The sequence below is a fragment of the Dasypus novemcinctus genome, chromosome 1, assembly GCF_030445035.2.
Source record: "Dasypus novemcinctus isolate mDasNov1 chromosome 1, mDasNov1.1.hap2, whole genome shotgun sequence".
NCBI lineage: Eukaryota > Metazoa > Chordata > Mammalia > Cingulata > Dasypodidae > Dasypus > Dasypus novemcinctus.
The window spans coordinates 87,307,444-87,595,801 of NC_080673.1; the positions used below are offsets into that span (position 1 = coordinate 87,307,444).

At 38.9% G+C, this 288,358-nt stretch overlaps 3 protein-coding genes and 1 pseudogene across 9 annotated transcripts; 1 reads left to right on the plus strand and 3 right to left on the minus strand.

Annotated features, from left to right (window-relative positions):
- Positions 1-44,248: 44,248 nt before the first annotated feature.
- ALPK1 (alpha kinase 1) lies at positions 44,249-174,468 on the minus strand. Of its 5 annotated transcripts, XM_071215055.1 has the most exons (16): positions 174,295-174,468; positions 167,953-168,139; positions 155,363-155,440; positions 116,392-116,571; positions 112,537-112,691; positions 81,651-81,849; positions 64,122-64,181; positions 62,437-62,523; positions 61,684-61,760; positions 60,736-60,831; positions 58,199-58,303; positions 55,357-57,415; positions 52,193-52,346; positions 48,749-48,911; positions 46,828-47,014; positions 44,249-45,675 (listed from the first exon to the last, which is right to left on the minus strand). In XM_071215055.1, exons 4-16 carry the CDS (start codon positions 116,510-116,512, stop codon positions 45,476-45,478), a joined length of 3,663 nt encoding a protein of 1,220 aa, XP_071071156.1. In that variant the 5' UTR covers positions 116,513-116,571; positions 155,363-155,440; positions 167,953-168,139; positions 174,295-174,468; the 3' UTR covers positions 44,249-45,475. The 5 variants fall into 5 exon arrangements, with proteins under 5 accessions (XP_071071156.1, XP_023441088.2, XP_004480921.2 ...); XM_023585320.3 differs by lacking the exon at positions 167,953-168,139; XM_004480864.4 differs by lacking the exons at positions 155,363-155,440; positions 167,953-168,139.
- On the minus strand, positions 85,052-85,654 carry LOC101434053 (stathmin-like; annotated as a pseudogene).
- A 7,672-nt stretch (positions 174,469-182,140) lies between the features above and the next one.
- Positions 182,141-191,590, plus strand: TIFA (TRAF interacting protein with forkhead associated domain). Of its 2 annotated transcripts, none has more exons than XM_058294019.2 (2): positions 182,141-182,273; positions 187,112-191,590. In XM_058294019.2, exon 2 carries the CDS (start codon positions 187,136-187,138, stop codon positions 187,691-187,693), a length of 558 nt encoding a protein of 185 aa, XP_058150002.1. In that variant the 5' UTR covers positions 182,141-182,273; positions 187,112-187,135; the 3' UTR covers positions 187,694-191,590. The 2 variants fall into 2 exon arrangements, with proteins under 2 accessions (XP_058150002.1, XP_071071167.1); XM_071215066.1 differs by lacking the exon at positions 182,141-182,273 and adding an exon at positions 183,081-183,178 and having other exon boundaries at positions 187,112-190,109.
- A 19,169-nt stretch (positions 191,591-210,759) lies between these two features.
- AP1AR (adaptor related protein complex 1 associated regulatory protein) lies at positions 210,760-269,382 on the minus strand. Of its 2 annotated transcripts, XM_004480860.5 has the most exons (10): positions 261,351-269,382; positions 233,956-234,004; positions 231,537-231,563; positions 229,625-229,650; positions 221,725-221,821; positions 220,437-220,535; positions 218,509-218,567; positions 217,779-217,852; positions 216,863-216,991; positions 210,760-212,691 (listed from the first exon to the last, which is right to left on the minus strand). In XM_004480860.5, the coding sequence occupies exons 1-10, from the start codon at positions 261,431-261,433 to the stop codon at positions 212,426-212,428; spliced, it is 909 nt and encodes a 302-aa protein (XP_004480917.1). In that variant the 5' UTR covers positions 261,434-269,382; the 3' UTR covers positions 210,760-212,425. The 2 variants fall into 2 exon arrangements, with proteins under 2 accessions (XP_004480917.1, XP_004480918.1); XM_004480861.5 differs by lacking the exon at positions 220,437-220,535.
- Between the last annotated feature and the right edge of the window lie 18,976 nt (positions 269,383-288,358).

Here is a 288,358-nt window from a genome sequence, read left to right on the forward strand (position 1 = left end):
TGACTTCTAGCTTCTTCTGATTGACTATGTCCAAATTTCCTCTCTTTATAAGGCCTCCAGTCATATGGATTAAGACCCATCAGGATTCAATTTGGCTACGCCTTAACTACTACTAATATCTTTAAAAGGCCCTATTTACAATTTGTATGAATACAAATCAGTATTCATAGTGATAAGAATATGGATTAAGTTTTAAACATGTCTTTTGTGGGGTCCTTTTTTATTTTTTTAATTAATTTTAAAGAAACTTTAGATTACATAAATGTTACATAAAAAGTATAGGGGATTCCCATATGCCCCCCCTCCCTCCCCTTCCCATGCTTTCCCACATTAACAACATCATTTATTAGTGTGGCACATTTGTTAAAATTGATGAACACATATTGAAGCCTTGCCACTAACCATGCATCATAGTTTACACTATGTCCCACGCAATTTTGTAAGTTATGACAAAATATATAATGGACTGTATCTGTCATTGCAACATCATGCAGGACAATTCCAATGTCCGGAAAATGCCCCCATATTATACCTATTTGTTGCTCTCCCTCCCCTCAGGGCCTCTGGTGGCCACTGCCTTTATATCAATGACACAAGTTCTTCCATTGCTAGAATAATAAGTCTGTAGTAGAATAATAGTAAGTCTACTTTAGTCCATTGTTCACCCTCCAGCTCTGAGGATTTGGGGATGGTGATGCTCACTCTGTTTCTAATTGAGAGGGCACTTAGATTCCATGGGGAAGATGGATGGAACTATCTTGCTTGCAGTTATGGGCTCTTTCTGTTCCTTGGGATGGGCATTGTCCATTATCATTACTTTGCTAGTTGTCTTAGGAAAGTCCATTGAACTGGAGAATGGGTATTGCAACTCTGCTGAGATTCAGGGCCTGGCTGGCACATGAACAGATCAAAGACTTAAGTCTTTTGGACATATACCTATCAGTTATTATACTAACTATAGCTTCTAACAGAAGGGGCAGAAGAATCATGTGTAGGGAAACCACAAATGAGTCCAACTCTGTCACCCTGGGGAGCATAAATTCCAAGGTAAGGCCCACTGGCAGGGCACCAAACTTCTGAGCTGTCTGTTCTCCATATAGTGTCTGGATGTCTCCAGAGCCCTCAGGAGCCCCACTATTTGAGGCACTATTTACTGTGGCAGTCAATGAGATCCTGTTGAGACATGCATAAGCTTAACCTCTGGAATGACTGACTCACTTTGAAATTTATTAGCTATAAAAAGTCATTTGTGTTTACCATTTCTCTCTTATGGTCAAAGTCTTTTTCCAGGTACATTGCTAGTTGGTGCTTGGTAATAACCCAGGAAAGTTCATCCCCGGGAGTCATGTCCCACATTGAGGATGGGTGGGGGTGGGCAGTGCATTTATATGCTGAGTTTGGCTTAGAAAGAGGTTTTGTCAAGTTCTTGACTCAACTCAGCCCTCAACAGGAAGTAAGAGAGTAAAGGCAAGGAGGATAGAGAACTCTTACAAGGAGTTTTAAATGAAGCAAGCAAGAAAGAAATGAAAAAAAAGAAATCAAGTGAATGGCAGGCTTTTTCTGTTTTTGTTTCTTTAAAAATTATGTCTAGTATAGTAGTACATTGAGAGAAGAGCACTGGTAAAGAGGGAGAAGTTGAAGATGGATATCTATCTATCTATCTTTCTATCCATCCATCCTATCTCTCTTTTATATATCTTCTAGATAGCTATCTGGTCTTCACCAAATGAAATGCTACTGTACATACTGTTTTGCAACTTACTTTTTTCAATCATTTTGCATTTTGATAAAATTTAAATTTTATTTAGTATTTTAAATTTTCCCTGTTGTAAAATTTTAAAACTTTTTTTTGCTCATTATATGTTTATGCTTATTAAATAAAAATGGAACATAGAAAAAACTAGATGGAAGATAATTAGCTAGTTATCATCACTCCAAAAGACTATCTTAACAATTTTGTGTATTCATTTTCTTCCACTTTTTATCTGTATAGAGATTAGGTTGCTGTTCTGTGTGTATTTTACATAGTTATAATTATACTCTATACACAAGTTTGCATTTGGTTCTTAATATTTAGCATTATACAAACATATTTTTCATGGTACTGCATCACTATTTATTTATTTATCCATTTATCTCCCACCTTGCGGTTTGCTTGCTGTCTGCTCTCTGTGTCCATTCGCTGTGCATTCTTCTGTGTCTGCTTATCTCCTTTTGTTGTGCCATCTTGCTGTGTCCACTTTCCACAGGCATGGGCCGTCAGCCCTCTGCGGGCGCAGGCCAGCCTGCCTTCACAAGGAGGCCTTGGGATGCAAACCCAAGGCCTCCCACATGGTAGACTGGAGCCCAATCGATTGAGCCACAGCTGCTTCCCACTGTATCACTTTTAATGACTGAATATCATTAAGTAGCTATATTATAGCTATTTTTTTCCTGTGGAGTTGGGCATTACATTAAGCTTTCAAGTTTTCACTCACATAAACTCTGCAGTAAAGGTATTTCTACTTGAGGATTCCTTATATTTAGAATTATTTCATTAGGGCAGATTCTTAGAAGCTAAAATCATTAAATCAGAGTATGAACATTTAAGGCTTTTGATCCATATTTTTAAATTGTTATCTGAAAGGATTGTTCAATTCTTTCTTTGACTATAATTCATTGTAATAGGAGGCAATATTTGCTGACATGAAAAGTGGACAATGATATCCCAAAGATTTCATATCTTGTATTAATATTTGCATCTGTAAGTTGAATACTTTGTCATGTGTGGCAGTTTGATATTATTTATGAATTCCAAAAAGAGATATAGATTGTATTTGTAAACTAGGTTCTTCCTCTGAGCATTATACCCTTTGATTGATTTAAATTAAAGGCTTTACATTTACTTGATTAAATCAAGATCTGGCTTTGATTCGGCCACATCATTAGAGCATACAGGGTTGAGTGCCCAGCCCTTGTTGGGCTATATAAATGGACACTTAATCAAGGAGAACACAGAATAAGATACATGGGAATAGAGAGTGCTCCACAGATAAAGCAGAGGAGAGAACTTGATCCTGGTGTCTCAGGGAGAGATGAGCCATTTGTCTGATAGTTTGCAGCTGAAGAGGACAGAGCCCTGAGCAACTAAGAAGGCCGGGAAAGAAATGAGCCCTCCAGCCTACAGCTGAGATCAGAAGCAGCCGGTCCCAGGGAGCCTTAAGAAAGAAAGGCAGGCTGAACCCTCACAGACATCACCCACCATCTTGCTTCAACATGGGGCAAGACTTTGGTGAGAAAAGTCACCTTGAGTTGGACTCTTTAGGGCCTTGTAACTGTAAGCTTTTACCCCAAATAAATACCTTATATAAAAGTCACAGATTTCTGGTACTTTGCATCAACACCCCTTTGGATGACTAATACACCATGTATTTATTAAATAACTATATTTATTTTACATGAATTGTGTTCTGGCCCATTTACTTAACAGGGTCTTAACTCAATAATTCTTTTTGACTTGAATGAATTAAAAAATAGCTAAACAATTGACCAGACATTTTTATACTTTGTATTATCAACTCATTTGTTTTATTGCCTTTATCTTGTAGTAGATTTTTATTCTAACTTCTGTGCTATTTTGTTCTTCTGATCTCTTGTTTATATTTGAACAGCAACATGTTTTAATTATGAAAGCTTTTAAAGATATTTTAATTTCTGATAATTTTATTTCCCCTTCCTTACACTTAAAAAACATTATCTGGGGAAGCAGCTGTGGCTCAATCAGTTGGGCCTCCGTCTACCATTTGGGAAACCATGGGGTCACATCCCGGGACCTCCTTGTGAAGGCAAGCTCACCTGCATGCTGTGGAGAGCCGCTCGGCCTGCAAGCGCCTGGGAGTGCCACCTGGCTCCCAAGCACTGCAGAGAGCCGAGAGCCGACTCAGCAAGGTGACACAACAGAAAGGGAGACAAGTGAAAACAACAACAACACAGAAGAGTGCGCAGCGAATGGACACAGAGAGCAGACAGCAAGCAAGCTGCAAGAGGAGGGGAATAAAAACAAACAAACATTATCTGATGCTAACTGTCTGTTTTTTAAAAAGATGAAATTCAATAATTTTGTCAGGTTTTAAAAGAAAACTTGCTGCTGTTTTAGTAAGAAATTCATCCTATGCATGAATTTAAGTAATGTATCACATACAAGAGACTGAAAGGCAGATCCAAGTTACCTAAAGCTAAACAGGAAATATTCTGACTCAGCCCAGGGATAAAAGTTGGTCTCAAGTATAGTTTGATTGGAGCTCAAACAGTGTGATCTTTTTCAGGTAGGGCTCCATTCCTGGCAGGCTTGCCCCTGTGGTCCCCAAGATGGCTGCCAAAGTACATGCTACCAGGTCTAGCTTCAGGGAAATGAGTGATCTTCTTCCCTAATTGCTCAAATAGAAATCCAGAAACTAGGTCTTGTGGTCCTGATTGGCCTCAGTCTGGTCAGGAGCTCAATAGTGGAGCCAATGACCATGGTCAGGAAAATAGGAAACATTGATTGATTTAAACCAGTTCGGGATGGGTGTTCAGTGGAGGTTATCCAGATACCTTCATCATGGCTGATATACCCATGTCCCAGTTGCTGGGATGTCAACTACTGATGACTGGGGCTCTTATTGGGATTTGCCTATTACTGAAGGGAATTGCCTCTCTCTAGGTTATACCCCCTCTCAGAGATTATCCTGGAGCCAAAGACTGGCTGATGTGAGGACACAAAGGTCTATCTTCCCTGCCTCATACTAGGTCAACCCTCAAGGTTTATGGCAGTTCTAGAGGTTCCTAGAAAATCAGCAGTGACCTCAATCACAACCACATTACTACTACAGCCGCTTGTTACACAATTTTGTCTTCCTCACTTCTTTAAGGTGTCTTTTCTGAGAGCACTCTCCAATAAGCCATCTGCACACAATTCTTTGTTTCAGAATCTATTCATAGGCAACCCAATCTAAGATGGCATTCCATCCTAGCTGAAACACTTGGCAAAAAATGGAGGAGTGGGTATCTCAAGGCAAACACTGGGTACTATTGCCACAGGTTGGAATGGGGAGGAAAACATTCAAGTGAGGCCACCAAAAAATGCCCACTTCAAAGAGGATAACACTTGACAAAATATGATATTACCATCTAGTACCTTTTTATGACTTTTTGGTTACTCAATTCTTTTAATAAGATAAATATATAACATTTTTTTCTTTAAGATGTTTTGTTTCTCTATAGAGCATGGTTCGTAAATTGACTTTCCCTTAACAGCTACATTTCGAAGTGGTTATTGTTGGCATTGTAAGATTCTAAGTAGGACTTAAAATATTAACTTTGCTTAAAACTTTTCAGGGATACATTTATATAAAGTAGCAGGTTATACTTTGTAACATTTCTTTGGGAAAATTCTATCAATCCATTTGTAGATTTTCAAATGATAACGTGGATTAAGAAGCAGACTAAAAATCCTTCCAGGTTTTTATCTGCTTGTTTGGTAGAGAAGGATATTCTGAGTTGCCAAGAAACAGATTGGTGGGAAAGGCCTTTCAGGGTTTGTTCATTCACCATGCACTATATAGTTATTCTGATACACTCTCCTTTAAAAAAAAATCCAAGCTTGTAACAGAGGAGTCAAGCCCTATCAATCACAGTGAGAGTGAATCCATGTGCCCAAAGGCTGCTTGCTGGGTGCTTTTCTTGGAAAGTTTGTCTGGCCAAGTCTACTACTCCCTTATGAGCTTCCCCACAGGCTCAGCTGAGTCACCCGGCACCATAAAAACTGATTATGTCAAGGCAGTGTTTGAGCCAGAGGACCCAGTGCCCCATCCCTCCTCTCTCATTTTGTCTAACAAATCGTCAACTCAGTTGCTTGTAACTGTCACCAGGAGCTATCATCCCCAGAAGGGTCAGGGAGTTCTCCGTGCCAACGAATTTCAGCTTGTGCTAGGGACACAGGCTGAGCTGCACGGGAGACTCACAAAATGCTTTGCCAGTTTCAGGGCTTCCTAAATTTCTTCAAGAGCCATAGAAATCCCATCAGAGTCTCATTTGTTTTTACCACATTTGTTATCTGGATGGCAATGCGTTTGATAAAGTATATGAGACAAAATCACTAAAGCTTTTCTGTGTGAGAAGTGGTAGTGGTGTCAGTGAGAGGTTGGGGGTGGGAATTTCAAGATGAACAGTATTACTAATTAACTTTAACTTTATGTTAAATTGTATGTTTCTCAAAACATGATATTAATTTTTTTCATCAAATTTCTATCAAGTCTGGGCTAGAGGGACTTGCCAGCTTTGTCACTGTTATTAATAAGTATGTAAGTGCCTAAGAGAATACAAAATTATTCCCTTCCTCCATTTCTACATAGGAGGAAACATAACATGAGAACTTTAAATTATTGCGGGGATCAGACATGCATGGGTCTATGGACTGTTTGGCACAGAGCTTACATCCAGAGATAAGCAAACCTCTTGTTTGCTAATTGGATACTTAGTGTGTTCCAAACACCTTGACCTAAATGGAAATCCTGGTCAAATTCAGGGAGGCAGCTGAGAGAACCTGAGACCAGTAGAGCTGTGGCTCTCATGCTTTCCGCCCAGCATCCTGAAGCATGCCGCTAACAACCAACCATAGTGGCAACAATGACAGCCATAATAAAGTGCTACTGACTATTGAGCGCTTTCCTTGTATGGGCAATTAGGCTAAGGACTTTACTAGCAATACTTAATGAGTGGAGCAACCTTATGAGTAGGTCTTCTTCTTCCTATTTCACATGAGAAGAAGTTGAAGCTGAGAAAGGTTAAGTAACTTGTCCAAGGTCACAGAAAATAGGTACCGGGGGGATTTGCACCTTGGCTGAATAGCTCCATAATCACCATGCTGAACATTGGTGTGATTACAGGGAGAAATGTTGCAGTAATTACCTTATGGTTCATGTGGCTGATTTTTACAGGGCTAAATTGAAAGGCGTTTTCTACTACAGCTAGATTATCTAAAGCAAAGTGGGAGTCATTAGTTCCGTTGACAAATAGAATTGTTCTCTCCTTTGGGGAATACAGTAGAGCTTTACCTCTCCTCACTTGTAAAGTAATTTGTAGAATTACTTTGGAAGAACCCAGTGCATGAATATTCTGCTTCTGGCCATTATTGGAATAACAGGGACCAGATTTACACTCTGGCATTAAACAAGTAGAAACCTAAACAAAGTATATGAAATGCTGGCTTGGGATGATATACAGCACAGGATAGTATAACTGAGAGTAGGGCAAAAATGTGAGGCACTCTATGAATGTCCTAACTCATTACTTGGGGAGGGTAGCAGAAAGAGAAGGAACAGGAACAGATCTAGGTGGCCTAGGTGAAATGGAGAGACAGATTTCCAAGTTTGAGGAAGTCAAGGTGGCTAGAATATGTGACATAGAGTGTTGGAAAGAAGGGTGCTACACAGGGAGAAAGAGCTTTGGAGATCTGCAGAAGTGTTTCCTCAAATTTTTAGCTGAATACTAATCTGCACATGCACATGAGGAAACTACCAAGGAAGGAGAAAGAATCACAAGAAATGAGTGGACAGAATAATGCCCAGAGCTTACACAGGACTGGGAACAGAGTGTTCCCATATGCTAAAATGAGAAAACATCCCCCAAATAGGACACTGAGTAGAGTGCTTCTAAAGGAGGGCCAAATTAGCCCTAGACTAAAAGTTCTTCTGGTTCTGACCTAGTGAAATTGAAAAGCAAGTCAGGAAAAAAATTAAACTGATTCCAGGAAATTTAACTGTATCCCAGAACAAAACCAACAATATTTAAGGGAATGCAAAAACAAACAAAAAAGCCCTAGCATCAAGCAACATAAGATACACAATGTTTGACATCTAGTAAGATATTACCAGGAATGCAAAGGAGTAGGAAAATATGACCCATAAACAAAGAAAAATCATTCAAAAGGAACAGACTCATGAATGACATTGATGATAGAACTAGGTAGAATTGATAGAGAGGGCCTTAAAACTGCCCTTATAAAAATTCGAGAAGGTGGAAGAAAGCATTAACATGATGAGAAGAAAAATAAAAATATAAAAATTCCAAATCAAACTATAAAAATTACAGTATCTGAAATTTACAACAACAAAAACATTGGAAAAGATTAAGAGCAGATTAGACCCTGCAAAAGAAAAGACTCAAAAGATTCAGCATTTTCCTCTCTGTTGTGGTCCTCAGAATGAACCTGCTCTCCCCCCATCCAAAATTTGGTTTGGTTGCAGGGACTGATAATGCCCACATGCAGCAAGAGGGTGTAACATTGTTAATAAGAAGACTTTCTGGGGCAAATAGCTTGAGAGAATGGAAACAGTGACTGGCTTGTAGTTTTAAGGTGGTTAGCAAGTGGGGCTGGGGTGATGGTTCCTTCCATGTGGGCTGATCTTCCTTCCAAAGGAAGGAACACCTGGGCTTTCTTTTCAGTTTGTTGCTAAAAAGAAGGGTAAGGGAGAATGAAAGCTGTCAGCAGGCAAACAAACATCAAAAACGGAGTCAGATACTCCATTAAATCCCCAATTTGGTCTATTGACTCAAAACTATACCAAAGTTCCTTTTATTGCTGGTAATAGTCTTTTCTGAAGTCTACTTTGTTTGCTATTCGTATAGCTACTCCAGCTTTCTTTTGTTAGTGTTTGATAGTATATTTCCCCTCCATCTTTTCACTTTTATTGATATGGTTGGATTTAAACCTGCTACATTCCTAGTTTTTTCTATTTGTACTATATGTTCTATTTTACCTTTCCCTCTTTTTTAAAAAATTGTTTTATGATTCCATTTATGTTTGCTATTGACTATTAGTTATGCTCCTTGACCAACGGTTTACTATATCCATCCTTAAGTTATCATAATATAACCTTTATATTTACCTTTTTTTTTAATGGCACTCTTCCTTAACTTTAGAAGATTGTAGTTTCCACCTGGTATACTCCTTTTTCATGAAGAAATTTAACATTTTATTATTTGTAGCAAAGTTTTGGATGTGATGAATTCTGTCAATTCTTTTATATTTGAAAGTCTTTTTCTTCACTTTTAAAAGATCTTTTCTTTGGGTATAGAAATCTGGTTCCCTGCTTCCCCTCACCACCAAGTGTTTTAAACATATCACTCCATTATCTTCTAGATTGCAGAGTTTCTGACAGGAAGTCTTCTGAATTATTACCTTATACAGAGGAACAACTCTTGATGTTATACCTCCTCCATTCTCTCACCCCCTACCCCTGGCTGCTTTCAAGATTTTGTCTTTGTCTTTGGTTTTCAGCAGTTTTACTATGCTATGTCTAGGTGTGTTTATTAGTCTGCCAAAGGGGTGCTGATGCAAAATACAAGAAATCTGTTGGCTTTTATAAAGGGTATTTATTTGGGGTTAGACACTTACAGTCACAAGGCCCTAAAAAGTCCAACTCAAAGTTACTTCCTCACACAAAACCTTTTGTCATGTGTTGAAACAAGATGGCAGGTCATCTCTGTGAGGGTTCAGTCTTCCTTCTTCCCTGTTAAAGCTTCATGGGTCCAACTTTTTCCAATCTCAAATTTAGGCTGGCATAAGGCTCATCTCTCTCCTCAAGGCTCATTTCTTTCTTGGCTTTGCTGCTCTGCTCTCTCCATAAGGCCAGCTGTAAGCTATCAGGTGAATGACTCAGCTCTCTCCCTGGGGGGTTCTAGCATCAAAACTCTCTGTGTTCTCCTTTTCCCTGTATTTACTTCCCTCTCTTTGATTGAGCATCCATTTATATAGCCCACGGCTGTAGACTAGCTGTAGGTGGGGACTCAAATTGAGTTGCCCTAATGATATGATCAAATAAAAGCCCTAATCTTGATTTAATAAAGTAAAAGTGAAACCTCTGAGTCTAATACAATCTAATACATCCAGAGGAACAGACCAGTTTACAAACACAATCCAATATCTATTTTTGGAATTCATGAATAATTCCAAATTGCCATAGTGTGGTTTATTTTGATATTTATGTATTTTGGATTCTTGGGTCAGTGTTTTCTTGTTGTTGTTGTTGTTGTTTTTTTTTGTCTACATTAATTTAGAAAAAATTATCAGCAATTATCACTTCAAATATTTCTTCTGCCTCATTTACTATCTCTTCCCCTTCTGGAACTCCAATTACATTTATGTTAGTTCTTTTTATATTTCCCCAGAGCTCTTGTTAGCTCTGCTCTTTTATTAATTCTTTTGGCCCTTTGCCTTTCAGTTTATATAATGTCTATTCACATTATTCAAGTTCACCAGTTCTTTCCTCAACTGTGTTCAGCCTGAAGACAATTTCATCTCTGATTTTTTTTTTTTACTCCAAGCATTTACATTTGACTCTTCTTTTATATTGTTTCTATCTCTCTGCTAAAAATTCTCCAGCTATTCATGGTTGTTGTCCACCTTTTCTATTAATTCCTTTAACATAGTAATCATAGTTATGTTAAAGTCTCTACCTGAAACTTTCAACATCTGGGACATCTCTGAGTCTGGTTCTGTTGATTCACTTATCTCTTGACAATGGGTTGATTTTTCTTGCTTTAAAAAATAGCATTTGATAATATTTGATTGAATGTTGAACATCATGGGTAGATGAACAATAGAAACTGAGGGAAATAATATTTACACCTGAATATGGGCATGCCCCTTCTTTTGTTAGGATGTTACTTTGGGGGTTGAGTTATTCTGGTCAGAAGTTTCCCTGGGTTTGGGTCTTGTCATTGCTCTCAATATCTGCAGTGAGTGTTAAACTTTAAATTCCTGCAGATGAAGGGAAGTGGATGTGGCTCAACTGATTGGGCTCCCGTCTGCCATACGGGAGGCCCTGGTTTCGCTTCCCAGGGCCTCCTTGTGAAGGCAAGCTGGCCTGCACCCATAGAGAGCTGATGGCCTGTGCCCTTGGAGAGCTGGTACAGCAAGATTTTGCAACAAAAAAAAGGGAGACAAGCAGACACAGAAGAACGCACAGCGAATGGACACAGAGAGCAGGCTGCAAGCAAGCGGCAAGGCCGGAGATAAATAAGTAAAATAAATCTTAAAAAAAAAATTCTTGCAGAGGTGGGCTGCTGCTGCTTTGTACACAGAGTGAGGCCTGGCTGGTGGAGGTTGTTTTTCCTCATTGTTCCTGCTCCCCATCCTCAGCTTTCTGCATTCTTTGCATGCCTGTATATCAAAAGTTCTCTTTCCATATAATTTTTCCTCCCCCGGCAGTAGGTTCTGCTGCTGGTTACTCTGTGCTAGTTCATGGTACAGAAGAGGGGATCTCTTTGCTCATGGTACAACTTCTGTCTTACGCAGGCTATGTGTGCCTGGGTCTCAGGAATAGAGTTTTCTCAGTGTTTCTATCCCTTTTCCCTTGCCTGCTGGTCTCTGACTTGTAGGTTGTGGATAGGAGAGAGTCCGTTTCCTGTTTACTTACAACATTGGTATATGTCTACTTTATATCAGCATAGAACTGGGGTCTAAGAGTGTTCTTCTATTCGTCGCTTAGAAGCCATTGTTTTGCTGCTTCTGCTCCAGTAGTTTAAGGCTTTTACTTCATATAAGTAAAGACCCAGCTTGGTGAGTGGGATTTCATGCCTATTTCACAGTGGCGGCCCAAAATTTCCTGTACACCCACACCACTGATCACCTTCTAGATGCCTACTCTAATCCCCATTTTTTCCTCATGAGTTCCCAGTGGAGGCCAAAGGAAAAGAGGTTGTGTCTTCGTGCAAAATCTTCTGGTGTCTTGGACTCCCAGTTATTCCAAATGGATACTTTAGTCCATTCATCTGCTTTAAGAATTCATTAAACTTTTAGCTGATTTTTTTCTTACTGGCTCTATTAGTCAGGGTTCTCTAGGGAAACAGAACTGACTGGAGATATCTGCAAATACTGAGATCTTTATAAGAATTATCTCATGTGAATATGGGCAAGTCCAAATTCTGAATGGCAGGCTGCAAGCTGAGAACTCTGGTGAAGGTTTTTGATAAATTTCCCAGAAGAAGCCAGCTGACGAAAGTAGAGATGGCTATTCCCTCTTCTGCTGAGGTCATCACTTCTTTAAAACCTTCAACTGATTGGATGAGACATCTCTCATTGCTGAAGGCAGATAGATGTAATCAGCCATAGATGGAATTAACTTAGATGATTTAAATCCATGAAATATCCTCATGGTAACAATCAGGTCAGTGCTTTCTTGACCAAACAACTGGACACCATAACCTGGCCAAGTTGGCATATGCACTTAACCATCACACTGGCTTATATAGTGATCATCTTTTCCTTCTGTTTTCTGTGTTCTGTGTGTGAAAAAATTTGTATATTATATCTCTCTATGGAAGGGCTTGTAACTCTCTAGAATTCAGTTTATTTGGTTGCTTTGCAATCTCAGCTCTCTAATGAACTCTAGAGAATGATCACTTTTTAGATGTTCTGTTTTCTTCTGGTTGCTAGAGTGGAAGTCATGTTTTTCTTGTGACTTTCTACATCCTAATGGAAGCAGAATTCTAAAATTTAAAGATGAAAGACAGAAAGAAGTTAAGTAGGGAGAGGGGTAAGTCACATTACTGGCAAATCAACAGAGCAAAGATTCTCCAAGTCCTGCTGTGGAGTTCCATGTCTGCTCCAAGTCTTAGATTTTTGGGTGTGAACACTTCCCTTATAATCTCGTGCGTGCCCTAATTAACCCCCCTTAAAAGAGTCTGTTCCTTGCAACTAAAACCCTAAAACATGTACAAAATCCAGAATCCAGAATCAGGAGAACTGGACTCACATTGTGAGATAGACAGATGGTATCTTGGTTTGCCAAAGCTGCTAACACATATACCACACAAAGGGTTGCTTTAACAATGGCAATTTATTGTGCTATGGTTTCAGAGGCTAGAAGACTTGCTTTCTCCTGGGGTCAGTAGCATTCTGGTGCTAGCTTGCCACCATCCTTAGCTTTCCTGTCACTTGGTGATGTTCTCACCCGCTCTTTTGTGCTCTCGCCATAGTCTTCTCTTTATAAGGCCTCCAGAAATGTGGGTTAAGACCCTCCTTCATTCATTTGGGACATACTTTAACTGAAAACAACATCTTTAAGAGGTCCTTTATATAATGGGTTCACAACCACAGGGACATGGACTAAGAATACATCTAACTTAGGGTACATCATTCAACCTACCAGATGGCTACCCTAGGATTCTCAGCATCTGGTTATTCAATCAAAAACAAATCTAGGTACTGCTGTGAAGGGATTTTGTGATGTAATTAAAGTCCCAAAGCAGTTGACCTTAAGATCTGTAGGTTATCCAGGTGGTCCTGACTCAATCAGGTGACCCCTATTGAAGGAGAAAGTTTTCTCTGCCTGATAGCAGAAGACAGAGAGACTTCAAGCAAAAGATGATTCAGTGCACTGTTGTTGGCTTTGAAGGTAGAGGGGGGGCCCGTATGAAAGAGCCAGAGAGTGGCCATGAGTAGCTGTGAGTGACCCCTAGTCAATAACCAACAAGGACATGGGGACCTCAGTCCTACAACTGCAAGGAACTGAATTCTGCCAATAACAGGAATGAGAATGGAAGGAGATGCCGAACTCCAGATGAGAACCCACTCAGCTGATACTGTGACTTTAGTCTTATGAGAACTGAGCAGAGATCCCAGCCATGCCGTCCTAGATGTGTGACCTATAGAACTGTGAGATAGCAAATCAGTGTTGTTTTGAGCTGTCAAGTTTGTGGCTTTTTTTACACAGCAATAGAAAACTAATACACATTGATTTCATGTGAATGGAACCTCTGGAGTTGCGTAGTGCTGCAGCCCCGATTGTTAAAAAAAAAAAAAAAATTCTGACCCTGAATTACTGGAAAAAAGAAGGGTTTTGGAAAACTGTGCTTTAATAATTTAGGTGGAAATTCATGATATTAAATGGAATTAGAGAAGAGGTTGAATGGAAACATGAGAAAAATACTGTAAGACTCCACAAGCTAGTGGAGAGGTAACTATACAGAAAGCAATTTCAAGCAAAATAACAATAAGGGCAACTTGTGCTCAAATAGGAATTTTTTTTTTTTTAAGATTTATTTATTTATTTCTCTCCCTTTCCCCCTGCACCCCGGTTGTCTGTTCTCTGTGTCTATTTGCTGTGTCTTCTTCTTTGTCCTCTTCTGTTGTCAGTGGCATGGGACTCTGTGTCTCTGTTGCGTCATCTTGTTGTGTCAGCTCTCCATGTGGGCGGTGCCATTCTTAGGCAGGCTGCACTTTCTGTCGCGCTGGTCGGCTCTCCTTACGGGGCGCATTTGTGCATGGGGCTCCCCTACGCAGGGGACAGCCCTGCGTGGCATGGCACTCCTTGAGTGCATTAGCACTGCGCATGGGCCAGCTCCACAAGGGTCAAGGAGGCGTGGGGTTTGATCCGTGGACCTCCCATGTGGTAGACAGACGCCCTAACCACTGGGCCAAGTCTGCCGCCCTCAAATAGGAATTAACCTTCACTCAAGTGGGAAACAAAACTAAAGTTGATGCCTGTAGCTCAGCTTTGGTTTGGAGGATAAAAATATGGGATGATAAAAACAATAGCCACAATAACTATTTATGGAACAACTACTATGTATCAGATACTGCTCTAGCAACATTACATGTACTCTTTCTAGTTCTTACAAAGCCTTTGAGGGTGATGCCATTAAGTTTCTTTTAATCCTTGGGTAGTAGTAATGAAGAGTGATTCTGCAATTAATCAGGAAAGAAATAGAAGCAAGGGCAGTGTTATGAATCCCAAAAAGAGAAAATTATGTTTGTAAATGAATCTGTTCCTCTGGGAGTGATTCCCTTTGAGTGCATTAAATTCCATTGAGGGGCGTTTGATTAGATTACCTGTTAACATTGCTTTGAGGGCTGTTTGTTTGTTTGTGGGCCTTTTGATTCGACCACAACAGGAAGGTGTACTCAGGTTGAGACCCTGTGCCCTTGGTGGGTCTGATTTAAATGGACTCTCACACAGACAGGCACATGGAAGAGAGAGCTCTGTCATTTTTTTACCTTGCCATGTGACAGAAAGAAGAAAGCTCATTTGGCTGATAGCTTACAGCTGAACTTGGGAAGAGAACAAAACAGTTGAGACTCATATAGAAGGCCCAGAAAGAAGCAAGCCCTGTGTCAGGAGAGAGAGGACTCCAGGATCACTTAAGCATGAAGCCCTTAGAGGCTGGGACCGCGGAGCCCCGAGAGAAGTAGAAGCCCAGAGGGAAGGCAGAGGCCAGCCAGAGATCTTGACCATTTTGCTTCAACACATGGCAACTAACTCTGATGAGAAAGCAGCCTTGAGGTGGACTTTTTACAGCCTTGTAACTGTATGCTTTCACCCCAAATAAATACCCTTTACAGAAGCCAACAGATTTCTTTGCATTGGCAGCCTTTGGCAGGCTGATAGAGGCAGCATTTTGGCACAGGACATTTAAGTGCCTGTTTTAGTTTTACGATGTGCCCTTAATTGCAGAGTATCAATACTCCTTTACTGATGCTCTGGATGCAGGAGGCACCATACTCTACTTCATGAAATTTGAAATATTCCCCTCTTAATGTACCTAAAACATCTGGTTTCTCACCCAGGATCAATAAATTAGACCTTTCCAAAATTATTTTAAAAAAGAGTCATACTTTATCTGTAGCACATTAGGTAATAATACATATAATATGGGTTAGCAGTATTTATTGATCATCTTTAAACATTGGATCGCTAACACATTTTGGTCACAAGACTTAATGATGTCGTAGAATTAGAGCCCAAGCATAGCTGGTTATCAATTTCTTGGAGTTATCTGACTTGCATATCATATAGAATGATGATAAAAATCAACAATAATAAATTTCTAGCAACCATTGTTTCTATCAGTTTTATTTCATGAATGGCAATTGTTTAGTTTTCTTAATAAAATAAGCACTAAAATGAAAATCGTGGAACATAAGAGGGGCTGTATCTCCCTAAGTGATGGAGCACTCAAGCATTTTTATGTTTTTTTAGTCAGACAAAACAAAAACAAAAACAAAAAACAAATAAACCAAAAAAACCTTGTCCACCCAGGAGGTAATCCATTTTCCACACTCATTATCATTCAGATGAGTCTTTTGTAAGACAAAGATGTCGGCAGAGCTTTTTTCAGTGCCTGAGAACGCCTTTCTTGTTTGAATTGTACAAATAAAGAGGACCCTCTGGATCTAATTAAGAGATTTCCACCTGCCATCATTCATTCTTTCAGTTCACAAACATTTATGGAACACGTGCTACGTGCAATGCACCGTGTTAAATACTGTACTACACCAAGAGTTATGCTACAATGGGTCAATCATAAAACCACACTTTTAATTAATCTTGTGATTTCTAATGCTGTCTTTCTTTCATTCAACAAATCCTTATTAACCACCTACTATATGCCAAGTGCCATGCTAGGCCCTGGGGCTGCCAACACAAAGTTACAAATTCAGCTTTCACATTGCTCTTCAACTAATGAGGGGAGATGCTGCACAAGTAATTGTTGGGCATTTGAGGTCCCTCCATAAAGGTGGTGGAGGTGTAAGGGAGCACACGTGAGTGTGTTTGTATGTGTGTGTTGTGTATGTTACTAGAGGAGAGTTGTAGGGGAGTCAGAGAAGGCCTTCCTGAAGTGTTGACACTTGAGCCGAGTCTTGAAGGACAAATGAGAGTTTCCCAGGGGAGGTAGAGGTGGATATTCCAGGCACAAGGAAAAACCTTGGGAAATGAAGTTGTGGGAAGGCAGGTCATGTTTGGGAACCACAGTGAGTGTGGTGGGGAGGATGTGGGAATACCTGGAGATGATTTTGGAGAGATAAAAAGCAAGAGAGGGAAGCGGACTTGGCCCAGTGGTTAGGGCATCCATCTACTACATGGGAGGTCAGTGGTTCAAACCCTGGGCTTCCTTGACCCGTGTGGAGCTGGCCCATGTGCAGTGCTGATGCGCGCAAGGAGTGCCCTGCCACGCAGGGCTGTCCCCGCATAGGGGAGCCCCATGCGCAAGGAGTGCACCCCGTAAGGAGAGCCGCCCAGAGCGAAAGAAAGTTCAGCCTGCCCAGGAATGGTGCTGCACATATGGAGAGCTGACACAACAAGATGATGCAACAAAAAGAAACACAGATTCCTGTGCCGCTGACAACAATAGAAGCGGACAAAGAAGAACATGCAGCAAACAGACACAGAGGACAGACAAATGGGGGTGGGGGAAGGGGAGAGAAATAAATAAAATAAATAAATCTTTAAAAAAAAAAAGCAAGAGAATCGTATTTAAGTTTGAGCAAGGCACATATGAACTTGCCAATATTAGAGTGCTTTTGGCTTATGAAAAAGGCAATTTCGTATAGTTCAAATAATATTTCAAGGTGACAGGACAACAAAATGTGAGCATTCATAAACAACTACACAAATGAATCTATTATTATTATTACTATTTATTATTATTATTATTAAGTTGCATTTTCTGCTTTCCACTCAGACCAGAAAGGGCTTCTCCTTAGGGCCAAGATTGCTCCCTGATCTGTGGAGATTCTTAGCTTATGTACAGTTAAGTAGTCTTTGCTGCCCAAGTTAGAGACAGGGGGCCCTGGGAAAATAAATTCAGCAGGACTGCATTGGGCAGAGAGCTTGGGTAATAATAAAAAGTAAAACTCTTACCTTTTTATTCTTTCACACATTTTGTCTCTAATCTTCACCACAACACCCCACGGCGGGTCTTACACCCATTTTGCATATGGGAACTCTAAGGCTCTGAGAGACCAGGTACTTGCCCAGTGCCTCTGCTTTTCAGCAGCACAGCCAGGACCCATTCCCATTTGATTTCACTAGACCCTATCCTTCAGGGAAGGCCTGATGAGAGCTGCTTCAGGCGGAGCTAGAAGGCACCTGACTACCAGCCAAGGTTTAAATTTTTTTTTTTTAAAGATTTATTTTTTTTATTTATTTAATTCCCCTCCCCTGCCCCGGTTGTCTGTTTTCTATGTCTTTTTGCTGCGTCTTGTTTCTTTGTCCGCTCCTATTGTCGTCATCGGCAGGGGAAGTGTGGGCGGCGCCATTCGGCAGGCTGCTCCCTCCTTCGCGCTGGGCGGCTCTCCTTACGGGTGCACTCCTTGCGCGTGGGGCTTCCCTACCTGGGGGACACCCCTGCGTGGCAGGGCACTCCTTGCACGCATCAGCACTGCACATGGCCAGCTCCACACGGGTCAAGGAGGTCCGGGGTTTGAACCGCGGGCCTCCCATGTGGTAGAGGACGCCCTAACCACTGGGGCAAAGTCCGTCTCCCCCAGCCAAGGTTTAAAAGCTATTGCCCAGAAAAGGAAAGGCCAGAGTGTGGTTGTGGCCTCAGATATTATTTCAGTGTGTCAGAAGTCCTTGTTTTTTTTAATTTTAATTTTGCTTCATTTGGGAGAGGAGTGTGTGGGTGTGTAAGAAGCGGTTTGGGCAAGAAGGGGAAAAAGTAAAGACTGGGCCCCCATTTCCTGCCAAAGGCTCCGGGCAAGCGACCAGCTGGCCCTGTAATTTAACCCTTTGTTTACCGTGTCAAGAACAAAGCACATTTTGCTTAGTGTAGTCTGACCCATAGAAGTTATCTAATGGGGGAAAAACTGTGTGGGCATAGTGCTAGTAAAAAACATTTTCCTTGATCTATTGCCCTGAAAAAATATGCATGGAAAGGAATATGTGATCAAGAAAATATGATGACAAAATCTGAAACTAATTGTTAAGGGAGTGTTCTTCGCTGGGAAACTTGAATGTTAGCTGACATTTTCATCACCTTGGGACGGTTTATGTGGCCGTACAGTTGAGGTTCTGTGATTCCCTGTGCCTTGTGATCTCGAAGGCACCCAGCACATCATAATCCACGTGGGAACCATGCCTCCGGAGGCCCATGGGAACCCCGAGCCCAGCATCTCATCTATTATCCAAGCAGCCCATTCTAGAAACCATCTTTCGGGTGTGTCTTTTCATTTGTTTCTCTTGCCCCACACACTGAGAGTGATGACAAGGGTCATTTCTAGTTGATGTTGTGGACAGTGCACTCCAAGTGACCTTTCTAACCAAGAAGCCACCATTCACAATCTGGATTTTTAAACAGTTTTCTCAAAAGAAGAAGGCATATTTTCTTAAAGGGTACACTTTTGAATTTTAGCCTTAGGTTCTTGTGGTTCTCTGAGTCAGGCCTCTTTTCATCAGAAACAAATATTTTGCAGGGGCAAGGGGGGGGGGGTCATTTCCTTTTAATGGAAAACCCTACAGTAAATAAGCAAACCACTTGGTGTGGTCTCTTCTACTGCCTTCTAGCAATTGCATGAGTCAGTTGTACAAAACCGTGTAACACTTGGAAAAACAATGTTTTCTTGATATATGGAATGACTGAAAAATTTATAAAACATTAGCTTTCCTTAAATATCTTCTTCAGTTCATCTTTTTGGCATTTGAGATACACTCTAGTGAGTAGGTCTCCTGAGTGCAGCATTTTGGGCACATCCTTAAAAACTCCCTAGAATGTAAAACAGTTGACATGCACCAAATGGCCAATCCACTTAATTCATCTTGATCTGTATTTTAATCTTATTTTAAAATTTTAGGTAACAACAACAGGCATTCTTTTGACACCCAGGGCAATTTGGAGCTGTCTGGCTCCCAGTCTTCAGCTACCATGTAGCTACTGAACAAAACACAAAATAAAAAAATGTTACTGGCCTAAGTAGAATGGGTCTTAAACAATAGTCTTCTTTTTATTATTTGTGTGTGTGTGTGTTTTCCTCCCCACTGGTAACCAAGGGTTGAATGTAAGAAAAGGTGATACTTGGCAATGCAACATGTTAGAGATGCCAGATTTAACCCATCTTTATATGTGATCATACTGTCCAAAGGTGCTTAAAATGCAGAGGGATCATTTGGATTGTTGAGTGTGTGTCGGAGCTCAGCTCAGACAGGAGGAGGCTGTGCCGCCAGGCTGGGGGGAGAAGAGGAGGGAGCAGGGGATGAACTCAAAACTGTTTTGCAGTATGCTGTGGGGCTCTGCTGAGCTGTGATGCCCTCGCTAACACCCAGTGCAATCTCGGGTCATCTTGGTTCTGGTCGGTAAGTCCTAGGACCCTGACATTTTAAATTGCCTTGGTCAGAGCAATTCATGGCTTCGAGCCTTGGCATGTGGCATGTTTCAAAAGCTCTTGAGCTCCATTGCTCTTAACCCTTATCTATGCCCATCAAAGGATCTTGCTAACTTGCTATGGTGGGGCAAAGAGGTGGCCACTCCATGGATGTCCAGTATGGGCTGACCTGCCTATCATGACTCTTCTGCACAATCATGGCCTGGAGGCTGGGGAAGGAGACAGCTGTCCAGAGGCTCCCGTCCCTCTTCTACCATCCTCTCTGATGCAGGTGGCTCAGTGACTGCTGCCCAGCCCAAGGGAACGCTGCACATGATCCAGGTGCACAGCCCAGAGAGAATGTTCTCTATTGAAAACTCGTTGGGAACATGGCCCTTCAAAGCCAGTCGCTATGAGTCCTTCTGTTATTTGGAAAAGACCATGTCAAATGTCTAACAAAAGTGTTTAAACAGCCTTCTCCTTTTTGGTGATTTGTGTAGGAAAAGAAGGGTAAATCTGGTGCCTGCCCTTAGCAGAGAGAACTCACATATTCCAGAGTGCTGTCATTTATTCTAACATAATACTTATAGAACATATAGCTTACCAATAACATATTTGAAAAGTTAGCTAAATGTACAAAATATGACACTCTTATTTCAATCCCTTCAGCTACAGAAAAAGATCTGTACTTTAAGAAAGAACTTGGCATGGCAGTCTGAGTGAAACATAAATAATGAAACAATCTCTAACAACCAGGTTGCCTAAAATGCAACAGAAGCCTTTCTCTTTAAACCATTTCGATTTCCAGTGGAAGATCTAAATGAGGGCAAAAATTAAGCTTTAAAAAAATCTTTTAAGTTTTAAAAAATATTTAATTAGAGAAACGTAGACTTTTCTTAAGTTGATAATAATTAAGCCATTATTTAACATAAAATCAAATACTTTTCTAATTATTTTTTACTTCTTCCTTTGGAAAATTCTTTTAAAACCAAATATAACACAAATGATTAGATTAAAAATTTTTTTAAAGTACCACCATTTTGGGTAACGCAACAAATATTTGCCTCAGCTTTGTGAAATAAAGGCCCTCCATTATGGGCTCATTTATACACGACATTCATTAAAAATTTTATTACTGTGTGTATCACACAATGGAATAATGGTGTTAATAACTTGATACTGTAGCTGCAGGATTTGCGACCTACTCATAGGAAGCTAACTGCCCGAGGGCCAGCGGCTGCTCATTTATTTCACCATATTTAAATCAATTGCGGGGCAGTCAGACAATAAATTATGTGTCCATCTCTAGTAATAAATTTGGCACCTCAAACAGCAAAGCTTATACAAAGATTTAACAGCTACTCTTTTGGGATTGATTCTTCTTTTTATCATTTTCTGCAAAAAGGAATTAAAAAGATGTTTACACATAAGGTAAAATTACTTTTCTGTTCTCTTGTTAAATTCTCTGTTTACCACTGGTTAGTGGAACCCAACTTTTTCAGTTTCTATAAAGCTCTCGCCTACTGCTTGAGGGGAATTCTTTTGTCTGGGCAGCGGAACAAGATAACCGACTTAATCTTCCTAGTAACACGTGAGTCGCCATGTATCATTTTAATCTGCAAAACACTAGGGCTGAGTAGTGTCACATGCTGATTTTACTTTTCTATGAGAAAGTGACTCCCTGGCTCAATGATGGATTGCTTGTTCTCTTTAAACAACAGTCAAGATGGTGAATGCCCTGGGGTGATAGACAGAGTGTGCAGTGGGAATGCGGGCAAATCTGATGGGCCGGTTCAAGTTCACCTGACAAAGCTGGAGCAGTCTGCAAGCAGCGTTCTAGAAAGGATTATTCACACTGGCATTATATTTTTGAATGCATTTTTCTCCTTGCGCAGCTGCAAAGCTCCCTCACACTGAAGGTTTATGCACCATAATAAAGAGATTTATTTTTTTTTCTCTCTCATTCCCCCTTGCTTCTTAAACTTTACACCTAGTTTCTACTGCACTGTTCAGGCAGAGGACATCTGTATACCCAAACCCCAGAGCACAAACATCATCTTCAGAACAATAGCAGTGCTGAAGGGCACAACAAAAGCCTCACATTTCGGATGTCTGAGGGACAAAGATTGTCTCCCTGGGTTGAACTCAACTCCTGAAATTTATCTTTTTAAGTGTTGTTATTTCACAACTCTACAAACTCCACTTGCAAAAGATTAAAGTAAAAACTAAAACTAATTATTTAGTTCCAATTTAGGAAAATGATAATGGAGTTTCCTAAAAATTACTTACAACTATTTTGCTATGAGAAATAAATATTAAAGAATGAGGAGAGGAAATTTTAAAAGTTTAAACTTAGGAAGCAAAAGAATTTTCTTTATGAATTAGAAATGGACTGAGGAAATTCTATTTGTCTTTCTTTCTGTCCAGCTTTTCATTCTTCTATCCATCCACTTTACCCATATCCCTCTTGTTGCAGAAAGGTTTTCTGAAGCCTAGAGAACTCATATTCTTTATTTTTGTGATTAAGACACAAACCCTTATTGCATATAGTCTTAAGAGGTAGATAGCTAATTAGCACTTATTGAGCATCTAAAATGCATGGACTCTTCATTAGTGATACATTTATTCATTTACTCATTCATTCATTCATTTAAGCAAAGCATCAGTTGTTAAGCAGACACTGTTTAAGCAAAGGATAGTGTACAAAGAGGCATGAAGTCCAGTTCAGGCTGGTGATAGCGTCATCTCCAAGATGACTGCTGCTTCCTAGTAGTCATGCCTTGTGGTCCTCTCCCCACATTGTACCAGGCTGGTCTGGGTACACTGGAATATGGAAGAAGTGATGACATGTAACTTCTGAGGCTAAGTTATAAAAGGCATTGAGGCTTGGTTATAAAAGATTCTGAGACTTCTGCCTCTCTCACACCTGGAGTTTTCACTCTGGCGAAGCCAGCCGCTACACTGTCCTGTGGACAGGCCTACGTGTTGAGGAACTGAGGCCTTCAGCCAACAGCCCTGAGGTTGGAAGCAGATCTTCTAGTCCCAGTCGTGCTTTCAGACAAGGGCAGCCCCAGTTGACAACTTCATTGCAACCTTAAAAGAAACCTTGAGCCAGAATGAACCAGCTAAGCCACTCCTGAATTTCTGCCTGGCAGAAACTGAGAGATAATAAAGATGTGTTTGTTGTTTGAAGCCTTTAAGTTTTGGGGGGTAATTTGTCATGTGGCAATAGATAAATAATACAACAGATAATTTTAATACAAATATGGGGAAAAAGGACACATTTTTTTTAGCTCCTATAATATCATTGCACAGTTATTACAGGAGAACAAAGGAGGGCTCCCTTACCTAGGTTGGGGGTGGGGGAGGAGGAGGAAGGAGGAATGAAGGATGCCAGGGAAGATTTCTTTCTTTCTTTCTTTTTTTTTTTTTTTTTAATAATTTTTTTCTTTATTTTTAAAGGAGCTTTAGATTACATACATATTTCATCAGGGATGATTTCTGGAAGGAAATATTGGTTGAGGTGAGTCTTAAAGTACGCGAAGACACAGGGTGTGATTGTTCTGTAGGTTTGAAAAAAGCTTGAAAACGGTTATCCGTGATGAAGCATCATGTGGTGGGGTGTGAGGAGGCAGCATGTACTATAAGCTGAAACATTAAGCAATTCAGTGTCTCTGTTGAATAAGTTGTAAGACTGGGAGTGGTGATGAGCTGAAAAACAAGGCCTTATGTGCTTGGCTAATAATTTGGACTCCTGTTGGAAAAGGAAGCCAATTGAATTTCTGATTAAATATAATTTTTGATATAAGTAATATATGCTTATTGCAGAAAATTTGGTAAAATGTAAGTGATAAAGAAGAAAAAAAATCTACTACCACAATTTCTCTATCCAGAGATAAACATAATTACTAATAATATAATATTTTTCTATTTACATATATATGTATTAAAATTAGGATTATACTATAAATACTGTTTTCTATATTGCTTTTTTACTTTAAAATTCACATGTAAATAAATATTTTGAAAACATATGTTTCAATGGATGAGTAATATTTAGCCATGCAGATGAATTATAATATATAAAATTATTCCCTGCTATTGAACATTTAAATTATTTCATTTTTTGCTATAGTAAAGTTATGATAGGTGCTTTTGTGTATAAACATTCATTTATATTTCCAATTGTATCTTTACTGAAGAAATAGAATTAATAGGTCCAAGAATTGACATTAAATGTTGTCAAATTCCTTTGCAGACAGGCTGTAATAACTTAAATTCCCATCATCAGTTGTAATAGTTTCCTTCATGCTTTCCAGAATTGAGTATTACCTTTTAACAAATCTGCAATTTTACATGTGAAAATAGCATTTCCTTTTTGTGAATTATCTGTTCATATTTTTTGTGTATCCCCTGCCACCCCCTCCCCCCCATTTACTTAAAATCCTACAATGAAACACTAACAAGCAACAGAAAATTAAAACCTTTCCATTCAGGCATTCACCTCCACCACTCAACCAAATCTGCTCATATTAAAGTACTTAATGACATCCATGTTTTTAAAATTAACAGTCAGTTCACAGTCCTCATTTTACAAATATTTATCTCTTGTAAGCACTGGACACAGTTGATTGTTCCCTCCTTGATTTCTTTTCTTCATTTGACTGAAGATATTCTCTCCTTTCTCTTTTCCTCCTTCCAGAGACCCACAGACATCTGTTGGATGTTCTCATTTTCTCCTTATTTCCGCTTTTGTATTTTCCATTTTTATTAATATCATTCTACTGCATGTTGGCTAATGCTTCAGTTCTCCCTTCCATTTCAGCAATTCTTTCTTGAACTATGCCTAATCTATTGTTTAACCTTTTCATTAAATTATAAATTTCATTGATTATGTTTTTCATTTTCTAGAAAGTGAATTTAGCTCTTTTTAAAACCATTGAGTCTTTTTAGCATTTATAAAAAACTTAAAATATTTAAAATACTATATATGTGTTATTATTATTATACAATATGTAAGTATTTGATATACAACATTAAATAAAAGTAGGGGAGCGGATATAGCTCAAGCAGTTAAGCACCTGCTTCCCACATACGAGGTCCTGGGTTTGATCCCCAGTACTTCCTAAAAACAAAACAAACCAAAAACAAACAAACAATAAACCAATGAAAAAACAAACTCGGGGAAGCTGATGTAGCTCAGTGGTTAAGTGCCAGCTTCCCACATATGAGGTCCTGTGTTCAATCCCCAGTCCTGCATACCTAAAAAAAAATGCATAACCATATTAAGGGGAATGATAACCAGCAATTTCTGGGCAGCAATTTCCTCCTGGATAGAGAAGATGGTAGAGGCAGTGATTGATCCATAAGGAGCTTCAATAGTAGTATTGTATTTTGTTTCTTAAGCCAGGTGTTGAATATATGGGTGCTGGCATAAACAAAAATTTAAATAAGTTTTAAAAATGGAATTTCCTGAAAATTCCTCTCAAAGGTACTATTTCTGCCCTTTATAATGTAGAAATATGTATTGTTACTAAACCATCGTTCCTCTCAAATTCCTGGCTTTGGCAGCTTTGTCTCACTTATTCTATATCCTAGATTTTGACTTCACAAAGAAAAATGAGCTCTGATGTGTGCTTTCCTTCAACTTCCTTCTCTACCACCTCCAATTTCTCATTTCCTCACCCGTTATTTTTACCTCCTTTCTTTTGTATTGGTAAAGATACCTCTACTTCTTTGTAAATGTAATCATCCAGATCTTTATTCCTGACTTCATCTTCTGTAACAGGGTGTGGCAAAGCTATTCTGTAAAGGTCCAGATAGTAGATATTGAAGGTTTTGCAGAACATACAGTCTCTGTTACAACTGCTCAAATCTGCCATGTGGTATCAAAGTAACCAAACTCGTTTAAACTCCTCCCTACTTTTTTTGTTAAAGAATTTTTAACATGTAATTTTACCCATTTGACCTAATACCCAGCCCATGTTCAAAATCCCTGAATCTCAAAAATAAGATTTTATTGTGGATTTATTTGAATCAGGATCCAAAAAAGGGCACTACACTTCTTAAGTTTCTATTCTATAACAGCTTCTCTTCCCATTTAATTTTTTTGTGTCATTGATTTATTAGAGAAACCTGGTCTCTTGTCCTGTAGAATGTCCTATGTTCTAGATTTTGCTGATTGTTTTCTTTTGAAGTAGTTTAACTTTGTTCCTTTATCCCTATGTAGCATGTAAACTGGTAGATAGATTTGGAGGCTTAATGACATTTAGTTTCAATTTTTTTGTTGTTGTTCAGAGGGAAGGGAGAGAGGGGCAAACATCCTTCACCAGTGGTGTGTAGTTTTCACATAGTGATGCACATAATAACATCTGGTTTTTCCACTTTTATTTGTGATAAGATTGATTGAGTTGTAAGAAACATCAGCCTAATTTCTCCATTATAAATTTCCCCACTGACTTTTGCTTCTAAGAGTTTCAATAGTCATCAATGATTCTTGTCTAGGGCCATTGTTTCATTAAGGTATATAAAATGGTGATCTTCTAATTCTATCATTTCCTCTGTATTTATTAGCTGAAATTCTTCTATTAAAAAATAACTTTTTCTCCTCATCTATTTGTAAACCCGAAATATACTTTGTCCTGAAAACATAAGGTAAGTGTTTACTTAGTAATTCTCAGATGAATGAGTTTGTGTTCCAGCAATCCACAGTGGTGAGCAATAATTTTTAAAAAATATTATTAGTTAACATCATGCATTCTTAGATTTGTATAAATTTGATGGTTCAATCCATTGCAGCCAGTATTCACATTGTTCCATTCTTGCAAGTGGGAGCCCTCTCAAATTAACTGTTATGTCTTTTGGACACAATTGAACCAGTCTTTGATTTTTTTCTGCGCTTTCCCATACCTCAAGGAAACAACAAAAAAAATTGAAACTCAATGTCATTTTATATGTTTTCAGCTTCAGGCCTGAAACCAATTAATTCTTCAAAGGGTCTGGTTCCTTTTTGAGTGGGATGGTATTAGAGACCGTAATCTAGGTCTTAGGGTTGCTCAGTGACACTGGGTTATCTTCGTTGCAAGGACATTTTTAGTCAACAGAGCTGGGATACAGACAGGTGTACACCCACAGACATATAATAATATTCCATTGTATGTTTATACCATAGTCATGAGCTCACATTGACACTTCCAAATAAAATGTAAGATTTCAGAGTTTTTTTTAAATATCTTTGATTTTATACTTGAGTATCTTTCCTCTATCCTATACATATTGATTACTAGCATTAACATATTTGCTTCTTTTCTTTTTTTTTTAAAGATTTATTTTTTATTTATTTCTGTCCCCTTCTGCCCCCCCCCCCCCATTGTCTGCTCTCTCTGTCCATTCACTGTGTGTTGTCTGTGTCCACTTGCATTCTTGTTAGTGGCTCTGGGAATCGTGTCTCTTTTTGTTGCGTCATCTGGCCGCATCAGCTCTCCATGTGTGCACTGCCACTCTTGGGCAGGCTGTGCTTTTTTTGCACAGGGTGGCTCTCCTTGCAGGGTGCACTCTTTGCATGTGGGACTCCCCTATACGGGGGACACCTCTGTGTGGCACGGCATTCCTTGCATGCATCAGCACTGAAATGTGGGCCAGCTCACCACATGGGTCAGGAGGCCCTGGGGAATGAACCCTGGACCTCCCATGTGGTAGGTGGATGCTCAATCAGTTGAGCCAAATCTGCTTCCCTATTTGCTTATTTTCTTTATCCTACACTATACCCCTAATAATTTCAAAATATCAACACCAGTATTACAAAAATGAACATATTGAATGCAGTGCAAAGTATTAACTTTGATAACTTATTTATAACTCATTTGCATTTTCTATACAGACAATAATATCATTTGTGAGTAATGAGTTTTATTTCTTCTTTTCCAATTTTTATCTTTTATTCTTTCTTTGCATTTTTTTTTTTTTGGTACTAACATCTCCATTATAATGTTGAATAGAGGTGGAATAGTAGGCACATTTGCTTTTCCCATTCTCAGATGGACAGCTTCAAATGGTTTCAATGTTTCTTAAAAGTTGCACTGTTTTAGCAGTTTTTTTGTTTTTAAAGAAAACAGTATCAGATTCGGATTCAGAAAGTTTTCCTTTATGTCTCATTTGTAAAGAGCATTTTTTGCCATAAGCTGATTTTGACATTTTAAAAAAGATTCATTTATTTAGTTCCCCTCCCCCCATTGGCTGCTCTCCGTATCCATTTGCTGTTTGTTCTTTGGTGTCTGCTTGTATTCTCATTAGGCAGCTCCGGGAACTGATTCTGAGTCATACGGAGTGGGAGAGAGGTGATCATTCTCTTGTGTCACCTCAGCTCCCGGGCCTGCTGCGTCTTTTATTGTCTTTCCTCCTTGTCTCTTTTTCTTGCATCATCTTGCTGCATCAGCTCTCTGCATGGGCCAGCACTCCTGCGTGGGGCAGCACTCCTGCATGAAGCAGCACTCTGCATGGGCCATTTTGCCACGTGGGCCAGCTTGTCTTCACCAGGAGGTTCTGGGTATTGAATCCTGGACCTCCTATATGATAGACGGGAGCCTGATTGCTTGAGCCACATGTTTCCCCTGAGTTTGAATTTTATTAAACTATTTTCTGCTTCTTTTAAGAGTATGATTTCCCTCCTTTATTTGTTAATAGGATGAATTACATTAAAAATTTTTTTTCTTTAATAAACTTGTGTTACTTTAGGATCTGCAAGAGGTATATACCAAGAAAGGATTATAAATGTTAGTGTTTTTTTTGGGGGTGGGGGGGAAATGACTGTGAAGGATAAATGGGAGGAAACAAAAGTAGGCAGGGAAATAATGATTCAGTTCTGACACCTGTGAAAGGGAGTGGGCAGGAAGGAGGATTAGGCAGGAAGAGTCTCAGGCTACAATGAGGGTTTTTTTTAGGTACTGGGGGCTGGGGAATGAACCTGGGACCTTGTATGTGGGAAGCTGGTGCTCAACCACATTGGCTCTCCTGAATTGGTTTTTCCGTTTTTTTTTTTTTTTTTCCTGTTTTCCTTAGGAGTCACTGGGAACTGAAGCTGGGACCTCCTATGTGGGAAGCAGGCACTCAGCTGCTTGAGCCTCATCTGCTCCCCTGCAATGTAGTTTTAAGAAAGTTTTGGCCAGGTCAATGGGAAGTCTTTAAGTCACAGACCTGTTAGAGGTGATATGAGACTGGTCCCCGTACCATGTTTAGTCACGGGCTGAAAGCATACTAGGGTAACATGGTGATCCAGTGGTATGGAAGGTAGGATCCAGCTACCCACAGCAGGAGATCTGAATGGTGCATTTTCATGACCACCATAGTCCACGATTGCACCACGGAGACCTAATTCTTCACACAATCTTGTGGAGAAGCTTCGCCATGGTCTTTCTGAGAGAAACTTGAAAGAGATTGCTGACATAAAGCAATTCCTTTGCTGTTAATTGTTGGCATGACAACTGCTACTCACTCTCTCCCGTTTTAACTATCCATTCTAAATTTTCCTCCCCCTTACCTATTACCTCAGCAAGTTTTTGGTGGCTTACCTGGTGGTGTGACTCAAACCTTCATAGATGAAGGGTCTGAATAGTTGACAGTTATACCTTTCTTAGTTTAGAGTTTCTCCGTATGTCTATTCAAAATTGCAATTGGGGGAAAGCGGAAGTGGCTCAGCTGATAGAGCGTCCATCTACCATATGGAGGGTCCAGGGTTTGATCCCCAGGGCCTCCTGACCCATGCGGTAAGCTGGCCCATGCATAGTGCTGCTGCGTGCAGGAGTGTCATGCCACGTGGGGAGCCCCAGCATAAGGGTGGCCCACGTGCAAGGAGTGCGCCCCGCAAGGAGAAATGCCCCATGTGAAAAAAACACAGCCCACCTAGGAGTGGCACCACATACACAGAGAGCTGACACAGCAAGATGACGCAACAAAAACAGAGACGCAGTTTTCCAGTTCCACCAGATAAGGCAACCAGACGCAGAACATAACACAGTGAATGAATACAGAGAGTAGACAATAGGGGGGAATGTGGAGAGAAATAAATAAAAATAAATCTTAAAAACAAACAAACAAACTGCAATTGGGGCAAAGGAGTACCAGGAGACACACAACTGGATTGCTACCTGGGTTCCACACATACTCCTTTCTGCTTTTGTTTGTAAAAGCTGCCGTACCCCTTCCTGCTGATTAGTGTCAATGACCCCTGTCAAAATAGTGATTCTTCTACCCACTTGCTGGCCTCAGGACACAAGGAATCCAAAATGCCCTAGTGGCAGTCATAGTTTGTAGTTTAATAATGCTCCTGCTGTGTTCCTTTACAAGAGTGCACCCCCTTTGGGGACTAGGATCTCCAGCCCTGCCAAGTCCAGAGTAGTGGGGATGGGACATGCAAAGTCTTTCCAAGCATTATTGAGAGTCATGGTAAGTGGGGCCTCTCCTGCTTCCCCCCCTTGATTCACAGACCCATTTACTTATCATACTGAGGGCACATACCATATAGAAGTTTCTGCTTCAATGCATTTAATGAATTCAAAGACTAGCACCCCATCCTTTCAGAGAACTGTGGCCAAACCAGTGCTTCAGCTGTGCTGTCAGAAGACTATTCCAGTAGTCTAAGATGTCAGCTGCTTCTGGGTGGTGCTTATGTGATACACCATAGGATCTCATGGTCATGGACACATTCCTGCAAGTCCTACACTGACAAGTGAGTTTCCTGGCTAGATACTCTGTTGTGTGAAATTCTATGCTTGTGGATCAGGTTTTCCATTAACTTCCAAACAGTGGAACTGGTGAGGTTCTGCAGACAGGAAAGGCAAACCCATACCTGGAATAGCTATTTATTCCTATGAGGATGAACCAGCTCTTTTAGAAGGGATTCAATGTAGTTGATTTTTCATAAAGTGTCCAGTTGGTCTTCTGGAAGAATTTCTGCTACATCAGGGACTTAGCATTGGTTTTTGTTGCTGACAGCTTGGGTATTCAAAGGCAGCAGAAACTAGATTGGCTTCAGTAAATAGGGGTACATGCTGTTGGGCCCATATGTAGCCTGCATCTTTGCCAATGTGGCTGTTTTTTCATGTGCCCATGGTCCCATATCTGGGATGATGAACACTGGCTAATTTAAACTGGCTGAATAATTTTGTCTACTGAGTTTACTCTCCCATGATGGATGCTTTCTGGGGACAACTTACTTGTGATACAAAAATTTTCAGATTTTGTGCTCACTTCCAAAAGTTCATCTATGTGCTCCAGTTCTCTGAGTGTCTCTATGTCTGATCTCCCAGGTCTTGTCATTTTATTCCTCTGACCAGATGTTCAGGCCATTGGTCATTGCTCAAGCTATTTATTCTTATCTCTGACCCTTGTCCATGCATAAAAATTGTAGTACCATCTTACAGCTCCATCCACTGAGAAGATTTTCCCTACCTATGTGTTTTCAGTCTACCTCTAAATATAGCTATAATGTATCTGTGTCTGTTTTTCAAAAAAAAAATTATTGCAGTAGTATGTACAGCCCCCAATTTCCCCATCAGTTTCCCATTTTAACTACTTTCATGTGTACAATTCAGTGATTTTAATTGCATTCACAATATTTTGCTACCAACACTACTATCCATTACCAAAATATTTTAATGGCCCCAGACAGAAACTTTGTATCCATTAAGCAAACACTTCTATCTTCCTGTACCTCTCTCTAGCCCCTGATAACTTGTAACCTACTTTCTGTCTCCATGTATTAACTCTAGCTATCTCATATAAGTAAAACCATGCAATGTTTTTCTTTTGTGTGTAGCTTATTTCACTCAACATGACGCCTTTGTTTCACCCATGTTGTAGCTTATATTGGAACTTCATTTTGTGGTAAGGGTGGTCCAAGCACAGCCTGCTTCCTTTCCCTGTGACCCACAAATAAATCCTGTACTCAGATCTGTGTTCATTTGTCTCCTAGGATGGGATGATAAAAACCGGAGTGCCTTGAGGTAAAACACATTCCGTAGCAGATAGCAGACTGTCAGTACATTCCTTCCACCTTTTGCCCTGAGCATATATAAACATTCACTGGAGATGGTCTAGCTAAGGTGTGTCTATTTTGTGGCACCCAGCTCACTCCAACTGGTATATCAGTTCCAGGCAGGGAGGAAGAGGTGTCCTTCCACTATGGCACAGATGGATGCATGTAGAATATCTCCCTTTGTTGTCCACAGATTGAGGCATGCTGGCCATGAGGGACAGTAATAAGTTTTGAAATTGGGAAGTGCGAGTCTTCCAACTTCGTTCTTTTTCAAGTTGGATTTGGCAATTTAGGGCCTCTTGCCATTCCATATGAACTTGATGACTGCCTTTTCCATTCCTGCCAAAGACACTGCTGGACTTTTCATTGGGATTGTGAATCTGCAAATCACTTTGGGTAGTAATGACATCTTTTTTTTTTTTTAAAGATTTATTTTATTTATTTCGCTCCCCTTCCCCCCTGCCCCAGTTATCTGTTCTCTGTGTCTATTTGCTGCATCTTCTTCTTTGTCCACTTCTGTTGTCAGCGGCATGGAAATCTGTGTTTCTTTTTGTTGTGTCATCTTGTTGTGTTAGCTCTCCGTGTGTGCGGCGCCATTCCTGGGCAGGTTGCACTTTCTTTTGCGCTGGGCGGCTCTCCTTACAGGGCGCACTCCTTGTGCGTGGGGCTCCCCTACACGGGGGACACCCATGGGTGGCACGGCACTCCTTGTGCGCATCAGCATTGCGCATGGGCCAGCTCCACATGGGTCAAGGAGGCCCACGGTTTGAACTGTGGACCTCCCATGTGGTAGATGAATACCCCATCCACTGGGCTAAGTCCACTTCCTGTAATGACATCTTAATATTAAGTCTTCCAACTCTTGAGCAGAGGATGTCTTTCCATTTATTTAGGTCTTTAACTTTTTTTGGCAGTATTTTGGAGTTTTCTGCATACCAGTCTCAGCATCTGTTTTAGTTTGCCAAAGGGCTGCTAATGCAAAGTCCCAGAAATGGTTTGGCTTTTATAAAGGGGATTTATTTGGGGTGAAAGCTTATACTTCCAAGACTGTGAAAAGTACAAATTGAGGTAATATAAGTGGTGCTTTCTCACCAAAGTGAGCTGCCATTGAGCCTGTTGTCTGGGAGTGTAGCAAAGCAAGGTGGCCCCTGATCTCCACCGAGGTTTCAGACTTCCCTCCATGTTCACCATCTCTCGGGGTTCAGCTCCCCGAGCTCATCTGTTGAGCAACCAGACATAGGACTTGTTTCTTTTCCGACCTCCTCTATCAGTCTTGGCTGTTGCCCTTGCCTCACGAGTTCAGCTTTAAGTTATCATGCATATAGCAGGGTTCATCTCTTCTTGAACTGCTCCTTGGGCCCAGACTCTTGGTGGTTTCTTGCTTAAGTGATACTCTAGTCCTCTCTCACATGACAGGTGCAAAAAATGGCAATTTCCTTTGCCTGTGTCTATCTCTCTGTGACTCCATTTATATCAGGCCCTGCAAATGGGCAGAGTCACCCCTCACTGATGTAGTCTAACTGAAAGGATCTCACACCACAGAAATGAATTATTTCACAAGCATAATCTTTCTCTTTTGGAGATTCATAAAGTAATTTCAAAATGCTACAAGCATCTTTGGTTACATTTATTCCTAGATATTTTATTCTTTTAAATGCTGTTGTAAATGGAATTATTTTCTTGATTTCCTTTTTGGACTGTTCCTTGTTAATGTATAGGAATGTGCCTGATTTTTGCTCATTCATCCTGTACCCCACAATTTTGATGAATTTTGGCTCTGCCTTTGGAATAAATTTTAAAATAATGTGCTAGATTTATAGAAAGAAAACTTTAAAACAGAGGGACAGAAAAGAGAAATTGAACAAATGGAAATAACATAACATATTTTTAGAAAGAAAGGTGCAGCATTATAGAGGCATCAATTCTCAGAGGTAATTTATTTATTTATTATTTTTTTTTAATTTTTAAAAAAATTTTTGATTTTGTAAAAATATTACATTAAAAAAAAATTATATGAGGTCCCATTCAACCCCACCACCCCCACCCCACCACTCCCCCCCCAGCAACACTCACTCCCTTCATCATGACACATCCATTGCATTTGGTAAGTACATTTCTGGGCATCTCTGCACCTCATGGTCAATGGTCCACTTCATGGCCCATACTCTCCCACATTCCATCCAGTGGTCCCTGGGAGGATTTACAATATCTGGTGATTGCCCCTGAAGCACCATCTAGGGCAACTCCAAGTCCCAAAGGGGCCTCCACATCTCATCTTTTCCTGCCGTTCCCCATATCCATCAGCCACCATGTCCACTTTTCCCGTTCCACTGCCACCTTTTCTCTGTGGGCCTTGGATTGGTTGTGTCTGTTGCACCTCTATGTCAGGAGGAGGCTCAGATTCCACATGGATACTGGATGCAGTCCTCCTGCTTTCAGTTGTAGGCACTCTAGGCTCCATGGTGTGGTGGTTGTCCTTCTTCAACTCCATCTTAGCTGAGTGAGGTGAGTCCAATAAATCAGATTGTAGGAGCTGGAGTCTGTTGACGTTCAGGGCCTGGCTATCCTATTGTCAGTCCAGAGATTCAAATCCCCTAAATATATCTTAAACCCCAACACCAACTACAATTCCAGTAAAGTAGGATGAAAGTCTTATGAAAAGAGATCCCATCTGAGTCCAGTTCCATCACGCAGAAACACCAGCTCCAATGAAGGGCCATCTGACATGGCAGTGAACCCCGTCTGCCATGACCATAGAACCTGTGGGTCTCTTTAGCCCTCAAAGGAACCAACACCTGGGGATTGCATCCACTCCATCTGTCTCCCAGACTCTGCTCAGCTGTGCACAGGGGCAATCCTTCTGACAGCCTCCAGACTCTTTTTTAGAGACTCGTAGCCATATAAACTCATTTCTGCTTTCCATTTCCCCCTTACATTAGGTCAAACAGCATTTTAAGGTCATGTTATTATATGTAGACAGGGATATTCTGCTGATCCGCATTGAATCTTTAATTCAAGGTCATTTTCTAGTTCCATCTTCAGCTGGTATTTGGTAGTGATCCCTCGGTGCCAGGGAGGCTCATCCCCGGGTGTCATGTCCCACGCTGGGGGGAATGCACTGCATCTACATGCTGAGTTTGGCTTCGAGACTGGCCACATTTGAGTAACATGAAGGCTGTCAGGAGGGAACTCTTAGGCACAGTGCTGCTCTAGGCCTTGTTCTTATTTCAGGCATATAGGCTCACAAGCATAGTCATTAGTATCATGCTCTCCCTGTTGAACCCTCATTCCTTCCTGGTCCTTACCGTTGCACCTGGGGGACTGCCGCTGTTCCCCTAGGGATCACGACAGAGCACCTCCAGCCAGGAACTCAGTACCCCCCCAGCTGTAGTTTTTAATTATTGCCACTATGAGTATATCCAAACATTACCATGCACCCTGGACATATGCCCTGTACAGCTCCCTGTCAGCCATATATCATCTGTCGATAGTATCCTATACCAGTATTCCTCCGCTGCCATTGTTGAACCACTCTGTGATCCAAAACTTCCTGAAAATTGAAGCCCAATATAATGTCAGGTTCCCTTACTAGTAAAATGGCGTATAGCGATGGGTTTAAAGGTTAGATATTGAATACGTGTTGACTTGGAAAAATTCTACATCCTATCTTTTTCTTTTCTTTTTTTTCCCCTAATTATTGAACTTCTCTTCACAAGAGCCCTAGTCCACAGTAATTCATATATACAATATACAGTACTCCCCCACATCTACCATTAAACCTTTTCCCTTCCACAGCGATATTCTTATAACTTATTCATATCATATTTCTTAAAGTGATGTACAGACTCTGAGACAACAGCTTTCAAACAAGGTGGCATCCGTGCTTACATCGTGTTCCATACTTTAGGATATACAGTTTTCTAAATTTTTAGTTATCCTATGTTTTACATTGTGGTTTACTTTATTAGTCTGTCATCCCCTATATGTTTATGGTGTAATATTACATGTTTTATATCCATCCTTGTGTACTCTCGTGAAACTCCTCCCTTACCCCACATTTACTTTGGTTCCACACATTTAACATCCATTTTCCCATCCCCATTTCCCAAGGAGCCCCGTCCAGAGATACTTGCAACAGTGTTCAGGGCCTAACTTGCTCAACTACCCCAATTCCCTGGGAACCACCCTTTCTCTCGAGAGATACAGTTCCCTCTATCTGATGGCATTAGTCCTCCCCAGGATGTGGGTCCACCCCCACTCTCATTACTTGGGTCTCTACCCAATGGTACCACCCACTCTGGCAAAATGAGCATTCAGACATTCCCCAGGAGCCCGTCTCACATCCGACCTTCCCCTCCGAGCATCCTAAATAGGCAACCCTCTTAATTATATTTTGATACGATTTTCTCAGCATTTTACTCTCGACCAACACCTGACACTCTCCTGTGTTCGTATGCTACCCCCCCTCCCCCCACTTTTGGGCAATATTACCCATCCGCCCATCCCCAGCCCCCCTCAAACCCGCAAAGCCCCACCCAAAGGCAACCCCTTACCCCCATTTTATCTCTTCTTTGTGTTCATACTTACCGCCAGCTCATCATAAATTCCACCCCTGCAGACGTCAGCTCACATCCTTCCTCCACCCCCTGATTTCCTGTAAGCCTATCGTTCAGTCTCTAGCTCTCTGAGGCAGTTTTCTTATTTCATGTCATTGAGTTCATGTAGTTAGTATTTGTCCTTCAATGCCTGGGTTGCTTCACTCAACATAAGGTTCTCAAGATTCATCCATGTTATCACGTGTGTTTGTAGTGTATTTGTTCTTACAGCCGAGTAGTATTCCATTGTGTGTATATACCACATTTTATTGATCCACTCATCTGTTGATGGGCATTTGGGTTGATTCCAACTTTTGGCGATAGTGAACAATGCTGCTATGAACATTGGTGTACATATATCGGTTTGTGTCCTTGTTTTCAGTTCTGCTGGGTCATATGGCAAATCTATGGTTAGTTTTTTGAGAAACCGCCAAACTGTCCTCCAGAATGGTTGGATCCTTCTGCATTCCCACCAGCAGTGGATGAGTGTTCCCCTTTCTTCACATCCTCTCCAGCATTTGTATTCTTCTGTTTTTTTCAAAGCTGCCAATCTATGGGAGTAAGATGGTATCTCATTGTAGTTTTAATTTGCATTTCCCTGATAGCTAGAGATTTGGAGCATTTTTTCATGTGCTTTTTAGTCATTTGTATTTCTTCTTTGGAGAGGTGTCTGTTTAAATCTTTTTCCCATTTTTTAAATGGGTTGTTTATCTTTTTATTTTCAAGATATACGAGTTCTTTATCTATGCAAGTTATAAGTTTCTTATCAGATATATGGTTGCCAAATATTTTCTCCCATTGTGTTGGCTCCCTTTTTACTTTCTTGACAAACTCCTTTGAGGTGCAGAAGGATTTAATTTTGAGGAAGTCCCATTTATCTATTAGTTCTTTTGCTGCTCGTGCTTTTGGTATGATATTCATGAATTCATTTCCTATTACAAGGTCCTGTAGATGTTTCCCTACACTGCTTTCCAAGGTTTTTATGGTCTTGGCTCTTATATTTAGGTCTTTGATCCATCTTGAGTTGATCTTTGTATAAGGTGTGAGATGGTAATCCTCTTTCATTCTTCTACATATGGCTATCCAGTTCTCCAGGCACCATTTGTTGAATAGGCCACTTTCTCCCAGTTGAGAGGGTTTGATGGCTTTATCGAATACTATATGGCTATATATGTGAGGTTCTATATCTGAGCTTTCAATTCGATTCCATTGGTCTGTGTGTCTCTCCTTATGCCAATACCATGCTGTTTTCACTACTGTAGCTTTGTAGTATGTTTTGAGGTCAGGTAGTGTGATTCCTCCAATTTCGTTTTTCTTTTTCAGTATGTCTTTGGCTATTCGGGGTTTCTTTCCTTTCCAAATAAATTTCATAGTTAGTTTTTCTAGTTCCTTAAAGAATTCTGTGTTGATTTTTATTGGGATTGCATTGAATGTGTAGAACAGTTTTGGTAGGATAGACATCTTAATAATATTCAGTCTTCCTATCCATGAACAAGGAATATTCTTCCATTTATTTAGGTCTTCTTTGATTTCCTTGAACAGTCTTGCATAGTTCTCGGTGTATAAGTTTTTTACCTCTTTAGTTAAATTTATTCCTAAGTATTTGACTTTTTTATTTACTACTGTGAATGGTATTTGTTTCTTGATTTCCTCCTGATCTTGCTCATTATTGGTGTACAGAAATGCTACCGATTTTTGCGCATTGATCTTATGACCTGCGACTTTACTAAACTCATTTATGAGTTCTAGAAGCTTTGTTATAGATCTCTCAGGGTTTTCTATGTATAGGATCATGTCATCTGCAAATAATGAAATTTTGACTTCTTCCTTTTCAATTTGAATGCCTTTTATTTCTGGTTCTTGCCTCAGTGCTTGAGCAAGTACTTCTAAGACAATGTTAAATAGGAGCGGAGCCAATGGGCATCCTTGTCTTGTTCCTGAGTTTAGAGGGAAGGATTTTAGGATTTCTCCATTGTAAACAATGTTGGCTTTAGGTTTTTCATATATACTCTTTATCATGTTCAAAACATTTCCTTGTATTCCAATCTTTTGGAGTGTTTTTATCAAGAAAAGGTGCTGTATTTTGTCAAATGCTTTTTCTGCATCTATAGATATAATCATGTGATTTTTTTCCTTCAATCTGTTTATATGGTGTATTACGTTGATTGATTTTCTTATGTTGAACCATCCTTGCATACCTGGAATAAAACCCACTTGGTCGTGGTGTATAAGTCATTTAATGTGTTGTTGGGTACGATTAGCAAGTATTTTGTTAAGTATTTTTGCATCTAGGTTCATTAGAGAAATTGGTCTGTAATTTTCCTTTCTTGTGGTATCTTTGTTTGGCTTTGGTACTAGGGTAATGTTGGCATCATAGAAGGAGTTCAGCAATGTTCATTCTGTTTTGATTTTTTGGAATAGTTTCAGCAGGATTGGTGTTAGTTCTTTCCGGAATGTTTTGTAGAATTCACCTGTGAAGCCATCTGGCCCTGGGCTCTTCTTAGTTGGGAGGTTTTTAATGACTGATTCTATCTCTCTGCTTGTGATTGGTTTGTTAAGATCATCAATTTCTTCTTTCGTCAATATGGGTTGCTTATTTGTTTCTAGGAATTTGTCCATTTCCTCTAAATTGTCATTTTTGTTGGAATATAGTTTTTCAAAGCATCCTCTTATGATAGTCTTTATTTCTGTGGGGTCAGTGGTGATATCGCCTTTCTCATTTCTTATTTTGTGTATTTGCATCTTCTCTCTTTTTTTCTTTGTTAGTCTCACTAAAGGTTTGTCAATTTTGTTGATCTTCTCAAAAAACCAGCTCTTGGTCTTGTTTATCTTTTCTAGTGCTTTCTTATTTTCGATTTCATTTAGTTCTGCTCTTATCTTTGTTATTTCCTTCCTTCTTCTTCCTGTTGGGTTACTTTGTTGTTGTTTTTCTAATTCCTTCAAATGTGCAGTTAGTTCTTCAATTTTTGCTCTTTCTTTTTTGATATATGAATTTATGGCTATAAATTTCCCTCTCAGAGCTGCTTTTGCTGCATCCCATAAATTTTGGTATGTTGTGTTATCATTATCATTTGTTTCAAGGTAGTCATTGATTTCTTTTGATATTTCCTCTTTGACCCACTGTTTTTCTAAGATTGTGCTGTTTAATTTCCAAATCGTGGTGTGAAACCTGGGCTTCTGTCCCTTGCAAATTTCCAGCTTGACTCCATGTGGTCAGAGGTATTGTTTTGTATGATTTCAATCTTTCTGAATTCATTAAGCTTTTCTTTGTGGCCTAGCATATGGTCTATCTTGGAGAATGATCCATGTGCGCTTGAGAAAAATGTATATCCTGCTGTGTTTGGGTGTAATGATCTATATATGTCTATTAGATCCAGCTCCTCTAATATACTGTTCAAGTGTTTTGTTTCTTTAGTGATTCTCTTTTGAGATGTTCTGTCCAAGGTAGATAGTAGTGTATTAAAATCCCCCACTATAATTGTAGATGCATCTATTGTTTCACTTAGTTTTTCCAGCATTTGCCTCACATATTTAGAGGCACCCTTGTTAGGAGCATAACTATTTATGATTGTTTGATCTTCTTGACAGATTTTCCCTTTCACTAAAATGTAGTATCCTTCTTTGACTCTCACAATTGTTTCACCTTTAAAGTCTATTTTGTCTGATATTAATATAGCTTTTTTTTTGGTTATTGTTTGCTTGTATGATTGTTTTCCAACCATTCACTTTCAATCTCCATGCGTCTCTGGGTCTAAGATGTGTCTCTTGTAGACAGCATATGGATGGGTCATATTTCCTTGTCCAATGTCCCAGTCTGAATCTTTTGATAGGTGAGTTTAATCCGTTGACATTCAGTGTTATTACTTTCAAGGAATTATTTGTGTTAGCCATATTTTGATTGGATTTGTGTTTGTCATATTTTGTTTGTATTTTTTTTCCTTCTATTTTTGTCTTTTTTTGTTGCTCTTATACTCTCCCCCAACTCTGCCTGTCCTGTTTTTTCCTTTCTTCCTGCAGAACTCCCTTTAGAATTTCTTGAAGGGGAGGTTTCTTGTTGGTATACTCTTTCAGTTTCTGTTTATCTGCGAATATTTTGAACTCTCCATCATGTTTGAATGCTAGTTTAGCTGGATAGAGTATTCTTGGTTGGAAATTTTTTTCCTTTAGTACTTTGATTATATCATACCACTGCCTTCTTGCCTCCATGGTTTCAGATGAGAAATCAGCACTTAATCTTATGGAGCTTCCCTTGTATGTTATGGTTTTCTTTTCTCTTGCTGCTTTTAGGATTTTCTCTTTGTCTTGAGCATTGGATAATTTGACAAGTATGTGTCTTGGGGTGGGCCTGTTGGTGTTTATGACTAGTGGAGTGCGCTGTGCTTCTTGGATATGTACATCTGTCTCTTTCAGTAGATTTGGGAAGTTTTCAGCCATTATTTCCTGCAACACTCCTTCTGACCCCTTTCCCTTCTCTTCTCCTTCTGGAATGCCTACAATACGTATGTTTGAGCGTTTTGCATTGTCATTCAGGTCCCTGAGTCCTAGCTGGATTTTTTCTATCTTTTTATCGACCCCTTCTACTATCTGTTTGATTTTTGATGTACTGTCTTCCACATCACTAATTATCTGCTCTGCCTCTTCTAGTCTGCTGATATTTGCTGCAAGTGTATTTTTTATTTCTTGAACTGTGGTGTTCATTCCCATCATATCTGTTATCTTTTTGCGTATGTCTGCAATTTCCCCTCCGAGTGCTGTCTTCATGTTGTTAACCTCTTTCATTACTTCATCAAATTTGTCGGTGATAAATGTTCTGAAATCTTTCATTGCTTGAGTGAAGTTCTGTTCCCCTTCCTGATTTTTAGTTTGTTGAATGGATTCAGCCATGTTTTCCTGATTACTAGTTTGGTTTGTAGTTTTTGTTGCTGTCTGGTCATCATTTTATCTTGACGGGTTTAATCAGTTCCTTAGCTTCTTTGTCTACTCTTGGAGATTAATTAGCTGTTGTTTTTGCGTAAGTGTTATATTTTCTCTTTGTCACTTTGTTCTTCTTATTCTAATTTCTTGTTGCTGGTTACATTCACTTTAAAGGAAAGTATTAGTGCCGGGGAAAGGTAATTGTGTAAGCAAGGAAAAAGTGTAAGGTAGTGTTGGTGATATATGTTAACAAAGCAAGAATATGAGATCTGGGAGGATGGATGTTAGATTCATGTAAAATTGTGTAGAGTTATAGCAGTAGGTAGAGTACTTATTATGAGGTAGCTGACTGAATATGGGAGGAATATGGTATGAGCTAAAAAGCTATTGTTTTTGTGAGAGAGGGAAATAGAAAAGAAAGGTAATAGTTTCAAGAGTGGATAACAGACAGAAAACAAAACAAGGGTATTAGGAATTAAGAGTTAGATACTTTGTGGATCAAAGAAAGGGAGATGGGAGGTGGAATATAGGAGAGACAGTAGATGATGTTGGATATCAAGATGTAGGCGAAAGGGGATAGTGTAGGTAGCCTAAATCAGTTCACTTAGAAATGAGGCAGTGGAAGATGAGAGAACCCAGCAAACGTGAGGTGTTCCCTGCAGCACCTATTGTATAATTGAGTTAAAATAAAATAAGTAGAAAATGAGGGACAAGAGGGAGAGCAAAAACAGAAAAATAAAAAATAAAAAATGAAGAAAAAAAAAGAAAGAAGAGAAGAAAGGAAAAAAGAAAAAGGGGGGTGGGCAAAGGGTGGGGAACAGGTAGGGGTAAGAAAAAAACATATACGTGAACCACAATTGCAACACCAACTACAACAACAACAAAAAACCCTAAATAACTGAATAAAAAAAAAGACTTTGGGGGATACACTGGGAGAAAAGACTAGGGGATAATGCAATATTAGCAATCAGGACATTAAAAAAAAGTAAAAAATAAGATAAAATGAAAATAAGAACAAAACAAAATGAAACAGTAAAGAAAAAATGCAAACGTTGAAGGCTAGGGCATTCAAGGACCTCAGATGGACCTCAGGGCGTGATGGATTCAGGGGTGGAAAGTCTGAGATATTGAAGACTCAAGAGGTGTGAGTCTCTGGGGTGTGGGCCACCAGAGTTTAGGGGACTCAGACCTGGCTACCTCAAATCTGGTCAACAGGAAGCCTAGGAGCCCCGCAGTGTAACACAGCCCTCAGGGATCCCCGCAGCTGGGTGCCAGCCCTATGGGGGAAGTCAGATCTGCAAACTCTATATTATGTCTGAACCCTGCAATTCACTTACTCACTAGGGTTTATTTTTGTGGATATTTCATCAATTCAGCTTTTGGACCACTCCCACCCTATGATCCCACAAAACGGCCACCTGGGGGTGCCTCTACACTGCAGCCAATTTAATGACACAGCTCCAGAGCCCGGCCTGTGGGTTGGGCTCCAGTTGGAAACGCCGAAAACAGATTCCACAACCGGAATTCCCAAGCTTCGCAAACTATTCCCCAATCGGCTTCCAGACGTGTCCCCCTCCCTCGCCGCACCCTGTAACAACCTCCCAATTACGTCCCTTTATTGCCAACAATCTGATTCCGTTGCAGATCGGCAGCTGGGCCTGTGGGGGCGGGGCTCCAGGTGGAAGCGCTATTATTTGTGTCCGCAATCAAAAATTCCCCCGCTTCACAACAAAACACCGTCTGTCTCCCCAAATCGATCCGCAAAGGTGTCCCGTCCCGTCAACCCCCCAACAGCCCGCCCAGGACTTGCGAATTCCCCAATACCGCAGGGCCACCAAAAAGCGCGGCCGTAGTGCGGGTTCCGCGGCTCCACCCACCCCCAAGGAGGGAGCAACCCGTGTGCAGGTCTCACCTCCGGGCAATAGAACCCAAATTATATCTTATAGACCAATCCTCTCCGTTACCTTCCCACCAAATCTATGTCCAGATACTTCCTGCCCCGCAAAAATCCCGAAAAAGCCCAGTCCCAGAGAACCTCCGGCGGCGCCCAGTTGCCTCTTCCCAGGAGAGACGGCAAGGCAAGCTCACTCAGCCACCATCTTGCCGGAAGTGGTCACTGAGGTAATTTAGAATGGCCCAAATAATAATAACAACAACAGAATTTTAAAAATGTGGATTTTGAACCCAAAAGGTGATTTAAAAAATTATTATATAAATATGAAACAAGAAACAAGAAGAGCTGAAGGTATTTTTGGAAAAAAAAAAGTGCAACAACAGACTAACACTGTCAACTATTAGAACATATTATAAATTTCATAATTAAAACATTATGATATAATACACAAATAGACAAAACAATGGAACAAATTATGAAGCCCATAAGAACTTTAACAATTTAGTATCTGATAAATGTGGCATCTGCAATCAGTTGGAAAAATGAACAATAAATGGTGGGGACAGAAATAGGGTAGCCATCTGGGAAAAAAAATTAAATTTCTTCCTTCAAACCTTTCAAAAATGTAAATATAATAGAAGAAAATATGGAAACCTAATGAGAAAAAAACTCAGAGTAGGGAAGATTTAAGTATGACACATAAAATTAAACAGTTGATTTTAAATATTTTATATATTAAACTATACATAAAAAATTCTACATGGAAAAAGTTTCCTGCACAAACTGACTAAAATTTGCAATTAATATCACAAATGCCTGAATTTTTAAATATATAAAGTTTCAATAACTCAATAAGAAAAAGACCAGTAGTAATAATCTTGATAAAAACAAAAAGCTCCCAAATCTCAATGGTTTAAAACAAAAAATTGTTTATTTCTCAGGTATGTTTCATGGCCATCGGAGCTTAGTTTCTTTTCCATGTTGCCCTCACTGCAGGACTTAGGCTGATGAGCAGCTACCTCCAGAAACATTCCTGGTAATTGTGGCAGAGGGAAACAGACTGCGGGGCTTTACGCCAGCAACTAAATGTGGGCCTGACATTTGTGATATGGAAGGATTTGTGTTTTGTTTTTCCTTTTTCACATTTAATTATATAAATCCTCTTTCTGAATAAACTCTGTGTTTTTTAGAAGAACTTAAAAGAACTTTTGAATTATAAAAATAAACTCCTGGGGAGTGGATGTAGCTCAAGTGGTTGAGCACCTGCTTCCCATGTCCAAGGTCCTGGGTTCAATCTCTAGTACTTCCTAAAAAAACAAAACAGCAACAACGAAAAATAAGTTCTTAAATTGCTTTATATTTTATTGTTGTTGCAGATAAAAAAAAGATTGTTGAGGGAAATCTGGATCATTGACTTTCGTGTTTTCATTCCTAGAGATTTTCCTTATTCATGTGATCTAAAAGCTAAAAGCTAAGTGATGGATGTGGGTTTTCTTATCACCTACAAAACCTGGTGGAAGGATTGAAGGACAGGGAAGTACCACTGTGAAGTTATAAAGAAACTTTTCACTTAAACTGCCCATGGAAGGTGCTTCTCTGTGCTGACTCAGTGATCTCTAAGCCTATCCCTCCTTCAGGGACATTCCTATTGGCAAGTATATACACTGTAATTCTGAAGTCTAAATTTATATGTGAAATGCTACCTTTTTAAAAAATAAGGCATGAAATAAAATTATTTTATTGTCTGTGAAAAAAAAAATGTCAACCTGAAAGTAACACTCATCAATTCCTTTCACAAATTATTGTTGAGAACTAGTTCCATGCCCCACATAGCCCCAAACCCAGATGGACGAGGCTGTGTCATATTCTGTGTGCAGGCATGGAGAGACTTGATACTGCTCAGCAGCGCTGAGGTCAATCACACTGCCAATCCAGACAGCCTATGACTTATTTGGTTTCTCTATTGAAGGTCTAGTCAAAGAAAGATGGTGACATATTTCATTACATTCCACATGCTGGTTATTAAAGAAGTAAGAAATTCCTCTCTTTCCAAAATTGGTAGTGACATTTTTCTGATCAACAGAGTGAATTTGGGGATCTGTGAGGTAGATGAGCCCTTTTCCATTACCAGTCACCCAACCTAAAAGAGAAATGGATATGTATAAGTATTAAATGCCCTTTAAATGTCAAAAAAGTGTTTCAATGAAAAAATGTTTTTAAAAAGAAATTTTAAAAACTTGGCCATCCTGTGATTTATATTTAATAAGTTTCTGCTAGGGGATTTGATGTTGCATATTCCAAATATTGATTTAAGAGAGAGAATTGAATATTGGATAATTATATTGGTCTAATATGACATAGCCAAATCACCAGTTTTCAAGGTAAGCAATAAATGAACTTAGTGTAATTATTAAAAGTGTAAAACTGAATATTGTCATGATTCAGAAATTTCTTTATGCCCTACTCATTAATTCATCTATTTATCTATTCATTAAATAAATATTTATTCAGTGCATACATTGTATAAATCAGTGTTGTAGGTACTGGGGATACAGCAGCGAACAAATCAGTCAAACACCCTTGTACTAATGAAGCTAACATTCTTTTCAGGGGGGACAGGTCCATAAACAGGATAAATAGGTAAAATATGTAATATGACAGAGTGATAAATGCTATGAAGACGGGGATATAGGGAATGCCTTGGGAGTGGCCAGGGAATTATTATTAGAAATAATTATAATAAAATTTCATTTATCATTTAAGGGAAGTATAGAGTATTGGTTAATAAAAATTCTTAAAAAAATTACAAGACACACTGAAAACAAAAAGATTAATTCAGATTTTAAGATAAATTTGATTCTAGTACACACACAGTTTCTTTTCCATTATGACCCCAATTAAGAGACTAATATCACATTTGCAATAGGGGTAAAAACTGAGGAAAGGAAGGGCTCAAAGAAGTTATTTCCACATGAAAAGAAATGCAACAATAAGAAATTTACATTGCTGAAACCCAAATGAGTGAAATGAAAAAAAAAAAAACTGTTATGAATTTACTCTGGAATGGAACCCAACAGATTGTAAGACAGATCCTTTCAGTGATTACCTGACATCTTAGAGGCTTGTGGAAACTTTAGACTTTTTTTTTTATGTTATCATTTCTTACGTATAGTAAAATCAATTAAGTTAGGCACTGGGACAATCTATTAATTAATGATTGGTAGAGCTGGTACGTAAGTTCACATTTACATACATCCTATTTACAAAAAATAAGCCCCCCATTTTCACATACCTTGTAAATCGACCACAACATCTCTCTGTTTGGAAAACTCGTAAGAAAAATGGCCATAAGCCAACCCATATTCTGTGGCTTTGTATTCTGTTTTCACCACTTTTGTGTTATTTGATAATTTTACAAATTCTCCCAGTATGTAAGGTTCCACGCTGATACACCCTTTTATGGTCTTGCCTTCTAATATCTGAAAGATAGAAATGGGGAGGTCTTATTGCATAATTCTGAAGGCCATAGGCATTGGGGTCAGGTATCTTTCAATTTAAACCCAAGTCCTGTCACTTAGGGGTTTTGTGACTTCTCTAGACTTTGGTTTCCTCATCTGTTAAAATAGGTAAAATAGTGACTACCTCATAGGATTGTAAGAGAAAATGCATGTAAAGTGCTTAACATCATATGTGCATATGATGTTATCTAAAAGTATTGTTATTCTTTTATTAAAATGCTTACTTAGGGAAGCGGACTTGGCCCAATGGATAGGGCGTCCGTCTACCACTGGGAGGTCCGCGGTTCAAACCCCCGGGCCTCCTTGACCAATGTGGAGATGGCCCATGCTCAGTGCTGATGCACGCAAGGAGTGCACGCAAGGTGTCCCTGTGCAAGGGAGCCCCACGCACAAGGAGTGCACCCAGTAAGGAGAGCTGCCCAGCGGGAAAGAAAGTGCAGCCTGCCCAGGAATGGTGCTGCACACACGGAGCACTGACACACAAGATGATGCAACAAAAAGAAACACAAATTTCCATGCCACTGACAACAACAGAAGCGGACAAAGAACACACAGCAAATAGACACAGAAAACAGACAACTGGGGCGGGTCGGGGGGTGGAGGGGAGAAGGGGAGAGAAATAGATAAATACATAAATCTTTTAAAAAAAATGCTTACTTAAAAATTAAGCCATGAAGTGAACTACCTAGGTGGCTAGCTTGCCAGGGCATGTAGATAGATCACACATCAGGACTTTGTGATTTGGAATACCTCTTCAAGCATTTCTGTGCCATGTGAGCCACTTTGTGGAGTTGTTTTGAAGTTTAGAGTTAGTATCTATAAAATGTCTGGCACAGTGCTTGACATAAAGAAAGTGTAAAATGGATGGTAGCTATTACTTTTATAAGTACTAAATGATGGGTCCAAAAATGTCTCTGGCCAATGTCAAATTCATTGTAGGTACAAATGAACTAATGACCAACATATTTGAGGAGCTGGGTATTCTTAATCCAAAGAAGAGAAAACTCAGTGGGGATGGTTGCCTTCATATATTTAAAGAGCTAGCTTAGGGAAGATGGGTTGATCTCAATGATTCCAGAAGGCAGAGCAGTAATCCGTGGGTAGGAATTAGAAGAAGACAGATTTGGGCCAAAGTTAAGAACTTCATAACAATTAGAATAACTTGAAAGTAAAAGGATATTGATACATGTATCATTTAATATATATATTATATTTCTTTTAAAAAGAAAATTTAACTCAAAAGAATTTAAGCAAAGCCTTGGTAATCACTTGGCTGCAAGGGGGTGGGGCCAACATATGTAAAACAGGGGGTTTATGCATCATTCTGAGGGGATAGTTAATATGACTTATAGACTTTAGGCTCCCTTGTCTCTCTGAAGTACAGAGATAATACAAAAGGAAAAGGATACTAAAAATGTTAACTTAACCATGAGGGCCCAGATAACAGGATCAATAGATACTTCCACGTGACTTGGAAGATCCAGATGTACACTCAGGGAGGCAGAGGATCATATTTTTTCTTTTGCCTATCTGTCTAAGTAGATGAAGCAGGCAGAGTCGGTAAGGAAGCTGGTTAACCAAGAGTATCAGATTTTACTAGAAGGATGGTAGTGGTGGACAGGGTGGTAACAGAAACCCAACCTAATGTATAGTTATAAGCCTGTTTAACCAGACCCTTGCTTTCCTTAATCTTACCAGTAATATTGTGGAAGGGATATAGAAAATCTGGGTTGGAATCTTTTGGTCATAGAGTCTCTTGTTAAATTCTGTCACGTAGTACTGTGCGGTCATCTGCCGCTCCACATCAATGAAGTGGTTCCAGAGCCCCTTCTGCTCCTTATATTCTTTCCCAACATATCTATGAGTGGAGGAAAACCACACAAAAGGATGTAGAAGTGATCTTACATACTAAAGAGTAAGAGAGAGGAGATCAAAAGAGATAGGCAAAAATACGTGGAAGATATTACTCTTTCTCTTAGTCAATATCAATTATCTTGATTTACATGATGATTCAAATAATTTATGAAAGCCATCCGAACATTAAAACATGGTTCATGCTAGCCGATCCAGAATGATTATAAAGGGAAAGTTTCCACATAATGTAGCAGATTTCCAGACTTCTTTGGCAAGCCGAGGAAAACAGCATGGTGTCCTGACTCGAGCTGGATCATTCACTACTTGCAGCATGGTCTTGGAGAGTCCACTAGCCAATCTGAGGCCTTCCTTTTCCCCTTCCTTTTATTATTACTTAATCTCTACAAATACTTATTTTCTTTTAGTACCTATTACATGCCCAACACTGTGCTAGTCCTGAGTGTCTTTTAAAGAGAGTGTGAGACATGATTTATATCCTTCAGGGGTTTATAGCATAGTTGAGAAGAGAAGATACAAAACTGAATGATTAATTGTTATAAGAGTGAAAGAGTACTTATTTCATTGTAGTTTATATTTGCAATAAACTTGTGTGAATTTAGTGGTAATTTCATATGTGTGTGGAGTGACTTCTGATGATTAAAGGGAATTGTCTGAGTCATGGTAAATCCTCTCCAGAGATTTCTGAACCCATTATGGTAACAGAATCCAAGGAGGCTTCAGTTCTGAAAGGAAATCTGACCATGGAGGCTGCACAGGAGGAGCCTGCCAGGCAGCAGAGAGCAGCCTGCAGTTGTCACAGCAGGGGCCTTCTGCCAGTGCTTCAAGTAGTTCTGCTATGGGGAGACCCCAGCCTTCAGAGGCCTTAAACTTATTCAGAACTTTTCTTTTGGTGAATGAGGCTAGAGGTGTGCACAGAGACAGCAGAGAAGAAATTCTGTGACTGCTGATATTGGGGCATTTCCTGGCCATTCTGCCAGAGAAGCTCAAACCATAGGTGCAGGCTCATCAATCTGGAATTGGAGGTCCATTCCTTCTTGCATTTTATACCATTTTGGGAGAATTTTTTTTTAAAGTATGGATTTGTTAGTGGTAAACTCAGTCTTTTTCTTTTAATATGTAAATGTCTTTATTTTGCCTTTTGACATGAAAGATAGTTTCACTAAGTATGTGACTTCCATTGTCTTCTGGCATATACTGAGAAATCAGCTGTACTTCTAATTGACATTTCTTTGTATGCAATCTGTCTTTTCCCTTTGACTGCTTTTAATGTGGTTTCTTTGTCCCAGGTGTTCTGAAACTCAACTACAATGTATATAGAAATAGATTTATGTCTTCTTTCCTTCCTCCCTTCCTCCCTTTCTCTCCCCCACTCCCCTTCCTCCCTTCCTTCTACTTTCTTCCCTCCTTTCATTTTGATTCCTTTATTTGAAGGTTAATGTTTTTGGCAATTTTGGAAAATTATCAAAAATTGCTCAAATATTGCTTCTTTTCCATTTGCTTTGTTATCTTCTGATCAAATGTATGTCGGGCCCTTTCACTCCAATCTCATGTCTCTTATTCTCTCTTTCTTTTTAAAGAGGGACCAGGGACTGAACCCAGGACATCATACATGGGAAGCAGGCACTCAATTACTGAGCTACATCTGCTTCCCAGTGAGAGTTGTTTATTCATTTGTTTGTTTTTAGGAGGTATTGGAGATTGAACACAGCTCCTCATACAGGAGTAGTAGGCGCTCAACCACTTGAGCTACATCCGCTCCGCTTTTATTCTCTCTTGTATTCCTCATTTCAGTTCCTCTCATGATGTATCCTGGCTCCACCACCTGGCTATGTCACATTGGGTATGCTTCTTAACATCTTCGTGTCTCAGTTTCCTTATATGTAAAATGGGGATAGTAGCATTAACCTCATAAGAGTCTTGTGTTGATTAATTGATTTATTATATAAATCACTTGAAAACAGAACCTGGAACATAGTAAGTGCATCGATGTGTTTGTTTTTATTTCTATCATCAACAACCTTTCTAGAAATGTACTTTTATTGTTTAAGGGGCACACAATTTCTTTCTCTCTCTCCATGTATAAATATTTTTTTAAAACATCATATATATATATATTTTTAAACATTTGGATTTGGGTAAAGAACAGGGACAACTTTAAATTTAAAAAGCATTGGCTTATAGGTCTTTTAAAATATACATGGTATAAAATTAGGCCTCAAACCCAATGAGGGCCACCTGGGGTCACTAGTTTTTCAGTTGAACATTTTCAATTTTTCGTCAAACCTAAAACAAAACAAAGTTTTCCAGTTATTTGCCAGAGTGGGGTCAGATTTCTAGAGATACTCCTTTCCTTGAGAATGTAGCTATTCCTAACTCCCTGCCCTATGTACGTGGTCCTTGAACTCGTTCCTTTCATGTACAGGTTTGGTCGCCAGCTTTTCCCTCACCCAATCCCTGCCCCAGACCTCTATGGAGAGTGTTTCCAGGCTTCAGTGATCACTTACATCCCTGGGTGTGCTTCATCCCTAACTTCCACAGATTCCTGCCCCCCCCCTTTTCCCTTTTTTTAACTTAAAAATGTGGCTTTGATAGTTTATTTTTGACAGCATTAAAAAAATTATCCTTCCCAAGTTGTTTAGGCTTGCTGTCTACTCTCTGTGTCCATTTGTTGTGTGCTCGTCTTCTTTTTAGAAGGCAGCAAGAACTGTCCCTGGGACCTCCCACGTGTGAGAGATGCACTCAATCATTTGAGCCACCTCAGCTCCCTGCTTTTTGTGCCTCTCATTGTCTTTCCTCTTTGTGTCTTCTTGTGTCATCTTGTTGCACCAGCTTGCTGTCTTGCTCATCTTCTCCAAGAGGCACTGGAAACCGAACCCAGGACCTCCCATGTGGTAAGAGGAAGCTCAATCGCTTGAGCCACATCCACTTCCCTTGACAGCATTTTTAGTGAGTGTTTAAGACACTCTGACCTGGTAAATGGCCAAAAATGCCATTTTTCCTATCTGTACAATGAGGTTAATAATACTTCCCCGAAATGTTTGAAATAATGTATATAAAGCATCTAGCACAATGGCTGACAAAACATGAGTCCTCAATATATTGTTGTTGTTATATTGGATAAATGGGGAGAAGGAAGAGGAATGAAAGTCTGAAGACATGTATTTTGACCAGCTTTTTCAGCCCTTTCAAAAGTTCATCTGTGAATAGCCTTTGAAGGGCAACACTAGCTTATTTTATATTGATATAGATATTTAAAAGCAATACCTTCCCAGAGTTTCTTCCTGATGAAGATGATGAACCCAAAAAACATTTCTCTGTCTGCCTTTCTTCTTCACTTCCAGATAGTCTCCCAAATATACTAAAGTTTCCTGGGCTGTCCATAATTCAGATTTCTTGGAATATTTTAACAAAAGAGCATCTGGAAAAAAGGTAAGACAAAAACAGTTTGTATTTTCCAAAGGATGGTACAATTCATGGGTAAAGTTGGGCAGGGACTCAGGTCCTAAACTATCTTATCTGAGATCTTCAGCTTCTCTATGCATTTCTCAAATTTCAGCCTCTTCTGTAACTACTACTATAAAGTACGATGAGAAGAAAGTGTCACAAATTACAATGAAACATAGCTTTTGATTTGTGATGGCAAGGAATTTAGTCTAGACCAGAATCTCTGTATGTAGTGGAATATAAAGGGGTTTTTAAAAGAGCAAAACCCCAGAGGCCATCTTGGAACAAGTGATATATACTTGCATCTTCTTCTGATGATCTGGGAAGACCAGATAATAGAGGGATAATACTACCTGTGCTAGATCACAGATTGAAATAAACCAAAGTTTACCTGAAAGTCTCCTGGCCACTCTGGGGAGTTGAGATTACATAGTAAAAGGCACCCTAATTTTCTCTTAATTGTTTTGTCTAAGTAGGGAAAGTCTAGGAAATACCTGAGAAAATACTATATAAAGATGCACGCTTAGTGGCAGACTTGGCCCAGAGGTTAGGGCGTCCGTCTACCACATGGGAGGTCCGCAGTTCAAACCCTGGGCCTCCTTGACCCGTGTGGAGCTGGCCCATGCACAGTGCTGATGCGCGCCAAGGAGAGCCCTGCCACGCAGGGATGTCCCCCGCGTAGGGGAGCCCCACGCTCAAGGAGTGCACCCCATAAGGAGAGCCGCCCAGCGGGAAAGAAAGTGCAGCCTGCCCAGGAATGGCACCGCACACACGGAGAGCTGACACAACAAGATGACACAACAAAAAGAAACAAAGATTCCCATGCTGCTGGCAACAACAGAAGCAGACAAAGAAGACGAAGCAAATAGAGAGAGAACAGACAACCGGGGTGGGGGAGGAAGGGGAGAAAAATAAATAAATAAATAAATAAATAAATCTTTAAAAATTTTTTTAAAAAATGTAAGTACTTTCATTATATATAAAAGATGCATGCTCAAGTAAGCAAGGAAAAGACAAGTAGAAAAAGTAAGGGCAGTCTTCACCTTAAAGAAAGAACAGTCCTAGCATTTCTTTGAGTTCAAAAACACACATAAACTCTAAGGAAGAAAAGCAAAATTTTGGTACCCAAGCTAAAAATTATGTGAACAAAATTATCCTGTATCTAGGTTGTGATAATGGATGAATGAATGGGATATTCAGAGAGAAACTACTTCAATTAAGGCAATCTCAAAGGACTGAGGTGGGGGGAAGGGAGATGATTGGGTACTGGGTAAAGGGCAACCAGGGTTAGGTGACTCAGAGAAACTGGAGATAGGAATAGAAAGTGAGCTGCTTGCACCACACATAAGTGAACTGTGGCAAGAATAAGATAAGTTTAACTTGTTCTGTTTTTGCAACTCTGTACCTTGCTTCCTCTAATGTGGCTTTTCTCCCATAAATTGGCATATGGGCATTGACATAAAGCAGTTACCTAACTCTAATAAGTGTGATTCTGAAATTTTAGAAACTCTCAGAAAGCAGGGAACCTCTATAACTAGAAAATTTTGCCTCTTTTGGTAACAATCTGATCTGTATTTTAGTCTGGTTTCAAGGTGCAAGCAAAATATTGAAATACATGAAGCATAATTTCTCAACCTTGGTTTTATATGGAATCACTGGGGAGCTCTTAAAAAATACTGATGCCTTGGTCCACACCCCAGACCCAGTGGATAAGAATCTGGAGATGAGGCATTGGTAGTTTTAAAAAGCTCCCCAGGGGGTTCTCATGTGGTGCCAAGGTTGAGAACTACTGCTTTAGTATCAGCGCTTAGCAATCCTCACAGCTTGTTTCTTCTGAAATACACTTTGCAATATTTTTTCTCATTCAAATAATTCTTCTGTAACTTGGGAGGGCATTACAATGTTATCCTCTGGGCTAAGAGAAGACTCATCTTCTGTCTTTCTCCCAGCTTCTCTGCCACTTTTTTTTTTTTTTTTAAAGATTTATTTATTTATTTAATTCCCCCCCCCTCCCCCGGTTGTCTGTTTTTGGTGTCTATTTGCTGCGTCTTGTTTCTTTGTCCGCTTCTGTTGTCGTCAGCGGCGCAGGAAGTGTGGGCGGCGCCATTCCTGGGCAGGCTGCTCTTTCTTTTCACGCTGGGCGGCTCTCCTCACGGGTGCACTCCTTGCGCGTGGGGCTCCCCTACGCGGGGGACACCCCTGCGTGGCAGGGCACTCCTTGCGCGCATCAGCACTGCGCATGGCCAGCTCCACACGGGTCAAGGAGGCCCAGGGTTTGAACCGCAGACCTCCCATATGGTAGACGGACGCCCTAACCACTGGGCCAAAGTCCGTTTCCTCTCTGCCACTTTTATGCTCTATTAGATACCGTGACTGTGTGGCTGTCCCCGCTTAAGCTTCCTGCTATGGCAAGTGACTTTGGTCTGTTCCTTAAGGAAGAAGTACCCACTGAATGAAAAAGCAGGGAGCACGTGACCAATCCATTGGCTGGAAAGAAACTCCCTTAAGTGCATAGGTGGGAAAATACCTGTCCACTAGATGGATGATGATAGATAACAAAACCAAACTGTCCCCTAGAGTTTGAATGGAGAAAAACAGAGAAATCCACTGATAACAAGAATCAAAGGAGTAGAAAGGTGCTGGCGGGATGATATTGTATCCAGAAAGGTTAGAAATTCTGAGTGATGGCTGTTCCTGAGTCCTCTAAGATTTTTGTTTCCACCACTGCCTCATTTGTCTGTATAGCAAACCCCTATTGCACAAGGAAGCCAGAGCAAGTCTCTATTCTCTGCAGGAATTAGGGCCTAAAACACAAAAAAGTGTGTGTGTGTGGTATCCCTGAAGTATACATTTCTCTGTATGGAACAAAGGGTAAGAGAAATCTATGTCTTTCATGGGCTCTAAGTGATCTACGTAACAGTCTTCAGGATGCCCCAAATTTAGATGCTGCCTGAGAGTATACCCACTGAAAAGGTTGTACTTACTGTGTGCGCGATGAAGTCGACTAGGCTTAAAAACTCCCATTTTTTCCAGCCTCTCAAACAGCCAATCATGCCCCACTCCTGCCAAGAGTTTTTCAAAGTCCTCAGGCTCGAGGGTGCGAGCCTCAAGAATCTCTTGTCTCGTCTTTCCTGGCAATGAAACAAAAGAACTTCCCCTGGAATTCAGAAAGGACCATGGGTTTTCCCCCTCAGAAGAACCACTGGAAAATGGTGATTTAAACCACCAGGCCGAAGATGAGCTGGAGTTCTGGCTGCAGTTTAGCAGGTTTCCAGGTTCCTTTCTTTCCTCTGTGGTAGTGCAGTCATCACTGAAGGCAGGGAAAGGAATGTTACTGTGGCTAGATGAACTGGGAGTCTCAGCTGCTTGACTGGGTGCCTGCCTTGGAGAACATGGCCTAAGAGAGCCATGTCTACTTGTGGAGTGAACATCCGTGCTGTTGAGCAGCTGGCTAACCTTATCCACCAAATGAGTGTCAGCATTGATGCCCTTCTTTTCAGCTGGGTCACCACCTTTACCTGGGTCAGGATTTTGACCAGGCCAATGAGGAGTGACAGAGCTACCTGCCACCAAGGAACCGTGGCTCAGAGAACCACCCATGACTCTAGGAGATTCAAAGGGCACATCCTCTGTGCTTTCTGCTGTTTCTCCTTCCGGGTCAACCCAGGAAGGGTGATCTCTAAATGTTGGAACTGCGCCTCTTTTATCAATTTCCTCTCCTTTCTCTTCCCTATGGCTGTCTTTGGCATTGCACTTGATTTCTGAAGACTCATCAATTACTTCAAAGGCCTCAGAAGAGGACCACGAAGCAGAGCCACATGAGGGTCTGGAGTGAGTGGAAATATTTCTAGGTCCCTTCTTTGTAGCTTCTGGGATGCCTGTCCTAGAAGCCAAGAAAGTGCCTATCATGTTGTGAGGAGTGAAGTCTGTCAAGGGCATGTGCTTGTGCAGTTGATTTTGAGAAGACTCCAAATTGTCATCCTTAGAAACCTGGAGAGAGAGATCATGAAGCTCTGAAGACAATGACCGGACAACATTGCTTTCCCCATTGTTCTCCAACTCTTCAGACAGGGCAGTGGAACACTCAGTGTCCACCAGAGATTCTTTGCTAGGCTCCCTTCTGGCTGACTTATCATCAAGAGGATAATTCACTTCCTCCCAGCTTGTAGAAGAACTAAACCCTGATAACTTGCTCCAAGAACTGGAACTCTGGCTGTCATTCAGAGACTTCTTCAAAACAGCTCCCCCACCACTGCTGGGATCTGGTGGCTCAGTCTCAGTCTCCATATCTTGATCCAGTGAGATTCGAAATGCATCAGAATGGGTCCACTTTTTCCTTCCTTCTCTCCTGAGTTTCTCCTGATCATTCTTGGTCATTTGGGAGGCAGACATTCCCATGCCTTTTTGAAAACATTGTTTGTCTTCAGTAGTACTCACAGTATCTATGTTTTTTGTTTCTGTTTTTAGAGCAGTGATACAGACTCCTGTTTTTGTATCTTTCTGTTTATTTTTGTGGTTTCTACAGGTGTTTTCAAATACTTCACACACTGAAGTATGGTGCTGTGAATAGGTTTCAAGGATTTTCTGGAAATCCACTTGCCCGTGTAAGATGGGCTTATCCATCCAGCATTTGAAACTTTCTGGAACATAAGATCTGCCATCTATATTTGAGAAGCTTTGGACTTGTAAATGATCCTTCACTTGGGTGATAAGAGACATGATTTCCTGAGACAGAGTTTCTCTGGCCTGAATCTCAGATGAAATATTGAAAGCATACAGCTTTCCCATAGCTTCACTACAGAGCTGACTTGCTGTATGGACCATCTCAGTCTCCCCAAGAAGTCTTTGGTATACGGTAGTAAGACAGAAAGCAGCTTTGATAAAACTATGAAGTTCCTGTTTTCCAGTAACTGGTTTATCATCTCTCTTAGTGAGGAGGCCAATCTCAAAGGCCTCCTTTGCTTCACCCAGATATGAATTTTTCATTTCTGGAGGACAGTCGTTAGAGCTACTATAAGATAATAAACAGGTGCCCCGGATATTCTGAGGAAAACACAAAATACAAAATCAGACATTGAATTGGAATCTGGAGGTGAATCAGGAAAACTTTTCATTCCTGGAGGAGAGTCATTAGAAATAAAAGGAAAATAAACAGGTGCCATGGATGTTTTGAGGAAAATATACTATCCAACATTGAATTAAGAACCTGAGGTCATTTTGGTGAATCAGGAAAAGGGACTGGGTTTGTATGATTGACTGGCATGGGGAAGAAACTAGCTTTAACTACCACCCTACCATCGCCCTGGTACTTTACAATTAAAGATGCTGTACTTGGTTGTACTGGTGGTGGTTTTAGCGAACAGTCTATTCCCTGGGATATGGACATGTCACTCTATGCTATACTTAAACAGGCCATCATGTTTAATAATAACCAAAACTATTGGTTTCCAAACCTGACTGTGCAACTGAATTACCTGGGAGGTATTTCAAAATGACAGATTTATGGCTACTGATTCCAGAGATTTGCATTTAGTGGCTCTAGATAGAACCAGGAAGCCGTATTTTGAAAAGGCTCCATGGATGACTCTGAAGCACAGTCAGGCTTGGGAACCACTGCCGTAGAGGAGACAACATTGCACTCCTCAGGCTGAACTGACGGAGCTTCTACCAGGAAGGGGCCACTCTGGCAAAACCTCATACGTGGAGCCTTAACCCAATTGCTAACAACGGGGCTGGGAGCCTAGTTTATGAGGTTTGACCTTTCTCTCCCACTGGTTTACACCTGAGACCACCCCAAGGAGAGGCAAGAGGCTGTGCTGTATTTACCGCCGCGGTGAGCACGAAGAGGGGCGTGTAGGGAGTGAAGGCAGCCGCCAGCTTGCAGGCTTCCGCGGCTGACAGCAAGTGGTGGTCGTGCTCCCTCAGGATGCCCTGAGGCAAAACAGGAGGCAGAGCAGAGTGTCGATGATTTTTATCCCTTAGCAAAAGACAGGCTAGGAAATGCCTGTGCTTTCCTTTCTTTCTCTCTCTCTCTGTTTCTTTCATTCTCTCTAAAAATTTATTGAAGTATATCACTCATACATAAACATACATAAACAATAAGTGTACAGTAATAGTTGTGAACTTACAAAACAAACATACATAACACCACACAGGACTCGCACACCTCACCCTACCACCAATACCTTGCATTGCTTTTCTTTCAAGATCAGACAGACGCCCGGCCCCTCATCATGAGCATTTCAGAAACGATTGCCAAGCAAGAAAGTGTAAGTGGACTTCAGACCCCAGGGTTGACAGCTTCTTCCTTCCCCCATCACGGAATACACACACACACACACACACGCACACACCAGAAAGGGCTTAATATGCGCAAAAATTCACAAGTCCTGCCTGTGCAAAATAATTGAGATGACTTTCTTTGGAGGATGATGGTGCCCTATTTGTTCCCGAACTCAGCACATTTTATAGCCAGAGTAAGTGATGATTTCTGCGTTGCTCTGGGCAAAGAGCCCTTTAGTTCATGATTTCACAGCGATTAAAATACACAAATTCATTTTAGAAATATTTATTGAGTGTCTCCATGTGCAAGGCACTGTTCTAGACACAGGGACACAGAAACTTAACCTGCATGAGCTCACTTTCTGGTGGCAGGACTAATTAGTCAAAATAAAAAGTAAGTAAAATGCATTCTATCTGAGAAGGTGATAAGTACTCCAGAGAAAAATAAAGCAGGGAAGGCGTCAGAAAGGTCCAGGGTAGGAAGAAAGTTGACAATTTTAAAGTCATCAAGGGTGACATCAGTAAGCAAGGGACAGCACTCTTTTTCTGTGTTTTTGGTCTGACTGCAAAAGCAAGAAATTAGTAAGACTCAGATTAGTACCAACAAGGTGTATATGTTCTTATACTATATTAATTAGTGTCGAGTGTAATTACTGCTGTCACTTTGGGTGCTTAATAAAAATAGCGATATAGAGGATAACATAAAAAAACCTTATTTTCAAGTCAGTGAACCCCCAGTGAATTCGTAGCAGAGGTTTCTCAGTGTTGTGCAATGTCCCACCAATTCTCTGGATTGGTAAGAACATCTGGGATCTGCATCCAGTTCTGCCTCTTACTGGTTGTGCGAACTGCAGAGGTTACTGGTTGTGTGAACTGCAGAGTTTCTCTGGACCTCAGTTTATTTATCTCTAAGATGAGAATGATAGGTTCTGCTCTAGTCACTTCACAGGGTTTTATGTGGATCATATACATATATATACACACACTGTTTAAATTGTAAAGATGTACATATTAGTGTGGTAGGGACAGTCCAAGCACAGCCTGCTGCTATTTCCCTGTGACCCACAAATAAACCCTGTGTTTGGGGCAGTGCTAGCCTGGCTCCTAGGATGGAATGATAAATATGGGCAGATTCCCATGAGGCAAAAGACATCGCCCAGCAGATGGAGGCCTGCCAGTGCATCCCTTCCCCTTCTGTCCTGAGCACATTCCAGTCGACCTGGCTAACGTGTGTGTTTTGTGGCACCTGGCCCACCCCTGCTAATGTATCTGTACCTGGTGGGCAGGGCGAGGCTTCCTTCCACTACGGCAGCACAAGCACAAGAGGGGTGCCTGTAGAATGTCTCCCTATGTTGGCTACAGATTGCGGTACGCTGGCCACGGGGACTGGTGCCCGCTAGTGCAGATGACCTCGCTCTGCCTCTTCTGTATGTGAGTAAATGCTTTCCATCCAGTGCCTGCGTGAGTCCTACTTTTGCAGACGAGCCTGACAGCTGCAAACCCTGGAGTGGGTTGGGACCCTAGGATTGCTGCTCCTGGTGGCAGGCAAAAGTATGCTCCTTGCTTCCCACCTTGCAGTGACATGGCAGCCTTGGAGATGGTAACAGATATCTCTCACTTCCGACCAACAATTAGTAACCATTATTATTAAAGATAAGAGCTTAGAACAAGGGACTGGCACTGTGATTTGATCAGATGATGATTAAAATTTTTAAACTATTAGTCATTACTTCATTCTTGAGATGGCCCAAGTTTGAAAACTAAATTTTGTCATAATTTGAAAGGAAAAAAGTAGGATTCAAAGTATTTACCATTTTGATGATATTCCTTCATTCATTCACCAGTCACTTTTTGAGTATGTGCTTGCTATTAATATTACTGTGCTAAGTGGTGGAAGTAGGAAGCCCAGAAGCGGGCAGCTTCCCCAGGACTGTTCACGTTGTTCTAGGAGGGAAGACATTCTGCTCTCTGATGACTGGAGAGAGACGGCAATTGACTAACCAATGACCAACAAGGATACGACATTGACAGCTTTGCAGGTGATGCCACTGTGTACCACATTTGTGACAAATGATAATTACCAAGTCATTTCGTGGATTGTTTTTAAACTTTTCATAATCTTTTTTGCTCATGGAAACAAAGATGTCGGCCAGTATACCTAGGGATGTGGCAATACCCTGTAAGAAAAACACAAAACACAGATTGGGAATTCACACTAGGTTATTGCTCATATCTCATGGCAATGATTATTCCTCCACATGAACCATGTACCTCTTATTATATTACTAATTATTTTTAAGGCAGTGGAGACACTTTTAAATGAGGTGCCACAAGGCTTGAAAGAGCATCCCCTCCTGGGGTACAGGGACCTAATGTAAATGCGGCTATTTGTTGGTTAGGCTTCACTGGATTATCGACACTAACATGTTCACACTGAACAATTGGCCTCAAAAGAGCCCTTACACCACATTTTATCTGTGTTGTGGAAGGACTGCAGGTAGCAGTACTGTTGACAGCTCTGAGAAGTGTAATAATCTGATGCTTTAGTTACTGATGAGAATAGTCCCATAGAATTACCTAAAATGAAAAGATCAAGTAGAAAAGCAAGCGATGCTTGGCAAGGCCTTGACCGAAGATGCTAGATATACAATATTAGTGAAAGCCTTTTCCCACTCAACTAAGGAAAAGGAGGACCCCGATCAGCATTTTACATCTAAGCAACCTGATAATCTCAACTTTGCTATGGAATTGAGTAGAGGGCAAATATACAACAAAATTGATAGATAAATGGGTGAATAAAATTAATGTGTAAATAGATAGTTACAAATACACATAGAAATAATAACTATATGCTCAGAGCCTAGCTGTGCATGAGAAAAGAGAATAATCAGAAGGAAGTTGCTGAATTACCTGGTTCTATGTTCATGTAAAATGAAAAAAAGTAGGACAAATGAAATTGATAAATGATAAACTCAATTGTACTGTAAGGAGATAAACATACCAAAGGAGAAAAAAAAACACTAGACAACCTTTTTATCTGGCTGAGGAAGTGTTAAATATCCAATGATTGAGGCCCATATTAATTCTGCAGCTTCATACCACATTCCTGGGGGGGCAGAAAAAAAGAGAGGGAGTTGGAGGAAGGAAGAAACTCCGAGAATACATGTTCTTGTGTTAAAAAAAAATAACCCTGAAAACTAACACAGAAAGAAGATGTATTGGATCCTGTTAGGAAAATTCAGGGCTGGATCAGTGTGGCATAACAATCTGTTTTTCAAATTGGTTGTTAATACGGACACCTTTTCCATTTCACAGGGGCACAGTGAGAATTATTTCCATTGTTTACAAGAATAATAATTTCAGTCCTCTGTTAAAATTTCCAAGCGCTTTAATTTATATTTTAAAGTATAATTAGATTTCTATAAACTTTTCTTGAAAAAGTCCATGAATATTCGCCAAAGAATGAATGTGTCACGGGTTCTGAATAAGAGGTCGTGATATCACATAAAGATCTTGCTGAACTGAGAGTCAGGTGCCGGGAATAATTCTGAGAGCCCTATAGTAAGTTGTCATAATATATGTGTAAACAATTTTTTAGAAAAATCGTTAATTTTAGTAATATTCACTTCTGAGATCTCAAATGTCATTCTCTTTTAGATGAAGAAAGTGAAAGACGTGGGAACTGACCATTCTAACCAGGTACACTAAGAAAATTCCACATTAGTATTTTGTAGCCAGACTGTGCAATGAGCTTGCGAGCAGTGAAGGTTTCGTGACCGTACCTAGCTTTTGCAGAATTTGTCCTCTGATCTGTATACAGACCGACTGCACCAGGACCTTGTCACTTTCACTTCTGTACAGCCAGGTTCCTAAAATATAAGAGTGGGGGGGAGGGTGGTGGAGAAAGCACTTTGGGCCTTGAGTTATTAAAGAAATAGTCTCCTAAAATAAAGGTCTTCTGGGAGAAGGCTTCGTGAGTGCACATGATGTAGATCTGAGACCTAGTCTCTTCTCTACATTTAGAGAAAAGTCCAAACTCCCTGCTGTAGCCCACAAGGCTCCTGGGGAGCGGACGCCTGCCTGGCCTCTAAGTCTCTCTCTGCCAACTGAGCTCTGCCCACTCCGGCTTCATTGTGCTCCTGCGTCACGACCTGTGTGCTTGCTGTCCCTCCACTGGGACCCTCGTTCCTCTGGTCCTTGAGCAGCCAGCTACTTCTTCTTCTGGACTCAGCTTCTTCGCTCTTACGTGAAAGTCCTCCCCAGGTTCATTTCCTTCACTGTTACCCCCACTGCCTGGTGGTTGCCTCGCCGAGGGCAGGATCAACCCCAGCCACCTCCGAGTGGGTTGGATGCTGAGGCTGATGCTCCACACACACTCCAAGGGTGCATGAAAAAATATATTACCTACAAATGGAGGGCCTTCTGGGGAGAGCAGGGCAGGCTCCCAAGCTGGTCCATCTCACGTGCAAAGGGAAGAGTGAACAGGTTCGGTTTTCATTGTGGTTAGGGGTTAGGGCCAGGGTAAATGTTCCCACTAGCCCGGCCATGCAGATATGTGGGCTTTCTTATCAGATTGCCCAGATGTGGGGGGAAAAGGGGCTGAAAAGGGGGTGATGGAGGAGCGGAAAAGCTGTCAGTGGTTAAATATCAAACATAAAAAATGGAATTAGATTCTTTATTACACCCACCCTCATTAATCTCTGCCTTTATTATTTTCCTAGCATTTAATGTGAGAGAGAGAGAGAGATGGGTGTAGAAGATGGGAAGAGTGTATATTGTAGGAATGTGTGGTCAGTATTTGTATTCCAAACCGTCTTCCCACTGAAAATGTCCACAAACTTCAAGGACCTCAGACCTTATATCCAAACATATTGAGCTTAAATGTCTACTAGAAATTGTGTTCAACTTATTAGGAAATTTGACTTAAAAGCCCCAAAATTCAGGCAAGATATCCATTCCAAGACCTAAATTCTTTGCTACTTAACTATTAGGGATTGCTTCTTTGTATGTATGGTTAAATGTTAACAGGAAATCCATTTCAAAATAAGTTTTTGTGTACGGAACCAAATTTATTTTCTAAACCACTTAAATACGTAAAGCCCATAAATGTTCTTTTCTTATTTGAGAGCCTTTTACTCCCAATCACAATTCTTTTCAAGGCTACTACTGAGCCCTTCTGAGGGCCATAGAGTTACCAGGTTTAATAACTATTTTCCATTGGTTGACACACACTATAATGAAGCAGAGAAGTATCTGAAGCCTTTTTAAATTTTTTTAATTAGAGAAAACAGAAACACATAGAAGTGAGTGGCTTGAACAAAGCTGTATCATTAGAGGCAGAGCTAGATCCAGGTAGATGAGGGATTCTCTAGTGTATAGGAACTATTATATCATTAAGTTGTTCTTAAATTAGATCTCTGCTAGGGACTGAGGAGAAAAGTGATTGTGAAGATTTAAGGTATCTTACCTGTTGCACCATTGTTGCTTATTAGACTGCTCAGGATATACTCTGCCTTCAAAAGTTTCCCTGTAAAAAAGCAACCAAATGCCATACAATTAGTTCTGAACATGCACCTAAATACTACAAGCTCTAAGACTGACGCACTGCAACAGGGACCATTGCCTCTTTCGGAAACATTTTATTTTTAAATTTAAAGTCAATAGCTACATCATATATAAAACTGAAAAACAGAGATGAAGTTTACAGAAGTTGGTAAAGTGGGCAGTTGCGCAGGAGCTGAAATGGCAATTAGATTAATATACATATATTAATGTATATGAATGAATAGTTCATTCATATGGAGCAGGGCATGAGTAGTAGTGGCAAAGCTTTGTAAAAAACAGTGTCTCCTCTCTGTTGGAGTTATACATAGAGGTAGAACAGAGCTGCCCATTAATAGAACTATTCACAGACTTGGAGTGGGCTGGGATAATTACTTATTTTGGTTACCACAACAAAAGAGGGCCTGATGGCCGGACAGCTTCTTTTTTTAATAAGTAGGAGACTCAACCATTTATGGTAGTATCATAATTTCTTCTCAGCCCTACATGATCTCCCAGCCCTACATGATCTGCCCCTGTGGTGTCTTTGACCTCGCTACTATTCTTTCCCTCACTCTCACTCCACCTGCTTCAGTCACAGTGGCCTCCTTGTCCCGTGAACCTGCCAGGCATGTTCCCACATTAGCATCCCTGTGCTTACACGTATTTTAGTCTGGCATGCTTTTATCCCAGCTACCTTGAGAGCTTTCCTCCTTCCCCTTCAGGTCTTTGCTCAAATATCACCATCTCATGAGGCATCTGTCAACCACCCCATTTCAGATTGCACACACGGACATGCACCCTGGCTGTGGTAGACGATGTTTCTAAAGAAGGTGACAACAGTAACATTCATCCCACATGTTCTTTTGCAATGTAACCTCGCCATTCCTCCATCAAGACGTGGATTCTAGAGTTTATTCTTCCTCTCCTTGAATCTGGGCTGGTCCTGTGGCCAGTTTTGGGCAGTGGACTGTGGCAGAAGGACCACTGTGTACCTTCATAGTCTGGGCCTCTTTCAGGAGTCTGTAGCTTCTTCCTTCACCTCTTGGAACCCAGCCCCATGCTGTGAGGAAGCCCAAGCAGCCCGTGGAAAGGCCTCTGCAGAGGAGAACTGAGGCCCTCACCCGGCAGCCACAGTGGCGGTCACTGCTGGCAGCCAGGACCAAACGCCTACTGTGTGCATGAGACCATTTTGGACTTTCAAGCTTGTCCCACCTCCCCAGCTGGTACCACTTAAAAGAAAAGACTCACCCAAATTATAAAATTACCAGAAAAAATAAATTTCTACTGTTTTAAGCCACTAAATTACTGGGTGGTTTGTAACAAAAATTGGGTACCTAGAGTGGGTGGACTGTAGTACTAGAAAAGACAAGTATAGCTTAAATATTGAGGCATTGTATGGAAACTGTAACTGAGGGTTAAGAACTAAATAGATGCCTTTATACTACCAAAAAAATAGCAAAAGGTTAATATCTGATATTGCTGAATCTGGCTGGATTTAGCCTAGTCTCTCCCTTGTGTATAACCACTCCACCCTCCTGCTCGGTATCCATACGGAAAACCTTGTGACTGGCCTCTGCTCTGTGCTTTCCTATCCCAGAATCTTGATCTCTGTAATGATTATAACCTTGTAACACACCCTGGTTTGGTACCCACCCATGCTCAATCCCTCCGTGTTTATTAATGAAGGAAACTGTATCCAGTTTCTCCCCAATTATCCATTAGCATCTCAGTGGTATAAAATGTTAGAATCTCTGCCATTCACGGAGGCTGATTTGAGATTGTACTTCTCCGGTCTCCCGCTGGCCAATAACTCTCCTTCTCCTTCCTGGCCTAGTTCGGTGTCTGTTCTGCTGTGCTGAGCGAACCAACCCAGCCGAGAACCACCTTGGCCCCTCTTCAGTACTGCTATGATGAAAATGTAAAACCTATGGTGTTAGCTTAGGAACAGGTCTCAAGTAGAGGCATGAAGGGTGGTGAGGAGACTGAAAAGGCAGTGGAGGGAATTGTTACTGGGGGTTTGAGAAAAGAAAACACACGTCACATAGTGGCAAAAATCTGACAACACTGTTTCCTGTATTAATGTGGAAAACAGAAAATGTAACTAATGAACGTGTGGCTTTGGCTAAGGAGATTTCCAGGAAGAATACTGAAGTGCCAAAATGGACTTCATTTAACCATAAGAGAGAAAGAGATGAACTAAAGAAGGAAGGATTACATTTTCAAGCAGAATTTAATGAGACTATGGAAGGCCCAGATAGTCTTTCCAGCCAGTAATACATTCTCAAATGAAATTGAACCTTGCAGCAAAAATTAAATCCAAAGCACTGCCAGTAAAATATGGGTCAAAAACAAATCAAGGATGGGGCTGTAAAACCCTTTGTTCTGACCTCAGACGCTCCTGACCAAATAAAAGAGCTTCTACCACTCTTATGAATACTGTCCCACAGCACCCTAATCTGCAGCTCACAGTTCAAAGACAATTGTAGGTATGCCTTTTTTCTAATTTAATACATTAAAAGGCCAGGAAAGAAGTCTATCAACTTAGACTAAGAAGGGCAGAGATAGTTCTAAGTGAAAAGAAACCTCTTGGCCCCAACTCTCTGGGGCAGGTTTGTTGGATGAGTTAAGAGTGGCAAACAGCCTTATTTTCAGAGAAGTGTCTCATGGAAAAGGATGACTCAGAAGACAAATTGAAGAACTGTAGAGAACCACTCCCAGAGAAAAGTAGGCCTTGATCAAGGAACAACTCTCTGTCTCAGGAGGAGGATTTGATGACATACACCAGGCTAGATTTTTTTAAAAATTAGGGACATTGAAGCCTGGCTAGATTTTAGACCTCTATGGACAGAGTGTCTGCTATGTGTTTCCCATTTCCTCCCTTTTAGAGCAAGAGCATCTACTGAAGTCATCCTGTTCCTCTCTCCCCATTGTATACTGGTTGTGATGGAAGTAGATAATTTGTCTTTTAGTTTACAAGTCTCTGTATCCCAGAAGCAGCACCCAAGGAGACTTACCTTTCCCCAGGTTTGATTCAGATGATAACATCCCTCCGCCTTGAGCCTGATGCCTTCATGAGACAAGACTTTTGGGGGGGGGGGGCGTGTTGTAAGAGCATTTTGCATGGGGAGGGTTGTAAATTATTGTTTAGGACTAAGATTCAGGGTAGTTTGTTATTAAGCAAAGGATAAGTGAAATGCTGGCATGCTCCCTTCGCCTTTTCTGCTTTATTTTTCTCCATAGCGCTTATTGTCACTATTTGCTTATTGCCTCTCTCTGCAACTATAATGTAAACTCTAAGACAGAAAAGGTTTTTACTCATTTTCTTAACTGCTATATCCCATGCACCTCTAACAATGCTTGTCACATAGCAGACACTCAATAAATGTTTGTGATCATTCATCCAACAAATACTTGAGTCGTTCCAGGGACTATGTTAAGAACCAGAAATTGAGTAATGCAAAGGGCAGACCACTGCCTTCAAGGTGTAATAATAATAATAATAATAATAACAACAGATACTATTTAATAAGTGTCTACTATGTACCAGATATTGGTTCTAAATTATATATAGGTACTGCTATCTTCCTCTCACAGATCAGGAAATGGGTCATACAGAGATTAAGTAACATGACCACAAGGTATGAACAAAGGCAAACTAATATTAAAGCCCAGAATCTTACCTGTGCTAAGCTGCTTCCGAGGGTTTCCAGTATTTTCAGATTAATTTACAACAGGATATATATATATGTAGTTAGTTAGTTAGACCAGTATTTTATTGAAGAATGGAAGGAAAGAAGAGGATTTTGCACCTGAACCAACAGATGTGGGCTCCTCTAGGCAAAGAGAGTGTTTTGAGCTTGTGGGCTACCTTTATATTTACAACAGGATATTTCTGTAGGGAGCTGCCTATTGTCAGCCATGTATGATGTAATTTTTCTTGTTTGCAGTCTCATTCTCTCCTCAAACAGAAGAAGCAATATGTAGCAAGTTTTAGTTAGCTAAAAGTTGCTGGGAGCAATATACCAGAAATGGGTTGGCTTTTACAGTGGAGATTTATTCAGGTAAAAGCTTACAGTTCTGAGCCCACAAAAGTGTCCAAATCGAGGCATCACCAGGAGGTGCTTTCTCCCGGAGCTGCCATCAGGCACATGGCGTGCTGTGCATCTCTCCCCTCTCCTCTGGGCTTTCAGCTTCTGGCTAAGGTGGCTTCCCCTCAGCTTCTGTGTTCTGGTGATTGGAGCTTCTGGCTAAGGTGGCTTCCCCTCAGCTTCTGTGTTCTGGTGATTTCAGCTTCTGGCTAAGGTGGTTTCCCCTCAGCTTCTGTGTTCTGGTGATTTCAGCCTCTGGCTAAGGTGGCTTCCCCTCAGCTTCTGTGTTCTGGTGATTGGAGCTTCTGGCTAAGGTGGCTTCCCCTCAGCTTCTGTGTTCTGGTGATTTCAGCCTCTGGCTAAGGTGGCTTCCCCTCAGCTTCTGTGTTCTGGTGATTGGAGCTTCTGGCTAAGGTGGCTTCCCCTCAGCTTCTGTGTTCTGGTGATTGGAGCTTCTGGCTAAGGTGGCTTCCCCTCAGCTTCTGTGTTCTGGTGATTTCAGCCTCTGGCTAAGGTGGCTTCCCCTCAGCTTCTGTGTTCTGGTGATTGGAGCTTCTGGCTAAGGTGGCTTCCCCTCAGCTTCTGTGTTCTGATGATTTCAGCCTCTGGCTAAGGTGGCTTCCCCTCAGCTTCTGTGTTCTGGTGATTGGAGCTTCTGGCTAAGGTGGCTTCCCCTCAGCTTCTCTGTTCTGGTGATTTCAGCCTCTGGCTAAGGTGGCTTCCCCTCAGCTTCTGTGTTCTGATGATTTCAGCCTCTGGCTAAGGTGGCTTCCCCTCAGCTTCTGTGTTCTGGTGATTGGAGCTTCTGGCTAAGGTGGTTTCCCCTCAGCTTCTGTGTTCTGGTGATTGGAGCTTCTGGCTAAGGTGGCTTCCCCTCAGCTTCTGTGTTCTGGTGATTGGAGCTTCTGGCTAAGGTGGCTTCCCCTCAGCTTCTGTGTTCTGGTGATTTTAGCCTCTGGCTCCTGGGGCTCCTCTCTCAGCTTCTGAGTTATTCTGTCTCTGCTGCTTTTTAAATTTTCTTATCTGTGGCTTTTTATTCCTCCATTTATAAAGGACTCCAGTAAGAGGATGAAGACCCACCGTGGGACACACAATCTAATCAAAGGCCCTTAACTGAAGAAATTTAATCAAAAGCCCCCAGCTATAGGTTCACATGCTCAGGAGCAGATTAGCTCTCAGAACACGGTCTTCTGGGCCCACAAAAGCTTCAAACTGCCACACAGCACAAAACAATATTTTTGCAATTTTTTGAGTCTCCAAACTTCTCTCCTTCCCTTCCTGACTTTTTAAAATTGCTGTGTTTCTTCCCCTCCCACCCTTTCTCCCTCCCTTCCTTCCTCTCTTCCCCCTTCCTTTCTTTCCTTCTTTCTTTCTATTCCCTATCTATATTTTAAACCACATTGCTTTCCTATTTTCTGTTATTTGTTCATGGGTTTGGTCCTCCCCCCACTTAAACCACTCAAAGCTCATGAAGCATACTGTTTTATCATCTTTATAAATACCCCTGAGGCCTTACGCAGTTCTTGGTACATAGCAGGCTTAGATATATATATTTGTCAAAGAGAAAGGAAGAAAACAAGGAAGAGAGGAAGGAAGGAATGAGGCAAAGAGAAAGGGAAGGGAAGGGAAGGGAAGGAAAAACCAGTATCTGAAATTACAAATTACTGATAAAATTTGTTCACATTAATGTGCTTAAAAGGAGAAATAGAAGGAAACACTTTTGTGAATAAATTTAATCAAAGCTATATCTCTCTTCTCAAAAGTTATATTTTCTAGCTAGGTTTTACTGATATATAACAATGATGATTTTAAATATTGATCTTGGAAGATGGAGGATTAGAGAGTTATAGGGCTCACTTCTCTTGCAGTAAAATAGCTAGAGGACAGACAGAAACTCTCCATAACAACTGTTGTAGGGCTTTGAGATCAGGAGAGTGCTGGGCAGCACCCAGAAGAGAGTGGGGTGCAGAGGAGGTGCTGCTGCTGTTGCTGGCATTCAGTCCCCACTCAGAGTGGTCAGTTTTAAGTCGTTCCATTCCTGCGGGAGGCTACAGAGAGGGCTGCAAGGGTCCACTTCACAAGAGAGGGGAAGGGGTGTCATAGCTGATCCAGCTTCTGGCTGTCAAATATGGTCTGCTGGGCCCCATGGTTTACACTCAGCCTGGCCAGGAGTGGCCATGCCATGGTTCCCACCAGGAGCAGACACAGGGCGAGATAGCCTGCCTTCTCAAACACCCTTCACTGACCAGACTGGTTGCCACCTATGCAGAGGGGAGAGATTTGTTTCCTCCCTGGGAAAAGAGAGGGTATGGCTGAGGGAGAAGAGTGGCTTCTGATCAGCAAATTTGAACTGTAAGGTTTGGTTCTGAATAGCCTGCCCAGTGGGAGAACTTTCAAGTACATTGCTTCTGCACTGTCTGTCTGGCTGTGGTTTCAGTGAACACATTCCATCCAAGGGTTTGAGCAGAGAGGGCTGCTGAAGAGTGCCATCTGCTGGCAAGCTAGGAAAGTGCAGTCCAGGAAAAAAAAAAAAGCCTTTAGGTGCCTTTACTATTATCCTACTCCCCAAGGTCCTTGGAAACCAGCCTGTATCTCATTAGTGAGTCCCTGACCCTGTTTTTATCAGCTAAACAGGGGAAATTTTAAAGACCTTGAATAAGATGAACCAAAACTCAAAGAAAAGCCATAACACAAAGAGTCACAAAAATAAATAAATAAGCAAAATCTTAGCCAAGAGAAAGAAACTGACTATAAAAGTAAATTCACTATCAGATCACTTAGACATCACCAAAAAAATTACAAGCCATTTTAAGAAACAGGTTCCTATGGCCAAGGCAAAGGAACAAATCAAAATGCCTGATGACACACAGGATTTGAAACAACTGAAAAAGGATTTTGAAACAAATCTCTTAAATCAATTTAAGAAGCTGAAGGAAAATATGGTTAAAGAGATAAAGAACATTAAGAAGAAACTGGGTGAGCACAAAGAATTTGAAGGCTTGAATAGAAAAATAAAAGAGCTTCTGGGAATGAAAGACACAATGAATGAATAATACATTAGAGGCATACAGCAATGTATTTGAAATTCCAGAAGAATCAGCATACTTGAAGACAGAACAGCTGAAATTGAAAAAAAAAACAGAAGAACAGATAGAGAAAAGAGTGGAAAAAAATTTAGCAGTTGCTCAAGGAATTGAATGATAATATGAAGCACACCAATATACTTGTCATGGGAGTTCTAGAAGGAGGAGAGAAGGGAAAAGGAGCAGAAAGAACATTTGAGGAACTAATGGCCCAAAATTTCCCAACTCTTATGAAAGACATAAATATACACATCCAAGAAATGCAATGTACTCCAAACAGAACAAATCTGAGCAGACCTTCTCTGAAACAAATACTATTCAAAATGTTAAATGCCAAAGGTAAATAGAGAATCCTGAAAGCAGCAAGAGAAAAATGATCCATCACATACAAGGGACTTCCAATAAGATTCAGTGCAGATTTGTCATCAGAAACCACACAGGTGTGAAGACAGAGGTATGATATATTTAAGATATTGAAAGAGAAAACCTACCAGCGAAGAATTCTTTATTCAACAAAAATGTCCTTCAAAGTGAAGGTGAGTTTAAAATATTCACAGATAAACAGAAACAGAAAGAGTTCATAAACAAGAGATTGGCTCTACAAGATCTACTAAAGAGACTTAGCAGCATGAAAGGAAAAGACAGGAGAGAGAGACAGAGGCTTGGAGGAGAGTGTAGAAATCAAGGTTATCAGAAATGGTAAGCAAAAGGGTAAAAAGACACAAAATTATGATATGACCTGTGAAACCCAAATGATAAAATGTTCTAAGTAAGTCATGTATTTAAAGTAATAACATAGAATGTTAATGGATTAAACTCCCCAATCAAAAAACACTTGTTTACAGAATGGATATAAAAATATGAGCCATCTGTATGCTGTCTACAAAAGACTCCCTTTAGACCCAAGGATACAAATAAGCTAAAAGCGAAAGGTTAGAGAAAGATATTTCACACAAACAGTAACCAAAAAAGAGCAGGCGTAGCTATACTGGTGTCACACAAAACAGACTTTAAATGCAAAACAGTGATAAGAGATGAAGAAGACCATTATATATTAATAAAGGAGCAATCCACCAGGAAGCAATAACAATCATAAATATCTATTCACCTAACTAGGGAACCCCAAAATACATGAGGCAAATTCTGGCAAAACTGAAGGGAGAAAGAGACATCTTTACAATGATAGCTGGAGACTCAGTATGCCACTCACATCAATAGATAGGAAAACTAAACAGAGAATCAACAAAGAAACCAAGAACTTGAACAAAGTAATAAATGAGCTAGATCTAACAGACATACATAGAACATTGCCCCCAAATGATCAGGATACACATTCTTCTCAAGTGTTCATGGATCTTTCTCCAGGATAGATCACCTGTTGGGTCACAAAATGCATCTCAATAAATTTATAAAGATAAAATTATACAAAGCATCTTTTCTGACCATAATAAAATGAAGCTGGTGATCAGTAATAGGTAGGAAAGGGGGAAATTCACAAATATACAGAAGCTAAACACTGCTAAACAACCAGGGGGTCAAAGAAGAAATTGCAAGAAATTATTAAATATCTGGAGATGAATGAAAACAAGAACACAACTTATCAAAGCTTATGGGTTGCAGCAAAGACAGTACTAAGAAGGAAATTTATAGCCCTAAACACCTACATTAAAATGGAAGAAAGGATTAAAATCAATGACCTAACTGAACACCTGAAGAAACTAGAAAAAAGAACAGCAAACTAATCCAAAAGCAAGCAGAAGGAAAGAAATAACAAATACGAGAGCAGAAATAAATGAAATTGAGAATAAAAAACAATAGAGAAATCAACAAAAACAGCTGGTTCTTTGAAAAGATCCCCAAAATTGACAAACCTTTAGATAGATTAACAAAGAAAAAAAGAGAAAATGCAAATAAAATAAAATCAGGAATGAAAGAGGAGACATTACGACTGACTCCACAGAACTAAAAAGGATTAAAAGAGGCTAGTAGGAAAAACTGTATGCTGATAAATTAGACAATCTAGAAGAAATGGAAAAATTCTGAGAAATGCATGAATAACTTATACTGACTCTAGACAAAAGACAAAATCTCAACAAACCAATCACAAGTACAAAGATTGAATCAGTCATCACCAAAAATCTGCCAAAAAAGAAAAACCCAGGACCAGATGGCTTCACAGGTGAATTCTACCAAGAATTTCAAGAATTAATACCAATCCTGCTCAAACTCTTCCAAAAAAGTGGAAGAGGAGGAAAAATAACTTAACTCATTTTTTTTAAAGCCAATACCACCCTAATACCAAAACCAGATAAAGATACCAAAAAAAAAAAAAAAAATAGAAAACTATGGGCTAATCTCTCTAGTGACTATAGGTATAAAAATTCTCAACAAAATAACAACAAATTGAATCCAACAGCATATTAAAAGAGTTATACACCACAATCAAGTGTGTTTTATTCCTGGTATGCAAGGGTGGTTAAACATGATAAATCAATTAACATAATACACTACATTAACACCTCAAGGGAATAAAACCACATGAACATCTTAATTGATGCAGGAAAGGTATTTGACAAAATCCAGCATTCTTTCTAAAGACACTTCAAAAGACAGCAATAGAAGGAAAATTCCTCATCATAATAAAGGACATATATGAAAAGCCACAGCCAACAGTGTATTCAATGTGGAAATAGTGAAAGCTCATTTATTAGCTTTATAGCTTTGTCATAGCTAAACCAGTTCAGCTATGTGACAGGATATAAGATTAACATGCAAAACAGTAGTGTTTCTATACCCTAGTAATGAGCAATCTGAGGAGGAAATCAAGAAAAAAGTCAACTTATAATAGCAACAAAAGCATTAAATATCTAGGAATTAATTTAACTAGGCATATTAAAAACCTGTACTCGGAAAACTACAAAATAGCATTAAAAGTAATCAGAGAAGACCTAAACAAATGGAAGAACAGGGAAACGGACTTTGGCCCAGTGGTTAGGGCGTCCATCTACCATATGGGAGGTCCGCGGTTCAAACCCCAGGCCTCCTCGACCCGTGTGGAGCTGGCCATGCGCAGTGCTGATGCGCGCAAGGAGTGCCGTGCCACGCAAGGGTGTCCCCGCGTGGGGGAGCCCCCATGCGCAAGGAGTGCGCCCGTGAGGAGAGCCGCCCAGCGTGAAAAGAAAGTGCAGCCTGCCCAGGAATGGCGCCGCCCACACTTCCCGTGCCGCTGACGACAACAGAAGCGGACAAAGAAACAAGACGCAGCAAATAGACACCAAGAACAGACAACCAGGGGAGGGGGGGGAATTAAATAAATAAATAAATCTTTAAAAAAAAAAAAAATGGAAGAACATTCTGTGTCCGTGGTTTAGAAGACTAAATGTTGTTAAGATGTCAATTCTACCCAATTTGACTTATAAATTGAATGCAATCCCAATCAAAATTCCAAAGCCTACTTTACAGAAATAGAAAAGTTAATTACCAAATTTATTTGGCAGGAAAAGGGCCTTGAGTAGCCAAAAACTAAAAAAAGAAGAACAAAGTTGAAGGACTCATACTTCCTGATCTTAAATCATATTACAAAGGTACAGTGGTAAAAACAGAATGGTATTGGCATTAAGATAGACACATTGATCAATGGAATTGAATTGAGGGTTCAGAAACAGACCCTCACCTCTATGGTCAACTGATTTTTGACAAGCTTACCAAGTCCCCTTCACTGGGATAGAACAGTCTCTTCAACAAATAGTGCTGGGAGAACCGGATACTCATATCCAAAATAAATGAAAGAGGATTCTTATTTTACTCCCTATGCAAAATCAATTCAAAAGGGATCTAAGACCTAAACATAAAATCCAGGATCAAGAAACTCCTAGAAGATAACATAAAAAAGCATCTTCAAGATTTGGTGGTAGGAAGTGGGTTCTTAGACTTCCCACCCAAAGCATGAACAATGAAAGAAAAAATAGATAAATGGGACCTCCTCAAAATTAAACAATTTTGCACTTCAAAGGACTTTGTCAAGAGGGTAAAACAACGGCCTACTCAATGGGAGAAAATATTTGGGAATCACATATTCAATAAGGGTTTAATATCCATGATATATATATAAAGAGATCCTACAACTCGATGATTAAAAGACAAATGATCTGATTAAAAAACTTGAAAAGACATTATTTCCAAAGAGGAAATACAAATGCTGAAGAGTCACATGAAAATATGTTCCACATCACTAGTTATTAGGGAAATATAAATCACAATTACAATGAGATGTCATTTCACAGCTTCTAGAATGACCATCATTAACAAAACAGGAAACTATAAATGATGGAGAGGATGTGGAGAAATAGGAACATTTATTCAACTACTGCTGGGAATATAGAATGGTATAGCTACTGTGGAAGTCTGTTTGGCAGTTCCCAAGAAAGTTATATATAGATTTACCATGTGATCCAGCAATACCACTAGTAGGTATATACTCAGAAGAAGTGAATCAGGAATATGCATAAACATCTGCACACCAATGTTCATAGCGGCATTATACACAATTGCCAAAAGGTGGAAACAACCCAGTTGTCCATCAGCCACTGAGTGAATAAACAAATGTACCCATGATAGAATATTATTCAGCTATAAGAAGAAATGAGGGCAGTGGACTTGGCCCAGTGGTTAAGGCATCCGTCTACCACATGGGAGGTCCACGATTCAAACCCTGGGCCTCCTTGACCTGTGTGGAGCTGGCCCACGTGCAGTGCTGATGCGCGCAAGGAGTGCCCTGCCACGCAGGGGTGTCCCCCCATGTAGGGGAGCCCCACACGCAAGGAGTGCGCCCCATAAGGAGAGCCGCCCAGCGTGAAAGAAAGTGCAGCCTGCCCAGGAGAGCTGACACGGAGAGCTGACACAACAAGATGATGCAACAAAAGGAAACACAGATTCCCATGCCGCTGGCAACAACAGAAGCAGACAAAGATGACACAGCAAATAGACACAGAGAACAGACAACCGGGGTGGGGGGGGGGGGGGAGGGGAGAGAAATAAATAAATAAATAAAATAAATCTTAAAAAAAAAAATAGAAAGAAATGAAGTCGTGAAGTATACGACAACATGGATGAATCTAGGGGACATAATGTTGAGTGAAACAAGCCAGACACAAAAGGATAAATAATGTATGATTTTGAAATTATGAACTAAATATAATGAACAAACTCCTGGAGTTATTAGCTAGAATATAGGTCACCGGAAAGATAGAATGAAGATAGAGAATGCAAAGCTCATGCTTAATCTGTACAGAATTGATGAAATGTTGTTTGTAAATATTTGGAAACAGATTGAAATGATGAAAGCACACTTTAGTGTTTATAATTAGCAGCGCTAATATATGGGTGTGATAGTGGTTGAAAGGGATAGTCTAAGATTGTTTATATCACTAGAAAGAAAACTAAAAAACAGAACTGTATAGCACAGCGAACCCTTTTGTGGACAATGAGCATGGTTAATAGTGCATATATAAGATTTTTCTCTAAACAGAACAAAGATATGTTAATGTTGTAAGATGTTTATAATTGGGTGATATTTGGGCAAAAATACAACCAAAACAAACTAAAGACTATAGGGAGAAGTAATATATTAATATTCTTCCATTAATGGTAAAAAAAGGAAGTATGCTAAGTGAAAGACACCAGACACAAAGTACTATATCTTGTTTGATTCCATATATAAAAAATGTAAATATAAATAAATTTATAGAGATGGAATTAGATTAACAGTTATGTATGGCAGGTGAAGGAATGATAGAAGGATTGAGAGGTGATTACTAAGGGGTAGAGGGTGTTTCTTTTTGAAGTAATGAAAATGCTCTAATATTGATTGCAGTGATGAATGCACAGCTCTGTAATTCTACCAAAAGCCACTGATTGATTAGGTGGATTGTACAGTTTAAGAATATGTTTCAATAAAATTGATTTAAAATATCGATCTTATGTTCACCAACCTTACTGAATCTCTTAATTTTAAAAATTAATCTGTGGATTTCTTGGAGTTTTCTATATGGGCCATCATATTGTCTACAAATTAGGATAATTTTGTTTATTCTTTTCTAATCATTATACCTTTATTCTTTTTCCTGCCTTATTGTATTAGGAAGACTTCCAAGTCAGTATTGAACAGAAGTGGTGATAAAGGCACTTGAATCGACTTTAAAAGGAATACTTCTAATTTTTTCATCATTAGTTTTGCCGAAGGTTTTCAATGGCTTCCTTTTATTAGGTTAAGAAAGTTCCCCTTTGTGTCAGTCACCAACTTATTGCTTTGCAGTTCCAAATCCACCTTTTATTGCCTACTTTGGGACAATGGAGTTGTACCATGTATATATTTCTCCTTTGCCAGTTGGCACAATGTCGAGTTTTGCCATTAGGAGTTGTGGAAGGATGCTGCAGGAAGAAGAGGTTTGGTATGCTACTCCTGCGAGACTCCTAGAGCACATGCAGCTTCTCCAATACCCGGTTCCTGCAGCATTCACAGCTTCTGCAGCAGCTGACTCCTGCAGCACAAGTGGCTTCAGTGTGCAGAGGTCGGCAGCATCCGGTAGCCAGCAGCTTCTTCCAGTATCCTCTCAGGTGACTGCACAGTGCGGTTCTGCCAGCGAGAGCCCTCCCCATGGGTGGTATCTCCTGGCACCCTGTGAGGTGGCTGAGGAGTCTGACTCTCAAAACCCTATGTATGATCTTTCAGGCCCCACCATAGTCAATTCCAAAGGCTTCACCTGGAAGGCCTTACGGAGGACAGCTGCCTTCCACACATCAGACTTGGTGCGCAGCCAGTGTACTGCAGCCTCTGGAGCAGTTGCAGTCAAGGACTCAGGCCCCTGAGGAACACTTACCTGAATTCTTAGCCTGAGGCCTTCCATAGACACCTGTGTGGAGGCCTCATCAGGGGAGGAGGAGGGAGGTGCCGCTGGAAGACACTTTTCTCCACTCTGACTCAGTACTCAGTGCTTTTCTACTCCTAGTCCTCCCCCAACTCCTTCCCTCCAGTCCCCGGCTCCATAAAATGGCAGAAGTCTTTTGTCTGGGACTCCTGTGGCTGTGAGACAGGAGTCCCCACCTCCAGCTGGTCCATCTGCCCCTCCTCTGGACACACAGTTCAGGAGGGAAATGGTACAACAGGGAAGCCAGGGCTTTCTCCAGGCTAGCGTCTTGCATATATTATTGCAGAAGTGATTAAAGGCTTAACTATTACTTTCCACTGGCTTGTTATGTTATCAGCTTGGCTCTCACAGCTCAGCTTAGCTCTTGACAGTGGCTCTGCTGTGAGTTCCAAGTCATAGCAACTCCCTGTGGACAGCTGACCCCGGCACCGAGAGGGTGGATTTCGGGCAAGTTCTGCAGGTCTGGCACCTCAGTGACTTGCCTGCCATCTAGTGAGCCGTGGCTGTGCCCTCTCCACCAAGGTCTGGAACGCAGCCCTGGTGCATGTGGGTGTGGGGAGGGGGGCCTCTCAGGTTCTCTATCTCAGTCCTAGGGATAGTGGCTGCTCCTTAGGATGCTCTCCTGTAGTGTTGTACTTTAGAGTTCTGTTTACTTCTTACTAGACAATCCCGCGTTACTCTAATCTGCTGATCATAGTTAATATTTCTTTAGATCAAACCTACCTTGTTCACATTACTACATGGTTTCTTTCTCCTGATTAGAACCTGAATCATAAAACCTCTCTCCCATGTTTGCATTTTTAACCTAAATGGATCAAAAATGATATACACTACTTCTTACATCAATTTAGTTGATTACATGGTTTTTCTTCTTTATTCACTTCAGGTGGTGAATTGCATTAATAAATTTTAAAACTATAAAACTATCCTTATGTACATATGGAATAAATGCTCCTTGATTGTAATGTATTAATAATTTAATAAAATGCTAGTCACTTAGGTAATATTTTCAGATTTCTGCATCTTATAAATTTAAAAGTGATATTGCCACGGTATTTCCTTTTCTTCCAAACTTGTTTAGATTAGCTTGTATATTTGCCAAGCTCTTTATTCATCATTGTTTTTTGCATTCCCCCACTCTATCTTTCTAAGTTCTATTTCCTTCCTTGAAAATTCTGTCCTTTAGTGTGGGTATGCTTGTGTGTATGTATAATATATGTTTGTGTGAGAGAGAGAGAGTGAAAGAGAGAGAGCTGTATTCATAGTAATAAACATTTTCAGTCTTTGTCTGAAAATGGCTTTTATTCACTTTTGGATGATGATTTTGCTGGGTATAAAATTCTTGGTTGAAAGCTATTTCCTCTCAAGTTTTTTGGTAGATTCCACCTTTTCATTCTATTCTCCTATTTTTTTAAACTCCTCTTTCATGCTTTCACCCATTTAGCTCTTTCCATACTTAATTCTAATTATTTTCTTTAAATTTGAATACCAGTTCAGTAATTTCCACTCCTGTTGCTAAACTTTTTGTAGGAATACACTTCAGGTAGGTCAATTAGGGGCTTGAAATCCCTGAGAAACTGGCCCTAGGATAGTTATCTTTATTTTCCCTTGGTCTACAGTAAATATTGAGGAATGCATATGTTATTACCAGTCACTTGTACAAGGGGAACAGACAAGCAAATGTTGGGCTCTTGTCCTATTCTTTTAAATATACTATTTTTGAAATATGTGAGTCTTTCAGGTTGTTCTATTGTTTTGTTTTGTTTTGTTGTTTTGTTTTGGAGTGCCTTCTTTCCTGTTTGCTCTATGCTGTTCTCTTATAATGTCTCATTTCCTTCTCTTGCTTATAAATTTTAATATAAGGTCATCTTCAGCAAAGGTCACTTTCCTATGGAATTCCCATGTTCTAGGTTGTGGGTATTTCTATAGAGCATAATTTTGCCCTTACTGTCTGTGGAGTTCCCAAAATTTCAACCCTGAATTCATATTTTCTTAGTTATTTAGCTGGGGATTTCCTCTATTGTGGATAGGGTAAATTCAGACTCCACACTCATATTTGGCATAGACTTGGGATTTTTATTTCTGTTTTTAAAAAGCAGGATTAAAAAATTTTTTTTTTTTGCCTCCACTCCAGAGTTCAGGAAGATATGAAGATTTCTTGTAATTTCTCAGGCTGGTAGAGCTGCTCTGTCCTCTTTCATAGCCTGTGAAACCCTTTAAGAATCCTAGCTCTGTGCACACATTTCACTCCTCATGAAGGTCCAAGGCCCTGTCTCCTTTCCCAGCAGAGGGATTTAGATGACAGTCCCTTCCTTTAGGATTATATCCAAGTATAAACCCCTTCAGATGCAGTGTCCTGAGCAGTAATTCACTGCTCTTAATTTGAATGTCTTCTATGTTTTAGGTACTTTAAAAAAATCTTTAATTCACCATTTCTATTGTAGGAGAAGAAAACTCTGCAGTTACTAAATTATCTATGTTAATGTAGCCTTTCATCTCTAATTTTTATCTCTAAATTACCTCTTAAAGACCAGAGTTATGAAAACGATAATAGCTGAAACCAACCAAAACATGAGCCTGCCCTATGATTCATAATGTTTTTGGTTAATCCTTTAGTCATTCACTCTTGGAAATGAGAATAGCATCGTATACATTTCTAAACCTACCGGTCATTGGTAATTTAAATAATTTAAAAATTCTATGGAAGTGAGCTTTGTTATAATACAGAGCAGGCCCCATCTCCCTCCAAAGCCCCTCCAAACTACATCCTAAGTTAGGATGTCATTTTTTTTGTTTCATTCAAAGTGACAGGGGGAAAAAAAGATACTTTAAGACTTAATCAGGTACTGTACCGGTGTTCTGAGTGGTGAAAAAAAAAATCAAATTACTTCAGTGGGTTTGTCAGCTCCATTGTTAGCATAGTCAAGTGGCCCTACAGAAAAGAGACAGGATAGCTAAGAGAAAATTGTAGAATTCTAATCTGCTTTTTAAAGGCTCTTAGTCCGAAGTAGAGCAATTCAGATACCCCTGTTTGAAAGCAGCAGGACAGATTTGTTAGAAGACAAAAGCGCCAATTAGTATTTTCCACACCCTTTCACAATTTTCTCTACAGCTTCTGGCTCTGAAACTCTTTGTGCCAGTGTCTTTGTGCTGGCAAAGAGGCGGATGGAAGGGCATGGAGACAGAGGCCGGGGAGGGGAGCGACGGAGGCTTGAAAAGATGGCGCACAGGGACCGGAGGATGCCATGAGGTCTTCCTGCAGAAGTTAAGGAGCTCTGGGGTGCGGGGTGGGGGCGGAGAGCTGCAGACAAAACAACCCTCAGGACCAGGAGGGGGCCAGCTGGAGGAAGCCTACCTGAGTTGACCGAGATGCGGGCTTGCCGAATAACCACCTGGGGAGCAATCGGTGTGACTGGCTGCAACTTGTGGAGACCTTTGGCGACCTGTAGGAGTTTGCTGGAGACATCGAGCTGGTACAAGAACCGGTCCATTAAGAACACAATAGCAGCAGCAGTACTGCAGTCCTTAGCCAGGATGGAGGATTTCAAGGAAGCCTGAAGTGGCAAAGAATATAATTACCAGAAAGAAATCGAGCCTGGCAGAAAACGAAGGCAGTCTTAGGAGCAAGCTTAGTCTTCTTAGGCATTTTTATTAAAATGACAATGAAAAGCCTATAGCTGGGAAAAGAAATATACTTTATTTGGCTACTGAAGCAAAAGTAAAAAAGTGAAAGTCTAATTCTATTTTGGGATAAAATTATTTCGTTCACTCCATTTTTCCTACTGCATTTCTAAAATTATGTTATAAATGCATATATCCTATTGTTAAAAATTCAAACACAAAAGTATATAGGATAAAAATTTTAAGTGCCCCTATATGTCCCTACTTCTTATCCTTTCTCTTCCCCTCTCCCCTAAATCTGATTTCCACTCTCCCCTGATAATAATTTAGAAGTCCTTCTAGAAATTCTTCTACCCTTTTGTGTATTCCTAGATATTAACTGATTCCTTGCCTTCTCTTTCCCTTCTTTCTTCCCTCTCTTTCTCTTTCTTCTCTTCTTTCTTTCTTACATAAATAAGATCACATGAGACATATTGTTCTGCTGCTTGCTTCTTTCAGTTATTATTACATCTGGGAGAGCTTTCCACATAGTTCATAACACTCTGATTTAGTTAACGCCTACATTTTAATTAAGAAGAAATACAGCATTTTAGGTAACATTTTAAATATGATTTATATTATGTTTGGTTAATAAATGAAATAAGAACACAAAATACAGAGCAAGATATAAAAGTGTAATGCAAAGTGTGAGGAGTAGAGATAAATAAAGCAAACCTTTATGGAAAAAAAGCCTCATTTTTTGGTCTTTTAAAGACATTTCAGGTTGTGCAGCTAGTAACATAAACGAGTTTATCACCCAAAAGTACTTGTTCTGTTTACTACACAAAATCAAGCTGAGTGTTTTCTGGGCATGTTAGCTCAACTATGAAGTCCAGGAAGCATTGAAAACATTGCTCATTCTCCTACTACGACATTACCACACAAAGCACTTGTTTCTTCACCACATGATTGTGAGTACTAACACTTATTAGGCAAAATATGGGTCAGGTACAATGCTAAATGCTTTTACTTATTAATTCACTCAATCTTCACAATACTCTTAAGAGACAAGTTCTATTATTATCCCCATTTAAGAGATGGGTAACCCAAGACATAGAGAGGTTAGTTAACGGGCCCAAAGTTGTATGACCTGTAACCAAGAGATGGGGTTTGAACATAAGCGGTCAGGGCCCAGAGCCTTCAGATACACATGAAGGTGAACTCCTACCTCACACCATATAAAAGAAATCACTCAAAATGGATCAAAAACCTAAATATAAGAAACAGAGTTATAAAATTCCTAGAAGAAAACCTAGGGAAGCATCTTCAGGACTTTGTGTTAGGTAATGGTTTCTTAGAGTTCACACCCAAAACACAAGCAACATAAGAAAAAACACAGATAAATGGGACCTCATCAAAAGAAAAAAATTTTGTGCCTCAAAGGACTTTATCATAAAAATAAAATGACAATCTACACATTAGGAGAAAATATTTGGAAACCACATATCTGATATGTGCTTAATATCCAGAATGAATAAAGAAATCCTGCAGCTTAACAACAAAAAAGATAAAAACCCAATTAAAACATGGGAAAAAATACTTTGATAGGCATTTCTCCAAAGAAGATATACAAATGACCAAAAGGCACATAAAAGGTACTTAACATGATTAGCCACTAGGGAACGGCAAATCAAACCCATAATGAGATGTCATTTCATTTGGAATAGTTGCTATTTTTAAAATGGAAAATTACAAGTGTTGGAGAGGACGTGGATAAATAAGAACACTCAGTCATTGTTGGTAGAAATGTAAAATGGTGCAGGCATTATGGAAGACAGTTTAGTGTTTCCTCAGAAAGTTAAGTATAGACCTACTACATGACTCAGCAATCCTACTTCTATGTATATACCCAAAAGAAGTGAAAGCAAGGATTCAAACAGATAATATTTACATGCCAATGTTGGCAGAAGCATTATTCACAATTGCCAAAAGATAAAAGCAATCCAAGTGTCTATCACCTGATGAATGGATAAACAAAATCTGGTATTTACAGACAATGGAATATTATTCAGCTATAAAAGAGAATGAAGTTCTGATATATTCAACAACATGGACAAACCTTGAAGACATCATGTTGTGTGAAGTAAGCCAGACACAAAAGGAAAAATATTATACAATCTCATTGATAGGAACTAATTATAATTAGCCAATTGACAGAGTCAGAAACTAGAATAAAAGTTACCAGGGGTTGGGGTGGAGGTGGGAAATGGGGAGTTAAGGCTTAAATTGTACAGTTTCTATTTGAGGTGATGGAAAAGTTTTGCTAATGGATGGTGGTGATGGTAGCACAATATTGTGAATGTAATTAACAGCATTGGATCATATATTTGTATGTGGTTAAAAGGGGAAATTTTAGGTTGTATATATGTTATTAGAACAAAAAATTTTAAAAGAAGAGAGGACTGTACAACATTGTGAAACATAATGTAAAGAATGGACCATAAATAATAGTACAGTGATAAAATGTTATTTATTTCATAAATTGTAACAAATATAGCATACTAATACAAGGTTTAATAATGGGGGATATATGGGAACTCTATATTTTACAGATGATTTTTTTTTGTAAATCTACAACTTCTCTAATAAAAAAAGAAAAAGGAAACTGAAGGATTCTAATATTATTATCTGTTACTCTTAGTTATATTAGTAAATATGATATATGCAATAAAAGTTGCCTTAGTTGCTGACCTAAATATGGTTTAATTTAACATACAGAATGTTTTTGTTTTTTTTTTAACAGCACTGTGCAGTTTTATTAACCATTCAAGTACAGTAGCATCCAGTAAAATTGGGACAGAATTGGGATTTAAAAGTGAACAGATATTCAGCATCTAACAGTTTGAGAGAAGCCACTACATACTCTTTTCACAAACATATTTTCACAGAGCCAATACAGTACTAGCCATTAACCCAGTATACCAAGTGTACTGAAGTAGAAAAGATGCAACAAGAAAAATAGCTACATTAGAAAGACCTCAACACTTTAGAAAAAGAGTAAAACACTTTTAGTTTCTCCCCTTTACCCCCTAAAACAACATCATACAGTCTAGATCTACCTATATAGTCCTACATCAGCTTCTAGAATATTTGTCAGGAGGGAAAAAATAAAATGACACTGGCCAGTACAGTCTTTGGATATTTAGGAAGGGGAGGGGGAGAAAGTCAGTTCTCAGAACAAATTAGTCAGCTTCAGTCTCATCAGCAGGATCTTTGGATTCTTTGTTCTTCTGTACTTCTTCAATGTGCTTGTCCTTTTCTCGCAAACGTTCCAGTTTGGCAGCCATTTGTGCCTCTTGGTTCTCTTTGTTGGCTTCCATTTTGTGGGTCAATTTCTCTTCCGCCATTTTACTGAAGTTGTTGTTTTCTTTATTGCTTTCTGAAGCACTTCTTTCTCATGCTCTCGTTTCTCAGCAAGCTGCTTCAAGACCTCAGCTTCATGGGACTTGCGTCTTTCTTCTGCAGCTTCTAACTTCTTCTAAATTTCCTCCAGGGAAAGATCCTTCTTTGGAGGGGAAAAGGGAAATTCTGGGACAGATTCTTTTGACCGAGGGCTGAGTATCAGCTCAAAGGCCTGGCCTGAGGCACGCTTCTCCAGTTCTTTGACCTGGATATCAGATGAAGCCATGGTGGATAGAAGACAAGAGATTGGCAGTGTAATTTACACAACCCACTGGTAAGGAAAGCCCTGCTCGGTCCGAGCCACCTGGCCACACTCTAACATACAGAATGTAAGGGAGGATGCATTTACATTGGGAGAAAGTAATTTCTGCTATTCAGAATTCAACCCTGAAACAGTTCTATTAGAGTTTTAATTTGAGACTTGCATATCTCTAAGTAAAATTGGTCTAAACTTACACATCTGGTCCATTTCAGGGTTCTACAGTATTTACTTACCTGATCTCTTATTTCTGTCATATGTGTGTATGTGTATTTGGTGTGCTAACCAATGCATAGCTTAACATTTATATTTTCATGAGTTCATCAGTCAGATAATGACTACCAATAACCAGCACATTAATACTTTTTTTAAAAAAATTATTTATTTTTCTCTCCCACTGCCCCTCATTTTTTGCACTTGCTGTCTGCTCTCTGAGTCCGTTTGTTGTGTGCTCATATTCTTTCTCGGAGATACTGGGAACCAAACCTGGGACCTCCCATGTGATAGACAAGTGCCCAACTGCTTGAGCCACATCCGCTTCCCACATTAATACTTTTTTATTCAAACTGATGTTTTCTTAACTTGTTAAGGCTTTAAAGTATCAGTGTGTTTATTAAGTCAGGAAAATGATAATTTGACTTGTGTTTATCCTTTTGGCCTAAATCAATCATTGTTCTCATTTAAAAGAGAGAAGTGAATTGTTAGGGGGGAAATACTACTTCTCACCTCTTGATGTGTCCTTCTATGTGAAGGGAGGTCACTTACTATAGCACTCCTAGCTTCTCTCTGTCTTTATTCATTCTGCCCCAGGGTAGGTTGAGTGACTAATCTTTTTTACTCCCGATACCCATTGTTGCTGTTTGCACTTGCTGTCTGCTCTCTGTGTCCATTCACTGTGTATTCTTCCATGTCTGCTTGTCCTTTTTCTTCTTGTCTTTCTCTTTAGGAGGCATGGGTAACTGATCCTGGGACCTCTGGTGTGGAAGAGAGGCATTCAATTGCTTGAGCCACCCAATCTCCTTGGTCTGTTGCATCACCTTGGTGTGCCAGCTCTCTGTGGCACAGGCCCACTTGCCTTCACCAGGAGGCCCCAGGAATCAAACCCAGGGCCTCCCATATGGTAGATGGGAGCCCAATCACTTGAGCCACATCTGTTTCCCTGGAGTGATTAATCTGATTGGTAAATTTGGTTAGAATAAACTGGGCATGCATGGCTTAGATCCTCCTCTTTTCTCTTGGGAACAAGCTGCCCATTGGAAATAGACATTTTTCTCTGTTCTTCCATACCATGTCTTATCTAGCAAACCACCCCATATGGGATGTTCTGGTTGGTCCAGTATTTTCTGTGACTGAGTGGAAAAGTCTACATAACTCTGGAGTTCAGTAGCAGACCCCTTATGCTCTAATACCCAGCTATATATATTTTCCAACTTAGCCCTTATTAAAATTAAAGGTAATATTTGATTTCATATCTACCTACCTCTATTATTTCCCAGCTTGCTCAAAATCCAGGAGGGGAAGACAAGTGTTACTTACTGAACTCCCCAAGACCCTAACATTAATCATTGCCTGACACCCTATAATCCTTTCTAAAGGAAACTGGTCTGCCCATAGCCCGACTTCTAAGCAGCCATGTCTTTTTTTTGTTTGCTTGTTACTTGACCGTGACACCTGCCCTCCTTCCCAACTAGATCAAGGCTAACCTAAGAGTAGCCATGACTCTGAAAAAACAAACTGATTAATCTGAACTAAGAAACACAGAAAGAATTTCCCAGTTGTTTCAGGATAGAAAGAAGCACAAAGTGGAGTGTAGCTATCCCACATCAATGGGCAGCAACAGAGTGTAGGCCCAAGGATGACAGCTCTGAATCCAGATCCTCCTGTTCACGAGTGCTGTCCCATGTGTATCTTTATAACAATATAGATGCCCTTTTATGAGTATGCTCGAATGAGCCTTTGTTTCTTCCAGCTAAAAAGGCCTAACTAAAACTGAAATGCTCAAAACTTCTGTTGAAGTTTGCCAAGTAAACCATTAAGCTGAAAAATACAAGTCTCAAGATGAGAGCAATTCAGTCATTTGACATTCATAAGAAAGAAATTCAAAGACTGAGAAATTAATGGATGTTTTTATATATGCCCAGATCTAATAAGGCCAGTCTCTGAGCAAGAGCCTTTCCTGTGCTAGGTACATGGAAATATGGCCCTTTGGTTTGCAGGTTCAGCTGCTATCTGCAGAACTTGCAGCTTCTGCTGCTGCCAGCCTCCCTCATACTTTTGCTTGGGAAGAACAACTCTATTCCTGTCTCCCTGCTCGTGACTATGTGCCTCCGAGGGCACTCAGCAAGCCCGGTGATTCCTCCCCCTTTGAGGCTACACAATGGTGCGTGCTCGACCTTCCGTTCTGCTCTCCCTTCTCGTAGCTCCCTTTTCAGTGGCATAGTGACTGTAGTACCTACTTGGGATGTGATGTTTAAGGCAGGCTATTCTCCAGAGGTGCTTCTCCACCTTTCCTCACTGATGATAATGACTTCTATTTGTAGAGCGTCATCTAGTTTTGAAATATGTTCACACACACTGTCTCATTTAAATTTTATAACTCTCAGATCTCAGGAAGGTAAGGAAACTGGGGCCGAGAGGTTACCTGACTTTTTACAGTTACAAAGTCAGTAAAGGTCAGAGGCGGGTGGGAACTCAAGTTGCCCGAGAGTCATTTTGCCTTCTGCTTTCACCATGTGGTCTGAGCAAATGACTTGGAACGGTGTCAGCTCTGGGCATACTAAGCTGGGTCTTTTGAACTCACCACCCACCAAATCCAAACAGTGGCTCTAAGACACCCATATCCTTCATGATGTACAGAAAATTCTAAGAAAACAAACAAAAAACCAGAAGCAAATGAAAGCAAATTCCAAGTGAAAAGAGGGGTGTTCTTGTTATGTATTTAAAAATAAGAGAAAAGAAAACTTCCCAGGAGATGGACTTTAATTTCAGTGTTTTGAAATTCTCTACTGAAAGTTGTTGTCATGGAGCAAATGACGATTTGGTGATTTGCTGGTGATTACTCCAGATGGACACTCCTCCCCGAGCTGCAGTGATGCTCTGCAGGCACAGTGGAGCCCTCTGTGAAGTGGTGTCCCTCAGCTGAGGAGATGGAGCTAGGAGTCTGGGGATGCCACAGTAGCTGGGGTTTGTAGGACAGAGTACCAGATGGAGAAAGCCACACAAAGCGAGAACTCCTGAGATCTGCAGAGGGTCCTTCTTGAGTCTTCAGCAGAACACTGATCAGTTCAGGCATGGAAAGAAACAACCTGAGTCTGGGGCAAATATCACCCGAAAGGAGTAGAAGAAACAATCCTCAGGCATCATGCAGTTCGGGTTTCCATCAGCCAGAGTGGAAAATCTTCTCATTCACAGGGTATGGGACAGAATATTCAATGGTATTTCTTCAGAAGTGGGATGCAATTAGCCTTAGAATTAAGACTGCTCTTGTCCCACTCTGAAAATTTAAAAGCAAGCCTCGAAAGGATCAAACTGTTTCCTAACTTGACTGAATCCCAGAACAAGGCTCAAGAATATTTACAGACATATGATGCCTGAGATGAAATCAGAGAGGATTTGTTTCCTGGCTCCACCGTTTACTTCCAACGCAGGCTACTTAACGTCTCTAGCCTTGATGACCTCATCTGTGAAATGTGGATGATATCAATTTTCGGAGCTAGTGGAAATGTGGGTAAAACACTCAGCAAAGAACTTAGCACACTGTGGGTGCTGAAGAAATGACATGGAACACAAAGAATTAGGAAGAAGTCAGCTTGCTCATTCTCACTCTCATATGACAAAATACCAGCAACAGGCAAAGACAGGCTCCTAAAATAAGTTTCGGTAGAATTTTCAATAGAGTAAAAAGGAAATAATGAATCATGAATATAGCATCTCTAAGGCTAGACCTCTCATTTCTTTTCATCTTTCTCTTTCTTAACCAACTCTGAGGAATGATGTTACTGGAAACTGAGAAAGAAAAAAGAAAATGAGCAGGCTTTATGGCTCTTGGTGAAGGAAAGCTGGTTCTTCAAAGGGAGCCTTCTCAGCACGCACGTGCGAGCTGCTTTTGGCTGTCCCCAATAGAGGAATCCCTCTCCAAGCACCTGTAAACTGATGCTGCAAACACCCCATTCTGCATCCCGCACGAACACGCCATATATTTGAGCGGAGAACATTGCCTAATCTATTTTTCCCCCTTCTACTCTTAATAGATTGGAACACAAAAGCCTGAGAGAGGGTGACCTGCCAGACAAAAGGGCCTTTGAGTTCCTTGGAAAAGTAGACTTGGAGGAGGATGGAAGGAATCCAAGTGGCCCTATTATTTCCACTTGCACTAATTAGACATTTTTCTGTCAGCTATTGAGCACTGCTGAGAGGCCAAACTCACTGAATTCATTTCTAAAGTGTTTACAGAAGTTTGCATCTGTTTGTGTCTCTTCAGGAGGAAAATAAGCACTTCAATAGCATTGTGGAAAATCTAAACGAAGCATCCTATTCTGGAGGACCTGGCATCCCTGCAGCTGCATAATTTAACTCCGTTCATGGTGCAAACCTCTCGCATCTCTCTCCAAAACCTAACGAAGCAAAATGCAGAGAAGTCAACTCAGGAGAATCTTTTCTTTCTTTTCACTTTCTTTTCTCTCCCTCTTTTGAAATGGTGGCATGCTGTGCACACCATACAGATTTAGGTGGATATCATTCTTGCAGCGCCTCTCTCGTGTTTCTACCAGCACTCTGGGAAATTAATACCCACTTTCATTTGCTGCCAAGTGAGGGGATAGTAAATTCCTCAGCAGCAAAGCAGAATACATCACCATCCTGGGAATCTCCCCAAAATGTTCACCGGGGGAGCACTCTGACATCAGGAGAGGAATGAAAGGAGGCCAGGGTGTGTGGTAGGGAAGGGACACTAAAGAGAAAGTTTCCCTACATGGTGAAATGTGCCTGGGTTATGCACAATTAGATTAACATGAAAGAGAACCCATCTCCCTCCCCCAACACCCAAAACAGAAAGAAAAAGAAAACAACACAAAAACCCTAACCTCCTGACTACATGGGCAGTGTCTTTGAAATGCATATTGGTCTACATGGAATTTAATTCAGGATTCTTTTTGTTTGGGTTTTCAGTGTCTGCAACTGACCTACTATCACAGGGGACTCAAAAAGATGATCTTTTCAGGGAGTTCCATGATAACAGAATTTTAGTATTGGAAAGAACATAGTATAACTCAAGTTAAAAAATGAACAGGCATTCGATTCCTTTATTTTTCTATGGGGACTGACTTAAGGGGAAGATTATCCAAATATCCACCAAATTATGTTCTTGTTGAGTGATTATGTTTAAATAAAAATATATGGATGTGGATAAAAGAGCGTGCTGAAATTCTGAAGAGATAGGCTTACAAACTGCATGTGTTTGTGTGTGTGCATGCACACACACTGCAGGTGTTTTTTCACATCTGTTTTCAAGATGGGAAATATGGGGTTCTAATTGAGTTTATGGCACAAAGGGAACTTCATGGCTAGGAAGCTGAGTCAGGTGGTAAAGGAATTAAACTCCACAATGAGATTTCAATACAGAGATGATTGAAAAAATGCTAAAGAGCCTTTTCTAAGGGCTTTTGCTGAACAACAGCAAGGAAAAGTGTGTGCTGTTTTCATGGTTCCTTGCATTAGCGCTGGCCCCTCCGAAGACTGAGCAAAAAGTTTGGGTCCCAGCTATGGGTTCAAAGCCACGATGTGTTCACAGCAATGACAATGGCAGCTGTTCTCAAGGGGGGGCTGTGCGAGGGGGCTCAGAATCGAAGCCATCTGGCATTGCAATTGGCAGAAACAGTGTAAAGGGAAATTATTGCTGCATAGCAAATTGGAGATTGGAAAAAGGCAGGAGAAAAGGGGGAGGATGTCCTGAAGTGAGGAATTAGCAGAATAAACAAATGAAAAATGATTGGCGCCTGCACAGTTGTACATTGACAATGAAACCAGAGCAAGAGTAGACTGATAAAACAGGACTCCTCAAGGTCCATGGAAGAATAAGAATGGCACGGTCCATATTTGTCTATCCACTGAAATGTGAGAGTGAGAAGGAAGGAGTTAAAAATGGAACTTTCTTAGGTTCTCCGCCCGGGGCCTGTGAAGTTTTCATATACCTTTACTACATTTTACCAATGGAGAACGTAGATTCGAGCACTTTGGGGAAATAGTTACCAGCTTTCTCTCTATCTCAACCCCTAAAGATTACATTTTGGGTTGTATCTCTCTATTCTCCTCCTTTTCCCTTTGAAATCTACTAGATGGAGTTGGTTTTCTGGTAAAAGCAGCGTCAAAACAGACAAGTACCTAGGCAGGGAGCTCGTGCATCTCATGGACCTGCACGCCTTCCTCCTTTTCCAAACCCCAGGTTGCTGTAGCGACAATGACTCTAGTCACCCTTGGTGTTTTCAGCAGCCAAACTGATGATCCCTCTAGCACACAGGTCTCTCTTGCCCATGCCTCCTTATCGCCCCAATGACCTCCCCCTCCGCCCAACCTCAGTCACCTACTCTCATGGTCATACCCTAGAGTTTCCTATTCCCACAGCATCCCAGCCAGAATCTCAAGCTAAGCATTCTCTTCTCTGATCTTTCTCTCTTATTCCTCTAGTTCCCCTCTTCCTTAGCCCAATTCCAACAATTCTGTAACCCTTTAAGGACACATAATCCGTTGACTCTCCTATATCTCTGCTAATGCCCCAATCCCTTTATTCCTCACTTGCCTCCTTAAATTCCATGGTGCACCATTATAATGACTTTTTTTTTAAGATTTATTTATTTATTTCTCTCCCTTCCTCCCCACCCTGGTTGTCTGTTCTTTGTGTCTATTTGCTGTGTCGTCTTCTTTGTCTGCTTCTGTTGTTGTCAGCGGAACAGGAATCTGTGTTTCTTTCTGTTGTGTCATCTTGTGTCAGCTCTCCGTGTGTGCAGGGCCATTCCTGGGCAGGCTGCACTTTCTTTCGCGCTGGGCGGCTCTCCTTATGGGGCGCGCTCCTTGCGCTTGGGGCTCCCCTATGTGGGGGACACCCCTGCGTGGCAGGGCACTCCTTGCACGCATCAGCACTGCGCATGGGCCAGCTCCACATGGGTCAAGGAGGCCCAGGGTTTGAATGTGGACCTCCCATGTGGTAGACGGACGCCCTAACCACTGGGCCAAGTCCGCTTCCCTATAATGACTTTTTAAAATCATCCTTTGTCCCTTCCTGCCCATGCCTGACAAACACCAATCATTTTTATGGTTAGGAGAAAACCTCACATTAGATTCACCTAGGGAAACTTCTAAAAATGCAGATGTTCAGATGGCACACCAGACCAGTTAAATCAGAACCTCTGGGAGTGGTACCCAGGCATCAGTTTCTTTTGACACTCCCCAGGTGATTCCATTGTACAGCCAGGATTAAGAAACACCCAGCTAGCCTGGCCTTCTAGATTCTTTCCCCACCCTTCACTGTCAATTCTCTGCTGGAGATGGAAAGAGTTATCTGATGGAGGTGGCATGCCTGGCTCAGACCTTCCTGTCTCCTTTTCAAATCTTCCTGTCTAAAGAGAGGATGCATTCTGGTCTGCTCTTCTGCAATGATGAAAAGGGCTTGCCAGCAATGAAATAAGTCTGGAGGGAAGAATTTTCCCACACCCTTGTCTGAATATCTAAAGCTACATTCTCCCATCAGGTTTTTTTTTTTTTTTTAAGATTTATTTATTTGTTTGTTTGTTTATTTATTTATTTGCTGTCTCTTCTCTGTGCCATTTGGTGCGCGTTTTTTCTGTATCCGCTTGTCTCCCATTTGTTGCGTCATTTTTCTGCACCAGCGCTCTGTGGTGCATAGGCCGTCAGCCCTCCACGGCCAGCTTTTCCTTCACAAGGAGGCCCAGGGACACGAACCCAAAGCCTCCCATGTGGTAGGCGAGAACCCAACTAATTGAGCCACAGCCGCTTCCCTCTCCCATCAGTTTTATAATAATAAAAGTTGTTCTTTTGAATCTTTCAGTTGCTTCTGAACACAGTAGCAACTGTGTTATTTGCTGTAACTTAAAATCCCCAAATGATATCTGATTCTCTTCCTAATCTGAACTTCTATTCAAGTGGGTAAATAGAGCTAGAGAAAAATACTCAACCATAAAAATTGTATTACAGTTGGTGCCCTCAGCACTACCTAGAAACCCCAACTTCACTTACACCCTCTGCTCTCTTCTCAACCTGCCAGCACCCCTTTAGTCTCCCCACTCTCAGCTGATGACCTTGCTTCTTATTTCACTGAGAAAGCAGAGCAATGAAAAGAGATGGTTTTTCTCTTCTTACCCAAATTTGCCGACCCTCTTACATCGGGACCCATGTGTTCCCCTTACCCTCCTATTGGTTGGTTTAAGGACAACCTCGCCATTTTTACACTCAATTTTATCCCTTCTCCTTTACTGCAGGACATTGTGCCTGGTCATCTGCATCATGAACTGCCTCCTCTTTACGGGATCATTCTCATCAGCATACAAATATATTGCAGTTTATCCTATGTTAAAAAATCCTCCCTTGACCATACATCTCCTTTCAACTCCTGTCCCATCTGTCTGTTCCTCTACATGGCCAATATAAAAAAAATGCTTAAATTCACAGATTTCACTTCCTTACTGTCCATTCTCTCTTCAATCTATAGCTTTCATCACCAACACATCACTGAAGCTACTCTTCAGGGTTGCCAATGACCTCCAAATCCAATGACCATTTACTGATGCTCATCTCATTCAAAATCCTAGAAGCATTTTGACAAACCAGGCGATTTCTCCTTTTGTAGTCATGTGGCTTCTGGGATTCCACACTCGCTTGGCTCTTTTTCTACATCCTGGCTGTTCTTCCTCGTCTTGTTGCTGGAGCCTCCTTTTCCAGCCCCTGAATGTTGAAGGCCCCAGGGCTCAGTCTCAAGACGGCTTCTCTTCTCTAGCATCACTCAGACTATCTCGTGGCTTCAAACAGCATTTCTATTGATGAATTCCAAGGGTGAAAACAATCCTCGTTTCCTTTACTGAAATTCAAACTTGTATATGGAGTTCCTAGACAATAGCCCAACTTAACATGTTTAAAACACAACTTGGGAAGCGGACTTGGCCCAGTGGTTGGGGCATCCGCCTACCACATGGGAGGTCCACGGTTCAAACCCCGGGCCTCCTTGACCCGTGAGGAGCTGGCCCACGCGCAGTGCTGATGTGCTCAAGGAGTGCCGTGCCACGCAGGGGTGTCCCCCACGTAGGGGAGCTCCACATGCAAGAAGTGTGCCCCGTAAGGAGAGTTGCCCCACGTGAAAAAGTGCAGCCTGCCCAGGAGTGGTGCCGCACACCGAGAGAGCTGACGCAGCAAGATGACACAACAAAAAGAAACACAAATTCCCAGTGCCGCTGACAAGAATAGAAGCGGACACAGAAGAACACATAGGGAATGGACACAGAACAGACAACTGGGGCAGGGGGGGAAAGGAGAGAGGAAAAAAAAAAGATTATACAAAAAAAACCCCCACAACTCTTTATTTCCTCTAAACTTGCTCAGTGTTCTCATCTTAGTAATCACACCTCCTTCATCAGTTGCTTAGGACAAAATCGTGGAGTCATTTATGACTCTTCTTCTCTCATATACTATATCCAATCTACCAGCAAATCCCATTAGCTCTACCTTTATAATATGTACAGGTCCTGACCACGTTTTACCTCCTCCAGAACTAACACCTTAGTCTGAGCCACTTTATTTAATTATTTAATTATAATCATGCGTAGATACAAGCAATAGTCTTTAAACAGTACCCCTGCCCTTGCCATCCATGACCTCATCCCCTGCAGTCTATTCTTCACACTGCAGACAGTGGGATCCCTATAAAATATAAATTAAATAATGTCAGTTCGCTGCTCTTGACTTTAATGTGGTTCCCCATCACATCTCAAATGAAATTCAAATCTGTTTTCGTGGTTAACAGGACGCTGTATGACAGTGTCTCTGACAACTTCGTGGAGATAATTCCTACATCATTTCTTAGGTCCCCAGCCTCCTTGTCCTCCTCCAACAAGTGAAGCATGTGCTTTTTGGCCTTTTCACTTGCTGATCCTCCCCTGTCTGGAGTGTTCTTCCTTTAGCTGTCTGTATGGCTTTGCCATTCAGATGTAGGCTCCAGTCACCATTCCAGAGAAGCCTTCTCTGATCAGTCTACAATGATATTATCCACAATTTTTCACTATTCTGTGACTCTGCTTTATTCCTCTTCATTGCAAGTATCACTACCCAATATTAAAGTTTATTAAAAATATATATATATATTTATGTTTATCTGTTTTTTCCTATCTTTCCCACCAAAATGTAAACTTTTCATTATGTTGATGTCAATTCCCAGGCACTTTGTCTTGTTCACAGCAGCACCCTGAATACCTAGAAAAGTGGCTCAGAGTAGGTGCTCAATAAATAGTTGTTGAATAAATGAATTAGTTCATGGCTCTAGCTTTTACCCTGATTCGTTTACTTTTAAATATGCATGCATAGTTGTCCTAGTAATACCTCAGATTTTAGTTAACTTGTTAGACAAAGCATAAGGGAAAATTCTGAAAGATCGAAGTTTTTTTCCAGGGTGAACCAGTAAAATATCGAATAGCCAAAGAATAGCAGAGCAGGGACTAGGAAGGCCAAAGAGTTTTGTTTTCCAAGTTGCTTGCCCTAAAAATGAAGACTTATTTATCATTGGGTATGGAGTCCGCATACTTATGGAAATTCTTATTGGTAATGCCAAGGTCATGAATATGTGCAACATATAAAGAAATGTTAGAGTTGGGATTCTTATTCCTTTTTTTTAACGTGAAAAATGCCTATAAACCACAATAAAACTGTACCTTCGTAGAGATCCTCTTCATTTGAAATAACTATAAGTAAAATCACAAGTCCATATTAGTTGATATAAAACTTTGCTATGGGAAGAATTTACAGATTTGGGACCCATGAGCTCTAATCTCAAAAATGAGGGGAAACTCATTATGGCAATCTTCATTAACGGGGGAAACTTTGTCTCCACACCTTTATAATGTAGCAAATGAGGCTTGGCATATTTATTCAGTGGGAATGGATTCACCAATTCAACAAGATATTTACTGAGCATTTCCTAGAGATACAATAGGGAACTAGAGAGATAAATGTTATCTGATCTGGAAACATTTTGAAGATGAAAATTCCCACCTACATGGATTGTAAAATACAGAATAGATGAATGTTAGAGTTGGAAATGATACCTAATATTTAGACCACAGGTTTAGGATTCTAACCTGAGTCAAGCCACTGACTGTAGGTTCGAAAACTGAGTACCCAGAGGAAGAGTTATCTAATGAAGAAGAGGCTGTGATACATTCTTCTCCTATATCCTAACCTGGGGAAATGCCCCTCTACCCCAAAGAGTACCAAGCAAGGTCAAAAGGCAAAAATCCTTATCTAACATGGAATTGGAAGATCCTTGTAAGTTACCTGGGAAAAAGTCCATCCAACATGGATATTATCCCTTTTAACAACAAGTGGGCAAAGGGTAAGAAATTTCAGGCTTTGTCCCACAGGCACCTCTCTTTGAGGTTTCTTCTATCTCAGTGGCTCTTAGTGGTTGCAAAAGAAGTGGTCATACTTGACAGTCAGAATCCTGCAGCCTGGGTTATTCCACAGCTATGTTATCAAATTACCACTTGCCTCCTTTTTAAATTAAATTGTATTATTTTTTTTTATAGTGGTAGTATGTAGTGATATGAGAGAGGGACTCTCAAAAGGAAGTTCAATCTGTCAGACTCACAAACATAGTATTTGGAATATTAATTTGGTTGTATTCTTTCAAAAGTTATATAGTTTTATGAATAATTCTGAAAATACATCACAGTCGTTTTTCAAAACCTAATAGCAAAATTCAGTTAGAGGTTAGATTGCGCTATTTGATTTTAGTTTCTGTTCGTCTTATATAACTATAATAATCCCATCTGTCCCTAAACCATGTTCTTTTGTCACTAAGTTCCTACAATAATAGCAGCTAGCATTTATTGAGTGCCAGGCACTCTTCTAAGCATTCAGTGTAATCCATTCATCTAATCCTCCAATCAAACTATGAAGTAGATACTATTATCACTACCATTATAGAGATAGGGAAATGGAGGCCAACAGTTTAGATAACTTGCCCAAGATGACATAACTAATAAGGGATGGCAGCGGACTTGGCCCAGTGGTGAGGGCGTCCGTCTACCACATGGGAGGTCCATGGTTCAAACCCCAGGCCTCTTTGACCTGTGTGCAGCTGGCCCATGTGCAGTGCTGATGCACGCAAGGAGTGCCCTGCCACGCAGGGGTGTCCCCTGCGTAGGGGAGCCCCATGCACAAGGAGTGCACCCGTAAGGAGAGCCGCCCAGCACAAAGGAAAGTGCAGCCTGCCCAGGAATGGCGCCGCACACACGAAGAGCTCACACAACAAGATGACGCAACAAAAAGAAACACAGATTCCCATGCTGCTGACAACAACAGAAGCGGATAAAGAAGAAGACTCAGCAAGTAGACACAGAGAACAGACAACCAGGGTGGGGGGGTGGGGGAAGGGAGAGAAATAAATAAATAAATAAATCTTTAAAAAAATAAAAATAAAGAGTCCAGGCATTTTTCTTTTATAAAAATACAAGTGTTCCAAATCTGCCAACTTTTCTGTGGTGAAAAGTGGTTGACAACAATATGCTACCTAATGATATTATATTATGAAAAATATAATTTATATAATAAAAATATAAATATAATTTAAATAATGAGGGTTAGAAGTGTTTTCATCATTGTGACTCTGGTACCCAAAACAATGAATCACCTGTAAAAACAATTTTATATCTACACAAAAATGGGAAAACTTTCACCTGTTTCAAAATCTTCCAGTGAAGAGTTTCAATGGGTTTTGTTCAAAAAATATCTTGCAGGAACACACAATTGACATTAGGGAAGGTGGAAATTTGTTAGTTGAATTTCAACAAATGATTTTTTCTTAATTGATGGGTAGATTGAAACATGAGTATCATGAATTAGTAATGACAGCCAAACTCTTTTATTTGGAATTGCATATTCTTGAGACATAATCTTTTCATCTATGACAGCCATTAAAAGAAAGTATTGAAATAATTGTACTAGCCAGCTCTTCAAAGCACAGCACTCAGCCAATATTTACAAAAACTAATTAAATCGATTTAATCACAATATTAGTGTGAACAAAAAGTTCTCATGCCAATTTGCAATTCTGAAAATTATTTCAAAACACTCATTGAATTGTTAACTCATTCTTTTTAAAATATCTGTTCTATAGAAATATATTATATGAATATAGTAAAGCATAGTAATACATATAATCTATTAAATAAATTCATATTGGGGTACATGCTCAAAAGTTTTTACTCCTGGTATAATTGAAAACAATTGATTTAGAATGAATAGATCCGTGGGATGCAAACATAGCCTAAAAAAGAAAGAACTATTTCCAAAAACCTATGAATTTGTGGAGCTTATAAACGTTTAGTTTTTGCCTTTGTGAGTGTTACGAGTGTGCTTAATAGAACAGGACAGGTGGGTACACATCCTGAATGAGTGGCGGCAAGCAGAACGGGTGGCAGCAAGGGAATAGCCTGGGATTATATCCCAGTTTCACCACACATTGTGATATGATTTGGGAATGCCACTCAAGGTCTCTGAGCCAGTTGTCTCATCTTTAAAACGGGCATAACATTCTAGTTTGCAGGGTTGTCACCATCAAACTTAAAGGTTGTAAAGAATGTATCAGATTGAATTCCATGAAATTGCCAATATTTGAATTTTGTTGACATACAAAAACAGCCTTTTCATATGGTTCAACTGAATAGAAACAATGCCAATCATCCGACAGGAACCACATACATAGAAATAATAGTGTTGTTATTTAAACTCCTTATATAAGATGTGGGATATAGTATATTCTGACTTACTCATGGGAGTGAGTGAATACATCTCTGGGGTTTATTGTTTTCTGAAGATGGTCACTTTCTTTTGTCTGTCCAACACTTCAACCTGTTTGTTTTCTCCTGGCAATTTGGGTTGGGTTGTTCTGCCCACTTGTCTCCTGTGGGGCTTGGCCTAGCCTTCAGGCCTTATTATGGGACAGGGGAAATTCATGGCATAGGGTTAGTCCTCATCAAAAGGACACTTCACATGCCTGATTATGTGGCAAACAATCCTTGGTAGAGTTTTAAGGACAAGCCATCATTTCAATTTGTCTTCCATTGGAACTTGAAAGTGCCTTATTAAAGGAGCAGTTTTTGGCACAGTTTTAGAGCAGGTTTTAAATCCTTGGTGATTTTAATCATACTCCATCGTAAAATCTGAAAATGCATAAGCCTCAGGGTTAATATTTGTCCTTTGGAGGCTCCATTCTCTTGGTGCCTAATTTTCACTTACTAAATGAAATTTGTTTGTGAAGAATCTGAACCTTTTATCTAGCTCTTTTCAAAACAACAACTACTACACTTGGTAGAAGAAATTAAAGTTTAAATGTTGATAGCTTAAAATTAGGCAGTTTCTGTTTTCATGAAATCTGCTCTGAGTAACAAGTCAAATCACATTGACCAAAAGGGCAAGTGGCCAGTTATTAGGTAGCAGCGAGAACAAGAACACACAAGGGAAAGGGTGCTCCACTCCTGCAACAGTTCCTCATAGAAGCCAAGGAACTGCACGATCAGCGAGCACGTTAGCTCAGGGTTAGGAGATGGGGTGTCGTGGTGCTGTCGCTTCTGCTGACTGTGTAACTTAAGGTGTGTCAGTCATATCTTACGTCTGCATGTCAATTTCCCCACCTGTCAGATAATGGGTTTCCAGAGATGAGCTCTAAATTCCCATCCAGCACTGATGTTCTACTCATTCAATAAAGAAATAACTAATTTAAATGAATATCATATTCCGTGTGTGTGCTAAAATAATCTCTGAAATCATAGTAGGAGAATAATGATATGTAATTTGTAGCAGACCACCAAGTGGGAAGAGAAAAGAACTGGATGCAAAAACGCTGCATTTTGAATCCTTACTGCACCAGTGAAAAGATGCACTGTCCAAGGCACTTAATAATTGACTTTTGCTTTTCCATTGTTTAGATATAAGCAGTTCGGTATCTGTCCTTGCTCTTAGAGAAGTTGTGAGAAATTGATGTTTTTGAATTTTTGACCCTATCTAGATTTAAAGGCAACCACTCAACAGACACTCTTTTTCCTCCTCTCTGTCCTCCCTTCCTTTATTATAATGGTAAGAGAAGTTTATTGAGAATAATTAGAGAAGTATAAAGAGCAAAAGTAACTAGTAATCCCACCGGCTTAATGAAAATGTCCATCCAAATTTATTTAGAATCTGTTATAATTCAGGATTAATATTAAATGCTTTTGTAAGACCTACATTGAGATTCCTACACACACACACACCCTTAAATTTAAGTGGTGGGAAAAGGTCAGATTGCTATTTTAGAAAGATGTCTTTGGCTGCAGTGTGGAGAAAAGTTGAACGGTTGCAGTGGTCATGGTATTGTTCGCCGATGTTTTTCTGGTTGCTTCCTTCTGAGTACTTGGTAAGATTGTGGTTCCCCGATCCTTAAAGCTAGGTGTGACAGACAACATGGCTTATTTTGACTAACGGTCACTTCCTTAGGGAAGTCTTTAAGAGCCCATGAGCAAGGTGTCATTTTTCCTTCCCCCTGCCATGATGGCAGGGATTCCATCAACCTGGATCGCTAGTCTCAGATGGACATAGAGCAAGAGGAGAGAATACAATATATTGCTTTTAGCCACTGGAATTTTGGAATTTTTTTCACAATAACATATCTTATCCTGAAGGATACTGGGCACATGACTAGAGGTAGAGAGTGAAGTAAGATGTAATCCAGGAAAAAGATAATAGGGTTGGAACCAGTATAGTAGCGGTAGGCCTGGAAGGAAGATACATTAGAGAGAAATTTAGGAGGAAAGGTAGTAAGGTTTGGTAATCAATGAGCTATGAAGGATGCGGGAGGAGAGAAAGAGTGAAAGATTATTTCTAGGTTCTTATTTGGGTAACTGAGTAGCTTGTGGGACAATCTGCTGATATGGTGATAACTGGAGGAGGTCAAGATTTGGTTGGTGGAGGGAGAAGGTATGGGGAGATGATGAGTTCAACTTGGACCTTTAGCTTGATTAATGATAAAATAATACAGTGGATACTAGAACATATTTTTGTTTCTCTTGGAAACTATTTTTGTTGAAATTTTCTGCTGAACAAATTCTATTCTTGCTATGGACTGTGGTTTGGGGAACACAAGGTTTTTGTTACGTTTTGTTTTGTTTCATTTAATAGAGGCATAAGGCTACATTCTAAGGATCTTAAAGTCATTTGAGAGGTTTCTTGATTCAACATCTACCACATTTGCATAAGTCAGTTTTCACTTGGTAAGACTGTGACAACCCTAAAATTTCAGTGCTTTTAACAATGATTTCTTTTTAGTTCACATTTCATATTAACTATAGTTTAGCAACAACTTTGAGGCTCTGCTTCCTGTGTCTTGCCCTTTCTAGGATCCTGGCTGAGGGGGGAGCCCTGTCTTGCACATGGGGCAAAGAAAAATTTCCAATTGCTGAGCCATACAAATGACTTTTAAAGCTTCTGCTTGGGACTGGCATATGTCACTTGCAGTCACATTTCATTAGCTAGTTCAAGTCATGTGTCTAAGCCAGATAAAAGCATGGGAAGGTATATTTCTTTCAGAGGACAGCACTGAAAGTCCTGTGGCAACAGTGAATATTTGGGAAAAAATAATGCTTTTCCACCTCAAGCTACCTCATCCCATTGATTACCACATTCCTTAGGTTATTCTTCAGTATTGGCTCCCAAATATCCCTCTACTTCCCTCAAGCCTAACATTTACTTGACCCTTACAAGAGTATTCTTTCCTCAGCAGCTCAGTGTACTCCCTGAACACATGATCTCCCACTCAATATAATACACAGCAGAGAAAATTACCTTCTTCAGGTGTCATTTCATTTTCTTTTTCAGGAAGCACTTAAGGCATTTACTTAAGTGCCTTCTATTCCTAAGAGATCTGTGGTCCTTATCCCCTTGACCACGGCCCAGCCAACCGTCTGCCTGTGGGCCACACACAGGACCCCATCATTCCTACGCCACTGCACACGCATATCAAATGCAATGTTTTCCAAATATTACACATCTTATATCTTTTCATTCATTCATTCATCTATTCAATCATTTATTCAAGTAAGAGGTATTTATAGGAGATTTGCTATTCTAGGTATCAGGAATATAACGGTGAACTCAGAAAAGGCCTCTGTCTTCATCGAGCTTGTAGCCAGTAGGGAAGAGGAACGGGTAAAAAAAAATCCCACATACAAATATTTTCCTTTCCTGGGCTGTTCAAGCAAATACCATGAAATGGTTCTGGTTAAACAATGGGAATTTATTCACTCACAGTTTGAGGCTGAGGAAAAAAGTCCAAATCAAAATGCCATCAAGGCGAGGCTTTCTTCCCAAAGACTGTGGAGACTGTGGATTTCTGAGGCTGTCTGTTGGTGAGCCTTGGTCCTTAGCTTGTCACATGGCAAGGCCACCAAGAAGGTGGCCTCTCGCTTCTCTTCCAGGTTCTGTTTTTGTTTTTTTTTTGTCTTTATTTTTTTAATATTACATTAAAAAAATATGGGGTCCCCATATACCCCCCACCCCCCTCACCCCACTCCTCCTCCCATAGCAACAATCTCCTCCATCAACATGAGACATTCATTGCATTTGGTGAATACATCTCTGAGCACCGCTGCACCTCATGGTCAATGGTCCACATCATAGCCCACACTCAGGTTCTTACTTCCATTGGCTTTTTTCCTGCCTGAATTTCACTCTGCTTAGAAAGGTCTCCAGTAATAGGATTAAGACCCACCCTGATTGGGCTGAAGTAACCTAGTCAGACGGTCCTCCTTTACAATGGGTGCACAGCCATGGAAAAGGATTAAGCTTAAAAACGTTTTTTTCTGGGATACAGACCTATGAACTACCACAACAAATATCAATTTGCAACTCTGAAAAGTTCTACCATGGAGTAATTTCATATGAGAGTCTATAATAGGGAAATGTTTTATCTAATCACAGATTTCAGGGAAAGTTTCCCTGAAGAGCTGAGACCTGAGAGATGTATGGAAATTAATTAGGCAAAGAGGGGAGAGAGGAGCATTCCAGGAAGGGGAAGCATCCATGTGCATAGCAGAAACAAGATTAAGAGTGTGGATAGAAAGGAGGCCCCCTGGTATAGAGAGGGTACAGCGAGGGCAGGAGAAGGAAAGATTGTACCTTGCAGGGCTTAAAAGAAAGTTTTGTCTTCTTAAGCATATTGAGGTGATGTAACTAGATCTGTAGCTAGCCAAGATCACTTTGTGCATGACAGAGAGTGTGGAGGGAAGGAGCAGAGTGGATGTGGGACACTACTCAGGAAGCAATGGCAGGAGCCCAGATGACGGATGATATGCAACTTGGACAACTTGTACAGTGGTGGAGATGATTTGGAGAAGATATTGAGGAAATAAAACTGACTGGACTTGGTGGTAGAGTGTATACGGCAGGCAAAGGAGAGAAAGGTAATAAGAATAACTAAAATTTCCAGCTTGTGCTGGTGGTTAACTGGGGGTGCCCTCAGTGGACCCTGGAAGAAGACCTATCTGGGGGTCATTCAGAGGATGACCATGAGTTTCAGGTTCCTGTAAGACATCCAAGGGGAGAAAACACGTGGAGGCACACCTGCTTCTCTTCCTGTGATCTCTACCTCAAGAAATGGCTTCGCCGTCCTTCTAGTAAGTTGTGGTGGTTTGATATTGTTTATGGATTTCAAAAATAGATATTGGATTATGTTTGTAAACTAGTTTGTCCCTCTGGGCATATTAGATTATATTGGATTCAGGGGTTTCACTTTCACTTGATTAACGATTTAATGATTAAGGTTTTGCCACGTCAGTAGGACATTGCGTCCCTGCCTCTTGGTGGGTGGGGACTCACAGAGAAAATGTGAGTTAGTTGGGGTTTTGATCCTGGAGCTGGGGAAGTAAACACACAGAGAAGCATATACTTGAGGAAGGAGAGAAGTCTCCATTAAACACAGGCAGAGGCCTTAGGAAGAGAGATGAGCTGTTCACCTGATACTCTACAGTTGGCCCTGGGGAGAAAGCAGAGCAGCTAAACTTGGAGAGAAATGAGCCTCAGGAAGACAGGAACCCAGGAAGCCTGAACCCTCGCAGACGGCGGCAGCCATCTTGCTCCAAATAGACTTTGGTGAGGGAAGTAACTTATGCTTTATGGCCTGGTAACTGTAAGCTTCTACCTCTAATAAATACCCTTTATAAAAGCCAACAGATTTCTGGTATTTTGCACCAGCACCCCTTTTCTGGCTAATACATAAGTAAGGGTGAAAACCTGTCATCAGTGCCCTCTCAACACATGCTGTTTTTTTTCTCTCTAACAAGTAGATCCGACCCATTCCTAACTCTCCATTTCCCTGATCTGCTAATCTAGATCAGGCCACTATATAGGAGAGGATATAAAAATATTTAACAATTGTTAAAGCCTCAAGGATAACAATCATTTGGATGAAGCAGGGTCCTTTCTGAGCCAGGTGTTAAACCTTTAGTTTTTGGATCATGAAGAGGTCCAGAGGGTTCTAGATAAGTCAGGAAAAGGGAAGGGGGATCAGGAGCTTCTGAGAAGTGGCTATTTACCAGCTACTACATAAGTATTTCGACACTGTCAAAGCTGGCATATTCAAAACCTAGGGGTGTGGGTCCCTGACTGCTAACCCAGCCCCTCCCAGATATTGTAATATTCACATAACTGCTTTTTTTCCTTCTCATTCCTCCTTCACTGAATCCAATATTTTTAAAAATAAATTTATCACTTTGCTTCTTAAAATAACTCTTCAAAGGCCAGGAAAATGGTCCCACCTTCTTAGTATATCAAACTAAGGTTTTCAGAATCATAATCTGAAATTTTCCTGAGTCTTCTCTTGTAATGTGCTTGGCACCAGCCACACTGGACTCAATGAAGTTTTTCCAATGTAATATGCTTTTGCTCAATGCTTACCTTTGTCTGGAAGACTCTTCTTTTCCCATTTCTCTACCCAGAAAATTCCTTCTTATCTTTAGAGCACTTTCCAGTTGTTCCTCCTCTGGGATTGTACCTTTGACACTGATCCTCCCAGGCAGAATCAGCCACTCTTGTCTCCTGAGTTTATATCATATCTCTTCTATCACAAATATGACTTACACATTTTTACATAATACCATCTTTGAATCCCTGTACTTAACTCAATACCTGGTAAATATTCAATAAGATATGTTGGCTTTTTTTGGGGGGGGGTTGGGGGAGGAGGGTAAATTCATGATATAACCTCAGTTTGATTTCAATTTGTATGAGTCAACCCAATGGTATCACCAATCTTTTAGTTATTGTCAAGTTTCATAGGTTAGTCCTTAAGGATGATTTAATGCCATTTCATACATAACTTTTACATCATTATTATTGTGCATTTGTTTATTTATTGGCTTGTTCAGTTGACTATTGTGTTTGGGAGAAGCTGCTGATCACCTTATATTTCATCAAGAGGCCTGGCTGTGTTTATAAAAATTTTGAGAAAGGCTGCTGTCCTTGGATAGAGCATCGAAGATCAAGAGATGAGGAGTTTAAATTGTGACCTTGAACATGTGATTTAACTTCTCTGAGTGTTAATTTCCTTTATTGTGAAATGGGAATAAAACCCTTCTCTTTTAGGGTTAATGTGAGAATTGGGAAAACATATATTAAGCATCTGCCACCCATAAGGTGATCGATAAATGGAAAGAACCATTCCGATAAGCGAGCCTTTGACAAACATTGTCCCAGCTCTTCATTCTAGTGGAAGTCTTCCAGGATGTGAATTAGGTCTTCTATTTAATTTGCATTTTTCTCAGTACTCTATCAAATGCCTGGCACTTCAATAAAGATTTGTTGAATGAATGAATGAATGCAGTTTTTATTCATTTCGTTTTTTGCATCCTAATGAAAAATATTTCAGCTCTTAAAGCCACAAAACACATAGCTAAAGATTAAAAACTCATTTGAGAAAACCAGTTGCTGGAAGAATCATAATACAAATAGCACCAACTTCTGCTTTTAAATTCTCTTTTACTATGGTGGTTGGGAGCTACATACTCTGGAAAAACATGTTCTTAAACTTAATTAATTCCTGTGTGTGTGAACCCATTGGAAATAGGACCTTCTGATGAGGTTACTTTAGTGAAGGTGTGACCCAACTAAATCAGGATGGGTCTTAATCTTATTACTGGAGTCCTTTTTAAGCAGAATGAAATTCAGACAGACAAGCGAGAAAGCCACTGGGAGCAAGAGGCTGGAGGTGAATGGAACATCAGAACCCAGAAGAGAAGGAAGAAGCCAGGCCAGGTAACGCTGCCATGTGTACTGCCATGAGAGAGAGGAGCCCAGGACCAAGGGTCACCTGCAGCCAGCCCACAACGCCGGCATGGCCTTGACGCTGCCTTGATATGAGCTTTTTCCTGGCCTTGAAATTGCAAGCCATTAAATTCCCATAGTTTAATCCAACCTTTGTGTGGTTCTTGCTTGAGCAATCAAGGAAACTAAAACAATTACTAATATGAAAATTGGCACCTGGAATAGTGGTTTTTTAAAAACCAAGGAAATTTCTTTGTTCCATTTGAGAGTTTCTCCCCCTTCCCTAGTCCCCATACCATGCAATTGTCTTTCTCCAACTTAACACTTCATTTCCTAGTAAAGTCAAACTTTGGTTATCTTTTGCTAAATATACTTCTCCACCTCTCTGCACCAGAGTTAATCACGTGAGATTTTTTTTTTAAAGCAACTCACTGCTATCTTGTAAAGAAGGGTCTTATATATCCATAACTATTTATGCTTTAATTCTTGACTTTTTAGTATTTTAAGTAGTTCAAAAATAAAAATATCCGCAGGTTGAAATCACCAAGATTATCCAAAGAGGCATATTAGAAAAAAAATTCTGGAAGTTAAATTTAGCAATCTGTATTCATCCACAGAAGTTTTCCATACAAGATAACATAAGAAAACTTTTTTTTTTTTTTTGCCTATTGCTAAATCACTGCAAGTAGCACAGATAATTTTAACATTGTTTGCAGCATACAGGATCATGTTATCCATTTTCATGGTTATAGGGTTGAAAATGAAATGGGAAAAAAAAATCCTCACATTACCTCCTTGGACTGGACTTTAGTCAATCTATAAGAATCACCCTGTGTCTCCCTGAAGGGGCATCACACTGAATTTCGGGCTGACTTGGCACAGGATCCCTTCTACCACAGCAACAGAAGCAGGGAGAAGGCGACTGCCACCAGTGGCAGGACCCCCAAACTTGTGCAGAGAATGTTCCTAACCAGAGTCTGTCCCAATAATTCAGCCTCCAGCTGACACAGACATGCAAATCCAAATTTGACCTTCAGCTCCTTTTTCACAAACTTTCTTTTTCCGATTTTAAAAATGGTATAGAAAAAAATTTTTTTTGTAAAACCGAAAGTTACTGAGAATATTACAAAAGGTGGTGTCCGTGTTGAAGCAGGTGTTTTTATTCCCTGATGCTGCAGAAACAAGGACGGGCTACTAGTCAGACGCCTACTGCAAGCAGCCCCAAACCGAGCGAAAGAGAAGCTAATGCTAAATGCCTTCAATACTTTTTGAAAAATCCATCAAAGGTTTTGCTGAATGATATTTATAAGGGCCTTACTGTTCTCTTTCACAAACTGAAATGCCCTTCTCCAACACTTGAAAAAAGTTGCTCATGCTTTTCATCTTTCCCTCTCAGAGTGTAAACATTGTTTTGAGTGAAAAGAGCTGAAGGAGCGCTTACTTTCCCTTGAAATTTTATTTTTAAATAAGAGAGGGAGAAAATCCTTTTTCTGACTAATACTAATAATACAGGTCAAAGTGTCAGGCGATATACAATTAAATGGAAAACAAAAAAGGTTCCCCCTCTTTTTCCCACAGTACAATGGCACTGGAATATAAATTACCAATGAAGATGAAATAATACTTCAAAGCCTGAAGGGCAGGGCAGTGCAGTGTTTACAAAGTATTTTCTATGGCACGATGAGACATTAAAGATGATGGTAACCCATGGACTTGAGGGTGTTGCTGAATAGTCTAAAACTAGCATGAGGTAGGATTTTAGGTCCCTTTAGCCTATGACCCCATGATACGCTTTGTTTCACAAGGGCAGCTGCAGTTATCAACAGATGTTTCAGCAATAAATAATTGGTATCATCTCGGAAAAGACCCATCTACCTGGGGAGAGGGCATAATACCAAAAACACTGCTCAGCTATTACAGCCACATTAATCTCCCATCTCTCCAGGTTCCTTGGGGAGCGTACTGCAGGTGTTTTTTCTGGGAGAGAGCGGACAAACTCTCTCAAGTCAGCAAGCTTTGTGTGGAGTGTAAAAGAGGTTGGCCCCTGCCATAAATTTCTGTCTGTGGCCACACACCAAAGGAAAAAGGATGGGGCAGGGGGTGGGGGTGGAGGAAGAGGGGAAGTATGGGGAGGAGGGAATGGGAAAGCAGTGGAGAACAGAAAGTAAAACACGAAACATAATTTTTCCTAATTAAGTTCTGCCTAAGAGAGTAAAAAATATAAATGGCCCTTTATTTTACCGACTCATGCATGGTAGAAAACAGTATGTATGATTTGTCTTTTTCTTAAGTATTCTATGCTTAACTTTGTTATCTGTGGAGTTAAAACAAAGACACAGTTTATACTCTAAGTGTAACGCTAGTTTTAAAAATGGTGGGGAAACTTTTATGGGAAGGATTCATTTCAATATAAAATATCATGGAAAGTTTAGATTTTTGAAGAATTGTAAGAGATAAGAGAATTGAAAAGATAAACAGAAGCATTTACCTATCTTGTAAGAATGGAATCTTACTATTAATTGATATTAAAACATATACATCCAGTTTCAGTAAAGTCTACTGTTGAAACTAACAGCATAGTGGGCAAAAGCAAATCATGCTGTTTACTTAAGAGCTACTTTTTACAAGCTAAGGTATTAAAAGTAGCATGGGGTTGGAAGAGCTTGACTCATAGGGTGCTATAGTGCCCTGTATTTACAAAACAGAGTGATTCAGCAATTGTGCACGTGGGGTCTCACACAATAGGAAAGCATCCTAAAAGTCGTGAGGAGGTGTGGTCACTTAATTTATAGCTGACTGGGTAAGCGAAAAAAAATGCTGCTCAGAGCTCAAAAACCTCCCAGATTAAATAGGGGCTAAAGAAGGCCTAATAGACTGATTCTTAGTGTTACCACTAAGTGACCTTATGAGCTGGACATAAACTTCTTAAATGTTTTATGCCTCTATTTCCCTAATTTTGAAGTCTTGGTGATTATATAGAAGGCTAGTGGGAAAAATTACAGACGCTTAAAACAGTCTAACAGTTATGAGACGCTTGTATCCAAACTCACATTAACTCCCAAATGCAATGAGATCTGACTTTTTAAAAAATACCATCTTCATTTGTACAACTAATGTCACTGCCAGCTTTAAATAAATGCGGGGAGGGGGATCTGGTGATTGCGGAATGGAAGTAGAGGAGTGAAACTCTGGCCTTAGGGATGAGTTGCGTCTCATTCCCTCAGCCTGTGGTTGAAATTCAGGTAAACTTTCTAAGCCCCAAAGGTCAAACTGGGGATCATTCCCTCTGTGAGGCTATTCTGCTCTCACCTTACTTGGAATCTTTGTAAAGTTTTACATGCCACTGGCTGGATCTCAGAAGGACTCTCCAAGCAAATGAAGTGGCCATTGGCCCTTCAGAAGTGGCTCCAGTCTAAACAACAGTTCCTTGAATTGATGGAAAAGGAATGTCTTTTCTAATTGATCCCCTGCCATCTCCAAACAGCAGTTGCCTCCTCAACCATCTTCTCAAGGCCCTGCTTCCTTCTTTTGTCCCTTCTCTACTCAAATCTCTTGTCAGGTGATGGTTTCCCCGTGCTCACCATCCTACAATTCTCTTTGAAGTAGTGGTTCTCAAACTTAAGCATTGGTGAAAATCATCTGGAGGGTGCTCCCTTGCCACCGCCAGAATTTCTGATTCAGTAAGTCTTGGGTGGGGCCCAAGAATTTGCATTTCTAACAGGTTCCCAGGTGATGCTTGGTGCTGTTTCCTAGGGACCTCATGTAGAGAAGCCACTGCGTAGGGGCTGCACTGTCCAATCACATGATTGCCCCACCACATGTAGCTATTTAAATACAAATACATTAAAATTAAATAAAACTAAAATTCACTTCCTCAGTCACACCAGCTACATTTCAACTGCTCAATAGCCATATGTGGCCAGGGCCCAATGTATTGGACAGTGCAGATATAGAACATTTCCAGCATTGCAGAAGTACTAGCAGACAGCCTGAAGCCTGCTTGAGAGTAAGCAAGTCTTAGGGCTTCTACCAGTGCTTTCAAGTTCTGCACTTGGGTCTTCCAGTGGGAGAACTGCAGTCGGAGGATGGACTGGGAGTCACAAGTCTACCACTTACTGGTCTGTTTCTTGGGCAATTAATCTCCCTGCACCTTAATTTTCTCATTTGTAAAATCGTAATGTTAACGGTGATGATCACTGCAGAGTTATTTTGAGAATTAAATGAGACAGTGCATGAGAAAGGGCTTTGTAAAGTTTACAATGATATATAAATCATAGTTACTGTTCCATTCCACTTCCCCACTAACACCAAGCATACTTATTTAAAGCCCTGGCTCACCACTGCATTTTTCCCAAATATTCACTTTTCTTGGCCTGCAATCTCTAGTCTGTTTAACCTGTTTTGTGTGTTTGTTTGGAGGATGGAAGAGATAGGGGTTACTGTTTCTATTAAGTCTTTAAAGATGCTGCTATGTTATCTAGAGCAGGCTTTCTCTCCTAGGTTTCTTGCCCTTTGAAAGACAAAGACAAGATCTGTACATTTATTTTGGAATGGCCCAAACACAATCACAAATAAACAGATAAAATAAAAATGTTAGGATACTGTTATTGCTTCTACAAATACATTTTTACATGAGAAAAAGCACATATAAGTGAGGAGATTTTCTTCCCTGACAATCATTGAGAGAACGTGGGTAAAAAAAGCAATGCTCTGCAAAAGGAAAATAGCACTTCTTGTAGCATCCCTGGAACCTAAGCCTGAATTCTGAGACCAAATCTGAGTTCGCATGTTTTACTTGGGGCTCTCTGCTCTCTGGGGTAGAGGAACAAGAGAGATTAATTGCCAATAAACTAGTTTAAGGATAAGCACATGACCACTTGACTTGATGCTTCCTGGACATCCTTAATGATGAGAAGAAAAGGAGCAAACAGGACCCCAGGGGGTGCCCAGGGAAGGGAAGCTTAGACAGAAACTCACGGGGTCGGAACGGCAATGAATTAATTTTTTTCCCTCTACCCAACATTAGGAAGCAGTATTTCAGGATAAAAACTCCACGAGGCATGGTGGGATCAAAACCAATGCTTCTGGTCCATCAACCGCACCTAAGTGTTTCAGGATGATGGGCTTCGCTTTAGCCACCCTTCTTCACTTTTACTGGGTTTGGCTTTCCACCAGAAGGTCTTCTGGGCAAGCGAGCCCCTTCGAACAGCTACTTGCCCCACATTAGTCAGTCTGGCAGAGCTGATCATAAGGGAAGGGAGCTGCCTTGTGCTTCAAAGAAATGTAATCCACCAGACCACTTAGAGTCTAAATGCCTCACGTGGGGATGTCAGGGGGACAGGGGCACGGCTCTTCCTACCAGTAACGGCTGCAGCCCGGCGCCAATCACATCCTGCAGGTTTGTTTTGTCCTCTGGGCCCACGGCTTGTTTGTACTGCCACTTTTCAGGCACGAAGGGCCACTTCATTTCCTTTGCCTCCTGGATCAGGCTCCTTAACTCGCTGGGGAGTGAAGCTGCAAAGGTCAGAGTTCAGGTAAGGAAATTGCAGTCAAAGAAAAGGCTGTTGAGCAACCAATGTTATGATGAAGCACCTCGGATGCAAAAAAAATGTTCCTTACTTCTTGCCGGCTGGTCTAAGCCGTTGGTTCTGACTCAAAGAATAATAGCAAGGAGCTATTTGTCAGGGGTGGCCCTGGTCTACTTTGCCCTACAGGTAAATTGGGGTAGTCAGGCATTAAAAAAGGTTTTTAGCAGGAAGTAAGGCACTTCAGTGACTATCCCTGCATGAAGAATCAGAGAAAGGAATGAAAGCAATATTATTTTCCCTGTAAAATGAGAAAGGGCCTGGGATGGAATGGTATTTTGGACTGGCAGCAGCTGGACAATGCAGAGTCAATTTGTATAGCCCTTTTTTTTGCTCCTCCAAGACTTCACCTCATCTCATACTTTCCCTATGGACTACTTTTGCACAGAGAAAATGAATCTGAAAAACACACAAATGAGATCTGAAATGGTACTAATTCATTGTAGAAACTGCCCAATTTCCCCTTAGTGGATATGTTAAGCCTGTTCCTGGCACCAGGCATACTTACACAGGTCCACAATCCCCTTTCCAAATTTTGGAAACCCAAAAAGCTCTGGAAATTGAAATTTTTTTTCTTAAGTTTAGCACCAAAACCAGACGTGAAGTGATCAGAGACTGATTATAGCCCTGTTTATCCTATCTAGTATGATTATTTGAAAGTTTTGTTGCAAAAATTTTAATGTGTTTGATTATAGGTACTACCCTAGACTTTGCTGGAGTGAATGTAACATATGATACATGCATCAGTATGTGCTCTATATTTTCTGAACATTTGAAAAATTCTGAAATCTGAAATCCACATGACCTCCAGAGTTCTGAATAAGGCACTGTGGACCTGCATATATGACTATAAGTCTCTAGATATTTGTCTTGCACTTTTGTAAACTTGGCACTGAGGGCACATCAGATGGGCCATGCCAGGGAATGAACCGAACTGATTACTAAGGATGATTTACAAGTATCATGCTGAAATTATCACCCTCCCTACCTCCCCATCCAGCCACGGAGTACTTCTGAGCACCTCCTAGGTGACAGCACTTCCCCGACAAAAGCAGAGTCATGGGGTTAGGGCTTGTGTGGGCACATTCTCCCGGAAAGCCTTGTCCTCTTACTGCCACTGACATAGTTTCAACTTCTGACATGTTTACAATGGATGCATACAGAAAATTTCTTAAAGGACATTTCTTAGCAGCCCATGAGTAGGATGTCGATTCAGTTTTTTTGCCCCGCTGGTCGTCCTGGCATACTTAAAAAAATTTTTTTTTAATTATTATTATTTTTTAAAGATACATAAATCCCACAAAATGTTATATTAAAAAATATAAGAGGTTCCCATATACCTCACTCCCCACACCCCCCACTCCTCACAGGTAGACAACTTCCTTCATTAGTGTGGTACAGGCATTGCATTTGATGAGTACATTTTGGAGGACTGCTCCACAGCATGGATTTTAGTTCTGCTGTAGTTTACACTCTCTCCCAGCTGGCATACTTACTGAAAGCACTCCTTTTCAATCAAAAGCTCCTAATATGCGTGATAAATTTTTATGGACCTTCTAGCCGTGAGTAGTCAACTGACAACAGAAATGTGATTTCTGGGTTCATAGAATTTTGCCATACTTTGGGACTAAACGGTTTAAACATTTTCCAGTTTCTTCCTAATAATGAAGGAAATCTATTCTTTATAACATTCTTGCCTTCTCCACGCCACCCTTTCCCTAAGGACCATCTCAGGACAGGGAGGGGCCCGTGGAGAAGAGGAAAGATGAGAGTAAAGAAAGCATCCCTTGTCTGGATTTCGGTTCCTTTTCCATCTCTGAGAAGTTGTTAGGTTTATTCACCCAGGCCGACAAGGACAATTTTTGAGGGGATAGGGTGGGGTTGAGAGGAGGAGGGAAGGGAATAAAAACAGCCGTGCTCGGATTCGAGTCCCCGGGCTGGCCACCGCCAGACGTGACCTGGGCGGAGACGCCCTCGCAGCACTCCCGGCTGACGACAGAGGTGGCGCTGCTCGGAAACCACGTGCCGAGGGCAGACCGCACCCATTTCAGCCCACCACCCCAGGGCTCGGTGGAGCACCCCGGGACCGCGGCCACGATCAGTTAGCAGCGTGGCTGTCAGTGGCTCAGGTCGGAGGGTTCCTCCCGGGTGCTCTATGGGATCCAGCCAACCCGTGCAGTCACCCTCACCACTCTATCATTTACTTCCCACAGCAGCCTACCTGAAGGGCCCTGTCTAATTTAGTGATTTTACAGCCCTGATGTGCCTTAGCTGGAACTAAATTGGTTCTTTCTCCTATTCGGTGGCATTTGGTGAAGAATGAAGAAGAAAATGCTACCTGATTCAGGGGAGTTCAGTGTCTTCCCTGGGGAGAACTCAAAGCTTAAAGGAATTTGGGCTGAGGAGACACAAGACCCCATGGACTAAAAGGACAAGAGAAAAACTCATTAGTAGAACAATGGAACACAACAACACTGGCCCCAGGAGAACTAGGACCAGCACCATGGAACACCCGGGGGCTGCTGAGTACCTGCCATTGCTTGCCCAGGGCTGGCAGGCATGACCGTGGTCTTGGACCGACTGGCACATGTATCAATAACAAGCAAAATCACACATTGGTGTACCTGGCTAGTAAAGAAAGGAAAGCACACACTAAGGTTGTGAAAAGACTGGACATGGGGTCGATTATCTTGAAAGGTTACAAATAATTAAGACATGAATAGGCACCTAAAAGAGCTGCTGTAAAAATGTGTGTCTATACAGGGACATGGGAAGAGACTCTCCCCAAACCTTCTCCCATTACATAATGAGCAACAGCAAAAAAGGAGATGGGGTGTGTGCGTTTTGTACAGGAGATCTTATTTCTAGAAGGGGAAACCAAGCACTGCAAATACAAAGAAAACTATTAAAAGGAAGTAAAAAGTATACACTTATAGAAATGGAGAAAAAAAGGATCAGAATGCTAAAAAGAAATCAAAGAAAAGAGGGTTGCCTCTCCCAAACTGCCTACAATGGAAATAAGAATTGCTTTAACTTTCCAGACTTGGTGACTGAAACTTCCCAAACAAGACTTATATAAAACTATGAATGGCACAAATTATGAAATGAGCAAAACGCCAACTTCTTAAAACCTGATGTTGGTGCAGTCATTGCTTATTTATATCAGTGGATTTATTTTGCATATAGCATGAGAAATGTGTTATGATTATAAAACAAGAGAGATTGGACTGGTGAGATGACATATTTATGGAAACTGTAGAAGTCTATGGAAACTGATGGGGCACAAAATCTTAGTTTGAAAAAAAGTATGTGCCACCATTCAGGAGTTGCTTCAATTTTTTTAATAATTGAAATTTACATGCACCAGCCAACTTGGACCCTTTGTTCTTTTTGAACTAAACTGTTTCTTGTAGCCTCATGTTTACTGAAGCCTAAAATTAGAACTGACAGCAATTCACTGCAACAAAGTGGGCTTCCTCCCCGCCTGTCCGCCAGCAGCCCATGTCCCATTCATGCCCTAGAAATCCACTCATTTCTCGGTGGTCATCTGCCAAGAGAAGAAAAATAGGGCAGTGGAGAGGAGTGTGAGCCTGCTGGCTCACCCCTGGTGTCTCCCTTCAGGACCTCACCTCTGCACCACTGGTCCTTGCTCTTGTCCTCCTCTGACACATCTGATGCCTCCGACAAGAACTGGTCCAGCACTTGCTTGCACTCTTGCAGTAGCTCGGCTACAGCTTTTTGATTATTCATGACGATCACCCTCCCTGGACGATGAATCGGGTGTCCCTGGGTTTATGGTGATCAATTACCTAGGAGAAGACATTGATTCTCAATAAAGGAGCCCCTTCAAGGCTGAGGTACCTGGTGAACAAAAGAGGGGGAAAGATGATTAACTGAAGCATCATCAATTATCTGTAAGACTCAAGCAGGGAGGGATAATAGGGTAAACACATGAAAATACATGACGACCTCTGAGGACTTTATTAGGGGAGTGTGTGAAATCACTGCAGGGCCTGGTCTACATAGTCAGGACCTCGAAGGCATCGGGGAGCAGAAGGGAGAGGGTCCTTTTGCAGACCCTGGGTTACCCAAAAGGAAGTCGGTGAAATCACTTGGCGCCAAATGAAATGAATATACCCTGTGATTTATGTGTCTTCTGCATACTTCATATCAGTGCCTCAGGATCCCAGTGGCACCACACTTTCTGGAAGCCTACAGGAAGCATCTGGCTAACATTTCTAATATTCAGACACAAGCACATGGTAATATGAAGTTTAGCATTTTGATAACCCACTGATGATTTCCCTTGTGCGGTGTTCTTCATGGTAGTTAACATCATATAATTTGGACCAAGATAGGCAATGACAGACATCAAATTTAAAGTTCTTCACTGTCAGGCAAGGTGCCAAACAAAATAAAGAAATGGTATCCCAGAAAACCCAATTTTTTGCATCTATCATATGGATGGATAGATATTATATTGCCATTTAACATATACAATGGAGGGATTTTTAAATGTAAGTATGAGTATGATGTAATGAACTACTGCAGTTAGGGTTAACTTCAAAATCAAAATAAGAAAAATGCCTGGCAAATAGTAGAAAAAATTTACTTGGTTATCAAATCATTTGTCTTCCCTTTATTAAATAATTTACACTGTAAACAAAATAAAGACAGACATCCTGCTTCTTACTTTACCAGAATAGATAGTGGAATTCCTATCTGGCTTAGACAGTCTTATAGGGCATGTAGAATTTATTGTCAAAGCAAGAGAGTCTGAAAGGTAAGAAAATAGCAGATATATGAGTGGCTCTCGTCCTCTCTTTCTCTGAGTTTATCCATGCAATGAAGTAATAATTGAAAATGCTGAAGCACTGATTTGTTGTGGTCTCACTTTAAAAGGCTGATTTGAATTTGAAATATTAATGGCAAGTAAGCATTTTTTTCTCCCCCTTTTTTCCATTCCATGACTTAAGAGTTACAGAATATAAAGGATGAGCTAACCATGCAATCTAAATTGTGAGTTTCTCATGCTAACCTGACTGATGTACTCCACATGTGTTGGATTGTAAAACACCCACACAGGTACTTTACATAAACAGAACCACCAAAGGATGCTACGTATTTGTTTCATTAAAACAACCATGTTTTTGTTGATACTGAAAACACTAGTTCATGAATATAAACCTCTTGTTACATGAAAGAATTTGCCTAAGTGAAGCAGTGAGCAATTAGTCTCTAGAACTATTTAAACATAAATTAAATCCCTCCACTGTTTGAGATAGTTCAGAAAGTATTCCTACATGGATTAGGTTGTTGGAGAAATGGATTCCAATGTCCCTTTTAGCTCAAGTGTCTATATATCACAATGTTTTGTGGCACTAGTTGGCCATTACCCTGCCTCTATAAAAGAACCAAACAGTAAATGCTGGTCAGAACTCATACTGTTGCCACAAAAATAGAGTAGTATGTGCTTATCCCTTTCGGGTATTGTATCCAGAAGAAAACTAACCAGTGGACCAGAGTGGACAAGAGGCCATACAGCAACAATATCCCATCCCCATCATTCCCTGAGAAAATAAGACATTGGCTACAATAGAAGGCTGGTGGGGTATTTGGTGATTGAGAAGGTTAAGAACAAACTGCTGGAATGAGCTATGGGTGAGCAGGACACACATTTCTTCAAGTCCTAAATTAAAGCAAAAAGGAGTTTCATCTTATTTAAGATTCTATTTTCCTTATAGGATTATACAAAGGTTGGTATAACAAGGAATTATGTAGAGATGTTGCACAAAGAAATAAAGCTGTACACTGTAGTGTAATTTCAATAGCATAACACCCCTTTGCCAAAAGGCTTGTAATACTACTTTATAGGTGCTGTATTATCCCCTTAAGGTAGGAAGCAATCTTCCTTTATAGTGGCATATTAAAGTAAATTTAATTGTTCTGTTTCTGCAAATGGTTTAAGGAGAGACAGAATGTAGTAATGAAAAGAGGATCTAGAAATAGGAAAATAGGACACAATAATTGTTCACTATTATTTGTTGACTGCTTTCACTTCATTTGCTTTCATTAACTATTTTTGAGACTACTGGAATTCACCTTTTTATCTGTACTATGAGGGGGTTGGTTGGAACAATTGCTAAGATTCTTCCATCTCATAAGGCACATACTCAAGAGCAGTATAAACCAGGTGTCTATTGCTGAAGAATATCTGATATTTATTTATTGAAAAGTCCCTAGCTGTTTTTGAGAACCCTTGAGAATAATATTGCTATGTATATTTTCTCAGTGCTTTAGAAATGGCTTGGATTTTAGAAGTTAATTACTAAACATATTTCTCTGCTTTGTATCCTGACAGGAACCCCAATTCCTGATGCACAGGATCATAAATATTTTCCCTTTGTCTAAGTGCTGTGAAAGAGAGATAAGGTATGTGGTTCTATGAGGGCAAATGACAGGACTTGATGTGATGATTTGGGTAAAGCTAGGTCAGGTCAAGGGAGGCTTTCCTGAGGATGTGATGCCCAAATCAAGCACTGAAAGAGCAATAGGAATTTTTGAAGGTAAAATGTTGGGGACTGGCCCTGATATAGAAGGAAATGTAGAGGGAATGAAGGAAGACCAGGTTGGTTGAACTAGAGATGAAAAAAGGAAGTTGACACGAGGTGAAGTTGGAGAGGTAAGCAGGGGCTGTGCAGGATCTTGTGTGCCTGGTAAGGAACTTTGTCTTTACCCAAAAAGTGACAGGAAACTATCTGTGGCAACTGGAACAGCATCAGATTTCCATTTGGAAAAGATGGCTGTGGTTCTGCCTGGAGTGTGGATTAGAGGGTCAGTGAGATAGTTCTTGCACTAATCTAGGTGAGGGATGTTTGAGTTTGGACCTGGTCGGCAGTCTTAGTGAAATGGAAAAGTGGACAGCTTTGAGAAGTGTTTAGGAAGTAAATTCAGTGTTGTTACTCGATGGAAATGAATGGTGTTAAGAACAAGTCCCAGGTTCCTGCCTTGCCGTAGCTCAAACCTGGATGGATGATGGTGCCATACTTTGAGAAAGAGAATGGAGAAGAGATCTGCTGGGAAAAGACATGCATACATCTTCTATTTTGTATTTCTTGCAATAAAAATAGTAAGGAAGATAAATCATACTGTCTGCAATAAGCAATCAGATTTTAAACAAGATGTTTCTAAAAAGGAGGAAGAGATTTTAAAGACAATTTTCAGTATTTGTGATTCCTTAAAATGGACTGATGATATTCTGTATACTTTTTGAAAGTTATAGCACTTCCCCCTTTCTAGAATCTATGAAAACAATAGGAAGAAACATGAGAAGCACTTTGGAATCCAACCATCTGTCCAGACTTATGTGGCTCATTGTTAGGTAAGTAGAGCAGAGGCTGGAGCCCAGGAAATGTTCCTTCGGGCAACTGTCCCCCTGGAAATTTTGGTCAATTTCATGTATAAAAGCCTCATTTTCAATTCCAAAGCATATCAATTTTTACTCCCCTAACACTGGCATTGTGTGAGCTCTACAATGAATAATTGAAGTTTCCCAAGTTTTTAATTACTTACGGATTTTTTTATTTTACAGCCTCTTTCAATATTTTTCCCTTAAAAATCAGATAGAAAGAGTCCAGTCAAGGCAAACAAACATGCAAACAAATAGCGTAACTTACCATACATTTGGCTTTAGAATAATATCAGATACCCAAAGAGGCTAGAACCACACATTCCAGGGCACATATGTAAACATATAGCTAAATGACCTCATGTTCATATATTCCAGGTTTTTTTTCAACCTATACATGCCTCAGTTCTATTTGTGACCTAGAATTTTGTTGAGTGGCTAAATTATAGATAATGGACAAATCAGCTATTGTTAGAAATAAGCAAAAGAGTGGATTGTTAAAAAGCCCCATTTCTTTTGGCATATGTATTTGAGTCTTTTTCACTGAATGGTATCTTTACTAGAAGTTGAGGCAGAGAAAATATTGTAAGTATTGCATGACCTACAGCTGCCACCTCTATAATAATACATCAGTCAAGCAGCATTTCCAGCTGTGGGGAAGCATAAAGTATAAAAGATGGTCGGTATTGTCAAGGAGTTTACAATATAATTAGAGCGATAAGACATCAATACATATAATATTAACTAACATTACAAGTCGTATCACACGTGATTTTTTCTAAAAACTCAATTGTAATCTTTGTTGGATTTTAATTAATGTTTGATTAGATTCATAAGCAAGTCATCAGAGCCGATTTAATTCATAGGTACATAAAATTATACCAAAATACTTTTAATATACATTCAATGTCATTTATTATATTGTTTCTATGAGAAAATGTATTCTTGTCTCCAATGCAGAATGACAAGAACACATTTCTCCAAACAAGAATACATTTCTCCAGTCACCAGCAATGAAAGGAAGAAAGGAAAGAAAGAAGGAAGGAGGTAAGGAAGGAAGGAAGGGAAGGAGGGAGAGAGGAGAAAGAGAGAGAGAAAATAAAATCTATATTGGAAATATCATAGTGAACCTGAAGAACATCAAAGATAAGTTGAAGATCTTTAAAGCAGCCAGACAGAAAAGACAGATTATTTTTAAAGGAAAAACAGTGGATTTATAGCTAGCTCCCCAAAATCACAGATGAAGAGCCAGGGATGTAAGGAGTAATAATAAGTAAATAAAGTGATAAATTATTGCCTAAATAAACAGATAGTGTAAAAACAAAAAAGTAATAGTCTTTGGAGATTAAAAATTATATATATGTAAATATATATATAAACCACACACACAATTTAAACATATATGCTAGGTGGAAAGTGACTGAAGTTAAAATAAGTAAAAATATTCTAAGATATTTGAATTGTTCAGGAGGATGGAAGATACTAACTTTAGACTTTGTATAAGATAATCCCTAAAAATGGAAATAAAATTTTGAAATCAGCAAAAGGAAAGAAACAAAAGAACACAAAAGAAGGCAAGATACAAAGGCAAAAAATACACAAGGAAGAGTTAGGACAAATATGAAACAGAAAATAGGATGGTGGAAATGAGTCTAAACCATCATTTCCAATAAATATAAATTTACTAAATGCTATAATTAAAACATAGATTATATAAAAAATAACTACATGGATTTAGTTAAAATATAAGAATAAAAAAATTCTAAAGGTAATATGATGAAAAAAGATACAGCAGAAAAATACTAACTAAAAAAAAGTTGGGGTACTAAAATTAATATCAGACAAATTAGACTTTATTTTTTTATTTTTTATTTTTTTAAAGATTTATTTTTATTTATTTAATGTCCCCCCCTCCCCTGGTTGTCTGTTCTTGGTGTCTATTTGCTGCATCTTGTTTCTTTGTCCGCTTCTGTTGTCGTCAGCAGCACGGGAAGTGTGGGCGGCGCCATTCCTGGGCAGGCTGCTCTTTCTTTTCACGCTGGGCGGCTCTCCTCACGGGTGCACTCCTTGCGCGTGGGGCTCCCCCACGCGGGGACACCCTTGCGTGGCACGGTACTCCTTGCGCACATCAGCACTGCGCATGGCCAACTCCACACGGGTCAAGGAGGCCCGGGGTTTGAACCGCGGACCTCCCATATGGTAGACGGACGCCCTAACCACTGGGCCAAAGTCCGTTTCCCACAAATTAGACTTTAAAGCATGAAATATCACTAGAGACAAAAAGTCACTTTACAATGACACATAGTTCAATTCACCAGGAAGGCATGGTAATTTTAACCTTGTGTGCATAAAGTAATATAAACCTTCAGTTTATATGAGTCAAAAATAAAAAGAATGACAAAGGAAAACAGGTAAATACATAACAATATTGGGAAAATTTAACATATCCTTCTTAAAAACTAACATATCAAAGAGATGAAAAAATCAGTAATGATATCATTGACTTGATCACCGCTATTAATTAACTTGATCTAATAGATATTATGAAATAACATACTCAAAGATTTACATTATTTTCAAGCATACATGGAACATTTGCAAGATTTAATTTAATACCTATTGTACCATAAAGAAAATCTTAACAAATTTCAATGGATTAATGTCTTACAGACCACACTGTATAACCAAAATGCAATCAAATTGGTAATCAATAACAAAAAAGTTGACTAGAAAAAACCTCAGGTGGAAAAAGAAAAACTTATAGGTCAAAGAGGAAATCATAATGGAAATAAAATATTGTAATTGAATGGTAATTAAAAGTCTACATATCAGGGAAACGGACTTTGGCCCAGTGGTTAGGGCATCCGTCTACCACATGGGAGGTCCGCGGTTCAAACCCTGGGCCTCCTTGACTCGTGTGGAGCTGGCCCATGCACAGTGCTGATGCGCGCAAGGAGTACCGTGCCACACAGGGGTGTCCCCCACGTGGGGGAGCCCCACGCGCAAGGAGTGCACCCATAAGGAGAGCCGCCCAGGGCGAAAGAAAGTGCAGCCTGCTGAGGAATGGCGCCGGCCACACTTCCCGTGCCGCTAATGACAACAGAAGTGGACAAAGAAACAAGACGCAGCAAAAAGACACAGAAAACAGACAACCGGGGGAGGGGAGGGGAATTAAATAAATAAAAATAAATCTTTAAAAAATAAAAAATAAATAAAAGGCTACATATCAAAGCGTATGAAATTCAGGAAAGAAATTTATAACCTAAATTCTTTACTAGAAATAAAGAATGAAGGAAAATTAATGAATTAAGCTCACATAATCACAGGTAAGAAAAAGAATAGAAAAAAATTAACTGAAAGAAAGTATAAGGAACTAGAGACTAGGTAAGATCAGAAATGAGTGAAATAGAAAAAGCATTCACTAGGAAGATCAGCCAAGTAAAATATTGGTTCTCCCAAAGACCAATGAAATTGATAAACTTCTGACAAACTTTACTAAGAAAGAGAGAGGACAAACCAATAGGAATAGGAATTAAAATGTTGAAGAGGTGAATTCCAGATCCTAAAGAGATTTTTTAAAGTTAATAAGAGAATATTAGGAACATTTATGCCAATAAATTTGAAAACTTAGATAAAATGGGAAATTCCTATAAAATGTGTATCGTACTTAATATAAATCAAGAATAGAATACATGTATGGTCCTACATTTTGAAGAAATTTAATCTGAAGCTGAATATCCTCCTACCAGAAAAATACCAGGCATAGATATTTTTATCAGCAAAATTTTACCAAACATTCAAGGTGCCATCTGCTCTCAGGTAAAATATTCCCTACATTAGCAACAAAGAGTTATAAAATGTTATAATATATACGGTACTAATTACAGAGACCCTGCCCCAATCAAGGGGGTGGAGTGAGAAGCTTCAGGATTCCATCCCCCTATTGAAGTTTTGAACAACCAGCAACAATTGGCAAAAACATCTTCTCAAAGGTCGATAAAAAAGTTGAAGGATTGCAGTAACAGAACAAGTACTGAATCAAGGAAAAGATCACTTAAAAGCAATAGGATCTTAGGCATGCTGGCTAGCCCTTTGCTGGATTGGCCTGGGGCTAGCCTGCATTCCCAATGTGGATCCCTGGTCCCAGTTTCAGAAGGAGCAGAATAATCCTTATGCACATTCTGAGAGCATGAATTTCTGGCCCAATCTATCTGGTGGGGGAACTGAGGGGCTTGTCACAGAGCTTTCCTATAGAAGGCTGTGGGAGAGCAGTCAAGTGGATGCCTGGAGTAAGGGATTGCTGGCTCTAAGACACGTGGTGTAGGGCCTGGAACTGTGTGGAAATGATTCCCTAGAGAAGAGGGGACACTCAGAACTGTGTAAGCAGGGCAATTCCTAGGGCCAAATGCACAAGCCCAAGATGAGACATGCTCATAGAAAGGACCAGGGAGGTCTCTATGCTTTGGCCTAGAGCTATTCTCTACCTCATTGCATGAATAACCTGTGAAGGAGAATACTCACATAGGGTAGTCTGTGAAGACTGGAAATTATATTTTCTTTTTTCCTTTTTTTATTTATTTACTTGTATTTTCTGTTAACCCCCATCATTCAAGGAAAGCTCTTTCATAAAACTAGCTAAATACAAGCTTAAGGAAGAGATGCTTCAGGGTTTAAATCCCAGCAATAACACAATAAAATATTAAAATGTACAGGTTTAAAGAAAAAGATTACAAAACATACAAAGAAACAGGCAGCAATGGCCTGAGCAAAGGAGAAGATTAAAGAATTAGAAACCACCAATGAGGAGGAGGACCAGACCTAGAGCATACCGGATAAAGGCTTTAAAAACTAGTACTAAAAACGCTCAAAGAACAAAAGGAAAATATGGACAAGAACTGAAGGAAATCTGGAAAATGATATATGAATACAAAGAGAATGTCAGTACAGAGATGAAAATTATTAGAAGAAACCAAACAGGGAAGTAGATGTGGCTCAAGTGATTGTGCTCCCACCTAGTACATGGGAGGTCCTGGGTTTGGTTTCTGATGCCTCCTGAAGAAGACAAGCAATACAGCAAGCTGGTGCAATAGGCAGGTGTGGTGCACTGACACAAGATATGCAACAAGGATACACAAAGAGGAAAGACAATGAGAGACAAACAAAGCAAAGTGATTGGGTGCCTCTTTCCCACATGGAGGCCCGATGTTTGGTTCCCAGTGCCTCCTAAAGAGAAGATGAGCAGGCAGAGAGAGCACACAGCAAATGGACACAGAGAGTAGACAGTGAGCACAAAATGAGTGGGAGGAATAAGTAAATAAAAATAAATCTTAAAAAAAGGAACCAAACAGAGCTGAAGAACATAATAACAGAAATTTAAAAATTCCCTAGAGGCAGAAGAAAGAGTCAGTGAACTAGAAGATAATACCATTGAAATCAGTCTGAAGAGTCAAAAAGAGGAAAGAATGAAGAAAAATGAACAGACCTGAGGAAACCATTTGACACAATCAAGTGTACCAATATATGCATTATGGAGTCTCAGAAGGAGAAGAAAGAGAGAAAGGGGCAGAGAGAATATTCAAAAAATATAATGGCTAAAATTCCCAAATTTAACTTAAGACATGAATATACACATCCAAGATGCTCAATGAACTCCAGAAAAGATAAACCCAAATTGACCCATGCTGTGTCATGTTATAATCAAACTGTTAAATGTCAAAGATAAAGAGAAAAATTCTGAAAACCAAAAGAGAGAAGCAACATGCCACATACAAGGAAGCCTCAATAAAATTAAGTGATGATTTCTTATTAGAAATTTTGGAGGCAGTAGGCAGTAGGAAGGCATATTTTAATTACTAAAAGCAAACATTTTCCAACCAAAAGTTCTGTATCCAACAAAACTGTCTTTCAAAATGAGGGAGGGATTAAGACATTCCTAGATAAACAAAAGTTGAAGGACTTTACTCCTAGACTGGTCCTATAAGAAATGCTAAACAGGTGGCGGACTTGGCCCAGTGGCTAGGGCGTCCGTCTACCACATGGGAGGTCCGCGGTTCAAACCCCGGGCCTCCTTGACCCGTGTGCAGCTGGCCCATGCGCGGTGCTGATGCGCGCAAGGAGTGCCGTGCCACCCAGGGGTGTCCCTGGCGTAGGGGAGCCCCACGTGCAATGAGTTCGCCCGTGAGGAGAGCCGCCCAGCACGAGAGTGCAGCCTGCCCAGGAATGGTGTCCCACACACTTCCCATGCCACTGACGACAACAGAAGCAGACAAAGAAATAAGACACAGCAAACAGACACAAAGAACAGACAACCGGGGGGGGGGGGGGAGGGGGAATTAAATAAATAAATCTTAAAAAAAAAAAAAAAAGAAATGCTAAACAGAGCTCTACAGTTTGAAAAGAAAGGATACTAGATAATTGACTGAAACCACATGAAGAAATATAGATCGCTGGTAAAGATAATGACGTGGTAAATATAAATACCTGTACTAATGTGTTTTTTTATTTGTAACTCCACTTTTCACTTCCTACAGGATCTAAAAAAGCAAATCCATAAAATGCAATAATGAATCAATGGTTTTGGACTCATAATATATAAATATGTAATTGTGACAAGAACAACATAAAGGTGGCAGGATAGAGAGATATAGGACTATTGTTTATGTGTACTTATGAAGTTAAGTTGGTATCAAAGCAAATGAGATTGTCATAGATTTAGGATGTTAAATTTTAGCCCCATGGTGACCACAAGGAAGATATCAGAGAATATGCAAACTCATAGAGACTGAAAGTAGAGTATAGGCTACCAGGAAAGGTGGGAGGGAAGGGGCAATGGGGAGTTAATGCAAAACGAGTGTAGGGTTTCTGTTTGAGGTAAAGGGAAAGTTCTGAAATATTGTGAATGTGATTAACCTCACGGAATGGTATGTTTGTGAGAGATTGAGAGGGGATGATTTATGTTGTATATATGTTTCAAAATTTTTTAAAAAAACAGAAACAAAGATAAACTAAAAAGATAATGACAAATGTAATACTTGATACTGGATGATATCTAAGACTGGAGAAGAAAAGGCTCAAAAGGACATTATTGGGACATAAGAAAAAATGGAGTATAGAAAGTTAGTTTTATATCAATGTTAGATTTCTTGAACTTGATAACTGCACTTAAGGTAATCATATAAGTTAATATCTTTTTTCATAGGAAGTGTACATGGCAATATTATGTGTTCAAGGATTATGATGTGTGAAACTTGCTTTCAAATGTGCAGAAAATAGATGATAGATAGGTAGGTGGAAAGAAAGAAGGAAAGAAAGAAAGAAATAAGGAAAGGAAGGAAGGAAGGAAGGAAGGAAGGAAGGAAGGAAGGAAGGAAGGAAGGAAGGAAGGAAGGAAGGAAGGAAGGAAGGAAGGAAGGAAGGAAGGAAGGTTACGACAAAGGTAGCAAAATGTTAAAATTGGTGAATTTGGGTATAAGGGGATAGGGGTGTGTTGCAGTTTTCTGTATGGGGTTTGTATTATTTTTACAATTGTCCTGTAGGTTTGAAATTATTTCAAAATAGAAAGTTAAAAAATATACAATGCCATAAAATGTATAAAGTGTAAGTATATGAAGTGTATAGGAATAATTCTAATAATAAAGATTCAAGACTTTTAAAGAGAAAAAAATAAAACTTACTTTATCTAAAGACATTAAAGAAAACCTAAATGAGGAGTTATCCCATGCTTGTAGCCTGGAAAATTCAATATTATTTACACATCAATTTCCCTCAAGTTAATCTATAATCTCAGTACCAATTCCAGTCAAAATCCCAAGAGCTCTGTGTGTGTCTGTATTGTGTAAACTGACAAGATGATTCAATAATTTATATGGGAGAACAAAGTCCAGGAATAATCAAAAAACTCTGAAGAAAAAGAACAGGAAAGAGAGGGGAATACTCTTATAATATGTCAATAATTAAAATAAAACTATATTAAATAATTCAAAAGTTATTGGCACCAGCGTAGCCACATTGACCTTAGAAATACATAGATCCATATATATATATGTATATATATAAACTTGATTTATTATAGTGTTCAACATAGGACATTGAGTTTATTTTTAAAAATCAATTCTTGTTAAAGACTTAAATATTAAAGAATTTGAAATTTCTACAAGAGAATATGTAAAAGAGGATATCTTATGACCCAAAGATTTCATAAATATTTGCAAAAACAAAGGAAATACTTAAGGAAAAGAATGATGTATTTAATTCATTAAAAATATGAACTTCTGGTGGGTAAAATGCCACCATATAGAAAAGGAAAGATAAATCAAACTAGGAGAAATTATTTGTAATATTTTTAGCTGACAAAGGATTTCTATCCAGAATACGTAAAGCAAAACTCCTATGAATCAAGGAGAAAGGAAGAAAAAAAATGAGCAAAAGACTTGAACAGGCACTTCACACAAGAGAAAACATGAATAGCCAATAAACATATGAGAAATATCCAATCTCATTAGTTATCAGGAAATAAAAGTTAAAACCACAATAAAAACCCAAACCATTCATACCTCCTTGACTGGGAAAAAAACCATGTTCAATAATATCAAGTGTTGTCAAGAACAGTCAGTGTTTGGATACTCTCATCCACCATGATTGGAACCTACCGTTTGTTGTTAGTGTGGTAAAGTTGAAGATGTACAACCACCATGACCCAGTGTCCAGTCGTAGGTATATACTCCAGCCTAGAGAAACTCTTGCACCTATGCCTAGGGGATATGTATAAGAACTTTTGTAATAGCAAACCACCAAACATACAGAAGGAAATGAAGAGCATGTGCATCCACCCACACAGAAGAGTGGATTAGTAAACTGAAGTATACATTGGAATACAATCAGCAAGCAAACGAACAAATTACAGCTACATATAGCAGCATGGATGAATCTTAGAAACATAAAAATAAATCACAGGAAAACACATGCATAAAATTTATGAACATTTATAACTAAACAATGTGCTGTGTGGGATAAAACTAAGAAAAGTAAAGATGCATGACAGTGAATTTCCTGAAGGGAGAGAGAAGAGGATGAAAGAGGGAACGCATAGGCGACTTCAAAGCAAGTGGTATGTTCTTTTACTCAAACTGGTTTGTTTGGTCTACAGGCATTCATCATGTTCTCTGTGTGTTACACCAATTTTATAATTTTTGATAGCTATTTGATCATTAGTAAAGCTAGTAAAAATAATAGAATGGAAACCAGAATCTAGGAGTACTAATTAGGTAATAACTATCAGTTACTGCCCTTAGGGCTGAGACCAGTGAGTCCATTGAGAGACTCCACAGCCTTTCAGAGAAGTGAAGGGCACTTGAGCAGGGATTTAGAATAGCTGGAGGGAGAAGTGAGGAAAAGAATTCTAGTTGAGCCGAGACTGTGAGAAGGAGATCTTCCTCCCTCTTGTGTTGGGAATCAGTGAATAAACCTATGCTATTGAAATTAATTGACTAGAGGGAGAGTTTGACCCGTGAGCTTAACAACCACTAAATTGCCAAGAAATTCACTTGATCTTTTCATTCCATTTACACTGAAAATGGAGGGGGCCATGGTGAAAAAAATAAGCAAAGCAGATTTTAGGAACTTCTACAAGTGAAAACAAAGCTCTTTGCTATCTTTTTCTATATCAAGATTTCCAGCCGGAGGGCCACTCCTCGTTAAAATGAGAATTGGATATTAAAGTTGTGCCTTCCCTCTGTGTCTCCTGCCCTTGGTGCCCCACTCTCTCCCGTTCCCTGGAGCATAATGTGTTTACCAAACTTGACTGCACAAGAAAGTGCAATGAGAAGGTTCCGGGTCATGAATGGGTTACCTGCCAGCCTCAGGAAGAAAAAAGAGGGGAAAAAAGACCATCGTTATGGGGCGGCTGCTCATACTCTCCGGCTACAGTTACCCACTCCATCAACCATGGTGACATCTGACGAACGATTACACATGGCCCCCATTGCTAGAAGAGCGACATCTCAGGTCAAGGTGAGTCAAGCCTGCCATCTGGTCCTGGCTGCAGGCTCCTGTATTGATGTCTTTGCAATGGTCCTTCAGGAGAGTTTTCTTTGCCTTACTCAACTTCAAAGAAGAAAAGTGCACTCACATACACTCACTCCATATGTCCTCAAATCCAGAACCACCATGACAATGGGAGGCATTCAGATAGCAGGAAAAAAAATATTTTATGAAATTTGAAGGGTCTTCAATCTAAGAAGCATCCCCTGGGAGAAAGATATTGTCCACCCAATCTCCTGGTGAAGAATTTGAGTCATGCGGGTAAAGAGGAGGGAGGAGGTTGAGTGACTTACCCACAGCCACCAAGAAGAGAGAAAATCAGAATAAGAATTTCGGGGTCCTGACCTGTCCTTAAAACACAAGGCTGCTTTGCTTCCCATTAAATTGATGCCAGAGTTCTGTGGGAGGAGGGGAGGGACACAAAAGAAAACAAAAAGTGTAACTTTGGTGGGAGAGAAAAGGTTCATCTTCAAAAGAAGAAATGGAATAGCCTTGACCATTACTTGGTCTGTGCTGCTGTGAGTGAGGGAACTGAAAGACTGTTTACACCAACAGAGTCCGAAGGGCAAACCAGCTGGATGTTTCCAGGGATGAAGTGGGAGGAAAGCCCAGATGATGGTGTGGTATGTTATATGGAAATGACATGAAGCACAGCGTGATATAAAATTGTCAGGGCTGTAAAGTATTACCTGCTTTTGAAAAAGCCAGAAAATGTGGGCAAGAAGGTTAATTTTACAACACATATCCGAAGCTGTGTTCATAATTCCCATAGCCAGGAGAAATAATTGATTTTGTATCGAACCATGCATGTAGATTTTGCAGTGAGATGTCCCCCAAAAGAGCAATCATCCTGTACATGAGGAGACCTCTGAAATTACAGGAACAGAGAACTGAGGATATTAAAATGAAGAATTGTAGTTTCACTGTCTTAGTCATCGTAGGCAGCATGCTGAGCACATGAACTTTGCAGTTAGATTTCAGTTCTGCTGCTTGCTAAGCAAATCATATCTCAGAGTTTCCTCACTGTTAAAAGAGGTAATAAGACGGGGAGGAGACGTGGCTCAAGTAGTTGAGCACCTGCTTCCCAGATGGGAGGTCTCACCTTCAGTTCCCAATGCCTCCTTAAACAAACAAACAAACAAACAAACAAACAAACAAAAATGCCAACTCTGGGGAGCCAATGTGGCTCAGTGGTTGAGCCCCGGCTTCCCACATAAGAGGTCCTAGGTTCAATCCCTGGCTCTGATACCTAAGAAAAAGTAAAGATAATAAGAGGACCAATTTCATAGAGATTTTCTTTTTCTTTTTATCTGCTCATTGTTGCTTGCTCATTGTTTTTTTTTGGTTATTGTCTGCTTGTTTTTTTTTTGCTTGATGTCTACTCATTGTTTGTGTGTCTTCTGTAGGAGGCACTGGAAACCGAACCCGAGAGCTCTCATGCGGGAGGTGGGTGCTCAACTGTTTGAGCCACATCTGCTCCCTCATAAAGTTCTGTAAGAATTAATGAAGTTAATATGTGCAAAATATAAAGAACACTGCCAAGCATATAATAAATGCTTCATAGGCATCAGTTACTACCAATAACATTTTCAGGGAATAAAATTTCTTTTTTTAAGGGGTCACTCAATTTATCTTCGGTTTACCCTATTTGGATTTGGCTACCTGTTCACTTTGTCAACATTTTTGTTTTTGAGAAAGAAAATTGCTTGGCTATGAAAAGTCTTTAGGTTCTTGATATTTTTCCAAGTATAAAGCCATGTAATATAATAACGGTATTTCCCCTTAAATACTTCCTCAGCTCCATATTCAATTAATAGAAATTCTAACTGTTGGAGAATTGAAATATTATGACTAGCTAGACATTTTGAGAGAGAAAGACACTAGTTTTATTTACTTAAAAACAAACAAACATCAACAACAACAAAAAAACCAACTAGCCAACTTGGTTTAATCAGCTGTTTTGCCTCCAGGCACTTGGCGGCTCCTCAGTCTGAGGTATCAGGAAAGAGAGCCCTGAAGTGGCTACTGGGAAAGAGCACCCCTGGGATTACAGACCAGACAGAAACCCCCCAACCGCACATCTTCTTAGCTCTGAGACACATACAAAGCTCCCTATTTATTTTATACTTAAAATGTCAAAGGCGCCTGGGGGTAGGCCTCTGGACGGGGACGGGCAGACCGCACTCCCGGGCTGACCTAAGAAAAGTCCACCGTGCGGCTGTGTGATTCCCACAGCATGTGCGTGTCACCAGCAATCCATGGGTCTTGGCGGGCAGCCTTCTCCTGGCCTGGGAACAAATACCGACTTGCAGATCCTCGAGTAGCAGGAGGCTGTGATGGAGAACCCCTGGGATATCCACATATTGGAGGGTCCAAAGGCAAAGGTATCATTCAACAGGACAAACCTGCACACACCAAACCACGTCAACACAGCGACAACCAGTACAGCCCAGTGCCGAGGGGCTCTGTGGCACAAGAGTTTACAGCAGGGCTTTATCACTTATGCATGATCTTACAGGAAAAAAAAGACACTGTGTCTGTAAAAAAGAGACAGTACATTTTTTTTTTTTTTACTCACCTCTCAACCTAGCTTCTAAACATCTTGCGGTATATACAAATGCACAGAATCCTTAACAGGACTCACCTTAGTAGCCCCAAAGACTTGATGTTCAGAAAACCAGGCCAACTTCCGCTCTCCCAGGAAACTGCAGAGCTCCAGGGCCCTCACTTTAACAGGCTGACTTGGAAAAGGAGATTTTCAGGATTCTACATTTTCTATAAGTGTTCTGTTGCTGACTAAACGCAGCTCCAGCAGTCATGGAGCAAATGTGCTCAGAGTGCCAATCACCCGATTTAGGGGATAACTATTGTTTTGGGCAATTCCACTCTCTTTTGTAGCTCAAGCAGAAGAACTCTCATTTTTTCCCTTCTCTAGTAAGGAAGATAGAAGTCTGAGACTCAGTGATAATTCTATTCTTTGCTTTTAGCCAGTGAAGGACTATTGGCTAGTACAGAATTAAATGGTACAGGAAAAAATTTAAAATGAGTAATTCAAAACAGGCAAGTGAAACACATTAGCTTTTACAGAATCTATTACTGATTAAAAAAGTAATTTTTTCCCCTACTGTTTCCTTAATGTTTGGCTTTAATATCTAACTTGGAAACTTAGAAAATAAAATAATATGTACTGTATTTGCAAAGTGTTCAGCAGCAGTTAAGTATTTATTGAGTGTCTATTGTGTACTGTACTGGGTACTTTCAAAGGTTACCAAAGAAACAGAGCAAACATTTCCAATATTCAAAGACCGCTTCACTGGGTAAGTAAACATAAGTATATGATTCAACTTGAAAAAAATTCCCAAGTAACATTCTGACCTACAGGATGAGTTTACTTAAATTTAGACAAGGTGAAAAATTCATTCCCTCTTTTCTACTACTACCTTATTTAAAAGAAAAGGTATTCATTACTATACCTTGAAAAGAGAAATAGAAGAATTGGGATGATTAACTTATTTTTATAAAATTACAGTGAAGAAGGCTGCAAGTTACATAGTCTCCATTTGAAGATAAATAAGTCAGAAGTTCAGTGACTTGTTCCAGTTCAAATGGCAACTGACTAAGACTATCTGTCAGGATTCAGACACAGCCTTTGAATTTCCAATCCACTGTGATTTTACAGAGGTCATTCTGTGTCCTGGTTAATGTGGATAACTGACTCAAAACCAGGACATGTTGTTTTGTTACACTGTTAATTCTGTGACAGAGATATATATTCTAGAAGGCAAATCTTGGGCCTGATTCTCAAATATTAAAGCCTTGGAATAACAACTGCCGAATTTTTTTTGCATGAAGAAAAAGTATCCTGGACTTCAATCTTATTCATGCTACAATATAATTCCAGAGGGACCAATGAAGAGGAAGGAAAGACCTAATGAGGTCTAAGTGGTGATTGCATTTATAGATTAATTCTGACAGGGAGCAAATAAATCTCCCACGGGGCCCAATATAGTCAACTGAGAAATGGGGTCGTTATTTATGAGCATAGTGGATTTCTCCCATTACAATAAACATTTTAATTACTTTAAGTGAAACAGTCTTTTTAGTGATAGGAAGCTTAAATTTAAGTACTGTACTGGTAACTGTCACTTCTTTTTTTTCTGTATCAACCGTGTGTGAATTCCTCTCTTGCTCTTCACAATGCATACACAGCAGTTCCCTTTTCATTTGTTTTATATAGTGGCCTTTCATGTATACTTTCAATGAAGCTAATTTTATTTTATCTGAAGCTAATAAGTTTGAAAAACACTTATCCAAATGAATCAAGGAAGATAGGGTAGGAGTAGAATAATGATGTGATTTTTATTTTTCAATAAGGTGACAAATTTTCATTCTAAGAAGATACTGTCTCATATCACACAACACAACAAACACCCCTGCTGCAAGTCATTACTAAAGAGTTTTCATTAAACTGTTGTGTTCTGGGAACAAAATAACTGATTTGTAACATGAGAGCCAGATAATTAATTTGTATTAATAAAAGACCTTGTTTTCTGACTGATAATATTGTCACAATAAATAATATTAAGAAATTAGTGTTAATTTTAAATATTAAGAGATGATAGTATTGTAGTTATGTTTTTAAAAAGGAGTTCCTTTCTCTTAGTAATCCATAATATAGATAAAATTATATGAAGCTTGACATTTGCTTCAAAATATCATGGGGCATGGAGGTGGTGGGAAGAAAGTGAAGGTTTAAATTAGTCAAGCTTGGCTATGGATTGTTAAGTATTGAGGCCGAATAAAAGTACACTAGGCTTCTAGTTCTGGATATATTTGAAAATTTTCACAATACCTTTTTTAAAAGATTCTGTTTCAAGGACTGCAAGCAAAAAGGAATGATCTTGAACTCAGAAATAGCAAGAGATCGTTCTGAAATTATTTTAAATCTGCCTAGTGTCTGGTTTAGATAGCCAATAACATTGGTTTTAACTGCCCTAATGTGAACACCACACTGTAAAGTGAAGCAACCGCTTCATCCAGTTCTTTAATTAAGTCCAGGCTTATTGTGTTACCCATAACCCAAGTGTGTTCAAAATCATGGCCCACATTCCACCTATTTTCCTGACACATAATACTTCTACTCTGCTGCATTGTCCTGTTAATATGTGTTTAGAAATCACAACCTAATTTTAATATTATCTCAAGAAACATATAAACAAAAAGTGAAAGTGGTGCAAAAATAATCAAACTATAAATTTCAAAGCCATTAGCACGGGTAAATGAGCACCTTGTATAAAAATGCAGAAAGCACGCCCACCGTTAACACTGCCTTGGGAAATCAGAGGTTACAGCAGTGAAGGAGTAGAGGAGACAGGCCTGTGTTTCCTAAAACTAGGTAACAAATTGCTTCATTATTCTACTTTCTACAAAGTTAAAAAGTTAAACGTAATTAAAACAAAAATTCAGAACTGTGGAAAGACAATCTCCTTCACCTCTTTAAGATTTTTTAAAATGTGAAATAGTCCGATCATTTGAATGTTTATAGTCTTTGACCTAAGTTAACTAACATGTTTAACTGGTACCACAAAAAAGGCAGAGGTGGGGAGGGAAATTATCATTGTTTGAAACTTTCTATACTTCGGTATTATACTAGGCACTACAGACACAAAACCTTACACTGTAGGCCCTTTTAACCCCACTTTACAGATGAGAAAGTTGAGGGTCATGAAGGTCAAGTAATTTGCCCAAGGTCACATGCTTAATAAAGGGCAGATTCACAATTTTAAAAACAATTTGAGCCCATGGGTGTTTTTAAAATCATTTACCTTCCAGCCCCCTGACAAGGTCCTGAATATTTCAAAATATATCAAATACAGAGGAAGATAGGATCAACATAAGTCCTTTTTAGTGCTCGTACACTTCCAACAAAATAATTCTATGAATATTTATTTCTATATCATGCAGGTACTATTTCACTTTACCAATGAATCAATTTCTACATAACCGTTTCCAAATAAAGTTAAACAAATTCCATAATTTCCTCTAAATTTACTAGAACGGGATAGCTGAAAAGCCAGGGACTAATTTAAATGGTCAGTTCTACTATTTTCACACTGGAAAGAAAATTGCTTACAAATGAGATCCCCCTCGACTTCAGCTAGCAGTAATTCAAGCCAGAACATGCTCTCCCGTCACACACTATCTTCTCCAACTATGGAGGACGTTTGGCTCATAATAGATAATTAAAGGCATGGCAGTGCCACTTGCTAGGATTTCTCCTTTCTCTTTTTACCTCTTATAACAGAAGAAACTTTAGCTTAAAGATTAGGTTTTTTTTTTTTTCCTTTTACTAAAGCTGGGTATACCAACTGGCATGGCTGTATTAAAATCAGGAGAAACCTCAATCAAAAAGCCCCTCTCGGAAGGCAGGCTTTCTTGTTAATATGCACCAACATGAAAGGCTTTCTTTTCATCCTATACAACTACAGTGTGTGTAAATTGCAGGGGGCTCATTGGCATAAATCTCGGCTGCGACCTCTGAGGTAAACTGGATTTACATTACTTTCTGACAAGAATTAAATGAAGGCCTTGTGGATATATGAACAGCCTTCTAGACTGCAACAGATGGGCATGAATGTGCTCCCTAGGAAAACTATCAGTGACATCTGTGTCCTCCAAATTCTGGTGGTCTCAGCCAATTAACAGAGGGGGGAGAGTGGGGGTTGGGAAGGCGGCTGCACAGCCCCCAGCCAAAACCGAGGCAGAAGTGTTTGTGTTTGGAGATGGGATCAGGCTGAAGCAGCGAGGTAGCACTTTATTGTTGTCATTCAAATGGAGAAGGTGGCTTACAAGCTATCAGTGTACCACAATGAAGAGAATATGATTTTTCTCAATTGACCAGAGAAAATGTCCCTCCCTCGCAGCTGATATCATACTTCAGTGCAGTGTCTGAGATGGGTGTTCACTCTTGTCTCTTCCAGCCAGGCTGAGGGGGTTGCTCTCTGCAGTGCTTTCGCGTGCCGCGAAGCAGGTGACCTCTAAGATGAAACAGCTATCTTTCCCCAGAACATTCTTCCCCCACATCTACTTCTCTCCTCCTTCAAACTGGCATTTGCTGGCTTCACAAGAAAGCCAAAATCAAGATTTCCTGCTTAAAACTGGATAATCAAAAGAAATTACATCAGAGAACTTTTACGAAGTGTGGGGGATTCCTTAAAAAGACAGCGCGACGGGCCCATGGCTTGATCTTATCAAAGTTCAGCATGTTACCCCTCCCCGCATGTTTAACGTGCAAGCAGAAAGGAACCTGGACGGGCCTCGGCAGAGGGCGGGGTTCCTCCTGGCCCCGCTCTCCTTTCTGCACTTCTCGCTTCAGCTGCTTGGCCAGTGTAGCGAAAGGGACAGGATTAGGGAACTGAAGGGATGAGAGCGAAGACAAGAACTAGCGTTGATTTGGTCAGTGCCAGGAGGAAACAGGAGAGGCCCGTTTAGTTGTTCCAGCCCAGTCATGTCAGTGTTAGCAGCAAGAACAGAGGCTCTGGAGCCCAAGTACCGGAGTCTGAATTCTGGCTCTACCACTCACTGCATATGACACGTGGGCAAGTTGCTTAACTTCTCTGTGCCTCAGTTTCCTCATCTGTGAAGCGGGACAATAAAGGTACCGGTCTTGCAGTAAGGATGAAATGACCTAAAACATGCAAAACGCTTCTGCCATTGCTTTGAGGGCACCAGTTTTTCAAAATTAAAGGCATCATGTTATACTAGTTTTTGGAAATTCAAAAAATGGATTTTTCATGAGAAATAATTCGCATGGCTTTAGGATCTATGGTAATGCTTTAAAATTAGATATTTCTTTTAATATTTTCTTTTAACTTATTAACTATCAAATGCATTTGAATATTTTTAAATTATAAAGGTAATGCACTTTAGCCCAAAGAAATGAAATTAAGCAATTTGTTTTAATTCCCTTTTCCTTTGCAGAAATGAGAGCAGATAACTCATTCTGTCTTAAAGTGGTTATTTTTTGTAAAGTTTTAGGATACAATGGTTAATTGTGCTGGTAGGGATATGAACTATTTACCCCCTTGTCCTGGGTGTTATTTAAATACTATAACTATGTAACAATCGTTTAGAACAACAAAAAGAGGGCAAAAAAGGCAAGTGGACCTTCTAAACAAGAGAAGCTAATGTTTAAGCTGTAAATGCATATCTTGCTATGCTTTGAAAATAAATTTTCGTGTATGTATTCTTATCCTCTTACTTTCTGGTTTGTATGATTTTCTATTGATTCGCTTAAAAGAGCAGGTTGAGCTTCAACACAATATCAGCCCACTTCTAGGAGAAGTCAAATTGTTGGTCAACATAGAAGTACTCACTCTTTCTCCACAACACTCATATTGTGGCTTGAGAAACCCATGGACTCAATGATGAGAATGAAGACAATTGTAGCATAATTCTTGTACAAATTTGAAGTTCTTCTCTTTCTTAAGAGCCAATACCAAATATAATTTTGCCTTATTCTATTGGTACGGGTATCTTTATTTTGAGCAATCACAGCGGAGGAGTCTATGCCCTCAGAGCCATTCAGAAGAGAATCGACACTAAACAAAAGCACCTGTTGTTTCGTTCTTGTAATGACCTTAGAAGTGACCACTGGCTGCATTTCCCCCACACCCCTCCCCAAGCCCTTCCAACACTACCATCTCACACATCATTATTGGTGTAAAAGGGAATAATTGAGGAGAAGATCAATAAATTTAAAAGCTCTTTAAGGAAAGACATAATGAATTTGGTACAGCACATATTTTTAGATCAAAGATGCCTTTGAAGTGACAAAACCCTAATCCATAAACTACTGAAGCACTTCCTTTCTCTCCCAAACTGCTTGTTGTCAAATAAAATGGAAGTTAAGGAAATTATCTTTATCTGAAAATGGCCAAAAGAAGCCATCACCTAATGACAGCCTTGTCACAAGTGACAATTGGAGAAATTGTCAGGAAGGCAAGGCCTAACAAGCAGAGGAGCAGGCTCGCTGTTTGCGCTAATCTGGTCATGCAGCCCCCACACACAATCCCAGTCAGCTTGCTGTGTGAAACAGCTAAGGCTTTGTCAGTGTTGAGAAGGACGCGAAAGAGCACTCTTTCATGAATATGTATTACCAACCCTCCATGTCTACAGAGACAAACCCTCCAAATCTGAAATATAAAACACACACATCACCGACCAACAAAAACCAAGAGAACCTAAGCTACTCAGTTGGGTGTAGTAAAATGCTAGTAACTAATGAAAGCTCACGCATTGGAAATCAAGCCAGAGCCACTCCATTCCACGTGTTTGCTGGGATCTTTATTCCCCAGCAACTGAGACAAAATCTTTAGGGGGCTTTCAGTCTTTGGGAAACACATGTATGAATTCAAAGATGCTGCACATTAATACATGGATTGAGAATCACACACCTTATGATGAATTCAGATTCCCAATATCAAATATGTTCTAAATTCTAAATATGTGAAAATAACTTTAAAATTAATTGAGAATACATGCATTTTTAAGAGGCTGATCAAATCTCGTATTGGTTTCCTAGGAAGTAGTAAAAACTCCGTATGGGAAAAATATGATGAAGATGCAGAGTTTTTCAATATTGAGCAGAGGGACATTTTCCAGGCCAAAAACACACACACACACACACACACACAAAACAAAAAAACAACAAACCAAAACAAAACAAACAAAAATACCTTCAAATAAGGAAATTTAAAGTGAAATGGGGAAAAAATCCCACTCAACTAGCCCTTTTTAATTCTAAAAAGAGTATGTGTTTTTTAAAAACTCTATCTTTTTCTATAAAGATGAATTCTTTCACATCCACTCTTAGATCTAATAAAGATATTTTTACATGACTGAACTTTGGTTTTTCTACTGACACTGAAATTTAGTTTATATATATATTTAAATTCACTTTTTATAGAAGCAGATATGTAAGGCAGAAAAGAATAAGGATGTTTCTTTTTTACTTTTTCTTCTGATATGATAAAGTTTGGTTTCCCACTGGGCAAGAGACAAAGCTCAGTTTTGAAGGTTTTCGATATTATGCAATGTTTGCTATAGACATTTACATTTCATTAGCATATTCTACTCTTCATGAAATCCAGCCTTGAATGCTCCCAGTGCGCTAAAGCTAATCCTCTTTAAAGAGCTACAGGCTATATTACATGTGGCCACAGCAGCAGTCTTGCCACAGCGCCATCACTTTGAAGACGATTGAACAGAGTTCTCTTGTGCGTCTGTCTGTACCCAGCCTCATAAACCACTGCTTTCTGTGCTGTGAAATCCTTCTGTTTTCATAAAGGAGAATTATGAGGAGACCTAAATCCACGTTACTGCTCTGAAAGCTGGACTGCACTTGAAGAGGAGATATTATTCTGATTTCACATTTTCCTAAGTGTCTATCCACAGTCTTTTCAACAAAGATTAAAATTAACTATATCCAAGTATTTTTGGTCCTTTGATTAGGATCAAGTGCTAACCACATCATCTGTCTAGGGAATCCAATCCTGTATAATCAGGGAAAAGAGATTCAGTGATGTCACAGGGCTTTTTTTCCCCTTTACTCCTATTTTATGGGATAACATTGAACATTTAAATGCAGTAATTCATAGGTAGCTCACTTTCTCCCACAGACAAGGATTACTCATAACCAACTAAGCAGTGGAGAGTAAATACAGTGATCTAATTTCAATAAAATATAAGTAACAGTAAAATGGGTACAATATTGCAGAGAATTTATATAATTTTTTAGTCAAAAACAAAGGTAAACAAATGAAGTCTACCATTCTACTGATGATATTCCCTTACTAATGCTTTGATTATTTTTTTAAAAAGGAGAGTGCCAGTGGCAGATGGACTGTGATAAACAGGACAGATATGAGAACATTCTATCATGAATTATAGCAAATATAAAATACTAACACAGGGTGCTAATAATTGGGTGGGTTTGGGGAAAAATACACCAAATGTAAGATATGGGCTATAGTTAGTAGCAATATTTTGATGATGCTATTTCATGGTTTGTAACAAATGTTTCACAAAAATGCAAGATGTTGGTGGGAGGGTGATCTATGGGAGCTCTATATGATGATATGCATATTTTCTTTGTATATTCACAACTTTTACTATACACTTATATATGTATTTTATACATGAATAATATACTTCAATAAAATCTATTTTAAAGAGTGTCATGTTATAAGCAGAATGGTTTTATTTTTATGCATATTTTAATTGATGTACAAATAATTGTCTTATAAATTATTAATTTGTACTTTTAAACTAATTATTTTGCAAATATTTCTATTGAAGATATCTGTTATACTATTTGACGTTTTTATTTATATCTCACACAGTAAATTATCCTATGATTTTGTCTTGGAAAACACTTTAATTTTCAAGCTAAAATGGTAGATTTCTTTTTTTTTTTAACAATATGAAGAGCTAAAACTCATCGCACTGTTGTCATTTTTTGTCTTTATTCCAGGAAATTCAGAACCAGGTTTTGGGCTCAGTTCCTCACTTAAATAATCTCGTACAAATCAGCAAACCCAGCCTCTTTGTTACCTGGTCCACATTCTTTACACTGGGTTTAATAGTTCTCTGCACATCTGCATCTCTCATTGTAGGTGATTTCAATTATTCTTTGGAAGGTGAGTGCACATTAAAATGCGCTTTATAATAGCATTCCTTGATTTAGTTTGGCATGCTTTCTTCATGAGCTTACACTAAAATGGCTTTATGGACAATGGACAGAACTTGGGTTTGGTGTTAAAGAGGCCTGGGTTTGTTGAGCACCTACTATGTGGCAGGCATTATTTTCCGGCTGTCCTGAAGTCACTAAGCCACACAAAGCAAATGGCCAGGTAACTGTATTTCTGTTTCCATGGGCCATTTTAGAACATTCGGAAATTAAACATAAACTTTGTTGTAAGTGTTCATGTTACACCCCTTTAAATTTATCTAAATTCAAGCTAAAGTCTCATTTATAATTAGTATAATTCTCTACTTGTTTTTCTATTCCCGTTACTTTCAAGGCAAAAAATACTCTGAAATATTTTATTGCAGCCATCCAGACATCAGTAAGTTCCTTCCTGGATGGTGTGCTTCTTTCTATCCCTATGATACTTTAACATTATTAAAGCATCTCATATATGGTTTTCCTATTCTCTCTTACCTCTTCCTCATTCTATTAGTATCATCTCATGCCAATACTTCTGATTTAAACAAGACAGGAAAAGAAGCAGAGAGTTGGTTATATTTACAATTGTTTACATTTCACTCAACAACTGTCTACATAGGGGGAAAAATCACCTGAGTATGAGGAATAGAAAACTACATAAAATAGTTTATAAATCAAAATGCCTTAAAAATGAAAACCCTTCAGCTCTTATCCAAAATAAATATTTATTTAAGTGTATATTACTACTGAACATTTATAAAAGTTAATGACATAGTAGGCCCAAAAGGAAATTTACAAATCTCCAAAATGTATACCACATAAGCCATTTGACCACAAAACATAAAAGCTCTAAATTAATAATAAAAATGAAAATTAAGCCACCTGAAAATTTCAATCATTCTCACAGGCCATAATCTTGTCATTTTCCAGTACATATCGAACTTAAAAGGATGGAACCAGGGAAGCGGACTTGGCTCAATGGATAGAGTGCCCACCTACTACATGGGAGGTCCAGGGTTCAAACCCAGGCCCTCCTGACCCATGTGGAGCTGGCCCATGAGCAGTGCTGTTGCGCACAAGGAGTGCAGTGCCACGCAGGGGTGTCCCCCGCATAGCGAAGCCCACACACAAGGAGTGCGCCCTGCAAGGAGAGCCACCCAGTGCGAAAGAAAGTGCAGCCTGCCCAGGCCACACACACGGAGAGCTGACACAGCAAGATGACGCAACAAAAAGAAACACAGATTCCCAGTGCCGCTGACAAGAATACAAGCGGACACAGAAGAACACACAGCAAATGGGCACAGAGAGCAGACAACTGGGGTGGTGGGGGGTGGGGAAGAAGGGGAGAGAAATAAATAAAAATAAATCTTAAAAAAAAAGGATGTAACCAAAACTATACTCAGAATAAAATTCGTAACTTATGATCTTTTATAATAAAAATAAAGAAATACAAATTTGTTTTTGTCTCAAAGAAGCAGAAAGATAGTAATCAACTAAGCCCAAAGCAAAAAATATAAACAAAGATTAAAAAAAATAACACTTTATAAAACAGATAAATCCAAAAGATAGTTGTTTGAAAAGGCCTGTAAAGTAACTGTTTAGACAATTTAATGGAAAAAATAAGAGATAATGCTTTTAGAATGATAAAGCAGCATAAACACCATCACAGTTAAGATTTAGAAGTATTAGAGACTATCAAGTACAAATCCAGCCTAAAAATGTGAAAATTTGAATGAAGTGCTTATTTTCTAGGAAAAGATAGGCTATCAAAATTGATTTAAAAAAATGTCTAATCTCTAAATTGACTAAGTAAAAGAAATTACCAAGAAAAATTTCTAAGAAAGACACCAGACTCAGATGAAGTTAATTTCTACCAAACCTTTTAGGAATATGTCATTTCCAGGACATTAGATTATCATGGAGGGTAAAAAATTTAAGTTCATTTTATGAGGCTGTTATACTATAGGTTTCAATACCTAACCAAGGCAGTGCAAGAAGGGGAAAAAAATGTTAACTGTTAACAGACACTGTCATTGCTCACTCGTATCCCCAGAATATAAAACTGTCAAGTATAAACTTATTTAGAAAGAAAGTTTTACTGAGGTGAATAGTAGAACAACCAACCAAGTAAAAAACCTGATTTCGAAGTCTTAAAGATTTTAAAGATTCTCTGTTTACAAAGGTCTATATCTTTAATAAACTTAATAAGAATCACCATCAGGATAAATAGAAGTTGAAATTTTATTCTAAAATCTAATGTTGTTTGTCCATAAAAAAAAAAATCAGAAGTAATAATTTCCTTTAAAAATGCCGAGAAAGAACAGTAATGGCAGGAGTAGGAAAGTATGGAGTTAGGGGCTCTCTCCACCAGAAATAAAAATCATGCTATAAATACAGTAATTAAAACAGTGTGGTTATAAAACAGATTAGTAGAGGAAAATACAAAACCTAGAACAGATATAAGCGAAGATAAAAATTAATTGCATTATAAAGAAAATATCTCAAATGGAGAGAAAGAATGGATTATTCAGTAAGTGATGTTGGGGCAACAGTCTAAATATTTTTTAAAAAGATAAATGTAAATCCCTATCTTAAGCCATAGTTTAAAATGGATTCATAAACCACAAAATACTATAAGAAAATGTAATTAAATTTTAATGTCATCTTAGGGAGAAAAAGGACATGCTTAGTGTGACACTAAAGCAAAAATTCTGATGGAAAAAAACATAAAATGGTAAAATTTTGTGTAACAAAATATACCTTAAGCAAGGTTAAAAGAGAAATGACAACTGGAAATTCTTACAACATATTTCACAAAGGGTTAATAAACAATTTATAAAGGCATCCTAAAACAAAACAAAAAAAAAGATCATCACTGGAGAAAAAGAAACAAAAGCACATGAACACGTCACTCACAAAAGAAAAAGTAAAAGGTCCAAGAAATATCTGAGAATAAAAGGCTAAGTTTTACCAGTGGTCAAAGAAACAGACATTTAAACAAGGATGAGATATTATATCATCTGGCAAAAATTTAAAAAGTGAAGTCACCTAGTGTTAGTGTGAACATGGATAAGGAGATACTCTGCTTTTAACAATTTAAGGTAAATAATTGAATTAATGTCACAGAATTTTTTTTATAAAATGTAAAAAATTATAACTGGCTTAAATACTCAACAATTGGTAATTGAGTAAATAAACTACCATATGGCCTTTAAAGATGATACATGTGATCTGTGTTTACTGACCTGAAAGTATTTTAAGTGAAAAATAAGATTCAAAACAAAATCAAAAAGTAAAATATCATTTTAAAAATACAAGATATTTATGGACAGAAGTTTGTATCAAAATATAAACTTTGGACATCTCTTGGTGGTATTATTATGATTATTTCTGTTTATCTCCCAAGTTTTCTAACTTTTCAACAATTAATATTTCTTAGTTTTAAGTGGTTTTTAATGGACCTATCTTAAGTGCCCCTATTTTAAATTAAATTCCACTTGTGCTTTTTAATAAACTAAACATTATGGAAGATGAAGATATAAATAATAAATAAACAAGTTGAAGTCTCCATTCAAGAGATACTTATAATCCAGCTGGTAAATCAAAATATAAGACACTGGCAATAATTCTAAAGAGAATATTCCTTTAGTGTAAGATCATTTATTCAACAAACATTTAATGAGCACCTACAATATGCCAGGTTTAGGGGTAGATGCAAAAGATACAGATATAAATAAGACTGAGACCTATCCTCAAGGAACTCACAATCTAGTGGAGGCATCAAATAATAAACCCCACCAAAAAGGCATTTCTGAAGGTAACGATATAAGCAAACACACAAAATAATAGACTAAGGGTCAGGGAGGAAACTGTTTTGGGTGGAGTTGAAAACTTGGTTTGGGGAACGGCAGAAGATGAGTCTGGATAAGTATGTTGGAGCCGTATGACACATGACCTCAAAAGACAGGGCAGGAGACAACATGGGATTCAGCAGATTCAAGAGGGATCTGGTAAATAACAACTAGCTTTTCTGCGGAAAAGTGTTCTGGTTTGTACCATTTGCTGATTTCTGTGGTATTTGCTAATACTACAGACTATCATGGCTGATTTCAAGCTATCAACATGCCACTGAAAACAGAGTTGGGAAAAGATGTGTAGCAGCACACCATTATATAGTGTATGTTCCATACAGATACGGTTGATACAAGTAACCTCAAAAGCACAGATGATTGTAAAAATGGCATAAAATAATTACGGGTGATGAATTTTGCCTTTATCTCAAAATAATTTATTAATTTAAAGTTTATATTTTAACTTTTAATTATGGCTATGTTTAACAACCGGCTCACAAAATTCCTAAAAACTTAATAATTGTCTCTTGTAAGACAATACCAGGCAGCTCTAGCACACCACTGAGAGGGACCATGGAAAGTTACTGGGAAAAAATAGGGCTTGATGAAGATTAATATGGTGGTAGTGAGTTTTTGCTTGTTTTCAAGTTTTTGTAAATTCCACTGCAATATTTTAAATGTTCTCATTTACAACTTAGCTGTCATCATCTCATTAGTGATAAAGTTGGCATAAATACACATGATAATTTTTCTTCACAAAATTATATTCACTACAGTAAAAACACAGAAAGTAATAAATGTTACAAGGATATAGACACACTCGAACCCTAATACATTGCTGGAGGGAAAAATAAAATGGTACAGCCACATTGGGAAACAGTTTAAGTTTCTTAAAAAGTTAAACAGGGGAGTAGACGTGGCTCAAGCAGTTGGGTCTCAGTTTGGCCCCTGGTGCCTCTTAAAGAAAAAGAAGGCAAGCAGACACCATGACCAGACATAGTGAGCAGACACAGCAAGACACAGTGAGCAGATCACAAGCAGAAAGATGAGGGAGCCATCTCAGGGGCATGGGGGGATATTAAAAAAAAAGTTAAACATAAATTTACCACTCAGTAATTTCACTTCTAGGTTTCTACCCAAGAGAAATGAAAACATATGTCTATACATACAAAGACCTGCTCACTGATGTTCATAGCAGCATTATTAATAACCAAAAAGTGGAAACCATCCACATATCCAGTAAGTGATAAAATAGACAAACAAAATGTGATATATATATACAATGGAATACTATTCGGCAATAAAAAGGAACACGACTGATGCATGCTACAACATAGATGAACCTCAAAAACATGCTACATGAAAGAAGCCAGACACAAAAGGCACATATGGTATGACTCAATTTATAAGATATTTTAAAAGAAGCAAAATTAATTGAGACAGAAAGTAGATTAATGGGTTGGAAGCCAGAGCTAGATTAAATGACGATTAAATGTAAATAAGAATGAGGGATTTTATTTGAGTAATGAAAATGTTCTAAAACCAGATTATGATGAGAGTTGCACTACTCAGTAAATTTACTAAAAGCGATTTTATTGTATACTTAAAATGGGTAAACTTTATTGTATGTAAAATACACCCGATTAAAATTGTTAAAAATTATATTCAGGGAAGCAGATTTGGCTCAACTGATAGTGTCCATCTACCATATGGGAGGTCCAGGGTTCAGACCCAGGGCCCCCTGACCCATGTGGTTAGCCGACCCACACGCAGTGCTGATGTGCGCAAACAGTGCTGTGCCACGCAGGGGTGCCCCTGCTTAGGGGAGCCCCACGTTCAAGGAGTGCGCCCTGCAAGGAGAGCTGCCCTGTGAGAAAAAAAGAGCAGCCTGCCCAGGAGTGGCGCCACACACACGGAGAGCTGACTCAGCAAGATGACGCAACAGAGACACAGATTTCTGGTGCTGCTGACAATAATGCAAGTGGACACAGAAGAACACACAGCAAATGGACACAGAGAGCAGACAACGGGGGTGGGGGCAAGGGGAGAGAAATTTTTTTAAGAATTATATTCAGCTAAGTTTTATTCATTAATTTTTGGTCATCTCTGTTTACAAAAGTGGTAAATCAGACTCAAGGACTTTGAGTAACTTGCTTAAGGTTAAATAAAGCTTTTGAAAAATGTACAACTCTTACCTCCAAATGTAAGTTTCTGCCTGCCAGTCCTCCACTGATTCAATACTAAAAAACAGCTGTGTCAAGTTCACTCTGCCACTTTGTTAGTGAGTCTATTTTCTGTTGACCAGGATACTTCCTTATTTATCCCCACCATATGTGGTTGCTCAATTTGATTGCTTTTCTGCTAGGGTTTCTGTGTCTAAAAGGAACAATGAAAACTTGGACTTTTGATTGGTTCATTCATTCATATATTCAACAATATTTATTGCGTACCTACTATATGCTAGACATGCTTCTACACACTAGGGATACAGCTGTGAACAAATCCATCTGGTAAAAAATTTTTTTCTTTATCCAAAAAAAGTGTGACCACTACAGCAATTTCATTTCACCAGGCAGGATGTTCATTTACCTCCATGGTCTTATCTCAGGACTATGTCACAACACCAGTACTATGTCATAATTTAGTAGGAACATCAATCATGATTGGCTCATTGATGACGATATGCTCATTGGACTTGGTGAACAGAAAGTATCAAATATCCAAAATGTCTTAGTTAAACACCTCAGTGACTGAAGAGAAGAGATGAATTCCATGAAAATTCAGAGATTACTAATTCATTGAGCCTGTGGAAATCTCTAATAACAGACTCAGACTATAGTTCCCAGAAGTGACAGTAAACTTCTTTGGGCAAATAACTATTCTCCTTGTGATATAGCTCCTGGTTTGTTATTGGATCCTGGTAGAGAATGAAAATCTGGTTATGGGAAATTAACTGATTATGAGTCCTGAGCTGCCCATATGAATTAGCTGCAGTCGGATTGACCTCTCCTTAAATTTGGATGTGCACAGCAGCTCTCCATCACCAAACTGAAGTGGCCCATATAAAATCAGACTCAAGCATGTCCTGAAGGCACAAGAAAGTTTTTCAAGTGTCTCAAATTTTCATAGCACCTAAGGTTGCTGCAATGTCACTACTCCTTATTCCCACACATGTAACTTCTTAGGGATTTCCCTATGGCCAGGGAAGAAAAGATTCAGGCCTGATTTATTGATGATACACGCAATATACTGGTACAAATGGTACTAATGTGATGGTAGCATTGGAGCTCTCCTCAGTGCTGGCCGTGAAGGACAAGTGGGAAGATAAATCTTCTCAATGAGCAGAACCTTCAGCAGTACATACAGTTGTCCATTTTGTCTAGAGGGAAAGATGCCCATAGATGCAGATTCACAGACAGAGCCTAAAGGTTTGGTTTGATGAGGAGGAAAATGAAAGAAATAAGATTGGAGGATTGATGACAAGGGGGTTAGGTTGATGGGAGAGGTACATGAATGGACTTCCACAATAGGCTCACGGTTGAGGTTACTTGTGCTTACTAAAGGGTCCCCACTGCAGAGGACACCCTCAATAATAACATGGAAAAGAAGATGAGTACTACACATGTTAATTGGCTTTTCCCCCCAGCCTCACTATTGTTTCTCAGCAGGTTCCTGAACAAACGGTCATGGTGTGAGATGGATATTATGCATGGGCTCAACCACATGAACCTCCTCTTAGCAAGGCAGATCTGGTTACCACCACTACTGAATGCTTAAAATACCAGCAGCAGGGACCCAGGCTGAACCCTCTATAGAGCTCCAAACCTAAGGGGCAAGGGTGGATTTGCTCCTGTTGATGGTTTGATTATACTGAACCTCTTTCATTATGAAAATTGGTAGCAATTTTTTTCACTAGAATGGATATTTATTCTGGATATAGATTTTACTTTCCTGCTGTACTTCTATCAGTAATACCTCCTGTGGACTTACTTACAAACTTAGTTCACTCACAGTGTTCCACACACTATTGTTTCTGGCCGAGGATGCTATAGGTCATTTCTTATGGGAATCATTGGTATCACCACAATCCAGGACCAGCTGGCCTCACAGAACAGTGCAACAGTCTACTGAAGACCCAGTGTGGAGCCAGCTGGAGGACAACATTGTAAGAGGTAATGGTACTAGTCCAGAGAAAATGGTATATGCTTTGAATCAGTAACAAACACATGGCATTGTTTCACTCATTACATGGGTCCAGCAATCAAAAAGAAGTAGCAGGAATGTAATTTCTCACACTACCCTCTTCTACGACATCACACAAAATTTTTGCTTCTCATCTCCTCATCTTTGGGCACTGCTGGTTTAGAAGTTTTACTACCCAAGGGAGGAATGTTTACATCAGGGGTTACCATAATGGTTTGAGAGAACTAGAACTGTAATCTAGCCATTCAGGAGTCCTATGCCACGGGACCAATAAACAAAACATTGTGTGGCCTGGGATAATTTATCCTGAATATAAAGGGAAAATAGTATTGCAGTTAAACAATGGAATAGGAAAGAGTATGTCTCAACCTAAGACATCCTCTAGGGTTCTTTCTAATCTTGCATGGTCGTAAAGGTTAAAAGAACTCTACTACATTCATTATGTCAGAACTAAAAAGGGCTCAGATACCCAGGAAAGAAGTTTTGGGCCATCTCACTAGGAAAAGGATGTTGAATTGCTGAGATGCTGCTTGAGAGTATAGGGCCTAGGATCTAGGTAGTGGAGTAAGGAAATTATAAATTTAACCTCATAATCAGCTGTAAAAACAGGGGCTGTTATCATATCCATATTTTCTTCCAGCTCTGTGATGTGTATATTTGTATATTAAGCCATTTCCCTTTTTTCTCTCTCCCTGTTATTTTATATAGGGTGTGTTAATGATTTGTGCTTTAGTTCATAAATAACATGTACATTAACTTGTACAAAACTGTTCCCTAATTCTTTCTCTCTCTCACGTGGTCCATGGAATAAATTCTTCATAGAAGTTAAGTTCCAAGAATAAGTCTGCATTTCCAGATGAACATCAAACTCCCTTTTATTGGATGAGAACTATACAAACCAGCGTGTTTCTCTTTGCCGTGGTTGTCAAGAAGCTCAGAGCTTCCTGGAAACTCAATTGTCATTCTTTATTCACCTAAGGTTTCTAGGACATTTCTTTCTTTCATCAGTTCTTCTAAATGGTTTCTGATCAGTGTTTTTCATTTTAACTTTTCCTGTACTGGTTTATACACATTTCAGTAGTACATGTCACTTGGATACCTTCTTATATGTAATTAAGTAAATATATACGTAAGTAAATAAAGGCCTGCCTTGAGCAAAGGAGTTCGCTGCTTTCCACACAATGGCCTGTTCATTCAACCAGTGTTTGTTGAGGGCTTACCGTGTGCAGCCACTGCAGTCCGGGACTCCTCATCAATGTGCACAGTCAGCGGGTCCTTAGACATTCCTATGATTTCATGTCAGATGTCTCACTGTCAAGCCATGAGCAATGCTTTGGGGTAATGCTCTCTTCTTATCTAGATTTTAAAGTCTAGTCTATTTCTTTTTTTTTCTTTTGAAGCTTTTTATTTATTTTATTTTATGGTTTTATTTTTGCATAGTAAGTTCTTTCCATTTTAATAACAATTTAAGTATATCATTCATACATGAACGTACATAAACAAATGTATAGTAAAAGTTGTGAACTTACAAAACAAACATGCATAGCATCATACAAGGCTCTCATACATCAACCCACCACAATCACATATTGTTGTGAAAAATTTGTAATAAACTTGTCTATTTCTGATGGTATTCCTCACTGTGTCCTCTAGGGTCTGCCTTTCACCCATGGGTAACTTTAGGTACAAATCTACTCTTAGATAACATCTTACAATTTCCAAAATTTCTGATAAATTCTATATTTACCATATGTTAGGTTAACTGCAACCTCATAGCTTTTAGAAGCTACCTTAAAGAGCTAAGGACTTTCTTCACTTTGAAATGAACATGTGAATTACGTGGTTTGGGGCAAGGGTAATGCTATAAACTGAACACACACACTGTAATCTCTGCAAATATGTGTTTCTCTATTATAAAATAATTGGCCTTTTAGCTTATAAGTCAGCAGCTTAAGAATTTGCTTAGTAAAAGTAAACTGATTGGGCTGGATACAATCTACACATAGCTGTTAGACTGAATTACGGGCCCAGATTAGCCATGTTCTGAATCTTAATCTGCATGCCCATGGTGTGAATCCATTGTAAATAAGATCTCTTGAAGATGTTCTGGTAGTTAAGGTGTGGCCTAACTGAATGAGGTTAGGTCTTCATCTGTACTGGGGGCTCAAAAAGCAAAAAACTCAGAAGAGCAGAAGAAAGAGAGGACATCTCTATGTGACAGAAAAGCCAAGAAACCCCAAGCCTCCTCAGCCGCCAACGACAGAACGCTGGTCCTTGGGCAGAAACAAGCCTTGCCAATAGCTTGATGTGGCCTTCTGGCCTCTGAAACAGTGACCCAAAGAATGCTCGTTGTTTAAGCCAGTTCATGGTGTGGTATTTGTGGTAGCAGCTCAGGCAAGTTAAGGCACTGCCTTTTCTCTTTTTCTATTAACTTAGGAATAATATTTGTCTAATATAATTACAATTGCCCATATGTAAAATGATTGACTTTCTTCCTCTTTTTTTCTAAATTGATGTTTCCTCCTTCTTGCCTCCTTATTTTTCCCGTGTATATATTCTTTCATTCACTCAACATTTTAAAAGGTACCTAATGTGTGCCAGAAACAATGCTCAGGATAAACAGATGAATATGGCACAGTTTCTAGACTCCAGAAGTGGACATTTGTGGAGAGCCTAATGTGCAGACAATAATTACAGCCCTGTGACAAATGACAAGGCAGAAGCACCATGGACGCCTAAAGATGTTTCTTCACCTGCCCTCCCAGCTGAGTGGCGCGTTGGGGACAGTGACCCGACTTCATAATGCCACAAAAGGTCATCAATCTATCATGTTGGGTGAGTTGCTTTCAGAGCAGACACAGTTTTGGAAAGCCACACTAATTTTTTGACAAATTCACATTTTCTATATAGTTTAGATAGTAAAATTAGTACCTCGGAGTAGAATTTTAAGTAAAAGACATGTGTCTCAAGTATAGCATATAGAATTATACAAAAGTACTGAAGAACTCCCTTAGGAGTCCTGAATGTCCAACGTGGCACTCTAGAATCCTCTGCCAGCCAGTGAAATGATGTTAATAAAAAACAGTAATTGGCCCCTGAAGGACTGCCTTGGGGGATGTACAGAGCAGATACTCAACAGCGGCAACAAGCGAGCAAGGGAGCATATAATTATTTATATAGATCAAACGATGTGACACTTTGGGCTTGTGGAATGGGTTCAGATAATTAAATTGTGTTACAAATGCATATTTTGAGAAGATAACATTTCTGTACCCCTCAAGCGACTTCCAAGAAATCTATTTACGTTTCCTGCTTGATACTCTTTTCTCTTGTATCAGTGACTAGCAGCGAGTGTGAGCGGCAGCCGGGTGACGACTCAGCCAAAACATTTCTACCAGAAGCAAATGCAGTCTCTACTCTCACTAACACACAGGACTGAGGGTGGGCTCACTTCAACAGACAGAGTGACAGTTCCTTCAGAAGAGCAAAGCAAAGAACGCTTTTGGCTTGGTGTCCTGAACGGCTTTTATTAATGTATCAGTTTTACTTAGTCCTCTCTTCAACAAAACAAAAACCACTGCTCTAGTTTAGATGCGGTTACCTCTCAGCGTTCCCCCTATCCAAGTTCGCCATCTACAGGTCATACAGTTTACAAATTACTGGTAAGGTCTTCAGAAGACTGCATGTGAGAATTCACATGGGCCTCTGTTTAGGTAGTTCATATAGCTTACTATTGATTGGTGACACAATTAATCGTTATTTATAGTATACCTAAGGTCTTGTTAAATATTTACTGGACTAATCTTTCATATTTCTCTACCACTTGCGGATCTATGCTAAAAAGGTAAGAATGAAGAGGAGTGATTAAATACACATTTTAGTGCCATGTTTCTCAATGTTTTTGATACAATTCATGCTCCTTTCTGGTTAACATAAAAACATCACACTTTGCATTAATGGCGCATAACAAAAACACTGGCATACAAAATAATACCTACCATTTACTGAGCTCTTAGCTTGATGCCATTGCTCTAAGAATTTACAGACATCTCATTTACAGCAAATTTGTGAAGAATTACTGTTCTCATTTTACAAATGAGAAATCTGATACTGCAAGAGGTTAAGCCACTTGGCCAAGGACATGGGACCAATCAGTTAGTTGCAGAGTCTATTTTGGAATCCAGATCTGTCCCTCTTCAAACCCGTGTTCCTGACCAACACACCATACTGTCTCCAAGCAAGTTTTTTTTTCAATATTTCAAACCTAGAATAATAATCTATGTCCTTTTGATTTATTCCTCCTCCCATCCCTACTACGAGGTTCTATGTACCCTCCTTCACAGGGGGTGTCTCCTTAATCCTTTAGTGAGCAGGAAAGAATGACCCTTTTCCTAGACCTGCTGTACAGTAATGGAGAGTATGACCAGAAACTACAAAGAAGTCTCCCGCACCACAGACTTAGTCCTATGGCATTCCAGAAGTCAGAGGAGAAGCTACGACTACTTTGCCTGGAGCTTAAGCTGGCAAGGGCCTCCTGATCATACCTGACCCTTTCCGCGTTCAATCAGCAATACCTTGGTTTATGTTCCCGTAGGGGCCGAGGTCCTCCCTCCAAAAGGGTCCTCAGGTTAGAGGTTCTGTCATTTTTTTAAAGAGGATTACTTTTCAGAGGATCACCAAACTTTATTTTGGGGGAGGACCCCTTAAATTTGAGTTTCTACTCTTTTCCCTTTCCCCAAAAGGTGAGGTTCATTTAGGCAAGGTGTACACATGTCCACTTGTGAAATTCAGGGATTTCTGGACAGGTCACCAAGATTTGGGTTTGATGAAGACCCTAGCTCCCTAGAGACAAGGAGACTTTGAGGACTGATGATTGGAATCCCTGGATTAAGAGATTCATAGGTTTAATTTAGGTGCAAGAATTAGAGCATAACCTTACTAGTTTTAGCATGACGAGTAATTTATTGGATAGACAGGGCTAGCTCATGGACATGAGGACAGGAAGTGTACCGATCTCAGAGTCAGAAAGTAGAAAGCCACTGGAGGCTAACGTAATCTCCCCATTCCCCCATCCCTCCCCACCTTCTCTTTCTTTCTCTTTCTGCTTCAATGGTCTCTGTTTTATTTGATTATTCATTATGCAAAGATTTATTGAGTACCTACAATGTGTCAGGCACACTACATTCTGGGAATACAGAGGTGAACAAAACACACAAGGTTTGCTTTCTTCTTTAGAATTCTAAAGTCCTTCTTTACCTCATCCACTTACGATGGTCTTACATGACCTCTCCTTCCCATCCTCAAAAGAACCTAACTTAGTCTGTATCCTCAGTTCAAAGACAACATCTTACGGAAACACGTGGCTTTGTTACCTCTGGCATCAGCTTTCCACCCCTGGTCCATCAATTAGAGCAACAAAGGCAGTGATGCATGGAACAATCTCAGCAGTCCTGGGAACAAAGAGCAAAGTGTGTGAAAATGCCATGTTGGTAAGGAGGAAATGACTGGTGAAAGAAATGATGATCACCTCCACTACAAAGACATTCAGAGAAAAGGAGATGAAGAAAATTTCCATAAACTTGAGGACAGGAGGTAGGAAACTGAGGTAGGAAAGGATTCCAGGACATACGGCCCATTTGGGGATACTAGTTTGAGTCTAAATGGAAGTATCTGATTAAGACACTGGTTGTTCAAACACCCTCCAAGGGGAACGTTGGTGAAATTCCTTAGGGAGGGAGAAGGATGAGAGAGAAATATAAACTTTAAAAACAAGGTCCTCCTTGGAAAGACTGAAAAACTTGTAGTTGCTTAAAAGTTCAAATTATCTAAGATTGTCTGAAAAGTTTGTGAACTCTGGAGGGAAATCATCCTTCAATTTTGAGAGCAGCAGATAGAGAACAGTGACACTGCAGTAGTTGCTTGTGAAGATTGGATGTCATCATGAAAAGACAGGGTTAGGAAGGTGTGGCAGTTTGAGATTATGAATCCCCAAAAGAGAGATTATGTTTATAAACTAATCTATTCCTCTGGGTATGATACCCTTTGATTGCATTAGATTCAGGTGCCATGTCTTTGATTAAATTGCCTGCTAAGATTAGAACTTTGATTAGACCACCTTAGTAGGGCATGGTTCAGATTGAGTCCCCAGGCCCTTGGTGGACTGATATAAACAGACACTCACTCAAGAAGACACAAGAAAGAGGAGAAAGCTATGTCATGTTTGGTCCTGGGACCCCGGGAAGAGATGAGCCATTCGCCTGATAGTTTGCAGCTGAAGAGAACAGAGCAGCTGAGCAGCTGAGAGGGACCATAAAAAATGAGCCCTATGCCAGAGACTGATAGAGGAAGCCTTGAGAGACCAGGCAGAGATCATCAGCAACCATCTTGCTTCAACACATGGCAACTGACTTTGGTGAGAAAGCGGCCTTGAGTTGGACTCTTTAGGGCCTTGTAACCGTAAGCTTTCACCCCAAATAAATAAGCTTTATAAAAGCCAGCGGATTTCTAGTACTTTGCATCGCACCCCCTTGGCTGACTAATACAGAAGGTTAAACGTTAAGATGTGCAATAACAAAATTCCATGTGACTGTAGCTCAAGCTTTATAGTCACTAGGGCTGGCAAAACAGGAGTTATAATAACAAATGTAAAAACAGACTCCACCCACATGTGGAGTTTGAACTTCCAACTTGAATATCCTCAAGTACCTCAGTTCTAACACTCTGACAAGATATTTCAGGTTAATTCCTTCCCTTCAAGGAAATGTCCAACTATAAATTTCTAAGGAAGTGTTTAATTTGACCAAATTTATCAGCATGATGTACTTTGAACTGTAATTCCATTTACCATATTGAGAAAAAAAATCATGGCTGGTAAAAGTTCTTACAGTGTCTAAAGTTTTTAAGAACTTTCAGTGAAATCTGTTATGTAGCAAAAGGCTGCAGGGATAAAGAACTGTACTAATGTAATAGTAACTTAGTGAGATGAGCATTGATGAGGCTGTTTGGATTTAAATAGTGCTTATTTTGGATAGTAAGCCCCAGAATCACTTTCCATGAGGGGATGTGTTTTGAAATTTTGTTATAATTAATGCCAGATGGTTTACAAATCTTAGTTCCCATTTCCCCTCTGCTTTTCCTCCCCACAGGGCCTGAAATTTGCAACTGTTTCCTCAGAGGACACACTCCATTTGCCTCTCTTTTGTTCCTCAGTGGTTCCCCTTCTTGCTAATTAATTTGACCCAACAAATATTTGCTGAGCCCCTGTGATATGCCAGGATAATCAAAATCTTTAACAGCACTTTTTGGGGACAGAAAAACCACAACAGGCCTGAGCATCTCTGCCAGTTCTTGCTGAGCATGTCATGAATACCAGACCCAAACTCTCTTTGCTGGATCCATTTCTCAGGATTATGTTTGCAGAAACCTTGAGGGATGACGTAATGTCTTCCTCTGGGACAAAGAGCAGGCTTGTTATAAAGGCGGTGGGTTTCCCAAGTTCACAGTTCTTTGGCTTTAACACAAACCCATTCACTTCACCCACTTGGACCATTCAGTATTACTGCAGTGGGAATCGAAGTTTATAGGGGGGCCTGATGCAAGCATGATGCTCTTGCTGCTTATTGTGCTGTGAGTAATAAAGTCCTTTGTCTCTGATCCAGGGGTCTCATGCTTTCTGCCCATGTCCAAGAAACAATAACAGGCAGGCTTATTTGTTTGTACAGAAAGCAAAATCAAATCCTAGACCCTGACAAACTTAATTTCTCTAATAAAAACCCCTTCCTCCGTGAAGTTTCCTGCAATGAGCCTAAAAGTCCATCCTAACAGAAACAGGACAAAAATGTCAATTTTGTTATAAATTTGTTTTGCACTTTTTGTGTTCTCCCAAAGTTATAGCCTCCATATTACAAATCCCGTGCTCTTCAAAACTATGAGTTCTTAAAAATGAAGATCTGTGGCAATTTTCTTCCAACAATTCACACTTACAAAGTTTCCTGGGTGCCAGCTATGAGCCAGACTTTGTAAGGATACAAGGATGAATAAGACACAGTCCCAGAACTTTTAGGGCTCAGAATTTAATAGAGATGACAGACATAGTGTGCGTCTCAAATACAAGACCGAGCATGATCAGACATCGTTGAATTTCAAACAAAGAATGGGTGAGGGAATGACTAATTGTTCAGAGACAGGATGCTTTAGCTAAGTTAGGCTTTGTTCAGAGGGTCAATTATGAACTAGACCTTAAGGGATGAAAAATCCTCCAATAAGTGAAAATAATAGGGGAAATAAGACTGAGGGGCCAGGAGAGGTGGTGTGAAGATTTGCATTTCAGACAGAAGGGGTGGAGTGGGGGGCATGCCATGAGCAGGCACAGAAGGACCTGGTAAGCATGATTGGAGTCAGCAGGTAATCCAGGGTACCTAGCTCACGATTGGGAGATGCTGAGTACAGACTAGCTCTGTTTGAGATGACCATGGAACAATAGATGGCGGGAAGATGTGGGCTAAACTCAAGAGAGAGATGAGAAATGGAGATGGATTTGTGAATCATCCACATGGAGGCAAGAGTTGAAGTCACTGTATGAGATTAAAAGAGACCAAGGGAGGGTATGTAGAAGAGACAGAGTGCTACTCAAGGCACAGGTAGGGGAAAGTGACCTGCACAAGAAGCAGTTAGGAATGCAGAGACCCAGGAAGGTGCAGAGACAGGGTACTGCCCCTAGCAACAAGTTCTGTAGGAAAGCCCAGAGTAAAGGCTAGGAAGTGGCAACTAGATTAGATGACTGGGAAGTTCTTGTTGATCTTGTAAACAGCAGAGGGTAGACCACAATAAATTGATGGATGACTCTTAAGGGAATAAGTATGGACTACTATTTTGAGAAGCACTGCTTTTATTAAAGGAAGAAGAAAGATGAGATAGACTGAAGGGAAGGGAATGTTTCTTAAGAATCATTAGGTTTGAATATGCTTGTAGGCTAAAGAGGTGTCTGAAGACAAAAAGAGGAAAAGAAAAGGATAGAGAGGGAATATGAATAGTGAGAAATATCACAAAAGAGGTAAAAAGGAGTAGGCTAAAGAAAACAAGGAATAGGCTTGAGTATGAGTCAGAACATTGTTTCTCTGAGGCAGAAGGGAAAGAGAAAAGAATGGCTAATGGTTTCTAAAAAATCTGAAAGTTCACCATAGATAACCTGTCTCCTAAGTGAAATAGATAGAAACTTGGAAGTTAGAGTGACATGAGTGTTAGGCTTAAAAAAAGAGGGATTCTAGATTGAAATAGGTGCTATGGAGATTTGGAAAGACAATTAAGGGTGGATAAAAGGATAAGCATCATCAAGAGGCCAGCTATGGTTCATCAGTAATGGATCCAATCAGAGTCAGCTCTGGGATTTTCTCAGCTCTGGTCTAGACAGCTGAGCCAATCCAGGTCTGGGGAGTGCAAGCAATGGAGGTCAAAGGGACAACATAAAAATGTAAAGTGCTTGTAAAGACATAGTTAACCTATTCATCTAAGGAGTCTAGACTCTGAGGATAGAGAGGCAAGAAGTCTGTTCATAAAGACTGCGTAAACTTGGAATTTGGGTACTGGAAATGCCAAGGAAGATAATGGAGAATGGAGAGAATAAAAAAAGAAGAAGTAGGGGGTTAAATCTACATAATACTACTTTTAGTATTTACTTACCATACTCTTTTCTATCATGTTTACTATTGAATATATTTACTCCCTATACTATTTTCAGGTTTGAACCTCAGATTTAAAGTAGATCAAGAGAAATGTCTATGATTGGGCCAATGACTGACATGGAGTGCACTAAAACTGAGGTGGTCAGGGAGGCATGGGGCATTTTACAACACTTTAACAAATTGGCAAAGTCTTTTACTGCTGCACAGCAACTACTCAAATACTCATTGGCAATGTTATCACATTCACGAGTCTGTAAAGTATACCTTATCTATTTTATTTATTGTTAAAGGAAACACAGAATAAAAATGGGTAGTGAGAACTTATGATATATATATTTTTCGACCCTATTTTCAATTTCCAACTTTTTCACTGAACCCAAACGAATTTTTGGGGGGCCCTGTGGTAAACTGATTTCCATTTTTTGTTTTTCTCCATTGTAACTAAAGAATTAATTGTGGCCCTATTATTTAACATCTACCTTTCCTACTGTAACATAAACATCAAAAGGTAGGGAATGTGTCTGTTTCATGCCCGACCACACTCTGAGTACATGGCATAATTCCTGGCACACACTAGGTTCTCAAAATATTTGTTGTTAAATATTTATAGACTTGATTTGAGCAACCTCTGTTAGTTGCTTAACCCTATGCATTGCTTGCTGTATATTCAATAAATTGGACATTTGAAATATTTTTTAAAAGATGACTTTTATTGTCTCAGGAATGTCATCAGATTTTCCGAAAATTCTCTGTCTGACCAGAAAATGAGTCAATTCTAGATGCTAGTTTAGATGTCAGCACCAGCAAATGTCTACATCATTCACATCACTGTCTGTCGTTATACCTTTCTTCAATTTAAGACCCTGTAAATTAGTTGTTCTTTTCAGTGCCTCACCACTGCCCTCTTCTGGTTACACATAACAGTGTAAGCCTAGAGACATCACTTTTAACTGTGTGTGTATTTTCACTTATTAACCAAGACAAATGCGGCACTCTACAGAACACAAAAATTGTCTGTCTCAAGACTTATTAATGTGCTAGGGAAATAGAAAGCTTTCATGAAACATTAAAAACAGTGATACATATTACTTACCTGACCAATAAATAATCCCTTTGAATTCCACTTCTATAAAAATCTATTTACCTTTTTGAATTTCATTTTAGAAAAAAAAAAAGTTCACTGATCCACTGTCTCAAAAACAAAAAAAATCCACTGTCTCAAAATCTGTGACACTTCAATTTAGCAGTGATGAAAATTACTTTTGTACCATCTATGGAGAATGGGTTTGCCAAGCAACTTAATATTGTCTATGACATTTCAGGGCATGTTTAAACTGCTTGGAAGGAAAAAATACTAAACTACTAGGGCATTTTAGAATGGCAAAAAATATAAAGGAGATAGTGATAATTTAAAAGATCATGATCTGTTTATTAAATGCATCTCTGGTTCTTCACTTGCAAATAATGCAATGTTTCTGAGCATGCACAGCGCATGACTCTAAGCCTCTGTACATGCTATTCTCTTGACCCTCTTATTCTCACTACACATCCTGCAGTCAACAAACTCTACTAACTTTAACTCAGTCTCTCTTCTTACTGCCTGTCCCAGGCTCTCGGTCCATCAGCCTCCAAACTCTTTCCCATACTCTATCCTTCATCCAAGCTAGATGGCTTGTTAAAAAAAAAAGAACTGTTAACTGTGTCTCCTCCCTACTCAAAACCACCTGCTGGCTTGTAGTTGCAATCCAAATTCCTGAACTTGGCATGGAGGTCCCAATTCACCTCACTCAGCGCTACCTGTCACCCAGTGTAGCTTCTGCTCTTGTGAACTTGCCCTGAAGTGCTTTGCTCTCGACCTCAACTCTGGCAGTGCTTGGCACCAGTCTCTGTCATACACTGGTTTGCTTAATTGTGTCCCAATAAACTGAGGCACCTGAGGGTGGCTACAATGTCTCCTGCATTCTCTTTCCTGTCTCCAGCACCCTGCACTGCAACCAGCACACAGTGGATGCTCAGTGCAGGTTTGTGAATGAATGAAGGAATGAATGATCCTCTTTCCATTTTTATCTAATGAAATCCTCAGCTCTCAAGTCTTGGATTGTAACGCTGACTCTCTCAATCCTCTCTTCACTCTTGACTGGCAGAATTCATTGCTACCACAACGTTTTGTCATGTTATAGTTAGCTATATATGTCTCTGTCTTCCATAATAGGTAATAAGTGCCAAAATCATGAACTTCATTAGCAGAAGGTCTTGGGTTTGTAGCTTAGCCCCATCACTCTATCTGTGTTACCTTCAGCATGTAACTTGACCCTTCTGAAATGAACACTAGTTTCCTCATCTCCGGATGGGCTAACACCACTTCCCCACAGAAGTGATGCAAGGATTCAGTTAGAAAGTGAAAGTCATGGCACATATCAACCTTTTATTAAATGTTAGTATTTATCCATTTTCCCTGGGGATATCTAATTTACCTCACTATACTCTATTTATAACATTAAAATATACATTGTAATTCTCCATTCTCACCTGGGGCTGTGGAAGGTGAGAGTACTCATTTAACTAACATTTTAAAACAGCAAAATATAAAACTGTCCTAAACTGTGAAAGAAGCTATATTAAAAAATCATTAAGGAATAATCAGAAGAAAATATACCAAAGTGGTAAAAGTGTTTGCCTCTAAGTGGTCCTTTCTAAAATTATTTTCCTCTTTTTTTCGTATTCTCTACAATAACTATGTATTACTGTATAACTAGGGAAAAAACATAATTCAGGGAAGCAGATGTGGTTTAAGTGACAAAGCTTCTGCCTACCATTTGGGAGGACCTGGGTTCAATCCCTGGGGCCTCCTGGTGAAAAAGAAGAAGAGAAAGCATGCCCACACAGCAAGCCCGCGTCCACACAGGGAGCCAGTGCCCGCATAATGAGCCAGTGCCTGCATAAGTGAGTCATGCAGCAAGATGCTGATGCAACAAAAGAGAGTCAAGGGGAAAGTCAAGGTGAAACACAGCAGAAACCAGGAACTCAGGTGGCGCAATTGACAGGGAACCTCTCTCCACATCAGGAGTCTCCAGGATCGAATCCAGGTGAATTCTAGAGGAGAGAAAATGAGAAGAGAAGACAATACAGACAGCAAAAACAGCAGGGTGGGAGGAGGGGGGGGATGAATAAATAAATCTTAAAAAAATAAAAAAATAAAGACATGCTGCTTCCTTAGGGCGGTGGGGAACAGCAAAAAATAAACAAAACATAATTCAAAAGCTTCATATGAAAACTTACACAAAAGTTGTGTTCATAAAATTTTAATCCATTCCTGATGTAGAAAAACTTTCCGGCTAAGAAAATCAATCAATAAATAAGCACAGAGGAAAAGAGAAAAATCGTTTTTTTGGTTATAACAAGTGAATAGACAGTGCAAGGAATAATAATCTTTCCTCTTTATTTCTTGCATTACATCATAAATATTGTTGCATGCTTTCTAAATGAAACATTCAGATAAGAGAACAGAGGAAGCTCACCTTTCTGTACCCCAAACAAAAGTGGAGAATTACAATAGTATCATGATTGTCAGTCACCTTAGATATACAATGCAGAGAAATGTCAAGAGTTCTGGATGGTGACAAATCCCTTTTGGTCTCCTCTTTTTTAAATAGGGAAGGGTGTTTCAAATCTTTCCTTGGACTTTTGAAACAGCTCAACTTTAAAGGAGAGAAACTTCACCATTGTAGGTCTAAACTACCAGTGGTGTAATATTGGATAATTTTGTATTAAAGGTAATTTTATAAAGAGACTTTGCTGAAAAAAAATCCTTCTGGTTGTTAACTTTTCCTTGAAGTTGTGAAACTTTTTTTCCCTGATGTTAAAAAAAACAAAGTCAGATTTATTACTTTTGGAAATGGCCAGAAAGAGGGTATCCCTCCAGTTATTGTTCAAAAATTTCCCTTAAGGAGTTTGTAATAATAGTCACTACCTTATCACATGTTAAAATGACAATACATCACATTAGTTTTCAAACATCCTGCAACCTCCTCAAGGCGCAGTTGGTTATTCTTCTAAAGCTCCTGAACGACTGAGTCTGGTTAAACAGCTCCTGTTCTTCCTTGCCTCTTTGGACCTTGCTTCCACCCTTCTTGCTTAGTCCATCCACCCCAAACCTATGAATCGCAGGTCCTTAGATTACATCACCCACTTCTCCTCATTGTTGCTATTATGTGCCAACTCCCAGGGCATTTTAGCTCCTGGAACACTGCTATTCTTTCCAAACTACTCCAGTCCTATTTGTGGGAGAGTCCAATTTAAATGCAGCAATCTAGAACTCTCATCCCATGAAATCCTTTCTTACAAAGATCTCATCCTTCACTCAACCTCAGTCACACACTTCCATGGTCATAAAGCCTAGACTCCCCTATTACCAATAACAGCAACTCTTCCTCAATCTCAAAGTCATTTATCCCATGCTCTGAACACTACCACCCATCTTGTCCCCCACTAGTCCCCCAAATCCAACAATCCTAAGATCCCACTGGGACCTCTGAACCATGGATCCGAACACCTGTTCATGGGGGGTTCTCTCCCTGCTCCTTACCCAGCTTAATTTTTATGCTCAGTCATGATAATCACCTACTTGCATATTACTCTTGACTCCCTTGTGCCTCTCTTATTTTATTATTTATTTGCCAAATCTCAAGTCTGGTTAAATCCACTTTATATACAGGTGAGAATGCTGGAAAACACCCGCTTCACCTCCCACGCATCATCACAATACCTGGTTTCATTTTAAACTCCTGACCTTGAATGTCAACCCTATAATTAATGTTACCAGACAATCACACTGCACTTATCTGGTCCTCTCATAGGAGACTATTTCACATTTCTCTCTCTTCCTCTCCTATCCTCATTCTCAGCAATCAGAAGAGGACTTCCTCAGACTCCCAACCTAACAGCAGCTGCATCCCACACTCTGCCTTCCCATTTGCTCTGAACTACCCATGCTCTTATCTAAAGCCAATCACTCTCTTCATGTGCTAAACCCTTCTCCCTACTCACAAAACCAAAAGCAATTTTCTTTCACATATCATCAAATTGTTGCTCTCCACTGGCTCATTCCTATCAGCTTTTCTTCCCTCTTAGAAGAGTCTCTTGACCTCACTTTTATTACCAGCTATTCCTTTTTGCAGCACATTTCCTTGAAAGAGCTGTTTCTATTTCAGCCTTCAGCCTGTCTCTTCCCATTCTTTCCTAAACTCACCTCAATCAGACTTTCACCCTACCACTCCACTAAAATTTTCTTTGTCAAAGTCACTGGTAAATTCCCCATTGGTAAACCCGATGGTCAGTTCTCACTCCTCATCTCAGTTGACCTACCAGCAGCAGGTGACACGAGCCCTCCCTCGCATATTGCCTTCCAGGGCACCACACTCTTAGTTTTCCTCTTACCTCACTGATGGCTCTTTCTCAGGCTTTTTGATTGGTTCTTCCTGTTCTGTAGAACTCCTAATGTTGGAATGTGCCAACGCTCCATCTCTGGCCTTCCCTTTTCCCTCAAAACCTACTCTCTTGGTGATTTTATTTAGTTCATGACTTTAAATGCTGGTTTTTGGTTGACAATCATCAAATTTCTGTCTCTAGCCCAAATCCCTCTCTTGAAATTTGGATGTATATACCCAACTGTTTGCTCGACATCAGCACTGGGACTCCCATGCCTACAGTGAATTCCTAATTTGCCTCAGTTAATAAAGTCCACCCATCCAAGAAAGTGACGTGAAAGGCCCTCTCTTGAATGAGCTATGAAATCAGAAGTGGCTAACGGGGAATAGATGGGGTAATATGAAAGGTTATGCCTTGTGGGAAGAACTTGGCCACGTGAGAACTCTGGTTCCTTTCCACCCACTCAGATTTCCACTTTGTGCATGTGCAGCTGCACAAAGTCTAAAAAAGCTTTTCCTCTCACAACTGTGACTTTGGTAGATAACTGTGTGACTTCCAAAATCTGCCTATTGCACAATAACTAATGCTTTTCTTTTTTTTCAATTTGACTTCCTTTTCCATACAGTGTCTAATATGTAATAACTGAATGACTTGCAAGTAAGTTAATAACAGCTCACTGAATGCTTTAATGAAGAAGTTTCCAGACTTCTGAGAACTGGAGCAAGAACTATTTAAGCCTAAAAGTCACAAAGTTTCTTTGTGCCATATTGTGTTATATTTTTAAGAATCTAAATTTTAAAAACTTTTCGTTATTATAAAATCAAAACAGAATTACTGCAGAAAATTTGGTGAAACACAGAAAATAAAGAGAAAGTAAGAATAACACATGTTTCCACTAAGAAATAAGCACTTAAATATTTTGATATTATTTCTATGCATAGCTATAATACCTATAGTGAGAGTTAAAGAGTCCCAATATTTAAAACTTTGACTAAGTATTCTTTGTTTGACTATAATTGAGCTGTCTGGTTTTTACCACTAGATTGAGATAAATCATTCAGAAATGATTTAGCAAAATACTGTGACCACTGTGCATATTTTGGTGGAGATTCTTTTCCTCTCAAGACTTATAATTAACTTAGAGATGGTTTCTGTGTGTCTTATCTTCTGTTTATCTTTCAGCCTTGCTTTAGAACTGAACATCCTTAACTCTCTGCCTTTCCCCGACATCCTACCTCATATAAATTACTAACCCTAATAGCTCACCATCATCAATGAGTGTGGCCAACTTTTATCAAAACTTTTCTCAGGAGCAGGTCCCTCATATCTTGGTCTAGAACAGGCATGGTGTAGTTAATTGCAGGATGGAGAAGACAGGGGTGAGCCCAGAACCTGTTCTGAGATGTCTGTTCAAGTAGGAAAGGCACTTTAAAGAGAAAAGCTGCAGGTACTGGGGGAAGTGTGGTCTGCCATCAAAGTCGTTTTTCAAAGGAGATGTAAACAGACACTACTGGCATAGTTCTGGTAAATGCAAGGGTGGTTCATCAGAAGAAAATCAACAAATATAATACAACACATTAAATGAACAGAACAAAGGGAGAAGCACACATGATCATCTCAATTGACGCAGAAAAGGCATTTGACAAAATCCAGCACGACTTCTTGATGAAAACATTTAGAAAACTAGGAATAGAAGGAAACTTCATCAATATGATAAAGGGCATATATAAAAAACCCATATCATAGTTAAAGGTAAAAGACTGAAAGCTTCCCCTCTAAGAACAGACAAGGATGTCCAATGTTCTAGCTAGAGCAATTAGGCAAGAGAAAGAAATAAAGGGCATCCAAATTGGAGAGGAAGAAGTAAAACATAACTGATGAGTCCAGTTTTTTAAAATGTTAGGTGTGGGAAGGCTGTGCGGTATAGAATACAGATGTTTAATAGGTCTTTGGATACATAAACTGAAGAAGAACCACAGAGCCTTCAACATATTTTTGTAAGTGGGCAGAGAGCAGAATCTAAGACATGAAATGGGCAAAGGAGACTATGAAAGAAAGAGCAGCCAGGCAGAGATTTAGGAAAAAATTCAGAAATGCACGGTGAAACCAAAGGAGAGAATTAGGAGGAAAGGAGTTAGTGTCAGAACTTCAGAGAAGGGGGGGGGGGGGGGGGGCGGGGAGATAGAATAAACTTAAAAAGCAGGAATTTGGCCCTTAGGAAGTCTCCAGTATTTGTAATTAGTTTAAGTGCAGTGGTGGTGGCATATGCCAGAATGCTGAGGGTTAGAGAGTAAGTGGGAGGTAGAGAAACAGAGACAAGGAGTATACATTGTGTGAGAGGTACATTTGACTATGAGCCAAAGGAGGGGGGTGGAATTTGCTTTTCTTAAGATGAACCTAGGCATGTTTACTGGCTGAAAGTAAGAGAAGAAAAGGAGGGTGAGAGAGTGAGGGAGAAAGGGAGGGAGGATGGCGAAGAGGACAGGGGAGGAGGAGGAAGAGGAGGAGGAGATAGAGAAGAGGAAGAAGAAGGGGGGAGAAAGGAGCGAAGGTTCTCTCAAGAAGCAAAGGAGGACACTATCGGACTCCAGGTGTAAGGATTAATTCGCTTTGGTTGGGAGAGAACAAGGTGTCCTTTTTACTGAGACAGATGGGAACGAGGCAGAGATGCTGTAGATACAATTTAGTTTTTAAGCAGAGAATGGGGGGGGGGGTGTTGAAAGAAAGGGAAAAAGGAAGTTGATAGAGCTACCACTTATTTGCTGAGAGTGAGAGTTAAGTGGTAGAACCAGGAACCTGAGAAGAATGATAAACTTTCTGAAGGGTTCCTGACAGGAGTGACCCAGGAAACTGACCATCAATACGTCGAAGAATCTCCAAGTGGCACCAAGGGCTCAGCTAAGCTGAGAGTGCAACTACGTATTTTAATGGCATCAATCCACACATCTGTAGGTGTTTCTCCAGAAGAATTTAGGCATCCAGATGCAGGCGTAGGGAAGGCAATGGTTAGGTTGATTGAGAGCTGGAGTTTTGCTGAATAAACTGGGCAAAAAACAGGGAAATAGTAAAAATGCAGTGGTATTAGCAACAGTAGTAGAAAAGTAGTAGTGTTGGTGGTGGCAGTCATTACATTAGGCACCATTTTTTAAGCAGTTATGATTGTGCTTAAGAACTGAGGGAGATGTGGAAATAGGTTAGAGAATAAGTGACTGGGACAAATAGTACAGCAAATGGAAGTCTTGAAAGTGGGATAAAGAGAGGAGAGGTTAATAAAAGGGTTTTTTTCAGAGGGTTGGATGCTACAGAGTAAAATTTGAGAGCTAAAGTATGTTTAAGTGATTACAAGCCCCAGAATATAAATCTGGCAGTAAGTGATTTAGGTGAGTAGAGAAGAAGTATATTGGAATATACTACCCCCGCTCCCCCAAATGCATCTACAAGTCATGTGTCTAAGTCCTTGATAAACTTTCTGGTGAGAACATTTATTTTGGGATAAGATGTCGAGAAGTTGTTTTATTGAATGGAAATATATCCAAAGAGTCTGACCCAAGAAGGCCCCAAAAAGATTTACAAGGATGAGCACCTTTATCTTTTCTGAGTGAGGAGGCTGGAGTCTGTATGGCTTAGAATTAATGAATTAAGAGTGCTTCTCACTGCTCCAGAACTGTCTGGCAAGCTGTGCCTTTGGAAGCAGAGACCTAGTGCCTGGTACCTGCCCACGGGTGTCTCTTGTCCATCTGGAAGGGAAGGGTGCAGTGGCAGGGAACCTAGGCTCAAGGACTTCAAATGTTTCTTTGATAAAAGCAACCTGGAACTTTTTGAAGTGTCCATCAAACCTGATTCATAAATATTTGAGAAGAGTTGCTGTTCATTTTACAGTTTATTATCTTTCATTCTGGGTGTGATTCAAGGAGGAAATTTTTTACGTGATAGTATCGTTATCTTGAAAAATGATGACCTGCAGCATCCATCCTTTATTTTTAATTAGATGTTAAGTTATTGTGAAGAGGTGACCAAATAAAAGGAAACATGAGGAGGTTGTCAATTTTTTTTTTGTAGAAAAGAAAGAAAATTATTTACAAGCAAGATGTGTATTGGCAATTTTGTGGAATTTTTGGGGTGCTTAATAGGCACTAATGGAGAATGAACTGACAGCAATTAGACATACCGCAGTTAAGATCCTGAGCAGTGCTTCCTGGAAGAACCAAAGACAAAATGTACTCTGAGGTATAATAGGAGTATATACAAATATATGACAAAATTGAATATAAGCACAATATGTGCAGACATAATTTAATTAACCCAGGTCATGTGAATCTATAAAAATAAGAAACTAGTTAGGCTATTAGTACTCATCAGGTAAGGTTTCCATTCTTTTCTCCCTCCTTGTTTTCTTCAAAACTAAAGCATAAGGTGACTGTGATAAAAGCTATGGTTGATAGTGAAGCAGTCAGTGCAAGAGAAACTAACTAATGGTGTTTCAATTGGTATACATTTCCTTCTGTGTGTCCATGACTCTGCTGCACTGGTTCATTTCCTAGCTCTGAGACTCTCCCCAAGTTTCTGAAACACTAATAGCCAGTCTTCCTTGAAAGGCAGAATTTTAGACCTCACTGCACCTTGACAGATGGTTTAAGAACAAACATCTCACTTTGCAGATAGGGGAAGTGAGACACGGAGGAGCTGATTTACCTAGTTCATCAGCTGGTTAGTGGCAGAGCTCCCTGTGTAACTAATGTCATCTATCAGACTGAAACATGGCACACTCCCTGCAGTTGTTTTTCTGGTGGTAAGGATAAGTGGCCGTGAGTCACCTGTATTCCCTCACCACGTCTTCCATGTGCAATCCAACCAACTAGGCACCTGGGTTTACTGCACTTGCTTTTTTACTTTTTGTCTGTATTCTATATTGACCAAGAAGATATAAATTCCAAAGAAACAAGCTCATGTGAAGGAGTTATTCTAAAAAGTAATGTTCAAGATTGGTAAAGATTAACGTATTGTATATATATGCAGGTTTTTTTCTGTAGTGATCAATGTAAACATAAAATAATCATGAAGAGTCCACTTTTGGGAGGGGAGAATTACTGGCAAGAGTGGAGTGGTGAGAGAGAATTTTGCTAAAATTTGTAGTTTTTTTTAATGAGTATGTTTTACTTCTATTATTTATTTTTTAAAAATTATTTTAAAGGGAGAAATATTTACTTATGAAGTGATATATTTTAGAAATATTTTTAACAAGAAGAACAGCATATATTTTAGAAATATTTTTTAGTAAGAAGAGTAGCAAAAGAAGTGAGAGGTAGAGAGAGAAGGTAGTCATATAATCCTAGTTACAAAATAACTAGAAAGTTCTATTTTACAAGCATTTAGAATAATTTTATATCATCTCTTCTTTTCAAATAGCTGGTTATTTTTATGTCAAATAAAGAGAAGATAAATATTTATCTTCCAGCGACAACAGAGTTTTATTTACTATATAGAAACATAGTTTTATTTAATGCATCGGATTAGTCTTCTCATAAAAGTAATATAAGAATATATTACAGTAACATAAGATCATATTACATAAAAATATAGAAAAGGAAGAGATAATCTACCACTATAACAACCACTTTTAGAATATTTGTGAATTTATCTCTATACCTTTTTATGTCACTGTTTATTTGAACTAATTGTAAACATAATCCTTCATTGATCCTGAATCTGTTTTTCTCTTAGCATTTTCCATGTCAGTACTATTCTTCATCCTATTGTGTCTCACAGGTATACTGTAATTTGTTTAACCTTTTCCCTTTGTTAGAATGCTTGCAATTCTTTGTTATTATAAATACCTTTATGATAAACATCTCTGTGAAATTCTCCATATTTAGAATTATTTCCTCCCTAGGATGGATTCTCAGAAATGAAATCACTAAGCCTGGCTATTTTTATGGCTCTTGGCACTTTATAATAAATATCATGGCCCTAGACCTGGATGACATTCAAACCCCACCCCCAATCCCCGCCCACCAGCTCAGACATACCTGTGCTTTAGGAAACAGGCCGAATGGAGCTGTAACCTCACTGTGGGACAAGGCACCCTTTCTGTGACTCATATTTCAAAAATTTTCTGCATGCTTTCAACTTTGTGACAGTTCATGAGCAAATGTGAAATATTACAGTTCTAGTAAAAATATGAGCATGTATTTAACTGTCAAATATTTTTAACATGTATAATTAGGAAATTCAATAGATGGTATTATCAACAAAGCACTGTAACAAAGACCAATGAAGTTCAAAGCTATTGAACTGGTTCAGAAAATATCCAGTTCTCAGATTTTTAGTGTAGCACATCCTAAGCTTTAGGCATTTAATGCTACCTTCACAATTTTTGCCATATCTGCACATTGCCTTTTTTTATTAATTTAATCTTTTCGTTAAAATCAACAGTAAATTGACCTGATTTATTTTTACTTATCATCTTCCTAAGCAATAATATCCAGGAAATCATAGGTTTCATAGGTTAACCACACACTTAATTTACATTAAAATAGGCACTCTATCTATGTGCTGCTTAAAATCGGTGATATATATACACCATACTTTGGGAAAACAGTATTAATGTGTAACTGATATTTTAGCAACAACCATTTCTTTTTGTCCTTCAGATATGGAAGAATGAAAGCTCTATATAATATTCTTTCTTGTAAATCTCTAGCCCCCAGAACCCTATAACCAAAGTAGTTCACAACATCCTGCAAATAGATGTCACTGTCAATAGTAAGCAGCAAAAACTCCCCCATAGAGAGGCAACAAATACAATGAAAATACGGAATGACTTTATACCAAAAGTATGAATGCACATTCCTGTAATTCTTCAACCCATAGACACTTAAAATTTGAAGAAAAAAAAGCAATTACAATGAATGTTTGGTGGCCGAAAGCTGTGACTCTCTGAAATAAATTAAGGGACATTAAAAACAATGTCTAAGCTTTATTCAGGGTAAGGGCTCCGTTATGTTCTTTTGAAAGAGGAGCCATGGATTTCAAGCGACATCTTGAAATGCACATATTTATTCTTTTTTGTTTGTTTTTTTGGTCTTTATTTATTTTTTTAATATTATATTCAAAAAATATGAGGTCCCCATATACCCCCCATCCCTCTCCCCTCATAACAACACTCTCCTCCATCATCATGCAACATTGATTACATTTGGTGAATACATCTCTGAGCATCGCTGCACCTCATGGTCAATGTTCCACACCATAGCCCACACTCTCCCACATTCCACCCAGTGGGCCATGGGAGGACATACAATGTCCGGTAACTGTCCCTGCAGCAACCCCCCCAGGACAACTCCAAGTCCCAAAAATGCCCCCACATCTCATCTCTTCCTCCCACTCCCTACCCCCAGCAGGCACCATGGCCACTTTTGCCACCCATGCCACATTTTCCTCGATTACTAATCACAATAGTTCATGAATAGAATATCAATAAGTCCACTCTATTCCATACTCTATTCCTCCATCCTGTGGACCTTAGAATGGTTGTGTCCACTCCACATCTATATCAAGAGGGAAATTCCAGGTTCTACACTCACACCTAGATCACATAGCTCTTTTTTTTTTTTAAGGATACATAGATCACAAAAAGTGTTAAATTAAAAAATGTAAGAGATTCCCATATACCCCCCACCCCCCCCCCCACCCCACTCCTTCCACATCAAAAACCTCTTTCATCATTGTGGCACATTCATTGCATTTGGCGAATACATTTTGGAGCACTGCTGCATCGAGTGGCTCCCAATGGATGAGGACAGTCTAGTGTGTCAAGGCCTCAGCATTGTCACTAGTACTGATGAATCTGGTCCTTCAAGCAGTGAAGCGGGGTTGTCACATAGCTCTTATTCTCCGGTTTAGGGGGTATCGTTACAACTTAGCACAGCTGGCTTGCTCATCATGTGGTATTATTTTATACAAAATTTTATAATGTCCACCATTATTTACATATGGCTTCTCTTAAAACTTTTAAATCCATTTAAAATTTTAAATTAGTTATTGGCTTCATATTCATGCAGGTAGAAAATATTATAAAAATCTGTTGTCTTTTGGGGGAAGGATATGGAAGATTCATGCCAGACTCAAAAGATTTCTGAAGAGAGTAAGTTATTTTTAGGATTATTTAAGAATCTTTTTCTTGAGGTTGCAGGTGGACAGGATTAGGAAAATGGGTGAGAGAAGAGATGTCAGTTATTTTGGTCAGTAGACTTGATTTGGCATTTGCTTAATTCTGGACTGTTTTCCAAGCGGTAAATTAGGTACACTTATCCCTTCCCAAAGTCACACACCATATAAATTGTAATTTACTGACACATCATCCCAATTTGGGGCACACAATCCTGTGTACAATTAGTAATACAACCATATTCCAGGTGAAGGAAGAACGAGGAGAAATGGAAGGCTGTGGAGAGGATGCCACAGCAAGAGTGCTTTTATGTCAGGAATTTAAAATGTCCTTTCCAATAAGGTATCAGTCAACCCAAAGTTTTTAAATAGTGTCTTTCCAAGGTAATCTAGAACCCTAATTTCAAATACTAAAATTTCTTAATGAAAGGACTCTTGAATAGAAACGCAAAGGAATTTAATTCTTTTAGCATTTCCTCTTCAGACTGCTTCTCCACACCCAGAATTCCTGTCAGCCCTTCCTTATGCTCTTCAGTCTTACCTTTCAGTCTCCTGGTGAAATTATTGGGCCATCGTAAAAGTCGTAGTTTCTATTACCACTACATAGGTACTCCAGGCACGAGTCCGAGGGTTAATTTTTCAAATAGGTAATCCTAATTCCATTAGTGCTTTAATCAACTATCTTGATTCAGTGACAAATAATGCTAGATGTTCACTAGCAAGTCTAGCAAGCTCCGTGACCTAAAGACTTTTTTATTGAAAGCTTATTTCTAAAAGGGTTCGTTTTCTCCTCTTACATTAACCTAGCTTTCCTACGGCAGCCCTTCCCTTCCAGTGCCCTTTCCGTGGAGTTTTTAGGAGTGCAAAGGTTCTTAGAGCGCTAAAGTTATTTAAATGTAGAGACGACCAGGAAATGAAAACAGGGTCAACAATTCCCAGTAACATACAATTAAAAATAAAAAAGTCCTCATACATGATGCCGTCTTTCATAGCCACAATTCACAATTTGTCATTTAAAGGCTGATACTCACATTTATCTCGAAGAAGAGGAAAAACACGTTAAGAGCAGCTAATCTAACACTGGGGAAAAAAAGTTAATTTCAGCACAACCTTTCTGTTTCTCCTAAACAGCCTCAGTTTCAGGAAGCAGGAATTTGAAAGAAAACAAAGTTCGTCTGTGTCTCAGAATATGATTGTGTAATTCAACTCCGGGCTTTCAGCAGTTTTGCACCATAAGACACGCCCCTATAGGAATTGCTTCAGTGAAAAGTATTCTGGGAGTTGTATTACTACAGAAAATTTCCTTTTCTAATGACAGCGCAAGAAAACTATATTTGAGCTGTCAGAATGGAAGCAAAGAAAATGTCAATAAGTAACAATGAACATGGCACAGCTTTATACTGCCGAAAGACTACCTCTTGGAAAGTCTCCATTCAGTACCCTGAGAATTAGAGTGCCAGGTGAACTCGCTGTCACAGGCACACATTTATTACCAGGTTTATTTGAATTGAAAAATGAAGTTATAATTTTTCTAATAGAAATCTTTATTAGGGTAATGGGTTTGACAGTGAGGATTGTCTTGTTGGGTTACATGGTAGACAGTTTCTTTAAATTGAATAATCCAAATAAATCCGCAGCTCCAAATTTTGACAAAAGAAATGTCAAAAGTACATGAAAATATTTGTAAATGTTTATGAAAATAAATTTTACCGGAAAAGTACTGAAGTAACAGTATTTTGATTTTTCTCGACCCTTTCTGAACTTACTGTGTTAAAGAAGTTTCCTCTAGGTCAGGGGTTCTTAACAAGGGGCCTGTGGAGAGATTTCAGGGGGTCTGTGAGCTTGAATTGAAAATCCAAAAAAATATTATTCTTGTGGGGGCCTGTTGGTGCGGGTGTGATATATTTATTAAATAATACACAGTATAGTATGGGCTTAGTATGATTTTTATTTTGATGTAGTATGTTCTGGGCGCAGTAAATAACTGTCAGCAAAAAGGTTGGTAAGGATGGCAGAGATGGTTTTATGACACTGTGGGAAAACTTGAATTTTTAAATGTTTGCCAAAAATGACTGAACAGAGTTGAACCGTGTTAAGTTATCAAATATCAAAATTATGGGAAAATTGTAAAACATAATTTTGAATAATCCTAAAATTTAATTTAAAGACATGCTGATGTTAAGTGTCATAAAACTATCTGCTGCTACATTCTGGGAAGGAGTCCATGGCTTTCACCTGACTGGCAAAGGGGTCCATGGAATAAAAAAGTTTAAGAACCCCTACTCTAGGTAGAAGAGTAACAAGTTTCATCAACAGTAGTTTGACAAGCCTTGGTAAAAAAATTTTTGGTATAGTTCCCAGAAACTGAGAAAATGAATGGTTCTAATAACTGGGTAAACAATTCTTTGGCAAGTCAGATGGCTTCCAACTCTTTGCTTCACAGAGTAATCAGATAAAGTAGTTAGATCACACACAAAAATTTTTTTATTATAGATCACTATGTAATTCTTAGAATATCACCTTAAAAGAAGTCCAATTAAACAAATGGCATACTATAACAAAACTCCTATCTCTATTTATTTATTTGAACATGGTTTCTCTCCACGTCTATGTATAATTTTTCAAAAGAATTTTTGTGGAATGCTGTTTTATTCCAGCTGGAATTTATGTTCATTCGTGAACTATTTTTTTTTTTGAATATTTTTTTTTATTGACTTTGTAATAATATTACATTAAAAATATATATGTGAGGTCCCATTCAGCCCCACCCCCACCCCCCCCTCTCCCCCCCCCAACAACACTCGTTCCCATCATCATGACACATCCATTGGATTTGGTAAGTACATCTTTGGGTACCTCTGCACCTCATAGTCAATGGTCCACATCATGGCCCATACTCTCCTCCATTCCATCCAGTGGGCCCTGTGAGGATTTACAATGTCCGGTGATTACCTCTGAAGCACCATCCAGGGCAGCTCCATGTCCCAAAGACGCCCCCACCTCTCATCTCTGCCTGCCTTTCCCCATACCCATCGTCCACCATGTCCACTTTTCCCAATCCAATGCCACCTCTTCTATGTGGACATTGGATTGGTTGTGTCGTGAACTATTTTTTAAAACCCCCTTACATCTCTTTGAGAAATGCATTTTCAATATAATTTTATTCATGCTAATGGTTGTTCATTAAAGGACATCATTTATTTTTGTCTTTTAATTAATTGTGAGCTAGTAATATTTGTAGTGTATGAGTCAATCATTAAAAAGTTGAATATTTAAGAGTCTATGGTCAGAGGAAATTAAAATATTTGTTTTCAATATATACATACTTCTCTTATAGAGAAATATAAAAGTTTCAAGCATAAAACTATTTCACATTAAGAGAAAATTCTGTGGAAGAAGTGGAATGGAAATAGGAGTTTAAGTCAATAAAAGAAGAACATGAAAGTTTTAATTGTTAAAGAAGAACTAATACATGTATTTAAATGGATGGTGGAGATGTCAAATCACTAGGTTATATGATTTTCATTGGATAATAATGTAAGAATTTTGTTTACTAAACATCAGAACTTATATTTTGTGCAATTATTTAAAGTCATGATAAAAAATGATTATAACTTAAAATATGTGGGATTATTGTTTTGCAGAATTCTATTTGGGGATACATGAGTACAAATGTTACACATTCAGTGTTTTGAGGGAAGGGCTGAACTTTGTAAAGCCAAAAACAGGGCACTGGATAATTGGGAATGGAGAGAGGGGAAAGAGTGCTGACTGAACAGGAGGTACCTTAGTTTGCCAGGGCTGATATGACAAATATCACAGAACGGTTGGCTTAGACAACAGGAAGTTAATATCTCATAATTTGAAAGCTGAAAGTCCAAAATCAAGACATCAGTGAGGCCATGCTTTCCCAGTGTAGGTCATGCTGTGATGGAGGGCAGTCCTCTATGACATGGTGATCTCTCTCTCTTCTTTTTGGCTTCTTCCAACGTCTGGCTTCTTCCTGTGTCTTCTCTGATGTACTGCACCTGAATTTCCTCTCTTTATAAGCCTCCAGTCATTTAGACTAGGAACCACCCTGGTTCAACTTGGCCCCACCTTAACAAATACCATCTTGAAAAGGTCCTGTTTATAAATGGGTTCATACCCTCAGAAATGTGGGTCGAATTTGAACATGTGCTTTGTGTGGGATGTGATTCAATCTTCAGAAGGAGGGAACCAATAAAGATACATTCATCTTCCCTACAGTATAGATAATATTTGAGTCTGCCTCAGATAGGGACTTCTGGTAGAATCCTCATAGCAATCAAAACATGTCGATAAAATGTCTTACTTATATTCACAATGGTGAATTTTAGAAAGATTTCAAGGATAAGAAGGCTTTGAGATGGAAATTTAATAACAGAAGCATCATGTATTATAATTACTTGAGATGTACACCTAAGAAGAAAGTATATTATGACATACTTAGAAAAATTGGTCACACTAGGATATTCATTTTTATTTTCTAATAATCTTAAATATAAAAAGCCGAAACATTTTTGAATGTAATTTTTAAAAATAAATAAATAATTTTAATAAAAAAAAAGAAATATATATGATAAACTTAAAAAAAAAAAGCCAAAACAAACTGATATCATTCAATCAAATGGCATTTTTAGAATATCAATTTTGTACTAATTTCTACAATGGTGCCAAGGATTCAAAATTTGAGCACGTGAGCAATACCCTTAAATTAATCACAGAGATAGATGAGTTATGGCAGGGTAGTGAGAACGTAGCTGGAAAAAAGAGGCAGGAGTTCATTCATAATGTGAGAGCTTTGTTAGTCTGTACTTTTAGATTGAAGGCACCGAGTAATAATAAAATCAGATAACTGTTTTAGAAAGAGCACTGATTGTAGGGGGAACATTGGAGTATGGAGCAAGGTTTATACCAGGGAGGAATCATAAGGATGGATGGATTAGAAAACAAGGTTGGGATTAAGAAAATGAGTTAGAACACTATTACAATATTCTAGAGAGAGGTGCTTTCTAGTGTTCTTTAATGAGAGTAACAGTAGCAATAAAAAGCAGTAAGAAATATTTAGGAAATAGATTAACAGTTCTGGGTAGGAGATGTACATCTAGGGGTCAATGACTTAGAGGCATGTCAAAAAATTCTGACTATGTTTAGAGGTTACCCAGGGAGAACACAAAGATGACAAGAATGTCATAAAAAGAGAAAAGCAGATAACACCAATATTTATGCAGGGAAAGAGGAGTCTGCAAATGAGATGAGGATAGAATACCTAAAGTGGTAGGAGGAATACCAAGACAACATGATGTTCTAAAACATCATTTTAGATGCATGCATGCATGGGGTTAGCTGGATAATTTGCAGATCCACTGGAATGTAACAATGTGAGGCCCCATGTTTAAAAATTTTAGAATTTCAAGATGGTGACAGCAGAGCTAAGCACAGGCCCACTGAGTGCAGGGCCCTGTGAGCCTGCACAGGTTGCATACTCATGAAACTGGCCCTGCCTAAAAGACAAGCAGGTGGGGAATGAGGGAGTGAGTTAACGATGGTTTTACGGAAATAGCAATGGTTAAGTGTACTAAATGATACATAGAAATTGTTTTCCTAGCTGCCAAAACAAATACTGTGTAATAGATTGGCTTAGACAATGGGAATGTATTATCTCATAGTTTTGAGGGAGGGAGAAGTCCAAAATCAAGGTGTCATCAAGGCAGCGCTTTCTCCCAGAAGACGGTGGCACTCTGGGGCTTGCTGCCAACCATCTTTGGTCCTTGGCTTTTCTGTCACAAGGTAATGCACATGGTGAGCTCCCCTGGATTCTCTTTTCACTGCTGGGTTCTATTGACTCCTAGCACTGGTTTCTCCCTTTGTGCCTGAATTTCATTTTGCCTGTAAAGGACTCCAGTAATAGGATTAAGACCCATTCTGACTGAGGTGGGCCACACCTTAACTGAAGTTACTTCATCAAAAGTTCCTATTGGGAAGTGGATGTGACTGAAGTGATTGAGCTCCCACCTACCACATGGGAAGTCCTGGGTTCCACTCCTGGTGCCTCCTGAAGAAGATGAACTTGACAGTGAGATGGAACAACAGGCTGGTGCAGCGAGCTGATGCAACAAGAGACACAAAGAGGAAAAATGGTGAGAGAGATACAACAAAGTAGGGAGTAGAGGTGGCTCAAGCGATTGAGCACCTCTCTCCCACATGAGAAGTCCCAGGTTTGGTTCCCGGTGCCTCCTAAAGAGAAGATAAGTGGGCACAGAAAGAACACAGCAAATGGACACAGAGAGCAGACATCAAGCATAAACAACAACAACAAGGGAGGGGGAATAAATTTTTTAAAAAGTTCTTATTTACAATGGGTTCACACCCACAGGATGGGATAAGATTTAGAATATGTTTTTCTGGAGTCTAGAGCTCCAAGCTACCACAGAAGTAAAGTAGGATGAGGACAGAAAAGTGCCTGGTAGGTCAACGGTGGCAGGTAACTCTAGTCACTGTCATGTGTCCTCTTAAGCCTTTATAGAACAGAAACTTCTCAAGTGTGTGCACCTGTGTATTCCTGTTAGCTGTTTCTCAGTTTCCATTTGGCATGTTCAGTTTTAAGGTCCATTCTTTTTAACCAGTTGTCAGAAGGAGAAAATCATCATTACTGAGTTCAAATTCTGATCTAGAATTGTAGGCTTATTTAAAGTCTCATCCTGGGTTCTTTAGTAAATCAAGTAACTCATTTTAAGGAAAACAGAGGGAAAAAATGGAATACTCTTCAGCACCTTGAATTTTGGCAATTGTTGCATTTTCTCTATTAGTGCTATTAACGGCACCTCCTATTTATATAGTCTTTTGCAGTTTATAAAGCGTTTCTCATCTTATTTGATGTAGTTTTAAAGATTAGAGATCATAAGCTCCAATCATGATATTTTATTGTATGAGTTTATTGTAATAACCAAATAGCAGATCTTATCTCCTACCTGCTCAAATGTTCTTCAGCTGAAAGAAGATACTCTGGCTGTCTGTTCCTGAGAATAGTAAAAGTTGATGTTTAACGAACAATTGCAGCCCTTACAGGAATCTGCCTCATATGTATAGGTGCATTCTTCACCATGGTTACCAATGAACCTGATTATACCTAACTCTGAGGATTCAAACCTTAAAACCTCCCACAAAATCTCTTTATCAGGTGGGGAAGCAGCAAACATCTATGCCATTTTACTACCCCTTAAACTGACCTAAACACAAGGAATTCTCCTGAAGTCAAGAAAAGGACCCAGACAAATGAGTGGCTTTTATTTAACACCTACCAGAATCGGTGGGTAATTTCCCAAGCAATGAAGTATCTCAGTCAATATGACCTCAGCCATCCCGACCTTTGTTCTTCTTCTGTGTTCTCAATCCTTTTTCTCATTATACAGGTGTTAGGCCTCAAAGCAGGGCCTTTATGGATAACCAGAGATGGCATAAAGAAAAGTTCAACACGAGAGTTAGACAAACTCACATTTATTATGTCTGCAGAGGTAAGGAGCCAAGGCCAGTCCAAAGTGACTCAGACCTGACTCCCCTTGCTGCAGTTTCACTCTTGTTTAAATACCTGTTACTACTTAGCATTTGCTTTGATTCTGCATTAGCGTCTATGCATACGGATGAACACACATAGCTGGTTATATAATTGTATGATTAGTATGTTTAGGAAATCATGCTTGCACGTACATTGCATGATCAAGAAAGGGGCGGATAACTCCACCCCTGGGTGGGAATTTTACTATGTTAATTAAGCAAGTTGAAGTGAGGACAGCAAGGGGCTACGTCTGGGCAGGTCCAGCCAACTGGTTGAAGCTGGTTTTTATATTTCATTGCTTCAACAGGATATTCTTGACCACCAAAAGTGGAATTTGGCCCAAAGAGAGGGTTGCATTTCATTACCTTCTGATTTACATACAATTCTTTTCTTTGTGTCCTAGCAACAAGGAGAGAAACAAGTTACTTTCAGGTATTCAGTCAACCTACGTCCATCACAGGATCTCTCTTCCATCTCTCTCTAGACACCTACTGTCTTCAGGCTCACTCCACCTTTGCTCATTCCAAACCTTCTTCCTGAAGCAGCAAAACAGCATCACCTCATTCACTCTAAGACTCCTGGGAGGTTATGTATTTCCCTTTTCACCATGAACTATGAAACCGGTCTTGCGGAATCCCAGTAAGGGATTAAATGAGGTATTAAGTAAGGGTATTGAGGACGCCCTTCAGGTAGATGGGGCAGCGGAGAAAGTGCCTGGACTGCTCTGGTGGAAGGCCAGGGCACCTGTGCAGCAGGTTGATTAGGGGCTCTGGAACAGGCAAATCCTGCCTCTGCTCTTGCTTCCTGGGTAGCTACTCTCTGGGCCTCAGTTTACTCATCTGGCAGTGGCACCTGCTCCCGGACTGTGAGTGTTAGGAGAAAATATGCAAGCCAGTCATTTGCCTCGCTTGGTGCCCACGGAGTCAGGTACAGTTTTGTTCACTGCCCGCTCCCCCCCCCCAAAAAAAAACCACACACACACAGTCCCCGCCCCAAGGCGAGCATTTGTTGGGGGAAAAGTCCCCCTTAATGTTGGAAGTGATCGCGTCCACTTATTTTCAAAGTTTGGCTCCTAAGTCACATGCTCTCCGGAGGTGTCATTTGTATAGGGAGGCGCCTTCTCAGTCGCGTTCCTGCGCGAGAATAAGAGCTCAAAAATGAGGGAACGAAGTTAGACTGTCTGAAAGGGAATCAGCGGTCACGGGGCGGAGATTGGCGGGCGAGGGGCGGGTTGAGACTGGAAAGCGCCGCGCCTCCGCCGAGTCCTTATAAAGGCGCGGAGGCGCGCTCGGCCCGCGAGGGGAGGCTGCGGCGCCAGCACGAGGGCCGCCCGCCGCGCTTCCCCGCCGTCCCGCTCCAGGCCCGCTCCCTCGGTGGCGCAGGAGGAGCTGCGGAGGAGGAGCTGCAGAGGCCCCGGCGCCTTCGCGGAGTCAGGTGCGCGGCGGGGGCGGCCGGGGGCGGCCGGGGGCTCGGAAAGCGGCGGGGGCGCGGCGGGGCGCGCGCTCCTCCGACCCTTCTTCTCCGGGAAAGCCGAGTCGCTCGAGGAAGTCTGGGGACTTACGCGCCCCCAAGGTACCCGCCAGGCCTTGGTCCGGGGCGTGCGGGGATCAGGACAGTCTCTTCTTTTCCAACCCCAAACCCCGGAGCCTTTTTTGTCAGGTTTTCAGGGTGTTGTGTATTCCTCTGGCTTGGTTTAGAGACAGACGCTCACGGTACGCTTAGGGAAGGATGTAAAAATGGGCTACATTGTGATCCCAGCTTTATAAAATAAATGGTATTTATAAATGCTGGGGAGGGAGAGAACTGAACGGAAATACTGGAGAGGGGGCTATGTTTTCTTTTACTTTTTCTGTTCTTTGCAAAGTTTTTATTTTCCTAATCAAAACAAAACAAAAAAATCATTTATGAAATTGAGCTCGTCGAGCGTGACCCCCCTGGCCATCTCCGCCCACCTGCACTCTGCGGGCCCAGACCTTTCTGGGGGTCCCTGGGACCGACGACTTCCTCCGCGTGGGACTCTGAGACATGCCTGGGCCAGAGACTGCCCCCCTTGCTTTAGGCTGGTTCATCAGGCAAAAAATAACAATCCGTTGTTCTCTGGGAAGTTCCCCAGCTTTCAGATTGAAAGACAAAGGCCGCACATCCTCGAAAGCCAGACGCCACGCTGAACCGCCCCGCGGATGCCGCAGGCGCGGGGACCGGGCGCGCGGGGCTGGACTGGGGCAGGCGCCTCGCGGGCCAGCGGGAGAGAGAAGACACCGCCTCTCAAAAACCCGCGCTAGAATTTTCTCCTGCCATTTTTGGTTTTCACGACTCCTTTCACAAGACGTGTTACTTTAGTAAGTGTTGATTCCGTGGAACAATTCTGCTTAATAGTAGAGTTTATAGATGTCTTCAAAGTCACAGTGCAGTGTTTGATGACCTTTGAGGGGGAGGGCGGCGCAGGAGAATAACTTGATCTTTTTCTGCGCTTCCAAGTTTCTCTTCCCCTGCTGTTAGCTCTGTGTTTGGTGTTTGTCCGAGCCTTTGTTGAAAAACCGAAACTTTCGACTGCCACAACCTAAAGATATTGTCTTAAGAATATCAATAGGGAGCTAGGGGAGGAAATGAAAGTAACAATTTTAGAGGGGCACCTTGCTTCACACATCATTCAGCACAAAACTCCTTTATTTTATTCAACTTTTTTTTTTAACCCAACACATAATATAGCATGAGAAACTTTCTTGGCATGCATCACCACCCAGGGGTACCAGATTTTCTGTTAAACTGCTTGGACACCTGGCTCCTTTTAGCAAAAATATCTCTGTAAATCTTTTTGTTCATGACCAGTTGTAGTCTTCTAAACCCTGCTGCCAGGAAGGGAAGTATGTGTTTTCCCTGGTTTTGCAGGTGTTGGGGATGGTTGGTTCATGGTCTTGGAGCAAGCCACAACTGGGTGTGGCTACACACACACACACACAATATACCTCTAAACATATCCACTCTTCTTTTCCTTGAGAGGAGTAAGAAGCCTTCTGCAAAGTTTAACACTTCCCTTTCCAGCTGTGACTCCCTGGTAAGGGGGTACTTCTCGAGATCTAGTACAAGTTATGTCAATTCTTCTGCTGACCCTCGAGAAAGCAGAGCCCATGCTCTCTGTATTATGTTGTCATTGATAAAGTCCCTGAGAGCAAAGCTTGTTTTTATTTCTATATTTATTTGCTGCAGTTCCTTTGTTACTGTATGTCAGACTTCATCACAGGATTTTACAACTTTTTGCTGTTAGATATCACAGTTTACTCCTTTAATGATACCTAGCTAATGTGCTAAATAAATAAATAAATAAAAATCAGGTGGTTTGTGTTCTTGTAAAGAAAATGTATGTTAAGTATTTTCTGAATGTAAAGAAAATGTGTTAAGTGCACATCATGTGAAATTCTAAAGATACAGAGTGTGCAGTGAAATGTAAGTCTCCTTCACACCCCAGACCTTTGACCAGGGTTATGGATAGCTATATTCACAGTAGTTTTGGTGCTTCCACGCTTATTCCTTCTGTGGTTAAACCATGGCAAGGCAGCACTATGGCATTTTCCCTCCCCAGTATTAGATTCTAGGTTGGTGTCTTGCTGGTTCTAGCATCCCCTTCTCTCTCTTAACTGCTGTAGTTTGTGAAGTAATTTAACTAGGGAGGCAGTGTTTGTAGTGGGTAAGAGGGTGCATTAGGAATCTCTGTTTGAATCCTGCTTCGTAGTTCATCAGAGGTGCACAAGACCCTGAGAATTGGTTCACATCAATACGCACATTAATCAATGATTTTTAAACCATAATGTCACTGTATTCCTTTGCAGTGAATAATTTACCTGTCCTGGATACCAGTTATAAGAGCTTATATGGGTCAGACATTTCTTGATGATGGATTTACTCAAAAGACAGAATTATAAGCTAATAAGGTATACAAAGAATACAAAAACAAAAGTTGAGTATTGCTAAAAGACTATTTACATCCAGAATACCACCTAGGTTTTTTTTTTTAAGGAGGTACTGGGATTGAACCTAGAAGTGGGAAGGAGACATTCATCCACTGAGTTATCCCCATTCCCACAACCTAGTTTTTAATTCTGTTCTCATGTCCAAAGTCCAAGAATGAGCTGGAATGTCAGCAGTCTCTCCTAATCAGGGCTGGGGATCACTGACAGTTTCTTGCTCTTCTTTTTTAGTTAGGTTCTTTGCATGTTAACAGCTCATTATGTTATTCCACAACTTGTTATAATTATTTTCTTTTATGCTGTCTGCCTCTTGAATAATGAGAAATTTTATTATGAGTAATGAGAAACTTTATAATCTTAATTAAAGTGTCTTCAAATCACAGCATGGGATGAATTAACTAATTCTACCCATTGTGTGTTAATTCTTGCTGACTTGGGTTTCATAGTAGTTTTTATTTTTTTATTTACCACGTTTGGCCATAGATTTTGAGGGTGCATCTCACTTTTTCTGCTTATAATTGGGCATCTGTTGTCTGCCTTGGTAATTTAATATAATGTAGTAATATTTAAAAAACTTATTTTCAAAAGAAACCTAAAATTAAAGATGTATTCTCAAATCAATAAAAAAGAAATTTTGCTTAGCTGTGCCGTTTGTTGAATAGTTGAAACAAATTTATTGTTTAATATTTAGCAGCATGACTTTGCAAAGACAAAGGAAAGGAAAGACTGTATTTTAAAAGTAAATAGCAACAAATCATAGAAAGGGAAGGACAGCTTCCAGTTTTTTTAAAACCAGCATACTAGTGATACCAGCACCTGATGTAGAAGGCACAAGCAAAAATAAAAGAAAACTAGAAATCAGCCACACTTAAGACGTTGATGCAGAAATCCCAAATATGTCTGAGCAGTTGAGTTTCATTTAAGAAATTCAGAGACCACTCAGTGTCACTATAGCTATTGGTATAGTTTATCACCCCAATAGATTAAAAGAATTCTATGCAAGAAGAAAAGAATGAGCTATATTTATATGTGTAGGTATCAGAAAAATTACTAATATAATTGAAAAATGCAAAGTCCAAAAGTAAGTACAGGATGTTCCTGTTTGTGTAAAGGGTTTTTTCCTCTGGTTCTAGAACCGTGTGTGTGTCTCTAAGCATACACATATGGTTATGCTCATTACATAAAGGAAATTTCTGTAAGGAGAAAAGCAACTTTTACAGTGATTGACCCTAGGGGAGGAAAATTGACCCTAGGGGAGGAGAATTAGAAAGGCAGGAAGATACCTTTGTTTTAAATCCTTCTTTACGGTTTGAATATTTTAATAGTGTGCGAGTATGTCCTTTTTTAAAAAAATTAGTTTTAAAATGGCAGTCCCCTGCCTTAACCTCACAAAAATCTTAGTTATCAGTTCTTTTATCTTATTATACCACTTTAAACACTCCGATGAGTATTAAAGATATATATAGCGAGGTGTAGGTGGAAAGCACAGTGGGACTGTCACCTCTGGAAGGCTGTGGTGAGATTGTGGTACTTGTGGTTAATGACAGTTTGTCCATTCAGTCATTAGGAACCATTGACAAAAATAAATTATTCCAGTACTAGTACAGACAATGCTACTTAGAATGACCTCATGGAAATTTATTTTATAAAGTATATAATATCTGAATTTTAAAATTATAGAATAAAATAATCACTTAATGCATTTACTCTTTTAATCATTTACCTAATATAAATAAAAGTGAGTATATAAAGGATATGTGTGCAATATTCGTTTATAACTTTTTTGCATTTCTTTAACCAGGTTCAAATTCATAACACATCTAATTATGATACAGTTAAACTGTAGATTTTTTTTACATGTATATTCTGTGAGGGCTTCAAACCAAAGGTTTTTTTTTTTTTTTGCTGATTTTCTTTTTAAATTACAGTTCCCATATTATGTCTATTCCCAAGTCACTCTATTTAAACAAGAAAGGTACTGAGTTGTTTTTGGCTTCCCCCAAATCACTTTATTATCATATCTTTAACTTTTCAGGAATTGTTCCTTTTCCCTAGACTTACAGTCTAGGAAGGTATGTTCTTAAAGTCACACTAGAAATGAAAAATGTAATACACCAATTCTTAAGAGGCTTTGTATAAGACTTTGCCTATCAAACAGGTAATAGAAAGTATTCTATGTATTGTTATCTTCTTCAGTTAAAGTCTAAATAAATCACCGATCAGAATATTTTCATCAGAATATTAGAACCAAAGATCTCAATGTCTGAAATATGGGTGTGAACTAACTTGGTAATTTAATTGTTGCAGGCCAGTCAGATTGCCAGTCACATCATGTCCAGTTTCGACGATGCTGACACAGAAGAGACAGTAACTTGTCTCCGGATGACTATTTATCATCCTGGACAACTGCAAAGTGGAATATTTCAATCAATAAGATTTTATAACCGAGAGAAACTCTCTTCCAGTGAAGTGGTGAAATTTGGCCGAAATTCCAACATCTGTCGTTACACCTTTCAAGACAAACAGGTTTCCCGAGTTCAGTTTTCTTTGCAGCTGTTTAAACAGTTTGATAGCTCTGTTCTCTCTTTTGAAATTAAAAATATGAGTAAGAAGACCAGTCTCATTGTGGACAACAAGGAGCTGGGCTACCTAAATAAAATGGACCTGCCGTACAAGTGCATGGTCAGATTTGGTGAGTATCAGTTCCTGATAGAGAAGGAAGATGGGGAGTCACTGGAATTTTTTGAGACTCAATTTATATTTTCTCCAAGTTCACTCTCACAAGAAAACAACTGGCCGCTGCAGACGCCCGTACCTGAGAATGGCAGTTATTTACCCCGTTCCATTCAAAATACATTTCCCACAGAAATGGACGAAAATGAACTATGAACACAGAGGGCTAACTGGAAAATCATGAAGGATAAAGACACAGTAGGTGCTTATTAGAGTTTATTAGTGTAGTATATTATTGCCATCTGTTATGCTGCCAAAATTGCGTTTTGGCACTGCCATTTTGAAGTCTGTAAATTGTGTTAGTCATCGACTTTGTCTCTTGTTACGTTCCTGGATCTATGAAGAATTATTTTAAGAGCACACTTGTGAGGGCTAGTGTACACAATACACCCTTTGTGATGAAGGAATAGTGTTTTCAAAATAGGTTGCGTTATTTTCTTTTTTATGCTTGATTTTTGTCTTATGTTCTTTTTTGTTTTCATATAGAATCATGTCATTTCACAGCAGCCTTTTTCTTCTAAGGTCAAGGCTCCGGGCAAGTTACTACTGGTATTTGTAGCCTATTGGTATTCGTAGTACTAGGGTTCTGGAACATAGCATAATGCACTCTAGAGTATTCTTGTACATCATTGCGGTTTTAATATAGGAAGACTTATTTGAGAAATAATACCTTGATTTCTTTCAATGGTTTTCTTTCTGTGGAATCAGAGTATTTATTCCCAAAATGATACTTCTTTCATTATCTATATACAGCATCTAAAACCAAACATTTAAAAATTTTAAAGAACTACGTTAAGATTAGAATTATTTTTTAGTTTTCTTACCAAATTTCAAGTTTGTTTGATTTTTATGTATGCTATATAATATTAAAATTCCACAAATACAAATTTTTAACAGCACCCATACACATAAAAAATTAAAGTTTAATGCCTCAGCTATTTTCTCTGGAACCCATTGTAAAGAAAGGAAAGAATTGTTCTTAGATACCCCCCCCCTTTATAAGTTAATGCACAATGTGAATCTTTACAATAAATGCTTAAATATTATAAAGCAAATTTTTTAAAAAAAGTTGTCTTTATTTAAAAGATTTTCTTTCAGCTCATTTTAACTAAGTAGTGAGTGAATGTTAAATAAATAACTGAGAACCATTCAGTTAAACTCTAGCATTTCTATGAAGCGAGGGTCCATGTATAGCTTTCCAGGTATATGAAATTTCCTGCATTAAGATGACCATTTTTTTTTTAGCTATATTTCTGTGGCACCCTTTCTAAATATTTTTATGTATCTTCCCAACCTCCTACCAAGAGAGCAGTAAACCTGCTTAACCTTTTCTTGATTTAGGGGCATCATTCACTCTTGGGGTGCAGTATGGGCACTTTCCTGCTCCCCAGCCTCGGGACTCTTCCAGTAAATATTTGGCCCTATGCAAAAAGACTTAAAGACTGCTTCATTTCTGACATCTACATTTTAGTTTTCATGTGTACCCCCCGTGGCAGGCAGAAAAAGGGGTCCTAAGTTGTCTGTGTGCCAGTCCTCAGAACCTGGGAGTCTGTTATGTTACATGGCAAAGGGAAGTTAAGGTTGCAGATGAAATCAAGTTTGCTGATCAGTTGACCCTGAGAGAGAGCTGATCCTAGATTATCTGGGAGGGCCCAGTTAATCACGAGGATCCTTAAAAGTGGAAGAGAGAGGCAAGGCAGGAGGTCAAAGTTAAGGCTGTGGGAGTGCGAACCAACGTTACTAAGCCGACCCGGCGACAGGCGTGTGCACAGCCTGAAGCCGCAGTTCAGGGTGGCTGGAACAGGCGATCACGCGCTCAGCCTGGTACGGGCGAAGCGCCCTCAGCCTACCTGGGCCAGAGATATCAATAACGGTCGCCTCCCGCTATCTCCCGCCTAGCCTAACATCCGGTCAGCTCTCACTTCCCCTTTCCCCTCCCCCATTCCAAACCTCTCCACCTGCCCTCTGCCTAGCAACTGCTTACAACCACCTATCAGAAAGCAGTACCCGCCTGCACCTATCAAATCTCTCCATGCAGTCCCCAACCAATCCCCTTATTTGCCCCCATCCCTAGTAACTGCTTACGGCAACCAACCGCAAGTCGCCTTTAGCTTAAGCCAATCAGAGCCCTACACGCCACCCTAAGCCCTATAAAAGTGTGTACCCTTCCAGAATAAACCAGACTTGTGCCATCAGCCTGTCTCCGCGAGTTCTTCTCGGATCTCGTGTGCCCTCCACACCTCGGAGCCACCGAGAGGAGTCGCAGAGGCCTCCAGCAGCTCCTCTCCACCCGCCTGCAAAAGCGGTGTGAGAAGGACTCAACCTACTATTGCAGGCTTAGAGGATGGAGGAAGGGGACCATAGCCAAGAAATGTGGGTGGCCTGCGGAAGCTAGAAAAGGAGCATTGGGTGCCTAGAAGTTGAAAAAGGCACGGAAATGACTTTTCCCCTAGTGTCTGCAAAAAGGAACGCAGTCCCGCCACCACCTTGATTTTAGCCTTGTGAGACCTGTTTTGGACTTCTAACCTATAGAACTTTTAAGATAATAAAGTTGTGCTTTTTAATCCCTAAATCATGGTGATTTGTTTTAACAGCAATAGAAAATTAATACCTCTCCCCTTGACCTCAGTTCACTTCTTGCTACTGTCAATCAATTGCCTTTATTACAGTATCTTTTTTAGGATTAAAGCTTCTTTCTGTCTGATTTGGATTTACATACTAGATTGTCCAACTTGTTAGACTTGTTTATACCATAAGTAGTCTCATGGTAAAGGCTTCCCAGAGTAAATTATATTAACTTTAATGTGTGTGTACTGTCACATTTTGACCCTTTGGGAGACTTTCCACTTGATTTCTGTTTTTTTTGTCTTTGAGGCTCCTGGATGAGTTGCTGAGTTACAAAGTCTTAATATACGTAACCCTCAATACAATTTGTGAATCATTGTTACTGAACAATGTGTTAGGTGATTGAAGGCCAGAGAAACTTCATGTTCATATAAAATAGTTAATGGTTCTTCCTAATAAAAGATCTTAGAAAGGGTTTTGTTCAATTTAGAGAAATACTAAATATAATTTTTTCTGTCTTTTTTCTTTAAAAATTGGCAAAGGAGAAACTGGGTTTGCAAACATTAATTTATCATTGTTCTCCGAAAAAACCAAACACTTCACACAGTCCAGTTCCAATAGGTAATGAAGGAGTAATATGTAAGTATTAGGATTGTTTTGAGTATATGGTATAGAATCTCCGCCAGAGTTACCAAAGCACAAAAAGTGGGGAAGGACGGGAACATGGTGCAATTCAGCCAAAGGCAAAAGCCCGGAATGCAAATACCTCCAGCTCTGTCCTTCAAGGCACATTGGCTCCATTCTCCAGCTACCTTTGTTCCTCACTGCCCGCAATGACACATAGCCACCAGTAGCTCCCACCATCTGCTTCTACAGATTGGCCTCCCAAAGAGAAATTTACCTCCCAATTTCAGTTCCAGTAAGGGGTCTCCTTGGTTCAGTTACCCATCTCTCCACCAATCAACTCTCCCCAGGTAATGATATATATGAAATGGCTGCTCTAGTCAATGACTAAAAAAAGAAAAGAAAAAGCATTTTCTCAAAAAAAATGGCACAGTCGGATGGGGACTGGAGATTGTGCAAACAGAAATATTAGTATTTAATATCAGACACTGCTGCTAAATTGAGAAACTTTCATGGTACAACCTAGGGCTCATTTGTCCTAGAAAATTGATTTTTCTTGGGTTCTTTACGTAGAGGGATGTATTGATTAGTACCAGTCTTTTCTTGAACCTGCAACTTCATGGCATGATCATGCTTCCCAATGGAAAAATCTCATATGCTATATGATTATACAACCATTTTCTAGAAAAGTTTGTTCTTCCTATGTAACGCACTGACTGAATTTGGAAGAAGGATTACTTCTAAGCTTTGATTATAACATGAGGGAAGAAACTTGTTTAAAAACAATATGTGTGTGTAAATAAATGTATATGCCTTGTAGAAAAATTAGCCATAATCCCACTATTAAAAAATAACTACTGTTAATATTCTGTGTGTGTATATGTGTGAATGGAGGTTCATGCAGCCAACCATCCTGTGGCTTTTGCATTGGAAGACAATACAAAACCTACTGGTTCCTCTTTTGGACCAGTAGGAGTGGCAGGCATGATTGAGGTTAGGAATAAGCCGCCCCAGCCAAGTGGAAGCACACCAGGAATGAGTGGCCACATTGAAACTCTGCCTTTTGCTGGTTGGGGCAGAGAAGCTGCCTGTTTCTGGCTCAACCAGCATCTGTGGCAATGTTTATATGACATATAGGTGCTCATGTAAAGACAGGAGAAAAAGGCAAAATGGCTATTACAGTTTGCTAGACTGCCAAAATGCAATATACCACACAGGGTTTGGCTTTTACAATAGGGATTTATTGAATTGAAAGCTTACAGCTCCAAAGCTGAGAAAAATGTCCAAATCAAGGCATCATCAGTTGATGCTTTCTCCCCAAAGACTGGCTGCCAGCAATCTTGGACTTCTCTGTCATATGGCAAGGCACATGTCGATGTCTGCAGGTCTCTCATTTCTCTTTAGGGTTTTGTTGCTTCAGCTTCTGGCTTTCTTGGCATATTTATGCTGTTTATAAAGGACTCCAGTAAGAGGATTAAGATCCACTCTGGGCCATGCCCTAAATGAAGTAACCTGATCAAAGTTCCCACATCTGATAGCTTTACACCCATACAAATGGATTAACTCTAAGAACATTTTTGGGGGGGTCCATCCAGCTTCAAGCCATCACAATGGCTGAACCCAAAGTTGACCCTGGTTCTATTTACCAAAATCCCAATATGGTAGCAAAAAGCAAAAGGAAAGCTACACTCATGTTTAAGACGTTCTAACACAGTGACCCTTTCTACTAGCAAGTGTGACTCAGAAGAAGCTGATCTTTTTTTCTCACTTTCTGTATTTTCCAATCCCAAAAGACCTTTAATCTCATCAGTTATTTAATAATCTCTCCTCCATATGCTATGGTATAACCCAACATTATTTAATTACTGTTATTGACATTTGGGTGGTTTCTAGTTATCACACAATATAAAGCATTAAAAAAGTGCAAACATATTGACAAAGGACATGTATCCAGAATATATAAAGACTCCTACAAAGCAATAATAAAAAGAGAAGTGACCTAATGAAAGATGTGAATATAACTTGGACATTAACTTCAGAAAGGAAATGAACAAATGGCCAATAAGCTCATGAAAACAGTCACCATCATTAGTCATTAGGGAAAAGCAATTTTAAATTACAATGAGATAACATTTCAAATCTACCAGAACAGTAGATTTTAAAAAACTATCAAGCCCCTAAGTCCCTGATCCACTATGGAACAGCCTCTCCTTGTGTTCCACTCTTTGCCCAATTCTGTTTACCTTTTCCTATGGAAGGCCATTTCTCCAAGGAACAGCCCCCACCCCTTTGACCCTTTTTCTGATTCAAATAAGAATGACAACCTACTTCTTGCTGGGTCTGAGGATTATACCCACATAAAAATTCAACAGAGAAACAGCACTGATGGTGAAAATAAAAATAAATTAGTGAAGGCATTAAGAAAAAAATTATCTGCAGTGGTACAGCAACTGAACATCTAGAATATGAAGAAATAATTCAACTACAGGATGACGAGTGCAAAACTATGCCACTTCTTTGTAGAGATTGGATTGGTTACAGATAACCAGCTGAAAGTTCACAAGATAGAAGTGCTTGTGGTTCACTGAAGCTTACCTGAGGATTTTTTTGCAAGGAAATCCCTCACCACATGTTCAAATTTCACAATTCATAACAATTTGGGGCCATTAATTTAAAATTCAGCAAACAAGGAACAGAGTTTATTCTTAATCTGATAAAAGTTATTTACAGGGAGCAGATGGCTCAGGCAGTTGAGCATCCACCTCCCACGTGGATGGTCCTGAGTTTGGTTGCTGGTTCCTCCTGGAAAAAAAACAAAAACAAACAACAAGCCAAACAAATGAAATAACCAACTCAGGGAAGCCAATGTGGCTCAGTGATTGAGCACCTGTTTCTTAAATGCAAGGCTCCATGCCCCAGTACCTAAAAAAAAAAAAAAGTTATTTATAGAAATCCTACAATAAAATCATAATTAATGGTGAAACATCAAATGCATTGCTTTAAAAATCCAGTGCAAAATGAGAGTGCCTGCTATGACTAGTTTGTTCCACATTTTAGTAAATGTCCAAACAAGAAAAGTAAAACAAGGAAAACACATTAAGTGTTGGAAATGAAATAAAACTCTTATTTTTAAGACGCTAACATTGTCTATGTAGAAATTGAAATGATTGAGATATATTTTTAGAATTTTATTAATTCTAAACTTAATGAAATAAGTAGACCGAAGTTGCTATCTATGAAATCAATATACAAAATTCAATTACATTTCTATATACTAGCAACCATTAGAAAATGAAAATGTTAAGACACTACGACAGTATCCGGGTATCTACAACAAATATAAACAAAAATGTGCAAAAGAGGAAATTAGAAAACTTTATTTAAAAACATTAAAGAAGATCTGAATAAATGGTCAGATATTCTATGTTCCAATATTGTGAGAAACAAAATGTTGTAAAGAATTCCATAGATTCATTGCAATGCCGATCAAAAGCCAAATTGTTTATTTGGCTTTATTTATTCCTTAAGTGGAACTGCCAAGCTAATTTGCTTGGAAATGCAAAAGTTTATGATACTCTTGGAAATAAAGGAAGAAAGAAGAAATAAGCACTATCTAATATTAAGACGCTAGTGACCAGTGGAATAGAATAGAGCCCTGAAACAGACCTACATATATGTGTACGTTATTGCAGATGGACATTTTAATAAATGGTATGAGGACAATTGCTTACAAACATTTTAAAAATTACATTGGACTCCTACTTTATAACATGCTAAAAAATTATTTTTAGGGGAGTGGATGTGACTCAAGTCGTTGAATGCCCACCTCCCACATGGGAGGTCCCGGGTTCGGTTCCTGGTGCCTCCTGAAAAAAACAAAAACAACAAATGAAAAAACCAACTCAGGGACACTGATGTGGTTCAATGGTTGGATGTCAGCTTCCCACATATGAGGTCCTGGTTTCAATCTCTGGCCTCTGATACTTAAAATTACTTTTAGATGATTAAAGACCTAAAATTAAAAAGTAAAACCATAAAAATTTTAGAAGACACTACATATCTTCACTTACCTCAGGACATATAGAGTACAAATTGTAAAAGAATAAGTGTAATTAAATTTAAGTATTTTGTTATTAAAAGACACCAACTATAAACTAGGAGATAACTGCAACATATGTAACCAACCAGAGATCATATTCTGAGTATATAAACAATTCTTACAATAAAAACTCAATAGATTTTTTTAAATGGCCAAACGAAATGACAGCATTCCACCGAAAAGGAAGTAAGATGGTCTATGAACATATGAAATGATGTTCAACCTCCTTCATATTCATGATAATGCATGTTAAAGTCATTTACCAAAGTTGTGAAAGATTTTTAAGGTACCAAATATTGGAGAAGATACGGAACAAAAAAAAAAAAAGCCATCTGTGATGGTTAGGCTATTGTGTCAACTCGGCCAGGTAATTGTGCCCAGTTGTTTGGTCAAGCAAGCCCTGGGCTAACTGTAATGCAAGGGCATTTATGGACTTTAGTCCCCATTGACTTTACTGCAGTGGTAAATCACAGATAGCTGATTACAATTACATCAATCAGGGAGATTGCCATTAGTAATGAGTGATGCTTAATCCAATCAGTTGAATCCCTTAAAAGGAGAAGTGATTCCAGCATTGAGAGAGAATTTCCCAACTTGTCTTTGGACAGCCAGCGTCTCCCAGAACTCATCAAGAACCTTCCTTGGACTTTCATTGGAGCCCCTGGTTGCAGCCTGCCTGCGGAACCTGGACTTGTGCATCCCCACAGTTGCAGGAGAGACTCTTATAAAATCGTATACTATTGACAGATATCTCTTGTTGATTCTGTTTCTCTAGAGAACTCTGACTAATACACCATCCACTAATGGCAGGGGTATAAATTCTGAAGTACACTCACTTTGGAAAACACTTTATCTAATAAAGTTGAAAATGTATGCCAACAATTCTACTCTGAGTTTCTAGAACTAGGAGACAAAATTGTCTATAGCATTTTAGATTTTAACAACAAAAAACTGGAAACAACCCAAACAGGAGAATGTTTAAGTAATTAGTATATTCATAGAAGATATAAATTCATATATAATACTATATGGCAGTGAAAATGAATGAACATGTTAACATGGCTTAATATCAACAATATAAAAAAATGTTGGGTAGAAGAAGCAAATGACAGAAGAATTCATATTTCATGACTCCATTTATGGAAAATGGGCCATATTCTGCCATGCCAGCAAGGTGTTCCACTCTGTTCAATTTGCAGGACTTATGGTCCAAGGAAGACCAGTAGTACCTGACGATGGTAAGTCTGTCTAAATCCAACCGTGGGCTCGATTGTGGGCATGGGTTACTGCTGAAGCCCACTGTAGAAATGTATTGGCTAGGATGCTATGGATGAAAAGAAAGATGCTTATGGGGAACAATAGTTATAGATCATGCTCGTCTAAAAATATACAAGCAATATGCCATTAGCAGATAAAGTAGTAGGTAGAGGAGTCTTATGAGGAGGCTTCTAATATCATACATTTTCCCCTTCTAAATTTTCTAAGTTTTCTATGGTGACATCAAAAACTAGTTTAGGCAGAAGGAGAGGCCACATAGACACTTATAGTACCCGAGTGGGAATAGGAGACCCCAGATTATTAATAAAGATTTTTACTGGCATTTTTTGTAGGAATTGTGTTGTTATAACAATGTTTTGGGTAACTCCTATTCCTCATGGGCTTAAAATTCCCATCCAGTGAGGCTGCATAGGCCAGTACCAGGAACCTTATTTTCGCCAGTTTGTATAGTTTGAGGCATAGGCAACAAGAGATTATTATTACTTCCCCTTTTGGGCTGCAGGGTGGCTGGCCCTTTAACCTGTATTTTCATGGCCTGCATTGGTCCTGCTGTTAGCATTTAAACTGGAGCAAGGGCTGCAGTTCACAGCACTGAATTTAAACAGGTTAGGGCAAGATACAGACTTTTAGTCCATTGTTGTAAAGATCCGTTGTCACCTTTTATTTGTTACTTTAAGAGGACATTCATCCTTTCTATAAGGCCTGCACCCATGGGTTTATAAGGTAAATGGAAAGTCCAAGCATTATCTTGGTCCATTGTCCATGACTATGTGAGGTGGCCAGTAAATGGAGTTCCTTGGTCACTGTCAATTTGCGCTGGCACCCCGTATAGGGCACTTATTTTTCTAAGCAGCAAATAGTGGCCAACAAGATTCCCATGGTGGTGTCTGCAGTAGTGAAAGCACATCTTGAGAGTGGGAGGGGATCAATGGAATCCACTTGCCATCGTGTTACTGGGGTCTGTGTTTAGCCGATATGACCCATTTGATGAGGTTATTGTCACACTTGCCAGAGTGAGCTTGAGGGACATTCGTGGGTGATGCCCACAAGCTGATGGTGAGTGACAGGCAACTGAGACCACTGGGCTAAATGCCACAGGGTCTGGCAACCACTATATCTGCTTTTCTTGTGGAGCCACTCCGCCACTTCTTGGGTCTCAATGGTATGGCTCTGGACCTTTGTGAGAGCATCTGCGTCAACATTCCCAAGGGAGGTATTAGAGTGGGCAGGGAAGTGATAGTTACTTGTCATCACTGGCAGGCATCCCAGATGTCCTTCCATAGATCTCCAACCCACAGAGGGCTGCCCACGGCAGCCCATTGTTCTTGTTTCCAAGTTGCCATCAGGTGGTTAGGCCTTTGTATGCTGCCCACCTATCAGTACAGGCTGTTAATGTGCCACCCTCCACACGATTCTTTATTCATCTGCTTTGCATGGTGCCTGTCCTACCAAACAGTGTCAGTGCTGGGCTGCACAGCCACAGCTGTCCCCGCTGGAGGCTGTCCACTAGCTGAACTGTCTGTGTACCATGCATTCTCTGGAACTGTCCTATGCCTTCTTTAGTGGGCCACCTTGGGGGTTGTAATGTGAGCCAAAGAGTCTTCCACATAAGACACTGGGCTTTGGCTCTCATGCATTTCAGTACTCAAAGGGCTAGTGTTGAAGACCCTGCACTACAGCAGGTAAGTTTTCCACTTTGTTAAGGTTCTTAGTTGAGCACCACCAGGGCAAAGTTTGCTCTCAGTATCTGTGAAACACCCCTGGAATTGGACGGCAGTCTTCAGAATGACTCTTCGGTTAAACCTTGCCTCACAACAGGGCATCATATGCTGCATATAGTTGCTTCTCTTAAGGGCTATATTGTAATTCAGCCCCTTTCCCTAACCGTGACCAAAACCCAAGGAATATTCACTTAGAATGTTGCCTTTGCCACAAACCCCACCTGAAGCCAAGATTGGTGCTGGCCACATCCAGTTCACAGGGTTCATCAGGGTCTACCCCCTTAGTGCTATTGCCCTCTTTGAAAAGCAGTCTGCAGGGGAGTCTCCCTTTCCCATGTATGCCCTTTTCTGATTAGCACATTCAATGTTTTAATATTTGAGCTAACTGAGGAATGAATTGTCTCCAGTACCCCAACAACCCCAGAAAGGTCATCAATTGTTTTGGAGTTTGTGGTGTGCGAAAGCACTGCACTTAATTTCAGCAAAGGGTATAGCTTTGTCTTACTCAACCAAAAACACCCAAGAATTTGACAAAGCAGTCATGGCCTTGCAGCTTGTCTGATTAATTGCCTATCCCCAGCTTTCAAGATAAGATACTATTGTCTATTGTCTCTGATGCTTCTTTTAGTTCCGAAAGCAAATTACTGGTTAGCGTAATATCATCAATATAATAAAATAGGGTTATAGCCACAGGTTTCTTCCACATGGCCAGATCCTTTGCCACAAGGCCTTGACAGATGGTCAGGCTATGCACATAGCCTTGGGAAGCACCATAAAAGTCCACTGTTGTCCTTCCCACAAAAGGCGCGTGCAGGCTGGCTTGACTTGTCTAGGGAGATACTAAAGAAAGCATTAGTAAGATCTAAAGCAAAGTGACAGTGACATAACTGGGTACTGATTTCTTGCAATAAACTGGCAATGTTTGGGCCCACTGCATACAGCGGTGGCATTACTTTATTTTAATTCATGATAATTTACTGTCATGTGCCATGTTCCATCAGGCTTTTGTACTGGCCATACAGGACTATTGAAGGGACTGAGTAGTTATTATTATCCATACCCTTTCTAATTCCTTATCTGTAGCACTAATTTCCTGGTGTCCACTCCCCACCAAGTTTGTACAGTTTGGTTGCCACAATTTTTTGGGGTGAGGTCACCTTCACTGGGGACCATTTGGCTTGTACCTTTAGCATTGCCTTTATCACTCTGCATCAGAAGCAGAGTTCTCCTATGGTAGGCTGTAACGTGGCACTCTGGAGGATGTCAATTCCTAAAATAAATTTGGGTATAGGGGAAATATACACTCTATATCTTTGGGAAGATAATCACCTAATCTGTAAAACTAAATTTTCTTGCTTAGTATAAATTGTTTTCCTCCTATAGCCATCTATAGCCAACACTGGTCTATGGAATCATGCTACATTGCCATGAATTAAAGTACATTCAGCTTCCATGTTGACTAAGGCTAATACTCTTTGTTGATTAGTAGGGGATCGACAAATAGTTAACTCTACATGTGGTCATAAGCCTGGAAGAGTGCTTGCCAGGTTTCTGCTAGGGGAGTGGGGGCAACAGCTTTTTTTTCCTATGTTCCCCTCTCCTTCAGCATTTGGAGGGGACAGTTTTGTAAAACTCTTGTCCTTAGAGAGCTTGCTCCAGAGTGTCACTAAATCCCATATTAGAGGTGGAGTGGGCATCACCATCTCAGAATCCTCAGGATTGGGGAATAAAAAATATGGACTACAGTGGACTTACTGGTATTCTACTATAGATTTTTTGGGATTCTAGCAATGGAAGAAATTATATCATTGATGTGGAAATAGTTGTTACTGGAGATGCTGAAGGCAGAGGGAGAGAAAAAGAGCTGTAACATGGGGCCATTTTTGGGACTTGAAATTTTCTGGTATGACATTGCAAGGACAGATATAGGCTGCTACATATCTTGTCATAACCAACAGAATTGAATGGGAGAGATTGTAAACTACAATGTAAACTTTAATTCATGCTTAATGGCAATGCTCCAAATGCATTAATCAATTGCAATGAATGTACCACACTAATGAAAGAAGTTGTTAATGTGGGAAGGGTGGAAGGTGTGGGGAGTGGAGCATATAGGAATCCCTTATTTTTTTATGTAACATTTTGTGTAATCTAGTATCTCTTTAAAACATTAAAAATGTATTTTTTAAAAATTAAAAACAAAACAAAACAATTCTCACTAAAACTAAAATTGCATTGGCCTCCCTATCTGTTGTTTCTAGCTCAGTGTCTGTGGCAATAAGATCTACCCACATTTGCTTGTGCAACAAACGATTAGGACCATTGTATCCTTGGGGGCATTGTCCCTGCCACCTGGACCCAGGCCCCCTTTCTCGGCAGCCTTTCCAAATCCCCTAAGTCTGCCATAGCCTGTGAAGCTCACAACACATGTTGCCTCACTAGGGGACTCAGGATTCACACCAGAGGTTATAAAAATGGCTGGGAACAGAATGTAGCACAGTATCTTTCATTCCTGCAGAAAAAGCTTCAGTGTCATGTTCCACGAAGTTCGTGGCATAAATAGCATGTTTCATCCCCAATCTCTATAAAACATCCTGTAATTCTTCCACGAATTGCCAGTGAGGGGTGGCATGGGCTATATCTTCATTAGACCATGCAGCCTCACATCCCTTAGCCAGCCGTATCAATAGTGACACTTTTTGTTTCACTAGAGGTTGTATATAAACACTGATGTAGAGAAGGATAAGTGGTCATGGATGTCAATTTACTCATTTCCATCCCAGATAGTACAGCTCCTAATACTCCAGTGTCCCATAATTGTAGAAGTCAGTTAGACAGGAACTTTCCAGGTCTCTGCCTTTAACTCTATCCTAAATTGCCCACCTCAGTAGTGGTATAGTCCCTCATGGTTACATGTAACTTTTGCTTGGAGGGTTGGAAATGTTGGACCCCAGGGGGTTGGTCCTATAATGCCTCCATTTCTGTTGTATTATAGGGCACACCCTTGGGGGTTCCTCATCTTCTACCTCTTCTCTTTCCTTCTCTTTCTCATAATCTGAGGAGGAGTCCACAGGAGTCCCATGCTTTATGGTCCCACCCAGGGGTGGTTAATATCCTCTGGCCCTGGACTCGAGGCAGCCTGCAGCCTCAGCTCAAGCATATCTACAAGTCAGGGTTTCTAACTGATCAACCCGGCACAGGCAATTGGTTAAGGAATCTTATTTTTGCCTGTGATAGTTGCATATCCCTTTGTAACTTTAACTCTTCTTCTAAGCAGCACACAGAGGCCTTAGCCAGTTGTTCGGCCTTGGTAGCCACCTTCAAGTCTCCTAACAGGGGCTATACTATAGCTGCTGCTATTTGGCAGTCTTCTTTCTTCTTATTAAGTGTAGTTTCTCTGCTACCAGCTGTAGCACAGCCAATATACCTGCTGGAGTTTTTAGGGCATTCCTGTACTCTCTCAGTGTCTCCACTCATCCAAGAGGGCAAGCGTCTCTCCCTTCATGGTCAATATAGGCCAACCCATTTTCCTTTCCCTGAGCTCATGCCTGCTACCACCAGCAGTCTTTCAGTCTCCTGGTTGGCTCTCCAATTGTTCCAACCCAACTCCTGAAAGGTATGTGTTGGGGCAGCCGTAAGACCAAAGAAAGCTATGATCCACATGTAAAGTATTATTAATAGGGGAAAGGGGAAAAGGGGGAAAGGTGGAAGATGTGTTTATGGGAATCCCCTATATTATGTATATGACTTTTCTGTAATCTAAAACTTCTTTGAAGACAATGTGGAAAAAATAAGACACTGGGTGTATGAATGGTGGAAAATGTCACCGTACATACAAGACAACAGATCTTACAGTGATGAAAGACAATGTCAAAGAAAAGAAAAGGAAAGGTAAGAAAAGAAAAAAAGACCAAAGAAAGCACCAGGCACTGAGTCAGACATAAGTTTCATTTGGATTTACAAACAATAGTGTCTGGTGGTGGCAGTCCAGAGAATGGACTCTGTGCTCTGCAAAGAGGAGGGAAAATGAGGGGTGATATAAAGGTTTCAGAACAAAAACATTCCATAGGGTATGAGAACAGAGTTTCTGCTAGGGTCCTGTGATTGCACATATGGGGTCTGGTGATGTTATCACTGTGTATGGAGGAACGAAGTTTTACCACTCTGAGATTATGGTTTACAATACCATCTCTACATTCTTTCTCCTCCTGGAGAGGACCTTATGTCCAGGTCGTGTAGGTGGCTATGTGCTGTGGGCTTAGGGGGAGCCCAGCCCTGTGTTCCCACACTCCTGCTCATAATCCTCACTGTATCTCTTGTTCACAGCTAATCTGTGGCATAAAATTTTCTGCCATGTCATAAGGAATTCCTGACCAAAATAGGGAGGTTGGGAGGAAAGTGAGAGAAAGAGGGAGAGAGGGATAGAGAGAGGCACCAGTTCTAAAAGGAACAGATCCTTGACCACACCACAAAGAAAAATGTTCTCCTAAACAGACTCTCTGGCCACCTGTTCAAGTTGCTAAACTAGCTGCTATACATGAGAATTATTAAAGAACATTTTGTAACTTCAAGGTACCAAGAAAATTGGGCCAGTGTGAATACAGTATGTGCTTCCTCCAATTTTTCTACCTTTTGAATATTAATAATAAACTAGATACATAATATTTTAAAAAGGTTCTCCTTCTTAATCCTTCACCTGAATTTGACCATCATCTGCAAATATTTGTAGAATAGGCCATTGTTAAGAAACAAATGAACTACTTTCTTCAACTTCCACCACTGTATCATTTTAAAAGCAAATCTAAGACATCATTATCTTTTATTTGTAAATACATTAATATATATCTTTAAAAGACAAGGACTTGAAGGATTGTTAAAAAAATAACAGCAGCTATTATAGTTTGTAATATTTATTTTCAAAATATAAAAGTAATATAATGAATGCACATTTTAGAGGATTTGTGAGAATCAGAGAAGTATAAATACAATAAACATTACCTCTAATCACGAACCTCAGACAACTGCTACTAACATTTTGATATATTTCCTTTTAGTCTTTTTTCTATCCTATACACAAAAGCACACACAGATATATACTGATTATATAATTTCATATAGGATTTTTAGAATGCTTAACATTTTAGCACAAGCATGACAAATTATTTGTAAACATTTTTATCTTCTGTGCTTTGTCATGATTTCCTTAATAATTTAGATTTCTTCAAATTCGTTGCTATTAAAAACACCACCATTGTGAACATCTTTGTAGTGAAATTTCTGAATTATTGATTATTGGTTTTGAAAAGAATCCTATGAAAGAAATTACTGAGTCACTATGCACAAAGAATTTTAAAGTTCCTGGTGCAGACTGCTCACTGGTTTCCAGAAAGATTGGACTGATGGACATTTCTAATAGAAATCTCTTAAAGTACCTCTGTCACCTTCCGTTGGCCAGCATTGAATACCATGTAAAACAAAACGTTTCTGATTGACTAAATGAAAACTGTTACCTCAACATTTCAGTTCGTATCTCTTTCATGACTACTGCTATAGAATAGATTTTAATTTCATCACACTTTTATATTCCCTTGGTCTTGTGCATCTTAACCTCTTTGATATTTCCCATTGTGTAAATGGAAAAACCTCAGAAGGTGATGGATTCCAATGTAAACGGCAGGGAAGTCATTTGAATTTCTAACAATTAATAAACTGCTGTTTAAATGTCAATGCACTGAGTTGTTAGGAAGAAACAACCAAAATTTTTAAGAAAGTGAATCAGTTTCTAGGTTACAAATCACAAACTCCGTAATGGCCTCAGAATTTCTACACTAGAGGAGCCTAGAGGCAGCCATATAGTTGGAAGAGTGCAGGAAAATGGGAGGAAGCAGAGAGACATGTCTTAAAGCCTTAAAAAAATAAAAACAAAATACCGAGACATTTAAAGATCATTTCCCAAAATGTCAGATTTATGGCTTCTCTTTAAAAATCAAAATATCTATCAAAAATTGCACTTATGAATCTAAATGGCAACAATTGGCTGAGTAGCACATTTATGGTATGTTTCACTCATTGCATTTACAACCTCTGATCTAAATGAATTTTAATTACAACCAAATATTGAAGTTTATAAATTTTGTCAGTGTAGAGAGGCTGTTGGAGGCACTAAAATGACAAATTGAATTCTTCAGCACGTATGTATTTGTCGTTCTATTAATAACTTCCTACATTTTACCCTTTCCATTCTCTCATCTTTTTTTATTTATTTATTTTTTATTCATTTAAAAAAATATATTACATTAAAAAATATGAAGTCCCATTCAACCCCACTGCCCCCACCCCCCACATCCCCCACAGCACCACTCTTTCCCATCATCATGTCACATCCATTGCATTTGGTAAGTACATCTCTGGACATCGCTGCACCTCATGGTCAATGGTCCACATCATAGCCCACACTCTCCCATGTTCCATCCAGTGGACCCTGGGGGGATCTACAGTGTCCTGTAATTGTCCGTGAAGCACCACCCAGGACAACTCCAAGTCCCGAAAACGCCTCCACATCTCATCTCTTCCTCCCATTCCCCACACCCAGCAGCCACCATGGCCACTTTTCCCACACCAATGCCACATTTTCTCTGTGGACATTGGATTGGTTGTGTCCATTGCACTTCTATGTCAAGAGGGGGCTTAGATTCCACATGGATACTGGATGCAATCCTCCTGCTTTCAGTTGTAGGCACTCTAGGCTCCATGGTGTGGTGGTTGACATTCTTCAACTCCATGTTAGCTGAGTGGGGTAAGTCCAATAAATCAGAGTGTAGGAGTTGAAGTCTGTTGAGGCTCAGGGCGTGGCTATCATATTGTCAGTCCAGAGATTCAAATCCCTAGATATATCTTTAAACCCCAGCACCAACTACAATTCCAGTAAAGTAGCATGAAAGTCTTGTGAAAAGAGATCCCATCTGAGTCCAGTTCCATCACACAGAAACACCAGCTCCAAAGAAGGGCCAACTGACATGGCAGTGAACCCCATATGCCATGACCATAGAACCCGTGGGTCTCTTTAGCCCTCAAAAGAACCAATACCTGGGGTTGTATCTACTTTATGTGTCTCTGAGACTCTGCTCAGGTGTGCATAAGGGCAATCCTTCTGACAACCTCCAGACTCTTTTTTAGAGACTCATAGCCATATAAACTCATTTCTCCTCTCCATTTTCCCCTTACATTAGGTCAAACAGCATTTTAAACTCCTGTTATTATACGTGAACAGGGATATTCTGCTGGTCCGCATTGAACCTTTAATTCAAGGTCATTTTCTAGTTGCATCATCAGCTGGTATTTGGTAGTGATCCCTCGGTGCCAGGGAGGCTCATCCCCGGGTGTCATGTCCCATGCTGGGGGGTCCATTCTCTCATCTTAAGATCTCAGAGTTCAGAAGAGATCTGAGCTAGGGACACAGTTTTAGGGACCATCAGCAAATAGGTAGTGGTTAAAGGGAGCAAAGGAGATTGCTCAGTGAGAGCTTATTGAGGACTGAGTATGGACTCTGAGAAGCACCAAAATTTAAGGGACAAACAGAAGAAGAGACCAGCAAATGAAATAAGAAAGAACCGTGAAAGATGTAGGAGCAATAAGAGAGCCTGGGATCGTAAGTGTAAGGAGAAGCTAGTTTGAGAATGGATGGGCCAACTAATAGAATATTCAGAGGCTAAGTAAAATAGGAACTGAAAAGCATCTGATTGACAATTTAGATGTTGCCAAATTAGTTTGCACTGGCTTTTAGGAGTGAATGTACATTATATTAGGATGAAGAGTAAAATGAGAAGAGAGGAAAGAGTGGCAATAGAATACAGTCTAGAAAAGCTTGGATGTAAAGGGAAAGAGGCAGAGCAGTAACTAGAGAGAAATGCAGGGTCAAGGGAACTTTGTTCATTTTATTTTAGCAATGGCAAAAATCTTAAGGGATATCAGATATAGGTTATCTGTAAAGGTAAGAGGACCAAGGGAAAATTAATAGGAAGTGTGAGGAGGATGCGTGGAGCAGTATGCGTTTGCAGTTACATGAAAAAGTCACGTGGTGGCTAGTGTCACCACTCATTGTCACTGAGCCCCAAACTCTCCTTTCTGTACTCTGGGTCTGTGATGCAAACCAATCTATTGGCTGTCACCTTTGGGCACCAGAGTGAAAGATGGGCAGGATGGAGTAGGAAAAATGATTTGCTCTTTCCTGTCAGCCTGTTTGTCAGCATCACCTCAGCAACAGCTTGCCACCTTACAGAAGTAGACGGTTCTAGTCTCCAGCTATTTTTTTTCCCCTCTGAGAATTAGCCCCACTTAATCCCTCAAAAGTAGCAGCATCAGCTAGGCAGTGGCCCCTCTTCAGAAGCCCTTCTCCAAGCTTCTAGATTTTAATAACCCCTGCATCTTCTCTAGGGGTGATAGCTGCTTCCAGGTTACTTCATGGCCATTTTCACTTTTTCATACTGAAAATAATGGTTTAATCCTTTTATCTTTAATTTTTTAAAAAAACATACTTAGATTACACAAATGTTACATAAAAATATAGGGGATTCCCGTATGTTCTGCTTCCCACACCTACTACATTTTCCCACATTAATAACATCCTGCATTAGTGTGGTACATTCATTGCAATTGATGAACACATTTGGAGCATTGCCACTAAGCATGGATTATAGTTTCCATTGTAGTTTACACTCTCTCCCACACAATTCTGTAGGTTATGACAAGATATATAATGGCCTGTATCTGTTGTTGCAATGTCGTTCAGGATGTGTTTAATTCTTATATTAACTTTTATCTGTTAAAATCGCAGGGGTTGCTACTGTTTTCTCAACTGGACACTGAATGAAACAACCATTATCTCCATTTCGGATGGTAACCAAGGTTGAGAGCTTTTAAGTGGGGTTGGAATTTACAAGCTTCCAGTTGATAGGAGTTGAATGTCTTTCTAGGTCAGACTCAGTGATATTAAGAGCTGTGCAGGTTTACCATCATTTAAAAATAGTGTTGTAAATGCAAACAAAAATTTATAGATGTTGATGAATTATGCATTGAGATACTACACTTTCAAACTTAAGTGTGTTGTTTTCTTTTCCCCTGACTTTTTCACTAATGCAAAGCATATTGCACCAAAACATTATGGTTGCCTTGCAGGTAGTTAACTTCTCCCTCTTGTTCACAACTCCAATCACTCATCCTATTCAACCTACATGAAAATGTCTAATTGGCCTTTGTACATCTTAACCAATGGATTTAGGTCCAAAGACACTGGTGATAAAAAGGGAAAGCAGTGTTTTCAGCTCTGTTGTTGGTTTCAACATTTTGTTCCATTTTGCTGTTGGAAGACCACCAAGATGAGCCAGCTTGGCACCATTTGCTGGCATCGCCACAGAAGAATCATGAGATGCAGGGGAAAACCACTTTCTTAATACTGTTAGTAAAATCATTGATCAGAAGCCAAAATCAAGACAGTGGTATTTTAAAATAGAAAAATTCTGAGATTAGAGATGTGACACAATGTGAGAACTTTGGTGTAGGTCAAGTGAGTGCCTTTTTATGAGAAATCCACATTTATCATCTTAAAACAATTTCTCATACCCCCCAAATTAGGTTAGACAAATTTTTATCTAACAGCTAAGGAAATTTTAAAAAAAACCCAAAACACATCAAAACAAAAACTACAGATCTAATTTCTATGGAAAGGATGAAATGTACAGAGTTGAGTGTGGCCTCTGAATAACCCTGTTGGTTTATCTATCATTTCCTGTGTGATCTTTCACTAACCTCCAAGCTTCAGTTTCTTTTTTTGAAAACCAGGAATTAGAACCTCAGAGGGTTGCTGTGAAGGTCAATTGAGATAATGTATGTAGAGTACTTACCATGATTTTACACGTTATTTTGAATAGCATGGAGCACATAGTAGGTCCTTTTTAAAATTTTTAAATACAGTTAACAAGTTTAAGAAATCTCACATTTTTTTTTTTTAGATTTTTATTTCTCTCTCTCCCCTTCTCCCCCCACCCTGGTTGTTGTTCTCTATTTGCTGCGTCTTCTTTGTCCGCTTCTGTTGTTGTCAGCGGCACGGGAATCTGTGTTTCTTTTTGTTGCATCATCTTGCTGTGTCAGCTCTCCATGTGTGTGGCGCCATTCCTGGGCAGGCTGCACTTTCTGTTGCGCTGGGCGGCTCTCCTTACGGGGCGCACTCCTTGCGTGTGGGGCTCCCCTACGCGAGGACACCCCTGCATGGCACGGCACTCCTTGCGTGCATCAGCACTGCACATGGGCCAGCTCCACACGGGTCGAGGAGGCCCGGGGTTTGAACTTTGGACCTCCCATGTGGTAGACGGACGCCCTAACCACTGGGCCAAGTCCGCCGCCGAGTAGGTCCTTATATTCAACGTTCATATATAAAAGACTTCTGAACTACAGGAGACATTATTACACGTGGGTGTTAAAAATATTCCTACGATAATTGTAATATTAATTAAAACACACTCATATAATTATTTTAATATTTTCCTAGATAAGCTCATTTTCAGCTTTAATGTTTCCTACCGATACAAGAATCAAATGCAAGAAATTTGATTGCCTAATTACTTTGTGATCTCCTTTCAATCAGATAATTAACCAGAGGTACCAAGTAAATGAAGACAAGAAAACATTATAAATATATTTGATATAAAGTGTTCAAAAGAAATTATGGTTAGAGAACCTCTAAGTAGTTAAAATAAAATGAAAACTCTGGCCTCTACTAGAAAAACATATTTCTCCAATTACTGAAAAAAAAATAATACCATTTTAGAAGTTTTAGCATTACAAATAAAACCCCACTCCACTTACCACTCCAGCTATGACAGCAGAATAAATTTTCTACATTTGGCTTTCTCTACTTCTTACCTACCTCTTTCCTTCTATTTGTAAGACATACATCATGTCTTACATATTCATGTTGCCAAAACATACTGACACATCTGTCCTCTTCTTACTGATGCCTTAATAGCATTTGATATAGTCGACCCCTCTTTTCCTGGCTTGTGACACAGCATTCTGTGGTTCCCTGCATTCCTCCCATATCTACTTTTCTTGGCTATTTCTCTACCCCCAACCTCTAAACGTCAAAACTTAGCTGGGTTCTCTTCTCTGTTTACATACTTCTCAGGGGTGATCTCACTAGTAGAATGACTTTAAAATAACATTTTCCTACCAAAATTGTACCTAACCCTCTTCCTTGAGCTGCAGACATATATGCCATCACCTCCTTGATAGCTTCATTCAAATTTCTTGTATGCAACCCATTTAATTTTCCAAAACAGAATTCTTAATCTTCCCCACTTTCCCAAACCTGTTTCTCCTACTACATTTAAGTCAAGTCAGAAACATATGAGTTACTGTCAAGTGGTCAGGCAGTTTCTAACCAGCAGTACAGATGTAGCTGCTAGGCTGGCCACAGAGAGACAAGCCCAAAGAGACTTGGACAGTTTATAACTTACTCAAATAGCAAAGAACAAGATCAGCAAGAAGTCAGTTCCTTGCAAACTGGTAGTCCCAGGACAACAGTGAACCTAAGGAGCCAGATGACAGATGATATAAACTCTATTATTGAGGAGTCAAGCAGTTTTATGACCTCCATCTGTACCGGAAAGAATGAAGCAGGCCCACGCCTTACCAGAACCAGGGAATTGGCTGAGAAACTGCCTCATGGCAGCCTTCTACAATAGGGAGATGTATGGGAACGGCCTTGTGACAGCAACTCTAAGACTGCCTATCTTGCCAAAGAAGATTCCATGGATGGTTTCAGGGGTCACAGGGCATTCTGCTAAGACTAGGATCAGAGTGTGGTTTGAACTTTGCCTACATAATCTATATGCAATGAGCAAGGTCACCAGGGTGCCATGCCAGAGCTATTATCCTTCGGTTATCTGATTCAATCTCTTCTTCTACATCCATATCCGGCCCATTAAACAGTAGGTTCTACCTCCAAAATAAGTCTGCTCTGCATTCCTTCAGCCATTATAAATCTGAGGCACACCATGTGCTATTTGGATTATTATAATACATTCTCCTGCCCTCTTACAGCCTATTCTCTACACAGCAGCCAGAGTAATATTTTGAAAATGCAAATCAGATCACAGTATACCCTGGCTTACAAAAATGTCAGTGGCTTCCAATTATACATTAAATGAAATTTACCCTTAACCATGAACTACAAGGCCTTCCTTGTATGACCTGGCCTCGAACCACCCCTTCGCATATTATTTCATACCAGTCCCTCTCACTGATGATGCTTCAATCACAGCGGTCTTTTTATTCTCAGAACATACCAAATTTTTTTCACACCTCTAGCATTTTGTAGTTGTTGCTTCCTTTGCTCATAATATGCTGCACCAGGCTTTTTGACCTGGCTAGTTCCTGCTCAGCAATGAGGTTTTAGCTCAAACTTATGTCTGCAGAGAGACCTCCTGATCTACTGAAAGTACTCACTTGACCTCCAGTTACCCTCTGTCCTACTGCCTTCTATATGTCCTAATTGGGATCTGTGATTTTACTTACATGTCTTCATGTTATTGTCAGTCTCTACTATCAGAATGTAAGCTTCAAAAGCACAGGAACTTGTATGTCTTTTTACTGCTATGTCCTTAACATGCTGCCAGACACAGTAGAGTCTCCAATATTTGTTGAACGAAAAAAGTTATTTCTAGTAGTTTTTTTTTAATAAAAATAAACTAGGGCAAAAACATTAATACTCTGCTTTCTAGCAGTTAAAACACATCAAACATTTTCAAGGTTAATTCCATCTTGCTTTCCTAGTTCACTCCCTTTGATCTTCATGTCAGATTTAATAAAATAACAATTTTATAAGCCAGGAGTCAGAATCCCTGCATGTTAATGGAATAAAACCATTAATAATTAAACAATTTATTATTTTTAAATGTAAAAATGCATTTATTCACAATCCTTGAGAAGTTACCATTCCCTCAAAAAATTCTTTATGAACAAAATGCCAAGAAAAATTTCAATAGTAGCTTAAGCCAAACCAAAAATATACATCTGATGTATACAAACTTTAAAAAGCATAACACAGGCCATGTGAATGTAGATTACCTTTAAAATATTTCCAATGATATAGCTACACCTTAAATTATGTTGACAGACATAAATAATAGCATTTATCTAATGTATTATATTTACATATTTAGTCAAAGTGTCATATTTATTTCTATGACATAAAAAAAAGATGAAACTACAGATGTCATTGCCTTGCAGTTCAAGTATTGAAAGGACCATGTGATTTAAAAAAAAAAATTACAGCAAGAACTTTAAATTTACTATTTATATCTGAACCTTCCTGTATTTTTAAGAATATGCACTGTCATTGTTGCAAGAAAAAGAAATGAAAAAAACACTAAAAAAAACAACCCAAAAAACCCTTACTAACCCCTTTACTTATTAAATTATACCCAAAACTCAATAAAATCAAGAAAGGCAATTTTGTCAGGGAGTATTTTATATTCTTTGCCTTCTAAATCAATACATAAACTTTAGGGAAAAGAAGAGCTATTCTATACCATAAAATGCAGTTATATATATAGATATATTTAGTTCCATTTTGTTAAAGCACCTTGTAATACAAGGCAAAGGAAAGCTTAAAAAGCAATGGATCCTTTCTTATTAGAAAGGATTTTATTTACTTTGAAATACCCGTATTATCTCTTTTTAGTTTTCTTTTCCTAATAAATCATGCAGAGAGAATATGTTCTGTGTAAAATCCTTCTCATTTAAGATCATTTGTTGGAAATGCAGAACTTTTAAAAACGACATCTAGATATTTAACAAATCAATTAACTTAAAAGTTGATATTCATTTATAGTGACAATGTAAAATGAAGCAAAAATTAAATACATATTTTTCTTAAATATTACTTTTGATTATTACCAACTTTAAATGTCGAAATTCTGAAAACTTATTTTTATTATATTATTCTTTGTTCATAGCCAATCAATATTATCATACTATTATATGTAAGTGTTGAAAGAAATTGATACTTTAAGTATTCCTTTAGGGACATCTACTCAAATTAATTATGCTTACTACTAGAAAATACATTTCTAATAAGTCATAGAAATAAATAATTCTGGAAAAGGGAACAATATTCTATATCTGAATCTGGCAATCCTTTTTCATGCTCCCTTCACATCTGCTGAGAATTTTTTAAAAACTGCTTTAATATTATCACATGTAGATACTGAAAGACTAAATAAAGCATTCCAAGTAAAATTAATAAAACTAATTTAAAAAGTGAAAATGTAAGGAATACTATAAAGAAAACAATTAAAATAAACATGATCAATAGCAAGACAGAATGATTTAATTTTTCTTGAAATGTAGAAGGCAGATGATGAAATTGCACTTAATTCTGAAGCAATTCAGATATATCCTATCATTCCTATTTCTTTCTAATAAGCATTTACAAAATGGTTTCTTACCTTCCCCTTACAAAAAGGCTCAGTACAACCATTTATACATTCTAGTTGATTTTGAACATTTGGTAATAACTGATAAACAGGATCACATGATTTTACCCTATCGATTCTGTTGCTCTGTATCAGACTGCTTTATGCCAGAATCAGACAGTTCTAATACAGGATTTACAAATCCAGAATACTCAGAATTGCCATTATCGTCCATTTCAGCACTAACAAAATCATTCTCCCACTCCAGCCCATTGGAATCATCAGAGGCTGAGGTAGGGTTACTTCCAGTTTTCTTGCTGCTGTACTTAAGTGCTGCCCGGAGAATATCTTCCTCTGTTTTGGAACGTTCTCTCATTGGAAGCATTCTATTCATTCCTATGATTTGAACACAGAGTTTTTAGAAATCACATTGAAGATCAAAAGCTACATTAAAAAACTTCTCAGTTAACAATATGTTTTCATTTAACTATCACACTTGACCTGTGAATTATCTTAACAAGCCAGTCTCATACAGCAGGGGTTCTTAACAAAGGGTCCGTGAACTTGAACTGAAATTAAAAAAAGCATTATTCTTGTGGGAATGTGTTGGTGTGGGTGTGATATATTTATTAAATAACACATACTATAGTGTGGACTTAGTAAGGGGTCCATGGTTTTCACCTGACTGGCAAAGGGGTCCGCGGAACAAAAAAAGATTAAGAACCCCTGCTGTAGAGGTTTTCCTCAGGAAAATGTTAGGGTCTAATCCTGAAGCATGCTTTAAATAAAAATAAATAATAATACTCACCAAGAGACAGTTTTGATGTAACATTGATTATCTGATAAAGATGATATTTCTAAAGAGCCATAAACAAAACAGAATGGATAGGGGACTTCATTTGCTATTAGTCTTTTATGGTGAAATCAGTTTATCTGCCAAGGTCCTTTCCTACCCAGATGATGATTTCATTTCCCAGACTAATAAAAATAAGTATAATGACAATAACAAAAATACCTTCCAGCACTTACTAGATTCCAGTTAATGTTGTAAGCACTTTACATATACTAACTGATTAATTCCCAAGAATCCCAGGAAGAAAGCACATTACTATCATTATCCCTATTCTATATATGTAGAGATTGGAACAGAAAGATGAAAGTGATCTGCATATCACTAGCTATAAAGTGATGGAACAAAAATTAGAATCCATTTATTCTGGCTCCAAAGCCTGCGTTCAGATAACTATTCTGACCTCCTACTACAACAGAATAGAGAAGTTTCTAGGTGGAAACTATTACAGATCTGATACTGAACAGAAAGAAATTGGTTGGTAAGGTGAAAGCTAGAAATATTGGAAGAAAAACAATGTCACTTTTTTGACAGAAGGAAAGGAGGAAGAACAGAAGAGAAATTTGAGTTTACAAGTATAGAATGAACACTGGTAATAGAAGTAAAATCTAGGATTAGCAAAAAGATTATAAGAGAATACCTAGACACATTAAATATTTAACTTTGTTTTCTGACCTTAAAAAACAGACCCTACAGTAATAAAAGAACATTTAAATCTGTATCACTGTTGCTATTATTCCTAAAGCAATCACAAAGACTCGACCCAGCAAAGCAAGTTATCTCTATAGACAACTTGGCTGGATGCTAATATAATTTTGTGGATTTGTATCTGGTAGAATAACAGTGTAAAGAAAGGTGGATATCAATCTAGGCTGTATATCAATCTAGAAATAGGTTTCTAGAGAGCTCTGTCCTCTACCAAGTCAAGTTTAACAAGTATGTTAATGATATGAATATTGACCTAGTAAGTCATGTTATCTGCAAATGTCATTAGCCTACAATGTGGGTGACAGAATCAGGAATTTAAGAGACCTGAAAGGCTACAGATAAAACTGAACAAGCTGTTAAAATAAGAATAAATCTAAGGTCTGATGACTGGGATCCAATTATGTAATAATACGTGGAGAAACAATGGTTAATTGAGAATGCTTAAGAAAGCTAATTCAATCTTTGACAAAGTTATTCAAGTCAAGAGTGTATCTGTTTCTTTACTAATAAAACAAATGGCCTGAATGAAGATTCTTAAGGTCCATTCCACTTCAAATTTCTATAAAATATTTAAGGCTTATCAGTTTTCATGGAGTTCCAAAATTCTATAATTGATTCTCCCTTCCTTTTTGGACTATTTTTTTTTAACATGAAAATGAAACCTTGGGTCTTATTTACCAAAATGAGCTTATTTGAAAAAAATTAGTATTTTAGTTACAATTTTGAGTACTTGCTATATGCCACATCTTATACACATTTTTTTCTTTAAGCTTTACAACATGCATTCATTCACTTGTTTATTGAAGGCCTACTATGTGCCTGCCATTTTTAGTTTCTGAGTATATAAAGGTGAATAGTCATCCTTTAAAGTGAGTTTATACTCATTTCATATCAGAGAGGTCATGTAGCATTTGTCCTTCAATGCCTGGCTTACTTCACTCAACATAAGGCCCTCAAGATTCATCCATGTTATCCCATGTAGTACTGTATTCCTTCTTACAGCTGAGTAGTATTCCGTTGTGTGTATATACCACATTTTGTTTATTCATTCATCAGTTGTTGGGCATTTGGGTTGATTCCAACTTTGACAACAGTGAGTAATGCCGCTATGAACATTGGTGTGCATATATTGGTTTGTGTCCTTGTTTTCAGTTCTTCTGGTATATATCCAGCAATGGAATTGATGGGTCATATGGCAAATCTATAGCTAGTTTTTTGAGGAACTATAATCCATGCGGCGCAGCAGTGTTCCAAAATGTATTCACCAAATGCAATGAATATGCCATAATGATGAAAGAGGCTGTTGATGTGGGAGAAGTAGGGGTGGGGTGTGGGGTATATGGGAACGTCTTATATTTTTTAATATAACATTTTTTTGTGATCTATGTATTTTAAAAAAAAGACAATTAAAAATACGTATTCCTTAAAAAAAAACCCAAAACATCAAGCTGTCAAAGAAAGAAGAAAGATGGGGAAACGGACTTTGGCCCAGTGGTTAGGGCGTCCGTCTACCATATGGGAGGTCTGCGGTTCAAACCCCGGGCCTCCTTGACCCGTGTGGAGCTGGCCATGCGCAGTGCTGATGTGTGCAAGGAGTGCCGTGCCACACAAGGGTGTCCCCCGCGTGCGGGAGCCCCACACACAAGGAGTGCGCCCGTGAGGAAAGCCGCCCAGCGTGAAAAGAAAGAGCAGCCTGCCCAGGAATGGCGCCACCCACACTTCCCGTGCCGCTGACGACAACAGAAGCGGACAAAGAAACAAGATGCAGCAAACAGACACGGAGAACAGACAACCAGGGGAGGGGGGGAATTAAATAAATAAATAAATCTTTAAAAAAAAAAAAAAAAAAGAAAGAAGAAAGAAAGGGGTGATAGATGGATGACGACAAGATGGTACAGGGAAGCGGACTTGGCCCAGTGGTTAGGGCGTCCGTCTACCACATGGGAGTCCACGGTTCAAACCCCAGGCCTCCTTGACCTGTGTGGAGCTGGCCCATGCACAGTGCTGATGTGAGCAAGGAGTGTCGTGCCAAGCAGGGGTATCCCCCTGTAGGAGAGCCCCACGTGCAAGGAGCGTGCCCCGTAAGGAGAGCCGCCCAGCGCAAAAGAAAGTGCCGCCTGCCCAAGAATGGCACCACACACACGGAGAGCTGACACAACAAGATGATGCAACAAAAAGAAACACAGATTCCCATGCCGCTGACAACAACAGAAGCGGACAAAGAAGAACACGCAGACAATAGACACAGAGAACAGACAACCAGGGTGGCGGGGGCGGGGGGGGGGGGGGAAGGGGAGAGAAATAAATAAATAAATCTTTAAAAAAAAAAAAAGATGGTACAATGTTCAATTGGTAAATCTGGGTATCTGGATCTGGGGTGTGGTGTGGTGGGGAATGCTGGAATTCTCTACATGTGGTTTGTACTATTTTTGCAATTGTCTTGTAAGTTTGAAATTAATTCAAAATAAAAGGATAAAAGAAAAAAAAGATAACTTTAAAATGAGTCCTGTGTTTTAACATTGACTGTAAGACAATAGAAATATATAGCAGTCAGTAATGCATGTATTTAACATAGTTTTCAAAACTAATCAACATAGGTTTTCAAGGTTCACAAGTGTGTGTTGTGTTTAAATATTGACTGAAAGTCAATAAAAGAATATAGTACTCAGTAAAAAAACATGAGTTGATTATTCCTTTTTTACAGATGAAGAGACTGCTGTTTGCAGAGATTAAGTAATCTAAAGTATAACAGCTAGGAAGACATATAAGCTAAAGTTCAAACTCACAGCTATGTCAAAGCTTTTTTCCTACCAAAAAAAACCCTAAAAAATTTGCTAATTTATAATGAACTAAAAAATTAATTAACTTTGGCTTTATATTGCCCACAAGGGGACAGCAATTCATCATACAAAGTAATATCAAGAGCTAGATTACAAAATCCTCAAAATTTTAAGAAACATTATAACACTACTTTAAACTTTTTAGATAAAATTGTGAACTACAAAATACCTTCTTCATCTTCCCACTCTAGATCTAAGGATGTGCTGTCATCATTTCCACTAGTGGATTTAGTTTTGGTCATTAAGTCACAACTGCTTTCTGTATTTGGTGTCAAAACTGTGGCATCTGATGAGAGTCCTAGAGTATAAACCAAACACAATTAAATATTGTCATCTGTACTCTTTTACCACAACATTCATTTATTTTGCAATGACTGTCTCTCTCCAAATATTACTGTTCCTTTTAACTTCACAAGAAATAATTATTGTTGAAATCATTACATTGGTAAGTTTCTGTTAAGAGTAATATAAAATGGTGGTATGCTTTTTTCCTCCCACCTAGGCACAGTAAAATTGCAAATTTAAATGAATTATTAACTTTCCAAATATGATAAACTCTTAGATAACATTTTTAATAGACCTGTGGAAAAAGGGGACAATAAAACAAATGAATAAGTAAAAAACAATAAAACAAATGAAACTCAGCCCATATTTTCAAAAGGATCCACTATTCCCTATGCCTCCACTACTGGAAAGCAGGAGTTTTGACTTTTGAAACTTGGAGGAAAAGAAACCGTTTAATCTTATAAACTAACCTGTAATAAATAAAATTCTTTAGTAATAAAGATCATATGTGTATAATACTTCCTCCTTCCTTTTCTTTTGTTTTGGGGGGGAGGGCAAAGAAGCAACAGAATAGAAATGGAAAAAGGGGTACTTGACTTCCTATATGAATCTACAGAAATAGTCTGCTACTTTCCTTTGCTCCAACTCATTTTTAAAAAGGAAAGATAATATTGTATAATTAAGGGCTAGTTAATTAACTTGCAAGTTAAAGGGAACAGTTCTTTATAGGAAACAGAGCAAAAATCTCCAATTATATGGCGAATGTGACAAAATAAACTGTACACAGTGTACAGACTTACTACTACTTCGAAAAACTTCATACTGTGACTTTATATTTCTCAAACAAGATTCAAAGTCATCTTCTGGTCCAGAACTGTAATAAAAGTGAAATTATTATTTATATATTCACAGTAGAAACAACATAAATGGATATTTAAGTTAATGAAGGCTTTTTGGTTTGACGTTCTATATCACAGAAATTTGTAATTACTATACAATTAGAATAATGTAAGAAAAGTAGGTCTTACTTTTCTTAATGTAGGAATGAAAGTGAAAATAAGATTTTGGTTAAAATCTAGAGCTCAGCCACAAGTACAACTTTACAATTTACAACAAAGAAATATGAAATAGCTTCTCTGAATGAATAGGAGACATTAGTGGAAATGCAACATTGAAATGTCTTTTCCAAAAAATGACACCTTAACTTTACTATAAAAGAGAGCAGAGGGGCCAAGAAAAACACACAAACTAAATAGCTGAAGGCATTCATTTTATAGATGGAAAATAGGACCACTCAAAAATAAAAGCAATAAAGTCAATTTAAATAAATGATGACCATTTTCTAACTTTAAGAAAGCAAATGCTCTCAGTGTTCTCTTAGGATAGTGTCTTTGAGAAGCAATAATTTTTAGGGAACACAAGTACCCATGAACATGATTATGTATACAAACACTCAGACATGAACTTGTTCTCTTTGGAAAAAAAAAATTTCTACCACAAATGGAAAAAGAGCCATATTTCACTATTTACCTTTGATATTCTCCATTGTTGGAAAGATGGTATTGTGGCACAACCCTCTGCCTTTCTTGCTTTGGAAACATAATGTAATACAGAAAAATCACTATGTTAAATAATTATTTTTTAAAACCACACGCGTAATGCCAAATATTTTTTCTAATCTCTAAAAAACCAAATAAGCATTATTCTATTGAAGTCATTTCCCTTAAACTCATTACTGCTCACTTTTATATTCTCTTATTTATGGGTAGAATTTCTTTCAATTTGTCAATGTATAAACCATAAATGGTCAGAAATTCAGTGATATAAAAATAACTTTTAAAATGAACAGGTATATACACACACACATACATATTAGTGTCCTCAAAATCCTTATTGTAACTAATTTCCTAATAACTACAAGGCAAAGGGACATGAAAGGAATAGTTAAAACAGTATATAAAGTTCTATTCTGAGTGAAATGACCATCAATAAACACAACGGATTTAGAAGTCCTGGCTCAGTTGGCTTAGAAATAATAAAAGATAAGATTAGAAGAACTGTATGTGTTACGGTTCTGATATTTATTTTATCTGTGTCTTGGGTATGTCCTTTATCCTCTGCTTTTTCATCTGTAAATTACAGATGCCAATACCACCACCCTCCCAAACTCAGAGTTATTGTGAAAATCAAACTAATTGGTGTGTGTTTTTGTGTCAGTGTATGTTGGACTACTATGTATTCCTGTATCAAATAGTCAGGGAAGTTCAGACAATCTTGGAAATCACTCACACAGATACTGCATATGCAATGCTTTTAAATGCATTTTATAAAAGCATTCCACCTTTTATTTTTTAAAAGGTGGGCAATAGATGAATTTATTATAGCAAAAATAATGGCCTATATTATAACCAGGAAAAATACTTTTATTTCTTAGTAAAAGGTGAGAGTTAATTTTAAACTTTTCCATTATGTAGAACTCAGTTTTAAAAAAACAAAATTCTCCCATATAATATAATTAATGTGCAGAAACACAAACACAAATAAGAGATAAAAGAGACAGGTCACAGAGAAATCACATACTATGACAGACACGATTTTTCAGTTTCTCTTATAGTTACAATAATTATTATGTGACATGATCTTTGCACAAATGCACTTAACACTACTTCAGTTTTGAACTCTCTCTCTGCCATTTATTAACATAGGATCTCAAGCAGGTTACTTAAAATCTCTGTACCTCAGTTTCCTTATCTATAAAGTTGGAATTAAAAATAGTACCTACCTCCTAGGATTGTTGTGCGGGAATAAACAAGGTGAAACTTGTAAACTATATAGAGCTCCTGACACTTATGGCTCAATGAATGTCCACAGTTCACAACTGTCTGACATTAGGGTATGTCATATTAGCACATGGCATGGTAAAATACAGAATATCTACTGCCGTCCCTGATAATATGGCAAAGATTTATCCAGACTCAAACTCTTAAGGACACAAGAATAAAGATGAGAAATGAAGCATATCCCTAGGGGCAAAATCACCCACTTTCCTGGTTATATAAAGTACAAGGAATTGTTTAAAAAAAAAAAAACTCACAAAATTACATTAAAGAATGCTTTAGAAGTTATATAGTGGTTTTTTTTTTGCAATGTTTTCTCTCTAAGAGTATATTTATTTCTCCCAAATAATACTGATTTTGGAAAACTAAAATTCCTTTTTAAGTAAAGAGGAATAAGCTTTTTCTAACCTAAAGCTAAGCAGCACCCAATATCAAGCATGTAATTTGATGTTATTTCCAGCTGTAAAAGATTGACTAATTTTGACTTTTAAATTCCTGAGTATACACCAGTGTTAAATAAAAAGCCTTTAAATTCTAGAAAAAAGAAGTCCCAACTAGTATTTTTCAGAGAAAATAAGGAGAAAAGCAGCCCTAATATATGTTGGGGTCTTTTCCCCTCACCTCCAAGAGCTTTCGCTGCTTTGCTGCCCTGGCTGCTTCACGCTGTGCAGCGTATAAAGCTTCTTCTTCTAGTCTTAACTTCTCTTCTTGTAAGGCTAACTGTGTATGAACAAAACAATAAGGATTAACCAAAATCAGAACCTGTCTAACTGCTCTAAAAATTAAATGTTTCTAACTATAAAACAAAAATAAATTATTAAAAAATAATTGATCTCTACAAAGCATAACATAACTGAAATTTTAGTGATTGCTCATGTATCAATTTCTCCTTTTACAAAAATAAATCAAATTATATCAAACACATTTTAAAATTCTTTAAAAGTTGAATTATGAAGTAGTAGTATCTAATCTAATTTGTATACAGACTATTTTCTTTCTTCGGAATGTGCAATGATATTTATCCTCAAAAATTGTACTAATACATATATCCCTGATAAGTTTTATGGTTTTGGGCCTCCAAGACCAAGGTCTCCAAAACTAAGGCCAATCATATTACTGTGTACCAAAGTGAACTAATACGCTTTCACAAAATTCATGACTCTCCATCTAGTTAACATTGATGCATGTCTCCTTTATTTTCTTACTATCAAGCTATTTAAAAATTACCTTCAAATTTAAGTTCTTGCTATTCATAATAGCATATGAACTGGTTTAATGATACCCTACTGCATGTCAAATCTAAATTAAAAATCAAGTTTCAACACAATTTTTTTAAGACTAATATTAGCATCTATGTGTAGTTAAAGTTAATGCTTTTGAAATCACTAATTGGTACTAAACAGACTATTTAAATGTATACCAGAATAAGATTAATTCCATTTAATTTAGTGAATAGAAAAGCTATATAGGCCATTTCTGTAAACACATTAACATGAAAATAACATTTATGATTTCTAAACATACTTGATTCACTTATAGAGAATGAGCAAGTTGAAGACAAAAACACTTCAAAGAGCACATAATGTGAAACAGTAAATATTTTAAAAGTTGGTTTTAACACAAAAATGCATGTTTTTGCCAGGGTTCCTACTTGTGAATTAAGGAATTATTTTTTCAAGAATGTATTATCTTCATTTTTTTTGGTAGAATATGATCTCTGATAAATTGAGCCAAACTAAAACATTATAATTGGCTGGAGTAATGTTTATTACTTTTAAGTCACTTCTATCTGTACATATCTAAATACAGATCCAATGATTGTACGCAATATATTATTTAATGACAACTCTTCCCTATAAATAGATGCTTTATGATAACATATATTTAAGCAACATAAAAGACCCTTTACCTCTTTTTGAATTTTCACATCAAGGTCTTTCTGTTTTTCAGCAATAGAATCATAATGCCTCTCTCTTAGGTCAACAATTTCTTCCTCAGTAAGAGGCCTAGAGAGAAAAAGAAGGGAAAAAGAAAAAGTTCTGATAAAGCCGAGTCCAGGTAACACTCACGGAGCCAGTGAAATTCTGAAAATTTACCGTCAAAGGCATGTTAAAGTACCACCTCATGCCCACTGGAAGGGCTATTAACAAAAACAAAAAAGAGAAGACCCAAGATGATGACAAAGCAGGAAGTGCTAACATTATCAGTTCGCCCCACAATCAACCAGGATCAGTCTGGATCAACTGTGTGGGGACTCTGGAGACTAGAAAAACACAGTGCACCACGCAGGGAAGAACAGAAGAGGAGCCTGACCATCTGCGGTGAAGATTTGTGAGTAGATTCCTCCAGTTGCAGAGGTGGTTGCTCACCACCCACTGGTGAGCCTGGATGGAAGCAGAAGTTTTCTTTCTAAAAAGCAGGGGAGGGGAAGTGGCCTGGAACCAACTACAGCTGTTGATTGGCAAATTCGGCTACCTGGATTCCAATCTTGAGCACAACTGAGGTTTAAACCTTCCCAAGTCACCAAGAAGCCAAAAGCATTTGTGTTGTCTCCACCTCTGGCAGGAGTGGAAGCAGGGGTAACAGAAAAACATGCTGGTCCCCCTTGGTGGTAGGGATCAGATCCAGAGCACCTAGGTTGGAAGCCACTGATTAGGCCCCCACAATCAGGAGAAGTAGAAATTGGGTATAGTTTGAACACTTTCTCTGGGCAGAGAAGGCAGATTCACACTGGACCTGAATATTCCCTGGATGGAGGGGAGGCATGCAGGTTCTCGCAGGCAACAACGGCAGATGCACCTTGCTCATCTTGAAGGGCTGCTGAACACTTGTTGCCCCTGGATAGGGAGGAAGCATGTACTCTCTCAAGGAGGGTGGGCGGATTCACCCTGCCCACATTTAACAGCTACTGCCCTAGGAAGGAGAGGAGACAATAGCCATCTGATCACTCTCTCTCAAGACAGTGCAAGTGATTACCTTACCCACCTGGGGACATTACAGAGCGTGTCAGTTGATCAGAGAACTCAGATCTCAGGCACTGGGAGTTGTGCAAGAGTAGGCTGGCAATTTCAGCCTCAACCATGCCCCCATCAGGAGTTAAGTCAGCTGAGCAATAATCGCACAGAATAACTTAGGGCAGCAGGGAACAATTAGATAAAGAGTGCTACCTGCTGGGTACTTTAGGAAAGCCTAGATTGGAGGAGACATCAAAGAGAAGACTGCAGACCTTTCGGGTCTCTTCTCCAGAGCACATTAGAATCAATCTACACTCCCTTCATAGGTCCCCTGAGCCTGTTTTGACTGGTGTTTAACTGGGAAACAAGTGCTGGGAAGGTTGTATCCAGTGGGAACTTCTACAAAATTAGTCCTCCAGGAAACAGCAAGAGAAAACAAAGGAAGATTAAAAATACATAGAGGCAAATGAAAAACAGAGGAGACTAATTCACGGAGGAGGAAGAGAGGACGTTTTAGTAAAAAGTCAACCAAAAAGAAAGTCATAGGCTAAAGAGAGAAACTGAGCACAGAATACACACATAAAAATCAGATGTCAAGACACCAGAAAAAAATTACGAGCCATGCTAAGAAACAGGCAGATATGGCCCAGCCAAGGGAACAAATTAAACCTTCAGACGAAACATAGGATTAAAGACAACTAATCACAGATATACAGACAAATCCCTTAATAAATTCAGTGAGATGGCTAAAGAGATTGCGGATATTAGGAAGACACTGGTTGAACACAAAGAATTTGAAAGTTTGCAAAGAAAAGTAACAGATCATATAGGAGTAAAAGATACAGCGGAAGAGATTAAAAATACACTGGATGCATATAATAGCAGATTTGCATTGGCTGAGAACTACAACAAAAAAAACCCAGAAAATAAGGATTGGAAAGAATGCAGAGAAACAGGAACTCTCATACATTGTTGGTAGGAATGTAAAATGATGCACTGCGGTGAAATATACTTTGGTGGTTTCTCAAAAAATTAAACAGAACTATCACATGACTATGCAATCCTATATTTAAGTATATACTCTAAAGAGCATTTTGGACACATATTTGTACATCAATGTTCACAGCAGCATTACACACAATCATTAAAAGTGGAAGCAACTCAAATGTCTACCAGCACATGAATGGATAAAAAAAATACAAATACAATAGACTATCAGCTTTAAAAAGGAATGAAGTTCTATTATCTACTTCCCCTCATAGCCTGAAGTAGTCAGAATGGACATCATTCTAAATCCCTAAAGTTTGAGAAATGAACAAAAATAAGAGGGGAGTGTAACCATGGACCAAAGCAGATTTATTGTTATTGTAGTTATCTTGTGTTAGAGTAACTGGTAACATTGATATTTAAAAAAATAAGGAATGAAGTTTTGATATATGCCACTATATGGAAGAACTCTGAAGACCTCATGTTGAGTAAAATAAGTCAGACACACAGGGACAGATATTGTATGATTCCACTTATATGAAATAGCTAGAATATAAAAACACAGAGACAGAGTACAGATAACCAGGGAAACAGGGGAGGGGGAATAGGGTGGTAACACATAATGGGTATAGGGTTTCTGTTTGGGGTGAAGGGAAACTTATGGTAACAGATGGTAGTGAGGGTAGCATAACACTGTGAATATGATTAATCCCACTGTATGATATGCTTAAGAGTGGTTGAGATGGGAAAATTTATGTTGTATATATGTTTCCACAATTTAAAAAGAATAAAGAAAAACTAAAGAGAGAATGGCAATTAAATGCAATATATAATCCTGGACTGGATCCAATAATGGAAGAGAAAAGGTCCAAAAGGGCATTATAGGAACATATGAAAAAACTGGAATATGAACTAAAAGTTCTTGAACTTGATAACTGTACTTAAGGCAGTTACATAAGTGAATATCCTTGTTTATAGGAAATGTACATAGAAATGTGTTCAAGGAGCAAGATGTATACAACCTACTCTCAAATGTTTAGAAGGTAGATAATGATTACTGGATGCATGGATGAATGTATGATGTAATGGTGAGCAAATGTGGCAAACTGTTGAAGTTGGTGAATCTGGGTATGAGTGTGGAGGCTATGCTGGAATTTTCTCTATGGGTTTTACATTATTTTTGCAGCTGTTCTCTAAGTTTGAAGTTATTTCAAGGCAGAGGACTTAAAAATTGTATTAAAGTAATTTGATGTTATGATTTCAATTGTTAGAGTAAAAAAGTATATATTCTAACATTTGCCTTATTCTGGTATATGAGTAAAATTTATTATTAGAGTAGTTTTTAAAACTACGATTACCTTTTAAGAAACGTAGACTCCATTTACCTTTACCCTGGCTCCATTTTCATTGTTTAACCTACTATGATGGTATCCTCCAGATCCTGTCCTAGAATGCTCATCATAAAATATAAACTTTAGCAGTCCACATTCTAATCTCAGTTTTCATATCATTCTGGGGCTCTTACACTTTCCTTTCCACCCACCCTACAATTCACCCTGCTTAATCACTTGGGGCTCTCTAAGTCCTTGATCCTTCCCTTTTGTCTCGGTCCATCTATCCTGATCATTGGGCTTTATTTCACTTACAACTAATGTGGACCCTTCGATGGACCTGAACTACTTTCTTACCAACACACATAACTTTCTTGTATACCAGTCATTATGCCATGTTCACCCATTTCACTCTCACCCTGACCTTGGATCATTTCCAAAATTAGCCCTTTCTGCTAAGGGCTGCCAGAGAAAATCCAACAATTTACCCCTCAGCCCCAAGCAATATTTCTCTTACTTATACACAGTCAATACCCTCTAACAACCTACTAACAAAATCTTCACATACTCCTTAAGTTCCTTAGAAGATAATTTCACTTCATTTTAAGAAAAAGAACACATCAACCATGAACTTTCTTAACTTCTTTCCACAGCCCCTCGTAAGCTTAAGTATATATCCTATTCTTCCCTTGATCCTTTAAAGAGGAGGTGTTCCTTTACCTGTTCGAGGTCACCTGTTTCACCTACACTCTTGGTTCATTCATTGCTGATACCCCACTCCCAACTTCCTCCCACTTCATTCCTCCCCTCCCCACCCCCGCGCAGTGCTCTAGAGAATTCTTTGGGACATTGCTACATTAATCAGCATCTCTCTTGTATCTTCAACCTTTTCTTTTTGTCTGCTTTTTCACCTCTTGCTCATGTGAAGAAAGGATATAAGAAATGCAAGAAAGAAAAGAAGCTGAAAATCCTTCATTTGACTTGCTTCTTCTCCTTCCCATTTCAGTTCAAATTCCTGAAATTAAATGTATACTATCAAGAGTCAGCACAACCAGCACTTACTATATGCCAGGCTCTCCTCTAAGAGCTTTACATATATTAACTAATTTTAATTCGTATAACAACTCTATAAGGTGATTATCCATATGAGCAAAATAAGACTAAGAGAGGTTAAGAATGTACCCAAGCAAGGTGCATTGGTTTACTTCTTAATCTGCATTCCTGTGGGTATGAACCCATTTATAAAGAGGACCTTTAAAGATGTTATTACTAGTTGAGATTAGGCCAAACTGCATGAGGATGGGCAAAGGAAATTGGACACAGAAGTAGAAACCAGAATTTAGAAGTCAGAGAAATGAAGGAGATTGCCATGTGACAGAGGCAGAGATGCAAGTTAAGGAACCACAAGGATTGCAGCTAGCCAGCTCCAGGACACTACAACTTTTAGGAGGCATGGCCTACTGAGGGACTTCTAGCCTTCAAAACCATGAGACAATAACTTCCTGCTGCTTAAGTCAACCAGTGCTATTTGTCATAGCAGTCAAGGCAGAACTCAGACATGTACTATGTGGCAAAGCTAGAATTTGAACCCAGGTACACTAGATTCCTTGCCCTTAACTACTATGCTTCTCTTATTTTTATGTTCTTATGTCCCATTCACGCTCAACTCACTGTAGTCTGTCTCTGCTCTCATCATTTCCATCTCTCAAATAATTCTAACAAAGGTAATCAATGGCTTCTAAGTTGTCAATTACAATAAGCACTTTAAAATCCTTATTTCAATTTCATGTGACACAGTGCTGACCATCCTCCCCATGCTATCTTTGCTCAATGCCTTTGTATCCCATGTTCTTCTAGTGCTTTTTGCCCACTGCTTCTAGGTCATCTTCAGAATCCTCTTCCAGTGCCTGCCTAATCAATCCTCAGACAACTGTCTTTTTCCATGCTCCACCACTCACCCATGCCCCTTCCTTCCTATCCCACCATACCTAGGTGATCTTGAAAACTATCATGGTTTTAACTATTCATGTTCAATGTCTTGTATATGCTCCTCTAGCCCTAACTTCTAGCTAGGACTTTTTTAAATTGAGGTACAATTTACATAAAAGTAAACACATAGAGATTAAGTTCAGTTCATTAAGTTTTGACAATTGCATATATCCATGTAATCACCACTATTTCTATCACTCCACAAAGTTCCTTTGACCCTTTTCAGTCAATTCTTCACCCTTCACTCCCTGTGGGAATTTCATATTATTTATGAATTCCAAAAAGAGATATGGATTATGTTTGTAAACTGGTCTGTTCTTCTGGTTGTGATAACCCTATGACTGCATTAGATTCAGCTGAGACTTCTGAGTAAATTATGTTAGGATTAGGGCTTTGATTCAACCACGTCATTAAAGTGCGACTCAGCATTGAGTTCTAGCCCCACTGGTGGGCTGATAAAACAGACTCTCGCTTAGTAACAGATACACAAAGAAGACACGCAGAGGATCCTGTGGCCCCAGGAAGAGAGATGACCCTGATAGTTTACAGGTGACTTGTGACGAGGACAGAGCAGCTGAGTCCGGAAAGAAACTAGCCCCAGAAGAAGAGAGACTAGCCCTATTCCAGCCTATAGTTGAGATCAGAAGAAGCTGGGACCATGGAGCCTTAGGAGGAAAGATGAAGGGTGAACCCTCATAGACATCGCCCGCCATCTTGCTTTAATGTGTGGCAACAGACTTTGGGCGAGAAAGTACCTCTTATGGTACCTTGAGTTGGTCTCTTTAGAGCCTTGTAACTGTAAACTTCTACCACAAATAAATATCCTTTATAAAAGTCAACAGATTTCTGGTACTTGCATCAGCACTCATTTTGGCTGATCAAAACATGCTCCAACAATTTTCTGATTTCTATCACCATACCTTAGGTTTTGCCTGGTCTTGGACTTCATATACATAAATTATGTAGTATGAATTTTGTGTTTATGCCAGACTTCTCTCAATATAATGTCTGTGGGATTCACTCATTTTTTTTTTTTTTTTACTAAGAAGTATTCCTTACACAAATACATTATAATTTGTTTATCTATACACCTACTGATGGACATCTCTAGTTTTTGGTTATTATCAATAAGGCTCCCATGAATATTCTTGTACAGTCTTTTGAGGACATGTATTTTCATTTCTGTTGGATAAATATTTAGGAGTAGAACTGCTAAATTAGTGGTAGAGGTAATCTTATTTAAAAGCCTCCAAGCAGTTCTCCAAAGCAGTTGTAATCTTTTAATACTCCCATCAGGAGTAGAAAATTCTAATTGCTCCATATTATCATTAACATCTGGATTGGTTGGTCTTTTTTTATATTAGCCATTATAGTGACTGTGAAAATGTACCCCATTGGTGTTTAATTTGCAATTCTCTGAGGTAAGGTGAACGCTCCCAGAGCTTTTGAAGTTTAGTTTTCAAATGCTAGACAGTTCCACCTGAAGAGTAAGTGAGTTTCAATTGTCTTCAAGATAAAGTCTGAGCTAATTAATGTAGCATTAAAGGCTCTTTATGATCTGACTTCTCATCTGTCTCATCTATCACCATTTGTCTAAACTTATACTACAGTAAAAAAAAGGCTGCTTGTCATTCTCCCCCATCCCCTAAAACACCATGTTGTATAACATCTCCATTTTTTTGTTCATGTAATTTCTTCTGTCTGGGATGCCCTCCTCCTCTGCCTGCATAACTAGCCCTTCAAGGATCAATGCAAGTTGTCACCTCCTTAGAAAAGTCTTCTTAGACACACCTCCCCTTATACATTTTGGGCTTAGGGCCCCTCTTCCAAGGTTTTCCTAACATGTTCTATAACCCCAATATTTAATCTTTTTTTCTACCACATATTGAAATTAGATATCTCAGAGATCTATTTCTCAGACCAACACGTTCTTCTAACATAGAGACTATGTCTGATTTTTAAATTTCCAGTGCCTAGCCCAGTGACAGGCACATGGTAGTTGTTTAATAAATGTTTGCTAAACTAAGAAAGGTGAGAAACACGAATTCAAAATATCAAGTATTATATGTCAATATTTTCTTGATATTAAATACTCTTTTTTGAGTTAAAGATAGATGCTCCTTTTTCAAGTAATGTAATTTTAATAGAATATATAGAGGTTGTTTAAATAAATTATAATATTAAGGCTCTTATTGAAAGGTATAAAAACTTCCAATTAGTAAATTAAGTTTTATAATGTCATAAGGAAGGTAAAGTGGGATAATGCTAAAAATCTTAAGGGAAATGTATTTATCAATATTAAGTGATTTTTAGAAAGCTGAAAAATATATAACAACTTAGTTTCAAAAGGAAGCACAAAAACACTTTAATGCCCCAAACAATATTCTGAGGTATTTGTTATTTGCCTCAATCTCATAGAAAGAGGAAACTAAGGTTATAAAATGTACTGTTCAATGTCTCAAAGCAAGTAAACCCAGCCTGGACTCTTAGTTTTTCAGAGTTCACACAGTAGAGTTTTTTTTTTTTTTAAACAAAGAAAAAGCCTTACCGATGACTGCTTCCTGGGCTTTCCCCCTGTACAAAAATTAATTAAACAATTAAAGAAGTTTCACTAGCTGAATTTTATTTAAAGCAAGCAAATAAAATTTTCATTTAACAAAAAATATTTTCTACTTATCCACTTTTATCATAGTACATTTTTTTGATTTTTAATTATTAAAATTATTTTCAGTATTTTTCATTATTAAAAGTCTTTCCAACAAAAAGCTTTAAAATTTCATTATTTCTAAAAGACAATTTAGTTTATCATCTTGCTTAATTATATGGAAACCATTTACTGGATATTTCTTTCAACTTTTTCTAACAAATATATATTATATTCCAAATAAACTTCTGGAGTTGGAATGGCACTAGACAGTGTATTCTCTATGCCCTCACCACTAATATTTTTCTTTCACAGGGTTATGAAATTATCTATTTTTTTCCTCCAAAGCAAACCATAACTATTTCCAAGACTGATTCAAGTTTACACATATCTCTTACACAACGAAGCTGTTCACACCTAATAACAGAGTTCAAACAAGTAACACCAGCAATAAAATTGCAAATGCTCTATGTGAATTTAGGAAATAGCACTAAAAAATAGGATGACTTTTCATCAAATGCCAAATGTGACACGAGAGAAAAACACTGGTTAGCAAAAGCAAAAACAAAAACAAAAACAAAAACCTTGGCTAAACAAGCAAAAAGCACTTTAGGAAAAAACATGGAACCACCAGTTCCTTTAAAAAGCAATATGATACTGGGATCAACTATATTGGAGGGTGGAAGAATTCTTTTAAATTTAGTATTTGTCAGAAGCTTTGAAAATATTGTGTCGTCTAGTGTTTTCATAAATTTTACAAAAAAAGACAGAGATTAAAGTAGGCTTTAGGAAGAAGGTAAAGAAACCAGGTTTTATGAAGAAAATTTTAGAGTATTTGGGAGAAATTTTGCTGGGGGAACAAAAGGCTAGGATAGTTCTACCAAATGATAATAAATTTATATTTTTATTTTAAAAAATGGTTAATACCCAAATTAATTTGGGAAACTCTGAGTTAAACAAGTTTAAATAATTTTCTTTAACAATAGCTCTTCTGAGAATTTTTAATATACTAAACTATATTGGGAGGCTAGTATTCTGTATACACTCTGTGCTGGGCCAAAGATTAACTTAAATTTTCAAAGGAAAGGCTTGATATACTTTCCCTTTCCTTAGAAAACAAAAATGATGAAAGGTCAGAGTTTGCAACGATCTTCCATTTAGAGATATCAAAATGAGGCCTCAGGGAGGTTAATTTGCACAAACTCATGAAACTAGTTTAGTGATGAAGTTACAAATTAGCATACAAACTAAAGTTCTTCCAATAAGAATATATACCACATTTCACTGAATCTAAGATGCACTTTTTCTGTCCATATTTTAAGACTTCTCTACTTGGGGTGTATCTTAAAATTGAGTTTTAGGTGAGTTTAAATGTAGAAAATCAGCATAGATAACTGTTAAAAGGTAATGAATGGTTCAAGTTTGAAATTGTATAAATCCAAACCTCAGAAATCCATGAAAACTATGGTAAAAGAATGGGTCTACTTTGGAATATTGAGGTATTTTACCTATGTAAGAGCAAAGGTTAGAAATAATCCCTTTTTGAGTTCTTTGAGTTCAAAAGACCTGTTATATATTATTTTTATAATATAGTATTGTATACACTATACTAGAAAATTCTGGATTTGTTAATATAAATTAGTAAAAGATGGAAATGACACAAACAAGACTGACAAGTAAAAATACACATCAAAATATTTAAAAATTATAAAACTAAAAAAAAATTTAAATTAAAATTTTAAAAGGATAAATAAAGATTATAACTAATGACTAATTGGAACAAATATGGGTTTTGCACTACTGTGGAAATACTTACTTCATCACTTTCTACTAGATTTTCAAACTGAAAGAACAAGAAACCAAATGTTAGGAGGGATATTTGTCTAAGACACATATCTCACAAGAAATAAGTCATTTCCATCTGAAACATAATATACCTTTATATTTGTAAGATACTTAAAGTCAAGTGCATTTTTGCATATTAGCTCATTCAATATTTTCAATAGTCCTATAAGATACTATTTCTATTTATGACTTTATATGAAAAATGACAAGATGAATTAAAGCAATTTTCTATATAACTTATGTATTGAATATTTCATAACAGAGTTTTAAATTCACAGTTCCAGAATTTTCCAATTCCCTTGGCTTCAGAACAAATTATACAGTCTAAAGTAGAAATAGCAAGACTTAAAAAAAAATTCAATCTTGAAAGTCAACTCTATTTTATTAATTGAGGCTATCTGCTTTACTGTTTAGGACAGATTCTGAGGTGGTATCTAGGCTGCAAGAAAGAATGCCTTGATCCCTTTAATAGTAAGGTCACTGGATATATATTTACCATCTTTGACATAGAGCAGTAGTTAATAATTGTGGTTGATATGAATATCATGGATAGGTTAGACAGCTAAAACTAAATTTTCTTGCTAATATTCTAATACCAGAAAATATATTTTTGCTTTCATAACAAACACTAGTAGACTCAAATACAGTCTTCCTGAAAAACCTGGATTTCCATTAAAGAAGGAGGCAAACTGAACAATTTTATATATAATTTCCTACATTATGCTGCCACAATAAAGAACTAGATATGAACACTGCTTTGCGGTTCTTAAATAACTTATAGAGCAAAGTAGAAATAAAACGTGGCAGTCATTTATGTTGTTCAACAAATGTCTTCAGTAATCTGTCTTGATATAAGATGGGATAGGATTACACCTTCCCTCCCACCATGAAATTAGTCAGATATGACTAGATGAGAAACAGGGGCTAGAAAGAATAAGACTTCTTAAATGTTTATATGGATTCATCTATTCACTGAAAATGTACTAAATGGTAGTTCCTATCTCCCAAAGCAATGTCTTGCTAGATATAGGAATGTAAGTAAATAATTTAATCATAATGTGATAGATGCTGTTATGCCAAATGATCTACTGAAAGTCATTACTATGAAATTACAGTATTTAAAATAGCTGTACTTTAAACATAAATAATTTGATAAATAACCACTTGAAGGAAAGGAAAAAGTGTTTCATTGTTAGTATTATTTTTTGTAAAGATCTAGAATAAAACAATGACTCCATTAGGTTTAGAAAATACAAGATTCTAAAGAGATGACAAAATTATTCAAAATTACATACTATCTTGAACTTGTTTTTTTTTCTAGTACTGATTTTTAAAAAAAAACTAATTCCTGGTTTATATGTTTCCTTATTAACATAGAAGGTAGCTGGGAAGCAGCTGTGGCTCAAGCAATTGAGTTCCTGTTTACCATATGGAAGACCCGGTTCAATCCCTGGGACCTCCTGGTAAAAAAAGAAAGAAGGCATCTCAGACCTGCGCAGCATGGAGAGGCATAGGCCTCCACGCGGCAAAGCGATGCGCCAAAAAGACGATGACACAACCCGATAGGGGAAAAAATTCTTTCTTCCTTCTTTCCTTCTTCCTTCCGTCCTTCCTTCCTTCCTTTCTATAAATTCTTCTATCTATCTATCTATCTATCTATCTATCTATCTATCTATCTATCTATCTATCTATCTATCTATCTATCTACAAGGTAGGGAAGAACAGAGTTCATATTTTGCAGCCAGGCATTTTGGGACTAGAATTTAGGTTCTGCCACTTTCAGGTTGTGCAGTATAGCCACATTTCTTCACCTAAGACTCTGATTTCTTATCCATAAAATAGGGAACCTATTTCATACCACTGTATTAAGAATTATGTGCAGTAACATAATAAAATTATAGTGGAACAGCTGGGACACAGTAGGGACGGAATAAATGGTAATTTCTATTATTATGTTTTTCAACAAAGAAAAAGTGACTCAGTGATTCTACTGGGAGTTGCTTAAAATCAATTTGCTGCTTTGATTCTACTACACTGCCACGGGAGGCCAAGCATTTGTCTCCAGAATCACTCTTAGCGAGTCACTATTTCTATTAGAAAGTACCCTTCCCTCTCCTTCAGCTGTGTATGGTGAAAAAACAAGAACAAAACACTGAAGTAGAAATATCAATTCTCTTTAGAAGAACAGGACCTTAATCTTCTGCAAATTTCTTCTCCCTATCCATTCTCCCTTCCCACCTCCCCAATCCCTTCCTTCTTCACTAGTTTGAGAATATTGAAATATAACAATCCATACTAAATTTAGGTCTAGATCTTTCCCTCTTTATTTAGAAATCCCTTCTGCCTTCCTGAAGGTATTTCTATTCAACCAAATTTATGACTCTACTCACCTCTATAGTTAAGTGCTCACCTCTTGAGCATGTTCTAAAATACTTGGATCTAGGAAGAAAAGCAGAGAAAAACAACTTTAAAAATCACAATTAATCCTGAAACAGAATTAACATAGTGGCATAAACATATTTACTTAGGAGCAATTAAATTCTCTAACATGGAGTATCTTATATATTTATAAAAAGGAACCACCGAATTTATCTGTGAATATATATAATTCAGATTTTTAAACTTAGAATTATGAGTTTAAAATAGTGTTTAGTCAAACAATATATATTGGTACGAATATGTACTAAAAGTGTAAAAATTAATTTATTTTACTATATTCACTACATAGAAGAGAGCTAAAATTTAAATTTACTTTTACGACATCAAGAAAAATAACTTGCTAAAATACTGATGCGTTAAATTATGTATACAAGAGTATGCTCCCAATTTTGTTAAACATATGCAAAAGAACAAAAATTTGAAAGCATATATGCTAATATATTAAGAGTGATTATCTCTGGGTTCTTTTTATTCTCTCCCCATACACGCAAAAAAAGAGAAATGCATATACACATCAACCAGATGATTCATCACATTATATTTTCCAATTAAGGCCAAATATTGGCTTTAATTTGAACCATTCTCTTCTGCTCCTACTTGTAAAAATTACACATAGTTAAACAAGCACCTCTTTTTATTATATCTTCTCCAAAATGTGTCCGCATAACTGCTACAGTATGAAAGTTGATATAGGACATAGTCACTAAAGCTCCTTTACCACTGGAAGTGCCAGGAAATTATAATACTTCCATCCTTAATATGGTCCCTATGTTATTGCTGCCAAAATTGATGCAGGAGAGGACTTGTTTCCTCCATGGAGACCCAAATTAACATTGAAGGTTCCTAATGTGTCAGAATTCATGGCGAGATAACATCACCTTTAGGCATGGGGAGAATCCTGGGATTAGGACAAGTCAGAATATTTTGTAAGTAGTATATGATTATGCATGTGGGGAAGCAGGTTTAGTGAAAAGGAATGTCATATTATCTTGATTGAAGAATAAAGAGAGCAATGAAATTATTGGTGCTATTTTTGCTGCCACAGTCCATTTGGTGACAGATACAAATAAGTTTTACCACCCATTCAAAGACCACTGGTAAAAACCAGAGGATTTGGTATTGCCATTCCAGACATTTAATATTTATAGAACATTCCAGTAAACACAATACCTTTAATTCCCTAAACATCTAGTGCCCCACTCTCTCCTCTCTTCTCCATTTCTCAAATAAAACCAAATACGAGCCTTCCAGTACCACTGCATTCTGGTCTTACAACTCCACTTACTGTATTACATGCTCCTTTCCCTGCAACCATCACTCTCTTTCCAAATGAAGAATCTGTCTATGATTAATTCATTTCCCCTCCCTGGCTTACTGAATGGTATAACTGAATAATGAAATAAAGTTCAGTAATACAAAGCGCCTCAACAGGAACCATCAGTATTACTTCACTGCTGAAGGAAAGCTAAGTACAATGTCCAAATCATTGTAATGACTGTAATTGTTGCACTATACTTGTATCAGACCACAGAACACTGTGTTCTATTCCAATTATGCAAAGATATATAGCTGCCTTTAGTAGAAGCCCAATATTAATAGTAATGGCTATTTGAAATGTCTCCCTTTTCCTGGGAACTGTCCCCTCTATCCACATCCTGCTACAGTAAGGACAATCGTGTTCTTGTATGATTCTGATTTTCTGAATATCTGACCATGCTATACCATAATCACCCCCCCCAACCATATATGATTAGGTCAAAGTTATAAAGAAACTGAGCAGAAAGAGTCATACCCTCCTGACAGTTCTTTGAAGCTGCTAGGGATGAAGAGGGATGAAGAGGAATGAAGCTAACAGAAAAAAAAATGCCCTGCCAGCACTGAAGTCATTCCTATAGGATCCATTGCATCCCTGCTCTACCCATGGTTTGGTTATTACTTGAAAAATCCAGTATCCTTATAACAAGTCCCCCCCTTTGCCTAAGATAGTTACTGTCCCTATAACCAGAGTCCTGACTAATAAATAAATATGAATCTAAGAGATAATGGTAAAACAGCAAATTAAGAAATAGCAATAAACAATTAAAGCCAAGAATTAAAATAGAAGGTAAACAGAAAAGCAAAATAAGCTTGAGATTCTGTTTTGGCATTTGCTTTTTTTTAAAACTTTTGTCATGAAAAAATTTCAAATATGTACAAAAGTAGAGAAAAGTGTATCAGTAACCTTCTTGTACCCATTATCCAGCTTAAAATATTGCCATTTTCCCTATCTTGTTTCATTTATATCACTGCCCCTCAAGTTCTGTTTTGTTTTGATAGAGTATCTTACAGCAAATCCCAATCATGTTATCTTACCCTTACTTTTGATTTGAATTTCTACTTAAGAACCTTTTTATAACAACTTAAGAATCTGTTACCACAGCTAACAAGACTAAAAATAATTCCTTAATATCATCTAATAGCTTGTCTATATTTCAATTTCCCTTATTTCTAAAAAATGTTTTTATTAGAGAAGTTGTGAGTTTACAGACCCACATGATTATACAATCGTGTATAAAATACAGGATTCTCATACACCACCCTACCACCAACATTTTGCATTGATTGGTGTGGAAAATTTGTTGGAACTGATGATAGTACTTTTTTGTAATTATATTTTTTAACAGTAATTACCTTTGTCACAACTGATGAAAAATTATTAAAACAGTACTTTTATCTATTCTCCTAAGTTTACATTAGGCGTATTTCCCCCCATATTCTACCCTATTATTAACATCTTGTACTAGTGTCATACATTGTTATAATTCATGAAAAAACACACTTACATTTATACTAATAACTATAGTCCTTCGTCTAAAATAGGGTTCACTGTGTTGGCTTTTCCTTTTAGTAACACATATGACCTAAAGTTTCCCCTTCTAACCACATTCACCTACGTAATTCAGTGCTGTTAATTACACTCACAATAACATGTTACCATCACCACAATCCATTTCCAAACCATTTACAATTGACCTAAACAGAAAGTCTGTACAAGTTAAGCATTCTCTAACTCCAGTCTATCTCCTGGTAACATATATTCTAGATTCTAATTCTATGAGTTTACTTAATATAATTAGTTCATTTTGGTGAGAGCATACAGCACGTATCCTTTTATTTCTGGCTTATTTCAGTCAGCAGAATGTGTTTAAGGTTCATCCATGTCCCGTGCATCAGGACTTCATTCCTTTCTAGAGCTGAGTAATATTCCATTGTGTGTATATACCATGCTTTGTTTATCCAGTCATCTAATGATGGACACTTGGGCTACTTTCATCTTTTGGCAATTGTAAATAATGTCGCTATGAACATGGCTGTGCAATATCTGTTCAAGTCTCTCAATTTTTCTGGATATAAATCTAGTAGTGGGATTGTCAGGACATGTGGTAATTCTATATTTAGCTTCTTGAGGAAATGTCAAACTGTCTTTCACAGGGCCTACACCATTTTACATTCCCCCAGCAATAAATGAGTGTTCCTATTTCTCCACATCCTAACACTTGGAGTTTTCTTTTTTTCTTTTTTTTCATTCGTAGCCAATGTGAATGATATCTTGTGATTTTGATTTGCATTCCTAATAACTAGTGATGCTGAAGATCTTTTCATGCACTTTTTAGCCATTTGTATATTCTCTTGGGAGAAATGGCTATTTAAGTCTTTTGCCCATTTTAAAATTGGGTTGTATGTCTTGTTATTGTTGAGTTGTAAGATTTCTTTATATATTACGGATATTAACTCCTTATCAGATATATGGTTTCCAAACATTTTCTTCCATTGAGTAGGATGACTTTTTTTCATTCAAAAATTTTATTGAAGTATATCATTCATACTGCACAGACTGTCTTCTCACTTTTGTGACAATGACTTTTGATATGTATAAACTGAGGCTGTCGTATTTATTTTTGTCTTATTTATTTTTTTAATATTACATTAAAAAAATATGAGGTCCCCATATACTCCCCACCCCTCTCACCCCACTCCTCCCCCCATAACAACAACCTCCTCCATCATCATGAGCCATTCATTGCATTTGGTGAATACATCTCTGAGCACCGCTGCACCTCATGGTCAATGGTCCACATCATAGCCCTCACTCTCCCACAGTCCACCTAGTGGGCCATGGGAGGACATACAATGTCCGGTAACTGTCCCTGCAGCACCACCCAGGACAACTCCAAGTCCCAAAAACACCTCCGCATCACATCTCTTCCTCCCACCCCCTACCCCCAGCAGCCACCATGGCCACTTTCTCCACACCAATGCCACATTTTCTTCGATTACTAATCACAATAGTTCAGGAATAGATTATCAGTAAGTCCACTCTAATTTATAGTCTATTCCTCCATCCTGTGGACCTTGGAATGGTTGTGTCCACTCCACATCTGTAATAAGAGGGGGCTTAGATTCCACATGGATGCTGGATGCAATCCTCCTGCTTTCAATTGTAGGCACTCTTGGCTCCATGGTGTGGTGGTTGACCACCTTCAACTCCATGTTAGCTGAGTGGGGTAAGTCCAATAAACCAGAGTGTAGGAGCTGAAGTCTGTTGAGGCTCAGGGCCTGGCTATCACATGGTCAGTCCAGAGATTCAGGTCCCCTGGGTATATATTAAACCCCAGCACCAACTACAGTTCTGGTAAAAGTAACAGGAGAGGCTTGTGAACAAAGATCACATCTGAGTCCAGCTCCATCACACAGAAACACAAACTCCAAAGTAGGGCCAACTGACATGGCACTGAACTCCATCTGCCATGACCACAGAACATGTGGGTCTCTGTAGCCCTCAGAAGAACCAATACCCGGGGTTGTATCTACTTTATCTGTCTCTGGGACTCTGCTGAGGTGTGCATAAGGGCAACCCCTCTGATAACCTCCCGGCTCTTTTTGGAGATTCATAGCCATATAAACTCATTTGTGCTTTCCATTTCCCCCTTTGATTCGGGTCAAAAAGCATTTTTAACTCCTGATATTATATGTAGATTGAGATATTCTGCTGGTCTGAGTTGACCCTTTTATTCAAGGTCATTTTCTAGTTACATCATCAGCTGGTACTTGGTAGTAATCCCTCTGTGCCAGGGAGGCTCATCCCTGGGCGTCATGTATCACGCTGGGGGGAAGGCAACACATTTACATGCTGAGTTTGGCTTCGAGACTGGCCACATTTGAGCAACACAGAGGCTCTCAGGAGTTAACTCTTAGGCACCTTGCAGCTCTAGGCCTTGTTCTTATTTCAGGTGCACAAGCTCTCAAGCATAGTCATTAGTATCAAGGGCTCATTGTTGGACCTTCCTTCTTTTTTGGTCTTTGCCGTTGCACTTGGGGGATTGTTGCTGTTCCTTAAGGGACTGTGATAGAGCTCCCCTGGCTAGGAACTCAGCACTCCCTCAGTTGTTGTTTTTAATTGTATCCACTATGAAAATATCCAAACATTTTTATGTACCCTGGATATATGCCCTGTAGAACTCCCTGCCAACCATGTGTCCCGTCAATAACATCCCACACCAGTATTCCTCCCCTGCCATTGTTGAACCTCTCTGTGATCCAAAACTTCCTGAAAAGTGAAGCCCAATATATTGCCAGGTTCCACTGTATTTATTTTTGTTTTCTTTAGTTGCTTGTGTTTTGGGTGTAAAGTCTAAGAAACCACTGCCTAACAAAAAGTCCTGAAGATGCTTTTCTACATTTTCTTTTAGGAGTCATACGGTTGTGGTTCTTTTATTTTTGTCTTTGATCCATTCTGAGTTAATTTTTGTAGATGGTGTGAGATAGGGGTTTACTCTGATTCTTTTGCACGGATATCCAATTCTACGAGAACCATTTTATTGAAGACACTATTCTTCCCCAATTGAGGGGATTTGGCAGCCTAGACAAGAATTAATTGGTCATATATGTAAGGGTCTATTTCTGAATTTCACTTTGATTCCATTGGTCAATTTGTCTACCCTTGTACAAATTAATTATATATATTCATATAACTATATAATTAATATAAAATATAATTATTAAAGCTTTAATAAGCTTTAAAGATTTCTTTTTAAAGATGTATTTGGCTATTCAGGCCCCTTACCCTTAAAAATAAATTTGTAATTGACTTTTGCATTTCTGCAAAGTAGGCTGTTGGGATTTTGATTGGAACTGTGTTAAATCTGTAAATCATTTAGGGTAGAATCGACATCTTAACAATATTTTCTCTTCAAATCCATGAACATAGAATGTCTTTCCATTTATTTAGGTCTTCATTTCTATTAGCAATGTTTTGTAGTTTTCAGTGTACAAGTCTGGATTGGTTAAATTTATTCCTACATACTTCATTCTTTCAGTTGCTATTGCAAATGGAATTTTTCCCTTCATTTTCTCCTCAGATTGCTCTTTACAAGTATATAAAAACACTACTGATTTTTGCGTGTTGATCTTGTACTCTGCCCTCTGTGCTGAATTTATTTATTAGCTCTAGTAACTTTGTTGTAGTTTTTTGGGACATTCTATATACAGGATGTCATCTGTAAACAGTGAAAATTTTACTTCTTTCTTTCCTATTTGGATGTTTTTTAAAATTTCTTTTTGTTGTCTATTGCTCCAGCAAGAACTTCCAGTACAGTGTTAATAACAGCAGTGACAGTGATTGTGCTTATCCTGTTTCAGATCTTAGAAGGAATGCTTTCAGTCTTTTGTCATTGAGTATGATGCTAGCAGTGGATTTTTCACAAATGCCCTTTAAAATACGGAGTAAGTTACCTTCTATTCTTAGTTTTCTAAGAGTTTTTATCAAGACAGGATGCTGGATTTTGTCAAATGCCTTTTCTGTGTCAATGAAGATGACCACGTGTTTTCCCCTTAGTTCTGTTAATGTGGTGTGTTACATTAATTGATATTCTTATGCTAAACCACCCTTGCATACCTGGAATAAAGTTTGGTTTGATCATGGTGTATAATCCTTTTAATGTGCTGCTGGATTCAATCTGCAAGTATTTTTTGAGGATTTTTGCATCTACATGCATAAGAGAAATTGGTCTGTAATTTTCTTTTCTTGTAGTATATTAATCTGGCTTTGGTATTAGGGTGCTGTTGGTTATGTATAATGAGTTAGGTAGTGTTCCCTCCTCTTCAATCTTTTGGAAGAGTTTGAGTCAGATTAGTATAAATTCTTCTTGGAATATTTGGTAGAATTCCCCTGTGAAGCCATGTGGTCCTAGGCTTTTCTTTTTGGGAGGTTTTTAATGACATATTTAATCTCTTTACTTGTAATTGGTTTGTTGAGGTCTCCTACTTCTTTTAGAGTCAGGGTAGGCTGTTTGTGCATTTGTAGGAATATGTCCATTTTATCTAGGTTGTCTAGTTTGTTGGCAAACAGTTTTTCATAATATCCTCTTATGATTCTTATTATTTCTGTGGGGCCAATTGTAACTTCCCCCTTTTCATTTCTGATTTACTTGCATCTTCTCTCTTTTTTCGTTAGTCTAGCTAGGGGTTCGTCAATTTTATTTGTCTTCTCAAAGAACCAGCTTTTGATTTTGTTGATTTTCTCTATTTTTTGTTGTTGCTGTTCTCAATTTCATTTATTTCTGCTCCTTTTTTATTATTATTTTTATTATTTTTATTATTTCTTTCCTTCTGCTTGCTTTGGGATTGGTTTGCTGTTCTTTTTCTAGTTTCTCTAGTTGTTCAGTTAAATCTTTGAGTTTAGCTCTTCTTTTTTAATATAGGTACTTAGGAATATAAAGTTCCTTCTCAAGACTGCCTTCACTGTATCCTATAAGTTTTGATAAGCTGTGTTCTCATTTTCATTTGTCTCAATATATTTACTGATTTCACTTATAAGTTCTTCTTTGACCCACTGACTATTTAGGAGTGTGTTGTTTAGTCTCTACATATTTGCAAATTTACCTTTTTCCCAAATATTATTGATTTCCATTTTGATTCCATTTTGATATGAGAAGATGTTTCATTTAATTTCAAGGATATGAATTGAAATTGTGCCCTAACATATGGCCTATCCTGGTGAAAGATCCATGGGCACTTGAGAAGAATGTATAACCCACTGAGTTTGGATGCAGCATTATGTATATGCAGGATAATAATGGCTCATGGCTTTTTTAATCCATTCTGTAAGCCTTTATCTTTGAATGGGGAGTTTAATCCATTCACATTAAATGGTATTACTGTAAATGCACTATTTACTTCTACCATTTTCTTCTTGGGTATTCAAGGTGTTTTGGTTACCTTTCTGCTATTCTTTCTTCTATGCTCTCATCTAAGCTTCTCTATCCTTTTTCTTTCAGGCTCTAAGGCTTCCTTTAATATTTCCTGCAAAGGTAGAATTTTAAAAATGAACTCCTTGGTTCATTTTGTTTGTGGATATTTTACATTCACCTTCATATCTGAAGGACAATTTTGCTGGATAAAGAATTCTCGGCTGGCAGGTTCTCTCTTTCAGTATACTAACTTTATCATGCCACTGTCTATTTGCCTCCATGATTTCTGATGAGAAAGCTGCATTAAGTCTTTCTGGGTGTTCCTTGTATGTGATGATTTGCTTCTCCCTTGCTGCTCTCAGAATTTTCTCTTTATCTTTGAAATTTGACATTCTGAGTAGTATGTGTCTTGGAGTAGATCTATTTGGATTTATTATGATTGGGGTATGGTGTGCTTCTTGGACATGTAAGTTCACTTCTTTCATGAGAGTTGGGAAATTTTCAGCTATTATTTCCTCAAATACTTTTTCTGCCTCTTTTTCCTTCTCTTCCCCTTATGGAACTCACATGACATATAAGTTTTGCATTTCAGGTTGTCATTCAATTTCTTGAGTCGCTGCTCAATTTTTTCCATTCTTTTCTCTCTTCAATTTCAGCTATTCTGTCTTCAGTATCACTTATTCTTTCTTCTATCATTTTGAGTCTGCTGTTATATGCCTTTAATGTGTTTATCTCACCTATTGTTCTTTCATTCCCATGAGCTCTGCTACTTTTCTATTCAGGATTTCAAATTCTTAGTGGGTGCTCAATGTGTTCTTGATGCCATTTATCTCTTTAGCCATATTGTCTTTCAACTCATTAATTTGATATTGGAAATTTGTATGCATTTCATTAATTAGTTATCTCAAATCCTGTGTCCCCTCTGGGGCTTTGATATATTCCTTTTCTTGGGCCATATATTCCATTTTCTTAGGCATCTGATTAGGATGGTAGTTTACTCAGATGCTCGATTTTTTTCTCTTTTGTAGGGAGTTAGTGGTGAGAGGCTGTGTGCTACTGCTGCTCTTTGATTCTTAATTTGACCTGGATCACTAGGATTGTCCCTATTAGTTGCTCAAAACTGGGCTCTGGACCCAGTAATGGGTTGCAGACCCACTTCCTAGGGCCTTGGGGAGGAGGATATATAGGGCAGAAAAAGCCTGTCATTTATTTTTAATTTTCTCACATGCGCTTTGTTGGTTGGTGAGCAGATGGTGCTCTTTGGCAGCCCTCTCAGTTCAGTGCCTGGTCAGAGTGTGTTTGCTGCATCATGACCAGATTAATGTCATAGAGGTTTCTCCCTGGTGGCTTAAGAGCCTTGTAATTCCAATTTTCTCAGACAGTTCTTCCAGCCTTCTCTGGTAGCCTATTCCCTTTTCTCAGGTAGGAAATAATTCCACTCCCCTCTGCATCCTCAATAATCAGTACCAGTTAGTAGAGAAGGACTAACTGCTCCAAGACAAAACAATGGCATGACCCCACCTGGCCTGGAAAGGCTCATAAGCCCTTCAGACCAAATTTGTGGGTCAAAAGCTGAGTCAGCCTTAGGCTGTGTCCCTCTCTTTCCCCTCTCCTGGGAGGTGCATCCTCAACAATCAGTCCTGGCTAGAGGAGATGGAGACTGCCAGGATCAGATCTCTCCAGTCCCTACTATCTCCCTGGGGAAATAATGGCATGGTCCTGCCCAGCCTGGAAGGCCTGGTGGGACACAGCAGCCCAAATTAGTTAGTCAGAAGCTGAGTCAGCCTTAGGCTATGCCCCTCTCTCTCTCTCTTCCTGGTTGGGTAGGTCCCTAGAGCCCCCTTTGACTATAGCTAGCTCAGAGGCTTGAGAATTCTGAAGTGTCTTTAGTGTGGGGGAGGGTGGCCAGCAGTCGCAGCTGCTGGTTTCAACTCACAGTTTTGCTGTTGTTGAGATTTCCATCCTTTGTCCCTTTCTGTTGTGGGTGGTGTCCAACCTTTGCCTGGTGTCCTAAACCCTAGAAGATCTTGTTCCAGGCCATTTTAATCTGTCCTTTAGCTATTTTTCTGGTAGAGAAGAGAGTCCCAAGTCTTTCTAGCCTGACATCTTCCTGGAAGTCTTCTCAATAGGGCTTTAATTAACAGAGCTTGTATTCTAATAATTAAAGTTATGTTCTTCAATTTGTGGGCAATTTTTGGCTTTTTGCTCTTCAATAAGAATTGTTAGAATTAGTCTGTGAAATTTATACTGGATTTCTAGATCAATAAGAGGAGAATTATCTTAAGCACAGTCTTCCTATTGATGAACTTGGTATTACTCTTCATTTATTTATTTAGTTATTTTTTAAATGTTGTTTTGGTTTTACATACCTATTATTCATGTATTCATAGTTTCTTATATTTTTCATTGGTATCATAGAAGGTAGCTTCAAAAATACACATTATTGGTTTGCTGCTGATATACAGAAATTAAAAAAATTTTAATACAAATACTAGCTAGTATTTTACATTAGTCAGGTTGGGGAAAAAGTCAGATGTTTCAGGAGGTAGAAAAATGAAACATATTGATGGTATAACCACTTTGAAAAAGGTTGACCATTTCTAATAAAGTTGAAGATGTGCATAAGCTATGAACCAGCAATTATATTCCTAGTTATATACCTAAGGAATCTCTTGAACATGAGTACAAGGACAGTTACTCTAAGAATGTTAACTGAACCTGTTTGTAATAGCAAAAACACTCAAAATAATTTAGATGTCCATTAAGAGGAGAATGGATAAAGTATGTTCTAGTCATACAATGGATACCATGGAATATTACACAAGAGTAGAAGTGAATGAATGAACCACAGCTACATGGGTAAAGATGGGGATTTTGAAAGAATACCCCAGGTAGAAATCACTATCCTAGATCAACAATTAACCTACAGAAAAATTCAATCAATACTTAATGGACTTAGAGCATCTATAGGGGAATGATGGGAATAAGAACACCATTCTTAACTTCAATCTAGAAGAGCAATCCCAGGTTCACAAAAGAAGTTGCTTGTGCAAGTGCCAATAACCATATGAGTCTTAAAGAAATCAGTAGGGATAAATAAATGTACAAAGATTGAGTGAATGCATGAATAATGTATGTGGTTAAAAATGAAGCTAGGCAAGAGAAATGGTGACAGTTTGGACTCGGGTAGCCTCAAGGAGAGAAATGGATAGAAATATTTAAAAGATTAAAAGCATCTGATTTTGGGGAAGTCTGGAGGAATGAGGTGATGGGGAGTGGCAGAGCTGGAGAGAGTGTCAGGATCCCAAAGGGGATGTAATATGAAAGAAGCAGGAGCCAAGGTGGAGGTATAAGAGAAAAGTAAATGTGACAAATCCAAGGTAGAGGACATATGCCAGAGGTGAAAAGGATACGGGACAAAGGGATATGAGATGTAGGAACACAGCAGTATTACAATGCTCAGTTGTGAAGAAAATGGTTAGTTTGTCATATTCGTGCATTTAACTTTCATGGATTCAACCATAGGCCTTGAAAAGGAGGGGGATGGCAGGAAGAAATAATGTGGTCAAAACCCCACTTGACTATTGAAGAATATATATATTTAGGTGTATTATTAGGGTGAAGGCTGGTTGCTGAAAAAAAAGAGGCTCTAAACACAATGGCGTAAAGAAAATAGAAGTGAATTTTCTCTTACTTAACAGTCTAGAGCTTCCCAAACTCATCTGTGGACTCAAACTTGCTTTGCTTGATGAAACACTTGTTTATACATAATTCTTTTGCTCCTGAGAGCTGTTTCTAAAGGAAGTGCAGTAGGCTTCTGTGTATACATTCTATTCTTACTGCAAATGTGAAAGCAGACTCAAGCAAGAAAAGGATATTAGAAAGGCAGAAAAGGGAGGCTTTGATTGGTTCCTGGAACATCTCTGAATGATGGTAGCAAGTAAAGGAATTTGGAAGAATTTGAGAGTAATATGGATATGGAGATTCTTCTTTCATTATACAAATTTACTTACCAATGTTATCAAGTAGATATCAAGACATTTTTTATTAAGGGTAAAATCATTCCCATCAAGAACAGTCTGAATGTCATTTTCTCCTACATGTCATTTTCCATAGTAGGCAAGTATACTAAAATGCTTAAAAAACTGAAAAATTCTCACAAATTCTACATTGGCACTATTTCTTTGTATTCTTCTGTATAACCTACATTAATATAAAATAGAGTATTTGCCTGTGTCTCCTGTTGTACACTATAAATAAATGATGAAGAACTATGGTAAATTATTCCAAAGTCTATTAAAAATTAAAAGCTTCCCAAGACTGTATTTCCTGAACAAAAGATTGGAAAGGTTACAAATCAGATGCCTAGCAATAACTATTACAATGAAGATGACAGACACATAGTTTTCAATTAGCATTAAATCTTTCAAAGGAGGTGTAAGTGTTCTAATCTCAAGGGGCTGACCCATCAATAGATTTTCTAGTTAAAGATAACACTAATGAATAATACCAGCATTTACATAGATGGTAAGAGTAAATTAATAACATTTACTACTCATTAAGTCCCTCTCTAATGAAGGCAAATTTAGAAAGAATGGATCATTCAGAAATTAATTTTATGTTTTGGAAGAGAAAAGGCAAATTTTTCTGCCAAGCATGTTGAAGACTGAAGACATGGATTAGAAAAAAGTCTTTGCCCTTTAAGAGCAGCTTGATTTAAGAAGGAAGTGTAGAAGTCCTTCGGTTCTTTCTCCTTCATCCTCTGCAATCTTTGTGTGTAGCATCTGAAATTACTGACCATCCTCTTCTTTTGGAAACTTCTGTCACTTATGCTTCGACATTCAACCTTCTAATTTTTCTTACTTCCCTGATTTACTGAATAACAGGCATAGCTGGGAATTTAAAATACAAAAAGCAAATAAAAATTGACCCATGCATGCAAGAGCATAGTCTAACAGGGTAGATAGATAAGTAAATGAACCACTACTGTGATCTGACAAGGCTTTGTTCAAATGAGGGGCATCAAAAATCAGCTTGAGGAAGAATTAGCCAGGGCTCAAAATAGGGGAAAGAGGTGTTTCAGGGAGCAGTGGGTACCAAAGGCAATAGGGAGGGAGAACATAAGGACTGCATTCACCAATTCTGTCAACAAGCATTTAGTGAATAGCTACAATGTACTAGGCACTTAACTAAGAGCTGGGTATTCAACCAAAAGCAAAAGCAAGCAGGGACTCCTTCTTTTTATATTGAGAACAGAAAGAAGACATTAGCCAAATAATTACACTATTATAAGTATAATTAGAACCTGAGGGAAGTGTTCAGAAAAAAAGGAAGATGGTTCATGACGGTGTGAGGACTTATTCCCTGGGGGGTAGGAAGTAGTTTGGAAAGATTTTCTGTGGGAAAATCTTGAGCTGATACCTAAAAGATGAGTGAGTGGGAGTTAGCTAAATACAAAGGGGAGAAATTGATTCAAGGGAGAGTATAACACAAGAAGAGTCAAAAAAGGTAGGCAAGGACTCGACAAAGCAGGGCCTTGTTATATTAAAATTTTCAGTCTTTATCCTAAAAGCAATGGTAAATCACCGAAATATTTTAAGCTATGTTTGTGTCAAAGATGTGCATTTAAGATCACTTTGACAAAGGGCACAGTAAAAAAAAATTTAAAAAAAACTGGTGAAGATCAGGAACAGATATGGGTAGATCAGTCAACAAATATTTATTGAGTGACTACTATGTGGCAAGCACTGTTGGTGAACTGGAGATATAGGAATAAACAAACATCCCTGACCCCATGGAATTTACATTCTATTAAGGAAGAACAGACAATAGACAAATCAAAGTCTACAAAAGTCACAGAGTGGTAAGTGCTGTGAAGGAAAATAAAGTCTGCTCAAAGAATGGGAAATGAGGAAGAGTACAATTTTAGCACAGGGCATTAGAAATCTAAGCAAAAAATAATGACAGCTTGGACTAAGGTGGTGGCAACTTGGGTTACCTCCTAAACAGACTGGAGATAAGAAAAGTCATCTGGTCTTGGGGGACTGGATATGAGAGATTATGGAGTGTTGTGTTAAGGATAACTTCTAGGTTAGTGGCTACTTGCATCCCATTCATTAAGGTAAGTATGTGTGAGAAGAAAAGAACCTAGTAGTTTTGAAGTACGCCAACATTTAATGACTGAGGAGAAGAAAATGAATATGAATAAGGGATAGGGAAGAAGCACCCAGGGAGGTGGATGGAAAATACAGAGTGTGAAATCATGGGAGTTAAGGAAGGAGACAGAAGCATTAAATGCTGCCAAGAGATCAAGTACAAGGATCAGTAATGTCTACTGGATTTTGATAATTACTTTGATGTTTTGAAGGTGTGTGTGGGGGGTGGAAGGCAGAAGGAGGGTGAATGTTAGAGTACCCTGATGACTGAGTAAGTGGTAAGGAAATGGAGGCCTCAAGACTAGACAAGTCATTAAGTTGTGAAAAGAAAAAGATACAAGATAGGGTAATAGCTGGAGGGAGATGTGGGGATCTAAATCAGGCTTTCTGGGCTTTTTGCTTCTTTTTGGCTTTCAGATTAAAGACACATGCTCAAAAGGGTACAGTCAAGAGAGTGGAGTTATATATCCTGAAGACAGAAGGGTCTGTACCAAGGCACAGAGTACATAGAGGTTGGACAGATATAAGGGCCATTCAGAAGGTATAATCTCCAAGACTTTATAACCTGGATTTGAAGGATGAGTGAAAGGAAGAGTCTAATACAATTCTCTGATTTATGGCCTTGACTATATATTGTTTCACCACTTAAAAGGCAGAGAACAAAGCAGAAGAAATGGATGGAACTTAGAAAAAGAGTAAAAAAGGAAGAAAGGGATATCAGAAGGAAAGAAAAATAAGTTCAGCTTTATAAACTCTTTCCTTCCCATGGAAGGGCTATAGATATTCTGAGCTCATCAGTATGCAGTTGGTAGGTAAAGCTATGTGTTTTCATGACATTGCCCAGGGAAAGGAAAGAAGGGAAAAAAAGGAAATTAAGGAAGGAAAATATATTAAGGAAGAACAGAGCAAGGTCAGGAGAGAGCCCTTGGGAGTCTTTAAAGTATAACACATGGGAAACAGACTTGGCCCAACGGATAGGGCGTCTGGCTACCACATGGGAGGTCCGTGGTTCAAACCCCGTGTGGAGCTGGCCCACGCACAATGCTGATGCGTGCAAGGAGTGCCCCTGCCATGCAGGGGTGTCCCCTGCATAGGGGAGCCCCATGCGCAAGGAGTGCGTCCCATAAGGAGAGCCACCCAGCGCAAAAGAAAGTGCAACCTGCACAAGAATGGCATGGCACGCAGGGAGAGCTGACACAACATGATGCAACAAAAAGAAACACAGATTCCTGGTGCCACTGATAAGGATAGAAGTGGTCACAGATGAACACACAACAAATGGACATAGAAGAACAGACAAGTGGAGGTGGGGGGGAAGGGGAGAGAAATTAAAAAAAAAATCTGAAAAAAAAATAAAGTATAATACAGAATGTTAAAAAAAATCTATATCCATTTAAGTCCACTACTGTTTTCCTTCCTAACTTCTGAAATTTCAAGAAATCACCTTATACTTTTAAATGTTTGAGTTAACAAACATACTGAAAATTAAACTGAATATCTCAGTACTGACAGTAATGATTACTGCATTTTAGCAAAATACATTATGTAAAATATTTTAAAAATTCTCATTGGTACTCTACATGGTTTCCTGTAAAAAAAAAAAGGTGTGCTAACACAAAATTGGTGGGTTGTGTGGATAAGTATATGACTATGGTGATTTTTGCCATTAGAGATTATCTTAAGATGTGAAAAAAATGAAGGCTAGGGAAAACCCTGATTTGTAGAGCTTACAAATTCATAAGTAATACTTTTTGGTTATTCGCATTCAACAAACATGAGATGCCAAGAGTGAAAAGAGATAAAGATAAAACATAGTCCCTTACCTTGAGTTACCGGCCCATATCATACTGTACTCCATGGGTCAGCAAACTCCAGTCATAGGCCAAATAAAGCCTTCTGCCTGTTTCTGTAAATAAAGTTTTATTGGAACACTGAGACACTCATTTGTTTACATAATGTCTATGATGGCCTTTGTGTTGAGTAGTTGTGATGAGACAGAAGGGCCAGCAAAGCCTAAAATAAGTACTATCTGGCTCTTTCAAAAAAGTTTGCCAGCTTCTGATATAGAGCACAAATAAGTCTGTAAGAAGTATTATTTTCTCAGGGAGATAATATCATCTCAAAGGGGTTGAAACAGGTTTTATAGGGAAGGCAATATTTAAGGATGAGTAAAAGCTAACCCAGAATAGAAGAAAAGGCATTCTAGTTAAGAAAAAATATCACAGATAAAGAACAAGGGTATGAGGACATAGTATTTTAGAAAAATAGGAACAAGTATAGTCCATCTGGTAGATAGAATATTAGGAGTGGAGCAGTAAGAGAAAAGCAGAGAATAAGGCAGGTTAAATAGATTGTTTCCTTGTTAGGAGTTTAAATTTGATACCACCATCAATTGGAAGGTAATATTTATCAAAAAATAGTTAAATAATAATGTTTATGAATGAATTAAATTTTTGGAAATTAGGATAGATTCAATGTTATCCTTTTAATGTTATTCTTAATGATTTGCATGCTAACATAATTTTTGGATGTGAGAGCAAGGTGTGAAATCACAGGTTCGCCAATGGCAAACTACATACAATCCTGATACACAAATGGACATTACTGTGCACATTTGAATGCTGTGAAATTCATCATGCTGTCAGAGAAGGAAAAATGTCTGAGCAATTTAGCTGTAGAAATCAGGAAGCCTATGGAGGTCGTTAAGCAAGAGAACGGCATAACTTTGTATGGTTTTTGAAAGCCTAATTTCATGGATAAGGGAGTATGGCCTAAAATGTGAGAGACAAGTTGGAGAAAGCAGTCTGAAAGCTGTTGACCAGGTAATTAGAGAGAGGTAGAGGACGATGAAGTTTCTAGCTTAGAAAACTATGAATGGTGCTATTAACAGAGTTAGGGACTACATGAAGCAAGGGAAGAAGAGGTCAGAGGGAAAAGAAACTATTTAGATAGGTTGATCTGAGGGACCTTGATACATCCAAGCGTAGTACTTCAGTAGGCAGCTGAGTATATAGTACCTAAGCTCTGAAAAGAGGACTCTGCAGAAGTCAGGTAATTTGGAAGTGGTTGAAATCATACGAAAGGAAGGAATTTCTTCAGTGGCAGTGATGTGGGCTATGGGTGGAAGGCTCTTTGTCTCTTCAGAAATAACTAAGCTGTTTGACTTGTGTCTCTTCAGAAATAACTAAGTTGTTTGACTTGTGGGTGTGAAACGGTAAGAGGCTGCAGTCCTGCTCTTAGGGACCAGCAGGCTCCAGTCCCAGGAAATGTTTAACAAAGCAAGGGCTATAAACTTTAAGTATTTAGGGGAAATGCAAAAACCAAGGCTTATCTAAAATGTCTGGAGTCCTTGCTAAAAGCTTACCTAAGATGTGAAAGAGATATATGCTAATTGAAGCCTATTGAGAACTGAAACAAAGGGACCATTTGGCCTTTCCTCTCTGTATAAAAGACGTTTGAAAATCTTGTTCGGGGCTCGGGATTCAAACAGAAAGCTCCCGAGTCCGGCCGGCCGTCAATAAACCATTTTTTCCTTCTCAAAATCATTCCTGAGTCCTGGCCTCTCTATACTCAAATAATTGAACTTCTCTTAAATTCCACAACATTAATGGCGACCACGAAGGGACAATAAATGAAGGCCAGAGACGGTAGCATTTTGCTGCCCCTTCCAAATCCCCGAGGAAGCCGGGAGGACTCGGGTGAACCCCAAATCTGGGCGCCCCTGGATTAAATTTAATCCAGAAAAGATGTGGGCTCCACCAGAATCTTCCCGACAAAAATCGAGGGCAATGGAAGGTCTGAAGAGAAGGATTCTGGGAACGAAAAAGAACTCTGAACATGGAAGAAGGTAAGACTCCCCGGGTGAGCAGAGTCTGGAAGGCCCTAGCTTTAATTGCTAGGAAGGGGAGGCTGATCACCTCCCGAGAGAACCCTAGTAGCCCCAGAAGGCTGGGGGGAAGCCGTTCTCTCTAGGCTTGGGAAAAGGAGGAAAACCGGGGAAAAGCCCTGGTGTTTTGGGTTTGTCTAACTGCATGTTAGAATCTGGTACTGGTCTTATATCCACTAAAGGAGTGGAGTCTCGATTTTAATAGGAAGGGTATTTATAGGTTCGAGTCCTAATATCCTGGAAATTGGTCTAGATTAAGGAAAACAAAACTTGGTTACAGGAAAATGGATCGGCTTTTCTGGTGGAGCTTGGTCTGGGTGTAAAGTTTAAACAGTGGAAAAGTCTAGCTGAAATCTTTTGTTATGGTGCTAATTTGTGAATGAATTCGCTTTATACCAAATGTTAAGTGTTCTGAGGTTTGTGATGGCTGTGGGGGCAGCTGTGGTGAAAATAAATATATAAACTTGTGAGTCAGATTAGTGACCTTTGTGCTTCTGTCTGTGTCAGCTCAATGTTAGTGTTGGAGTTGTGTCCTTACATAAAGTAGAATTACAGCTGAGCTGGAGCCCTCCCTTGCCATTGGCAAGGGGGTGAAATGATTCTGGGGCAAAAGCTGAGGAGTCTGGATGTTTGCGGAGTCTAGATGTTTGTGCATGCTCTGCTGTCTTGTCTCTGGTCTGGCCCTTTGCCGGGGCTTGGAGGCCATCTGTGTCCGCGCCAAGCACCCAAGTTTGTTGGGGATGTCCCAGTCAGGGTGGCTGGGTCCCTGGGAGAGTTGCCAAATTTGAGTAGGTTCTGTCTGCCCATTTTGGCTGAAAGCTGGAAAGGGGGGAGCGGCTTGCCCCTTTCCAGTGAGTCCACCCTTCTATTCATAAGCCGCATTCCTGTTTGTTGTGCACCCGGCTGCCTGGAAGGGGGGGAAGTGAAGGAGGTGAAAAGCAGAATCAGAATAAATGCGGTAAAGTTCCCTCCTTAGGGTGTCAAAGCCAAAATACGTTTGCATTCTGCTCAGGTTCTTAGAAGGTATTGTAGTAACCTTAAGTAAGAGAATGTGTTCTGTGAAGGTAAACTTTGTATTAAGGGTATAAATAATTATAAAAGTTTTACAAAGCATTGTTTAAGGTATTTAAGTGGCTAATTGCAGAAAGTCATTATTTAACAAAACTGAATTGATAATAATAATAATAAAAGGCAATTTTATAACAAACTTATTCGGCAGCCAATCTCCCCTGCCAACTTACTTCCAAAAAAACTGTTTCTGGTATTACATGCTACTAAGTATTTAAAGTGAAGAAAAGTTCATTATTTTAACAAACTTGTTTAGTATTAATGGCAATTATATGTTGTAAGAAGTTTGCCTGGTAATTTCCCAGTTTAAACCTTTGTCGGCCATAAATTGAAGAAAAAAAAAAAAAAAAAACAAAGATTAGGTTAATTTTCACATAAGAAAAATGTTGATGTAACCCGGCGGCCTGCTGCCTCAGTCTCCCACTCCCGGGTTGGACAGCAGTGGAGGAGACCAGTTTAGGCCAGTCCTATGGGCAGTGGAAGGATGCCCAAGAAGGAGCTAACTAAGTCGGTGCCATTTCAGCACTAAATTCTATTCCTTATTTGACAAAGGGGGGAGCAGGTAAAAACTAAAATGGTTGGAATGTGATAGAGGAAGCAGTTAAATCAAACTTTTGCGTGGGAAAGTTAAATCTCAGATAAGCTGTAACTTCTGAAGTATCCAATCTATGGAAAACAGAGGAAGAGCTTGCATGCTAGGCTTAGGGGTATAAATTGTGTCATTTTTCTTTGTTCGGGGCACCAGCCATATCTGGCTCTGCGCCCCTTCTTGCAAGATTGAGAATAAATTATTTTCTTCTCCACAATCTGGTGAGCCTTAATTCTTCCAGAAGATTTCTTTCCAATGAAATAAAGGTAATTAGTGGCTCTATTAACAAATTTCAGTAAGTAAAGGAAAGTCCATAAAAACTATGGAGAGATCTTTCCTGGGTTATGATTTTTAAAAAAATTAAGTAATTGTGTAATGTGTTTTAAAACCTGGTAGTCAGTATGCATGTGTTTTAAAACCTGGTAGTCAGTATGCTTTTAATTTAATAATTTTGATAACTTAAAGAAAAGAAGTTTTTAGCTTCCTGTAAGGGAAAAAGAGAACATTCCTTGCATAAACTATTATGGTTTCAATTTTATTTAACTTGAGTGTAATCTCCCATAGTTAATTTATAAACTAAATTAACATTATGTACGAAATCTTTAGAGTAATGAAAATTGTAAGTTCACATTGGTGAAATTAGGCTAAAGGAAAAAGATTATAGATATGCTCTCTTAAATAAAGAGTAAATTTCTTTCATTGGTAATTGTAATTTAGTAAGTTTATTTAAACATGAGGTGTCTAGTCAATGCGGTTATAGTCAATTATAAGGAGTTTGTAAAACATCTTCCAAACTGAAAATGTTTAAATAGTTCTAATTGTAGAAGTCATTGTTAACTAAAGAAACTTAGATTGGTATTGGTAGCAGAAATAACTTCATGATAATAAACCTGTCTGAAGGCCACTGCAAAATACACATTTAAGTAAATGGTAATAAAAAGTTGTCTTGATTCTATTGGAAATATTCTGTTTTCATTCTAACAATGAAAAGTATTTTTCCTCTATTACTAAAGTAAAGTACCTACTGTTATCTTCATAGTAAAATTGTGTAAGTAAATAGTCATTTGATATATGTATTGCGTTAAGTTGTTTAAAATATATATAAAACAAGGAATAAACTTTAACATTGTCAAACTCTTGTGCATTCGAACCAGGCCTTGTATACATTACAGGTGGCCTCTCCATGTGAGTTATTGGCTAGGCTGGTCACTGACCCCTCAATTAAAAATATGTGCTATATCAGTCTCTGGTTCTGCTCCTGAAGTCGATGGAAACTATATTGCAGTTTCAAGCTCCTGCAAGCAATAATGACTCGGTACAGCCAAGTGTACAATGGATATCGCCTCCAGACTGGCACTGTTCCATGGTGCCAGAGAGCACTATGCACCAGGCTAGTAGAATACTGGAAAATCTCTGGAATACTGGAAGGATGCTGCAACTTGCTCACTGCGTTGAAGAACATGCTAAGTGGAGCCATGATACCAGGAGACTGTAAGTAAAACTTAAACACAATTGGCATTATGGCCTGCTCTCATGGAGAGATAACATGTAAAGTATTACAAACCTGAAACTCAAAACTAATAATGGCAACTCTGAATCCTTATGCATTAAGTAATACATTAGTTAATATTAAGTGCTGTACTTTTATCCTGTACTAAATATATGCCTAATAATTGTAATGTTATCTTTTCTATTTTGGACCAAGTGCAGAAGTATATTAGACATGTTAAATTCCTGGTAAAATCATTTTCTAAACAGTTAATAACATGTCTATAGAATAAGGTGGCAGTCTCAGCCAGTCTCAAGTTAGCAAAAGTGAGGCTTGCTTGCTGATGGTGAGTCACCTATTGAACAAGTCAAAATTGCTAGAAATTGTACAATGAAAACCAAGGTGTAAAAATCTTTATTCTGTAGTTCTGATCACTCCCACAGGTGAAAACTAAGAGTATTTCCAAATTAGTGTTCTAATCCTGAGTGAAGCCAGTTGCCCAAGGAGTGCCAGTTCACCAGGAGCATCTGACAGAGTGAATGAGTGTCAATCATTGAACAGCTTGGAATGTGTCTTCAGACAAAGCTAAGTGTCTGTTGCAATTTCTCTCTAAAGATGGATAACTTAAAAAAGAATATATATGCTGTTCCCACCAGCTTTTAAGGAATGCCATCTTTATAGGCATCTAACCTTGTCTACCTCTGTAATCCAATGTGTCCTCTTTTAAAAAAACGGGTATTCCAAATTTTTAATTAAGTTTGTTTCTTTCAGAGTGAACATCTTATTAACCATATGAAAACTTCATCCAACTTCGTACAGAATGCCAGATCCATCTTCCTCCAGTTAGAATAAATTAAGAGTTTTACACCTTATTAGGCAATGACTACAGCCCATGGCCAGCAGGAAGCAGTTACAGAAAAGAGATCGTCTCCCTTCAGCACCCCTTTTAAATTAAAGGTGTAAACTCTTTAAGAGTAAAATAAAAGTAATAGATGGATCTGGAACCTGACTGGAAATCCACGTGAGTGCCAGTGGCAGCAGAATAACTGCGGGAGGCCCCTGCCCAAGATTCTGCTGTCCAGAATGAAAAGTTCTAAACTTCTAAAAACGGTCCTGGATGCTGTACTAAAGACTGATAAATAATCAATCAAAACAACAGACAGCCATCCACCTCATAGCTCCAACAATAATTATGCCAAAGCTTAGCAAGTTAATCTTTGGCAGAAAGGGGGGAATGATGTGGGCTATGGGTGGAAGGCTCTTTGTCTCTTCAGAAATAACTAAGCTGTTTGACTTGTGTCTCTTCAGAAATAACTAAGTTGTTTGACTTGTGGGTGTGAAACGGTAAGAGGCTGCAGTCCTGCTCTTAGGGACCAGCAGGCTCCAGTCCCAGGAAATGTTTAACAAAGCAAGGGCTATAAACTTTAAGTATTTAGGGGAAATGCAAAAACCAAGGCTTATCTAAAATGTCTGGAGTCCTTGCTAAAAGCTTACCTAAGATGTGAAAGAGATATATGCTAATTGAAGCCTATTGAGAACTGAAACAAAGGGACCATTTGGCCTTTCCTCTCTGTATAAAAGACGTTTGATCGGGGCTCGGGATTCAAACAGAAAGCTCCCGAGTCCGGCCGGCCGTCAATAAACCATTTTTTCCTTCTCAAAATCATTCCTGAGTCCTGGCCTCTCTATACTCAAATAATTGAACTTCTCTTAAATTCCACAACATTAAGTATATATGTGAAGAGAACTAAATAAAGTAAAAACAGAGGAAAGCTCCATAGTTAATAAGGTGGAGTAAGAACAACCAAGAGAGGAACATGAAAAGAAGATAAAAGTGATGCTGCAGAGGTCAAGGGCATAGTTCTAAGAAAAGGCGACTAATTTATCACACAGAATAAAGAGTCAAGTAGTTGAGATATATTCACGAGATCTTTTGTTGACAATGTACTGAGGGACATATCAACCAAATGTTACCTACAAAATAAAAAGCTTAAGCAATTAGTGGTTAAGGAAAAGGGCTCTGAATTCAGAGAGACCTGGAGGGAAATCCTGCTATCTTGGGCAAGTTAAACTTTCTAAGCCTCAATTTTCAACCTATAATTGTATGTAATACTATTTACCTTCTGCATAGGACTGTGGTGAGGAATAAATGAGACAGATAACATAACATGCTTAGAATGGTACCCAACACATAGGAAATGATCAAATATTGGCAGCTGTTATTAAAATCATTATTACTGGTGAAGGAAACTGAATAATTGTAAACTATTGCCTGAAGGCAACTTCGCTGCTGGAACCAAAAAGGCCAAGAAACTTCAAGATGAAAACAAACAAGATCATACCTTTACATAAAACTACAACACCTCACAAATGGAACACTGTAGAATTATTTGCTAAGACAAAGATGGGAATTAAAATGCAACACAACATATTTGGGTCCTCAGACAAAGAAAGAAAAAAACTAAGAAAAAGACATTTAGATAAAAGTCTAAACAATTTAAAAAGGAATGACAGAAGCCAAAAAGCAGGAGAGAGAGACAGTGTAACACAATGAAAAAGAAGAAAAAACTGCACAATGTAAAGAAATTAATCCTAATTCCAACTTGAACTATGGAAACTTTCAAATGACCTTATGATAAATCATATTATCTCTTTGGACCTCAGGTTCCTCATCTGTACAGGCTTTACATGCCAGCTTTAAATTATAATTCTGAATTAAACAAAGACTTAGTAATGAAATCTGAAAATATGATAACAAAGTGACAACTATGAAACTTGGAAAAAGTGAATGAAAGATTTAAAAAAGGGTAATTTGCATGCTTGTGCAGTGATACTAAGAGAAAATATAAATGAAGTTGGAAAAAAGGTTTAGAAAAATTTACCAGTAACAGAACTATAAATAACTACTAATAGAAGCTGCTTTATGTCTTACCTGTAAAATGAGGGAATGTCTTTATATATTAGCAGGGACTGCTGGAAGGAAAATGAATTCTGGGCATGACAGACCAATTATTATGATTTCTATTTCATGCATATTAATTCCACCTCCCCAGCTACATTATAAACTGTTTCTCTGTAAAGGTTCAGCTGGCAAATATTGTAGGTTTATGAGGCACAGTCTCTGTCAAAACTACCTAACTGTACCATTGTTAACACAAAAGCAGCCTTAGACAATACGCAAATGAATGAATGTGGCTGAGTCGCAGTAAAACTTCATTTACAAAAACAGCCAGCAGGCTTTGTTTGTTGAACCCTATTATAAACAATTTGAGATCTAGAACTGATTCTTTTATCTTTTCCATATCCCACTGTGGTATGCAATATAGCTCTAGCCTCCCTGCAAGTACTCAATAAGTAACTATGGCTGATTGATCAAAGTTCTTTCCATTTCATCAGAGGACCATCAACCTCAATGTAAAATAAGCTGTAAACTTGGGATATTAACATATGAGAAAGTATACTAAAAATAGAGTAACACTACAGCAATGGCAAACAGAAGAGTACTGGTTATTTTTAATACAAGATTTCTAGTACTGCCCAGGGAAAAGGAAGACTGGCCAGCAGATGGAGCTCTCTAGAATGTACAAGCAAGCAAAACTCCATAATGAAGAAGGATAAATTGTTAGGATGTCTAAATTTTATTCCTAAAGGATACTGAACTCTTTCTCTTTTAATCACCAGATAAGGTTTCCAAGATACCTCAACACTGATATTGACATTCTGACTAGTCAAAAAATTATTCTGGTCTTTATAGTAAAGAATTATGTAGTATATTATAAATGAAAAAGTTGGTAATTCTAGTTTTCAGATTGGATAGTTGAATTGAATGATCTGACTATGACGTACCTCTGAGAAATGTGCAAGGCTAAAAGGCCCGACTCAGGATTATAAAGCAGCCCTGTGAAGGCCGAAGTTGAATCAGCCTAAGAAAGCCAGTGTACCCTATGCTCACCATGGTGAGAAATATAAATTTTTCCAGTTTTTATGATTACTCCAAAAGTTTTTCACCCTTAGATGAACTTCCAGAGTTAAAGTCTTACCTATACCTTAAAGAAAATCCAAACTAAATGTTAACAAATAGCAACTAAATGAGAGGCAAAGTTAACCCTATTCTGCAAATAACAATTAACTATGTCCACCTACATGCTTATTAAAAGCTAAAATAATATTAAAGTAAAACAATAAGTTAATCAGAAGATTCAAGTAAGCAAACTGTTAAAAGTTACATTTATGGATTAAAACAGAGAAGATAAAGGTCACCATTGTACTATTACATTTTTAAGGCATATCTACAGGCAATTAACACTCACACTGGCTTTCCCCCTAACTTCCCTATGCTGCCAATCTCAAGTGCTCAGGGAGAACCTAATTTTAATACCACCCTTCAAACATAATTAATTTTTAAATTCAACATGAAAGAAGAAAACACAAACCCCAAAGTCACCACATAAGGTAGTTCAAAATCAAATACAAATGATTGTTGCTTAACCACTTACAGTATTTTTACAGTTAGAATTTCTTGCAATTTTAACACCCTACAACACAATTACAAATAAATAATAAAGCAAAAAAGTTTGTGGCATCTATTCTTTAGGCAAGGCTAGATAAAAAGCCTAAATATATGATTGCATGCACACACAAAAAACTAGAAATAAATTAGGTGAGACTGGGTGACAAGATAAAACAGCTGTCATGTCTCTTTGTAACAATATTAATAACCCCAAAGCCCAGGAAACCAAAGAACTAAACTAGGCACAAAATCTAGAAGTTCTGAGTTCCATTCTAGGGACATTTGGCATAAAACCTTAGCTACTTTGTACTAAGCACAGTAGTATCAAAGAGGTATCAGCACTCAATGTCTGCTGAAGGAGTGAGGAAATCATATTAAATTTCATAAGATTTCCATTACCAAAAGATCCAAATTATAAATCATTTAGCTTTGTTTTGCTCATGATGAACATCTTATTATCTAATAATGTTGGCTAAGTGGGACAGATCCTGAAAGTCTAGCAATGTATTCCAGAAAGTGCACAATAGTCTTATTCTTCATACAAAGTTGGCATGGTTCAGATTTTCAATAATAGGTATGAATTCCTGGGAGATATTTAGCAACAAAGTGAACTCCATAGGAATTAATTCTAATTCTTTCAATACCCTATGAAATAAAAACAAAAACATAAAAATGTGATAATTTCGAAATTCTAATTCTGCGGATGATGTGAGAGGGAACACATTAAAGGTGTTCCAGTTTTACTCGTGAGAAGTGAGGTTCAGAAGGACTGTGGCTGACCTAGTGTTACAGGCTCGTGAGAAATAATCAGGGTATCGCATTCCTCTTGGAATTCCAAATAAATGAACATGAAAAAACTACAACACACTGCATCTCTTGTTATCAGCACCAAGAAAAATGCCCATTTTTAAGCCCAGGAATTCAGCATGTCTTTGTACCTATCGAAGAACTAATCAGTGTCCGGAACCCTATTTCATTCCAGTATCCAAATGACTCCTTAAAATTCACCAGGCGTCACCTTCGGAGCCAGAGGCTCGCCTGCTCTGCCAAGACCAGTGAGAGGATCACACAGAGGCACTTCCTTTGGCATTAAACCCAGGCTCAACGTAGGGTGTGTCCGGGTTGCTGTGGAGGCCGGACTGCTGTCCATCGGCGTGAGGAAGCCCCCATGACAGGGTCCCCCTGTGACAGCGCGCACCACGCTGGAGGAGGCAGGACGGACACTTCGCCCCCTCCTCCAGCTCTTTTCCAGGGAGGCCAAGAGTTGGTCCCTGGAGACCAGGGTTCCCATCACGACCACCCGCCCCTCGCGTAATAAGGCATGATGACAGCGGGGATCCAGGCCCGCGCCAAGTCGTCACCAGTGAAAGGGGTCGAATAGGAGGAGTCACGGGCGCCGGGCCCCTCCCCCGCGGGCTTACCCTCCGCCGCCTCCTACTCGCTGCAGCCTCGCGGCTTCCTTGCGGAGGAGGCCGAAGCACTGCGTCCAACAGCAGTTCCCCATTGCATGCCGCCCAGGCGCCGCCGCGCCTCCGACTCCCGCGCAGAGCCCAAACCCAGGCCCGGCAGCCGCATCCGCACGGCGCGAGCCTGAGAGGGAATCCGGGGCCGAGGACCAGCCAGCCGGAGCGCGGCGGCGGGAGCGACTGAGGCGAAGGGAAGGACGAGGTGCTGTGAACAAAGACAGCGGTTACTCCAGCGGCCGCCGAGACGCCGCCGCCGTGCGAGGGAGGAGCGCGGACCCGCGAGGTCTGGACTGCCTCGCCGTCCTCATGGCTGCTAGCCTGCCGCAGCCCCCAGCCCAGCACGAGTGACCGCCTCCAGCTGCCAAAGAAGGCCAGTCCCTGCGAGTCGCGCGCCCAGGCCCCGCCCTCCCCCTCTCCCGGCCCCGAGCTCCGCCGCCGACGCCGCCACACCCCCGGCTCATCCCGGGCCCCAATAGGGCGCGTTCCCTTGGCGACCCGCCTCCTCCGGGTCCTGGCCCTTACGTCACTTCCGACAGTTCAGAAATCTCCGTGAAGGGGCCCCCACAATTCGAAGGGGTGGATGTCTGTTTTGCTGGACCTTGGCCTGACTAGGAAATCTTTTAACTGCTTGCTTCCCACTTCTCGGTCTCGAACGCACCGGGTGGCACACGTCAAGGTTCAGCGTCAAACTTTGTACCAAAGCCTTGTGAGTGGCTTAGTTAGAGCCCCAGGTCAGGTGTCAGGGTGTGATAGGGCAGTTCTCGGTGCAGTGTGTGCTTAGTTTTGTAAATATTGAACCATAACTGAGAAATAAAGTCAGAGAAATTGCTTTGAACGTACCAAGAATTCTTTTCTTCCGGCCTCTGGTCTGCGTTGCGTTCTCCAAATGGTTAACATTGTGTAGGCAAACTTATTGATGTTGCCCTACTGGCCTCATTTTGTTTTAAAATCAAATCTTAGAATAATTTCGGGTACAGTTGGAGTCTGGAAGAAATTGGTACGAGGATTGGGGTTTTTCAGGGACACCAGTCTTGCTAACCCACCAAGCAGGTGGCCCAGAACTGTTGCAAATAGGAAAAGAAACCTACTTTAATGCATGTTGCTTTGTGGCACCCTGCCTGAGGGCTACTTTAAAACTCGGTCTCAGTCAGCAGTTCCATTAAAATCAGATATAAGGCGTGGCCTAGCAAACGCCTAATCCAGTGGATAGGATGCCCTATTTACTAACCAGACACGTCAGTTTTTAGTCTTTTAAATTAAACCTAGAGTTATATTTTAGAAAATTGTTAGAAATGTTAAAATATTCTTTGAAGTCATTTTCTTGCTTCCTGGAATTTAGACAGACCTGGGGTCCAATGTTTAGCAATGCTACTTAACTAATTTTAACCTTATTTAGGTCTTAGTCATTTCTGTAATCAAATGCATAGGATATGTTTGGCCCATAGTCTGCTCTCAGTGTTTGTGGAATGACTGAATGACTTCTGGAATAGTGATTGTGTTTTCTTTCCCCTTTTCAGTCCCTGAATCAAACAAACATTCATGAGGTAGTCTTTAAAATTCAACTATTTTATTTTTTTAAATGTCATTAAATGTTTTTAAAAAAGCTGGTATATACATTCTGTGGAATACTATTCAGCAGTAGTATTGAGCTTTTGCTACTAGCAAAAACTTGAATCAATCTTCAGGGAATTAGGCTGATTGCAAAAGCCAATCCCAAAAGCTTACAAACTGTATATGCTACTTATATGACAGTTTTGAAATAATTAAAATTATGGAAAGTGGGTACAGAGTAGTGATTGCCAGAAGTCAGGAAGGGTGGAAGATAGATCCTTGTGGAGATGGAAAGTTCTGTATCTCCTCTGTGTCAATGTCAATATCCTGGTTGTGATAGGTACCATAATTTTGTAAGATGTTACCATCCTGGGGGTACATTGGCTCTCTCTGTATATTTCTTTTTTTCTGAGGGGGGGAGTTTTTAAAAAAATTTATTGAAATAGGTCACTCATACATAAACAAGTGTGTAATAGTTGTGAATGTACAAAACAAACATTATAACATCTACTACCAATACTTGCATTGTTTTTATTTTATTTATTTTTATTTTTTTGTCTTTATTTTTTTAATGTTACATTAAAAAATATGAGGTCCCCATATACCCCCCACACCACTCCTCCCATAGCAACAACCTCCTCCAACATCATGGGACATTCATTGCGCTTGGTGAATACATTTCTGAGCACTGCTGCATCACATAGTCAATGGTCCACATTATAGTTTACCCTCTCCCCCAGTCCACCCAGTAGGCCATGGGAGGACATACAATGTACGGTAACTGTCCCTGCAGTACCACCCAGGACAGCTCCAAGTCCTGAAAATGTCCCTACATCACATCGCTTCTCCCTACTCCCTATCCTCAGCAGCTACCATGGCCACTTTCTCCAAATCAATGCTACATTTTCTTCAATTACTAATCACAATAGCTCATGAAGAGAATATCAGTAAGTCCACTCTAAACCATACTCTATTCCTCCATTCTGTGGACCTTGGAATGGTTGTGTCCACTCCATATCTATATCAAGAGGGAGCTTAGATTCCACATGGATGATGGATACAATTCTCCTGCTTTCAATTTTAGGCACTCTTGGCTCTCTGGTGTGGTGGTTGACCTTCTTCACCTCCATGTTAGCTGAGTGGGGTAAGTCCAATAAAGCAGAGTGTAGGAGTTGTTAGTCTGTTGAGGCTCAGGGCCTGGCTATCACATGAACAGTCCAGAGATTCAGGTCCCCTGGGTATACACTAAACATCAATGCTAACCACAGGTCCGGTAAAAGTAACAGGAGAGGCTTGTGAACAAAGATCACATCTAAGTCCAGCTCCATCACACAGAAACACAAACTCCAAAGTAGGGCTAACTGACATGGCACTGAACTCCATCTGCCGTGACCATAGAACGTGTGGGGGGTCTGTAGCCCTCAGAAGAACCAATACCTGGGGTTGTATCTACTTTATCTGTCTCTGGGACTCTGCTAAGGTGTGCATAAGGGCAATCCCTCTGATAACCTTCCAGCTCTTTTTTGGAGACTGATAGCCATGTAAACTCATTTGTGCTTTCCCTTTCCCCCTTTTATTCAGGTCAAAAAGCATTTTTAACTCCTGATATTATACGTAGGTTGAGATATTCTGCTGGTCTGAGTTGACCCTTTTATTCAAGGTCATTTTCTAGTTACATCTTAACTGGTACTTGGTAGTAATCCCTTGGTGCCAGGAGGCTCATCCCTGGGAGTCATGTCCCACGCTGGGGGGAAGGGAATGCATTTACATGCTGAGTTTGGCTTTGAGACTGGCCACATTTGAGCAACATGAAGGCTCTCAGGAGGTAACTTTTAGGCACCCTGTAGTTCTAGGCCTTATTCTTATTTCAGGCACACAGGCTCACAAGCATAGTCATTAGTATCAAGGGCTTGTTATTGGACCATCCTTCTTTTTTGGTCTTTGCCATTGCACTTGGGGGATTGTTGCTGCTCCATTAGGAAATGTGATAGAGCTCCCCTGGTTAGGAACTCAGCACTCCCTCAGTTGTCGTTTTTAACTGTATCCACTATGAAAATATCCAAACATTTTTATGCACCCTGTATATATGCCCTGGAGAACTCCCTGCCAACCATGTGTCCCCTGTCAATAACATCCCATACCAGTATTCCTCCCCTGCCATTGTTGAACCTCTCTGTGATCCAAAACTTCTTCGATAATGAAGCCCAATATATTGCCAGGGTCCATTAATAGTAAAATGGAATATAGTGATGAGTTTAAAGGTTAGATATAGAAACATATTAATTTAGAAAAATTAAGATAAAAATAAATTGGGGTATCAAAAAATTTAAAAATGCAAAAGCTTTGTTTTTTATGTTTTGCCTTCCATCACTGCAATAAGTGTTGCCCTGTATGCAACTTGGCAAGACAACTTCTTCCATCTTTTCCTCAGTGTCGACGTCCTTTCTTTTTTCTCTTTTTCTAATTATTAAGCTTGTCTTCACAAAAGTTTTAGATCACAGTAATTCATATATACAATATACAGTGCTCCCACATATCCAATATAAAGCCCTTTTTCCTTCCACAGCAATAATCTTTTTACATGTTTGTACTATATTTACTGAAACTGATGTACAGATATTGAGACAATAGCTTTCAAACAAGGTAATACTTGGGTTTACATTGTGGTTTATATTTTAGACTATACAATTTTCTAAATTTTTAGTTATCTTTTGTTTTACATTATGATTTACATTTTAGCCTATAGGCCCCTATACATTTTTGGTGTAATTTAACATGTCCTATATACATTCATGCATAATTTTGTGGAACATTTCCATTGCCCCATAGTTACATTTGTATTATTTCTTAAAACTGGCTGTGAAACTACAATTATCTCAAAATGAAATGCCTAACTAAAATTTCAACTATGCAGACTTGCTTGGACACCTCTTTCTATAGACATTCTTATAAATATTTATTAAAAATAAATCTGATGTATCAGTAAAGGGATATGAATGAGTCCCAGATTTAATACAAATGATTAATAATAATATGAAAACTTCAGCTTTATTGCTCAAAACAATGCAAATTAAAACAGAAGTCATTTTTCATTTGCCAGGTTGGCAAAGATTTACAAATGAAAATGTTCAGTGTTTGCAAGAGTACAATGAAATGGTTCTCTCCCAAACTGCTGGGAATAGTGAAATTCATTCTGAAAAATAATTTGGAAATATATTTCAAGAATCAGAAACAAACTAGTGCTAAACAACTGGAAAATGTTTACATGAACTCTGGCCTATTCTAATAATATTATGCAGCCATCGGAAATGGTTTTGAAAAAAATATAGCATGAGAAAATGCTAACTGAATAAAGCAAAGTGAAAATGTTAGCATAGAAAATTATATATATTATATATCTAAGTCTTGTATAAAACAAAGTATATACATTCATACATACACACCTCCATACTGACATGTTCCTGAGGTCGTGTGGGGAGACTGGAAGGAAAATATCAAAATAACAAATTATCTTGGGGATGTGGATTATGGGATTTTTTTCTTATACTTCTCTGTTTTTTAATTTCCTATATATATCATCTAATACTTCTGTAATCAGAAAGGATGGATTTATAGCCAGTTCAATTAAAGTTTGATAACAAATGCAGACATTTAAAATGTGATGGGAATATGAACATGGATAGCGTATAAGAAGTTGAGGAGAGCTACATAGTATTTTTCCCTAGAAATGTACTAGACAAATTACCAAGGTAATGGAATTTACCATCATGCAATTTTTTGACCAAGTTTGACATAAAAAATCTTACCGTTATTGTTATGTGGCTTTAAAAGTTTAAAATACTGATGAATGCGGTGGTGTACTCTCCCTGGGCGGGACCTAAGCCGCGCCCTAGGAGGGACCGAGAGGGACGGATCTTCTCTTCCAGCAGGACTGCTCCCTGGCTCTGCCCGCCGGCCGCTCGCCTCTTTCCGTGCCTGCTTGGCCGGCGTGAGGGTGGGCAGGGGTGCGGATCCGGCTCTCCGACTGAGTGGGAAAATTTTTTTAAAAGCTTGAAAAGTCTTAAGGGGTGATCTGCTATTAGTTATGCAGAATTAGATTTGCCCAAGGTCATACAATTAATTAAAGGTATATCAGGAAGAAAACCCAGGTCTTATGACAGTGAGGCTTATGTTGTACAGTGGCACAGTGCTGCTTTCTCAACGCTTATGCTTAGGCCTGAGTATGAAACCAGTGAAAACCATAGTCAAGGGTATCCTGATAAGGGTTTAATTCATCACAGCTAAAGAATTCACTTATGTGGCAATTGGCCACGCAGAATATTCAGCTCACCGCTAAGAAACACACAGATCATCGACAGTGATAGATACTTGATGTCAGCTTGCTAGAGAGACTCCACCTGTCTACCTTCCAGTAGTAGGATCTCTCTCCTTCTCCATCCCTTTCAAAATCTCTTTCTTGCTGGCATTTTTTTTCCCCTCAAGTTTTGGGGAAGAGTTTTTCTTTCAGTTGGAGTGCAGTGTGTTCTTCTAACTGGATTCTGGGTTCTCTGATTCCAAATTGGAATCTCCTTCCTTTGCTCAGAGCTCCGTCTCTATTTTGCAGTTTTGAGATCAGTTGCTACCATCATGTTTTTCTGGGAGTCAGGTGGTCCCTGGAAAGAGAAGAATTCTGTGTTCTCTATTACCAGTGCTGGTCTAAACATGGACACAAACTCATCCTTTAATTCACTGGAGCGTAGGTGGGATTATTAAAATTTATACAGAGTATTAGATTTATAACTCCTGTAAAATGAAGATAATGAGCAATAATAAAATTTACTCTATGAGTTTGTTTTGAGGATAAATGAGTAAGCACATATCAAGAGCTTAGTATAATACTGTAATTCCTGTAATGTACTTATATACTATACTATAATTATACTGTAATACTGAAATATATGTGTTAACTATTACCGTTATTATTCACAGACTGAAAGAAATTTTCATGAAGTTATTCTTTCCTTTCACTAGTGTTCTGTGAAAAAGGCATTTTCAAAATCCCACCTTTTGGACATGCCCTCAGACACATTCCACTCTACTACTTGAAGTCATGTTCCAAGTAAGTGTGGCCTAGATAGAAGACGTTCCCTAGTTCTTAGGCCTTGTCTGTCCCAGGATCTGCTGCTTTCCAGGATGACTGAGAATGAGAATATCCACTGATTTAGAGGAAGACCTTGCCCTCTATTGACTGGGAATGTCTTGTACTGGAAATCCAAATAGAACACTCTCATAACACGATAATCCAGTATCAGTATGGTTCCTAAAGTCTTATTTATTCAGTCATAAATAATACCATGTGAAAGACCAATAGTTTTTTCCAGATTTAACTTGACCCATGATTACATAGTTCTTTTGTACATATTTACCCCCATTTTAAGTAAAATTTTAGTGCACTGAGTATAGTTTCAACTCCTCTCTCAACAGGAGTACATTTGACTTGAAAAAAAGAGTACATTTCCATAAGAATAAGTACTTTGCAAGCATACCACCCCTTAAATCCATACTTATAAAATAAACATTTCTCCAGTAAAGTATAAGAGAAGCATCCTGCCCAATACAACTTCGTATATTATCATATAGAGTGGTTTAGGTCCTTAAAATCACTGCTTCTCAAATGACTTTATTTCACAAGATGGTCTTTTACTTTATGTTTGCATACCAAATAGCTAAATGGACCATTCAAGTGATTCTCCAAGAACAAAGGCACAAAGTTGTCTTAAAGATAAAAGGGAAGGTAGAAGTGGAAATTATATCTCTTAGCTTAATCACCTCTGTCTCATTTCTTCTGACTTGTAGGTGTATGATAAGCCTCCTTAGTTGCTCAGTATAACTGAGTCCAAGGCACTCTAATTGATTTGCTTCATTTTTTGCTCACCCAACATTTACATTTCACGAAGAGTGAAAATAAGGGGAATAGTTATATGGTTCATATGTAGTGCTTCCACTGAGTAGAGTTTGTTCCAGGTCTCTCTTAACATGTTAGAAACCTGTACTACTAAATGGAAGAAGGAAAAATTCACATAAAGAATCATTAAGTAGGGAAGTGGTATTTAACTGCTAAAGAAATTCTACTGAAGTAGAAGAGGTACCACCCCTGGAAGTAAGGAGAAGTAAATGAAGAAGGAACTTAGAAATTTATAGCAAAGGGCTTGCAAGACAGAGATTGAACTCTGAGAAGGTATGGATGTCATAGAAACATGCTGCTTGCTAAAATTGTAATGGAGAAACTTGATGGAAGATGCCCACCAACGAATCACAAGAGCAGCCCAGTGCTGTGGTCTGGAGGATGCTCATCACTGAAGAAGAGGGCTGCTGCCACTGTGGTAAACAGTGCCAGGCCTCCTTCATGCAGATCCATTTGCCACCACGTGGAGAAAAGAGCAGGAAAAAAAAAAAAAGAAAAGAATTCTCTTCTGCTTCTGAGGCAGGCTAGTAAAATAGGGAATCAATAGATGGATCTGGAACCTGGTAGAAAAGCCTCCACCACTGAACACTGGGCCATCGGTATCACCTAGAAGGCTGATGGAAGAACTTGGAAGAACTCCCAATCAGAATCAGATTTCTTCTGGAAGCCAGGAGAAGCCCAGGATATTTTCCAGGGGCCTTATCATTGGGCTTTTGGACATTGATGGGTGGGATAACCAATCAAAAAACAAACAACTGGGACTCCTCCCCTGTCATTAGCAAAGGGGAGGAATAATTGATCATTTAAAAGGCAAGCTCCAAAGCAAAACATCCCCTGCTCTTGCCTTCTTCCCCCTGCCTGGAACAACACGCAAGTAAAACGTGGGCATTTATAATCTGTATTGGGGAATTGTAGTCTGTAAATAGACCCTCTTTTTCACTTTCCACCCCCTTCCTCTCTACCTGGGACCCATAATCTGTTATTTTTTCCCATTTCTCTTCCCTCCCTTCCTTAATAAATTACTGGCCTAACTAACATGGCTTGCCCTTAAAATTCATCTTATGTAGCTTAGCCAAGAACCTAGAGAGAATTCAGCAGCACATCTAGTCTTGCATGTCCCTCTATCATCCTCTATTGGCAGATCTTAACATAGAACCATCCAGCAAAAGTGAAATGTAGTCTGCAGAGACCAGTTCTAGAATTACAAAGTAGGCAGAGTGGGTGAGTATGGAGGTAAGAGGCAATAAATTAATAGCTAGCATAATTTTAACTCCACTTAGGAACCAGAGACCAAGTCTTGGACCAACACAAGAGAAGACTGGAGACAGAACTTTGCATCAAGCCAAAAGAGGTGAAGGAATTTACCCAGCCTTAAGGAAATAAAAAATCCAGTCACTGGCACTGGGAGATAAAAATGAAGTTTGTTAATATTTGTTAATTTGTTTGTTAATATTGATATGATTTGGATTAGAAAAACACTTTTCCTGAGAATTCTTTTTTGTTTTTTTAAATCTGTCTTATTTCTGGTTAAGGAGTCAAAATTTATATTAACCTCACAGTGTTGGAACTCCAGGCCAAAAAACAACACAAATAACTGTAGTTTACAGTGATGCTCTTGAAATTTCTGGCAAAACAAAAACAAATTCATTCTTGGGAGACATTCCTTCACCATCTAAGTTGTTCAGTATTCCCACAGACATAAAACTACACTGACAATGAGCTTGCAATGACATATTGCAAATAAACTACCATGACTCAGTATCAGCAGACACGGAGAATAGCAGAGAGCAAAAACCATGACCTTTATATATTAAAGACAGACACTATAAAATAAGCCTGTTTAAGATAATATGAAAAGAAAGCAAGAAAATACAAAACAGTTAATTTTAGGAAAAATAACTAATAGAAATGAAAAATCCAGGTAATAAAGTCAGGGTTCTCTAGGGAAATAGGAGATATCTGTAAATAATAAAAGATTTTATAAAATTCTGTCATGTGATTGTGGGGATGCACAAGTCCAGATTCCACAGGTAGGCTGCAAACCAGGGGCTCTGATGAAAGTCCTATGAAGATGCTTGATGAGTCTCTGGGAGATGTTGGCTGTCCAAGGACTAGCTGGGAAATTCCCTGAGGGCTGACATCACTTCCCCTTTTAAGGCATTCAATTGATTGAATGAAACATCACTCATTGCTGATGGCAATCTCCCTAGTTGATTGGGATGCAATCAGCCCTCTATGCCTGTAAACTCACTGATGACTATAGTCCATAAATGTCCTTGTATTACAGTTAGCCCAGTGCTTGCTTGACCGAACAACTGGGCACAGTTACCTGGACGAGATGACACATTAACCTAACCATCACGGGTAATGAAATTAAATATTAATGGATAGATTTCTGCTTGCAGTTAGGCTGTAGAAGGACAAGAGAGACGTAGTGACAACAAAATATATTCAAATAAAATTAAAATTGTACTTTTCTAGGAGGTAAGAATGGAGTAGTAATGGGCAAAAGGAAGCCTGGATGAATTGATTTCCAAAGAGAAATCAAGCATTCATGAGTGAACAGAGAGCCCCAGTATCTTCCTACTTTGGAGTAGGTGCCTGATCTAAAAATGGGCAGACAAAGAATAGGCCTGCCAAAGATAGAGGTGAAGAGAAATCAGTGAAGAGTTAGATAGTAGTAAGGGCTCGTGGATGCAGAATTTTCAAAAAATAGCCTTGAAAGCATCCTGTTTTCTCTTTCCTACAATGTGACATGGACGTTTCTCCCATCAAGTGGTGAGTCTATGATCCCTCCCTTGAATCTGGTCAAGCTTGCAAGAATGGCAGAAGTAATGCTATGTGAACTTTGGGGATAAGTCAAAGGTCATCCACCTTTTGGGTGGTCCTCTTGGGTCACCTGACTTTGGAACCTTGAACTGTAGGTAAGGAGTCCAGGGCTGCTGTGGTATGAACAGAAGTCTGGTGGAGGTATTCTGCCTCATACCTGAGGTCCCAGCCAACACCTGGCATCAGCCAGCCATAGGGTCACCTCCAATCTGATCCACGAAATCTCTCCACATAATAAAATATTTTTCTTTTAACTGCATAATTTGTGATGGTGCAATAGTTTACAAGAATAAGCCCCAGATATGAAAATAAACTGACTGGCTTCATAGTTCTCCCTCACCACACACCACTCACACCCAAATATGGCCAAGAAAGTAGAAGTGGATGAAAGAACGAAACACAGACAAAAAAAATTACATATTCCTGTCTCATTCATCCTGACAGTGCTTAGGATATGGACCCTGCCAGAGGTGAATCTAAATATAAGTAAAAAATGTCCAATACTACAACCCAATCTGCTCCCAGTTCAAATACTAAAAAAAAAGTCAAAGGCACAGTTAATGTGTTGGGAGTTAGGCAAACTGCAGATGAATTCAAGCTAAATAAAATGTGACTTGACTATGTTCAATATGAATCAATATGAATAACCATTCCTTACTCTAATGAGGAAAGGGCTTGTACTTCCTGGGAATAATTGAAATAAAACAAACCAAACAAAAATTAGACTCTGGTCTCCATTGTTTTTTTATGTACAATGCCAGTAAGATATTTTTTAAAAATTTATTGAGCTGTATAATTCATATATGAACATACATAAACAATAAGTGTATAGTAAAAATGGTGAACTTACAAAACAAATATGCATAAAATCATATAGGGCTCCCCCCATACATTACCCCACCACTAATACCTTGCATTGTTGTGAAATATTTTTTACAAATTATGAAAGTACATCATCAAAGTGTTACTACTAACTATAGTCCATTTGGTATATTTTTCTCCTAACCCATCCTATTTTTTTTTTGTTTGTTTTTTTTGTTCGCAAACCATATAGCTTATCTAAAGTTAAAACCAATGGCATTTGGTATTATCACAGAGTTATGCTTTCATCACTTCAATCAGTTAGAGCCTTTTCATTAAGAAAAGAAAAACAAAACCAAAAAACAAACCACTATCACACCTATATGTTAGCACTAATAATTACAAACCCTATGATATACTTTCACCATTTCTGTTCTTTTCCTAACATTTACAGATAACTTTTTTAATCAATTTTGCATAGATTAAACCTCAGCTTTTGATTCTCTAACCACATTCTATTTTCTAGTGACTTATATTCTAGCTTTTAACCCCATGAGTTTGCTCATTATATTCACTAATAACTAAATCATAAAATATTTGTTCTTTTGTTCCTGGCTTGCTTTACTCATGTTCTTCAGGTTCATCCACATTATCAGATGCTTCATAACATCATTTCTTCTTACCACTGCATACTATTTCATTTTGTGCATATACCACAGTTTGTTTATCCATTTGTCAGTTGATGTACACCTGGGTTGTTTCCATCTTTTGGCAATTGTGAAAAATGCCACTATGTACATCAATGTGCACATGTCTGTTTGTGTACTTGATCTCAGATCTTCTAGGTACATTCCTAATAGTGATATTGCTGGGTCACATGGCAGCTGGATTTGTAATTTCCTTAGGAACAGCTAAACAGACTTCCACAGTGGCTGCACCATTCTACATTCCCACCATCAGTGAATAAACATTCCTATCTTTCCACATCCTCTCCAACACTTGCAGTTTTCTGGTTTTTTGTTTGTTTGTTTTTTAAATAGTGGCCATTCTAGTAGGTGTGAAATGATATTTCATTGTAGCTTTGATTCACATTTCCTTAATAGCTAGTGATGTTGAACAGTTTTTCATGTGTTCTTTGACCTTTTGTATTTCTTTAGAAAAATGTCTATTCAGGTCTTTTGCCCATTTTTAAATCAGGTCATTTGTCCTTTTTTTTATTGAGTTGCAGGATCTCTTTAAATACTATGGAATAATATTAGACCCTTATTAGATATGTGATTTCCAAATATTTCTCCCATTGTGTGCCTTTTTAACCTCTTCACAAAGTTCCCTGAGGTGCGGAAGTGTTTAATTTTGAGGAAGTTCCACTTACCTATTTTTTTCTTTTGTTACTGATGCTTTAGGTTTAAGGTTTAAGAGATGCCCCACCCCCCACATACTACAAGATCTTGAAGATGTTTCCCTACATTATCTTCTAGGAGTTTTATGGTTCTGGCTTTTATGTTTAGGTCTTTGATCCATTTTGAGTTGAATCTTGTATAGGGAGTGAAATTGGGACCTCTCTCATTCTTTTGGTTATGGATATCCAGTTTTCCCAGCACCATTTGTTGAAGAGACTGTTCTGTCCAGAAAAGTGGACTTGGTAGGCTTATCAAAAATCACTTTACCATAGAGGTTTGGCTCTATTTTTGAACTCTCAATTCAATTACATTGATTAATATGTCTATCTTTATGCCAATACCAGGCTGTTTTAACCACTGTCACTTTATAATATACTTAAAGGTCAGGAAGTGTTAGTCCTCTAACTTTGTTCTTTTTTAGAATGTTTTTGGCTATTTGGCACTCCTTCCCTTCTGAATAAATATATTTCTATTTCTGTTAAGTAGGCTGTTGGAATTTTGATTGGGATTACGCTGAATCTATAAATCAATTTGGGTAGAACTGACATCTTCAATTGGCATCTTCACAATGTTCAGTCTTCCAATCCATGAACAGAGAATATCCGTCCATTTGTATAGATCTTCTCTGATTTCTTTTAATAATGTTTTTATACTTTTCTGATTTATATCTTTTACATTCCTGGTTAAATTAATTACTAGATATTTGATTTTTGTTGCTATTTTAAATGGAAATTTTTCTTGATTTCCTCCTCAGCTCACTCATTGCTGGTGTATAGAATCACTACAGATATTTGCATGTTGATATTGTATCCTGCCACTTTACTGAACTCATTTATTAGCTCTCTTAGCTTTGTCGAAGATATTTTGGAATTTTCTAAAAGTCTAAAGGATCATGTCATCTGCAAATAGTGAAGAGTTTTACTTCCTCTTTTCCAATTTGGATGCCATTTATTTATTTTTTTGCCTAATTGCTCTAGCTAGAACTTCTAGCACAGTATTAAATAACAGTGGTGACAGTGGGCATCCTTGTCTTGTTGCTGATCTTAGAGGGAAAACTTCCATTCTCTCCCCACTGAGTATGATGTTGGCTGTAGGATTTTCATATATGCCATTTATTATATTGAGGAACTTCCTTTCTATACCTGTTTTTCAAAGTGTTGGTTAATGGGTGTATTGTATTAATTGATTTTCTTATGTTCAACCACTCTTGCATTCCAGTAATAAAATCTGCTTGATCCTGGTGTATAATTCTTTTAATATGATATTGGGTTTGATCTCAAGTATTTTGTTGAGAATATTTGCATCTATGTTCATTAGAGTGGTTGGTCTGTAATTTTCTTGTAGTATCTATATCTAGCTTTGGTATTAGGGTGATGCTGGCTTCATAAAATGTGTTGGGTAATTTTCCCTCCTTTTCAATTTTTTTTTTTTAATAGGATTAGTATTAAATCTTCACAAGATGTTTGGTAGAATTCACCTGTGGAGCCATCTGGTCCTGGACTCTCCTTTATTTGATTTACTTGTAACTGGTTTGTTGAGTTCCTGTATTTCTTGTAGAATTGATGTAAATTGTCTATGCATTTCTAGGAATTTGTCCATTTCATCTATTCTGTCTAATTTGTTGGCATCAGTTTCTCATAATATCCTCTTATGATCCTTTTTATTTCTGTGGCATCAGTTGTAATGTTCCCCCTCTCATTCCTGATTTTATTTATTGGCATCTTCTCTCTTTTTTTCTGTTATTCTAGCCAAAAGTTTGTCAATTTTATTGAACTTCTCAAATAATCAGCTTTTAGTTTTGTCAATATTCTCTATTTTGTTGTTGTTGTTGTTCTCAATCTTATTTACTTCTGCTTTGATCTTCATTCTTTCTCTTTTCTTTGGGATTGCTTTGCTGTTCTTTCTCTATTTTCTTTAGGTGTTCAATTAAGTTTTTGTTTTTAGCTCTTTCTTCTTTTTTTAAGATAGGCATTTAGGTCTATAAATTTCCTCTCGGCACTGCCTTCACTGTATCCCATATGTTTTGATAAGTTGTGTTTTGTTTTCATTCATCTTGAGATCTCTACTAATTTTCTTGTACTTCCTTCTTTGACTCACTGATTGTTTAGGAGTGTATTGTTTCACCTTCATATATTTGAAAAATTTCCCCTTTCTCGCCTATTATTGATTTTCCGCTTTATTCCATTATGATCAGAGAAGGTGCTTTGTATAATTTCAATCTTTTAAAATCAGTTGAGAGCTTTTTTTGTGGCCCAACATGTGGTCTATCCTGAAGAAGGATCCATAAGCACTTGTGAAGAAAGTATAACCTGCTGATTTGGGGTGCAGTGTTCTGTGTATGTCTGTCAGGTCCCACTCATTTATCAATTGTTCATGTTCCCTCTTTCCTGGTTAATCTTCTGTCTACTTGTTCTATCTATTGATGTGAATGGCATGCTGAAGTCTCCAACTAAAGAGTGTATTTCTTTTAGTTTTGCCAGAGTTTGCCTCATGTATTTTAGGGCGCCTTATTTAGGTGTATGGATATTTATGACTGTTATTCCTTCCTGGTGGATTGTCCCTCTTATTAATACATGATGGCTTTCTGCATCTCTTGATCACTTTTTTGCATTTAAAGTCTGATTTTAGTATAGATACCCCTGCTATCTTTTGGTTACTATTTGTGTAAAATACTTTTATTCTATTTGCATCCTTGGGTCTAAGGTGAGTACCTTGCAGACAGCGTATGGGCTTATGTTATTTTCTTATCCATTCTGTCCATCTTTGTCTTTTTTTTTAGGTACCGGGGATGGTGACCTTGACTGGGACCTCGTACATGTGAAGCCAGCACTCAACCACTGAGTCACATCAGCTCCCATGAGTTGGTTTTTGTTTGCTTGTTGTTTGTTTTGTTTTTAGGAGGCACTGGAGACCAAACTTGGGAACTCCCATGTGGGAAGCAGGTTCTCAACTGTTTAGCCACATCTGCTCCCAACATATGTCTTTTGATTGGGAAGTTTAATCCTTTAACATGCAATGTTTGACATTCATATGTCATCTTATTTTTATCTGTCTTTTTACTCTCTTTTTACCCTTTCTGACAGTCTTCACTTCTACACTCTGCTCCAAGCAACTATTGTTTTTTCTTTTCTCAGTGCAGAACTCCCGTTAGTGTTTCCTGCAGAGCTGAATTCTTGTTTATGAACTCTCTTAGTTCTGTTTATCTGAATATTTTAAACTCACCATTGTATTTGAAGGACAATTTTGCCAGATAAAGAATTCTTCGCTGACAGTTTTTCTCTTTAATCCTATATCTCTTCAGTATATTTGGTTTGTTCCTTTGGCTGGGCCATCTCTTCCTGTTTCCAAGTATCACTTGCAATTTTTTTTTGCCGATGCCTAAGCATCTGAATATATTGGTGAATTAACTTTGATGTTCAGTTTCTCTCTCCTGCATATTTTTTTTCATGGTTCTTTTTGATTCCTGGTCTAACTTATTTCAAATCATTTAAATCATCCAGCTTAAGTTATCAAAATAGGGCCAGGGACCCACTAATGGGGCACAGATTTTCTCCCAGGAATTTGGGTTAAGAATGACCTAAAAGTAGTTTTTCTCTCGTACTTTCCCTACCAGCCAGGAGATGGCTACCATCAGCAATCCTTTCCATTGAGGTGTTTCTTTCAACCCCTGCTTTTCCTTGTTTCTGGTCTGACCAGAGCTGAGATTCTAAGTTAATTAGGATTCTATTGTTTTTTTTAAAAAAGATTTTATTTTTATTTATTTCCCTCCCCATCCCCAACCCCCAGCTCCAGTAGTCTGTTCTCTGTGTCCATTTGCTGCATATTCTTCTTTTTGTCCACTTCTGTTGTTGTCAGTGGCACGGGAATCTGTGTTTCTTTTTTGTTGTTGTTGCGTCATCTTGCTGCATCAGCTCTCCGTGTGTGTGGCTCCATTCCTGGGCAGGCTGCCCTTTCTTTTGTGCTGGGTGGCTTTCCTTACGGGGTGCACTACTTGCACATGGGGCTCCCCTATGCGGGGGGCACCCCTGTGTGGCACGGCACTCCTTGCGCGCATCAGCACTGCACATGGGCCAGCTCCACACGGGTCAAGGAGGCCCGGGGTTTGAATTGGGGACCTCCCATGTGGTAGATGGATGCCCTAACCACTGGGCTAAGTCCGCTTCCTCTATTGTATTTTTACTCTCACTCATTGTGTCTTTCATTCCCATAAGTTCTGTTATTTTTCTATTCAAGATTTCTATTTTTTTTCTTGTGCTCACCCCATGCCTTCTTAATGTCTTTTATTTCTTTAGCCATGTTGATGTTCATCTCCATAATTTGTTTTAGGAGATTTGTATGAACATCACTGATTAGTTATTTCAAGTCCTATATCAAATCTGGAGCTTTTATTTGTTCCTTTGGCTGAGTCATATCTTCCTTTTTCTTCATATGGCTTGTAATTTTTTGCTGATATCTAGCCATCTGATTATGATGTTAATTTTACTCTAATATTTAGTTTCTTTCTCTTGCCTAGGGATTTACAGCTGAGTAACTGTGTATGCTACCACTGCTCTTTGATTCTTGAATCATCTTGTTCTGGGTATTTAGGATTGCCCCTGTTTAGCTGCTCAAACCAGGGCTAACTTGACACAGTAATTGGGTGCAGGTAGTTTCCAACAGCCTTGGAGAAAGGGCAGTAAAGGCACCAGATTGCCTCTTTCATTTATTTCTTACTGTATTTCCCTTCTTTGAGTGCACTTTGGTCTGCCAGTAGATGACACTCTTCAGCATACCTCTTAGCTCAGGCTCCAGATACTAGGGGGGATGCATTCACTGTAACTCCACCCAGGTCGGAGGGAGTGGGCATCACCATCCCCAAATCCTCAAGATTGAGAAATGAACAAACATAAGGAGGGAATGCGACTATGGACTAAAGTAGACTTATTATTATTCTATCAGTGGAAGAACTTGTATCATTGACATACATTGACATAAAGGGAGTGGCCACCAGAGATTCTGAGAGGGAGAGGAAAGAATAGCTATAACACAGTGTATTTTTGGGAATTGTCCTGCATGAGATTGCAATGATAGATGCAGGCCATTGCACATTTTGTCAAAACCTATAAAATTGTGTGGCACAAAGTGTAAACTATAATGTAAATTTTAGACCATTGTTAGTAGCAATGCTGCAATATGTGTTCATCAATTGTAACAAATATATCACACTAATGAAAGATGTTAATGGGGGAAAGTATGGGTGGGAGAGGGGTGGGGTATATGGGAATCCCCTATATTTTTGATGTAACATTTATGTAATCTAAGCTTCTTTAAAAATCTAAAAAAATAAAAATTTAGAAAATGAACTAGCAATATAAACTTGTTATTTTGTGATACAAAAGTCATAACCAAATGATGCATTAAAAAAATTGACACTATTTGCATGTATTATCTTGATAAAAATAAAAATAAATTTTAAAAATATAAAATAGGAGATTTATGAACTAATAAAAAATTTCAAGGACGTTTTCCAGGATTTAATGCAAAAAGATGAAAAGATAAAAATATGAAAATATGAAAAATATAAAAGCTTAATAGACTAGAGGATAGAATGGGAAGGATAATCAGAATTCCAGAAAGAGAAGGAAGAATGAAGTTTTGAAATATTCAAAGATATAATATCTGAATATTATCAACATTTAATGAAATAGGAATATGCAGATTCAGAAAACAGTTTCTGAGAAGGATAAGTGAAAAGAAATACATATCTAGACTTATCATGTGAAAATGAAAAACACCAAAATCAGAAAGAAAGAAAATCTTAAAAACAATCAGAGAAAAGACATATTACATTTATCGGAAAATCAGACACTCAGGACTTCGCAACAGTAACAATAAAACTGGAATACCATGGAGTAATATATTCAAAGTGCTGAGTAAAATAAACCAATACCAAACTAAAATAGCATTAGATAGTGAGAGAAAAATAAAGGTATTTACTATATTTGCTATCTGGAAAGTCAAAACAGCTAAGGCTTTTACTGATTCTTAAATAGCTGCTGCTCCAAGCCCTCTGAGTGTCCTCTTCCCATGATGCCGTCCACTCTAGTCTCTCAGTCCCATCTCCCTAAAACCCAACAACTAAAAGATTAATGCCTGGCACTTAAGGGTAATTTCAGATCCTTATTCTAGCTCTGTGATTAGTGGCTATATTGATTGGTTGGGCCTTGCCCATCAGTCCCCCCCCCCCCAACACCCTACCTCACAAAAGTCCTGTCTCCTGGGCACTGTCATTGAGTGTCACAGAGCATGCCAGCCATTGAGTTCCCAGAGCACACCAAAAGACTACTAGCCTATGCCTTACCTGAGGTCCTTGGGAGCCCCATATGGACACCACTGGGATTGTGTGTGGTACTACCAGCCTGCAGGTCTCCAAGTCAGGTTGCTGTGTCTACCATGTACTATTTCCCATGAGATGATGTTCTTCTGGCCAAATGGACCTGGATCCATGGGTAGCACCATTTCTACTGCTCTGGGGCTCTCAGGGCCAAATGCCTAATGAAAAAATTGACTTTGTCCTCAGTTCCTGGGGAATCAACCTCTGAATCTTTGGAGTTTCTTGTGATGTGAATGTCTTTTGTTCTTCATAGTGAGCCCAGAACCACACCTGATGGGCCAGCCACACTTGTCGCCTTAGGTTGGGAGCTGGCCATACCAGAAAGACAAACAGGTGATTAGGGGTTGGGGCTTTGAGCAATATGTTATCAACCCACCTCCCCAGACTCTGGAAGGGGAGGGTAGTACAAATTGAGTTCAACCTAGTGGGCATTGATTCTACAATTATACCTACATAATGGAGACCCATACTTGGGACACAGAAGCCATCAGGAGATTCCTTGATTGATGAGAAATCCTCTGTGCTGGGCAGCTGATGCATTCTTTTTGGATCTAGGAGGCTTATATCAAGTTGGATACGGAAAACTGAAGAGCAAGTTTGAAACACTGCATTTCCTTATCTTGGGAGGTTGTTTGGTTTATTTTGCTTTGGGTTGGTTTTTATGATTTGGGTTTGTTATTTTTCTTTTAGAGTATTTGGTGATTTCCAAAATTGTGTTGGGGCTTTAGACCAAGGCTGGCTTTCTAGACGTAAGTACAATGTCTCTTACATATCCTGCGCTGTAACAGGTGCTGATGAACAGTGCTTATCTATTCTACAATGGACTTCTTTCCAATCCCTGGGACCATGGTGGTTTAGATTTATGCTGCTAGGGCTAGCTTTAAACCAAACTGCCTCAGGATTGCAGGGATCATCTGTCTAGATTTGATAGTTCCATCTAATGTATTTTCTTTGTCCATTTAAATTCTCACTCTTGTGGAATAATCCATCCCACAGGTATATACAGTAGAGAAAATTTTATTTAACATTTCCAATGACATAACAGACATGAAAGGTACTGTTGTAAATTAGTACATGACGTGGATATATACATCCATGGATCTATTATATAAAACAATATACTGTGACTGTAATTGATAAGATATATTGAATTAATCTTATTAAGTTTTTCCTGATGTTCACCCAATGTGAAAGATGAAAGTCAGGACTTGTTCAGAGTTTTTCTCAATAGAGAGGTACATATTTTCAAATGCAGATTTTAAATTACCACTCTGATCTTCTGTGGGAGGCTGGGCCTTTTGATGATTTTTCTTTCAGTGCATGGGAGACATGTTGTATACCTGATAGCTATCAGAACTAGAGATTTAGCATTTTTTCTAAAGCCAAATTGTTTGACTTACTTCTGTTTTCATTTTTCAAGTCTTCTAATTGGTATATGTAGTATTTCTTATAATTGGATTAAAAGAATTTTATAACTAGTTGGACAATAAATTACCAGCCAGCCACCTCATTTCATTGATAAGGAACCTTAGACTCAATGAAATTAAGAAATAGAGTTAGGACTAAAATCCAAACATCCAGATTAACAGTGTTAGCCCTGAACACCCATAATTCAGGCACTAATTCTTATTGAGAATTCTTTCGAAATGTTAGATTGATTTCTTTCTTTCAAGTGTATTACCAGTTTCTCAGGGGACAGAATTTAATATGGTAGGGTCATTTAATATTTATTTCAACAAGTATTTATTGAATTTCAACCATGTATGAAGCACTGTGTGGTGGTGATGGGTAAAAAGTTGTCCCAAGTATCAAAGAGCTTACACACAGGAGATTATTGAAGAAGTTATACTCTCCAGAACTGGATAATCCAGGATGATCTCCCAATGTCAAGATCCTTAACTTAATCATATCTGCAAAGTCCCACTTTCCATGTTAGGATAACATATTCACAGGTTCCAAGGATTAGGATATGGACATTGTTGGGGATTTAATCATGTCCCCCACAAGATATGTTCAAGACTTACCCCCTGGTCTTGCGCGTGTGAGCTCATTAGTAAATACTATCTTCTAAGATTCTATTGGGATGAGGCCAAATTAAATCAGGATGGGCCTTAATCCAATGTGATTGGAGTCCTTATATGCAAAGGCAGTTTAGACAGAGAAGTAGAAGGAAACCAGAAAAATTGACACAAACAGAGAGAGTTTGCCATGTGATAGGAGGCAGAGATGCAAATCAAGGAACCCCAGGATTCAACAAACCAGCACCCAAATGCGACCGATTTCTGGGAGAAACCATGATCTTTCCAAAGCCTTGATTTTGACATTCTAGCCTCCAAAATCATGAGACAGTAAGTGCCTATTGTTTAAGTCAACTCATTGAGTGGTATTTGTCATAGCAGCCTCGCTGTGTTTTCAGACAGGTGTCTTAGTTTTAAGACAGGTGGCCTTTGGGAAAACAATTTCAGAAGAATGAGGGCAGAAACCATAAATCACATCATTAAAATGTGAATGAATAGAAGTTATTCGATGTAGATCAGTTGGAGTCTCCTGAACAGCTATGTGAAAATTACTGATTCATGTACCTTACCCCAAAATTGAATCAGAATCTTTGGAGGTAGGGTCCTATTTTAGTTTTCCAAAGGGCCACTGATGCAAATTACCAAAAATGGGTTGACTTTTATAAAGCGGACTTATTTAGGGTAAAATCTTACAGTTCCAAGGCTGTGAAAAGTTCAAGTCAAGGCATCACAAGAGGTACTTTCTCACCAAAGTCAGCCACTGTTGGTCCTGACATGTTGCCACATAGTGAAGCAAAATGGCTGCCAGGCTCTGCAAGGTTTCTGCCTTTCTGCAGCTGTAGGCAAACCTGGCATAGGGCTTGTCTCTTATTGGGCCTCTTCTCTCAGTCTTGATGGCTCAGCTCTTTGAGCCTCTCAGGGGATTGTGTTTTCCTGCAGCCCCCTTTCTCACATTGCAGAATCAAATACAGCAGCTTCCTTTTCCTCTGTGTCTGTCTCTCTCTATGTCTCTGGGTTTATATTAGACCCAGCAAGGGGGTGGAGACTCAATATCAATCACACCCCACTGACATAGTCCAATCAAAAGCCCAAAGGCAGTCTTACCAAGTAATCTATTCAAAGGGTCTTCCACTAAAGGGTATCACACCCAGAGGAATAAATTAGTTTACAAACACAATCTTTCTCTTTTTGGCGTTCATAAAATAACCTTGAATTGCCACATATACTGACATCCATATTTTCAAAAGTTCTCCAGGTAATTCCAGTGTATAGTCAGGTTTGAGAGCCACTGATGAGGACTTTTCTTTTAGGAAGTTCAAAGGTAAGAGGAAGGGGTGGGTGAAAGATTGCAGTTTTAGGGAAGGAACTTTTTCATAGGAAATGGCAGAACTAATCATGTTAGGAGAAAAGGATAGACTCATAGGATGGAAAAGATTGGGGAAGTAAGGAAAAGAATAGAGAAATGATAAAGAGGTTTTGAAGAGCTGGAAGATTACATAACTGAGTATTAGTTAGGGATTAAACTTGTCAACATTTTCCCCTAATATCTTGCCCATACCTAATTTGACAAATTTTTATATTTTAGGGACTCACCTTTCCAATATATTTTGAATCTCTCTTCACACATGTATCTCATTTATTTTTTATAATAATTAATTGAAGTGGTTTGGTGTCTTTACAATGTGTCAACTTGGCTAGGCTGAGTTACATTTCCCATAATTGCATTTCTTGTATGTTTCTGGTTAGTGTGGGCCACAAGAGAGATTTCTGTGGGAGATTTGAAGGGCAGAAATAATAGCAGCCGTTTTGTATCTCACACATGTTGACATTTACCTGCTGTCTTACTTTGTGGTTGAGAACAGTGACCAGGCCTACAACTTCTCCACTTTTCCCCAAATCCCTGATGGGACTAGAGTGAAGTGAGACACCCTCCTTGAAAGCTAAATGTAAGAGGGTGCCAAGAAACTCAATAATCAAGACACATCGTATTTCAATACAATACTTGAAAGATAAAAATTAATGCAGAAAATCCATGATGAACAAAATAGCAACCTTTTAAATAAAGACAGTCAGTATTTCTGGTGGTTTGGAGTTTTTTTTACCCCAGAAAAACATATTCTTAATCCTAATCCGTTCCTGTGGGTGTGAACCCATTATAAATAGGAACTATTGATGAAGTTACTTCAGTTAAGGTATGGCCACTGAATCAGGATGGGTCTTAATCCTCTTACTGGAGGCCTTATACAGAGGGGAATCAAGGAGAGCAGCTAAAAGGTCCGTGGAACCAGGAAGAGAAAGGAGAAGAAGCTGCCATCTGTACTGTCATGTGACAGAAAAGCCAAGGACCAAGGTTTGTCAGCAGCCAGTCCCAGAATGCTACAGCCCTCAGGAAAAGCATTGCCTTACTGACACCTAGATTTTGGACTTCTCCAGCCCCAAAACCTTGATAAAAAGAAATGTTTAAGCGAGCCAATTGTAAGGTATTTGTTTTAGCAGCCGGGAAACTAAAACAGTATTACTGATTCCTTCTTTTGCCTCAGGCTTTAATATGGCTAGGTATGGCACTCATCTGGATCTTCTTTCAGCTTCATTGATTCCTGGGCCAAATGTGTGTGTTTAATTCCATGAGAAAGGGTCCCACTTTCTGCAGGAATCTGTATCACTGAGAGGCAATGAGAACTTCCATGGGTTTCAGGGCATCCTTGTGGGTTCCCACTCATGCTTATGGATTACAGTTTGTTTTCACTCTCTTCCACCTTATATCCATCTTCCCTCCTGGCTACCTACCCTATGGACTTCAAGCTTCAGCACCAGTGGCAAAGGCACCAGTTTAACAGAGACTGCTTAACCAGCTCCTACCCTTGTGTGTGTGTACAGGTGTTTTTGTGTATATCTTAGTGGTTCTGTTTCTCTGATTGAACCATGGCTGACAGAGGTGGATATTTAACATTCTTTTTTGTCTACTCCACCTACTATTCAGGGCCCCTTTGTATGCTTGGAGAAGCACTTAATTTGTGAGGAAGAGTCTATCTCATTTTAGAAGATGAAAATGCCAGATTCTCAGTTGGCCAGTTTCCTCAACAGTTAGAGTAGCAGCACATGGCGCATTAATCAAACATATCTACCCCAGCCTAGAAATGGAAGCTATAATGCAAAAAGGCAAGGATCACGAGGACACTTCCTCCGACTCCCAAGGCAGCAGTAGTAACCCTTCCAGAGGCGGGGTCCAGTGTTCCTTACTGGTGGCAGTTGTGGATACTGTTAGGTCAGCTCCCAGCAGCACCAGTAGGGATGTGTTTCCTTTGCTGGATTTGCAGTATACTCTGCCTATCCTCCAACCCTTGTTTTCTGGCCTTCCTGGAGAAGGTACCCAAATATCTTTTTGCTTGTTGTTTGTAGTAGATTGAATAAAGTACCACCACAACAGACATGTTCATAATCTTAAGCCACATTCCTGGGGGTGTGAATCCATTTGTAAGTAGAACCTTTTGAAGATGTTTTTATTAGTTAACGTGTGGCCAAATTGAATCAGGGTAGGTTTTAATCTTTGTTACTGGTGACCTTGAAATTTGGACTAGTCAGAAGAAACAGGAGTCCAGAAGTCAGAAAAAGCCATGGGAAGAAGCCAGAAGTCAGCAGAAACTACAAAAGCATATACAAGGCAGGAGAGAGATCACCATGTGACAGGAGACAGAGATGCAAGCCAAAGGACCCCAAAGATTGCAGCAAGCCAGCCTTAGAACACTACAGGCTTCAGGGAGAAAGTATGGCCTTGCTGATGCCTTGACTTTGGATTTCTAGCTCCCAAACTGGGAGACAATAGATTCCTGTTGCTAAGACCCCATTTATGGTATTTTTCATAGCAACTCTGGCAAACTAAGACAGTGGTTGTTTATTAAGTTTAAATTTTAACAACCCTCTACTTGAACATGCTTTACAAAGTTGAAATAATCCTATGGGGATTATTATTTAAAAACAGCAATCTCTTGTTCTACCTCTCCCATTTACCAAATTTTCCCCGAGAGGAAACTACCCTTTTTTTTGTCCTTGATGCCATATTTCTAAACAATATGTTTGTACTGTTCTTTATTTTTCTTTTCATTTCAGTTATCTCTTGACCTTTTACTATGGAAGATGAGAATTTAATTTCTATTCCCCCCCACATGTGTTTCTTACTCCTATCATCTGAATTTAATTATTCCATAAATGTTGATAGATCAAAGTTTAGTGTTTACATTATTATGAACATAGAACTTATTTATAACTGAGCCATGATTTTATTTTCTTTCTTATATATGTTTTTTATAGTGAGGTTAATAACATCTTCTTATTAGGGGTGAGTTTTCTATGTGCCTATCACCATCTTCCTGCTGTATCCCTATCCTGTCTCAAACACTACCCAGACATAGTAAGTGCTTGTGATTTGAAGCTGTACGTCCCCCAGAAAAACATTCTTATACATTTAATCCATTCCTGTGCATGTAAACCCATTGTAGTAGTTTGATATAGGTATGAATTCTAAAAATAGGTAATGGATTATGTTTGTAAACCAGTCTGTACCTGGGCATGATTAAAGTATGATTAGGGCTTTGATTGGGCCATGTCATTAGGGTGTTGAGTCCCCACCCCTTGGTGGGTGGGGAATCACAGATAAAAGGCATGGCAAAGGACAGAGTTGGAGGGTTTTTGATGTTGGAGTTTGTTGCTGAAGTCTTAAGCTGGAGCCCCAGAAAGTAAGCACACAGAGGAAAGAGAAGCAAGCCCTGGGAAGAGAGATATGCTGAGCCCAGAAAGAAGCAAGTCCTGGGAAGAGAGGAACCTAGGAAGCCTGAGCCCTGACAGATGTCAGCAGCCATCTTGCTCCAACACGTGGAAATAGACTTTGGTGTGGGACGTAACCTATGTTTTATGGCCTGGTATCTGTAAGCTCTTACACCAAATAAATATCTTTTATAAAAATCAGCAGATTTCTAATATTTTGCATCAGCACCCCTTTGGCTGACTAATACACCCCTTTAAGTAGGACATTTTGAAGATACTTCAGTTAAGGTATGTCACCCCTCAATCAGGATGGCTCTTAATCTTATTACTGGAGCCCTTTATAAATGGAATAAATCAAGACATGAGAGAGAGACTAAGTCACAGAAAACAAGAAACTGAACCCAGAACAGAAGGAAGAGACCAGGAGATGCTGCATGTGCCTTGCCATGTGGCAGAGGAGCCAAGAATTGCTAACAGCCAGTCTTTGGGAAGTGTATTTGTATTGATGATGCCTTGGTTTGGACATTTTCATGGTTTCAAAACTGTGAGCTAAGAAATTCCCATTTTTTAAGCCAACTCCTTTCATGGTAGTTGCTTAGAGCACCCTAGGAAACTAAAACAATGCTCACTAAATATTTGTTAATGAAGGAATAAAATGTTCCACCAGAATTATAAACCTCTTCTCAATACATTCAAATGCTTAACTCATATTCACCTTTTTCTTTGAGATGTCTTAAAGCCTTGCTACAACCTGGGCAGGTTGCCCTCCTGGGCAGGTCTGCAACACAGTTATCCTGTGAGTGCATCTTTACCATCATCTTGATGATCCTCTTTTCTTTCAATTATGTTAGATTCCATGTTTCCAAGATCTTTATTTCTTTTGGTTTATTACCTTTTTGGACAGAGAATATCCTCCAGCATCTTCTTGAGAAAGAGTTCATAGGAAGCAAGTTTTCTTTTAGATCTAGGCTGTCTGAAAAATGTTTCATTTTATCCTCATGGTTGATGTTTTGGTCAGGAATGTAATTCTAGGTTAGAAATATTTTTTCTCCAGAACTTTGAAATTATTGACTTTAGTGTCCAGCTTTGTCCAGCTTTGCTTTTGAAAAGTTCCAGGCCATTCTGATGACCAGTCCTCTGAGCATGAGACATTTTATTTTTTCCTGTTTATGGAAGCTTTAGGATCTTTTTTTTTTTTTGTCCTTGTCATTTTGTTTAATGATATGCCTTAGATTCAGTCTATTTCATGTTTTGTTTTGCTTAATTTTATTTTGTTTTGGTGGATG

Coding starts and splice junctions, on each gene's coding strand:
- ALPK1 (XM_004480864.4), bottom strand. CDS start 116,512: ATGAATAATCAAAAAGCTGTAGCCGAGCTACTGCAAGAGTGCAAGCAA. Junction 112,692..116,391: donor CAAGGACCAGTGGTGCAGAG/GTGAGGTCCTGA, acceptor TGACCTTTGCAG/CTTCACTCCCCAGCGAGTTA. Junction 48,912..52,192: donor CAGGAAGAAACTCTGGGAAG/GTATTGCTTTTA, acceptor CTCCACTCATAG/ATATGTTGGGAAAGAATATA.
- TIFA (XM_058294019.2), top strand. CDS start 187,136: ATGTCCAGTTTCGACGATGCTGACACAGAAGAGACAGTAACTTGTCTC.
- AP1AR (XM_004480860.5), bottom strand. CDS start 261,433: ATGGGGAACTGCTGTTGGACGCAGTGCTTCGGCCTCCTCCGCAAGGAA. Junction 229,651..231,536: donor ATCTAGTAGAAAGTGATGAA/GTAAGTATTTCC, acceptor ATTTTTGTACAG/GGGGAAAGCCCAGGAAGCAG. Junction 220,536..221,724: donor ATGTGAAAATTCAAAAAGAG/GTAAAGGGTCTT, acceptor GTTCATACACAG/TTAGCCTTACAAGAAGAGAA.